At 34.5% G+C, this 288,358-nt stretch overlaps 7 protein-coding genes and 1 pseudogene across 12 annotated transcripts; 2 read left to right on the plus strand and 6 right to left on the minus strand.

Moving 5' to 3' along the window:
* Positions 1-29,946: 29,946 nt before the first annotated feature.
* On the minus strand, positions 29,947-33,301 carry LOC115440695. Its single transcript, XM_030165110.2, has 5 exons — positions 32,517-33,301; positions 31,894-31,993; positions 31,474-31,572; positions 30,799-30,954; positions 29,947-30,298 (listed from the first exon to the last, which is right to left on the minus strand). The coding sequence occupies exons 1-5, from the start codon at positions 33,299-33,301 to the stop codon at positions 30,245-30,247; spliced, it is 1,194 nt and encodes a 397-aa protein (XP_030020970.1). The 3' UTR covers positions 29,947-30,244.
* A 43,222-nt stretch (positions 33,302-76,523) lies between these two features.
* LOC115440666 (oxamate amidohydrolase proenzyme) lies at positions 76,524-92,383 on the minus strand. 2 transcript variants are annotated; one of them, XM_030165074.2, is made up of 2 exons: positions 92,193-92,383; positions 76,524-81,547 (listed from the first exon to the last, which is right to left on the minus strand). In XM_030165074.2, exon 2 carries the CDS (start codon positions 81,509-81,511, stop codon positions 79,931-79,933), a length of 1,581 nt encoding a protein of 526 aa, XP_030020934.1. In that variant the 5' UTR covers positions 81,512-81,547; positions 92,193-92,383; the 3' UTR covers positions 76,524-79,930. The 2 variants fall into 2 exon arrangements, with proteins under 2 accessions (XP_030020934.1, XP_030020935.1); XM_030165075.2 differs by lacking the exon at positions 92,193-92,383 and adding an exon at positions 91,038-91,136.
* Positions 91,469-120,582, plus strand: LOC115440665 (calcium-binding mitochondrial carrier protein Aralar1). 3 transcript variants are annotated; one of them, XM_030165073.2, is made up of 14 exons: positions 91,469-91,759; positions 100,228-100,366; positions 105,075-105,251; positions 106,419-106,705; positions 108,331-108,569; positions 111,034-111,124; positions 112,735-112,810; positions 113,277-113,485; positions 113,932-114,012; positions 114,434-114,646; positions 115,361-115,483; positions 116,338-116,440; positions 116,897-116,987; positions 117,383-120,582. In XM_030165073.2, exons 3-14 carry the CDS (start codon positions 105,122-105,124, stop codon positions 117,546-117,548), a joined length of 1,809 nt encoding a protein of 602 aa, XP_030020933.1. In that variant the 5' UTR covers positions 91,469-91,759; positions 100,228-100,366; positions 105,075-105,121; the 3' UTR covers positions 117,549-120,582. The 3 variants fall into 3 exon arrangements, with proteins under 3 accessions (XP_030020933.1, XP_030020931.1, XP_030020932.1); XM_030165071.2 differs by having other exon boundaries at positions 91,705-91,755; XM_030165072.2 differs by lacking the exon at positions 91,469-91,759 and adding an exon at positions 92,310-92,405 and having other exon boundaries at positions 117,383-117,548.
* Positions 120,583-121,150: 568 nt separating this feature from the next.
* Positions 121,151-127,360, minus strand: LOC115440668 (ubiquitin thioesterase OTU1). Its single transcript, XM_030165076.2, has 4 exons — positions 126,820-127,360; positions 126,100-126,272; positions 124,720-124,878; positions 121,151-123,874 (listed from the first exon to the last, which is right to left on the minus strand). Exons 1-4 carry the CDS (start codon positions 127,217-127,219, stop codon positions 123,665-123,667), a joined length of 942 nt encoding a protein of 313 aa, XP_030020936.1. The 5' UTR covers positions 127,220-127,360; the 3' UTR covers positions 121,151-123,664.
* Positions 127,361-128,780: 1,420 nt separating this feature from the next.
* Positions 128,781-225,492, minus strand: LOC115440685 (tolloid-like protein 1). Its single transcript, XM_030165096.2, has 20 exons — positions 225,353-225,492; positions 210,962-211,210; positions 166,014-166,258; positions 164,640-165,196; positions 162,823-163,120; positions 160,693-160,916; positions 159,346-159,524; positions 151,799-152,029; positions 151,123-151,263; positions 135,862-136,065; positions 135,558-135,670; positions 134,877-135,025; positions 133,696-133,901; positions 133,332-133,504; positions 132,755-132,883; positions 132,117-132,343; positions 131,259-131,373; positions 130,836-131,016; positions 130,348-130,598; positions 128,781-130,169 (listed from the first exon to the last, which is right to left on the minus strand). The coding sequence occupies exons 2-20, from the start codon at positions 211,152-211,154 to the stop codon at positions 129,927-129,929; spliced, it is 4,059 nt and encodes a 1,352-aa protein (XP_030020956.2). The 5' UTR covers positions 211,155-211,210; positions 225,353-225,492; the 3' UTR covers positions 128,781-129,926.
* A 36,812-nt stretch (positions 225,493-262,304) lies between these two features.
* On the plus strand, positions 262,305-268,655 carry LOC115440670 (methionine aminopeptidase 1). Of its 3 annotated transcripts, XM_030165078.2 has the most exons (7): positions 262,305-262,576; positions 262,753-262,830; positions 263,246-263,516; positions 263,788-263,959; positions 264,239-264,533; positions 265,043-265,179; positions 266,638-268,655. In XM_030165078.2, exons 1-7 carry the CDS (start codon positions 262,450-262,452, stop codon positions 266,746-266,748), a joined length of 1,191 nt encoding a protein of 396 aa, XP_030020938.1. In that variant the 5' UTR covers positions 262,305-262,449; the 3' UTR covers positions 266,749-268,655. The 3 variants fall into 3 exon arrangements, with proteins under 3 accessions (XP_030020938.1, XP_030020941.1, XP_030020939.1); XM_030165081.2 differs by lacking the exon at positions 262,753-262,830 and having other exon boundaries at positions 262,306-262,576; XM_030165079.2 differs by lacking the exons at positions 262,305-262,576; positions 262,753-262,830 and adding an exon at positions 262,972-263,174.
* Positions 268,656-269,492: 837 nt separating this feature from the next.
* On the minus strand, positions 269,493-280,924 carry LOC115440669. The gene is made up of 8 exons (XM_037440785.1): positions 280,790-280,924; positions 274,322-274,515; positions 273,233-273,378; positions 272,604-272,701; positions 271,760-271,852; positions 271,516-271,680; positions 270,325-271,440; positions 269,493-270,219 (listed from the first exon to the last, which is right to left on the minus strand). The coding sequence occupies exons 1-8, from the start codon at positions 280,808-280,810 to the stop codon at positions 270,094-270,096; spliced, it is 1,959 nt and encodes a 652-aa protein (XP_037296682.1). The 5' UTR covers positions 280,811-280,924; the 3' UTR covers positions 269,493-270,093.
* Positions 280,925-288,342: 7,418 nt separating this feature from the next.
* Positions 288,343-288,358, minus strand: part of LOC119188318 — a 41,921-nt pseudogene continuing 41,905 nt past the window's right edge.

Here is a 288,358-nt window from a genome sequence, read left to right on the forward strand (position 1 = left end):
CATAGTAATAAGACCCCACTGCACCTGATGGTAAGTGGAGCGTGATCCAATAGAATGTCGTGACTAGAGATGATTATCCCTCGGCAGTCGCGACAATTATTCCGGCCTCTTAGAACTGGATATACATACATCCTGGAACGCGACTCATTTACCTGGGCCACTGTAACGGGTTTTAACATCTCGCCTACAGTGGTCTCTATCCGAGCGGATATAAACTATATCCTGTGCCAGCAAATGTATTATATAGCACCTAAATCTAACATACCCAATATATTATGTTCTCTGCCTACCCCTAAAAAAAGCGTGATGGCACAAATCGACATGCATACAAAGATATAAATTGTTCGTAGCACAGTTTTCCTGTCGTTAACGAGGCTTCGACTCGGCATTGTCATTCCCCATCTATTGTTCCAATATCTGTTACCTATATCAGTTTATTTCCTGAGAAGCTTCGTCTAGGCAGTTACGTTGTGTTAATGCTCGTTCAGATCAATCTGACGCTTTCACCTAGGAATGTAATAATAGCGTTGACTACATCGGTGGCATAATCTCAGGCTCGAATCTTGTATTGGTGTTATTGGGTTTTCGAACATCAGCCGAGTTTTTTTATTGGTTTGAATGACGAGACGAGCTTACCGTTCGTCCTGATGGTACGACCACCCATAAATAGTAGGAACACCATCCAACACCTTGAATCACAAAGTATTATTTAGAATTCCACTGCGTTCGCCATCCTGAGACTTATTATGTCCAGTAGTTACACTGGCCACACGGAACACAACAGTGACCAGAAATAGACATTGTGGTGGTCCCTACCCAGGCGGATTCTCACATTTGAGAGACCTACCACCAGTAAGAGTCTGAAATTTGTGCCCGATATGGCGAAAGGCTTGCCTACTATTAAAGGACGGACTATATGAGGCGAAAAGTGGGTGTAATTGCTCTAAGCCTGCCGCTTAGGGGTTAAAAGGTGTGTATGCTAGCAATGTTTAGACCAACTCAAATCGAATTTAGGTAATGTCATCATTTATATGCGTAAGTTCTGGCGGATATTAATAAACGTAGGCAGGGGCCGCTCAAATAATTCTCGTCCCAGGATGGCATTGTTTATAATATTTGAATATCGAATATGTTTTTTTTTTTGTTGTTGAAAGGGATGCGACAAATGAATGACTGATTTCTTTGCGAAGGTTTGCTAGACAATGAATTAATCTCATTTATTAGGCAATAAGACTCATAATGGCCAGTAATTATGCACAGGCTACATTCAAACCAACATAATACGTATATATATATTTTAATTTGGTTTACGATAATTTTATATCAAAATTGACTTTCCGACTGAAAATTGTCAGTACACAGGTTAAAACGTAAATTCGATAGCCCATAGATCATGAGTCCCTCGGGAGCTCTCAGTTTCCATGAATAAACATTGCCGATAAGCGTGCAAACAATAATAAAGAGCAGCTGTTAATCTTAGTTCGAGTGTGACCACTTTATTAGATGCCGAGACAGGCGCATAGAGAAATATATGCCGCAGGGGAAAAGTTGCGAACGCGGATAGTTGAAATACAGATGTGGTAAATACAATTTAAGGTTTCAATTAGATTGTACTAATCTATTACCAGAGATGGTTGCATACAGACAGGTGGCTGAATGTTAAAAGTGTTGGGCCATTCCATATTACTTAGTATAGGGTAAAGGTAGGTAGGAAAATAAACCATTTAAAACCAGTCTAGTGGGAGTCTACTTTCGACTCAAAGGGTCTGTATACTAGGTCTTTTTGTCTTTAAAACTCAAAAAGAGGAACACCAATAATTACAGTTTAGAAGACCCCTTTAACAAACAGCGAAACTAGTAATGGTAAGCTCTAATAATATAATTGCGTTGGTTTCAACAACATGCTTGAAACAGTGCTTCTATCCCACATTAGAGTAAGATGCAGTGGCGAAGGAAGAAATTTTCCCAAAGGAAACTCGACACAACTCATAGATACTAATAATATGCATAAATGCGGTGTTGAAATCGTTCTAGTAACAAATAGCTTTTACATAAATTACGAAAGAGAAGCCGACAATTTTTTTTTGTTATTGCTTTGAATGTCAGGACGAGCTTGCCGTTCACCTGATGGTAAGCGATACGACCGCCCATAAACAGTAGAAACACCATACAACACCTTGAATTACAAAATATTATCGCGCTCGCCATCCGAGACATGAGATATTAAGTCTTATCATGTCCAGTATTTATTACCACTTAACAAACCCAAAAAAATTAAAAGATATCCCATCTAGCATAACTATACACACACCCCGTTTAAACTTACACTAGCAAAATTTATGGGGTGCACTTTAGTTCTGGCATAGGTGGGTGACTGTCGACTAGGTGGGTAAGCCCCCAACTTCCATACTACGTGTTTGAGCAACTGTATTTCCCTGCCGAATATGCTAATCCTGCTCAGAGTTAGAGTTTCGACTTTTTGTGCTGTATAGGTTACTGTTTTGTTGGGAAAACAGAGCTAGTGTTACTACCTACTGCTATACAGAGGCATTTTGATATTGCGTTACTAAATGGAACATACTCGTCTTCACATTTGCTGACATTGTGCAAAAAATCATCCATTAATAACGAATATTTTCACTAAAAATCGTGGTTTTAGTTTTCTGATCATTTTGGAGTTTAATTCGAATATAACGTGTGCGTGAGTGTATTTCGGACTGAAAGTATTATGTTGTAGCTGCGAAGAAATCTCTTAGAGTAGTAGCAGTTGCAGTAGGGGGCGTAAAATTAAAGTTACTTTTTATTGATATTTATTTTGTTCGAAACTTACACTCTTTTATTTTACATCTTCGACTCGAGTAATTTAGTGTCAACTGTTATTTCCAAGTAGATAAGTATATGGTTTCATTTAGTAACGCAATGTCAAAATGACCCTGTATATTGATATTCAGTCTGGGTTGGTTTTACCAGTGATGTATAATTAGAAATTTTCTGTGGTATCATAACTGTGTATTTCAAGTACTAGAAATTGTTTTTATTTACGGCTAAGCTAATGCTCATAAGCATAATAATCAAGTCATAACAAACAGTTAACACCAACTCGATCGGATTAACCCGAGATACAGTTAACAGAAAGCGGCGATAGCCTAGTTGGGTGTGGAATAGACTGCCGAGACGAATGTCCGCAGGTTCAAATCCCAAAAGCACACACCTCTGATTTCTCTAAAATAATTATGTATGTATTTTTTATGAATTATCGTTTGCTTTAACGGTGAAGGAACACATCGTGAGGAAACCTGCATACCTGAGAAATTCTCTATAGGAATTTTGAGGGTGTGTGAAGTCTACCAATCCCCGCTAGGCCAGCGTGGTAGACTAAGGCTTAATCCCTCTCAGTAGTAGAAGAGGCCCGTGCCCAGCAATGGCACAGTATATAATACAGGGCTGATATTATTATATTATTTACAGTTAACACTAGTCCGAGAGTCATGGGATTCAAAATAAAATGTACGTTATAATTGAGGCAACAAAGAATAATATTATTAAAACTATCCTGGCCAACTGAAGTCTATTTCGAATCGAAATATTTATTCAAATAGTTACCTGACATAAAAGCTATCAATTTACCTGATAATAAACTATTTTATTCAACATTTCTAAAGAAGTTTCAATCGCTATGAAATCTCATTAATTATAGCTTCCGCTCGCAGCTTCGCCCGCGAGGATTTCGGACTTCAAAAATGGAGCCGGTCGCGAACGTTCGAGAATGTTCGTTTTACGAAGCTACTCGCTAGGTGATTCGCTAGCCTCTAGGTGCCAAGCAAGCCGCCTGCCTGTGCGTTCGCGACCTTATATATATACAAAAATAATCCTTATAGCATGATTCAGTATTCACGCATGATGGCTTATTATTAGCGTATTTCATGTATAACTTTGGTGTTTCTATACCGATTTCTATGATTCTTTTTTATGGAATATTTAATAATGTTCACTTTTTTAATTAGGGAGGACTGAGAGTGTTATAAACGTAAGAGTAGACAAATATAATGAGAAAGCTTCGAACTGCTAAGCTATCGGGACGTGTTATTGTGAGTCAACCATAAAAGATAGACATATGCTGTCGTGGGATATTTTTTACATAATTTTAAGGAGAACATTTCCGTCATACATGATTTCTGTGTAGCTTTAACCATTAAGGTTGCACACGCGGCGGAAACTTAAAAAATGGAGTAACTTCTCCCGTTTTCCCAACATTTCCCTTCACTGCTCTGCTCCTATTAATTGTAGCGTGATGAAAAGTATACTATAACCAGCACAGGAGTATGACAAATAATTGTACCAAGTTTCGTTAAAATCCGTCGAGTAGTTTTTGTTTCTATAACGGTTATACAGACAGACAGACAGACAGACAGACAGACAGACAGACAAAAATTTTACTAATTGCATTTTTGGCATCAGTATCGATCCCTAATCACCCCCTGATAGTTATTTTGGAAATATATTTCATGTACAGAATTGACCTCTCTACAGATTTATTATAAGTATAGAAGAAGATAGAAGAAGATAGATAAAGAATCTATATGAAGTGTGGATGTCCAGAAGTCAGCTGAGACTGACTTGTCCACTGTACATGGAGTTTATGTCCATGTAGTAATTCGTGGTAAGTGTTAATCAATTTTGATTTTTTTATGAATTCCAATAAGATGAAATGTTAAGTGAAGGTTGCCGTTTACGACCAAGATGTACTAATTTGGGATAAGTGTTAATCAATTTTGACACTTTTATATTCTCTTATAAGACGAAATGTTAAGTGACGGTTACCTTTGCAATATTAATTTAAATCAATTTTTTATCATCAAAACCTGACGTACATACGGTTCAAATCATGTACTGGATTGAGTTAAAAAGTAAAGAGAAATAAAGCTAATTAGGTACGCCTGGTTAAAATTTGCGACCATATTTAATACGCAACGTATTTACCGTACATTTGAAACTGGTGACAGATATCAGCGTATAGCGTTTTAGTACTACGTATTTTAATTATTATTCAATGATTTATTATGTTACCGCGAATGTTAGATATTGAAATAAAACTATGTTGCGGGATTTTATCGTAGTTTTTTATATAATAATTTGATTCAAAACACTGAGATTCCGCGTAGATCGGAACGTCAACAATAAAAAAAATATTTTGTATATTATTTGTAAAATTTAGGTACATGTAATTTTGACTTTTGGGACGATCAATACCTCAGTGTCCCCGTGACTATGAGCTGCAAAGTCTTAGGAATGTAGGGAGAAAATTATGTTGTAAAATACTGCGATGAAATCTATTTTTCAGATTTTAAAGCAGTTTTATATCAATGTTATAAAGGTTATTCAAAGGAATGAAAATATAAGAAAACTATGAGTTTGTGTGACACGGGATGCATTTTCAAAAATCCTTTCTGTTAGTCTACTTTTGATGGGTGCTCGTGTGAAATTTCATACAATATAAGTATAGAAGATGAATTACTGTTTAGGGATATCGCACTATACAAATTTGCTTTAGTTTTCTAGATATCTAATCTGAGCTCTGATTGGATATTCCTTTTATAGATATTACAGAAAAAATCTTCTAGAAAAATCTCTGGCACGAACAAAACCGCGAGCGTATGCTACAATACATCGATATATATGTACTACGTACTGGATTTAGCATTTCGTACGCTCATTTAGTTCGACTCAACTGTACTTTAATCCGTACACCTGACTTTAGTATGTGGTTATGTACGGAGTGGCGCTCATAAGATAAGAACTCGAGTCTAAGTGTAAACCTTGATGTTAACAAAAAATATTAAAGTAAAATTATTTGTTGTTCTAGTGAATAAATACGTTATAACAGTGAGGTTTTTGTTGCCATTTTAGTTCAGATTTTGTACATATAGTTTATATAGACGTTCATGTCTATAGAATATACATCATAGTGCAATACAAATTATTAAGATTAATTAATACACACCTTCTCGTAATCATCAACTAACGAGAATAGAAACAACAGTAAAAGACAAATTAAATTATAACTCGTATGGGCCAACGCCTGTTGTGCCAGCAGTACCTGTTTATACTAAACTATAATGTATTAACGTCCCTAGACCCTTCGGGGCTGGCGCAAGGCATAAGCGAAGATTGTTTACAATTTTTTTTATAATCGATGAGCAAAATGAACAATATGTCGACTGACAGTAAATTATCACCATAGTTCACACATGGTATATCAGGCCTCTGGTCTGACTGATGACTGCCTTGGTGGCGTAGTTGTAATTGTAAACGGCACCAGTGCAACTACAGCGCTGAGGTCCTGGGTTCGAATTTCGGGTCGGGCCAAAATAATTGTAACAGAAAGTGCACCTGTATATTGCGCACACACTTATGCACTATAATATGTCCTGCGGACTTGGCTGATCTCCGTTGAGATCGGCCAAGTACAAGATTCGGTTAGGAAGAAATCAAATCATCATGTCTCTAATAAAATTACAAGTACCTTTTTCCGCTTTATTTTTAAAAGTTATTTTTTTACCTTTTTCGCGTTATTTCGACGCAATGTCATTGACAATTTGTAGATAACGTGTTTATCAAAACAGGCCTTGATCAATGGTTAGTCGCTAAGACAGTTTATTTCATTACTCGATATTTTTCAAAGCATAATAGTTCCAATTAGACTAGCATTTTCTTATGCGAACGGCGTAAATATAAAAGAAATGGATTTATATAAAATTAAGGATATTTACAATATTGATACCCGCTATACACTATCACTCACACCACCAGCCACCTCAAAACTTTTGTAGGTACGCACACGTTTTGGGAAACGCCAATAAATCTCATTGTGACACGGTTCGGATGATGGTTATTGAGTAATGCGCGGCCCCACGTGACTTGTGCCCATTCGCACCGTTTCGAATGAAAAACCATTGAATATTCGAACCTTTACGTAGTATTGTTTATTTTGTGATATTTGTCATAGAAACACAATATAGTTAATTGAAACTGATTATTGTTTATTGGTACATAAGGTTGGTTTTAGACCAACATCTAATTGCATTGTTTATCGTGGTAGAAATGAAGCTTAGGTATAGCTGGTATCTACCTAGTACTTATCGCAGTATTTTGGCAATGATGCTCAATATAACCAATTAGTACTATAATGAACGTTTCATTATCTTAGTTAGGGCTACACTAAGCTGTTGTCTACAGAACTACACACTATCTCCCTCTCTCACGTCTATTATCCACGAAAAGGTAGGTGTAAGTAGTACACCCACTTTTTGCCTTCTGTGTTTCCTCCTTGATGTGATAGCGGGTGAGCCTATCGTCATCTCAAGCACAAATCCCAGACATATATATGGTCATTTTGACATCGCGTTACTAAATAAAATCACATACTTTTCTACTTGGAAATAACACTTTACAATCAGCTACTTGAGCCGTAGAAATAAAATAAAAAAGTGTAAGTTTCGGACAAAATAAATATTAATAAGAAGTAATTTTAATTTTACGCGCACTATAGCTATTACTACTACTCTAAGAGTCGCAGTGGCAACATTATACTTTCAGTCAGAAATACACAATACACACCAATCAGAAAACTAAAACCAGGACTTTTCGTGAAAATATTATTTATTAATGGACGATTTTGGCACAATGTCAAAATGACCCTGTATATCTTAGTCAAAACGGTTTCTTTCTGCCTCCTGCGCTCTTTTTATTAAAAGCATCTTTTAACATAATAATATAGACGTTAAGGAGATTATACGCAAAACATTCTAAACCGATTTTACTTAAGTACTTGTTTTTGTCTAAGATCTCAGTAAAATACAAGTCTTGTATCATGGTTTTACTGGGAGTTTTGGTTACCGCAACATTAAGACAAAAACAAATCCTCACATGAATATAAATAAATATTATACAGGGACCTATCGACATTGCGTTACTAAATGGAACGATACTCGTCTTTACCTTTGCTGACTTTGTGCCAAAAATCATCCATTAATAACGAATATTTTCACCAAAAATGCTGGTTTTAGTTTTCTGATTTTATGATCATTTTGTAGTTTAATGCGAATATGGCGTGTGTATGTGTATTTCTGATTGAAAGTACGATGCTGCTGCTACGACGAATTCTCTTAGAGTAGTAGTAGTGGGTAACAATATAAACTATGATAGACAGGATGTCGTGTGACGGCAATCGGGGCGTGTGAAACGGTTTATGAGTTTTTTTTATGCTCCAATGGGCAGATTAGCCACTGGCCCGTATGACGGAAAGCAGTTACTATTATACCAAGATTATAGCAATGGATACAGCCAAGCCTTCCCTCAAACCTATATTATTTACATAGTGTTGCTCGCGGCTTCGCCCCCGTAAATCGCCTTCCTCGCTACTAAAGTCTCATAAACAATAGGTATAGTATTAGCGCCATCTGTCACGTCAACGTCAACTTAATAAAAAACCCTAAGAGTAACTTCAAGTTTGGAAACCTTTTAGTGAAGTTATTGGCTAATTTCTTACGTTTACGCGAATAGTTATCGAAATAAAATTATTTCTCAAGCCATGTCCGCTCCATGAGCATGAAAGCTGTAAAGCCTTAAAAATTGGAAACGTTAAATTCGACTATAAACAACATAATCCGAAAACTAGTTTTATTTTGATATTAATGGCTGATGTTATTGTATATTAAAGCTTTGCTGGTGGTGGGATATATTTTATATCCGCCCGTTTAGCGACCGTGCACAAGGAGTTAAAGCCCACCACAGTGGCACACGTAAGTGTGACGCGTTCCGGGATCAGCCTGTGTATATCCGGTTCCAACAGGCCGGCATAATTATGTCGACTGCTGAGGGGTAATCATCTCTCGACATTCTATTGGACTCCACTCCATTTACCATCAGGTGCAGCTGGGTCACACTGCCGTGCAAGTATGAATATAACTACTGCAGACTTACCAATGTGTTGTTACACGATTTAAACCTATACAATCTTCTAAAATTTCGACTTTAACTTACTTCGTTTTCGACCCAAAAACCTCTAGTAACCAAACCATCTGAATTTCATAGTCTTTCATTAAAACATTTAACCGCATTTATGCAAATAAAATTACCGAGCCTCCATTAATTCAGACGCTCCCTACACAAGCTAACCGTACGTTATGAAAACATTATCTATTTGTACGGAGGGTTACAGATAGTTATTCTCACTCTAACTGGGGTTATGTCTGTCATTATTCTGACACAAGTATTCAAGTCTGCCTAAATTATTAGTCGAGTCGCGGTTCGCGGTACGTTGGTTGTATTTGATGCTGATTATGATTTTTTTTCTGTTCATAGCAATTTTTTTTTAACTATATGTTACTATCAAATATTTGCCTCTTTATTAACCACCATTTTCAGTAACCGATCCCAGTCGCTTTTATCGATCTACGAAATGGGCCAATCAGAAGAAAGTAATTTGTGACCCATATCACAAATTCTGAGAAGTAACCAATTAAAATAAGTCATTTGTAAATGGTTGTAAATGACTTATTTTAATTGGTTCATTCTCGTAATCGGATTAAAGACTGATATTGGGATCGTTTATTGAAAACTGCTATAAGACATGTTAATCGTTGTCTTAAAGTAATCGCAGATTTGTGTTTTTTTTTGTATTGAAATATAATTAAAGTATTAAAGGGATAAAACTTTAGATTAGAATAAATCGAGAATAATTCAAAGGTTTACTTCTAAATACAGGTCGTCTAGAATAATTATAATAGCAACATAGGACTTGCTAATACCACAAATATTACTTAGTCTAATTCTAGCTTTCTTTATCCGTTAATTTTTTAATTTTGTACACAAAGTTTCTTCTAATAAATTCAAATATTTTTTCGAAGAGTATCAAATCCCTTGTAATTACCGCGAGCGTCGACCGCTGTTTAATGTAGGAGCTTACTGGGCCCCTGCACAATTTAACTTGTTCCTGTGTCAGCTACCCGTGACGTCACAGGACCCCTTAGTGCGGTACCACGTTGCAAATTGACCGTAAATTTGATAGTTACGCTTTTAGTTACTTGCTTGTTTGTTTACTGTTAAGCGTATGCCAAGAGTTCGATGGAGTTAAAATGTTAATGTACGTAAAATATTTCATATCGATGGCTCCTACGTATATAATCGTATCCCACAATTTTGCTGTTTTCACTTTTTTGTGTTTTCTAAATGAACTAGATGAGTTTCATAAACTGTGTAAATTTGAAAGTCAAATATTGAAAATTAAGTATTTTAGATTTCCGTTTTCTATCGTATGTTGTTTTTGCATGCGACGTAACTGATCGTATTTACTTTGGCCACATTTTACGGGGGAGAAGGGTCAAGCGTCGCGCGTCGTATGTATCATTTACCGTTCGATACGTTGAGCATACGCATGTTCGAACCTAAAATATTAGTTTAACTCGATGTGAGCATTATTGATTGGTTCTACTAGAAATATGTAATTACATATTTCTACCTATCAAGAAATATTCACGAACACAAAAACTCTGTGTTATTTGCTTGAGGATTGGTTTAAAATGACGACAATGTTTGTAACGTTGTAAATAAAAATGAAGAGGATCATTGCATTTCAAACAATTACACTGAAAACAGGCTATTGGGTAAGTCTTTTTGAATTATATTTGTAATATTTACGCAGTTTATTATAAAATACAATTTTTAGTAATGCTTATTAATCAAATTAAGTAACAATATGGTTAGTAGCACATACGATTATGTACGTTGTTTTTGTTTTTAAAATTATATCGCATGTAACACATAATTTTTTTTACGTCGATCATTATCGAAAGTTATTTATCGTATCTAATACATGCAATATTTTACTTAGTTCGCACAAAAGTGTTTACTATCGTATTTATAACTTAATATAATTTACGTCGCTCTATCTCTTATCGTAACTATCAATACAATAGTATACATGGAACTCAACAAAAATAATGCTGTCTTATGTCAGTTTTTTAATGTTTCAGTCTCTCCGTTACCAGCCAGAGCCGACCTTATTGAAATTTTAGCCCTTTCTGAACTCTTGGGCGAAGATTTTGAAAGTATATCACCAACATTAACGACTTTAACTACTTGTGATATTATCTATGAGGTTATTTAAAAATTCGGTATTATTATTATTATTTTACTATTGATGGATTTTTGCATGGTGATTGTTTTTCCCCATACAAAGTAAATGAGATGAATCATGTAAATTTTCTTGATTTTAAGTTGATGCTACAAGATAAAAATTGGTGAAAAATTTTGCAGAGTAATACTGTTCAGTGGTCTAAGATTAAAGAATTAAAACTACTAGCCCTAATATCATTCTACATAAATATGACTGATGAACAGAAGTATATGACAATTTTTGATACCATAATTCTACCCATAGGGGTAGAGAGAGACTATGGATTGCCATTTTGAAAGATGCTGACATACTTCTCTCGCTTTCTCCACCTTCATCAATCTTTTCATGACTTCCCGCCGGTTCCGGGTACTTTTGACCTGACCTATACTAAGAATGTCAGATATCTGACATTCAAAGGTACGGTGCGGTCGACCCCTATCAGCTCTTCCATCCACATTCGCCTTATAGACCGTCTTTGTCAGTCTCTTATCATCCATTCTCTTCAAATGCCCAAACCACCTTAGACTGTATGAAAATTGTGACGAAAATGAATACCCGGCGTCGACAACAAAACAACGTTTCTGTAAATCCAATTTACTACAATTCATTGGCCATACTTAAGCGAAAAAAATGATTTGATTAGTCTTTGTACTAGTGGTGTCATTTTAAAAATTCACCACAGTTTTTACAAAGGCCTTTCATTAGAACCTTCATTCTCTCGATATCGAAAGAGAGACTTATGAGAAGGATTCAGAATAAGACATCATTATATTCTCAAACCGTTATAGAAGATACCGATTGTTCCTTATGACGGTTACGAGATCTCTTTTATTCTTGATTTTAAGATTATCTTAAGTACAGTAAATCATGTGATACTAATCCTTGACACTTAAAATGATCTATGTAATTATTATTTAATTTTTATTTTACACTTTATATACGTAAAATGTGTAAAGGGCATTCTTTACCAGTTAACCTTTGTGTGATGGAGTCATGAAGGCAATAAAGATAAGTGAAAAAAAATAAAATATGGGATGAATAAAAATTGTTAAAAATAATAAAATAAATGTTAAATGTTAAAAATGTTATAAATAAAAATATAACTACACGGACATACATATGTTAGGCAACAGCAGTAGAACCTTAGCTTTGGATGCAAAACGATTCGTGGTCGTCCTAATATCGAGTGAGAGTGCATTCCGGAGAAAAATGGATTGATTTGCAAAGAAAGAGGTGAGTAAAGTCGAAACTGTGAGAGGGACACTTAACTAGAAGATGAGGAGCGAAGGTTTTATTATGAGTACTACTTAGGTACTGGAATTGAGAAGGTAATTAGGAAGGAGACTTGGGATGTGAAAGTATAGAGAAAGTATAGTGAGTGCCCGCAAAGAACGGCGTTGACGTATGGGCAGCCATTTCAACTGTGAGCGGTAGGAAGACACATGGCCATATTTACGGAGATTCAAAATGAATCGAATGCAGTTATTCCGGAGGCAGTCAAGTTCATTGAATTAGTCTGCATTCAAATCAAAATAGCACGCATCACCGTAGTCAATTATAGAAAAGATAAGGGATTACACAAGCATTGCTAGCTGATTACACAAGTTTTGCTATGGAGAAAGTTTTTCAAACGATAAAGAGCACGCAGAGTACTCATAACTTACTGGCAAAAAGAGTTTATTATGTTATGTTTTTTTATATGATATTCAATAAGCTTTTAAATGATTTTAGATAGCCATTATTACTACTTTCACGGGTTAATGTTCTTCATGAAAGTTACCTACTAAATCTTTCTCATAACGACTGTTAAAACCTAATTAATAAAAAGATTATTACATAAATTCTGATGCTCAATTATAATACTGCCAATCTATACATAATAAATATCTAGTATATAAATTAAACTTTTATATCTAGATGTCATTGTGATTCTAGAAAATTAAGGGTAATGAATGGGTCACTTTGTTTATTTAAGATAACATTTAGTTCCTTGTGGCATGTACGTAGATAAAAAAATTACCTATACATTGGTTACATACATTTCAACTTGTATACCCAGAAAAAAACGAGAAATTGTGTGTTCATTTCATAATTATCTTTGGCTATTTATTGAGTGTATAAGAATAGGACCCACCTAAATACTTTATAATAAATATAACTTAAGGTAAAATTTACTGTTTTTATTTAAACCTATTTTAACCATTAAACTATTATATTAAAAATCCGGCTTATTTAATATAATATTATAATATAAATACATTTTTGATCACCTAATCATCACATACACTAATCAAGTAAGTTTACAATGTACGCAGTTAATTATGGCATGTATGTGTTACGTCTTAATTTTACTTTAATAAGATCATTGTATACTACCGTAACTTTTATATACGATATTTCTATTAAAATTTAAGCAGGCGTAAAAAAATCGTAAGTAGCACTTACTATTTTTTACCATATGCATTGCCGACAGAAATCATCGTAACTGCAATATTTAAAAAACTACAAATAATTAATATTTTATTCCTACTCTATATTGTGCCTCCCTAGATCATCTATGCATAGATTAAATTTCAAAATAAAAGGGTTAAAATTAACGATACGGTGCAAGAAAACACCTTTAATGCTCTGTCCTGAAAAAAGTGCAAAACAAACATACGATTATATACGTAGGAGCCATCGATATGTTGGTGGCGAGGATTATTTATACCGTAAGACATATAAATATAATAGCATATGTCTAGGATCAAATGCCTTACTTGATGATAATTTTCAACACACATGCATAATTCCTAAAACGAAAAAAAAATTGCTTTTATAACAGGTCCGAAAATAGTATAAATGCTTTTGCACGCGATTTTGCCCGCGTAAAAATGTTTTTTCGGGATTGAAGTTCCACTAAATTTTTCTGAGATAGAAAGTGGCCTATATCCTAGGGTCCCAAACTAACTCTTTAAGTTTCATAGAAATCTGTTGGGTAGTTTTTGAGTGTATCTCGTTCATACAGGCAAATAAATGCGGTGCAGCACTTTGTTTTATAATATTATATTTTTTTGAACTTTTAAGTGGCCGAATTCTGTCATATAATTATTGCGTAACTTTAACCGTTTACGTAGCGCGCGTAATGGAAGCTCTCAAAACGTATCAATTTTCCCTAATTTGCAACATTCTTCATTGATACTCCGCTGTCATTGGTGATAGCGTGATATTATGCCTACATCGATAAATGGGCTATCCAATATCATAAGAATAATTCAATCAGAACCAATAGTTTAAACAATCAAACTCAAATTGTATAAATAAGATCTGCTAGATTTATAGAAAATGAATAAAGATTAGGAGCTGAAAAACCATGTATACGCAACAAAAAGCAAATATAACTCAATTTTTTACAAACATTGATAGGCATCTATTATTTAAGACGAGCAAAGAGACCAATTCATGCTGTATGCAAACATTTTTATAAAGTAACTGTTAGTGACTCCCGCTCACGTGTCGAATTTATTGTGTTTTATTAGATGAGTCTGGCAATACAGCATTCGCAGATTTTTTTTCAAAAGCTTTACACAAATATTTTTCCTATTTATAGAACGAAAGACCTCAGCATTAAAAAAAACACGCTGCCATATTAAGATTGATAGTGTTTTAGAATATATTTTTATAATGTATTTTAATATGATTAAATATAAACTTTCTAAAAGTTTTAAATAATGACGCAGGAATATAATACAAGCTATATTTTAAATATCTCTAGCGGACGTGATCCATTAAAGTAAAGCCTTCCACTATGCTGGTCTAATGCGGATTACTATCATGCATTTTAAATTATAAATACGGGTAAGTTATTTCGCAATTACCACAGTCTAAGTTACATAACCTAAAAAATTACATAAATATCGAAAGGTTTCTTGTTTTTTTTTTAAACTAAATGATTGAGGAGACGATGACGTCTCTTATTTAATGTTATATAATATCGAAAGTTTAAGAGTTTCTTATATGAGCAAGGCAAAGTAGGATTAGAATCTAGACAGAGCGCCAACTGTCAATTGATGAGAAATGATTACCCTCGCCAGTCGACACAATTATGACGGCATGGCAGCAACGAGCATAGTGCAATCTCAAACAGTGCTTCGTACTCCAAAGTTCTGATGGTTTTCTTATGAATGTAAAAGGCCCTACCATAAGACTAGTAACTCGTTTCCCCATGAAGTTATAAAACAAAACGAAAAACAAATACATATCACGCTTATCTACGTTTCGCCGTGTGTTTCCGTCCCATGATGTGATACGGGCGAGCCTATCGCCATATCGAGCACAAATTGCACGCTCCGAACTGATACTGAAAAGAAAACCCCCTCAAACAACAAAATTCTATTCTACGTAACACACTAAAATACACACGAGCGAGTTGATAAGAAAATATAAGTCGGTTTGAAATAAAATCATAAAAGCGGACCGCTCCGAGCGCATCTCGGAGAATTCTTGTCCTGAATAAACTTATTCGAGTGCATTTCGCGGCACTTCCACTTGATCCTGTGACTCCTTTGATAGAAGTTTCTCGTTGTTTGTGTGTTTTATGTCAAAGGTTGACTGATTTCTTTGTATTTTACTATTAGTATTTATATGTTAATTGTTCTTATCGTCTTGTAGGTTTATGAAATTGTAAATAGGCTGTAGTAAGACCGTGTTCCATTCGAAAATAAGTTTATGTGGGTTTTTCGAACACGATTTTTCCTCCATTTGTTTGTTCCAGTCGCCCTTCAAATGACAAATTGTCATTACCTACCATATCTTTATAAATATTATTTTGAATACTACAATATTTAAAGTCACCTCTCATATTAAAATTATGAGACGCAAATTGTAACCCAGCCTAAGTAATTTATTTCATTCATACAAGTCATATAAAAGCGGACTTTATGCCAGAGCATTCTCTACCAGTTAACCTAAAGTGGTGCGGAGATAAAACATAACTTATGCACATCTAAAAAAACGAACCTAGATCTTCGCATAAACGGCAAATTAAACTAGACTATTCTCTCACACGCCACTGTCTTAAACCAGGGCCGTCAGTGGAAGGACACCATTAATCCAAAGCGAGTAAATACCATTACTGACTCAAAACCTTGTTCCCTTTACCGTCAACCCAAGTCTTTGGGAAATGACAGTTCAGACTTCAAATTCCACGAATCTGGAAAGGCACTAAGTGATTACGAACGGGGTTGATAAAGGCATAAAAGACTTAATGGCTTCCGAATACATATTCACCTATCGCCAGACTTGTAAACGCTGCACGTACTAAGGAATTGGATGGCTTTTATCAGAGAGTAATAGGAACTGAAATTGCTTACAGTTCGCCGCATTATTTATGGTGTAAACTAGCTTTTGCTTGCCACTCCGCCCGCTTGGAATTCAGTTTATACTATTAGCTTATGCCCGCGGCTCCGCCTGTGTGATAACATTTTTCTGAGATAAATATTTCCCAGGTTGCCTATAGCACTCAAGAATATTGCAGCTTCCTATTAGTGAAAGAATTTTCTAAATAGGTTCAGTAATTCTAGAGAAACTTTCCTCTTTATAATATTAGTATACTTAGATTTTATAAAATAATGTTTAACTTTTTTGGCTGACATCAAATCAAAATTCATCAAATTGAATCAATGGTGTAGCTTTGAAAGTATTAAAAACAAATAATAACCCATTTATATATATTTTATTTATTTACGATAGTCATTTACTAAATAAAATACGAGCTATGTATACAAAAAGACGTATACGTCCATTCATGTTTAAAAACTACATACGAGCTAACAGTAAGGAGACATCGAAATGAGCTAATATCACGGATTTGACTTGATTTATTTTTATAATGTTACATTACAGCACGTGACCACGGTGTCATGACTCCGAGGCAACACAAAATCTGCGTGGAACTTTACGCAACAAGTACCAAAAAATATAAAATAATACACTGAATTTAGTGACCAGATATTTCATTTAAGCACAAGATAGTGTACACTATCTTTATATAGTACATCTCCGAACATTCAATGACCCCGACACCGTCATAAAACATAAAGCTTGTGCACACACGAGACACGATAATAGTTTACGGTCATTAATCTCAGAGGGATGTAAAAATGGCGCGCGCGTCGCAAAGGCGCGCGAGTAATGGAGTTTTGCTGTACCGGCCCTTAAGGGGGAGTTCACGACATTTAACCCCTTGACGATCCTTTATGGAATGTGTGGGACGAGAGCTAGGGTCGGATTATTGTTGTTGAAATCTTTAAGGGTAAAAATGTGAGATGGCGTAAAATTTGTGTCTTCTCATTTTGAGGAATCAAATGAATAATAGTATGCATTTCACGGTTTGTTTAAAAAAACTTATGACCATTAATTAATTCGAAGAAGAAAGTTGTTTTCCGGTAAGTTACCTACTGGTTAATATTTTCTATTGACATGATAAGATGAAAAAATTTACTTGGTATACAAACATTCTAGTAAGTCTTATTTGCAACAATCATTTAAGTTAATAATATTTATCCATTCCCCATTAACACCTCGTTTGCTGGATTTCTTTACAAAAAATGTTATGCTTAAATAACTTTCCAACAAATCGTGTAATAACCATTCACCATTTAACGACACTTAAAATTATAAAAACAAATTCAATTACATTTACCAATATAAAAATGATTTAATAATTCGAATATCCTTGACGTAAATACAAGTTCAATGTCATTTACCAATCTAAAAATCATTTTAAAATTCGAATATCCTTGACGCAACAGGGCCCTTATTCTGTATGATAGTGTAAACGCGTAACGCGGCCGTGTCATGTTATCCTCAGTCCTAAACATGATGCGTTGCGTTACGTGCTTGTTACGCACTGTCAAAATAACGTGCGGGATAGAGAATAAGGCCCCAGCTCTCGTACTATAATACTAATAAGGCCTTACGTACACTGGCTGACTGTGAATCCAGGTAAAAGCTTGAAAGGGCCAAATGACGTGAATTTATTTCAAACTCGTCATTCACTAATGTACTGTGTGCATCATATTATTCTTATGGAGAATGCGCAAAGCTTTGTTTTTACAGTCCTCATTATTCTGTCTAAGCTTTATACCCAGGTTGTTTATAAATGTTCGTTGAATGTATTTGTTTTGATACAATTTTTTGTTCGATTGTAAAACAGTAGCAACATAATTTGCTGGTGGTAGGATATATTTTATATCCGCCCGTATAGCGACCACCGCACACAAGGTTTTAAAACCCGCCATAATGGCCCACGTAAGTGTTGCGTTCCGAGATCAGCCTGTGTATATCCGGTTCCAACAGGCCGGCATAATTGTGTCGACTGCCGAGGTTTAACCATCTCTTGTCAGTCGACATTCTATTGGACCCCACTTCACTTACACACACACAGGTACAATGAGGTCATTTTGCCATTCAAGTATAAAAGTAAAATTTAAAGTTACACAAAACACTGTATGCTACTGCCCTGGCACTGTGCAGCTTAAATATCCTCAGATACAATAGTAAGGATATCTTTGCCATAAACAAGAACAGAACAGTACTTGCACACCACTATTTGAAATGAAAAATAAGATCTATGCTCGAAATACGATTATAATATAATACGTAAGAAATCGTTGCGTTATTTTATACAATAAATATTGTAATACATTTTTATGATCATATTTTCATAATTTTTCATTAACGTTTCATAAATATAGTAAATAAATTATATGCATTACTTTATTTGCATGACCTACATTATAAAGAGCTTTCAAAATATAATTAAATTCACCAGAAACGTATTTAATATGAAAAACAATATTGAAACGGTATACCGTACAGATTTTACAAACAAATCTGACCCAATTAATTCGAAACTTTTTAATTAACCAATAGTTTGTACGGTTAGTCACGAGAACCAATTAAAAACAACGACACAATGAAACGCGACGGTAGTCGTGATTTTTTCGAATAAGGCCAATGAGCCGAAAATTCCGTTTCCAAAGTAATAAAAATTATTACTTTATAGTTACTCTAATAATTTAGATTTTATGAAATTGTTTGAATTCCTTTTTAGTGTGCGTTTACGTAAACTATGTCGAATTTAAAACAATAATTGAACCGTCTAATTTTATCCGCAGCTTACTAATTGCGCAGGTACACTGACGTATATTCGTTCGTAGTACATATATGTCGATGCGTTGGTACAAATCGTTTAGCCGCCAGAGTATAGAAATGTACAAAAGCGGTGTAAATTTATAAAAAAAATAAAAACCGCAATTTCGAATGTATTTAAATTATGGCATTTTAATAAAACCTATCCCAATAAGTAAAGGTCCCTCAATTTCGCTCCACAAATTCTCTTCGAAGCTTGTGAACCAGAGATATTTCTCTAGTTTGTTCTAGGTACCACAATAGCTTCATATAATACAGTTCAAAATATATACACCATCATCAAAACTCCTACTATTAAACAACACATCACCAATAATTTACAGAATATACAAACCATAAAAAATGTAATAAAAAATATATTTAAAATCCAGCATTTCCTGCAGCCAACAGCAAATTAAACATTATTGAATGGAAAGAATCCTATTCCAAAGCGTTACAAATGGAAGCCAAATTCTATTAAAAATATCACAACTGTGTACCGCCGGGATCAAATTATAGAGATGCTTGCGAAATGTTTGCGGTGAATCTTGCTCTATTCGCGAGATTAAATTCAAGACAGCCAGCTTGGGAATATTTGTACGCACTGTACACGCTTACTGCCGCGATTGTTTCAAACTATTAATAACTTATTGAAACAAGTGTAAGCTGTAGAAATAGTGGCGTATTTAGTAAAGAATCATTTTCTGTAATTGAAATATATTGCCTTTGATTAATTGTAATATGGAAATTCTTTTAGCGATATATACAATACCGTATGAACTGAGATTCTAAAAATATAATATAATATATTAATTACTAGACTTAACTAATTGGGCACCTTGAATGTAGTCAGTCTCAAAGCCGCTGAACAAATTAAAATTTTCGTATCGCCTTTAAACTTTTGTGTCCGGTTAAACAATTGTTTTGCTTCACTAAAATAAACTTCAAAGGGTTTACTTTATTTTAGATATAGAAAAAAATAATATTTATTGTAATTAATGTGTAAAAGCGTCTCTCAGTTTCGAATTTGTTCAGCTATGTTTGTGGCTGATTGTAGTTCAAAAATACTAATTGATGAACAAAATGCACTAAAGGATCAAATTAATCACAAATTAACAAAAAACAACGTTAAAAAAACGCAGCGTTTTCCGACCCCAGTGCGCATCAGTGCGAAATCTTCAAGTGACAAGCATCAACATTTATCAGTGTCTCGCGACAAACGACAGCAATTAACATTCCCCAGCCATTGTTAGCGACGAGACGATGTCGCCCGCTGCAACTATTGTGTCGTCGCTTTGTCGCCAAGATGTGGCCTGACACAATTATGATTAACAGTACGAATACAATAATTATTTAATCGTATTGTCATAGTAAATTGCCATGCTCTTAGTCGTTAATATTAACTGTCGCAAACTGTTAAGAATAGTGATAAAAACCAAAAATGTTATTTTTTGTCAAGTATATAAATCAGCTCGGAGCGAGCTGTATTTTATCGTGAATAAAGTGTAGTTATAAAATGGGTACGAGACACCAGTCATTTGTTATCGGAATGGTTAATTTCCATTGCTTGAACTTTTGTAGATCCCTTTTTATCTTACCTTTCGTAGTTTGTAATTTTAAATTCGTTTATTATTTTCATTAAATCTCATGGAAAATGGTTGTAGTATTTCAAATTTTATTTTACAGAGCATATTTGCAGGTTTAGGTACATTATGTTTTTTGGAGACTTTACCATATTCTATTTTTGTATTTGACTGTCTCGGTGGCGAATTTGTATTACGTTACGACTGCAGAACTGAAATCTTGGGTTCGGTTTTCCGGTCGGGCTAAGTGATACTGGGTTTTTATATTTGATATGACCCCGGAATTTGTGCCCGATATTGTGATATGCTCGCCTATCACATCATGGGACGGAATATGCATGATAAAAAGTGACTGGACGGAGGCGACTTTGCCTACCCCATCGGGGATAAAAGCATGTAGGAATATGTGTTTCTATTTACAGTATTACATTATTAAGACGTTGCTAATCAAAATTTAAATGAAGTTCACTCATTCACTCATTCATTAATCACAGGAACTTTCCAGAAAACGAATAGACTTATTACTCAACTCGTATCGGGCTACGATATATTTAATAATATTATAAAGCTGCAAATATTTTATGAGCGGTTAAAAATAATACGGAGGAAGTATGAAGCGACGTCGGACCGAGATCATCTAATTGGGATTAAGTGTTAATATAGTTTAGTGAGAAGGATGAACGTTTTAAGGTACTAAGTTACTTTATTTATGTGAAGTAAATTATACCTATTTAAAAAGTATGCAAAGAAAAACCGAACGTCTTGCAGTGTCTTACTTATACAAATCCGAAAGTTTTCGTAAATATCTTGATATCTATTGGAAGTAACCACAAAAATCGCTGATCGGATTTAGATGAAACTTAGTACACAGCCCCTAAATAAAAAAATATATTACCGCACACCACCAATCAAAATGTAAATCATGACATAAACAAAAAGTTCTTAAACGCAGGAGTCGCGAGCATTAAAAAATAATATTATCAGCCGTGTATATACTGTCCCACTACTAGACATCGACCTCCTTTACTACTGGAAAGAACTAGTATTACCTAACCTAAAAAGCCACTTAGGTACCATCGACTATCTAGTCTATCCTTAAACCAGCGCACCACTAGGGAACCAAATAGCCCATAGTTTAAAAAGTAAACAAGTACGGAAGATGTTCTTAATGTAGGTCTTTAACCCCGACATTGACAAAGAAGCACCTCGTTGCAGATTAGCTGGCGCACTGGCCGGATTAACTGCAGACGTGGTGCAAACTAGGGATGAAATCCAGTTAAAATCCAGTGTAAGTTACGGATTGTACTATATACACGGTCATTTTGATATTGCGTTACTAAATGAAACAACATACTTATCTACTTGGAAATAACACTTTACTATAAGTTAATTGAGCCGTAGATGTAAAATAAAGAAGTGTAAGTTTCGAATAAACAAATATTAATAAAAAGGCATTTAAATTTTACGCTCCCCAATGCCACTACTACTTCTCTAAGATAATTCGTCGGAGCGGCAACATCATACTTTAATTCAGAAATACATTCACGCACACGCCACATTCACATTTAACTACAAAATGGTAAAAAAATCAGAAAACTAAAACCAGGATTTTTTTTGAAAGTATTCGTTATTTATGAATAAATTTTGGCACAATGTCCGCAAAGGTGGAAACGAGTATGTGGTTTCATTTAGTAACGCAATGTTAAAAATGACTCTGTATATAGGTATGTTTAGCGTTTTGTAAATTATATTGCTTACCTGCATTTATATTTCCAACTCCTCCCTATCTTTCTATTTGATTCATTTGGTTGCGGGATAATGACAAATTAATTTTTCCTGAGACTCAACGGGCTTCACTGCTCGGTGTCATAAAATGCGTGTCACTGCTGATCCTGGCTTACAGAAGTTGTAGTGGTTTGTGTGAGAATGGAAAAGTCTCTTACCTGTATTGGGGTAATATTATCTCATAGAAGACGTGACATAGATTAATCTATCCTTGAAGTCCTAAATTCACACCCTTTTCTTTATGGAGAAATTTACTTAGGTTACTTAACCCACTTTCAACACATCTTCCCGTTTAGGTCTTTATAAGCATTGGTGATAAATTAATGTAAGATGACTCATATTTAGTGACTTCTTTTGAAAAAGATGATAGAAAGCGACGCTTAAATGTATCTTCCTATAAATTGCCATTCCTTTCTTTAAGGTCCATAACTCTCCAGTCTTCCAAAATAGTTGACCTCTGGTTACTTACCATCCGGTGAAGCTCCCACCCAGCATTCGTGGCATAAAAGAATTTAAACAGAGCTATTCATTCATATTGAAACATGTAGCGTCTGTTTTAATTTTGAGCGATGAAATTACAAAACAAAAAATCTTGAAGATTTTAATATTGCGGTTCCAAATAAAATGCTGAAAGCGCTTTTGTATTTAATATTTGGGTACTTCAAGGTAAGGTCTTTTGATTTTAAATATATTATAAAAATACTTTCTAGAAAATTCAATATCTTTTCATGTCATTGAAATATTTTATTTAACCACAAAATGTTACATATTATTTATATTCGGCGAAATTTTACTTTGACGCCAGTTCGGAAAATAGTTCCCTCTGGAGAAGACCGAGCAACCTTAGAGCAATATTAAAAATGAGAAAGATTTTGAAAATATGTAGACATCTTATATAGGTAAGCGCCGAAACCGCTGAACGAATTTCAATGAAATTTGGTACGCAAATAGACCGTGCCTCTGATTAACATAATTTGAACTGTTAACACAAAAATACCCTGTCATATTTATCCCTGGAGAGACTGTCATATAGGCAAAGTCACGCGTACATCCTAGTACAGATTTAAGATAAAATGTAAAAGTAACCACCACGACCCGATCTTTGCAAACAATGATCTGCCCATTAATTAATATGGATGAAGTTCCACTGGACTTAACGACTGTTTAAGTGCTTAGAGTCAGTAGTTTGTAACTGACCGATTACAGAGAACGTGACTACGAGTCGAGCTTTTGTATTTTAGTTACTTTCTAACGTTTTGCTTTACAAAGTTGACTGAAATGTTATTCGGGGAGTTCGTGTTTCACGTATACCCAGTTTTGCATGTCGTTTTCTTAATAAAACAAGGACCTATTCCAAAATTGTTAATTTGTGGGAATCGTCAAGAAACTCAATTCTGTTTTCGATCTTTTTTTTAATTTTCTATAAAATTTTAATTGTTAAAGCTAAGAAAAAAATGAAAGCTATAGCATGAAAAATAGGGAAAATAAAAAAGGTCGCAAACAGAAATGAGTTTTTGGACGACTCTCACAAATTAACAATTTTGGAATAGGTCGTTATTTTATTAAGAGAGCGATGTATTCTAAGGCACTGCTGTAAGTAGGATGATGCCGGCGATGCCCAGGCTCAGAGCACAGATCATGACAACGCGCAGACATAACCAAACCAATTTCTGAGTCATGCAGTTATAGGAGATCCTATAGGTCGCATACACGGCTAGTTAGGACTCCGACTAGACCTAAGCTTGTAAGGGTATCTATAGACCTGCACGGTTCCACTGTGTTGTTAACATAAAAGGCGGATATGCAATAACTTTGCTGTCAAGTTTAAAGTGAGATTGTTGAAGGTCCATTAACTTTAGCCTCTCTTCCCAATTTCACTTATTCCTCCTGAATATAAAACCACACACAATACTAGCTGTGTAGGTGTTTACAGCAGGTAATCATCGCAAGCCAAAAACACTTTTTCTCAGTATAGAAGATTAGAAAGTTTCTAATCTTCAGTACCTAGAAATCTTTATATACCGTAATCCGAGTTGCGAATGTAAATAAAACTAAACTGAAGTGTACTGAGAGCGAATAATTTGAAACCGTTTAAGAGCTCCCTTAAGACTCGTATGTCGCTGTTTACGTACGTTAACTCACACAAATGTTATCCGGGTGTTTACGTGGGAATTCGCATGTTAAATATCTTTAGAAACGTGAAAGTGAGTTTGTCCTTTCAAATGTGCATAACAATTATTATATAGAGGTAGTTAATACACCTAGTGTGGCATTAGTTACTTTTCATCTTAAAAACACTACGTGGGAAAGTTAATATATTTATATTACTTCTAAATATATATAATTTTCTAGTGGTGTGTTACTTAGGTTAAATAAGCTTGTTGTTCATACCCTGGATTTAGTGAGATAACATTTTGTTGTATTTATAATTAAATAAGACATATAATTTGCACGAGTTTGCCTGAAAACAAATTAAATATTATAATCGATGCCATACATGCGTACCATTTTTCAAGTCTGACGGTAAGTGTAAAACCTTTTAAATAGATGTAAACATTAAATTATATTTGTATTGAAGGATACAGGTAAATATATGATTTATGTCTTTAGTGAATATTTCAAATTCTCGATATCCTTTAAAATTATAGGCTACAGCTTCGAACCTGGCACCAAAGCAAAATTTAAATGTACTGTAAACACATTTTAAATGTATACTTCAACTTTATTGCAGTTATTACGTAAGTTATGTTTAACTGGAATTACAAATAATACCCTACATAATCCTGAATTCATGAGAAACAGCTTCTTAGCATTTTTTGCATTTAAAATGCAACTAAAAATATTAATTCACCGGAGAAGAGTTTTTCTGTAAACTCCAAGAGCCGCTTCGTTATTTCGACATAAATTATAATAGTAGAGAACTACTCCCGTAACTAAATTAAGTAAACTCCGTAGAGATAGTTAATTTCATTAACAAACTGACCAAGTAACGTCGTGTGCCGTTTTTTTCTGAAGTCGGTTCTTTATATTTAACTTGATGTTAAAAGTGTGTAACTACGTTCTCTGCTAATGTTTCATTTTATATTCTCTTTTAGTTTTCGCCGAAAATCGCTGAGACTTTTAATTGTAATTTTTTGTAGCGAGCCGGCGACAGCGCCACGCTTGGTATGTAATGCAGTCTTTTAAAATGTCAAAGGAGAGACGTTGAGTGCTTTCATTGTAAGAATTATGCCGGCCTGTCTTGTTAGAAGAGCATTTAGGGAGCGACCGCATGGAAATGTTAAATATCAGATATCTGTTACTACTAAAGGATAGGTTAACTTAACCAGGTCCGGCAGGAATACATGACAAGATTGATGAAAATCAAAGAAACGAAAGGAGCGTGCCAGGTTCGAGCAAATTGGCTAGTGCCTACCCGTAGTCTCTGCTCACCCTAATAAGATTAATGCGTTATGTTATGCTTGCTTTATTGGATGTATACTAGGCAACTTCGAAACGCAACTCGCCTAATAATAAATTTTAAAATCTGTAAATAGCAACTTCGCAACGCAAAACTTCCAATTACAATTTACACTATACTGGGCCCTTATTCTGTATGATAGTGTAAACGCGTAACGCGGCCGTGTCATGTTATCTTCGAGAAATGTGCGTGGAATGGTATTCTGTAAGCCAAATTTCTATAGTCCTAAACGTGATGCGTTGTGTTACATGCTTGTTACACACTGTTTAAATAACGTGCGGGATAGAGAATAAGGCCCCTGTATTCGACACGCTCCGACATCAGACGCTAAGCAAAATACGCCTAAAATTGTATTTACTATTTTGCTGATGGTAGGATATATTTTATAACCTCCGGGATAGCGACCACCGTACACAAGGTGTTAAAGTCCATCGTAGTGGCCCACGTTAGTGTGTCGCGTTTCGGGATCAGCCTATATATATCCAGTTCCGACAGGCCGGCATAATTGTGTCGACTGTCAAGAAGTAATCATCTCCCATCAGTCGACATTCTATTGGACCCTACCCAACTTATTATCACCGTGGTGTCACTCTACTGTGCCTGTGTGAAAATATTTACTTTAAAAAAACTTTCTTCTAAGAATATTGTAACACCACACACTTTATTTCCGTACTCCACACAATAAGAGGTGGGGAAGTAAAAAACAAAGTTGCTTTCAACTTGCTAACTGCACTGCTTACGTTCCTCTTTAATATCGTGTCCGTAGGTGTTATAGTATTTCACATTCTAAGTTCAAAAGTACTTTCCTTTTAAAGGAGCGAGAAAATGAAAATGGGACAGCGTAATAATATCTTTTTCATATTTCTTATGTCTTCGGGGACGATACGTGCGGTTTCTTTTATTTTATTTTACCGAAACGTCTTGTAAATTACATTAATTAAAGTTGTATTTTCTAAGCGTTGTAAAATATATTTTGTGTGTCCGGTAACTTATATGCTCTAACGATGCTATAGTTTTATGTTTAAGATGCTTTTTCGAATATCCAAGAAGTTTTCATTAAAATTACAATGTAGTAAAATTTTCGAACATTATACTTCCTATTATTAACACTACCTAAAAGCTAAATTTCTATGAATAATTATCCGATATAAAAATCATAAAATTAATCATATTTACTTTGTAGAGCATTGTATAATTTAACTCCAATTAATCCGCACACAAGTTGCAGCTGAGTAGAAATTAACAGTTTCAGCAATTTCAGCGTATTGACACATTGTACGTTGTACTAAACTACGTAGCGTTGCAATTTCCGTAGCTTGTTCGCCGCAATCCGTAACCATCTTGATAAACGTAGCGATCTTGCAGTCGATTGCCGTAGCGCTTAGCATGCCGACCGCGTAGCGTAGCCCAGATGTAGACGTCGTAGCGCAACCGCGGCGTAGCGTAGTAATATAACAAACGGACTACGCCAGAGATAAACTACGCTTCTTAGTATCTCTCAATTGGCGCTAATTGAAAGCTTGAATGGCAAGAGTTGGTAGTTAAAGCTACGGTTACTTGATTAAAAATGTTTATTTGATTATCGCGTGTTATGAATACTTTATTTAAATTTAATAAATACTACTAGATGTAAGAACAAATATGTTCTAACATCGTAACCTTTAAATTACATTTTAGACACTTCATTTTATATGACAACCACACTATTATATATTATCACATATCGATAAACGTCGATTCTTTCACAAAGCTTTATAAACTTAATAGTCCTCGCCGGTAAAAGCCTGCAAATGGTTTTTGCGTTAGTTTAAAGGTAAGTTTCCAATTTAGAAGTGTTTTACGTCGCGTAGCACGCCGGGTTCAATCATGTGAGGTCTCCACCCCTGCGGAGGAAATGTTGGAATTACCTCTTATTCCGCAAAAATTCTACAAATCGAACTAGTGAAATATTTTTTATTTTGATGTTGGTTGCAGTTGTAGTTGTGTTAATTGGAAAAATGAACTTATATGTTCCGCTTGAGTAGTTAAGTTACCATGTTCAAAAAAGCTCGACCACATAAGAAGTATTTATGCTTCGATTTTCAAAAGAATCTTATCCAATATTAATAATCGAGGGTAAAGCCGAGGTCCATGACACTATCAAAAAATCTTACAAAAAATGACGTAGAATTTGTAAGCTGTCGAAACTGTTCAGATTGTAACGAAATGATATATCCTCCTATTTCGATGTCCCGTAGTGCTTGCACGTATCGATAATTTCGAGATGTCGATGTTTTAAAAAACTTAGTTGGTATAAAAATAAAATAATGATTCTATGAGAACTAACAGTATTGTGTTTTTTTTTGTATTGTGTTTGTGTTTTTTATTTTATGTATTGTATGTATTGTGTTTTTTTTCTAATAGATATTAGATACATAGATGGTTCATTATTTTTTTAAGTCTATAAGGTCTACTCATAAAGTGCAATAACAACCATAACATCTTTAAACCATCACATCGCCGACTTCTAGACTCCGAACTGCGACTAAGTAATTATTGAGATGGAGAATCCAGTCTCAATGTTTTTGGCCCGATCCAGAATTCGAACCACAGACCTCAGCGCGTAGTCGTACTCATATTGCGTTCACAATACAACTATGCCACTGAGGTAGTGAAATATATCACTACTGAAACTATTTTTTAAAACCACGCATACTAATGGTAACCCTCAAACTTACCCTTAAGGAACTTTTCCTGAAGCTTTCCTTACTCTTCTCAAATTACTAATTTGAATAGGTTAATTTACTAGATATTAAAAATAATGTACCATCACGCTTGTATTCGCAAACTGGTAGGCAGAGATACAAAAAAAAATCGTGGGATTTTACCTTGCGATGTCATGATATGAGACGTCTTTTTTATTATCCTGGTATGATAAATAGACTTTTTTTTATTGCTGTCAATGACAAGACGAGCTTGCCGTTCGCCTTATGGTAAGCGATAAAACCGCCCATAAACAGTAGAAATACCATCCAACACCTTGAAATACAAAGTATTGTTTGGTTTTCTACTACGTGAAATGTTAAGTCTCATTATGTCCAGTAGTTACACTGGCTAAAAAGTCCTTCAAACCGGAACATAACAGTGACTACACACTGCTGCTTGGCAGCAGAAATAGACATTGCGATAATACCTACCCTGCGGACACTCACATATGACAGGCCTACCACTAGTACCACCAGTACTACAAAGGATCATATCATTATAAAAAAATATATTTGCACACAGAGCAAACCCCAGATTATATAGACTACTGTTTTACCCAAGAAAAGTGTCACACTTTTTATTCTAATATAATATGACTCATGAGAACGGAGTCGTGAGCAACAACTAGTCACATTAAAATACGATAGAAATAAACTTTTTACCCATCTCCTGCACACATCTCTATGGATACAAGAATAAGGCTTATGTTACATGGTCATTTATCGACAAATCCGTTATATATTATAATATCATCCCTAAAAGGTATTCGAACGTCCGATTTCAGTAATAAACTTCTTTTTCTTTTCAATTGGACCGTGCAAACGTTATCTGATGGTTGGTAAAGGAACTCTATACATAAAAAAATATTTCATACATCTTTTATATTCAAAATTCTATGTTATGGAATAGACAATCCAAGAAATGATTTATTAGGATTTTTTATTGTACACTAAGCATTAACAAAATAAATCAGGTATATGACTACCTACTATAGGAAAAAATTAAGTACGCTAATGTTTAGTAATCACTTTGAGTGGAACCAAATTAAATTCTTGATATATGTGGTCCATATTTCATTTTTATTAATAATAATATAAAGTGGTAAGTTTGTAATATGTATGTATAAATGTAAGAAACAATACTCAATGTATTAATTGCTTAGAGAAATAGTTGTAGTTTAATAGAAACTTTAAATACATTTTTAATGGTGCTAAGTTCAAGTTTATTGGTGCTAGTTATTAGTAGTTTTCATCAAGTTTAAAAACTACTAATAACACGACAATATTAAAAGCCGTTAAGTTAAAACCTTTTACGGTGTTGTCTTCAATTTTCTATCGATTTCATGGCGGCGAAAACTTGATAACTGCCTTTTAATACCTGAAAAAATATATACATAATATAGCATCACGCCCTGAAGAGTGGTAGACAGAAATACACCCCATACACGCTTCAGCAGCTATATGAGATCCCACGTAATAGGACCTGAGACTCTTGCCGTTTTCTGTGGACATTCCCGTAATTTAGAGTCTATACTCTGATCTGATACTGAACAGAAAAACCATAAATACACACACACACGCACGCACGCACGCTCATGCCTTTTATCCCCGTAGGGATAGGCAGAGGCGCAACTGGTGCACTCACTCTTGCGCCACAGGTATTCCCTCACATTACGTGATGTGGAGCGAGCCAATCGCCATAACTGGGACAAATTCCAAATTCTGAGCTGATACGGAGTAGAAAAACCCAATATAGTTTTGCCCGCCCTGAGGATTAAACCCCAGACCTAAGCACTACAACCGTACCATAATACTACACCACTAAGGCAAAAACCACAAATTACTTTATTACAAAAAGACTGAAAGTTGTGTACTCACCGATGTCATTGTTACTAACGATAGTTCATTTCCAAAAGCGGTCTTCATACCAAATTCCCTTTTCATATACGTGACAATGATATGGAACTTTTTCTTGTCTTTAGGTCTCATGCATGTCCAATCAAAGTCAAGAAGCGCCATGCTTAAGTTATTAGCCTAGCATAAAAAAATAGATATCACCAATATGTTGTCTACTCAACTTAGAATGTCGATACAGAAGAAGACAAACTCTCAAAATTGAATTATGTGTTAATGTACGTTGACGTTACTAAATAAAATAAAAAAAATATATATATGTTTACCTATTTTTACCCATTACTATCCGTTCGTATAATAATTATTGATGAAAATTTTATATGCTATTTAGAAATAATAACGAAAATGTATAATATAAATAAATACTCTCTGCCACTCCTTCTAGACACCTGGCGTTTAGTTAAGTTACAATAACACATTTAAGTACTATACGGAATATGAGGGATCGAATCTCAGTTCGGGAAATTAATGCATAAGTACAATAAGATCACACTTTGTGTCCTTTTCAGCGACAGAAAAGAACATAACACAACCACATTTATCTTATATACAAGAAGGGACTTTTAATCGCTAACTATCATATTAAATAGAAGTAGAAAAAAATACTGAACATTTATAATATTGATAGTGATAACTTACCCTAGTTTTAACTTGCTCACCATACCAATTGTAAGCGAATAGTTCTGCGAACGTAGGCAATATGTTGGACGCGAAGGATACAAATGCCCAGTTGAATTCCTAAAATAAATACTTTTGTAAAGTATTTTAATAAACTAACGTATGTAGAACACGTTAAAGAAAGAGAGAAATTTCCTCTTTTTCTAAAGTCGGTGACAAAAGAAAAAACCGCGTAAGAATATATTCAGTTTAATGCAGTAATTATTTAATAAAAAAATAATGACTCAATAAAAAAAGAATATTCAGCTTAGTGGTAATGATTATTTAATTAAAAATATATTGGCTAAAAAAACTATAGAGTAGCACACGAGTCACAATTTAGGTTATGATTATGAAATTATTTTTTTAAGAATAACTTAGTTAATATAAAGAGATACACACCTGACTTACTATTAACAACATCAAACACATACATATAAGTACATGGCACAGAGGTATCACTGCCATCCATTTAAACATTTTAATTAGTATATTGAAATACCTGAAACAGACAATTGCATTATAGATTTTAAATATATATTGTTATTCTAGCCCCTATTCTAAAGTAACTAGGGTGCCGTACATGGAAATTAAACTACAAGTGAAGGCACATTCTTAAAAATTATGTAAAGATATAAATTTGAACTCAAAGATGTATTATGAATCTTATATACCAATTTATAAAGGCGAACATAATTCCAGTTATTCTTTCCCGGTCAACGTTTAGTGACAGGTTCATCTCTATCTACTAATTTAAAAAGAAAGTTCGTCGACAAAGAGTAGGCATTACAAATATAGCTTCTCTTCACTTAAGTACATACTCTGTGTAACTTCGTTCCTATAGTTTCGTGATACAACGACACACCTTGCAAAAATGATCAAGCCAACATATCACAGGTGCATGAAAACTCTTCCCTTATAAATTAAAGGGAGGTGCTCAATGGGAAAACTGTCCAAAACCCGCATCAGATAGCAATTATAGAAAAAAAAACATTTGTTAATGTATACAATTTAATTGTTCCTACCGTACTTGCTGAACGTGGTGTACATAAAATCTTCTCAAAGCAGCGTCCAATTTCGTCGCATAAGTTTCGTCTGTGTCACCATTCTCTCTCGGCACACATAGGGTCTTACTTAAACAGTCGCTTGCAACGCAAAAGAAGAACATCATATACACAAACCACATGTCAACGATTAACACCACGAACGAAGCGTATGTCATAAAAATAGCATGCAGTACCAACCCTATTTCATAGTACGGGGACGTCATCGGCATCAGGGTTGACGTGGACTTTGATAGTGTCACTCTGGTTCCTTTGACGTAATAGAACATTGCTGTTAAGAAATAGAAAGATACAGGAAACACTATTACTCCAAAAAGCATGCGGACTATGAACTGCGCTCTTTTTAATACAAAAGCACTAGTCTCTTCGGAAACTTCTTTGATGAAGGAAAAGAACTTCGTTTTCGCTGTTAAGTACATTTCTCGAAAATTGTCACGGTTTGTAATGGACAAAAAGAATTTTAACACCAAACCGATTATAATCATAAAAGTATAGAATCCTTCTGCGCGCAATGAGGCATTCGTCGTCTGTATTACTTCGAGGGTGCCGAATGTCACGTAAACGACTATGCAAGCAGCTATTATATGGATGTGGGCGTATTTTAACCAACTCCAATCCGAATCTAGGACTTGCTGTCCAAGTAAGTGCTGTGTGAATAAAATCGGACGCATTATTTTGTCTAACTCGGTTCTCTGCGCGGGTGTGCGTGTACACTTCTCTATTGTGAATTCAGAAAATATCGCCATTTTGGTAAACGTCTGCTTTATGCAAGATTGTGAAAGTTTATGACTGCTGTAAATGTTAGGATACAGTCGTGAACACAAGTTTTATAGTAAAAATGGAGACTTTGATGGAATATTATTTATTATTTTGATTTAATATTTACTCTCATAATGTGAGAGTCCGCCTGGGTAGATTCCACCGTAATGTCTATTTCTGCTGCCAAGCAGCAGTGTGTGGTCACTGTTATGTTCCGATTTAAAGAACATTGTAGACAGTATAACTACTGGATATAATACGACTTAACATCCTCATGTCTCAGAATGGCGAGCGCAGTGGAATACCAAACAATACTTTCTAATGCAAGGTGTTGGATGGTGTTTTTAATGTTTACGGGCGGTCGTATGGCTTACCATCAGGCAACGGCAAGCTCGTCTCAACATTCAATGGAATAAAAAAATATATAATATATTTAGGGTTTTTACATTTATTTATTAGAAAAATTAACATAAAACTAAAATAGTAATTATTACTTATAACAAAAACTGTATTAATTTACGAAAGAGGATAATTTGAATCAAATTAACAAATAATCAAGAACACAAAAATAGCTAGCGAAAAGATTGTGAACGTCCATCCGATCCAACAATTAATTAATGACAGCTAAAACAAATATATCGACGACGCAATGGTCAGCGCGAGCTGGCCATTTTAAACCAAAAAGGATATAATCCTACGTTATAGTTGCAGCTAAACTACGCCACCCAGTCTTCTAGAAGAATTTGCTAACTATATACTTATTAATCTATTTTTATTACAACAAAAAACTGTTTCCTTTTTGTCATAGCTTTACACTTGTTTCCTTGTTGATCTAGTCACAGAGAACTTGAGCTGTGATCGCTTCGATCTAGGTCGAGCAATCAAAATTTGAGTTTTTGATTCGAAAAATACAGGTCTGTTGTTCCCGAAACTGAATATACGAATCGCTTTAGTTTGCAGTTACCTCAGTTATACGTATATACATAGCCTCGAATTGGCACAAGTCGCAAGTCAGCCTACACTTTCACTGTTCCAGACATGAACATAAAAATGTATCAGGTATATATCAACATGCATGACACGACCATATTTATTCCAACATATTATATTCATTTGCCATAATGACCCACGTCAGTATGTCGCGTTCTAGGATCAGCTTGTATATATCCCTTTTCAAACAAGCCGGCATAATTGTATCAACTTGCGAGGGGCAATCAACTCACATCAATCGATTCTATTGCAATCTCTCGTCAGTGGACACTCTTTTTAGAGCCTAGTTATCATCAAGTGAACGGAGGTCACATCTCCGTGCGCACATAAAACATCTTACTTGATAATCCTAATTTACTTTAGACAAACAATTCTCGTCAATCGACACTCTATTTAGACCCTAATTACCATCAAATGAACTAGAGTCGCTTCTCCGTGCCCACGTAAAACATCTTACTAGATAATCCTAATTCACTTTAGACAAACAATTCTAGAGTCTTGTCAAAGGATGGCGCACATATATCTGCAGGACCCGACCGCAGCCCGACTTTACGGTTACCAACGCAAGTACGTAGCCGCAGACATTTCGCCCTTCAGGTTAAATCTTACACTAAAATCCGTTCGCATAGTGCGGTTGCCGTTGGTTTCATCTTCTTTTTATGTGGGTTATTAATCTTCGCCGATAAAGTTACAATCTACCAGAAGACTACAATATCTATCGACTGCCTCGGTGGCGTAGTTGTACTGCATGCGTGGTACAACAGCGCTTTGAGGTCCTAGGTTCGAATCCCGGGTCGGGCAAAATTACATTTGGATTTTTCTGCTCAGTATCAGCTCAGAGTTTGAAATTTGAGACCGATATGGCGATAAGCTCGCCCCCTATCACATTATGGGACGGAACTCATTTGGCGAAAAGTGGGTGCCCTGGTTGCGCATTTGCATACCCCTTCGGAGATATATGCATGATGATGTGTGTGTGTATCTACCTGAAGAATTATAGATTTAACAAAGTATAGAGTAAGTAGGAAGGAGAGGTGTGCTTTGACCTTTAAATATCTTAACAAATGAAACGCATTAACATGTTGTTACATCCTGTTTTGAGACAGTGTTTACTACGTGAGCATTCATGAATGCCACAATTCTCGTACTGACGGTGCATATTAAGTGGTGGTAATTCGCTATTATCTATTTAATACACTAAAAAGCAATTTCTCCCCGACTGTACGTAAGATTACCACAGGCAGTTATTACTCAATCAAAGTAATTAATCTATGCGCCGCCTTATTTCTGTACCACTTGCTCTATTCAGTTTTAGAACCTCCCTACAATTATCACCATCAACTATTCAACTGAATTCATTTCGACTTTAATTTAAATACGCAACCGAGAATAAGTCTTATTCGTTTAAAATTGAGTGCACTTTCGTGTTGTGATCAAGTTTTATGCAAAACACGGACCTTTAGCGAAACGCCGTCATAGTAATTAGAATGGTAATTTGTAAATTGCAATAATCATTTTATTGGCAATAAAATTGTTAGTGGATGAGATTTATGTGCAGGCACGGCTAAAGCATTCTTTTAATCAATCTCTGTTTTATGTTTTCGAAACAAGATATCCGTGGCGGCTTCAGGGAGGGGCGAACTAGGTAACCACTACGGGTCTCGTGTTTATAGGACCCTCGCACGTAGCCTTGAAGGACCTTTAGCACCTTACCGATAAAACTAGTATAATCAGGGAGTTTTTTCGCTCTGCTAGTATCGAGCGTCACTCATATTGTTTTAGCTCAGCACGGGGCCTGATATAGTTTTTTTTTGCCCGGGACCTGACGTTGTCTAAGGCCGCCTCTCCAAGGCTTGGGATGTATTATTTAATTTTATTTAGAAACCTACATAATTACGTGAACATTCTTCTATTTCCTTAGTCAGTGTGGTGGATAATGGCTTAAACTTTTATTAGTAGAGGAGGCTCGTACCAGCAGCAGTGCCATTATACAAAATTATAATGCAAGGTTGTTAATAATGGAGTATTTTCTTGTTTTCCTACATTTGTTCGTGTATTTATTTATTTTAGCCAGCAATTTGTCCACACCTACACACCTTGAACAGACACCTTGTAAAAGGTCTTTGATTCATTGTTCCTGTGACCTTGATAAAGACCAAAGGAACCCTGGATGCCGGCCGCTTCTAAGAAATCCGTCTTGAAATCTATAAGGGAAGCCTATATTCACCAATTGGCTTCATGTGGCGGATGAGGAAGAAGGTATATGCTGTTTACGCTATTTTAATAATATTTTTCTACTAAACGATAATATTTAGCGAAGTAGGTCATCAAGTTTACATTGTAACGTATTCATAGGGTATAAAACACGATTATAATAAAGTATTTTATTACGCCTTGCGTCGCAACTAAGTTAAACGATTTTATTTTTTGATGTAATAATACTGAACTGCGTGTTACTCTTTACTCAATGATTTATATAGCATTTGAATAACGAGACGTGCTTGCCGGCCTGATGGTAGTGATGATACTGAGTTGTTGATGGTAGGATATATTTTATATCCGCCAGGATAGCGACCACCGTACACAAAGTATTAAAACCCGTCATAGTGGCCCAAATTAGTGTGTCGCGTTCTGTGATTAACCTGTGTATATCCGGTTCTAACAGGCCGACATTATTGTGTCGACTGCCGAGGGGTCATCTCTCGTCAGTCGACATTCTATTGGAACCTACTTCACTTACCATTAGGTGAATAAGGGCCACTTTACAATGCCCGTATAAAAAAAACCTTAGGACCACCATAATCAGTAACAACACTATATAAACTTTGCATTACAGAATACTGCGTGACAGTCCACTGCTCGTTACCCAAAGAAAAAATACAGAAAAAAATCAGCAATTATTATTATTGCAATTTAAAGAAGTATTTGAGTGAGAAAATTTAATCAAATATGGTTATTGTCATTACCGCTCTTAAACTGAAGACTCGTAATAAGCTGCCGTTAAGATTATAAAGCCTGTATCAAAGGCGGAATCCTCTAGAAATAAAATAATTTAATATCAATGGCTAGTGTTATAAAGTTCACTTTACTGCGGTACACACTACTTAATGACTCTCTGATTAAAAGTGAAGCCGTGATTGCGTATTGTTACAGCCGTTGTTAAAATTTGAAATGCTTGCGTGACTGCGGTTAATAGCTATAATTAATAACTAGGTTTAAGTATCTTGAATTAAAACAAGATGGAATGTCATAATACTTTAAGTTTCAAGTGACTCATTGTTTATTTCTCGAGCCTTTGCTAATAGTTCCTTTAAACCAAAATCGATTTCAGGATAACGATAACCAAAGAAAATACATTGATTTATAAGAATATTGTGTATTTTAAATATATACTTAATAGATTTGTTTACGTCAATTGACCTAATTAAGCGCTACTCATATTAAATGTTATTTATGGAATCTTATTATCAACTAGCTTTTGCTCGCGGCTCCGCCCGCGTTATAAAGTTTTTCAGGCTAAAGTTTTCCATTATAAAAGTAGTAGTTTCCCGGGAGCCTATGTTCTTCCCAGGGTTTCAAACTGTCTCAATACCAAATTTTATCTTAATACGTTGGGTAGTTTTTGAGTTTAAGACGTTCAGGCAAACGGATGCAGCGGGGGACTTTGTTTTATAATATATTTTTTTAGAACTTTTTAAGAGGAATAATCCCGACATACATCATTGTTGCATAACTTTAACCGTTTACGCAGCGCACGCAACGGAAGCTCTCAAAACTAATAAATTGTCCCCGTATTTGTAACATGTTTCATTACTGCTCCGCTCCTATTGGTCATAGCGTGATGATATACAGCCTATAGCACCCCACAAATAAAGGGCTATCCAACACAAAACGAATTTTTCAGTTCAAACTGGTAGTTCCTAAGATTAGCCATTACTGCTCCGCTCCTATTGGTCATAGCGTGATGATATATAACCTAGAGCACTCCACGAACAAAGGCCTATCCAACGCAAAAGAATTTTTCAGTTTGGACCGGTAGTTCCAGAGATTAGCCATTGCTGCTCCGCTCCTATTGGGTATAGCGTGATGATATATAGCCTATAGCAATCCACAAATAAAGGGCTATCCAACGCAAAAAGAATTTTTCAGTTTGGACCGATAGTTCCTAAGATTAGGAAACAAATATAATGAGAAAGCTTCGAACTGCTAAGCTATCGGGAGTTACACGTGTCATTGTGAGTCAACCATAAAAGATAGACATATGCTGTCGTGGGATATTTTTTACATAATTTTAAGGAGAACATTTCCGTCATACATGATTTCTATGTAGCTTTAACCATTAAGGTTGCACACGCGACGGAAGCTTAAAAATGGAGTAACTTCTCCCGTTTTCCCAACATTTCCCTTCACTGCTCTGCTCCTATTAATTGTAGCGTGATGAAAAGTATACTATAACCAGCACAGGAGTATGACAAATAATTGTACCAAGTTTCGTTAAAATCCGTCGAGTAGTTTTTGTTTCTATAACGGTTATACAGACAGACAGACAGACAGACAGACAGACAGACAGACAGACAAAAATTTTACTAATTGCATTTTTGGCATCAGTATCGATCCCTAATCACCCCCTGATAGTTATTTTGGAAATATATTTCATGTACAGAATTGACCTCTCTACAGATTTATTATAAGTATAGATGTACAGAATTGACCTCTCTACAGATTTATTATAAGTATAGATAGTGAAGGAAAACAACGTGAAGAAACCTGCATACCTGAGATATAGGAATTTTGAGGGTGTGTAAAGTCTACCAATCCGCACTAGGCTAGCGTTGTGGACTTTGGACTGTGGACCTAATCTCTCTCAGTAGAAGAGGAGGCCCGTGCCCAGCAGTGGGACAGTATATGATACAGGGCTGATATATTTTTTTTCAACGGAAATGTGATTTCACCGCTGTTCGGCTTCAGATTTAGTAAAATTGGGGTCTTAACAGTCAGCTTTATGCAGGTTGCAGACTAAAAACTAAACTCATTTAGTAATTTTAGCGCTCATAGCTGAATTTTTTTCATACATGTGTGCAAACCGATCACTATATAACTAAAAACTATGTATCCTTTTATATTATTTTATTTTATACCATAAGTATTACCAACGAAATTAACAATGGTACAGAGTTTATGGAAAAAGAAAATAAAACAATATTGGATAAATTGCAATTTGAATAACAAACCACAATATGCTCAAAGTAAAAAAAAAAACAAATAAATTCGTATCTAACATAATAATAAGATCAATAAATCTACCTACATCAATCAATATCAATCAATCAGCTTATGGCCGTCTACTGCTGAACGAAGGCTTTCCCAAGTGAGCGCCAACCATCCCAGTCTTGAGCAGCCCGCATTCAATCAGGCGACGGATAGCGGAAATGCGAGCTGCTTTACCTATATATGTAAGTCTAAATTCTATAAATATAAATTAGTCATTATTGCTATCATTAAAATAATGCTATGTCATTATATTATTTCATCAATTATGAACTATGTCAGCTAAGCTAAACTAACAGCTTACTTTTCGGTCCGCAGCTAGCATTGCCTGGAAAGTTAAAACAATAGACAACTATATTCCAGTGGCGAAGGGTCCATAGAATCTGGTTCCTATCGGCTTCCCTTTATATAGAATTTATGAAGAATCTAATTATCATTAGAACGATTTGGAGACTGCATTCATACATATTAGTACCTATATGTTGTATCAGGTTCCCTCTCAGAAAATTTCACTTTTTGCCACTGATAATATATTCCTAACACTACACATTATACAGGGTGGTCCACTTCGTCACATCAAGTATTCATCACAAATTCACTCATAATTGTATGCTTATAATCCACACTCAAAATATCATCTCGAATTTCAAATTAAATCAACATACAATGCAGGGCGTTGCCCTGTGCGTCTGTATCACAATTATAACCAACTTACCAAGATCCGTGATTCCTAAAACAAACTGTCTGTCGCATAGCTCACGAATAATTTGACATTTTCCACGTATATTTGAAGCGTTAATAACCAGCGTTGATAAATTGCCGGCTTTAATTAGGCGAAAGCACTAATCCGTCTATAACGAGCAGTCTACAGACCTCAAAGAAACGGGTTTATAAAAAAATATGTTGAAGTGGCGCGGATTTGGGATGTAAAACGGGGCGACATTTTTTGCGGACAATTTAATATGAAAGTTAGGATTACATGATAACTTTAATGTATTTTTAAACCAATTACTAAAATACATACATTTTAATTGGAACTTTGAAATTTGTGTTTACACGATTGGGAACTTAGCAGATCATAAAAGGAATTTTGGAACTCGTGTAAATTCGAGAATATTATTCATTTTCAGTCGTATTAACCCAGTCGAACCAGCTCAAAAAGTGACTAAAAGTCCACTGTTAATATCATAACACGAAGACAGGGTAAAATAAGGTCTATTACCAGCAGTGGACAAAAATATAGGGTAATGATGATAATGATGATGATGATCATAACACGATTATTAAGAAATAAATGCTAATAACTCGTCTTTAGTTTAGACTTCTGGGTTCTGCCCACTTTCTGCCTCCTTAATCCGACTCTTCATCCAATCCAATCAAAGGCTTGCCGCTTTCACAATTAAGCATTATGGATACTAAAATCATAATACATTGTTGTCTAATCCATAACATTTTACATATAACACTAAGAGCTAGCATCCACTTCGAATGTATTAATTTTGGTATTTCTAGGCTCTATCACATTAATAAATCAAATAAAAAAGTCTCTTGGAAACAAATTACCAGGAAACAATTTTAATTACATGTAAAAAAAACAATATAAAATTTTAAAATATCTTTCTTTTTTATTCAACACAGGCCCGCAGTATAATTATACAATACCGACCAAAACATAATTTCAATTGAATACTGCTTTCCGATATAAAACGAACCAGACACAGGCATAAGAAAGTAGCTAAATACTATATTATTTACAAGCTTCTGATCTTTGACTAGGAGTTATAAAACGTTGTCAAAACAGTTTTATCTAGAGAAAACGTTAAGGTCCAAACTTTTAACTAAAAGGACTTCTAGGGATAGTGAATTAACTTCTCCTTTATGTAGAATTAGGCTTTGGGAATTTGTTGGGAAAATAGGTAGACTGTAATGAGGAGCGAGGACTTCTAAGAAGAAACATTTGATGTGGCAATTGAAAATAATCTTTATTACAACCTGAAGAGTTTGGTTTTTGAATACGATAGTATTCGAAATTTAGGGGTTTGATGTTGGAAATTCTTTCGCTAATCGGAAGCTGTACTATTCTTGAGTAGTTTTATCTCAGGTTAGGATTTTAACGTAGTCGGAGCCTGAGCAAAAGCTGGTTAATATAATAAGAAATATTTTGAAGTTTTTAGTAACAAAAAATAAATATTTTTTTTAAGGAGACGAAGAGGTCGCCCAACAGAATATGTTGGAAACACATTCATATACATAAATAATCCTCAAGACTGACCTGGGGTTCATAACAAGTAACATTACATATGTTTTATTTGTTGTTAATAATTTTACAAATAGTATATGTCGCCGCAGCACTGGTGAATTTCCGGAGCGATAGTGGCGCCATCTATTATTACATCGAGGAAGTATTAGAAAAAGAGGGAGGTCGACTGTTGCCAATATAAGGACCGGCCGAACGACGAGAGCTCAGTCTTGTACGAGTGTTGGTTGAGTCTGGTTGGAGTCTTGTACGACTCTAGTAGTAGTCTTCAGTAGTCTTGTTTGGACGCTCGAACCGAGCACATTGTGTATTCCGCTAGTGTTACTATGCAGTAAATTGTTATTGGAGTAAATAAGTGTTTCAATAACTGTCTGAATAAATATAGACCGGTGATACTTTACCGGTCATGTAAAAAAATAACCAAGTAAACAGTTTCACTCCGACATATACAATCATCAAATTTTATCAATAATTAAAAAAAATAAAAACAAAACCTGGCTAGTTCGAATCTATTTCAAATTTATTTTACCGCATTCAACAGATTGCAGTTTTCAGCTGAAAGACGCCGCATCTGATAAGGCTCTAGTCCGTCGGCTTATGACGATGCTGAAAATTCATTACTTTCTCATTAAACACTGATGGTTGGTACAACGTATTAATTCTGTTCCCGCCAAAACGCGCTAGGACTAAGCCATTCATAATAACTTAAGCCTGTATCAATTTATTTTTTTTATAACCGAATACTTTAACCAGTGCTTGGTTTTTAGTTTTTTCTTTCTAATTTTTTGATGTATGAATATTGATAATAAAGTCTTTAAGTCCTCAATAAATCCTTAGTTTTTGTTTCATTTATGTTACTATATTTTACACGTAATTCCAAAATTAATTCGCCTGAGATTAAACTTTGGATTTTGAAACAAATTTGTTCTATATTGAGTTGTTTATTTGCCCACTAAATAAATTTAAATGGCTGGATAATAATACTTAGCGATGCTGCGCAAAGGTGGTATATGACAAAAAACTTTCGCATGCGAAGAGTTAGGATGCCACATTATATTATGAAATAGTGACATCTACCGGCACACGTTGCAACTACTCCTTAAAATTTAAATATGTAAAAACCAACCTGCGTGCAATCCAATGTTCGTTATAAAATTGAAATATGTTTACGTGAAAATTGGATTTATAACGTGGACAAAAGGCACAGCAGTTTGCAGTTAATTTTATTAATTAATTTTTGTACACGCTGTCCATTATATTTAAAATTAACCAAGACTGGTTAATTAACCTGTAATTATTCCAAAATATTGAGAAAGCTACCAGCGGGTCACTCCGTTACATTAAGGGTGAACTTCAAATAATTCCCACGGGATAAAAATACCAGAGTAAAAAGTAACCTGACTGGTAATTTAGGACATAGCGTACCTGTGTACCAATTTTAATCCAAATCCGTTCATCAGCATCTGTGCTAATTTCCAGCAAAAATTCAAAAAGTTTCGCAAACATTCGCACCTATCTACACCTATAATAAATCAGCAGAAGTTAGTGTGTCTGTCCACCGAAATAAAAATAACAAAAAAGAAATGGATGACTAAAGAAGAGTAATAGAACCCAAATCAGCGATTTTTTTATTCTTTTCTGAATGTTTTTCTGTTTGTTTATTAGCGCACATCTCCGACAATACTGAACGGATTTTTAGGTTATTTTCACAGGGGTATAGAGTATAATTGGAAACAGAAATAGAGTTTGTTTCATTGAAATCGGGTTTCGAAAATAGTCATCGTTATTTTAAAATAATTGCAATTTACTTTAAAACTGGTTAGAATTGTTCAGCACAAATGAAGCAAGGGCAGTAAGTTATTTGTAATATTAATAAAATCACAAAAATAAATAATTTGTTTAAAAAATGTTAAATACTATATTGTTTATTCCATAGGCAAGCTGTGAACAGAGAAAATACTTATAACTCGGCACGCCAACTAAGCCAGTGTGAAACAAATATCCAAAACAAATGCTATTCCTTGGATCGCAAAGTTGGAACGATGCACTCGGGAACCAAGTTCGTTGCAAATTAATTAGTATACTAACAACGCCTTACGGTCCGCAGTGTTTTGCAAAGTATTCGACTTTAACATATTTTAATTAGGTATTTTTTTGTTTGCGCACGGTTATGTTTTACTGGGATGTTTGTTCGGTAATTTTTAATTAGTTTACCAAGTACAATGATCGTCTGTGTCTACCGCCTAGCAGCAGTGTCAGCTCTGTTGTAATAAGGTCGGAGGACATTGTAGCTAAAGTAATTACAGGGAATTGTGAGTCTATGTCTCAACATGATTCGAAACCAAGGGTTCAGTCCAATCCAGTCTGTCAGTCTCCCCCGTGACCACGAAGGCTGCAAGCTCTTCGAAACGTCGGGAGAAAACTAAAACATTAAAACCGCGATACAATCTGAAAAATAGTTTAATTTTAATGTCTAACATTCGCGTAAACATAAGAAATCATTTTTGTATCGAACTTTGATTTATAATGAATCGCACGGAATAGATGTAAATGACATAATGCGTTTAATTGCATACAAGATACGATCGTTTGGCTTACCACCAACCACCCGACCATTACTAAAGACCATGATGGATGGCTAGAAGTAAAGCCAACGCATCAATGTATGTTCGACCAGAAACTATATCTATTTATACTAATATTTGTATTTTATTTTTATAAAGGCAGAAATGGCTGAACGGATTAGCATGAAATATGGCACACGCTTAGCGATGTTCTTTATGTCATTAGGAAATAATTTACTTCTATAAATAGATGGCGCTAGTGTCGTATAGTTCGCGATATGGATCAGTAAGTGATTTATTGAATTTCTAGCGGAAAAGGCTTCAAACGCGGGAATAGCTGCGACCATCACCTAGTATTATTATGAAGTCGAATGTCAGTGAAAATGTTTGGAGGTTCAGATGTTCAAATTTATTAGAAGTAAATAAAAAGTTTTGCACAGTTACTGTTCATACTCAAAAATTATTCAGCGGGACTTCTGTACCCAGATTTTTTTTTAATATAGGACTATGAATTCCTTGTGGGTGATCACTGAAAAAGAAATATGCGATGTTCCTTTAAAGTTCATAACGTGCTGGTGGTAGGATATACTTGCTATCTGTCCGGATATCGACCACGGTACACAAGGTGTAAAAACCCGCCAAACTGGTACACGTAACTATGTCGCGTTCCGGGATCAGCCAGTATATATCCGGTCTTTTTTTAGGTTTTTTTGTTTTCACGGAGAAATTGTCTTATGACTACCGCCCAGCCTTCGTGGTGGGATACCGTGGTGAAATTCTCAAAACGCCCTCAATCCACAGGGCGGAGTATATATCCGGTCTAATAGGCCGGCATTATTGTGTCGACTGCTGAGCCTACAGTGCACTTACTACCAAGTGCAGTAGGACCACTTTGGCATACCCGTATTACAAATTTTTTTTACACATAACTTCAATATTGTCAAAAGGCTAAAAGGAATCCCAAATAAAGTTCTGCATTCGTAAAGTCGTTTATCATGAGGTTTTTTGTGGCGACTTGCTAGATAACATCGCAGTTGATTGAAGGGTTTCACCGGATTTTGTTTTTGTACGCGTTTGTTTGCTCTTGTTAATGGATTGATAGATTTGTTTTGTTTATCAAGTTTCCCCTTGTTTTTAGTTTCAATAGTTATAAATATAGTGAACTAGCTTTTGCTCGTGGCTTCGCCCGCGTGAGGGAGTTTTCCGGGATAAAAGTCCCACTATATATTTTCCCGGGATAGTAGCCTATAACATTCCTAGGGTCTTAAACAACCTCCGTACCATATTTCGTTTTGCTATACCACGTTTTATGTCACGTCCCGTTCCCGTGGGAACGGGATAAAAAGTATCCTATGTCCGTCTTTTGGTTCTAAGCTACCTATGCAAATATCCCTAGGGATGATCTTTCACCATATTTTTGTATTGATAAAACCTTTATTGTTTGGCTAATGTCGTTACACATCAAATATAACTGATTTTTTTAAACGTGTGTTGCTGTCAATCCAACCTTTCAAATACCGTAGAAGATACTTAACTTTGAGACTTAACGTCTTGTTTATTCAAAAACCATATGAACACCTTTGTTTCTACTGACGTAATCCTTAATTTCTAAGATCAACACAGAACTGCTCGAAATTTCGAAAATCGCAGTTTCTCCGACGGCAAGGAACTCTGGCGTTTCGTCCAGGTAATGCATTGAGTTGGCGATCTATCATTTATATCAACGTCACAAATCCATTACGGCGCGCCCGCTCGGAGAATACCTAAGCAAATACGCCGAATTCAACGGAGACGCCAACTCTCTGAGGCTTTTATTTTTGGCCTTAGACGGTTTTTCATGTTAGGAATTGTTTTTACGAGGTCTAGTGAGTCACAATGGATATTAAAGTTTATTGTAGATAAGGGAATAGTAAGCCCATTTGCCTTCACTTTGTAAGGATATTTTTCATGGATCTGGATGACGAATTCAAGGGGCTGCAATGATATGTGACATGACTGCTCATAAACGAATAGAACTTTGAAAGACAATATGATGGTATAAATAGACAATTTAAAACAGTCAAATTCGTGCGAGAGATTTACAGACCTAACAAAACATTAAAGCTATAAAAGTTGTAGTGAGAAGAAAAGAAAACTAAGATCGAGTAAGGAATTCTTTGTGTCCAAGCAATCTCACGACCGTATGTGCAGTCATTAATCCTGTAGACAACCATCCACACCATTTAAATGTATACATTACTTCAAGTCAAGGCACCACTCCTACCGCTCCTACCGCTGCAATCTCAGATTCACGTAAATGTCCATGTGTCGCAAGTCCAGCAGTAGACGTTACTCCAGCCTGTATATCGATTTACATTCATCAATGTCGCCATGTCGTCTGCGAATGCTCTTTCGAATGCGAATGCAAATTTTTAAATCTACGCGATGGTATGAATGTTTTGCGAGAAACAATTTGGCTTTTATTGCTATCAGTTTGATCGGAAAAGGTTGCAAGTAATAACTAAGTTAGATACTGTGTACTTTTTCCAAACATGACTCAACGTGGTTGTAACAAGCTGATAAATTATTTAGTTTACATAAAAATATTCGAACTGATATAAACTTAACATACATTTTAGTAACGCCATAAAAAAGGAAAATATGTTGTAGTTATTTTTAGTTTTAGTTCTTGTTTTTCCAATGTAATTATATGTGTGATATTGTAACGTCTACTGGCTATCCTATAATAACAAATAAATAAAATAATTAATTAATAATGTTCAAGTTGACAGTTACTTCAACTAAATCGATTAATATAGCAAGTCAGTAGAAACAACACTACGCGACTTTGACAAAATTAATAATTCGTATACAGAATTATAATCCGGAATTGTAAGAATATCCTCTGAAATAATAATTATAAGGGTTCACTTCTGTTTCACAAGCCCACAGTATTACATTATACAAGGCTTAATTTATTAACTGCGAATTCTTGATGTAGCATTACAACAAGTTTAAGCTCTGATCATCGTAATCCTCAAGTCGTGCTTAAAGCTCTGTTTATATAATTAATTAAACTGACAACTCAAACATAAGTTTCAAGTTCAGCGTTATGTAAACTTTGATGTTTAAATTTATTTATGAATTTCTACGAGGTGTTCCTTTATATTTACGTAACATTGAACTCAGTTGTTTATGGTGTAAGCGGGGTTAAATTAAACTTAAACTAATAACTAACATTAAGAATTTCCATGGGTGCGATATTTATATGCGCCTGGATAGCGACCACTGTACACAAGGGGTTAAAACCTGCCATAGTGGCCCACAAAATAGTGTCGATTTCCGAGATCAGTCTGTGTATATCCGAGTTCAAATAGGCCGGCAAAATTGTATCAACTGTCAAGAGATAATCATCTCTCATCAGTCGACATACTATCTGAGCCATATTCACTTCCAATAGACGCGGAGGAGTCAATATGCAGTGCCGTATATAATATGATAAGCACTGCTTATAATTACGTAAAAAAACCTTGTAAAAATATATAGTGTCTATATTAAAAAATATTATATAACGAGCGACGCGAATAATCCGTAAAATACGTTAGTGAAAATAAGCCTATATAATATATGTTGATTGATTCCTACCTAACCGATTTTCGGCCACGGCGGCCAATCTCAACGGAGATCAGCCAAGTACTCTGGAGTTGTTTGGTATTCCACTGCACTCACCATCCTGAGACATAAGATGTTAAAATTTATTATGTCCACTGGCTAAACACCGCTGCTTAGCGGCAGAAATAGACATTACGGTGGTACCTACCCAGGCAGACTTTTATATACAAGAGAACTATCACAAGATTCGCCACAAATTATTTGATTATACCCACGTTTTAAAATCGTACTTGTTACATGACTATAAGTTATCAACTACATTGTGAATTACAAGGCGGTGTATCGCGGTTGTAAATCGACGTTAGATACAAGGGGCAAATCCTTTTTACGAGATTTACAGACGGGATTCGGGAGGTCGTACCGTTTCTACGCCTGCTTGGGTTTGCGATGGACCAAGTTGGAAGACCTGAGCGTGTACTTTAAATATTCAGATACAAACAAAAATAAACCTTATTGAAAGGTACGTTTTTGGTGATGGTTTGGAAAAAATCTTGGTAAAATGTAAGTTGTTTTTAGTTCTGTCGCTCTATCGAGTTTCGATGTAGAACTTTTTCAAAATAATGACGATCGAAAAGACAATTGCAAATATTTGAAGAAACATAGACACGTTGTTGGCCTTAAAAATGAAGGAATAGGTTTTTGAGAAGGAAAAAAAAATACTTTGTTTGGACCTCCTAAAACCTCACTCTACACGAAACTAAAGACCAAGCTGCTACTTCTTGGTTTCTGTGGAAGTGGAACTGCTTTAGTCAAGCCAGCCCATTCGTTCATAGACTAATCTACGTGGCCAAACCACTATTAATGAAGCGTTCTTATTTTTTATTTTGAATGACGAAACAAGTTTACCGTTCACCTGATGGTAAGCGATACGACCGCCCATAAACAGTAAAAACACCATCCAACACCTTGAATTACAAAGTATTAGATATTCCAATGCACCCGCAATCCTGAGACACGAGATGTTAAGTCTTATTATGTCCAGTAATATTTACGCTCCATTAATAGTGATATGACCGACTCCCTGCAATAAAAATGTTTACAGAATTAAACAAACATTACATTTGCACCACAGCCTAAAGCAAAGGTCTCAAAGACCAAAGGCGAAACTGGGTTTGAAACAAAGGTACACATTATCTGATTTGTTACGGTAACTTTCTTGATTTTTATGTTTCCAAGATTTATGTTATTCATAAAGGTAAGCTTGCGCTGCGGAACACGGATTACATGTGTGATAATGTATAATCTTCACATTTGTTTTTTATAGACGTATTAAAGTTATTTCTGGTGTGTTATTGTGTTTTACATTCGTTGCTATATATTAGCTGTGAAGAGTGAATATTTCTGAAAGAGAACCCGATACAACATATAGGTTTATGCATAAATAAGGTCTGCAAATCGTTATGATGATAATTCGATTCTACATAAGTTCTATATAAAGGGAAGCCGGCGGATATCGGGTCATATGGACCTTTTGCCACTGCTATATACGTAGATATTTTATAAACTGTAGCTATTTTTTCTACCTAATTTTGGATATAGCAACTGTAAAAACTGAACATTGTCAACTAAGATTCCGACTGAACCCAATAGTCGTTCTTCTGTCCTTTGGTGCGCTCTTACGTGGCTTATATAGCGAAGTTAAACATTTGCTGTACCGAGCATATAAAGTTCTGATTTTTCAAAATCACTCTCTAGATACACTCCCTAGTATACGCTTCTGCCTTCTCCTGTATCAACCATGTTAATACTGACTTGCAAAAAATATTTTGTGTATGCACTACTCAAAAGCATTTAATTTTTATATACGTGCATGACAAGAGAGAGAGAGAGTGCACGCCAAAGTGACCCCTCTGTACCTGATGGAAAGTGGAGTGGGTCGAATAGAATGTCGACTGACGAGAAATGATTACCCCATGACAGTCGACACAATTATGCCGGACTATTGGAACGGGATATACACAATCCCTGAACGCGACATTCTTACGCAGGCCACTATGTTTTATACCTTGTGGCCGTGGTCGCTAACCAGGCGATTGCATCCTACACCCAAAGTTATTTATACGGTATTTCGCTTTCCGAAATCTCCGTGAAAATGTTTCATTGTCGACTGAAACTCGTTGCAGACTCGTAATAAACTACTCCATTGAACATTAAATTTTAGGAGAGTGGAGTTTAGCCATTTATATCATTACTAGTAACTTCAAACTATTATCGTCTGGTATAGTTTGTTTAGTTAATATTTATTAAGACAGTGTTTGACTAAGAATTCTGCATAAGAATTTTGAGTAGTTTACCCGGAGTAAACTAGCGAGGCGGACTAAGGCCTAAACCCTATTAGTAGTAGAGGAAGCCCGTGCCCAGCAGTGGGACATACAGGGCTCGTTTAATTATCCTCATCATCATCAGCCACATAAAGTCCACTGCTGAACATAGGCCTCCCCCAAAGATTCCCAGGCCGACCAGCGTATTCCAGCGACCTATATTAAGTCGGCTGCCTCCCTTGTTCAATTATTATAAAAATGAATTTGGTTTATTAAGATCATAATTACCGCAGCTATATACATAAGTTCTATTCTTTGCCGACAAGTTTTGGTCGTTCCGTCTTACAAGTCGACGGATCGGTCGCATACTCTCTGATCTTAGTAACACCGAATTTTTTATGACGTCACACGTAATACCAATTTATTTCGAATGTAGAATGAATATATTTTATCCGACTATACGACTAAATTTACGGTCGCTTGCATTTAGTTATCAGCCATGTTTTTTTTTCTGTTAACATAATTTTAAAGTTTCATTGTATCGTCAACCATGCGTGTATTTGTTCGTGATCTCATGTGATTTTAATTTTATAATTCACAGGATTATTTATTTTCAAGTGCGTACTTATGAGATATTTTGTAAATCAGTGAGATATGCGTGGTTAAAGCGTATGAAAATTTTCAGTTTTTGCGGTAAAAATATTGTAAATCTTACATTAACACTGGGAAAATAAATAATGAAAAAAGTTTGTAAAATAAAATTTAAATGGACTATTCCATTTTACAATAAGAGCGTCTCCGAAACAAAAATAGTTCTTTCCGTTTTTACTATTGTTACGGGGTATTTAAGCCTCGACAATGACTGCCACGGTCAGACTGAAGCCGGCGCCTTGAGCCACTTCGTAAGAGAGGGAAATAATTAGCCTGTACTGGAGGCTGACTGTTGCACTCTTACTGCGTAGTTACTTTAAAAAAAACACACACATATCGCCATTATACTCGAAGAGGTTGACAGAAGTGCTACGAGAACTTTTCGCCATGTGTATACTGACCCATGATGTGATAGGGGACGAGCCTATTGCTATGTCGAGCACGTAGTCACTTAAGGTGGTAGCTCAAGGTCCATTTTCATACATTTTGTTTCGGCTTTAATCTGGGTAACTAAACAAGTATTGGCAAGTAAAGAATTTAAATTCACGTCTAGTTAGTGATTAGTTCTCGCAGTTGATTAAAACCCAGATTAAAGCCGAAACAAAATGTATGAAAATGGACCTTGAGCTACCACCTTAACATTAACAATTGTTTTTATACAAAACAAAAATGATATTGGCAATACTGAAATGAAAGTACACCATGCTATTTAAATATCAATGATAAATACTCGATAAGTGAATGTAGTATATTTTTTACGGACTTATTCGGAGGCATAGTTGTATTGCGTGCGCAGTCTGAGATTCCGGGTTAATCTCATGTTGAGCAAAATGGTATTGTCTTTCTGCTCAGTATCTTGTCGGCACCCTGGAATATGCGCCTGATATGATAAGTTCCCTCGCTATCGTGAGACGGAATACGCTTGGCGAAGAATGAGTGCCTAGTTTGGATGTGCCTGTCTTTGCAGACGCAGAAACACATGAAAGTACAATTTTAGATTTTTTATTTTATACTCGACATCAGCCACGTGCAAAGTCTTTGCCTCTACAAAAGTGCGTACATTACTGTATTCCTAGCATGGTTTTAAAACACCAGTGCCATCTTTAAAAAATCAAATAATTACTCCAGGAGGATTTCCTCCTACTGTGATAAAAAATATGCTAATTTGAAATGTGGTCTATCCATGCGCCAAGTTTCATCCAAATCCGTTCAGCAGTTTTTAAGTGTACATCTAACAAACATACGAACATTTTCATACAGTTTCCAAAGCAATAAAACATATATAAGACATGATTACACAACGGGCGGTCTTAAAACTAAAAGTAATTTCCAGCCAACTTTTGGATAGAAAGAAACAAATGTACGATAAGAAATAAAAACCAATATGGAAGCATGAAATAACATTTTCGAAACGTATACAAATCACAATTATGATAGGCTTACGCAACAGACGCAATGAGTCACAAATAATCACGGGGCCTCATTACGTGTATATTTCATTTTAGAGCTCTCATTCACCATAGGGATAGTTCTTAACGAGGAAATTTTGAGCTGCGTCTACATTGAGCTATTTTTTTATGAGTTACGTATGACTAACCGCCATTTAAAAAAAAATGAATAAACCATTCCAATCGCTTTTTTAGATCTATCTCAAAAATGGGCCAATCAGAAGCAAGTTTTTTTGACATGCCTACAAATGACTTTATTGGTTCAATCTCAAAATCGGATTGAAGATTGAGATCGCGATCGTTTATTGAAAACGATTGTGAATTGTTGGCACGATGGTCAGTCAGGGTGATGACTGTCTACAAAAAGCAACAATACCATCCACAGTTTTGAATTATAAAAAGATAGCGTTTGAGACCCAAACAACGTAATTAAAATCCAATCCTTTTTTAACCAGCAACGAATCCATGATTAATCTTGGAGATATTTTAACATCCAAAAACCCGCTTAATCATTTGTTATAAAATACTATAAAAAACCCTTATGGCACTGACTGCGCTTGTCAACTTTGAAAATTGAAATTAAAGCTAAGGTATTTAACTAAATACCTGTTAACTTTCTTATATCCAGAACGTACACTACACTCGTGACCTACTTGTCAACACCCACAAGTTTGTTTCACCCTTGAAATATACTACTTTCCCGGTGCCAAGATTTGACTCTTATTTAATATTCTGTAGATCTTGTATCCTTGAATAAGACAAACCTATCACTAATAAACTGCATATAAACATTAGTTACCTTAGTTAATAAATGAAAAGTAGCCTATGAGTTAATCCTGGAAATTTGGTATCTCCGTAACAAATTTCATCAAAATTAGTCAAGCCGTTTGAGCTTGAAGAAGTAACAAACATACACACTCACAAACTTCCGCCTTCTTAATATTAGTTGTACTGTGTTACACTACGGTGTTAGATTATCCCCCAATATTAAATTTAAGAGAGGAAAAAGAAATAAACAAAAAAAACATCTCCATCTAAAAACCCCCTAAGAAATATTGACATTTGCATAAATTACGAAAACTTCGATCGGATATTTAGTTTCCAATACTGTGCACCGAGCTCAAGGGTCGTTCATCTTTAATCGTCGCAGACAGCCTCGCACTAATGAGAAAAAATAATGATGGGCGGTACACGGCCGAAGCTCGTAATCAACACCTTGTGTACAGCGCTTTTCATTTGGCTTCTTTACCAACTATTTTGGAAAAAAATAAGATACTGTGTCGCCTGTCACGGTGGTGTAAAGGCTTATTTACACTGGCTTTCGTGACGCGTTGACAATTTTGTCGTGTTTATGATCTTTGTTGGGCTGTGCTTTACGTTTCATTAAGCCATTCTGTGTAGAAAAATTACGTATTTTGTTTATTTTACTACTGTCATGCAACCGGCCTGCAACGTGTTTATGTTTGGTTCAAACGAATTATGAAATGCATTCATTCTAGTGTAATAAAGATTATAATGGTAAAAGAACTTTATTCATAAAAACGTATTTTCATAACAATGAATTCATTTCAATATTATCGGAATTTTAACGTTCATTTGCAGCAAGAACTTGATAACCTAGATAGATAAAGAGATTAAAGGAAGGCAAGATGGAAGAAACTGTTGTGGAGATGAATATTCGATAGAATTCTTATTTAGCCTGACCAGGTAAATACAAAACCTCGTCATGTTGTGGTAAAATATGGAACTAAATTCTTGTATAAACGTTAACTTGAGAACGAAAAAGCAAGTGGAGCCTCTCATGCAGGTGTTTTATTTTTTAGGTCAGGCTATACAAGAAGTCGATTGTTAAATAGGGTGAATTGGGATGAAATATTAAAGTATAAAACTGATCATATAATTATTGTACAGAGTGATCGATCTAATTGTTATTTAAAAAACTAAGTTTAGGTTGGCAAGTTATTGCAGCAATATACTGTGGAAGAACTTCGAGAAAGTTTGAGGCTAGGAGCAATATTTAAATGATTCTCTATACATGCGACTCGCTGCAAGTTATAATCTTAATTCTTAACCCCTGTAATGCTCTCCAAGTGAGTCCGTTCTCCTCATAATCCAGTATTATTTTTATACAACAACTAGCTTTTACTCGCGGTTTCGCCCGTTTAAAAGATTGTTCCAGAATAAAAGTCTCGCTATATCTCCGTACCAAATATCGAAATTCGTTCGGTAGTTTTTGAGTTTTTAGCGTTCAGTCAGGCAGACAGATAGGGAGAAGACTTTGCTTTATAATATACTTTTTAATAGGAACAATTTAGTCATACATGATTGGTGCATAACTTTCAGCGTACGCAACGAAAGCTCTTAGAAGGAATACATTTTCCTCGTTAATGCAACATTTTTCATTGACGCCCCGCTCCTATTGTGCATAACGTTATATTACATAGCCTACAATCTTCCTCGATAAATAAGCTATCCAACAGTGTAATATTTTTAATTCGAACCTGTAGTTCTTGAAATTAGCATTTTCAAATTGATATGTATAATGTATATGCGGTACATAAATACAAAATTATTTATAAGTACCCACATAAGTTTACAATATTATGGGCCTGTTAATAAACGACCAGTTCGCGATAGTCTGTGTTTCATTGCATACATTACACAAATAAACAAACTCTTCAGCTTTATATAACAGTATAGATAACGGAAAATAGAAATCTCCTTACGATATATAATAAACTAAATCCGAACCTGCCTTAGGCTCCAAGGTGTATCTTTTAAGTGTATTGTCTTCATTGCAAATTGGAGATTAGCCTTGCAAATTGCTCCCTTTCTCTTGCTAATGGGCTGTTCGACGCTAGCGAAGCTACTCCATTTGGAAAGATTTACCTTTTTACATTCATACAAGACTTTTCTCCTGACTTCACCCGTCAAAATCAAAGCTAGAAAGTTTGTTTGCTAGTCGTAAGTTATATTTTATATTCGCCACGATAGCAATCACTGTACACAATGGGTTAAAACCCGCTAAGTGGCTCACGTAAGTGTGAAGGTTTCCGGAATCAGCTTACATAGCCTATAGCCTTCCTCGATAAATGGGTTATCCAACACTAAAAGAATTTTTGAAGTCGAACCATTAGTTCCTGAGATTAGCGAGTTTGAACAAACAGACAAATTTCATTTTTATATAATAGTATAGAAGTATAGATAAGATATAAATATATCTAAACTTCTCTACGTTTCGATTTTCGGCATACCCATCCAGTATAAGTGTTTATATCAGGCAGTGTACTAGTTTGTTCTTCGTAACTTCAGCTGGATTAGCGCTTAGGATTCGTGTTATCTTTAGAATGCAAACTTTGTGTAACAGTCATAGACCCTTGAACAAATAGTGTTAGTAAACAGATTACTAACTAGTGCCGGATTTATATTTTATGAGTGTAGGCCACTTTATTTCCGCCACTCGATATAGGTAGATTTATGTATGTATGTAAGTTTCTAAAATACTTAATAATTCTCCATTTGTTTGTATTATGGCAGGCACTTAAGTTAAATAAACGAATGATTAATTAAATCGAGTGAGCGTCCTGTGAAATCTGCCGCTCCTAAGAGGCTGCCGCCCATAGGCCGCGGCCTATACGGCTTATTTACAAATCCAGGACTATCACTAACATATCCTAATTTATATATTTGTGAAAATAGTTTGGTGTTTCTTTGCTAATTACGATGTAAATAATATAATACTTGTACTTAACGTTGGAAACTTGTAAAAATCTCGGCTTATTATAATTTTTATCGTTTCCCATAAATTGTGACTACCTCAATGGCGATGTTTTATTACAGTACGACTGCAGTGCTGAAGTCGCGGGTTCGATTCCCGCAGTAACAAAGTGATATTAGGTTTTTCTATTCAGTATCAGCTTGGAAGCTATAATGTATTTATTCAAACTCTTTATTGTACATCCAGTCTTAGAGCATACATAGCGGCGATAGCCTAGTTGGTTGTGGAACGGACTGCCGAGACGAATGTCCGCAGGTACAAATCCCAAGGGCACACACCTCTGACTTTTCTAAAATGATGTGTGTTTTCTTTGTGAATTATCGCTTGCCTTAACGGTGAAGGAAAACATAGCGAGGAAACCTGCATACCTGAGAAATTCTCTATAGGAATTTTCGATGGTGTTTGAAGTCTACCAACCCGCACTAGGCCAGCGTGGTGGAGTAAGGTCTACTCCCTCCCAGTAGTAGAGGAGGCCCGTGCCCAACAGTGGGACAGTAAGTATATAATACAGGGCTGATATTTAAGTCTTAGAGAAATATAAATATGCAATAGGCAATATGCCCAATATGGCGATAGACTTGTTCAGCGACTTGTGCATTATTGGACGGAATACATACGGCGGAAAGTAAATACACCAGTGGCGCCTCTGCCTACCCTTAAAAGACGTATGTGTGTCATAAATTGTTGAATGGATTACGAGGAACCCGAATAACATCTAGGATAACTTTACTCCGGTAATGCTCTTTAAAATTATCTTGAATTATATTGGAATATTTTTACAGTTTCGTCTTCATTTCAGACATTGTGACATTTTCCATAACAACTTATAGGTACTACTAATATGTATTGCGGTCTGTAAATAGCTATAATGATAATTCGATTTGATATAAATTACGAAACGGAATGCAAGAATCGGGTTATGGATATTACTACTGCATTTGAATTTTATTTCAATATGACGTCATAAAAGGTAAGATACCAAGCCACGCTAGCGAAGTGTTGAGGATATGCTACTTTTAAGACGAATCAGTTCATACTGTCAAATATATTGACATTTACTTCGCCACATTGCCTGACAAACCGTAAGCAATAACACTAATAATAAGAAAAATAACCGCAGAATATACCCTATCTCATACTTCATGATAATATACTGATAAATGAGTCCGCAGCCCATCACTTATGCTTTAATCATTTCCAATGAAAGAAGAGATTAGTCAAGCAATCAACACACTTGGGTAATAGAACGATATCGCGAACCCTCCGACTAATGGGAAAAATAATGGCGACCTTTATCGAGGCATCAGCAGGCACGGATTTGGGGAGTTAACGAACTGATCTGTAATGAGGTTTTTTACGGACAAATTCACTCCTATGTACCTCATAATAGAGACTGTAACAAATGAAGTGCCTAATTATTTGTCGTTATTAGTAAATTATAGAGAGTGCGGTGCAGTGATTTGTAGTATTTAGTAAATTTTGAATAATGTCCCTGTTTATGGCAGTTATAATCAGATGATTTGCTTCTTATATAAAAACAGTTAATATTATAATATAGTAGTAGTCAATTTATAGTGTAATATTTATTGTATGAAGCAACTTATTTGTATATTATACTCTATCTATATAAAGAATTATATGACTTTTGAGCCAAGTGGGGAAAATGCCAACTATAATGTCAAATAAACGGCTCGAAAGGATGCAATTTTACAATTAAACTATCATTCCTTAATTACTTTTAAAATGTTTTTAAGGTGTAAATTACAGTTTAAGTTTGTTATTGAGCGCATTCAAGGCAAATTTAAATAAACCCCCCAATTAGTTAATTTCTGACAACATCAAAGTAAACTTCTTGTATCATGAGTTTAATTTTTTACTATGTGACACTTAAAAACTGTCCCAAAAATGACACTTCATATACTAAGATACTATATTCCTCTCTATTTTAATAGTAGACACTACCACTAATGCAATTTCTGATACTTAAATGACTACTTCATATATTTAGATACTAAATTCCTCTCTATTTTAATAGTAGACACTACCACTAATGCAATTTCTGATACTTAAATGACTACTTCATATATTTAGATACTAAATTCCTCTCTATTTTAATAGTAGACACTACCACTAATGCAATTTCTGGTACTTAAATGACACATCATATACTTACATACTATATTCCTCTCTATTTTAATAGTAGACACTACCACTAATGCAATTTATGGTCTTCCCACTACTCCATACAATAGGTAAGAGACTATGCCGCCTTCGCACCCGCCACTCAACTCCTGTAAGCTAGGATCAGCTGTGGCATTTCATAAAAAATAAATATAAATACAGATAGCTCATTACTGCTATTTTGTTTCGTTAAAATTCCACCTATGATAGAAAGTAGTTTTTGAAGATATGCTTGTTGCGCAACATCACAATCAACATGTTTAAATTGCCAAAATCACCAATAAAAGTCAAAACACATGAACAAAATTTGCCATTTCACCTAAAATAAATATCTCTAATTATACAGAGGGAGTTAAGCCCCCACCTAAGCCCGGGCCTGTGCCGCTTAACAGTCCCTGTTATCTGAAAGGCTACGGGCCTCAGGGTACCCGTGTTAATGAGTATTTTATTTCGCTCTATATGAGGTGAAAGGAAAATATTTCATCAAACATCGCATTAGGAAAATTAATTACAAAGTTAGCAACTATTAGCAGAGTTTGCGTTATTTAAATTATAAATTCTTCGAAGATGTAAGCGGCTTAGTTTTTGCATCTTTATTCTCATGTTTTAAGAGGATTACTTTGCAAGAAATATGTTTTGTTAAAGACTTTCTCGGAAGCTCGACAATATAATAACAAAGGTATTTTAAACTTAAGGTAAATAATTGGAATATACCTACCATAAATATTACTTCTTGTTTTAAAGTAAAGTAACCCCACAGCACCCGATAGTAAGTGGCGTGGGGTCCAATAGTATGTCGACTTGATGATTACCCCTCAGCAGTCGACACAATTATGCCGACTTGTTGGAACCGGATACACACAGGTTGATCCTGGAACGCGACACACTTATGTGGGCCACTATGGCGGGTTTTGACACCTTGTATACGGTTGTTGCTATCCGGGCGGATATAAAATATATCCTACCACCAGCAAGTAAGCAAGTTGTTATTTATATACCTACCTGTCTATTTAAACATATCTTTCAAAGCAACAATTAATATTGAAACAAAATATTCTTATAGCCGTAGAAGACAGGCGTTCTATCGTCCCCATTTTATGATAAGTAGTCACTATCACATAAGCCATGTCACCAATACAGCCGAGTTCAATAAACCTGGTTAGAAGGTCGTGTAATTCCGAAGTAAATTTACAAATATGTCCATTCAAGTCCATAGGTAAAGGAACTAAATAAAATAAAAGGCCCTGATCATAGTTTCCCGAGAATACATCGACAATACAACCTTATAACCTGATCTAGATACTTGCCTTATACAGAGGAATAGTCACGAATATGAGTGTGTAAAGCTAATTCGAGTATATTCATTACTCATAACTCATAGCCATTTATTCGGTAAGTTATTCGGCGAATTAGACACAGATTGTTCAATTATTAAGTACCTTACAATGACAGATATATACTTAGCAGTTATTTATATAACTGACTTCCAAAAGTAGGAGGTTCTTAATTCGACGTATTTGTTCAATGTTTGTTATAACTCAGTTATTTATAGACGGATTTGTAAGTTCTTTTTTTATTGAGATTAGGTAGTGATTTCAAAATGGTAATCAGTATATGTATAGGACCTATATACTGGTTTCATCATCATCATTATCATCATCAGCCCCAGGATGTCCGCTGCTGAACATGGGCCTCCCCCAAATATTTCCAGACCGGCCTATTGTAAGCGGCCCGACCTATTGTTATTCTATACTGGTTTATGCAATGTTAAATATTTTTTTATTTTTAGTGGTCTCAAAGGCGGTTTTTATACTCTTTGTACGACATCAGAAAAAACACTTTCAAATATCAATAATAGTAATTTTATACAATGTGCTCATTACTTATAGTCTTTCACAATATTTGATACACGAAACATGCTTTCAAGTATCAATAATTGTCCATTTTCAATGTTTATAATTGTTTGACATGTAACACGGTGCGTCGGCGCGACTGATTGATATTCATTAAAACACTCCCAATTACCAGCTTGGAAGCACGCTCGATTGAATTGTAAAACATTTACAGGCGAGACGGAGGGGTGATGTGGGATGTCGAGTTAGGAACGATATTTGATGATATTGTTTAAACTACCATCAGCTTGATGTTTGCTAAAATGCTGTTAAATAATCTTAAACCTACGTAAAATTTACTGGTGGTAGGTATCTCATATTTGAGAGTCCGCCTGGGTAGGTAACACTGCAATGTCTATTTCTGCCGTCAAGCAGTAGTATTTAGTGTCTGTTGTGTTCCGGTTTTAAGGACATTGTAGCCAGTGTAAGTAATGGACATAATGAGACTTAACATCTCAAATCTTAGGATGGCGAGCGGAGTGGAATAGCAAACTATATTTTGTAATTCGAGGTGTTGGATGGTGTTTCTTCTGTTTATGGGCGGTCATATCGCTTACCATCAAGCGAACGGCAATCTCGTCTTGTAATTGAAGCAGCGATAAAAAAATACTATGTATAAACATATTTACATACTTAATACTTGTATTAATATTGTCTTCAATCCCATTTCTCCTCTTTTAATGGGAAAAATGCACACAAGTGTGGCCTTATGGGACGACTCATACTAGTAATCACACTACTGTTTTTTTACTATATAATTGTGAAGTATAGGGAAATATTGTAACTTTGACATTTCGGACGATGAACACCTCCGAAACATCTAGAAGGCTATGGTCTTCGGAAAGTCCAGAGAAAATTAAAATACAAAAAACCGCGATAAAAACTTTCCGATTTTATTTCAATGTCTTACATTTGCGTTTTAAGAAATTACTAGCTGATATTTAAAACACTTTACAATAATAATATTACGTTATCAAAAAATATTATTTGGTCCCACAAAAGTTGCATCATAATCATTATTAGAGACTACTCCATATTGACAAACGGCTATAAAACTTCTAAAAGTAATGAATAATAATGCATGTTATAAATCAAGAAGCTCAACAAATCTCAGGAAATGACAAAGAGAAATCTATAACGTCAAACAAAAGCAATCAAACATTTCAAACTAGTTTTGCTCGCGACTTTGCCTGAGTGAAATTCGTTTTATAAATAAAATGCATATGTCCTTAAAAGGTCCAATGGTTGATTCGTTAATGAGGAAAATGCTATTAATTTTTCACTGATAAAATGAATATGAATAGAAGATGCTGTAAATCATAATGCCATTATAATATCAGCACTTTTAGTAATATACATCACGCATTTATCCCCGAAGGACTATGCAGAGACGCAACCAGGGCACCCACATTTCGCCTTAACTTGAATAGAAGATGCAGTAAATCATATCGTTCATGATATCGTTAGTGAAAATAGCCCATTTACTATTTGAATTGTTTTCGCGTTGTCGCGTGCAATTAGCAATGCATGAATTATCTCTTCTATTCGGCGAATTGAAGTTCAAATTGATTTCGACGTTGCAAATGAGAGTGCCGACAATTGAGCAAACTAAGTGATATTTAATCCTTATTATTATGTCTGAATGGTTTTCAAAATACAACTTTTAAAGTATTTTCAACGATTATTAATAATTATTTATTTTATACACACTAAGACACATATACCTACACACGAAGTAGGCGAAGGCGCATCTGGTGTACTTTCCGATGGGTGTATTCCGTCCCATTATGTGATAGAAGCGTGCCTATCCCCATATCGGGCATAAATTCCAGACTCCGGGCTGATGCTGATTAGAAAAATCCAATATCACTTTGACCTCTAATTTGAGATCCCCGCACTGCAGTCGTACCGTAATACACTAACAATTTTCTCGATTATTTGCAATGTAAATGCGAGAATCCGACTTATCACCATTTTCGATCTATCTCAAAAATAGGCCAATCAGAACAAAGTATTTTTGACATGCGTACAAATGGGTTATTTTGATTAGTTTATACTCGGATTGAAGATTGAGATTGGGATCGTCTATAAAAACGTCAGTTAGTCGAGAAGACAATTCCACTACAGTTAAGCTAATCTAAGATACTTACATTCATTGTTTCTTTATTTATTTCCTACGCAATACCTAAGGAATTGGAAAAAGAAACCGCGTTCGGCGATGAATAGGTCGGATTTCCAAGTTTAGTTTTAGTGTTGACTATTTTTGTCATAATACGAACGAATTATTACTGACTTATTATTTTGACAAACAAAACAAAAACACACACAATACGCCTTATCCTGGGAGGGATAGTCAGATATGCAACCAGATCACCCACTATTTGCCATGTGTGTTCTGTCTTATGATGTCATACGGGACGAGCCTATCCCCATATCGGGCACAAATGTCCCGGGATTCGAACCCGGAACCTAAGGATAGTGGTCTCACCGCGGATACAAATACGCCGCCAAGCCAGTTTTATTTTCGTATCCTTTTTTATTCACTTCATTACAATTATGAGTCGAGTAATTGCGAATTATGCGAACAAAGTGTAATCTCGTTTAAAACATTACCTTAAAGCTCTGGTTTAGAAATGTTGGTAATTAAACTCTATCCTTTCTAAATTCAGTTTGAAATATTTTCTTTAGTAATTTCATAGACGTAACTCTGTTCGTGATAAATTAAAATTTCGTTTGTAAATTAGAATGAATTACTGTATTAGTTAATGTAATTGTTTTATTATTTAGAATAAAAATATATATAATAATAATAATAATAATATCAGCCCTGTATTATATACTTGCCCACTGCTGAGCACGGGCCTCCTATACTACTGAGAGGGATTAGGCCTTAGTCCACCACGCTGGCCTAGTGCGGATTGGTAGACTTCACACACCTTCGAAATTCCTATAGAGAACTTCTCAGATGTGCAGGTTTCCTCACGATGTTTTCCTTCACCGTTAAAGCGAACGATAATTCACAAAGAATACACACATAATTTATTAGAAAAATCAGAGGTGTGTGCCCTTGGGATTTGAGCCTGCGGATATTCGTCTCGGCAGACCGTTCAACACCCAACTAGGCTATCGTCGCTTACTGAATAGATATTATGTTATTATATCGTAATCTAAGGAGAATCAATAAATTTAAGGGCCTATTCACATATTTCCTTTATAGTAATGTTACAACGCGATTTAATTTTCTTTGTTGGGCACGATCAAGTGACACCACTGCTCGTAACGCGGAGTGGGATCCAGATGTCGACTGCGAGAGATAATTATATTTCGCAAATCAGCATAACTATATCTGGCTATTTGAAACCGATTGTATATTGCCGGAACGTGACATATTTATATGGACCGGGTTTTACCTTGACTACTGCGGTCGCTATCCGTTTGAATACAAATATCCTTCCACCGGCAAATAATTAAGTTTTCTCAGTTGTTTTCCCGTTATTTTGGTACTGTTTAGCAAGCGTATCAAGCAACCTGTTTTTCTTGCCATTCAGTACAGAATCTAAATGACAACGTTACAGTTTCAAACTAAAATAGCTCATAACTTCATTGAATGTCCAGAGTAGGGATAGTGGAGTGAGGTGTCCAAGCTAGGGGGGACATGTGACGGCAACGCGATGGAGCATTGCATGGTGGTGAAGTTCATTAATTCGTAACGAGCGCGAGCGAATCCGCGCCGGTTATTCATTGTGTTACTTTAAGCTGCTGGGTAGTTTGCACGGAACGGGAAATTTGCAATAGTTCTTATGCTGAATTGTATTTCCTAACTAGTTTAAGGACTATTTTCAATAAAAGACTTCAATCTTAATAAATTTAAATAAGTTATTTGTAAATATTTGAAAATAAAAACCTGATTGGTCCATTTTTGCGATAGATCGAAAAAAGCGATTAGGGTCGTTTCTTGAAAACGGCTGTTAAACATATAAATCTAATTTTTTGTTAAAATGTTTGGAAGGTTAGATAGTAGGTGTTTTTCTCGGCTTCACCCACATGAAAAGCCTTTTTTGCGTCAAAAACCTCTAAAACACTCTTCATACCTGTAACCTGTAAGGCTGTAACGTAACTGCGGCATCTATTTAAAAAAATCCTTTATTCCTGTGGGAACTAATTAACGGGACAAAAAATAGCCTATACGTCTATGCACGCACTGCTAAATTACATTCACATCAATTCAGCTATTTCTGTATTTACTTCTAACAAACAGCTAAATATCCAAACACTTTCACAAACTTTTGCATTTATAATACTATTGAGATTTGAAGTAAACACATCAATCATTGAACAAAGTTAGGTCAAATTTTCGCAAACGTACTAAATTAACATACAAGGAACTTTTGGCTTAGCATTGACTACACAAAAGATGTCTAAACCTTCTTACTTGTAGATTTTCTGAGAAGCAATAGTACAAACCTAGGCGATTCGCTTCTAGAAATAAATATGTACGCTGTTTATATTTTTAAAACCCACACAACAATGCAAACTTTGTATACTTTCTGATGTTACACATCATGCAGTCTCATGAAAATTCATCACCCAAAAATACCGAATAGTCCTTTAGGGTAAACAGTATAACATTATGCGATTAAACAAAATGCGCTACCCGCTCATGTATCAGAAGTTTGGGCTTTAAGTATATAACGATTAATCGTGTCGGATGGTCATATTTAATAGACGCAACGTTTTCTTTGTATTAAGAAATTTAATTACATTTTAGTAGGAACATTTAGTTCATGTCAGAATTCGATGAAACATAATAATAATATTATTTATTTAAATAACCTAATATGAGCAACTTGTTACATTCATCATTTAAAGTTAAAACCCTTGACTAGTCGAATATATAATACCTATTCAACCTACGCAGTCATGAACGGTTTCAAATAAAACTTACATAACTATAATAAGTATCTTATTTGACATCAGAAACACCCATTACACACCCACACAACATTAACCTTAACCCACGCATTTATTCTCCCACTGGTACAGACCAAATTAGTACTGATCGCCTAATACAATAAATGCCGGGAAATTTACGTTTATCATCACCTGAGCTGGTTTCGCGAAGACAACTAACTATTATATGTAAGCTGTAGATACCTTCAAAAGGTAAACATACGCTCTTATACTGAATACCTTTGTATTAAATAATGTACTTTATGTATTATCTAATGGTATAATAGAGAGAACAATACGATTACCCAACAATACAATACGATTCGATCGTGGACATGTGAACTATCCTTAAGCAGTTCCGCTGCATCCTCATGAATAAGTCACAACTAGGAGTCGTTTGAAAGAAAATCAAGTTTACCCTCCACGGCTCGATGGCGAGACAGTGTGTAAAAAACGTCTTTGCTTGTCTAACGCTATTATGTATATGCACTATCGGTGCAGAATATAAAGCATTTAGCTTGTCTTCAAAGGATCTTTTAGGCCTCGAGTATAAACGGGTTTTGCAGGAAGCTGTTTTATGAACCGCTGCAGTTATCAACAGATTATCTTCTTAACAGGAAACGACATATCTATTGCAACGGATTGGAAAGGAAGGGAAGGAGGTTCTTAAAAAATTGTAGAGAAATATTAGCAAGACCCTTAGACGTCAATGTGCCGGTGACCCGTCAAGGAAGTGTTTAAAAAGGAGTAGCAAAGATATATATTCTCAAGCCCCATAAACTCCAATATGCCTAAAGGTATATTCACAAATGTTGAACATGTAATCAAAATGGGGATGACGTCGACGCAATGCTATGGAAACTGACTGAAGACTCCAGAATTTCCTAATTCTAATAAAACGGTGTGCTTTTTTCTCATATAGCACAAACTAATTAAAACTACATCTTTAAGTTCAGGCAAAATTAGAGCAAAAGTCGTATTCGCTACGTTCAGTTCCCGAACTTTGTCAATACAAGGTCAATAAAAATATTTAATAAACTCATGTGGTGCTATGACCACCGACATAAGTTTTGTCCAGCCTAAAGCTCAGATCCAGGTCTACCTACTCAGCCCATAGATCAGTGGTTCCTAACTATTTCAATATTGTTACCCCCTTTTTTTACGCGGGGAAAAAACGCGTCATCGCCACCACCACTTGAAGGATGAGTGGAAAGGTTATGTTGGTTTCACCGGTCTTATGGCCCAATGTCGACACTCAGGAGTATAACTTCATCCGAGCGAGCATGGACCGAGTCCCTAACCCCCTGTGATCTATGTGGAAAAATAATTGTACCCCGCCTTCAAAATTTTATTAAGATAAACAATACAAACATTTTTACGTCAGCTCTGTTACTTTTCTCACGATTCTATAATTAGGTTCTTTGTTACCCCCGTGAAATATCTGATTTACCCCCGCAGGGGTAATTACCCCCAGGTTAGGAACCCTGACCGTAGATAAAGTCACTAACCAAACCATGATTTCTGTCAGCCATTTTAATAATATCCATCTCGCTGCCCGCAACGCGGTCATTGTTGTTCCAAAATGGTAAATATTCGCACGCGCCCGTCCACTTCATAACTAAGTGCCGCTGTTTGTGTGTACTGTGAATAATTAATTTGTATCGCCTATCGAATGCATTTTGAGCGCTGAATTTATTTATTGTTCATTTGTTTTTGTCGGTTGGATGTTTGTGATTTTTCTGTGTATGTGTCCGATTAGTTAATCAGCTAATGATAACATCATCATGAGGTAAAGGGTATCTACTGCTGAACATACGCCTTCTCCATAGTCATTTGTTAAAAGCAAAAAAAAATCCAAGCGTCTCGACTTGCATGGTCAATCCTTTACCAAAATTTTTTAGACAACGACCTTCTTTTTATCTTAATATATATAATTCAAAGTCAGCTGCAATTCTGCGTTATTAGATTTCATATAGCAACATCTATAAACAATACTTAAATATAGCACAAATTAATTAAAATATAACCGAAGTTCAGGCAAAATTAAAGCGTAAAATCGCATTCGATACGTTCAGTTCCCAAACTTTGCCAATACAAAGGCAATAAAAATATTTCTAATAAAACTAGTAACACGACTTGTTACAAGTTAAATCTATTTCCAACAGCATTCGGGAAGTATTCTACCTCCGTGGTCTGTTGAGAATTCAGTATTTTTCCATTCAAACTTCACGCTTTCTAACAGAAATGTGTACTTCTTACGTAAGTGATAGTATGTAACTTGCACGCTTCGGGCATTATGGACAAAGGTGTTCACTTTTTCCTAAGAAAATATATGTACTGTGTCCTTTATCTTCCTTTTCATACTTTATTCAAGAACCAATTAGAAAAATTACATTTGATTTAGTAAGTATTTCTAACCTACGACACCAAAAGGGAATTTATAAGTTTTAGGTGTGTCTGTATGTCTGTGGCATCATAGCTCCCAAATAAATGGAATGATTTCATTGTTTTTTTTTATGAAGGCTGACGTTATTTTATTGGAGGCTACTTAATTTTTTATTTTAATTTTTATATAATAGATAGCGCATAACAGTTAATATAAATTGTAATAAAGACAAATGGAGAACACTATATTGTACTGAGATATTGTTAGACCAAGCATTTTTTATTCTATGTCCAAGATATTTGTATTTTTGTTATGGTGAAAATTTTAGTCAATGAGTTAATTAGCATAAGTCCGTCACAGGTTACGTCTTAAGTCCCGAAGTGCATTGGCGCGCGGGCTCCCTATTCCCACGTCTCATTTCTATTCTACATATTTTATTTTATAAAAATGTTTAAACATTATCCGCTACACTTGATGTGTTTGAATTCAAATATTACCTTTTTGTTCGTCTTCACATATTATTATTTAATCTGACAACCTGAATTAGTACATTTTTTGTATGGAATTTAGATTAACAGGAAATGATCATTTAATTTTCCAGATAAATTGTGGACGGACCAGAGATCCGTCGCCAGTCGACACAATTATGTCGGCCTGTTCGAAACCTGATATACCTACACGGGCTAATTCCGAAATGAGACACACTTACGTGAGCCTTTATGGCGGATTCGACAAAGAGCCATCCGCCTTTAGTGCATGAGGACCCCCTTGCTGGACTGCAGCGTGGAAGGTAGGCCACATGCTGCCGTAAACGCTGAGAGCGTCTTTCGGCGCGTAAGAGCTTCTGACCACCAAGGATACGTTGAGACCGCGCAGGGGCAGCTGCAGACGGCAACTTATAAACTTCTATCGGAGGAAGCCCACAGCCGTCCCTAATGTGCCGAAGAGGGCCACCGGGGAGTTTTAGTTGGTAAGCCGTGCGTAGGGTGTACATATGGTTAGGGATTCGGCCCCGCTGTTGCCCGAAAGTAACATCTTTCTGGGCGACTCAACGTTGGATCATAAGGCACGGTCACACCATATGATGACTGAGAGACTGAGAGAGAGGTAAGTCATTTTCTCCGCAAAATCACAAAAAAGGTTAGGTAATAATATAAACTAGTGTTAAAATAACCATATACAAATGCAACACCAAAACTGAAATGAATATAAAACGAGGAACTAAACCATTTAATAATCGCGTCACATTGCACCAATTAGCTAAATCCCAAAACGCAAGAGCACCGTTGCTATTACGCGACCATTCATACCAACCGTCCCACACATATCCGCATTAGTAGAATAATAGCTTTCAAAACAGTTCGCTTAATAGCATATTATTGTGACATGACCATTGTCCTTTTGCCCTTTCTGAAGCCACATGATAGCGACATCGTTTGAGGTAGAATGAAAATGTTACAGTATGTAAAATAAATGTTTGAAAATATTCAATCTGTGTCTAAAACGAATGCAAAGCGAAAACCACGTTGCAATACGTTTTTATGGCCGCGTTTGCCCGCCGTAATGGTTATTAGAATCGTTTCAAAATAGACCAGCGGCGCCCTCTGCATCTATTACTTTACGATACAGTTTACACGGATTTGATTTTGAATGCAACGGACATGAGTTCTTGTTTTAAAATTCGCGCCTACGTGCGTGTTAATATTTTCGAATTTTCGGCTTTTATACAAACTGAGCCGTGAGCAATAGGTAGTAAAGAAGCTATTGCTGGTGGTAGGATATATTTTATGTTCGCGCGGATAGCGACCACCGTACATAAGGTGTTAAAACCCGCCGTAGTGGTCTATGTGGTTGCAATACATACATACATAACATCACGCATTTATCCCCGAAGGGGTATGCAGAGGCGCAACTGAGGCACCCACTTTTCGCCAAGTACGTTCCGTCCCATGATGTGATAGGGGGCGAGCCTATCGCCATATCGGGTACTAACTCCAGACTCCGGGCTGATACTGAGCAGAAAAACCCAAATATCACTTTGCCCGACCCGGGATTCGAACCCAGGACCTCAGAGCGCTATTGTACCGGACATGCAATACAACTACGCCACCGAGGCAGGCAGAGGCGGTTGCAATAGGCCGGCATAATTGTGTCGACTGTAGAGGGATAATAATCTCTCGTCAGTCAACATTCTATTGGACCCCACTTCGCTTACCGTGAGATGTAGTGGAGTCACTTTATCGAACCCTTTAAAAACAAAATAGCTGAAATTTTACTCTCATGCTCATAAAATCCGACTTTGTTATCATGTATAATCATTATTTGGTTAAGGTTATAGCTCAAGGTCCATTTTCATACATTTTGTTTCACCTTTAATCTGGGTAACTAAACAAGTATTGGCAAATAAAGAATTTAAATTCACGTCTAGTTAGTGATTAGTTCTCGCAGTTGAAAGAAAAACGTCACTAACTAGACGTGAATTTAAATTCTTTACTTGCCAATACTTGTTTAGTTACCCAGATTAAAGGTGAAACAAAATGTATGAAAATGGACCTTGAGGTATCGCCTTAATATGAAATTATTTTCCGTATTTTATAGCGATTTATTGTTATTTTAACCGCGATGAAATCCGTAAAATAGTTTTATGTCAATGATTAACTTTCGAAATCGTAAGAAATCATTATGTCTGTGAAAAGTTAAGTGGCTGAAATACAACACTAACATTTCAATTATCAATAACGGTGGTAATGCCATGTACGTAAAGTATTACTTAAAAGAATACAAACAAATATAAGTAATCATAACATTTATTATTGTTATTACCAAAATATGTTTTAAATACATCAATATAAAATCCAAATTCATCAAAATTATTGATAGTACTCAAGAAAAAAGTTTTTCAACTCAAAATAATGTTAATTAATTACAATATTTCATAAAGTAAAGTAAATATTAAACCCCAGCGGCTGAGTTTATGAAAGCTTTCTTAACAATGAAAATAAAAAGTTCTGTACAAACAAAAGGTTCGTTCTTTCACTTATGTTAGTTAGGAAAGTTTGGAGCAGGGACGGAGGCGGGATTTGTAGCGGGACCCCAGACCCCCAGTTGGGAGTAATTTGATTGTTGTTGGAGTTTTACAAGCTAATAAATTTGGGTAAATAAAGTTATTTTTTATCTATGCTAGAGTTTAGAACTTGCGAATGGATCACTACATTACTGACATTTGGTAAAAGAGATGAAGATTTAGATTATTTTGGGACCAAGAATCCAGTAAACATTTCACGGATGTAAACTTTATTCAATTTAAAACATGAAAATACCATCTTTTGATAGAATGGTTAGATACACGTTCAGGCACCTAAGCATTTAGTTATGTATGCCGCTTTTATTTCATCACTAGTTTATGCTCACGCCTTTGCCTTTCTAAAATAAAAAAAACTCCCACAAATATCTTCAGATTTATTATTTCAGGAAGAGGTTTACACACACGAAGCTGTCCACAGAAGTAGTGTTTAACAATAACGAAAACTCAAAACGCTATTAATAGAAAATAATGCATGTGAAATTTCTAAGTCCGTCCTTCTGCCATGTTTAGTTTCAGAGATAGTATTAAACAAAACAGACTGACTAATTTTGTATCGTTGGTAACATCGTTAAGTGAACGCCATCCACGTAGATGTTTGAGCAGTTTTGTTTCAAAAAGATAACACTCTGATGAAGTTTTTGTATTAATTTTGTGAGATTTGGATGCATCAGGGAACGAATTCGCGAACAAGAGAATGAGGATTTGATTCCTGCGTTGTATATTTCTGGAAACGTTTCTGGTTTGGATGTTGAGTTAGGATACTGATACAAACCAAGATAAAAATATTCCTAATGCTAGACTTTAAGACACTGTGAGCGCATTTTCCGAAGATCGACCGTCAACAGCTAAAAGAAATGTGGTGTATATACTTTTCGGAAGACCTCAGACTTAAACTTCTCTTCCTTACCCACTGATATACCATACAATACATACAAATATAGTCAGAAGCAAATAAAATATCATTACCACCACCGCAAAAACCAAATAACACAAAACCAGTACTCGAAACAACAGAATGAATAATTTCTCATCTCACATCCAATTAGAGTCGATGTTTCGAAAGTTGGGCGACAAGCCATGGCGGCTGGCTTGTCGTGGCAGGTAATATAAAACCCCAACTTGCGCCATTAATCATTAGATTTGATGACGTTGGATTTAAAAACTTTCCGTGTCAAAGAACAGGTGCGATTTGAATGGTCCTTTTTCGTGGATCTGACGTTTTAAGTTTTGTTTTTAAGTCTATTTTGAATTTCGAATGGAGTGAGTTTGAAAGTGAATACGTTCCTTTTTTAATATTTGTCACTAACAGATAATTAGTTGCGTTCAATTATTTTTGCGTTTACTTTAACATTTGAAAACATGTTTTTCCTAAACTTAGATTTTTTGTTTTACCCATGTCTTTCGTTATAATGTATAGTGTCAATTAACGTCACAAATTTGGAAATTTCTGAGGGCGATGCTTCAACTCTTAATCGATCTTACTTCATGTTTTGCGTATCGATATCAATCATGGACTGCCCCAGTCGTACAGTTGTATTGTGTGCGCGGTAAGATTTCCGCCTTCAAGTCTCGGGTTCGAAGCCTAAGTCGGACAAAAACATTAAGTTTTTCTTTCAGTATCAGCCCGAAGACTGAAATTTGTGCCCGATATAGCGATAGGCTCGCCCTCTATCACCTCATGGGACACGGTAAAATTGGGTTCACCAGTAGCCCCTCTGCCTACTATTCAGGGTCAACAAGAGAGCATGTGTGTGTCTGTGTGGAATATCAGTAATCTTTAACGGTTGCACAAAAGCCGAGCCATGGCATAGGCATCTGCTTAGCTATTCTCAATACGATCTCATCAACATTAGTTAGTGCAACTGGCGGAAACTTGAGTTTCGCAACTATCTCGAACATGTACGTAACTTTGCGTAAATTTAGCGGAATATCGTTGTCTCAGCCTTTATCCCTTCATACAGTGAAATGCATTCGCGAGATCGCGACATGATTTTGAACTTCATTTCTGAATAAAGGAATGCTTTATAGAGTAATGTGAATTTATGCGCAACGTTATTACTGTAATATGCATCTCAGTCGCATGTAATGACAAAAAATACCCATTAATAACATCATAGAATATATAATATTAACCATGAATATGAAAGTTGCATTTGGTTGGACCGAAGTCTGGAACTTTAGGTTTGTTTGGGTTGTTTTGCCCTATTTTCTAAAGTATTATATGTATATATATATAGATATATAAACACAGGCACACACACACGCACACTCTCATACACACACATACACATACACACACATACACATACACATTCATACACACATATAACTTTGAATAATATTATTGTAGGAGTGCACTTTTCAGTCAACATAATTATTAATGTATATCGCAGATATGTGAGAGCGGGATCTCCTGACACAGGCATTTTTTATGCCTACTAGGAGGCCCCAATCTTTTCCTCATGTGTTTACTATATGTTGAACGAAATAAATATTTTTCAATTTTTTTTCAATTTTCAATTTTTTCAATTAAAAATTTTGATAAAAGTCCCCGGCGACTATGTACCTAAATGTCAATTTACCGACATTTAGCCCCGCTCTGGTTGTAAAAAAATGCGGACCTCTTTCCATTAAAAATCTCATAATTTAAATATTGTTTTCAAAATACAGCTTTTTAATGAAAGTTTACCTTCCATTATCATTCTATCAAAACAAATTTTATTCTTCATTCAAATTTCTCGCACGGGAGACAGTAAACTTTAATTTCGTGAATTATTTATGCAAGACGTGACTCAGACCAAAACTTTATAAAATGTAATTAAACAAATACTCCGAGCATACATTCAAATATAGAACTGAAGAATAAAATTAGTTTGTATTTATATTGGAATTGAGTTTTTAATAAATAAATTGTCTTCGAAATTTAAACTTAAATTAACGTACCTATTGATCATATTACATCGAAGTGTTTCAAGTTTAATTATAACGTTCGTAAGAAATTCTCTGTGGACACAGTTTAAAATAAAATGCATTTTCGGCCTTTTATTAATTGTCATCACTATCTAAAACCAGTACACATAGGTAGAGGCCGTTGTCTCTAACATATATGTGATAGTTTCATCTTGGCTAAATTGAAACAAACATATTATATAAATGTATTATTGTAGCTTATTTTTAACCATGAAACTATTTAAGTAAAAATTAAATTGAAGCTTGCATACACTTGGTAGATAACTATTGATTTCCGACATATGACGATCATGAACGTTATTATGAATATGACATAATTTAGTCTAAAATGTAATCACACTATGAACAACGTGTTGCAAAATTCGTGGCTAAATAAAATTTGCCTTGTCCATTCTAGACTTAAATCATCCCAAGTGTATATCGCAGCGACAAAACAATAATACGTTCGGAATTCCAAATTCAAATTTAAAATACAAAGTACACAGCACAATACAGCCAAGCCGGCCGTAGATCGTCGATTGAATTAGGCTGAGCCGAACAATAGACAGGGCGCACAATAAATTCGCGTACACGAGTATCTGTTACATCGGCCATTGTGAACGTCTGGTGGGCCATTCCGCTCGTTGTTTCGGTTCAGTCAAGTGATTTCTACGATCGGTTACCGGGAAATAATGTGCTGATGTACCCGAACGACGTATGGGACAATTGTAATAGGTTGATTAAATCAGGATTAGACTTCGCTTTGATTGTTTACGGAACGTGAATGTAAATTGGCTGGGCGAAATGGGTTTGTCTTTGAAAATTGTAAGTTGTGGTTTAATTAGGTTACCGTTGTACTTACTTTTATTTAAGAATACTTTACAGATAATGGAAAGTGTTGATGGTGTTTCTACTAGTTATGGGCGGTCGTATCGCTTACCATCAGGTGTACGGCAAGCTCGTCTCATCATTCAAAGCAATAAAAAAGTACAAAGTATACTTATATACTAATAAAACTTGAGTCGAAGGTTGCAAGAATTATGCCGCCATGTTCTGGATACAACGATCCTAATATGCAATCAGCTGGAACGGTTCAGTCGGGTTATTCACCCTGTGTCCGTTATCGCTATCTAGGATGCATAATATATGAAACTTACCTATTATGTGCTGGTGATATGCATTCAATTTGATGTTTAGTAAACTTGATTAAATTTACCCGAGCAGTTATTGAACCACAAAAGATTGTTTGAAAATCTTGATTTGAAAGTAAGAAAAAAATATACCGTCCTGTTTTAAAATTTTTTTTTCACGTGTGTATAAAAATGTTTTTTCGATCTGACTACTTTGTTCAAGGAGAACCTATCACAGTGACCCAAGGACACATTTTTGTATGCTCGGTCTCCACACCAAATACACGCCCATGCACCGGGGGACATTTGTCGGGGCCCTAGGCATACAGTTCATGTTTGCCAATTCACATTGAATCCTATGAGAGCTGGATTTCCTGCCATTCTCCCTTCCTCCCATCCCAAAAGGTTTCTTTCTCCTTCCACACTTCCTTCCCACCGGGGGACATTTGTCGGGGCCCTAGGCACACAGTTCATGTTTGCCAATTCACATTGAAGCCTATGAGAGCTGGATTTCCTGCCATTCTCCCTTCCTCCCATCCCAAAAGGTTTCTTTCTCCTTCCACACTTCCTTCCCACCTATCCCAACTTTCCTCCGGGCCCCTGCAGTTGCTAAACCGAGGTATTCCAGTATCTCATTCGCAGATTTCATCTGGTGTTGATTGTGGGATCCGATACAAAAGAAAAAAAGGTATCAAACAGACAAACATCGGTAAAAAGTAACGCTTGAAATCAGTTGCTGAATTGAAAACAAACCATGACCATCTTGAATATACTTACTACATTTATAAAGCAGGTACAGGGCACTGAAGCATCATATTTCATTTCGCGGAGGTAAAATTAATTTATCAAACATAATCAACAGTTCGCCGAGGCGGGTAATAAATAGTAAACACAAATGAACCGGGTTCGAACCGAAAACTGTCAAACAATCTCATCCCAGACCAGGGTGTGACCGCTGAGAACCTGAGAAAGCGGTAGGGTTGTCTCCATTTCATCAGGAAATAATGAGAATATTTAGAGGCCGGTGGGAATCTGAAAAATCTACCTTCACTAAATTGGTATGACTTCTACGCTGTAAAAGTGGAAAAATAAATTGATGTAATATAAAAAATTATGCATTTAAGTATAAAATATTTATTAATTATATTTGATATAAAACGAAAGGATTCCTTTTTTGTACTAATTGCTGTTACATATACAAAATCAAACAAAGTCAAATACTCTATTGACAGTCCAAGAAATATTTATACGTCACATCACTAAAAGTATTTAAAGTCAATCTAGAAAAATAATGCTCAATTTTTGGTTATAGTGTAATCTCACTATAACCAAAAATTGAGCACAACCCTATATTCAAGTTGATACGTATCTAATAAATGGAGTTCTATACGTTAAATGAAGACTAATGCGGTCACTTCATTATTCCGCGAGTTTAATTTTGCCGGTAATGTTTGTACCATTCGTTCACATTAGAAGAGGCGCCGGGTGACAAATTAATGGATTTATAGCCTCTCACGGAACTTCAAACTTTAAATCCTCTTCTAAGGGTTTGTAATCATTGCTTCGGAGAGTCTTGTTTTTAATGAGATTTGCGCCACGATATACTTATTATGTACGTAACGCATATTATAAATAATAAATCCGCGCTGTAATATTTTTGATAGTTTTTAATTGTTTAAAAAACAAATGACTCAATTAGTTTTATATCACAAGCGTTCTAATAATTTTATATGCATATATGGGGATATAATAAATAAAACACATATTGTACACTCTTATATAAAAATATTTTCTTTTATTCAATACAAGTATTGCGGATTCGCACTGATGTAAAGCGTTTCCGCTTCAAAAAAATCTGAAACACGATACAATTCCAGCGCCGTATATTAAAAAATCTGAATTAAAAATTCCATTAGTTCCTTTGGAAGCAAATTACTTAATAAAAGTAGACTGTATTCATCCCTGACATGATCTATCCGTGTGGCAAATTTTATCCAAATCCGTACAGCCGTTTTTTTATAAGGGTCTCGGCAAAGTGGCACCTCTGCACTTAATTGTAAGTGCGTCCAATAGAATATCGACTGACGAGAGATGATTACCCCTCGACAGTCGACACAATTATGCCGGCCTGTTGGAACCGGATATAGACAAGCTGATCTCAAACGCGACGCACTTACGTGGGCCTCTATGGCAGTTCCACATCTTGGTACGGTAGTGGCTATCCAGGATGATAAAAATAATTCATCGCCAGCTATTTCGCAGAAAGTGTATAATCGTATTTGGGGAAAGAATAAGTATTATTTTATTGAATAAACGAGGCAGTTGCTTGTTTGATGGCATGGCCACGCCTGCCCTTAACAATATTAACACAAAGAAATTTGAATATCAAAGTCTTGCATGACACCGTTATGCGCTGTTTGCAGTATGGTATTAGATGTTGAAAAATCATAATGTTAGTAGTTAACAACGTTAACGATTAAGCTATTTAAATCTCAACAAGGCTGGTACAAATATACCAAGTATAAAAAATATACGAAGAAATAGTATCTAAAAATAACGATTATTTACTACATATTACAAAATATATTATATAGGCTATAGTAAATAAACCTATGTAATCTAGATAAAAATAATTGTGTATAAATACTTATTTCCTTATATCTAACACATATAAAGTAAAAAAAATTGTAAATAGGTACTCAGATCTGGTTTATAAAAATAGACTGAAATATTCGGAAATACGACATATTTTCCTAATAAATAAAATCAAATTGTATCCGAAGACGTATAATCACATCACGTAATGTTTGTTACTTATCTATCTTCGTTGGGTATTAGTTCAAAACAACATATAAATGTTAAAGGTTTATAGGAAGAATTCATCTTCGATTTACGAAATTCCGTGGATTTGCTGCGTTCTATTTCCCGCACGAATCATTTATTTCGCTAATAAATCCGGCTTACAAACATTTTACTTTTACAAATAGTTACAGTAAAATTGAATTACTTATTTGTAATATTATTACAATACGAAATTGTGACTTAAAACTAAACATATTAAAAAAATATTAAATCTCTAACTTCAATACATAATTATTTCTTATGTTTACTTATTGCAAAATACATTAAAAATGTTCCGGTTCATAAAGGGCCGACCATCTATGGCTTTTTTATGTTATAATGTAAAAACATACTAGGATTTTTTATTGATTCTTTATTATAAAATTTTATATTACGTCTTGTACTGTCAACGGATTTCTTTTATATTTTCATGAAACTATTTAAAAGAAATTTTAAAATTAAATAGGTAAACAGAGGTTGCATTACCTCATACTAATTCTCCTACACTCCTGGCCTTTAATTCTCAACTAACGTAGCACGATATAATTTGAAATAAAAAATTAAATATTTAAATAAAGAACCATTTTAAAAATCCGTTACTATAAACATTTATCGCAGATTAATATCGATATCACATCCCCATCGGGATTAAGCCAGAAAAAAAAATCGACATATCCAATAAGTATTCAGATGTGATTTTAAAATTGCAATATTTGATTTAAAACCTCGAGCCCCGTCCTTTGCGCCCTTATCTTTCCAATGAGGGTGAATTATTGCCTCACGCCGTTCAGGGAGCGAGCATTGTACATCAAAACGATTGTTTCATTTAAAACTATATCTAGACCGTTAATATACACTTTGAGCATTTATTTAAGAAGTTATATTGATAATTTATAACATTATATAAAATGTAAAGTCCATATTTCATCGATTTTTATAATATATAAAGAGGTTATATGTATATTATATTTTTAATTTGTAACTTTTTTAATTACGCTAAAATCCATGAACTGATAATAAGCACTATCTGTCGTAAATTTTTATTTTTTTAATTACGGACGAATGACTAGCAGATCTGTTAAGTTTTATTAGATAATAAGCTGTATAATAGAGGTTTTAGTGTTTGTAAGGGTCTGTGATCGGTTACATTTAAAAGGAAAATGTTAGTTGATTCTGTCAGAAGGATTGGTTGTTTTATGCTCTCTGTGGAATACAATTTTTTTTATTCCTGGCATGAATGATGATGTAATAAACGAACTACTTTTACTCCACTAGAAAAATTCATAGAAATCTTACTCAGACTTAATTTACTTGAAACTAAAAAATAAGATTGAAACTGGCCACAGGTTTTAACATTCAAAATAAGAAAAACAAATACCTACATATTTTATTTACAATACTTTCATATAACGCTCTTTAGTGCTGGAAATATACTATGAGATGACTAAAAGGTGGGCCATCTTTATAAGCTTTTAATTCCATGAATAAATATTTTTGGCTTTACTTTGTACTACGAAAAACTGCCTGCATGCGAGTTGGGGACTGTTCTCAATTAAATAGTAAAGAAGCTTTTACAAATCCAAATGAAAAAGGCTTTTCAGAAGACTCAAATGTGGGTTTTGCAATGTTACCTCTTACACAAGGTAACCTAAATGTATCTATTAAAAAGCTTTTACTAAATATATTTCATATTTATACATTTGATTAAAAAACACACTAGCATATTTTAGTTTTCTACGGTACAAATCTCAATTATTGCAACAAAGGTTAATTACAGTTGTCAGACAATATTCTTTGATAACAAAAGACTTAAAAAGGCTTCCGAAATATATAATTTCTAAACTTCTTAAATTTCAGCTGTGGCTATGACAGCATCAATAACTTTATAAACTTTGAAAACTTTCTCCGCGATATCTTTCGTTTGAAATTTTTAAGTTTTATAAATGGATGGTAAAACTCTATGTTGAAATAAAGATGTTTAAGATTACATATTTAAGAATATCTTGGGATGGTCTCATACTGTCACTAGATAAGTTACGGTCAAAGGGACACAGAACATTTGGTATTATCCTCTATTTTTATCGCACGAGTCCAGACGTCACTTTGAATTATTCATAAATATCGCGTCATAATCTCTTATCTTCAGTAGTTTTTATTTACTAAAGTTATTTCTTAATTTCCTTTACCTTTTTGATATTAGTATTAAAACCAACCAACAATTTTAAATGGACGGCTTGGATATTAGTACCTAGCAAGTCCTTTAGCATATAATACATACTATCATTACGCATCTTCAAAATGAACCATTTATTTAAATTGTGTAAAAATGTACTGTTAGAAACCTGCTGCACTGCCATCACTGCGAGGATCAGCAGCTCCTTCCATCATTCCACTCCTATGCCTAACTAGCACGCCCGCTTGTCCCACCTTTTCACTAAAAGGTGGCAACCACACTAAGTCATGGCCTCTCTCTTTCAAATACGTCGCCGTCTCTTCATCAAACCTGTCCTCCAGTTTTAAACTGTCATCAGGGTCACCAGAAATACGACCGTACACCCATCTAGGAGCTGATATTGAAGTTTGGAGAGCCTTTCCTTGGACTACGTATCGATGGAATATCGCTGCTTGAGTTTGGGCCTGTCCATCACCCCCTCTAGTTCCATAGATCATGGTTCTACCATCGTTTAGTTTAGCTGCTGCTGGGTTTAATGTGTGGAACGGTTTTTTACCTGGTTTCAGAGAGAGTAACTTATCTTTTTCTAAGGTGAAGGCAACTCCGCGGTTGTGCCATAATACCCCAGTTTGTGGTAGGACAATACCACTACCAAACTCGTGGTAGATGCTTTGTATAAATGACACTGAAAATCCTTTATTGTCCATAACTCCGAGCCATATGGTGTCTCCCGGTCCTTTGCCTTTACCTACGTAAGAAGCCTGATCAAATTTTATATTTTCTGTCATTTTTACCAAATTATGATTATATAGCAAAGATTTAGGATCAGTTTTCATGTATTTGGGGTCTGTTATATAGTCATCTCTAAGTTTAAAAGCTTGTTTTGTTGCTTCTACTGCAGCGTGTATAAATTGACCTTCATTCTTTCCATCTATTCCTAATCTTTCGAGTATTCCAAGTACGCTTAACGATACCAAACCTTGTGTAGGTGGGGGAAGGTTGAAAATATCTCCGTGTTTATGGGACATTTTCAACGGTATTTTCCTAACTGGGTTGTAGTTACTCAGGTCACATTCAGTTATTGGTATCCCTAATGATGCCATGTCCTCCATCATTGCCTTAGCTATTTCACCTCTATAAAAGCTATTCAATCCATTATTAGCAAGAACTTTTAATGTCCTTGCTAACTCTTTTTGGCAAAACCTTTCCCCGACCTTAGGAATTGTATCATCTGGATAGAAAATTCTTCTGAAGTCACTAGAAAGGTTCATATTCTTTACATTAACTAAACTAGTTCTTTGAGATTCTGTTATAGGATATCCGTTCTCAGCATAATTTATAGCGTCAGCCAGTAGTTTTGATACGGACATTCTCTGATATCCACATTCTGTGACGTAGTTCAAGGCTTCTTCCCAACCTCCTACTGTCCCTGCCACTGTTAATGCTGATTTTGGGCCCTTGTACGGTATTTTATCATACCCTGCAAAAAATGACTCTGTAGCTAAGCTTCCTGCTGCTCCACAAGCTTCTATTGCTATAGGATCATCGTGAGGAGGGACTATTAGCCAGAATGAATCTCCTCCGATGCTGTTCATGTGGGGATAAACTACAGCTATGGTTGCTGCAGCAGCGACGACTGCTTCCATGGCAGTACCTCCTTCTCTGAGGATGGCTACAGCACTTTGTGTGGCCAGGTGATGAGGTGTGACAACCATACCAGTTGGTGCTACGTTGCTGTGCATTTTGAAGAGATTCTTTTATCTACGTTGATTTTCTATCTGGAAGAAAGGAAATTATGATTAATTTACAAAAATGTTGGATAAGTTTTTTTTAAGTTTCTAATCCATTCATTTGATCATATCGTGAGCCGAACAAGTCCCTTCACAAAACAATCTCGAATAGTGGGAATATTTTGTTTCAAAATGACAACAGACCAACATGTATTTTTATAGGCGAGGAGTAAATTGGACAGTGGTTTACCCGAGAGTAAATCTCCGGCGCTCACAAAGATCCGTGATATCAGAGGTATCAATGAACTCAAAACACTACTTTTTATTGTTTGTTTGGACGGATGTGTGATTGAGACTGCAGGTCCAATTGTATTTTTTCTATCAACTATACTCATAATCTTTTAAAGTTAGAGTCTACGTTTTATTCTCAGAACGGACTCTAAAGCAAGCAAAACAGCGAGCAAAAGTCATTCATTTATAATGATTAATAATAAACAATATTTGCTTCTTGCACACGGAATTCATGTTTGAACAAAATTACATATAAAACAAAAACGGGAAACGTTCCTGTTAATTAATTAGGGCTCGTTAAATACTTTATTAATAAATCTGTAATGACCTACTTGCTCAGATTTCCATTGTTACATATTGTTATTGGAGTGGAAGAGGTATATATTAAATACAGTATAATTATACTACGTACCAAGTAACTTCGACAGCTTTATGAATAAAGCAGATAATATATTTTTAATATTACATAACAAAAGGTAAAATAACAATGTAAATAATTGCTACAAACTTATAAATTGTTTACTCCCTACTTTTCTATAGATTGAATACAATATTTTCCTAGGTACATATCCACGATATAAAAAATTACAAAAGTACCAGAACTTCGGTTTTCATACTTCTTACAAGTAACCTTTAGGAAAGGGACCGATCTAATGGTATACACAAAACACATTAGTATAACGAGTAAGGTAAAAATGATCAATCTTCAAGTCACAATAAAAGACACAACCATAACGATTTGAAAAGAGCTGCGGAATCTAGATTTTTATAACAGGCGATAAATCAGCTGTTAATTATATTTTTTCATAGCCGAAAAGGTTTAGTACATAATGCATTAAATTTTATAACCTCGTACCGTTGATTCCGGTTGCTCAGAGGCTGTCAACATAAACCTTAGCGTGCCGATAGCCAGCACAATAAATATCTGTATGGTTATAGGAAAAATTACTCTCCAGGGTGCCAGCTATAAAATAATGTCGATATCCTACAAATATGTTGCGTGTAATTCGATATATATGGACTTTCATGAAACTGTCTTATTATTTTTTCGACTCCAAAAAACAGGTTAAAATACATGGTAGTATTGGTAGTAGCTTAGCTCGCGTTTCAAAGTTAACCGACATTCATTTATAGGTTAAGACTGCATAAAAAATTAAGAAATGCTAATATCCGGTTATTACTGTGATAATTGCTTGTGACTGCCTCGGTGGCGTAGTTGTATTGCATGTCCGGTACAATAGCGCTCTGAGGTCCTGGGTTCGAATCCCGGGTCGGGCAAAGTGATATTTGGGTTTTTATGCTCAGTATCAGCCCGGAGTCTGGAATTAGTGCCCGATATGACGATAGGCTCGCCCCCTATCACATCATGGGACGGAACATACTTGGCGAAAAGTGGGTGCCCTAGTTGCGCCTCTGCATACCCCTTCGGAGATAAATGCGGGATGTTATGTATGTACTGTGATAATTTACTTTGCTCACAGATTATACTTTTCACAACCATCTACACATAAACCCATGAGCGATGCAACGCACAAGCATCTACAAATAAACATTTAATAATTTAGGACACTTATTACTCTCCCATGTAAATAATAATCAAATCATGAATGCAACAACCTAGCTTATGTTTTAATACGTGCAAGGCAATGTCACCTCACTGCACCTGATGGTAAGTAGTGTCCAATAGAATGTCGACTAACGAAAGATTACCCCTCGGCAGTCGACACAATTATGCCAGTCTGTTGGTTATACACAGGTTGATCCCAGAACGCTTTATTTACCTTATTTCATTTACCTAAAATATTAACAGGCGGCCAACATATCGATGGCCCCTGAGTAAACAAACGTATCTAAAAAAATTGCGATTTACACTTTTACAGCGTTTAGTCATCTATGTACTGTAATATGCACCTTTCAACTTTCTATATTTGCTAACTCAGTTCCAAACCCACTAAAAAAGTTAAGTTAATCATCTATGCACTGTAATATGCACCTTTCAGCTTTCTATATTTGCTAACTCAGTTCCAAACCCACTACAAAAGTTAAGTTAGTCATCTATGTACTGTAATATGTACCTTTCAGCTTTCTATATTTGCTAACTCAGTTCCAAACCCACTAATAAAGTTAAGTTAGTCATCTATGTACTGTAATATGCACCTTTCAGCTTTCTCTACTTACTAACTCAGTTCCAAACCCACTAAAAAGTTAATAAATGAGTTATTTTAATGGGTTTGTTAGTAAAGTAGTAGCTATCGATTTACGAATATAACAAGCCCTTAGACTTTTCGCACAAAACCCGTGTTATACAAGCACAGTGACATTTAGATAAAATACATTGTAATAAAGATTAGGTCGGCAATAGATTGTTAGTTACTGCGCGGCGTGTGTTCCCTGGTTACTAATATGCCTTCAGGGCGCAATATTTTCCGACTGAAGCTTACCGTGAACGACGCTTTATATGTCGCAGTTATTCAATAACTTATATACTGATTGTAGGCAGTTTTCCTTTTACCTGATTGGTATTGTACACTATATTAGTTCGGGAATATTACTATTGTGTTTTACAGGGTACAATACTTACACGCGATTAGTTTTTCATTCCTAAAACGCGTTATATGCTGCAGGTACTAAACACATATTAGATAATAAAGTTTAAAAAAATGTCATAAAATTATCTCTAAAAAGGGTAACTTTTGGTCCAGTTTCATTGATTCATACTTAATTCTGCATCTAGCGTCCATTAGCCAATTTATACAACTTGATAGTTTTTACTATGTCTTATTATTATTTATTGAATAATTTCCTTTTAGTAAGTATTTATTGATGAACGTCAATCACATTGTGATCTACATATTATTTTTTACTTACTACCTATTGTGTCCATATTATGTATAATTTATGAACATTTTAACTTGTCATAGGTTTGTCATTTACATATAATTAAAAATGTTGACTGCACATTTATTTCTTTCTTTATATATGACATACTTCTTAGTAAAAAAACGTAAAATTGTAGGTTTACTATCAAAAGTGGAGATAGTTATTCGTAGTTAAAAACGAAATCAAAAAAATTAATATCAGCTTGTCATATTTTCACGCTAATAAATTATATTTAACAGTTGAAAATAAGCGATATCTGACGCCGTCCGCGCGGATTTTATCGATAATACCCGTTGAAAGTTCATGACGACGCGAAATACTTAATGGTTGCAACTTCCACACTCAGATTCATTAACAGTCGGTGATTCGTTTTACCTACATACCATAGCAAATTCGTCGCGTAAAAAGTATTTAACCTACTGTCCCACTGCTGGGCACGGGTCAGTCTACAACTTAGTGGGTTAAAGCCGGCTAGTTCACGACGTTGGTCTAGTTCTGATTAGTATCTAATCTTCGTAACAAAATACTCAATAAGTATATCTAAGTTTTCTCAGGGTTGTTCTCGTGTTGTTCCTTTTCACATTAAAGCGAGAATGGACAAAAAATACTTAACTGTATAAAAATATTGAGACAAATCTACAACTTTCGTCTTTAATTATAAATTGGAAAGTTTGTGAAAATGTTCAGAAGTATGTGTGGTAGAAGTACACGTAGAAATAACTGTCCGGATAACAACATAACTTTATTTGATATCCTTTGATGATTTTTAAATATTGAGTATATTATGACTAGGTAATTCCATATTCAACTTAGAAAAAGAAAGGCTATAAAAAAGTCATTGACTTAAACTGCATAACTTTTTTATCCAGCCACAATCACCGAAGAGTGCGCTCAAATACAAAATAAAAATGTTCAAACACCCACAAGGAAGATAGATAAATATGCTAGTGTTGCATTCCGAGTAATTAACCATACCACCGTGTAACACGGTTGAATGCATTTTACGGTCTTTTTCCGGCAAAAAGGATTTCCGTGATTTCAACGAATAGTTAAATCTGTCTTAATGGCCCATAAAACGTGCAAATTAACGTTGAATACATCAAAACGTTTAAGTTTTGTGCAACGCTTTTAACTTCTGTTGATTTTTCGACGCCATAAAAGTGGAACGTTTTTTTTTAAAATTAATATTGTTTTCTGCTACCAAGATTAAAGAGTATGCCAGTAAATAGGATATCGTTATTAAAATACGAGCGTAAAATTTATTACTTTAAAATATATTTAATGACATTTCTCTAATCGCCATTTTTAATAAACTATTCTAGTCGCTTTTTTCGATCTATCGTTAAAATGGCCCAATCAGAGCAAAGTTTTTTTGACATGCGTATAAATTATTTATTTTAATTGGCTCATTATTAGAATCAAATTGAAAAATGAGATTGGAAAGATTTGAGATTTAATTGATAACGACTGTTAATCGGCATTTTAAAAAACATCATCAAAATAAAAATTCCATGCAATGTTTATGTTATTGCACGTAAAAAGCAAAGCCACCCACACACGTCACACGACAGAGGTTGTAAACCACCGCTTAGATCCGTGATGCGCGTAAAATTTTTTCGCATGACCCGGCATCTGGTGGCCCGCTCGGGCATTGAAAATGAAGTTTTTTGTATGCATTGAAGGGTTTACGACGGGAAGTGTCGACTGAATAAGATGGCTGCGGGTTAACTCGCTCTTATGTTTCCATTTGCCATATTGCTTCCTTTCAGTCGACTTGTGATACTCATTTTTATTTGTGTTATGTTGGCAATATTGATCCTTTCCCGCTTCATAAATAAACAAGTCAATTATACTTAATGTTATTGGAATAGGTATATTCCAATAACATTAGTAGTTAATTTATCGTCACAATAATGCTATTTAGGTTCAATCACACATGAGTTGTTTTATGTAAGACAATAATATAAAATAATTTGCTGCAATTCAGTAAGATGTATCATTTAAATTTATAGATAGATTATAATCATTGACAAATGAGAGCCGTAATATAGTGCAGTACACTATCAAATTCCCTACATTTCAATTTTAAACTAAAAAAATACAAAACTATTGCCCAATTTTCACTCCGAAATAATATAAAAACACAAAAACTTTAACTATGCACATGGTGGTAGTTGCAAAACTGAAGTTTGTATCGCAATTACGAATACACACCGCGTCAATTTCTGCTTTATAACGTACACAGCTCGTGCAAGCCAGGATCTTCGCTCGCAAGCCGGAATAATAGAAAGTTCTCAAAGTTCGTAACTCAACCTTTGCACAAAGAAACTTGGTTCGTGCTCCAAGCACTGCGACAAACGAAATTCGATTTATTTACACCGGCCCGCCTCTTGCGCTCCGCGTGCCTTTGCAACTGGACTTATTAATTTGAAAAAAAAACGCTTGTTTGTAATTCTATGGCGCCATTTTGTAAAGGACAAATTAAAATGTAATTACGCATTTTTATGCGATAACTACGACGTTAATTTTAGATAGTATAACTGTGACCGTTTTATAAGTTGTGATTCTTTACAATCTATTTTTCTAAGTATATTTCTGTCTGTACTTATTACACTTACTTTTCTGATAGGTCAACGTAACGATAAACTCATCGCAAATAAAATACAAATCCATAAAGGACAAGCCGGGTCTCAATGCGATTCACTTTTAGTACATCACACTGCGAGTGCATACGCGGTCACCGACGCTACGGCTTATATTGGAAATCCTCCAGTTTGTTGAATATTATGGAAATTGTGTGAGCATCGTTTGAGGACGAGACTGCCGCTGTATTCTATTTTACATACATAGCGCACACGCTCATACTTTTGATCACTGAAGGGGTAGGCAGAGGTGAAAATAGAGATAGATATTTTCACTGTGTATATTCCGTCCTCTGATGTGATAGGCGATTCTATTGCCACATTGAAAACAAGATCTAGCCTACGAACATACTGAGCATACGCATGTACGCCACCAAAGGACCAAACCCGAGTCACTACGGCAGTTGTATCAGTAGGCAGATATCACAACCAAATTTTTGTTATGTCAGGTTACATGCAAGGGGAAGATGATAAATATTTACCGAGCAGATGTGGGCAATTTTATATTTTATTTAGTATACTATTCGTGTATCGGATACGAGAAATGGATAGGCAGTGATATTCTTCTTCTATTTGTCCTTATACCCGTCTAATGTGGGGTCATCGCAACTCACTTTTGCATGTAGCAAAAAGAATTTAAGTCATATTTTACGACTGGTCGCCTTCCTAACAAACCTCTGGGAAAACCATATTGCTTCCGTTTAGTTTTAAACAAAGAGAAACAAGTGATATGCTGTGACTCTCAATACTGAATAATCAAAGCCGATAAATATCCCCAAAACACAAGGCAATCTTGAAATTTAACTAAACGTCTTGCAGAATTCTTGGATGTAGTCAAGCGAATAACATGTATGCATAACACTCATGTGTTAATAAAATTCAGTGCAACTCATAACCAAGCGTGCAATTTCGCGGAATCTCTTTTACAACCACACTATAACTGCTATAGTGGTCGTGGTTGTGCATCTCGTGTGCAACTAGGAAATAAATGGGAGACACTTTTCGATAAAGATCACATTGAAAATTAAATTTTTATTAAGATTTAAAATTGTATGACACTAGCTTTCCAGTTTTTTATCTTTATTTTAAGATGGTCGTAATGTCGCACCGTAAGTCCGCTTTCACCGATGTTCACTCACTTTTCTCAACTTTTTTTTTTTAATGAAACCCTAACCCCTTCCGACGCAGGAACCGAAAAAAAAACTATTTATAATGCCCACCTTGAAATCCAAAGTAGGAGGATAATTTATAAAATAATGTAATTTCTGGTGTGACACATTTTTTTCGCGATTAATGGCCCGAAGAAACACGTTGTGTGCGTGTTAAGGAAATGATATGACTTGTCTATCTAATGGAATTAATTAATACCGAGATTTAGGTGGTTAATTATTTCACTGACTAATCAGCCTGATTATAAAATGTTAAGTATTTAAGTAATCTTATTTCTTATCTTGGGGACTAATACTACAAAAAAAGAAAAATACTGGGTTACGCAAGGAATCAGTTGTAGAATGTGATTTTTTGTCTGTTTTTTGGCTTGCTGAACGGATGTTTGCTTATCACACAAAACTTATTCAATGGATTAATAATCTAATTAATGAAAAATATGATGCTTTATTCTGAATACAAAATCAAGACATATTTATAGTTACAAATCTAATAGTTTACGACGCACGTGTTCTGTGTACCGGAAGATAGGTCGGGGATGTGAAACTGGCTGAAAAAGGTGAAAGTCTATGCAGATAATATATTTTTTAAAATTTATTCTTATCCTTGGATACCAGTCTTTCAGACCCATACATAAATTGTTCTAGGCAGATAATAATATAGGTACTAGGTATTACCAGCAGTCGAATAAAAAACATACCCTAAAAATAGAAATAGGTAACTTTTTCAGCCGTAAATTAAAGCTTCAGGTATTCCATAACAAAAAGCTCCAAACATTTTTAAAACTTGCATTCGTTCATTTGGCGCCAAAAAAAGTCTACAACTGTCACTGTTAAATTCAAATTTCGAACATGCAGCGGTTGTGGCGGCAGTATTTATGCGTGATTTACAATGTAACTGGCTTCTACACAGCGTACCGATAAAGTGATATACGTTTTATAATAAAAATAAAAATGAAAATAATGCTTTATTACTATACATTAGAGTTCATATTCCTGCGGCAGGTAATAGTGAACTGTTCTATAGCATTTTGCACGCCCGAAGCGAAATAGTGACGTGCATTTGTTTGCCATCGCGACCGCAACACGGTAGATTCGCTAACGAACTTATTATTCGAATTTCGAATACGGATTAGTGTGCTAGGCTGCCCACAACGAATGCGTCCTGTTTTTGCTCTCTTGTTATGGCCTATGGTTTACCTGTCATTTATTAAAACTAAACTATAATAAGTATTTTAGTTTTAAAACCAAACTACTAAAGCGATTTTGAAAAAAAAACTATGAGACCAATCTGGAGGTAAGTAAGTATATTACTTCGAATAAAAAAAGGTTTTTTTCAAAATCGGTTCATAAATTCTGTTCTGAGAACAAAAAAACAAGTGAATTGATATCCTCCTTCTTTTCTTAAAGGCGATTAAAAAAGATATGCGCCATGTAAAATTGGGTTTTAGCTAAGTGTAAATATTCAAAAGTAATAATCTGATAGCCACAATATAAAGCAATGTTAAGTTTAAAAATTATGGACTGAGCTGCGGTCGCCATCCGTATTTCACTGCTCAGCTCGTTAATGTCACACCATGATGATATATTAGATCATACAAGTTATTGAACCTGCACTGTCGTATTTTATACATGAATATCAAAATATTATAATAAGAAGACAGACCTAAGTAAATAATATTCTAATAATATAAAATCACATCGTCAACCTAGACCACTATAAACGATAAAACAGCGAAGTACTGGGTTCAAGCCCAGAGATATGCAATCAAAAATGCTAATTGAATGCTTTAGTTTTTAACACTGGACTTACACATACCAACTGGGAAATTGCACCAACCATAGCAAACCAAATGTCAGCGTGTCATAATATGGTTATATAATTATTAAAACAGATATAGAATAAAGTATTATGGGAGCACACTAACGGTTAGAGATTCTGCCTACCCATTCGCGGAATTATAGGTAATGCTATGAATTTGTTACAACTACGAATTGAATTTTCGGAAGAGCCACGTAGTTCTACAATTTCTAGTCAGTAACAATAATAAAAAAAACCTATTTGCAGCTAAAATGGGTCACTAATAAATTTATTTATTTGTCTGATCAATGATCGTTATAAAACAATAGTTATGTGAATTGTGAACTCCGTCCTAGATAGATGTGATTTCAAATCCCAATGCTTTTAATTAACGTGTGGAATAAGGCCTTTTTATTGTGATAAAATCTTTGTATTTTATTCGATAAAACTACCGACAAATAACTTCTGCAATCGTCATTTCACACAATATTATTGTATGTTGCAACTATAAATACATTTTGTTTATAAATATATTTTATTTCAGACCAACAACGACATCTAGAGTTCACGGCCGCATTCATTTGCAGTACTAGCTTGCATAAAACTATTTCATTGAATCAGTTTTAACCTAAAAACGTAGTTCCATACCAGGCTTTTGTACATAAAAAAATTAGTTTTTATTACAATAAAAAGAAATAATATTATATTATAATGTAACACGTACATAATAGAAAATAATTTAATATTACTGTATTTACCTCACTTGCTTGCCAAACACTTTTAGAAAAGAAAATAGCAACGTAAACAAACAAATTTGATTCGAACTATACAATATTAGATATGTAGGTATTATGATGTAATTTTATAAATGTCAGATGGTATTCGGTTTCTGATGGTATTCGAGTCGTTTGGCACAGAGAACTAGTGCTGTAGTATCTGTTTTTTGTGTAATCCACAGATATGACACCTATATTATAATTAATTTCTATTCGTATTATATCTTTAGGATTGTAACTAATTTAAAAAAGTTAATTTTAAATTAGGAAAAAAATGTGAGTAATAATTAGCGTTTAATTGTTACAAAAACAATGTCAGGTCAAACTGGTATCAATGTTTGAGCACGTCACTAAACGTCAAAATTCGCAAAAAGCTGCGATAATACGGCCAAGTTAAAAACTCTCAGCTTCGTGCAAGTTGTGCAGTTGGCAAAAGACTGTCGAAACGGGTTGTGTTAACCGCTAACAGCCGGGCGGTCAACGGAGCGATCATGAGAGTGGTGCATGTCTAACAAAAATAGATTTTGTAACATTTTTACATATTGTGACGTGTTATCAGGGCATACGAACTTCACACAACTGTTGGAAGATTTAAATATTGCAGTTTCCATTTGAAAAAAAAAATTGTTTAGTGAATAAAAACACTGTAATGTTTAAATCTTTGTTAAGCCCTCTGTTAACGCAGGCCAGCTGTCAAGAGGTGGGTAAGTTTTTAATTAGTTACAAAAGGTTTTTAGTAATTTTTCTCCTGGGTTAAGAAAGACAAGACATTGTTGTATAGTATGTATTTACATAATTTTTGGATACCCTTGAGTTGCCCGGCCTTGAACTCCTACGGTACGTCACTATGCGGCTTTGCGGTCTCCGACCATCAAGTGACATCGGAAACATCTTACTAACACATTTTATGAAGCATTCACACGACATAGTTAATGAACTTATCACATGCTTTACAATTTTGGTCGGCAACAATATTACTGTTAGATAACAATCCTAACCTCTTTGACCTTAAAAAAAAATAACAAGTTAAGAGAAGTATCCAAGTGATCCTAAATAAAAACTTTGAATTAAGAACAAGTAATAAATCCACCATAAATGGAACTAAGCACAAAACTTTTTCTATAATATTCCACTTACCTGATTAATCAAGTAAAAATGCCCAATAATTATTTATAAATTAAAATAACATGTCAGACTTGAGTGAATGATGAAGCCAAAGTAAGATAAGGACCTGCAAAATATGTACAGCTTGAACATGAATGATAATATATTCTTATCTGTTACGTCAACACACCAATGACCATCAACTAGTTCAATTTGAATCTTCACTACAAAATGACATCTCGACGGGTAAAATCATATTTTTTAAATTAACTTTTTTATGTTATTGCCATAAATAGAAACAATTTGTGTGACCACAGAATTCCATTTTCAAATGTGTTATAAATGTGAAGTTACATTTTGTGTGCATGTGATGTATCCATGATTGTGTAACTTTCTACGGAATTTGGACTCTATTGTGCCTGCAGTTGGGTTTGCAATACCTTGGTTTTATTATAAATCTTGTTTTCTTCTATATAATGTGTCAATAAATAGGTCATTCATGGTAGTTAATGATCTATTAATGATGTTTTTATAGTAATTAATGTTAATTATCACTCAATGTATGTATTGTCTTATAGATAATTGTTGATTATTTGAGACTATCGCAAATACACATTAGCAATGTCAAAGCAATGTGTCGGTTTGTGACTAGTAATTGTTCAGATCAATAATTAAAGTCTATTGACTATTCTATCAAACATCATAAGTATACATAGGTCTATTTACATTCACAAAGAAATAACTCAAGATAACTTAACACAGAACTAAATTTAAGTACTTACATAAATAATGTAATTTTTTTTGATAGGACATGACTTTTTTATTTAGGTATATGTTACACAAAAAAATCCCTTCTAGTCAGGCGACAGTTCAGCTTATGTGCTTTGGAATAGAACTCCTAAGTTCTCTCTGAATATAATTATTCAGATTCCCTCTCTCTATGGAGAACTGTTGTGATGGCAAATCTTTTCTGCAGTCCATGAAATATTTCTACCTATAATTGGGTTAGGATAAGAGCAATTAAAAATAGGAATTAATATAAGAAAATATTTTTTCAAAATTATTTATATATTTTTAGCATACCAAATGACAAACTGATAATCTTTCACCCCAATTTAAAACCCTAAGAGTTAAAAGTCCTTTCTTAATGTTCTCCTATAGATTTTTATAGCATGGGCCATAAACCAAATTGTTCATATACATATAAGTCATCCCTATTGCCACTATCACCTACAATAATGGAAGTATCGTTGATGAACCGCTCATACATCTGACATTGCATTATAACCGGTAGACTTTATAAAGAACAGGAGCAATTGAGCGGAAAGAGTGTTCACACTTTTAGAAATCTCATTTATGTAAAATACATTAGCAAGATTGTAAAATATATCTATAGAATGGCTCTTACACTTAAAATATATCAAACAATTGAAATGTTAAGCTTGTAAGAATTTATAACCAAAAGTAACTTAGAGGCCTATTACACCAGTTTGAACTGAAAAAGTCCAGACTTATTCAAATCAGTGATAACATTTAATAGCATATTATTGAGGTATTCATCTGATAATCATTGTAGCCCGACATTGATTTATAAATTAGTAAGTCATATTGAGGATTTCTCACAAGAAAATTTCACAAATACACCCTGACATTAATGTTATAAAGATATATTAATTTTGTAGTCATTGTTGACATTGACTTTTTTTGGGTTTTGTTAATGACATTTTAAACTATAGTTAAGCCTGTTTGAGCTTGTGGCTTTTAAAACAAGAATAGCATTGGAAATATGTGTTAGAGCTATATTTTTGTAGCGTATGTGAGCTCCATAGGGTAATCTGCAAAAACATGATATGAAGTGATGGTCTGCTCTTATATTTTACGTGGTAATTAGCAGTTTAAAACATCCAAATAAATCCCTCTTTGTATACCAAGCGCATCCAGGATTCTTTAAGAAATAAAGGCGTTTATAGATGGTGTCAGATGGCCCATTTAATTGTTTGCTTTATACTTAAATACAAAAATAACAGAGGTTAATGGTCAAACTCATTGTCCTGCAAGTTTCATGAAAAACTTACAAGTGTATAACATTAATAATACAAACACTATAAAAATACCTTTGTAAGTTAATGCTTTTGCAATTAAAATTTATTTAGGTATGTGTAGTAAATACAATTTTCCTGTTGATCCATTATGGCGTTATAATTCATACTCCACACACAAAAACATTAACGGCCTTTATCCCCGAAAGAGTAATCAAAGGCGCAATTGGTACACCCACTTTCCGCCGTATGTATTCCGTCCCATGAAGTGATAGGGGGCGAGCCTATCCCCATATAGGGCATAAACACTAGACTTCACAATCCATACTTCCTTACATATAAAATAAAATCCCCTGCGTCTGTCTGAATGTGATTAAGTCAAAAACAACCGAACGGATTTCGATGAAATTTGGTATGGAAAGACGCTGGGAAGAACATAAGCTACTTTTGATACAGGAAAAGGTAACACACGATATCCTGGAAAAACTATTTCACATAAGCAGGGCCGGGAGCAAAAGCTGCTATAAAATATTTGAAATTTCCAGTATGTTCACATCGATAAAACACTATTCAAAATAGGTACTATGGACAAAGGTAGTCCATTCCAGGGACTTACTGTGAGAATATTTATTAATAAATAATGAAATAAAATTGACGTATTTTCCCGGATTAAGCACTTCATTGTATGAATTCTGATTTTCCACGTAATTCAACGGAAAATGACTAACTTCAAATTCGATACATTTGTTTTTAATTATGATCAAAACTTGTTAGTTGTTTTAACGAAAATATTGATGTGAGAAAAATACTAATTTTCTATATAAGCTCAAGAGCTATGGGGCTTTGATTCATCAAAATATATCTAAAATCAAAAATTAATTGGAAATTACAAAAAATCATTTTTGCACATGTAGTTTTTGTCTCATGTTATCTTCATGAGTTATTCAAAAATAGAGAGTTATAAACACGTGATTAGACCCGAATACTTATCTGTTTCGACACTTCAGTTCACAGCTGAATAATTCAGATGATTATTATGTTAAATTAACTTGTCTCTTGTTAAAATAATAATGTGGTACCATTCTTGGAACAAGAAAATTGACATTGAACATAGTTACGCTAATGAATAGTCAAGATGCCTGCTAGTTGCTAGCTACATTCATATATGCATACATATCACATACCAAATAGTACACCCATAATATAAGTCATTATTAAAGTAATATTGTTTGAAGAACCAGAAGATTTTGGAATTCAGTAATTGATTTAAAACTCAGATAGAATTTATTTCTCTGAATATTGAGGACAATATTCAGGAGAATAAATTAGAATTAAAACTTTGTAGGAAATAAAATATTATGTTTATGTACGAGAATTAATAATTATTTGTCATAAAAATTTACAAGTAAAATTATACAACTCTTGGGACTATTAAAATACCTACCAATGTAAACCTTGATGAAAAAGTTGACGAAACTTAAAAGCAAACTGATTATTTGAAAAAAATATATTTAAATAAAAAATTGCGTTTCCATACATAATATACATTCGAGATTACGTACCTAGATGTAGAGTCCAAGGCAGATAAACGATGCCTTGCTCATTTTTCGTCAAAAATGGACCAATCAAAATAACGTTTTATTTTTACTTGCTTACAAATGACTTATGATTGGTTTATTCTCAAAAACGGATCGAAGGTTAAGAAATTATGATTGGGATCGTTTAAAACGCTGTTAGTCATTTAAATCAATATTGTTCCAAATATATAACTGAAAAGGCCTTGTTCAGCTTCAGAATAACCCACAGTTCACAGAGATAAGAAACCTGTTTAGTTCAAAATATTCACGTTTACGCACGTAATTACGCAACTAATAACAACAATTGCTCAATTTATCTACAATAATCACATGTTATCGTATGGGTAGTGTAATATTCTTATGTTGGAAATTACCGTATCGTTGCATAAGTGCACGCTTCATTTTACTTGGTATACGTAATCGGTGACGTCATGTGAGGTGCAGTGCATAACTAAAAAGAATGAATATGAACAATAACGAAGATGAAAAATACAGATTTATGAGATAAAAACAAATATAAGATTTTTTTTTTAATTTCATTCGATTTTTTTATTTTTTTCGCGCAGTAATTTTAATGAACGCGTTAATATATTTATGTATCATAGTTCCTTAAATGAATTGCAAGCTATTGACGAAGTAAAGCTAAATCAGGTATGTTAATAATAAATAAACTCTGCAAAACATAAAAACTAAACAATAATATAGAATTTTACAAACGAAAAAATCTATTAAGTTTCACTAAGGTTAGTTATTATGGAGGTAGTCAAATATAAAACATATTTATTAAAAATGTCATAAAACAAAATTAAATAAGTTTGAATTTTATTGTCTAGTTATTTAATTTTATAATAGCTTCCTCGTACGTCGTGCTTCAGAGAAGTGTAAGAACCCTTATGCATTGGCCTTTCTCGTCAAGGTCAGTCTGCGCTCTGCAACGCGAGATTGCAATGCTCGTTAGAATGCTTACAATTTGGGATCGCCCGCCTATCTCGACCTATAAAATATTATTCTGTTTATTTTTTTTTTGTTTTTAAACGAAATTGTAGATTATAATTATTACAAAAATAGTTTGTTTTTAAACGAAACCATAATATAAAATCTATGAAGACAGCATTAAAACTAGTTAGAAAATAAGTCCAGTTTTTAATAACGGTGATGTCATAAAATGCTTAAGCGTATCCTTATCTTAAAAAGACAATTATCCCTTTATGTTTTTATACAATTAATTTCTGTTTTCCAACAAAACTTGATTTTATTTTTTTTTTTCACATAAAGTATTAATCATTTATAATAAAAAAATACAAAAATAAGTATGTAACAAGTAAATATTCCTGTTCGAAATTGTGAACTGAAATATTAAATGATATGATAATGCTTGATCAACCATTTCATGTCTTCTTAAAATAAATCGTCTAAGTTAGGAAACATCAATTAAGGAGAAGACAATAATGTAATTTATGTTATCTAATAAAACCTATGACACGACTTACGATTACACGATATACGTACATATTTCGTCAAAATACGATAAAGCACCGTAAAAAAACCTTGAAAGAATCCAATGACGATACCTAAATACATATTCTACTCATTTTTGCCCACGCTTTGTATCTCTTGAAAAAATAGCCTACAGCACTTAGAAGAAATGACGCTTCCTATTATCGAAAGAATTTTCAAAATTGGTTTAATAATTCCAGAAATTAGCCGTTACAAACAAACACATTTTTCCTCTTTATATTAGTATAGATGAAATCCTTACCATACTTTGAATGTCGTTTAAGGAAAAATTTAAATTGGGACCTAATCATTACATCAATCATGACTGACTTTATTATTGTTAAGTTAGCAACAATAATGTATGGCACACAACTAGTACACTGCCGTGCTAAAAACAAAAGTGGTATCTCAAAAAAAAATCTTGATTTTTATGTCGTCAATTCGCTTAAAGAAATACCCATCCAATGAACTTACCCAAACAACGATATCTTGTTTAGAACTTGTTATAAAACCTTAAAAGACTTTATAATACTATATTTACAAAACATTAATTATCTCGAAATAAGATTTCCCTGACATACCGCTTTTGCGCTTAGTACAGCAGTATAATGAGGTATTAACACGTATGTATTTTTGTTTTATCGCTAATCAAGTTCAATTTAATATGCTTCGTCAGTACTTCCTGTCCTAATAATGTACTTTTTACCACTAAGAGCTGTTATACCACGATAAAAATCTTTGATCGAGCCGCTATCTCTGTTGTAAATGCGAATGAGATAAATAACGGTGAGAAATGTGTGATGTGCAGATATGTTTAAAAAAAAACATTGAAATAAAACACTTTCAGTTTATAGCGGTTTTATGTTGTAATTCTCTCCCGACGTTTAGAAGATTTTGCAGCCTTCCTTCTTCCGTCTTCGAAACAATTCGTCGGGAACAATTTATTAGAAAACCGCGATTAAATCCGTAGAATAGTTTTATTTCAATGTTTAACATTCGCATAAATATAAGAAATAATTTAAAAATATTACGTGCTACTTATTTATCTTGTGCGTTCGTAAGTTGTACATTTAAGTTCTCTCGCTCCATAGCCCCATGACCATAACTTAGTACGTGTTTTGTGTAACTACAGGAGTTGTTCTGAAAAATATTTTTATATGAGAAATCATAGGCCTATACTATTGTAAGGCATTTGTTTTCTTTAGTGAAAACGGGTGAGCGTTTAATCAATAAAGTAAAAACGTTTATTTCGTAGAATTCTAAAATTAACATATGAAAAGTTTTCCAACAGGCATAATTCCCTCCTATTTGTAATATTAAGATGAGACATGTACTTTTAATGATTTATACATAACGAAATTGAGTTTGTAAACATAAGAATATTCGTAATTAAAATGTCGTATAATATAAGTAGAAAAATCTTCACAAACTTAATGAAATAACGCAGTGCTGTGTCATTAGGGTTGACAGATTGGAAAATCTAAATAGGATAACATTTCAAAACGTCGAGATTTTGGACTTGTCTGTAAGAATGGAAAATTACATATTTTTTTTTACGTTTTTCCCCAAGTATTTGTAATCGATTGTATTGATTTTTACTAGGTCCACCGATTTTGATTACTTCGAGTATTGCGGAAAGATTTCCAAGTTGAGCAATTTTCATCAAAATACAGCTTTATAATTAGCTCAGCTTTTATGATATCCATGGCCACATTACGATTCCTCTCTTTAAGATACAAGTTAATTATTTAGCTAAGTCGCGGCATTTAGAGCGAACCGGCCATTCGCTCGGGGCTTCATGCTTATGGAAGGGCCTTGTTCTGTGCCATGACTTTTTTTAGTTAACCAATGAAGCACCTTCTTACGAAAGTAATACAAAAATACATCGGGGACCTTGCTTTTTTGGGATCCCCTGCGTACTCACTTCGGCTAAAGCTGCCGCTGTTCTGGTAGGCTAAGGGCCTTCACTACTTCTGAGTAAATGGTACTAATAAATGCATTAGTAGCATTTACTCCAACCAAATACAAAAGTCACACAGTCAATAAAATAAGTATTATTCGTGTATGAGACACAAAAGGCAACATTATCACTAATTTAAATTATTTTTTAAGTAAATTTTTATAGTATACCACACAGTAGCTTACACATTAAACATACATGAAATAGGAGATAATAATACAATGGCACAAACAAAACCAAATACATATATACAGCATTGATAACAATTTTAAGTACGTCTGAAAAAACGAGGAACTCTTTCCATGTAAATTAGATATATCATCAGCCATGAACAAATAAGTAAATAAGATTACATCATTTAATTGTTTTTATTTTAGTAGGCATGATAGGTAGTTTGTCAATAGATTTTATTATTTGTCAGGATACCTTACATAAAATATTGGGAGAATCCAGACGATTCCCGACCATCTAGCAACCCTTTAGGTGCCATGCAGTAATATGTAATGCAGTAGTATAATATTGATGCTATTCGTATAAAAAATAAATGTCCAGAAAGCACACACAGTTAACAATATTATGTATAAAACGGATTTGTTTGAAATAGGTGTGGTAGAAGGTTTATCAGTTTAATATACGGTGTTTTCCCCAAGTTGTCGTTTACCTTCCAGCAAATGATTTAACATTATTCAGTTGCATATTAAACATTATTTTAATTAAATAAATACGTGATAGCTAGAAAAGTATGATATATGTTTATAAAAAAAATTGCCTACTCAAACAAAAGAACACACGACACAAAAAAGTGGCAATAATAACAGGCACGCAGAAAGAGCTAGAATTGCTTTCGTATATAAAAAATGTAAAGCATCAGAATTAGTTTGCTCAGCACTTTTTTGATAAAAATTCACCACATCCATTAAAATACTAATTAAACGACTTTATGAGTAAGAAGTTAAAATGTATATTTATTTATTTCAAAAATATTTTGTCCACAGGGGGCTGGTTATTTAAAACGAGCTGACACAGACAAACTACATGAAATATTCTTGAAATACGCCACCGTCGAGAAGCACGGTGAAAAACACATTACCAGCGAAGATTTCGTCAGAAAGTACCTCGGATTATTCACCGAAGGTTTGTATATATCAGCTCTGTATTATACGGCCCCACTGCTGGGCACGGGCTTCTACTACTGAGAGGGATTAAGCCTTAGTCTACCACGCTGACTTAGTGCGGATTGGCAGACTTCACAAACCCTCAAAATTCCTATAGAGAGCATCTCAGGTATACTGGTATATATTTACTAGACGTTAAGTATACTAATTAGTTAGACCATCAGTTCAGTGCAGTAAATCAGTCCGGGTAAGTGGTCGCGACAAAATTAACTGATTAGAATTTCAAATGAACTGTAAAAGTTTCCTTTGCGCTAAGCAAACTACTCACATAGTAATACATACAAAGAAATCGTACCACACTGACGATCATAATGGCTCCTATTCACCACAACAGTTCGCCTGTAACGCAATCTAAAAATCAATGCCTGCTATTGTTACAATAGTGCATTACCTCAGCGTACTGACCTATTAGAATTGATGACGAGCAATCGTTGACAAAGATACACATACGAATGTTCTATAGAAAATATTAGGTGTTATGTTACCATTTCGATTAATGTAATTAGGTATGTATATTTTGTACGATAGTACAATTATTACTAGATATACTACAGGTGAGTCTATACTGATCATTCTATTGTAAAATAGAATAGTGAATTGATCGTTTATATGACATGGCAGAAGGCTATCGTTTTGAGAATTGAATTATCATACTTTATGTTTATTTTCTTACAAAGTCAATTAATACTTCAGAATAATGTTTATGTTAATAAATTCTGTTACCAAGGCGAGTTGCAGACCTAAAACTAAGTTTAACTTAGCTCATATTGCTAAGATATTTTCAATCTCTTGTGCACCGAAAACTATGTAAACTAAATTACCCATACTTTTGTTAGCCTGACATGGGTCGGCTTAAACAAGCACACTGGACTTTCGGCTGAGAGCTTGGCACTGGCAACCCTTGGAAATTAAGTGACCATGCTGAGGACAACCCACTAACGGGTTATGAACCTCGGCTCAGGCTACTGGGAGAGGATGAGGCATCGACGATTATGAGATGAGTGTACAATCTATCCATTTCCGTATTCGTCGGCACGCGGGCCGGAACTATTATAAGGTTCGGGGGGACAGGTAAAGCGGTGAGGTCCTCGGCAGCGAGGAGGGAACTGCGGTCTTTTGGAGTGTGTGAAATTTAGGAACTCGTTTTAACAGCGAAAAGCCAGAGATCTCGACCTCTAGATCGGCCAAACAGTTACGTATATTTAATTTTCTCAGCAATGCTAGCTAAGCTATAGCTCTGTCCTTTTGCAACCGCCTCTAAACAAGATTTTGGTACAATGAATATTGCCTTGCCTGATTGTACTGGTTCAGTCTAGTGTATACAGATTTTGGTATAATAAAATCATGCCACTGCTCCTCTTAATGCGGTATGGTCATTAAAACCAATGCTATTTTAATCACATCAGAGTTGGAGCAAGACGGACGGCATAAATCTTACGTAGAAGACATTTATGTCTAAAAGATAAAATTTCTAAATAAAATAAAGGGCGTCGTATAAGATTGTGTAAAAACTATTTCCTTACGCTTGGAAATGCTTATGTATTCCTAGTGTTTTAGTGGAACAAGATACCCCGGGACCGTCCCATATGCGCCGTAGGTTTTGGTTGGTATGCCGATGTGGGGAATACAAGACTTAGGGACTCTGACCAAACTCTAATGCTCGCTCGGATGATGCTATACTCCTGAGTTTTGAGACTGGGCCGCAAGACCGGTGAAACCAATATAACCGTTCCACTCGCCCTCCAAGTGATGGTAGCACTAACGCGTTATTGCCAGCGAAAAAATTGTGTATTTAACACGTTGTCAGTCGCACGCGACATTCACGTGCCCGAATTTTATTATTCATTGCTCTAACATTCATCTTTTCAACACGATGTCTTGGAAATTGTCCAGACATATGTCTGTCATTAGAAATATACCTCTACTTAATGATAATGACATCCCTTGTATAGGAAAAAATACTACTATTAATATATGGGTTTCTTTTAAACTCGTCTATCAAAACATGTTAATGCCTATAAAATACGTTTCCACATGGAATTTATTTTTTTATATCCATACGTTTCCATTATCTCTCATATCTGTCGAACATGTCGTATGTCGCGTGAACAAGACGTGCGCAACGCCCCGCTCCCCCACACGTGGCGTAATTTTTTTATTATTTTACACACCATAATCTTTTATTATGTATTTATTACCGTCATTATTATTTTGCCACGACCTATATCCTCGGTCACGAATTTTGGTACCCATGTATCTATCTTGTCTCTGGGTACAAGTTAGGGGGCTAGGGATTACAGAATATTAGGGTAAAATATTAAACAATGTTAGCAAATGAGACTTTCCCGCTCTCACACCCACCACTACAACTCCTGTAAAGGATCAGCAGTGGCACGCATTTCATGACTCCGAGCAGTGAAGCTCGGCGAGTCTCAGGGAAAACTAATTTATCATTATCAATGTTAGCAAAGGTTATAATTGGTACTATCATAAAATGTGTTAACAAGTTTACGGCTTTATGTCATGGAAAGGCGAAACCGGGTGCAACACTTATATGATTATTATTAGACCAATTTTTAAAAGACAAAAAGGGTAAAACACAAAACATATAAAGGAATGATTCATAACTAGGAATCTTGAGTGACATATTTTGGATCACTTCCAAAACACGTGTTTACGAGGTGTAAAGAACTACTTTACACGTGACTTCTACTTATATTTTGCCATTATCAGTTGGATATCCACTGCTGGATATAGGCCAACCCCAGAAATAAATCGATTTGTGTAAAGCAACCTATATAGGGTCTTCTGATCAATTCTATGTCGGATAAATTGTATTCTGGAACTATGATTACATCTTTGTATTAACGTATTTTGCTTATTCATAGTATCCATATGTACAGGCAGCGACAAAGCTAAACAAATGCGAAACTTAAAAAAAATCCTTATTTTTATCTAAAATAACGTAAATCCTTTGAAGTAGGCGATTCTACTTTGCTCTGCTCTGCCAATTTTTTTCTGATTTTGTGGCAAAACGAGTCACATATGACATCAAAAGCGACCGTGTCGATAAATGTACCATTACGATACGTCACAAATTGTTTATCAATGTCATAATGTTACACTTAATACTGACGTTTTGCGGTTTGCTCACCACTCTAAATCCAGAAGCATAGAAAACATTCCTTTCGCGCCAATTTTCACAGTATTAACATATGTTATTGCTTTTTTATTACAAATTAATATCGAAGAGAATAAACCGTTCGTCACTGATAGTAATCTATATGACCACCTATAAACATTATTATATACGAGTATACTACCTGAACTTGAAATTTCAAAGTACCGCGTGTAAATGTACTCCGTTTGATTCTTTGGGATATGTTTTGTGTAGGCGTTCTGGGAATCGAAACCGGGGGATATCTGCGAAGGGGTTACTGGAATCCCCCGGTTTAGCAACTGCAGGGGCCCGATGGTGGGGAAAGACTGGGCGGACGGGAATCGCTCGCAGGCCCTTATTGTTAGGAATGGGATATTTTGCAGAGTAATAAACGCCCTTAGAATTTATAAACAGAGCAGAATTGATTTACTATTAGCTGAGTTTTACCCTACATCGTATGTATCACAGTTACACCATTTTTGTTCTCGTTAGTTTTCATTCCCATTGAAGGTACAATGACATTTTCTATATCAGCCAGCTAAATTGATATAATACATATAAAACCTTCAACACTTATTAACTGTGCCTAGGGCCGCAACAAATGTCCCCTTGTGTATTCGGTGTAAAGAACGAACACACAAGAAGTGCCTCTGGGAGAATGAGACATTAGATATTGAGTCCTTTAATGATATTTTTATTAGAGAGTAGGGACTAGCAGTTCACGATATGCGTGAGAGATTGGATATTAAGTCTCATAACGATATTACTATTAGAGTGTAAGGACTAGCAATGCACGATAGATGTAATGGGTATCTCTCATGGTTAATGTCTATCCGTCATCTATTAGACAGTACTTTATGTATCTAAATTCTTTGCTGACGATAAGTTTTTCGATGGGAGATAACACTAATAATGACTGTCGTAGTTACGTTTAAATCGGCCATCTTTTATGTCTTGACATTTGTTGGTGATAGGATATATTTTATATCTCTCCGGATAGCGACCACCGTATACAAGATGTTAAAACCCGCCATAGTGGCGTACGTAAATGTATCGCGTTTCAGATCCGTCTGTGTATATCCGTCTCCAACGCTGGCATATTTTTGTCGACTGTTGAAGGATATCTCTCGTCAGCCGACATTCTATTGGACCTCCCTTCACTTACCATCAGGTGCAGTGGTCATTGCCGTGCCATAAAAAAATAAATTATGTTTTTCCATGATTGACAGATTTTCTAGTAACTGTTTATGACCAAATAACATTCTCGAATACATCGAAAATTTTTTGAATCAATGGAAAACATCGTGAGGAAACCTGCATACCTGAGAAATTCTCTATAGGAATTTTCGAGGGTGTTTGAAGTCTACCAACCAGCACTAGGCCAGCTTGGTGGACTAAGGCCTATTCCTTCTCAGTCGTAGAGGAGGCCCGGCCAGCGGGACAGTATATAATACAGGACTGATATTATATTAACTTTCTCGATGTGATCACTCGTCTCTATTTCCAGATGATTACAACAAAGAGTCGGTGCAGCTCATCGCTGGCATCGTGGACATGGATAAGGACGGATACATCTCGTTCTCAGAGTTCCAGGCGTTTGAAGGGCTGCTGTGCGTGCCGGACGCGCTTTACAAAACCGCCTTCCAGCTCTTCGATACCAACGGCAATGGTCTTGTTGCTTTTGGTAAGTTTATTGTATATTTCGTAAACTAATTAATGCGCGCACATGATATTAAAATACTAAAGACAATGGAAAAGCCACATCAAAGCAGAATTATTGACAACATGCTTATTCTAGTTATTAGAGTTTAGAAACCAAACCACTGAACTGATTTTGAAAAAAAAAGTCTACGGAACCAATCTGGAAGCATATTCTTTCAAATAGGAAAATAATTTGCCAAAATCGGTTAATAAATGACTGTTCTGTAAACCCGCCGCATTCAGAACCTCCTCCCTTTTTGAAATCGGTTAAAAAAGGTCACAAATCAAACATACAAGTTAAATTTAAAACATTAAAATTTCAACTTATTACCGAGATATAATATAATATATTTCTTTAATGATAAACTATAAACAGTTTTACGTTTACAATGTTTAAACGAGCAAGCGAATCTAATGTCGTATGCGATTACCCTCGTATGCTTTCAATAACAATGATTTGCTTGTTACGCGAAACCCTATTAATCCAATTATTATACAATATATTTCTTATTTAATAGGGCTTATCGCAGTATTATCTGATATAATAAGGGTGTAGGATAATGAGATCTTTGTATTATGTAGAAGACTGCAATATATCTCGATGTGTCTAACATAGCATACAACAGCATACATATAGCGATGACTGGTCATATTCTAAAGTTGCTTAAGATTTCACAGTGTCTGTGCGGCACAAAAAATGACCATATGAGTATGATAAAAAAATTACCATATCCATATCAGCAATGGGCATAGAAACACCTTGATCAGGAAATTATTTAGAATATTAAATTAAACACAAAATTTATATGAAACTAGCTGACCCGACAGACGTCCCATCTTAACTATGAATTTGCAGCGCGCATTCTGTCAATCGCTAACAGTTATTTCAAACAATTGACAATTATATAAATCTAATATTTTCGTTAAGTTTTCTTAAATTTTCTAATTTTCCGCGCAATTTTTTGATTTTATTTCTTTCATAAGAACCTTCTCCCGACAATAACAAACAAAACAAAAAAAATATTGACAATTTCAAAACAAAAAAAAATATTGTCCAGCCGTTCACGCGTGATGGCGTGACCAAGGGAAATAGGGATTCATTTTTATACATATAGATCATGTTCTATTTAGCCTAACCATACTCTTTCAGACGAATTCGCGGAAGTCATGCGCAAAACAGCCTTGCACAAGAAGTTGCCCTTCAACATGGAGAGCACCTTTGTCCGCCTATACTTTGGCAAGGATAAGAAACGGCTCGTAACATATCCTGAGTTCAGTCAGTTCTTGCACGACTTCCACGAGGAGTATGGGGTGGAGGCGTTCAAGAAGTGTGACAAGGACGGCAGCGGGTTCATTAGCGCCGGCGACTTTAGAGATATCATGCTGAGTGTGAAGAACCATCTGCTGACTAAGGATTTGAAGATGAAAGTTATTAATGTGAGTGTTTAAAGTAATTTTTTTTTTGTATCTAACCCCCACTCACATCGGGGGACTCCTGCAAATGAGATACAGGAATCTACGGGCTTAGGGACTGGAGGGGTCTGGAAAAAAGTTGGGAGGGGATCGGGAGAAGGAAATATGACGGAAGGAGAAAGAACCCTCTTAAGATGGAAGGTGGGGAGAAGGCCAGGAAATGTTCACGACTTTCATAGGCCTCGATGTGAATCAGCCACCATGAGGTATACACACTTAACTGTGCCTAGAGACAAATGTGCTCTCATGCATGGGCGTACTTTGTTATATTTCGACCTTTAAAATGTGACTTGATCAGCTGTGATCTGGTAGAGACAAGAAAGGGAATAGAAATGATATGTTCCTAACTGAATGATAATCGGGTATGAGTACATCCAGTAGAGCAGTCCGGCACAACCGTAACCGTTCTTGGACGCTAATTGTCATAATAATTGGAAGTTCTTTTGAGTTTGTACCTTCCGAAGAAACTCACCCCCTTATTCATAAACGTTTTTTATCTAAGGACGGAGTAAAGCTGTGATAACAAGCCTGTTTCTCAGTGCCCAACGGCACTGAGAAATAGACATAGGGCTGTTGTGATTGGTTATTATTGTTGTATTTCAATATTAGCCAATCACAACGGCCCTACGTCTACGCACTGCGAAGACTGCCATGCCGTCAGCATTGAGAAACAGACTTGTTATCACAGCTTTACTCGGTCGTTAGATAAAAAACGTCTATGAATAAGGGGGGTAGTCTTTACAACCTGCGATAAAACGAATGTAGGCGAAATCCTAACACACGCCTATATGAGCATGATTGTATAGCAAAGTAAGACTTAAATTGTCACAGCATGTCATTTTTTTTATGTCACTGTGTATTTTGCTAAGTCACACGCGACTGTCGAATTAGATAAAAAATAATTACTTTGGGGTAGTGGATTATATACATGCGGGGTAGATGGGGTAATTAATTAAATGTACCCTACGTAGTATTAATTAGAGTAATGTGTCAATGTCTTATACAATTGGATAATAATTGGTTTTTAATAGTATTATTCCTACCTGAAAGTGATTATAAGTAATTAATAAGACAAGATAACGATCATTATTCGTTAAAAAAATTCAGATTATGATTTTGCGCGTCACGACATTACGTAGATGTATTTTTAGCCATCGGCGTTTGCGCTTGACCTGAAGAGATATATATAAGATATATGATCATACAATGTATGACCATATATCTTATATACATATATATTTCTACTAATAAATTAAACCAAAAAGGTTTTGGAGATGTTTGAATATTAGAAGTATAACGCAGAAACAATTAAAAAGAAAATTTGTCCAAATCCATTCAGCGGCTTCTACGTTTGCTTCTAACAATCAACCATCTTCAAAAGCGCATAATGGTAGTTGAATTATGATAGCTTTCCAAGTGAGTAGAAATTATATCGGGTATCATATCACTTCCGACATGGAATGTATACGAAAACTCTCACTTACCACCAAGTCTAGTTTTAATTAATATATTTAGTGGTAATATAAATAAAATTTCACCTAACACGTCAATCATAGACAGAAATATCATCCAGATTTCCAAATTTCCAGGCATCAGGCTTTCCTCAAGGCGAGCGTAAAATCAGTTTCCCCTACTACATGGCTTTCAACTCGCTTCTCAACAACATGGAGTTAATCAAGCGAGTTTACTTGAACGCCACCAATGGCCACCGGTCACAGGAGGTGACAAAGGAAGAGTTCCTGCATTCAGCTCAGATGATGTCACAAATCACACCATTAGAAGTGGATATCTTGTTCACACTGTGTGATATGATACATCAAACGAACGGGTGAGGTGATTTTAAGTTTTCTTTCTGTATTTTTCTATCAAACTGTTATTAAACACCTGAATGGCTAACTGAGTAAGTCGCTCGCATAGTAAGTGCAGCCACAGCTCATTAATAGAAACAGCGAATAAAGTTTGAATAGCAAAGTAATACATCCAGGTGGGATCTTTACATTTCATAAAGTAGCAATTTTGAAACGTAAGCTAGAAGACTTAGGGTAGGTAAATTCTAAAGATAATAAGGGCTTACTAAGAACCATCTTTTTTTAACTATGGCCATTGTAGAAGGCAGCCTTCGTTCGGTGACGACCTAAAACTTGGTTTAAAATATTGGATATGGCCAGGTTACTCCTATGTATTTATTTATTTCAAACTATTCATCGTAAGCTAGAATCGTGCCTCGCCATGTTATTAACCGATTATGCGATAAAATTTCCACGAGTCAAACGCATGTACAATACGACAGGAAAGACCTAGTAGATATAAGTAGTAAATACTTTAATGTTATATTCAGAAACAATACTCTATAACGCTGTAATATAATTTATACGATATTGAAATTGTGTATTGGATTGAATTAACGTAACCTCACAATTTCCTGTAACGATTGTTTCTAACCGCAGAGAAGCAATTCTCCTATTCCTAGATATAATTTGAGTGATACATTTGATTCATCCATCAAGTATTGTCAAAATACTACTCTATTATTTTTATCAATATTTTTATGATATTTTGCGTCGTTTAAACTAAGCCTATAATGATTTTAAAAGCGTAATGCGCCGAAACTACATAAGTGGTATATGAAGAGGAAAGTACTCTCATTTTCCAAGTTCTGAAGCCGTACTAGCAGTTCTGTTTAGTATATGATCTGTATTAGTCGATCGATGTTCGGAGTACTAATTATTGAGAAAGTTAAGTTTAGTTATTTTTGTACGCTATAATATTGCAGAAGCATTTACATTTCCTTTGCTAACATATCAGTTTAAGGTCAATAACAGTAATATTTCTTTTGACATTGTCACTATCCTTGATATGTGAAGATCATTCGTTACTATCAGGTCACCCACCTGCTTCTTTGCTTATCTACAAATATAAAAAACTAGTAAAACGCAAATGTAATGGCACACGACACAATGACTATCTTTATCACTTTAAAGCCTGCAACACCCTTTTTTTATTGTACAAACCAATAAACGATTAGGTAGTGCACCTGGTGTTAAGTGATTTATACCAACAATAAACGCGAAAAATTTTAACAATAAGGATTAGGAAAAGGTGGAGGGTTACTTGGGCTTTCGAATATCTCAAAACTACTTTCAAGTGATGGCCCATATTTCTCGATTAAAGTAATTCAAAACGCAAAATGCTTATATAAGATGAACTTCATACCATAATAATTACAAAATTTTGTAATCCCATATTCCACATCATGAAAATAGTATGTTTTTGATTAAAATGACGGTCAATGTTATCACTTATCAGTGGCGTGTTTCCAAGGTGTCGTGAGCTAAAATTATCGCGTCGCGTCGGTAATAGCTGACGTAACCGATAGCAGTCCGTACACGATCTTGATCGATCACCGTCTGTAAGAACTTGGTTTTATTATAGGAAATGGCGAGACGAGCATGTGGCTCGCTTGATGCTAAACTACAGCTGTTCAAAACAGTACTAAAAATATTACGAAATGTAAAGTACAATTTGACGCTATAATACATTTTTGAAATATTGGAGTGGGTACGTTATAGGCAGTAATTGAAAATTTTATCAACATCAAAAAATTTCTATAATTTTTCTGTTTCGCCCGTTCAGACATGAATAATCATCTTACAATCAAACTTAAAAATAAAATGTAACGCCGTCCCTAAATAAAAAATACCTTTATAGATCCCTTATTGACATACGCTTTCGGCGTATCCTTTGTAAGGGTAGTTTCAAAACCTGTCCAATGGGGTAAACAGTTAAAGATATAGTTCACTTGAATTTTTATGAATTTCACAATGAACCTCACAATACAGTATTAAATCTTACAGTAATATTATATTACTCATGACAGTGAACCGACTAAAGTGAATGCAACCGATCCGGTATCAAGTACAGTTCCTGTCAAAGAAAAGTGTGGTATTGAGTTTGCATCTGATTTCATTTTCTACTTACCTTTTGTTTTACGCAAAGCAGAAGAAAATCTGTACTACATAATGTATTTTTAACAAAATTTATGCATTACCCCTTTCGTTTACCTTGAATGAAGACAATGACACCCTCTTTTTTTAACTTTTATTGATTATTTTTAATATTTTGATTTGCAATATGCGTAATATTTGACTAAAGTTTTGATTTTTTGAGTAATTTGCTTATATTCAAGGGCTAATAATACCAGTACGGCAAATCATCTGTATATTAAAGCTACAGACCAAACGGTATATTTCCTATTACACCAAAATAATGTAAGGAAAATCTATCCCTTCCAGACGAATCGTGTACAACGACTTAAACTCGATCACTCCTGAGCAGTACTTCAAACAGGTGACGAGGCGAGTGGCGGAAATCAAGGCAGTATCCGTAAGTATATCCGTCTCGCTTGCACACACCCATTTACCATACCGTCGTCTCGTTATAACACATATCGATTCCAGGAGGCGATCTGGCGATAATTAATGTATGTTAGAATTTAGTGTTAATATTTTTAAATTAAATTATTTCTTGTGTTGGATACGTCACTAACTGACAGGTCTGTATTTTTCTCTTTCTTTCAATGCTCAAAGGACGAGGTAATGTGTACAGAGCGTAATCGCTTTATAGAGTGTTTGGGACGTTTAATGGTAAGTAAAGGATAACGAATGATATTTGTATGTTCACTATATTATTAATAGTGAGATTTTGGTTTGAATATGATAAGTTTGTAGATGTTTTGACATAAAATGTTGTGTGTTAGTTAGTGGCCTAAATTTTTTGAAATTGTGACGCAATGGATACTGAACAATTTTATTGATTAATTTGAAAAGTAAAAAATGTGATAAAAGAGGTTTAACGAATTTACAGAAGTTTTAATACATTTTTAACGGAGAGATAAATACATTTAAGTACAGCAATGTTTATAAAAAATAAATGTGTCAAAACATCTTTGGTACTTGCTGGCCAAAACGTCACTACTTTTATATTTCTACATATAAGTCAAGGGTATATTAGATTCCCCATGTGTGGTAAGAAAAAACCAAATCTTGTGGTCAAAAATGATATGAAAAAGAATAATGTTTAAAGTTTAACATTGAATTTAAACTATATTATTTTCCTTATTTACACACAAAATAAAACACTAAAGTAATATTTTTATATTTATTATTTTTTTTTTTCATATTTTTCTGACCACAAGTTTTTAAATAGAATCATATCACATTTTTTTCTGCGTCTCAAAATTGTTATAGTTTAATTAAATTCTTTATGTGATATCATTCTTACATGATACGTGAAATATTGTGTCAAATAGGAATCATTCACATTTCACGACACAATCATATCAAGTTTTTTCAAAATGTTTTTCACAATTACGAGTTAACTTTTTTGATACTTTTGATACTTAAGCTACTTATTGCACTTGAAATATTTGACCATAAGTGTGAAGGTAGATCTCCTTAAATAAAATTTGGAAACTGTCACTATTCAAAAACTTATTTGACAATTACATCTGGATTTTCTCAAATGTAATGATGTGTTAAACAATAAAATATGAAATCTACCTTTTTTACTACTTACGATTTGTCATATAAATTAGCGATTAATTAATTTAAATTCTTACACTAACACATTGTACACACTGGTACATTTAACTTATTACTCATCTGAAAAATGATAATAACACCATGATTAGGTGCTATATTTAAAGAAGACTTGAATTATGTTTTACAAAGTCTAAATATATTTAACGATAGTTTATTCAAATCCCTGCTCAATGGGGTAAATGATTAATCCAATAAAAATACCCTAAAATAGATTGCGATACTAACAAATATATTGTGCAGGGATCTGTTTGTCTTTATGCACAGTACCAGTGTGTACATTCATTAGAGAAAGTCAACATCGTCACCTTTTTACAAGTTTTTATGAAATTATCCATAGATTTTTTATACCTTTAAAGTGATTTCGAGGTAAAGTTAGTGTTATGTTTGTTGCAGAGCCCCGAAGAGCGCAGCGTCCTCATACAAATTTTAGAAAGCACTTACAGATTTACCCTCGGTTCCATTGCTGGTGGTAAGTATTATTTACTATCTACCCCATACAATAACTGTACAGACAAAGGTTTTCGCTCACATTATAGTTTATATTCTTTTAAACCATGCCCTAAAATACGTTCATTGCTAAAATATTACTAAAAATGTTCATTGCAAACTGCAAAATTATCATAATAATACTATCTACCCCACCCAATAAACTGTGTTGAGAAAAGGTTTCTGCTCACATTGTAGTTTATATTCTTTTGAACCATGCCCTAAAATATGACTGCATTAAAAATACGTCTATTCCTAAAATATCACTGAAAAAAATGTTAATTGCAAACGACAAAACGTGTAACTTATTTAAATTTTTTACCAATCACTGAATCAATGATATATTTTTTTTGATTCAACTCCAAATAGCATATTAATAAATGCTTAAACACCTATTTATTTATATCCTTTTTATAAATACGAATTTATTAACCTTTTACCCCTTCCAGCGGTGGGCGCGTCAGCAGTATACCCCATAGATTTAGTGAAGACTCGAATGCAAAACCAACGCACAGGCTCCTTCATTGGTGAAGTGGCGTACAGAAATTCCTGGGATTGCTTCAAAAAGGTCATCAGACACGAGGGAGTGTTCGGCCTGTATAGAGGATTGGTGCCTCAACTTATAGGAGTCGCCCCTGAGAAGGCTATTAAATTGACGGTGAGTTCTTTATACAATATGTTATGTATGAATCGGTATGTAACATGAAAATTGGAAAACCATTATTTCTACGTTGAATATTCGAGTATGCATAGGAATACTTTAGTAATATGTTGTCATAAGTTTAGTAATAATAACAAATATAAAAGAAAAAATATTCTGCGTTCTTACTATTTTGCTTAATATTCATTTAGCTCCATCTTTTAACTGCTAGTAATTTTTTTATATTATTATTAGCCTTTAGTTTGGGTTTTAATTGGGGTAAAAGTTATAGTAATGTTAATGTAGCTGGTTTGTGAATGATTTAATCGGAAACTATTTAAATATTGTACATACGTATTGTACGTACGTGTATGACACACGTAAGTCGCTAAACAAATTCAGAAGTTCAAATCGCCATTACACTGACAGTAATTAAGTCTGATCTAATTACGTATTGTTAACAGGTAAACGACTTCGTCCGTGACAAGTTCATGGACAAAAACGGCAACCTGTCGCTATACGCTGAAATTCTCGCTGGTGGTTGTGTAAGTAAATAACCTCCTCCTTTTTTCGAAGTCGGTTAAAAAGTAATAAGGTATAATTAGTCTAAGTTGAAGTTACAAGACTTCAATAGTCTGAATGTATCGCGTTGATTTAATATTAAAAACAGTGCCAAGTCGACAACTTAATGGAGTACTTATTCCTAAATTAATCTTCATTACTTAGAGAATTTAGAGTTTGAGTAGAAAATTATTAATAAAAAATCTATGGCACTAATCTAGAGGTATATTCTTTCGAATAAAAAAAAAATTTCCAAATCGGTTCATAAATGAGCGAGTTCTGAGGTAACAAAAATACAAAAAAAAAATTACGTCGAGTTGTAAACCTCCTCCTTTTTTTGAAGTCGGTTAAAAATTGTACAGGACAGCCTTTTTTGTGTGACTATATAATTTATTTGCACTCCAGGCTGGCGGTTCGCAAGTAGTATTCACAAACCCATTAGAGATCGTCAAAATCCGTCTGCAAGTGGCGGGCGAGATCGCCAGCGGGACGAAGGTCCGCGCCTGGACTGTGGTCAAGGACCTCGGCCTGTTCGGCCTGTACAAGGGCGCCAAGGCCTGTCTGCTGCGGGACGTGCCCTTCAGCGCCATCTACTTCCCTGCGTATGCGCACGTTAAGGTACTGTTTTATCTGGTTGTAAGGACCAGTATATGTAATTTTATTTAAAAGTGCTGTGATTAAATATTTTAGTAGACTCATACCATTTCTGTTTTTAGTTAGCTAAATATGATTACGATCATACTATAGTTCAAGTCGGTGCCACAAGATGGCGTCTATAAAAAAATATAACTCGTGACAAATATTGAATAATGAGAATTGCTTTTATCAATAAAAACAAGCGTATTTATTTATTTATTTCTAACAAAAACATTGTATGTTACAGATACCACTTAAAATTTATATTAATACTAGCTTTTGCTCGCGGCTTCGCCCGCGTGAAGAAGCCCGGGATATAATTTTTTTTTCGATTTACTTAATATGTATCGTTATATTATGACCAAATTACACAAAACATTATAAATTGTAGCCTATGTGTTATTCTGATGCATAACCAATATTACTGTAAAGTTTCATCCAAATCTGTTCAATAGTTTTTTCGTGACAGAGGAACAAACATACATCCATCCTTACAAACTTTCGCATCTATAATATTAGTAGGATATATCAATATCAGTGGTAACACGAGAAAACAAAATTGCCTTAGTTAACATATCGCGGCCAGTTTGACAGAAAGCAAAAACTAAGACAAACGTAAATAAACCTTAAAGTGAAGCCGGTAGAAATCGGGATATGTTGACACTTCACCACTGATCAGTATAATAATTTTTACAGGCAAAATTCGCAGACGAGAACGGGTACAACCACCCGCTGACGTTACTCGCGGCCGGAGCCATCGCCGGCATCCCCGCCGCCTCGCTCGTCACCCCCGCCGACGTCATCAAGACCAGGCTTCAGGTACACATCGCTGACTACAGCTATTGTAATATCAGCCCTATAATACTGTCCCAGTGTTGGGCACAGGCCTCCTCTACTACTGAGAGGGATTAGGCCTTAGTCCACCACGCTGGCCTGGTGCGGATTGGTAGACTTCACACACCCTCGAAAATTCTTATAGAGAATTTCTCAGGTATGAAGGTTTGCTCACGATGTTTTCGTTTTCCTTCACCGTTAAAGCAAGCGATAATACACATATAATTTTTTTGAAAAGTCAGAGGTGTGTGCCCTTGAGTTTTAAACCTGCGGACATTCGTCTCGGCAGTGCGTTCAACAACCATCGCCGCTTTTTTATTGTAAAGTATAAAAATACTTAATTTTTGTTCAATCAGTGAATAAAATTTTACATGACTTGTTTATATATAAAAAATATTTATCATACATGGCACGCTCTCTTAATAAAATATTTACCTATTTCAAAAGTGATAATTTTTGAGAATCCTTTAAAAACTAATTTCTGTTGGCGACATTTACTTTTTCTCCCTTTTTTTTCGTGCTATAGGTCTCATTTTTGACCTAGCTTTAATAAGTTATAATGTAACTTAAAAAAAAGGTCGCAAACGCAAATTCGTTTCTTTGACGATTCTCACAAATTACTTATACTACTTTTGAGTAGCCCTTCCAGAATAAGGACGTGGTATATTTGTTTTTTTGTCCCTATTGATATTTATCAATAAATATAATAGATTTAGTTACACGTATAATCATTTCAAGTTATTGTTTTGCAATATAAAATGAGCAGAAAACATTTGAATGAAATGATTTATCAGTTTATAACGCAAAAGCGTTTTAATGTTACTATAAATACCTCTTAGGTGGTAGCACGGTCGGGTCAGACTACGTACAACGGAGTGATAGATGCAACTAGGAAAATATACGCGGAAGAAGGTGCCAGAGCTTTCTGGAAAGGCGCTGTTGGTGAGTAGAAAAAAATATTTTTAAAATGGTTGATAACTAAAAATTTAACTATTTTTCGGATTTTATCGCGGTTTAATATTTTAGTTTTCCCCCGATGTTTCGAAGACTTTGCAGCCTTCGTAGTCGTGTCTAACATTCGCGTAAACATAAGAAATCATTATGATTGATAATTATCTAACTTAAGGTGCTTGACAACTATCGAGTATCGAAGATGTATTTATCGACTTTCCATGTATATCGAACATGTTTAATTTTTTTTTATATTGGTTAATAATTTTATCGATGTTTTGCCATTGGCCTATCGATATCGATAATGGAAGCAATCGAGGCATGTGATGGTAAATAGTCATGAATAGCATGATAAGCATGCATCACCAACCATTAATATAGATTTTTATGTAGTTACTTTTTCCTATGTGCTATAGAAAAATATTTGAATACTCTCCTTTATTCCAGCGCGTGTGTTCCGTTCATCGCCACAGTTCGGTGTGACGTTAGTAACTTATGAAATTCTCCAACGTCTCTTCTACGTGGACTTCGGTGGATCGTGAGTACACTTTATTTAACCTACTTAAAAAAAACAATTCTGCACTACATTTGTGGCTATTGGGCCAATTAAAAACTTTTAAATTTTTGGCCATCCCGTGACATTGAGTTCTGAAAATATTTCGAAACTTGGGAAATAGTAAATAAAATCTTATAAAGTCTTCAATTTTTTTTTTGCATTTTATGAAGAGACGAGCTTGCCGTTCGTCCGATAATAAGCGATACGACCGCCCATAAACAGTAGAAACACCACCCAACACCTTGGATTACAAAGTATTTTTTAGTATTCCACTGCGCTCGCCATCCTGAGACATGAGATGTTAAGTCTTATTATGTTCAGTTCAATATGTCACGTTAACTATACACCGAAGCTCTACATAATATCTTTAATTACAGTCGCCCAGCCGGTTCTGAGCTACACGTGGCCACCTCGATCGAAGAGTCCGTGAAGAAGCCGCATCACATCGGCGGCTACCAAGTGGCCCTGCCGGTCCTCACCGGCCTTGAAACCAAGTTCGGCATCTCGCTACCCAGGTTCTCATTCGCCAAGCCAGCGCAGTAAACTAGATATACGCGTGACTAGGACCCAAGAAGTGTTGGTAATTATCGATACAAGATGTTTGCATATAAAATCTGCTTAATCGATTTGCTGATATAATCGCTATAAAAAGGTATTCAAGTACAAACGTCTCATAAAATATCGATATCGACTTGACCGGCCCTAGTTGCGCCAGTGTAGGTAGCACCGCATATCGACAATGAACGTCGGATAAATCCTCGTATAAATTCGCATCGAATTAGCACTTTTCTATGGATGAATAGACGATCGACGTCTTGTACAGTATCAATTAAAAAGTTGTGCTCTGGAGTGAGCTAGTTGATAGAATGCTAAATTCTCGCAGATTTGGTCATTGGTTTTATCTGCTAATTTGCAGACTCGAATCTTGAGTGCATTAGTGGGTCATTAAGAGAATTGCCATTCGATATAACTAATATTTAATATTATAATATCGATAATTACTAAATCAGCACGAAATCGATCAAAACTACGAGAAAAAGCAGATTTGTGAATTATAAAGTAAGTGTAAAGTGACAAATCATGGAAATTATAAAATATCTCTAGTCGATAAATGAAACTATGAACGGACCCTTGTAGAAATATAATAATGTTCGAATGTTTTCGACGTAACACTATTGATTAAATCATGGATATATAAATGAAAAGATAAAAAAAAATAAAAAAAAAAACCTAGTCGGTTGGAAAGTTAACAGCAAAGAAAAGATGTTTTTTTTTTCAATTGAAAATGTCACACTTGATAAAATTTATATTGAGTTAACTGGTTATTTATATTTAGTACATGATTTATACACTTATGATTTGTAGACATTGATAGTCATTTTATATTTACTTGTTTTCCAAATCAAAAAATATTAATTGTTGATTATTATTTTTTACAAGTTTTATGAAAATTATTTTAATTTCGATGAGAATTTATCTTGATAGCAAATTATAATTTGTTTACAAATTAAATAAAGATTTCCTACTAACAAATCTATAAGATATAAGCTAATAGTGATGTGAAATTATCGATAGAATCATCGACGAATTCTGTAACTAGTTTAAAGAGTTTTATAATGTAAAATTGTACAGATAAAAATATATCATTGAGAAAACTAATCAGCAACAAGAAGATTATTAGAGATCAATAGTTAGGTAGAAAATAAATTATAAAAAGAAATATATTTAAAAATATGTACCTATATCTTTACCTCCACGCTTGGATACGTCCAGTTTCGAAATTAATAGCTTGAATATAAATCTCACGCACGCAATCTTCCACAACATAAATAAAAACTATATTATTTAACGCTGCCATAATATATGCTGGCTCCCTTATTTATAGACTTTTTTATCTAGCGACGGAGCATTGCTATGATAACAAGTCTGTTTCTCAGTGCTGACGGCATGGCAGCCTTCTCAGTGCGTTGACATAAACCGTTGTGATTGGCTAATATTGAGATACAACTTGAATCTAGTTGGCTATCACAAAAACAAAGCTGAACAAACAGCAAGCTGTCAGATAAACAAAGCTGAAAAACAGACTTGTTATCACAGCAATGCTCCGTCCTTCGATAAAAAACGTCTATGAATAAGGGAGTGAAACTATACTACATTTATTGATAAAAATTCTAGCCCCAATATAATCTATATTTTAATACAGCGCTTGATTAAAAGTATTGAACTTGTTTAATGAATCATAAACCGGCAACTTTATATGTCACTTTTATTCAGTGACGTCGGAAAATTATGCCGTTTTTTAAAAAAGATTCTATATCATATATTCAGGAGCATATCATACTATGAATATAAAAAAATATTAATAAATCTGCAGTAGAGATTAATATCATTCATATGGAGCTGTGTTAATAAGCATGAGATGTTTAACTGCCAAAGCATTGTGTTTATCTGATGTATGCAATTAAAAAAGTAATTGTCATTTAGTTATAAGAACTGAAAAGCAATTATATTTTCGTTTTGTAGCAATATGCCTGTTTCGATGCAATATATTAGTTGCTCACGCAAATTATACAAGACATGTGTACAAACGTATTTAAATTTTGATATAGTGTATTATGCCGTGTGGGTCACAAAGGACCTTTTGTACCTATATGCTTTTCACTACTTCAAAATACTTTTAACGAATTTTAAGCTCTGCACTATAATACACTATTTCGAATATTGTACAGCAATTAATAGCTTGGGTCAATTTGGACCCACACGGAGTCAATTGAGTCACGAAATGCGGATTATAATTTTTTTTTTTGTGATTGACACGAAATATTTTGTGTATTCATGTCCAGCGTATGAGTGAATTAGTGTATTACATTTTTGTGTATTATGCAGTAAAAAGGCTCGATAAGTATAATCGAATGTTATCAGTAAATTTTTATGCCCGCGCAAAAAATTATAGGAATTATAAAAGACAGAGCTGTATGCTTTTTTTTCACAATGACAACCTTTTAAATTGACGACACAAAATCAAATTTCCACATAAAAAAAAAATCATATGCCCACAAAATATGATTAACTAATTTATTCTTTTAACTTCTGAAAATGGCGCGCTACCTTCATTCTCATTCTAGAACTGCACTATTACTAGTATTTTATGCCCAAACTCTTGCATAAAGACAAATCGTCACTGTTTTGTTTAGGGAAATTAGTGACGTTGTTTAGTTGATTTGTGGTTGTAATAAAAGAACCTGAGTGATTTTTGAACTAGTTATGGCATTTTTGATGGACAAAAGAAAGAAATCAACAGTTAGACTCAGCATACAATCGTAGCATTTTATCGATTACAAAGAATATCGATATCAAATCGATGACCCGTAAAAATGTTTCTATCAAAAATGCCATTGGACTGTAACTTATACGAAATTTGTGATAAAATCTCAAATAGAGCCAACTTGTGCACAATCGCTTCAGTGAAGTTGTGTGACAACGCAGTGATACATCAAGTTGTACTAAGTAAGAGAACCGACGTGAATATTTATTGATATTGTACATTTTTTGTGTTAAAAATAAATCGAATAAAACATACTGTGTTTTTGTAGCCCTGTTTGAAATGTTCTTCTATGTGTAATCTACTTCTTGGTTTAGCAGTATACTTCAGCCCGAGTCGACGAGGTTTCTGGGTTCGATATAGTGAGTAGTAAAAAGATTTTCATTGAAATTGACCATTGTAATAGGAAATGTATGTAGGTGCATACATTTTTTTTGTCCCACATAAAAAAAAAACTGATTTTTTCTCTGAGAAGGTAAGTTTTTTAGCATATGGGTCTAATACTGTACGACGGCAGCGTATGAGCTGTATGAGGTCTTGGTTGCAATACCAGGTCGGGAAAAGTGATAAAGGATTTACTCTATTCAGTACAAGCCCGGAGTCTGTAATTTGTGGCCGATATGGCGACAGGCTTGCCCTCTATCACGTCATGGGACGAAATACAAACGGCGGACATTGGGTGCACCTGTTGCTTCTCTGCTTGAAGCAACGTCCCTTCGGGGGATAAAAATAGATTGACCTGTCATTTTGCAACTCGACAGTTTCTATTTGACATAATTTCAACAAAGAAAGAAAATTAAAGATTTATTAGAAATACCAAACAAAATATTTAACTAGTATTTATTCTCCATTTATCAACGTGGACCGCTTAGGTAATGAAAAAATAATATATGTAACAAATGATATACGATTCAGCATAGCGTATTTCAATAGAATTTATAGACTGTAAACAAATATTCAATATTTCACATTGAGCTTTCTTATAGTGTTTCAATCAGTTTGTCCTTTCACATACTTAAATTTTTCCTTAAAATCATATTGCATATGGTCTACATTGTAATATTGAAATACGGTAGATATAAATGTAATATGTCTGTGTCAATAAACACCAAACAAAACAGCAATACGAGAGAGCAAGATACATTTTTGGAAACCAATTCATTTATTTAGGAGTTTTTGTGACAATTTTATTAGCTTAGAATAATTCATGGCATATATAACATTTGTATCTGCATTTTCTATGCTTGTTTACATAGTTTTTTATAGTAGTTATATTACATGGACCTAAAAATATACAAAATAAATAGTACTCAAACCAAGCGTTACTAACAAAGTTAAGTTGTTAATAAATGTGATTTTGCTAAATAAGTAGGTCATTTTTCACAATATCAACAAAATACTCTTTTGCATTTTATCGATAAGTTAAGATAAAACCGATCGATAAGTTAAAAAAAAATAATATAAGACAAAACCCCATCCCTAGACATGTTATCGTTTCTTTTGAGTGTATAAATTGTCTTTAATTAGTAGTTTCATTTAGTTAATTGCGAAAAATGTCAAGGCGGTTTTGTCAGAACATCAGGAAACAAAAAAAAAATATTACCAAAAAACGAATATGTAAACATAAATAAAAATGTTTAAATATTAGCAATTTCCCACTAGTTAGGGTCTAAAATTGCACTGTTATAATTAGGCACAGCTAACCAAAGTGGTCTAAGTGCAATTTCTAAAAAAATACTTTTGTATCAAATCTAGCTGCCCATAGCAACAATAAATAAAATAATTAAATATGATGATAATGATAGGTCATGGGGTTCTTCTTGCCTCATTGTATACTAGGATATAAGAAATTCCGAAACAAATCAAACAATTTGATTTAAAGAATATTTTTAATAAAAAACATATCTCAACACTCCAATATATTGTCAGTGACCTAACTCTGCATACAAGCCTTTGAATAATGTGAAAAATGACCTGAACGTGAAAAAAATACGTTAAAAATCCTAAAAAATTAAACTAGAGTTAATAAACTAGTCGTGTCCACTTGTAAATATTACTATCAACAATGTAATAGTTGGTAATTGACCATAACATTACCTATTTATATTAAGTCAGTACAAATATAATCTTGGTCGCGGGTCACACTGACTGATTTGTCGCGACTAGTGAAAAAAAATAAGTCTTGTACAGTCAGCCGCATAAATATCTAAACAAATTTAAAACTACAAATCAATTAGTGAGCCATAAAGTAGATAGCTCTTACTTTATTTTTGTGAAAAAAAAAATGTAAACAGAAAAGGGTACAGGCGATTTGAAGTTTTTAATTTGTTCAGCTATTTATGTAAGTAACTGTACACCAGCCCCGATTAAAGCAGTCTATGTGACCTACACTTAACACCCTTCACAATAAAGGCATGAGAATTCTATTTTATTATTAATGCACCTTCGGATTTTAGAAGTAAGGCAATACGTGGATATTTGCAAAATATACGGGAAAATTTGAGCGCCATGTCGACGAGGATCAGTATTTGAGTGTGTCGTTAACTTTTCAAGATTCGGATCAACGACTTAAAGACCTTAATTATTAATGAACAATGGTGAAGCAGATAAGCAAGCTTCTATAGCAAATGTTATTGCTCATATAAATTTAGGTCATAAGAACCTATCTGACAGTGATTCTAAATATGAAGAAATACTTAAAAAAATCATCATCAACCGCACGATGTCCACTGCTGATGATAATGATGATGTTTAATTAAAAGAATACTAAAAGAAAATAATTACGCAATTTTGTTGAATGAAAAATATGTCAACACAATATACAATTATTTTATAATGTAACACTAAAGTGACATGGACGGCAAAATTAAATACGAATCCAAAAGCTGGCAAAATCTAGATATAACACTTTGTCAGTCTGGTTCTCATGACCTTAACTTATATTTACACCTTAATCAACTTAGTTTCTATTCGCTTTATGATCCCTTCAATTAAACAATTTTGCCGTGCCTTAATAAAAAAAAATGCCCTAAGTAGGTAGTTAGTTATGGTTGCAGTGAAAATACTTTATCGAAATCTCATAATTTTAATAGACAAATTATAGAAATGAATATATTCCTATTTCAATAATCTCTTACTGCATTTTGATGAGTATTTCTATATTTAGATGTATATTTTAGGAACAAGTTTTCATTAACTATTCAGACACAACCACATCCTACTTACGGCTTTGACAAACTAGCTTATAAATAACTGATGAACCAAACACTGAGCATAAGGACACGACTTTTAAAAATAAAACATACAATAATGAACCTAATTGGGGTGTAAATATTCGCTAAACTTCCCCGAAACTCGTGTGGTGAGTCTCTTTCGCGTGTTTCTGCGCCTCCACTTGTCCGGTTAGGAACTTGTCGCACACCATACATTTTAACGTGAACTTATTGAGGTCCGTGAACTGTCTGGATGACTTCGCCTCGTGGGCCAACTGTTCAGCCTCGAGGAAAACCTCCATGTCCTCCGAGGGGAATATAGTTTGTATACCACCCTGAAAAAAAGAATATTAAATGTAATATGAACAAAAACAATTGGTTTGGCAACTAATAAAGAGTATTTTTTTTTAATGTGTGTTTTTTCCTTAGATTAATATTAAAGTTTATAAGAATGACACAAAGACAGGAACTTAGTTGTCAACAAAATATTTTTTTATAGGTGCGTTATTATGCTTAGCGTTTTATTGATATTTAGTTTGTTCCAAATGTACTTATTAATTTTACATGTATGTTTCAAGTAATTTATTTAAATGATTTTTTTAAGAAGATAAGTACATACTTATACGTGCAGATGACCTTGACATTTAATAAATTACTAGCTGACTCGACAAACGTTGTCCCGTCCTACCTATGAATTTGCAGCGCGCATTCTGTCAATCGCTGACAGTTATTTCAAACAATTGACAGTTATATAAAATTAATATTTTCATTGAGTTTTCTTAAATTTTCTAATTTTCCGCGCAATATTTTGTTGTTTTTCTTTCATAAGAACCTTCTACTTACAATAACAAACACAACAAAAAAAATTTTGTAAAATCGGTCAAGACAAGGGAAATAGGGATTAAATTTTATATATATGATTAAACCCATTTTTTGTGTTTTGCCATCTTTTTGTTTTGATAGAAGTAGATACTATGTAATGCTGCATTTCTTTTTATATGCTTGAGCAAATATATTAAATATAATAGGGAAATACTTAATATGAATATTTAGTAAAATCATTAACAATTTAGTGCACAAGAATATGCAAAGACATGGTGTGATACAAGTTTCTTTGTAACAAACATTTCCTTTCCTTACTAAACTGTAAACATTAGTTTTTATGACACATAATACTTACATCAGACTGCTCCAAATACAAAGGGTCATAATGGACCCCGTCAAATAAAAGGAACACCCTTTGTCCATAGTTTTTGTCTTCACCAAATCTGTTTATGATTGCATTTGAGGTATCCACTACATCCATCTCTAAACCATAAAATCTTGACAATATTGCTACCTGAAAATAAAATACAAAGTTCTTTTTCTTTTTTTTTTTTTAATGTCTCTTATCTACACAATAAACCTTATAAAAATACAATAAACAAACTATATTACAACTGTAAAAGTATTAATAATAAAAAATAATGTATTCCTTCATTTAAATAACTGTACCCTTTCGTTTATTTAACATTTTGATGCACTTTTTTCCCTTGACATCAATACATTATGTTCATAACTTTGGCTTGACATGTGACAAAACTGATAAAGTATCATAAATATTACATGAGTTGTCTGTATAATAAATATGTTTACATCTCTGAATATAGGTCATACAAATATCAAAGAAATATAATAAACAGATATGACAAAGTTAAGAAGATAAATACCAAAATATCAATTTTATTATAGTCCAATGAGATTATGTATAAAAATACAAGTGCTGTATTTTATACTACACACTGCTTGAACATAGGCTTTCTCTATTGTCAGGAGTTTGGGAGTTCATCATGCTGGTCCAGTGCAAATTGGCAAACTTCACATATTTGAAATTCTTATGGTGAATATTTTGTTATATTGGTAAATAATTGATAATACAATTGTGGGATTTGTTGTTAACAAACAATGTTAACTTAGACCTAATTATTTAAAAATTTGATGTAATTTATAATAATTAAAATATACATCTATATATTTAGCACAAATTTATTCATGTCCCATATAAGTGATTGTAAATTCTCATCTATACTAGTATATAAAGCTGAAGAGTTTGTTTTGTTTTGTTTTAATGTCCATACCTCAGGAAGTACTAAACCAATATCGATTTATATCCCTGATAGGAAACTACATTATTCCTGAGTGCTATAGCTTACTTTTTATCCTGGAAAAGTATTTAAAAGTATATTGGCAAAACTTATTCACGCGGCTGAGTCGCAAGCACATGCTAGTGAGAAGCAAAGTTCTTTAACCACATAACACAAACAAATAGAATCGTTGTTTCAATTATGCACTATTAATATTAATTAACTAGTAAAGTTTATTAAATATTATCTATAACTTTGATAGCAAATTCAATTTCATAACAAACATATAGATTTCAATGAGAATCTCAGGTTGAAATTTGATAATTCTCATTCTCTTTGTTTTATAAAATTTTTACCCTGATCTAATGTTTTTGCTAATTAATTGTCGAAATTACTGATAAACAATGGAAGCAATAATAAAAAGAACAAACTAATACCTCTATTGCACCACCCCAAGAGCTTGGCTGCTGTATCCAATTACAATACTCTGAATTAGGTTTGCCGAGCATGGCTTCGTTGTATGTTTCTGGGTCTCCCGCGACTTCTACAGCTATAATTTGTCTCATCAGTGAGTGTACTGATGTGTCCACATTGCCGTTTAATACAAAACCTGAAAATGTACATTATAATGATGTTTTAATTTTTATTGATTTATGTAATTAATATTTAATTAGCAACATGATGCAAGTATATGTTGTGATAGATTAGTTAACTCTAAAAACCTAGTCAAAGTCTAGACTGAAAATAAAAATGTATTGCATGTATATCAACTATTAGCTCTGACAAATACACCACAGTTAAAGCCAAAAGATTTAATGTCTGTTGAAAACCACATATCAAACCACTGCAGCCACTAACTGCATTTCATATACCTGTATATACATTATACACCTCAGTAATTAAAGTTTTATTATTTACATACTACAATATTTTTTAAATGAGGCAAGAATGCCGAGATTTAGAGCAAATGTCTCACATTTTGTGCAATCAGCACTTCAGAATATTGACAAATATTGATTACTAATTCACATTACAAATTAAAGTTAATAAACTGTGCATATATTTTTCCTATAACAAACAACTGATAAATAGAATAGAACTTAGATACAATAAAGGTGAAAAAAGTCATTGCAGTAACAATGACACTAACAACTCACCTATACTAGTAAACAAACAAGAATTATCAGATGGTACAACTTTCTTCATAAGGATGCCTGGTCGACATGGGCCTATTGTCTCGTGCGAGGCAACACCGTTCTCCACAGGCTTCGGATCAGGGTTCGTGACGGCCGCCGGCGCTGGCTGCGGCGCTGATGCCTTCTCCTCCACGATCAAAGTCTCACCAGTTTTCAACCCAACCTCACTCAACGTTTTATGGTCATTACTTATATCCAACGCCTTCGGAGGAAAGCCACAAAGCACACACACTCTCTCCACGCTAACGTCTGATATACTCGATAAAAACATTTTTAATTCACCCACAGTACTTTCAGAGGTCAAATCTTTTAAAACTTGTTGACCATTTTTACTTTTCACTTTAAACGCTAACGCAGACATTTTTTTTATAGTTTTTTGCTAGGTATTGCACAATTTTTGTGATGCTTATTATTTAGGTCAGAAGACGCAAGAATTGAAATGAAACAAATAAATTATGTGCGCTTGACTTTTTCTTTTTGAAATGACAAAACAATTAAGTGACGTTTACTGTCATGTCATTGTTGTTGACATTTTAATTGTTGCCAATTAAAAAGAAAATTTGTTTGAAGAATTAACAAAGAATAACGTTCCATACAACCGTACAAGTTGCGTAGGTACCTATGCCGTTTAGTAAGATCTGGAATAGACTTTCCTTTTAAACCAATAATAAATTCCACAAGAATAAAAGCCTTACTAATAATAAAAATTAACAGAACTGACTCTTGTCTAAAAATAAACTAGATCTACATTACGAGTTTATTTCAAGTTTGCCATTATTAAATTTGGCGGTAGATTTAAAACTTCAATTGGTTTAATGAAATCCCTCGGAACCTTAGATAAAAGAAAGTATCTCACAACTCACATGGAAATGTATGTACTGAGTCCATCGGCAGACCAACATAACAAACAAAAAAATGTTGCCTCACCATACGTGTCATAACTCTATACTAGATACAGGATTATTGCCCTAACAATCAAAATTTATATTCGTAACAACTTGTATTATGTTATTCATATACAATCATTTCTTTAACGTAGTGATTACTGATTACATTCTTAGTAGTTTTATGGATACCGGCCGCTTTTGACAGGTTCGCCTAGAAATCTTTAGAGGAAGCTTATGTTCATCAGGGGACTTCATGTGGCTGATGATGTTGATGATTATAGGTAGATGTTAAGCACACTTAAACATATAAAATGTGTGCTGTATAGAGCATTTGCTCTTTTATCTTTTATTGATCATACAATGCGCAACTTTTATAAGTATATTTACTTAATAAAAGTTTGTTGTGGACAAAAGCTGATACAGGCAAGTTATACATTTATATCGGAACCTAAACGACTAGTTGCCAGACTTCAAGACACGTTGAACTTATTCTGCGTAAAACGGACCGTCAATAACTAATAAAAAAGGCTTGTGCAAATTTCTAACCATCATTTCTCTAATGAAATCTAGATGGTTTTTAGTTTGAATAACTTCGTGAATCACTCTAGGTAAGGTTTCTTTGGCAAGGATTTGTGACTGGTGTAGGTAATCTAAGATAATGTTTAGAGTCGTCTTCTAAATGTTCAGCAACTGCACAGTTAGTAGAGCTTCGAAGTAGTAGTAGTATAAATGCTGTAGTCTTGAAAACGACGGGAATAAAAACTAAAAAACCGCGGTTAAATCCGAAATCTCGTTTTATTTCGATGTCTAAATTAATATGAAAAATCAAAAAACCATAGATAGTTAAACAAATGCATAGGTTTATAACGGTTTTGCACTAGATTGAAACGTCTCTAGCATTAAGTACATATTATTTAACACGCTAGGCTTGGGTCCCGCGCTGGCGTTGCCCGCTTGGAACACATCATGTGTGTGCCTGGGCCGCAGTCAAAGTATTAATGATAGGTATTAGGTACTTATAAAATCAAACAAGACTGATTTTTCATTGGATTTTAATAAAAATAACATTCCTAAGTATAAATATTTAAGTTACAAAACACTAGCTTATTATACACTATGGCGTTAATAGTAACTAAGTATCCGTTTGGCACGTATCTAATTATATACGAACATTTTGAGTATTATGCGACTTAGTTTGAGTATTGACTATTGGCGCCTAATCATTCTTAAGGCGGAAGGTCGAGCCCTTAGGTCTTGTTATGATTTCCTTGACAGTGTTTCGAGGTGCTTTGAGTTTCCTCCCTTTTCAAAGAAATAAGCAAAGTATTTAAAATCCAGTTTTAAAGATTTATTAAGTACAAATGCATAAAGACTTTTTTAGTAAATGTTGTACCTATTTGATGTAAGGAATGTTTCCTTTGCTTAAAGAAAAACGAATTATTTAATTTCGGTATAGTAGGCAAGTAATTGTATTAATTCACTGAGTATTCTTACATCTAATATACAATGTACTGGAGTATTGAATTTCTGATATGGAATTGAACACCTAACATTAAGAATGAGCTATACTTCACAGTAATCTTAAACTTACATATTGTCTCAGTATTATTTAATAACTTGTGCTATATTTAATATAACTCCTATTACAAACAAATTTGAGTATGTGTGCGTTTTATTAAAAGAAACACCTAAGTATTTGATTTGATTCTGACTATTCTGATCTTTTCATTTATAACACAATAATTATTCTTAATTATTATGATTCTCTTTGGTTAAAACAGGCGAATATAAAAAATGTTTATGTGAAACTTATACGTTTCGCTACGTGAGTTTCTTTGGTAACCACACTTTAAGTAATAAATCTAAGCTAGACTAGGAATATTCATTTATTTACATATTTGTCAGTCGCAAATAATGAGATTAAACGTAAGATTACGACCGCATTGTAACAAAACTGAATTTCCTTAAGTATCCCAATTCCTCAATATTGCAAACAAAATAGCAAAATGTCATTCCAAAATCAAAAATTGAACCGACTCACATTTAAAATAAGAATAATATTTTGAATATGGCAACACATTTAAGTGGTCCGATTTACAAGGGTTCTCTGGCGTGTCGGTGCAGGCGCGCGCGGCGGTGCGGCGCGTGCGGCGGCAGGCGCGGCCGGCGTCACGCGCCGCGTCACGCGCCGCGCCGCACGAACCGCGCCGCCGGCGCGCGCAGCCCGCGCCGCCCCACCACCAGCGGCGGCATGCGCTCGTCCTCCTCCTCGCCCTCGTATTCACCACCCTCTAAACTGTCCTCTTCACTCCATGTGGGTTTCACCATTTGGTAGGATGCGGAGAAACCTTTGAAGACTAGGGAGTCGTCTGTCCGGAATCTTACTAACAATGCTTCTGATGTTGAGACGATTTCTGGTGGCATCTGGGGATCAGAAAATAGACAGTGCAAATGTTAAAGAAGCAATGTTAAGAACAGCCGATAGGATTGATAATTCGGATTTGTCGTGTACGAATACCGTTATTGAAGTTAATCCAAGAAACCGAGCTTAGGATAAATTTAGTTTCATTGATACATCAACATTCATTTCTTACTTTCTTACCTTAGTTCCACAAAACGTGCCATAATTCCCACCACTGCCTTCCAAGCCCCCAAAGACTTGGACGTAATCATATCTGCAGTTGGCCTCTCTTTCCAGTTCGAAGGTCAGGAAGGTGAGTCTTACGAAATGGTTGGGAGGCGCCTCAATGTTCCAGTCGCAGTCAGCTCGTGACTCGTAGGAATTGTCTCCGTAACGGGCGTGGGAGTAGAGATGTTTCACTGCCTCTGTTGCTGCTAGGTAGCCGCCACAGGCTGGGTAGAAAGAAAAAAGAACGTTTTAAATGCCCAAATAGGTAGAAGCAACATTCAAGATTACAATTTTTTTTATGAATTCTGAATGATTGGTGACTATTCAGAGGGCATATCTACAATTAAAACTTAGTCTTATCATCATTAATAAACATAAAATCTAAATTGCTCTTAGGCACCTATCTATCTTCTGATCTAGTCACGGAACAATTTACAAAATGTTTCAAATATAAGAATTACCCGTGGAGTGCGTAGCGAGGAATCCCTTTCTCTGCACGGAACCATCAGATTTGAACACGACGTACATCTGGTTCTGAGACGCGACCACCGGGTGTGGTAGCTTGCTACCACAGAACATTCCTAATGTCTTCTCATCTGCAGAGGCGCCATCATATATGGTCACGTGATCGTATGCACATTCCTGTAAATTTGGAATTAAACAGTAGACAAAATTAAATTTGATATTTAGACATTGGAAGTAGATCTTCAGTTTTTCATAAATTTAAATTGAAATTTAGCTTACGTTGTGTTTTAAATTCTGAAATGCAGCTCTACATTTGAGGGGATATTTTTATCGTTTTAAAGTCATCAAATAATTTTGTATAAAATTATAAAACAGAGTATCTATTACCAACTTTTCTAAATTTTAAACTATCAGCGTACCTGATGAGGCTCCAGCTCAAAAACATTGAAGATCAATTTGATCCGATGTCCCGGGGTGGTAGAGAATTGCCACACACAGTCTTTGCGAGCAGGATACGCCGCTGGGTAATTAGGACTGTGAATTAAACGATGCTATTAAGTTATTTATTACTGATTAATTTTTTAGAAAACTTTTGTAGTTTTTAATTGTCTAAAATACAGAGACCGTATTGAATTGAGTACGTGCCTACTATAATACTGTATTGGTTCATACCATTTTGTCACGCATTTAGGTCATTTATCTAGATTATTCTATTCAGCCATTTGTCATTATTTTGGCAAAATTTCCTGCGTCATCTCCAGAATGGGAAACGTCAATTTAAAAGTAAGACGTCATAATTCTTTTACAGGGTAAAATAAAATTTCGTTATTGTCTCCAAGCAATTTATTGGCCTTCAACTATACAGCATCAACAAGCAACTACATAATACAGTGAAATTGTATTTCAAATGAACATTACCAAGTACAAGGGAAATGTTAATTCAGTTTTACAAACCGCTCTCTTCATTGAATCTGATTTTCAGTAACGATGCCAAATACTATGTTCAGAACAATAACAAGCAATACTATAACGATTACAGTAACTAATGTCAGACGTTTGTAATTTGAAACGAATTATTTAGAACAGTCTACACATGAAATCTTATTTTAATAGAATCGTTCAACCTCGTCAAAAGACTTAAAAATGTAATACTGTCTTGTAGGTAGTAGTGTTTTTAATTGATACCAAACAACATTCATAATACTCGGTATATGACTGCTTTAACACATATCTAATACAATTATATAAATAGCAAAATGGACCTAAATCAATATTACCTAAATATGGTGCCATGGGGCAGAGTGACGTCATGCTTGCAGCCTCCCTCCTTGCAATCGTGTTTGTTAGGATGCAGCGTGAAGCCACTATGGCATGCACACTCATAACCTCCCAGAGTATTGTGGCATTCATGCTGACACCCTCCGTTGTTCTCAGCACATTCGTCCACGTCTATGTAGTAGACTGCTGCGAATCCTGAGCGATGCACTGAACCATCTGATGTGAACTGAAAAGGATTAGTTCTGGATAAATTTTAGGGATCTTCGTCGGAGGTTGGATGAAACATTAGAGGTAGATCTATGGGTAGACTTTAATATTACATGACATATAGGAATATTATTTTGGAATAAAAAATAAAAGATGAAGGAGAAGGAGATGACAACAATTTGTAAATCAGTCTTATGAGGCATAACATCTATTTATATAATTAAACAGTAATCTAGTGTGTCCGTACATTGAATCAAAAGTATATACCTAATATAAAATACAGAGATGACAAAAGAAGAATAATAGAACACAAATCAGCGATTTTTAGAATTCTTTTCTGTTTGTATTTCTGTTTATTTGCTTGTATAAAAATTATGACAATATCATGGAATTTTGAATTATATTGGTGTCGGTTATCATAGCTACTTACTTGAACTCTGAGGACAGACCCGTCTGACGTCACAGGAGGTGGTAACGCCGTGCCGCAGAACGCTCCGTGACGGCGCAATATCTCCGCTCCCAGTTTGGAGTGGACCGTGACACTGTCGTATTCACATTCCTGGAACGTTTGTGAAAACATTTGGGTGTTTTTAAGAAGTACGTAAACACAAAAAGTGGAGAATGGACTTGGATAAAATTAGACACATGAATTATGTCATAAACAGACAAGGATTAGGAAATTAAAGTCACTAATTTCACTATGCTTCCAAGACTCATGACAATGTAGTTGATGGCCACGGATATTCTCCACTCACTACAATCGGATTTTTTTACCTTTGATCTTGAATAAAAAATTTACACACATAGGATCGATGGGGACTTTTGACTTTTTATTGGTAATGACATATTTAACGTCTATAATAATTTTCAGCTCTATGCGAATTTTTCCTAACTTTAATGTTAATTTAACTGGACTGTCAGCTAAAACATGATCTTATCATTATCAATAGTCTATGCATCTTCTAAACTCTAATCTACATACAAATAACAACGGATCATACATTTACCTGCTGATACATATTATTCCCCTCCAGATCAAAGTGGGTGAAGTTCAAAGTGATTCTGTGTTGTGGGGGCGCTACTATCTCCCAGAGGCAGTTCTTGGATGGGGGGTACAGCTCGGGGAATGAAGGTGACGTTATTGTTCCATTGGGGCCGTAGAGAGCGCCTCCGCAGGCGTCTGGAACACACAAGATCAGTTGTGAAGTTTAAAAAGGATGTTAAAATATTATATACATTTAATTTCTGAATTGATAAAACTATCTAATGACTATTTTAATTTTAACAGCAACTCTATGTATAGTCTAGAGATAACGGTACCCCCTTAATAACTGTTTGTACTTTAAAATAGTCATCAAAGCTACTACTCACTTTCACATTTCTTCCCATCGGAGTGCAATTCATACCCGATGTCACACGCACACTCATACCCTCCTAGAGTGTTGACACACGAGTGACTGCAGCCGTGCTCGATGGAGGCGCATTCATCGAACTCCTTCATGAAGGTCGCTGAGAAGCCTGCCTTCTGCACCGTGCTGTCTGACTCAAAGATCACTAGCAGGGTGTTTGATGTCGACCTAAGAATTATTTTGATTAGGATAGTATAAGCTAGATATTTAGCAGTGGTTAAAAGGTGCTTTGAAAATTTCAAAAGGGAAGCCCATAACATGTCCGTAGGTTCTAATATGCATGAATGCAGTCCGAAAATCGTTCTAATGACAATTAGATTTTACATAATTACAAAATTACTACCGCGCTGAGGTCTCGGATTCGAATAAAGAAAGATAGTGACTTTTTTTAATTTAAAATCAGGACCCGTTTTGTTACCTCCGAGCCTCCGAAAATACGTAGAGTCGTCCTGCACCAGATTTCTCTCCGCTCTTACCAAATTAAAGTTGAATTATTTTGAGGGTACTTTAACAAATTTAATTAAACAATCAAACAATGTTACTTTAAGGCTATTGACGAAGTTCTAAATTGGAATAACTCCTTTGTGAAGATTACGCTATTGGTTAGGCGCGTCTTTTCTGAAAGGCTTTGTACTTCCGGTATCGGAGCAAGTTAATGTTTTCAATTTATTCAAGCCTTCTAATCTCGTTTTGTGCTGTTGTGATCTATTGACTTCATTACTATAGTAAAATATAGTTCGTAACACCTGTTTTGAAAAACATAACCCGTACTAGTTCTTTTATGAAAATAAAATGAGCGGCGAATCACGATCAATATATTATTTAAGGTTTTGGGTTATCTTAAGATCGATCTCCAGGTACGGATTCAGGATCAAGCAAATATTATATTTAACATAAAATACTGGTTGTAGTGTCTCATATGTAAGAGTCCACCTCGGTAGGTACCACCGCAATGTCTATTTCTGCCGCCAAGCAGCAGCATGTGGTGACTTTGTGTGGCACATTTTCAAATTCTTAGACTCATACTTTTTTCGAAAACTGACACCATTTCCCATTGTTGGGACAGTAGAAATGGGGGGAGGGGCTTGTATATGACAAGGATAGGAAGAAAAGAGTCTCAATATAAGTGTTTTATCAACAAACCTTATGTCGGGTGGTATCTTATGACCGCAGAACATGCCGATCAATGGGCTATCCATCGAGTCACCATCCCTCACTTTTACTTTGTCGTAGGAACACGTGTCGTGGTTCTCCACTTCGAAGGAATGGAACCTTAACGCCACTTGATAATCCTGAAAGAAAATATGTTCTTTGATGATTTAATGCGTAGATATTTAGATGTTATATTCTATACAAAGTTAAATGAGCATTTTGAAGGCGGTTGTATATGACCTTCATATCTAGCGCAGTTTAATGATTTTTTTTATTCGTGCATGGTAGATAGTAAGTAAAGTGGGGTCCAATAGAATGTCGACTGACGAGATATGATTGCCCCTAGGCAATCGGAATAATTATGCCCGCCTGTTAGAATCGGATATACACAGGCTGATCATGGAACACGACACACTTACGTGGGCAACTATGGCGATTTTTAACACCTTGTGTACGGTAGTCAAATTAATGAATGAATGAAAGAATAGAATGATATTTTAGTAATTTAATGTCCTGATTGATGATTTATAGCAAGTTAGACCAATACCATCATACGAGTAACATGCATGCTTTGTTTATTTAGTTTAATATTAAAAATAATTTCTTGGTTAAACGCGTGGGAGTACTACAAAGCTAAGATTAAGCGGTAAATGATTCAATAGATTGACTAACCTGTGGAACCGACAGTCTCCAAATACAAAGCTTATTAGGCTGGTAATCATCAGGGTAATTGGGAGACTCCAGATGACCACTGCTATCAACTTCTATATCACCACCACAAACAGCTGGAAATATTTATTTCTTACATCAGAAAATTTAAGCTATAGGTAAAACTCTATGCCTTAATGTTGAGTGGGTAAGTTGCTAATGGAGGACATTTCATATATTTTCTATATTACTGGATTAGTATCGAGTAAGTATTGCACCAGTCAACGGATTTACTATTCTTATTCTGAATTCTGACTCAATAAAATACCTTCGTAAAACGCCTTAAATCCTCTATGCGGCTTTGGTCTCGGTCCTGGTTGGTAAACGACCGTAAGCCTGGACCCAGTGGACCTCATGATGGGCCCCTTCCCTGACCCACAGATGCGACCCAGGACAGGCGCGTCGGGCATGTATCCATCGCGTACTTCCACCCATTCCGAACGACAGCCTTCCGACTTATGGATGTCGATTTCTATAACAAATAGTGAATGTTAAAAAGAATTTTAATTATAACTGGTTTGAAATAATTTTCCTGGAATAAAAAATATGTAGGAGCATTTTGAGTTAAAAAAGGAATTTTACATAAAGTATGTACCTACTGCTAAATGCCTAATATATCACGTGGATCAGTCGGTAAGTATTTATAAAGACAATAAGAAATGTGTATTGAGTGAACCTCATATTTTACATAATAATATAGGACATATCAATGTTGAATGTTGTGTTTTCGGCTCCTGCGTCAGAGGAGGCTAGGGTTTTGGTTCTTTGAGAGAATGACGGGAAAAGAGTACGCGATCAGAATGCTATGGAGTAGCTTAGTCATACAACAAACTTCCTTAATAAGGATTTAAAAAGAAACGCGGGCTATGTAGTTTATAAGAAAAATGAACCTTGGAAATACTATTCACTGTTTCAAACTATTCGAGAATTTATAATTTCCTTTCAAAATACTTTCTACGCAATCGTTAGTTCGAAGTTGTTGACAACTTTGCCTGCAGCATAACTTAACTGTCTTGTCAGGAATAATTAAAACTACCCTGCAGATAACAAATGCGAGCGAGCATCTTTGCTGTTCTATTATTAAAAAAACAGATATATCTAGACATTTTCATTTTTATATCAGTTGGCTGTTTCTATTAACAGTTTCGCAACATATACGATTATATTACTGCAGTACATATCTACATAATGCGACACGAGAATCGTCAATTTACCAAATGTATTATCGACGTATAACATCCAACTAGATTAACAGCGCTATACTGAAACCTCAATCGTAAACTAAGCTCGCAGTGACCAACGAAATTTACGATCAGCCACCCACTGGCCAGTTTAGCACGAGCTGCCCATCCTCCCTCATCGTTTACCAGTGACGTCGGGTGCAAAGATTATGACGAAACCACGCAGGTCTACATAAACTGGTCCTTTTGCGCAGAACACGCTTCCAAACTGGTCAGTAAACGTATCGAAAGGAAAGTTATTGCCCACGACAGTTGTGTTCGGTGTGAAATATTAAGCTATGTTACGATTACTGGGACTGAATCAAACGACACAAGTTCAATCACAGGGATGGTATTAAGTATTGTTTGTTGCTGGATTGTCATTAATTTTGGACGGATTTGAGTGTAGTTTCGTAATGAATTTTGTTTAGAGTAGTTTTGTGTTGCACGGTGACAAATTGAATAACATATTACATAAATTATTGGATGGTAGGACTGTAATTGAACTGATACGTATATATGCTTGGGTTAATGGATTCTAGATTGAAATTATTGATATATATTTTAATGTGCTATTTATAGTCAGAGGATCTTATTACGTCTGCCGAGGTATATTCGTCTTTTTGCAATTACAGACGTTCTAATTGAAGAATAGCTTTGATAGCCGTAAAGGCAAAAGAGTAAAAAAATCCCCCATTTACCTATACAGCTACAAAAGTTGTATTTCGATTAGAACGCCTATAATTGCAAAAACGCAGATTCGCCCCGGAATAGGGCCCGTTGACATTACTACCTAATATGTTGCTCCACTATTTCAAAAAGCACTTTCATTGCTATGAATAGTGACGATAGAAGTAGAACGATTGCTGTGATATAACGCATTCTTAATTAAATAAATTTGTTATATTAAATCAAAAGATTTTAATGTCTTAAAGATTTCATTTATGCCCTTCTCAGACATTACAAAAACTTCTGACAATAATCCAGCAACGTAATGGACATATGAAATCATATCACAAACTGAGTTTTTTAAAAGTCACGCGCCTAATACGAAAAGTTTTGCGGCATTTCTCTGTCTATCAACAAACGAACTGGCCGTGTGATTGATTGCAAGACTTGGCTGAAATGGACTCCAAATGAAAACTGAGTGTTGAGGTTAAAAAGGTTTATCCACTGCGTGATTGGCTGGTAGAAATTACAGGGGTTTTAGAACATTTTTACACTTTGGTATTTCGCATAGGTATAATGTGAGTGTATTCTGGCTTGCGCTTTATGAAGTTCTTAACAATCTAACCACAGAAGTTTGAATTGTTCGACGGTCTATATTTTAATACGTAGTTTAAACTGTTAGCTCCAGAAATATTTTTATATTATTAAATCATTTGCATAAAAAAATACAATCATATTGGATTATTTTAAATTAAAACTGAATATTATTTACTCACAAAATACTTCCTTCAGCACTTTTTCGACATTAAAAAAAAATACAAAAACAAAAAAAACATTAAAATTTAAGCCACGATTATCTTTGTGCATAGTATGACAAAATCTAGACAGCGACAAAAATCACACATTCCCCATAGAAAATTAAAAGGCTCTATGACACGTCAAATGAACACAAACGAACAAAGGCCCCTATGAGATTTTACTACAAAGTGGCAATATGGAGCCCAGTGTATCTGTCGGAGCGATTCGCAACACAATAAATCTTGGTTCGTGTCACTTTTGTTTTAATGTTTGTCACTCCGCTAGTGTTGTTGGTCCTTTCCATGGACCTGTGATGTATCATTGGAATTATATTTTGCTAAAATTAATGTAGTTTGTCAACTTTTGTTTGGATGTTTGATTATTTTAGTGGTCACTCTGTGTTTTTATTAAGGCCTGCTTTTTGGATTCACGAGGTTATGGTTTTTTCTTAGGATGTTTCGAGGTGGATTTCGTGCTTTATTTTACATCGGTATTAGATAGCTATTGATGGCATCAATAACATGCCACGACTACGAGATATTTTGTGACCATTAAGCGCGGGAAAAAAAAATAAATAAAAAGCGGGGATAGCCTAGTTGGGTGTGGAACTGCCGAGACGAATGTCCGCAGGTTCAGATCCCAAGGGCATACACCTCTGACTTTTCAAAAAAAATCATGTGCGTATTCTTTGTGAAAACATCGTGAGGAAACCTGTATATCTAAGAATTTCTCTATAGGAATTTCGAAGGTGTGTGAAGTCTACCAATCCGCACTAGGCCAGCGTGGTGGACTAAGGCCTAATCCCTCTCAGTAGTAGAGGAGGCCCGTGCTCAGCAGTGGGCAAGTATATAATACAGGGCTGATATTAATAAGCGCGGGAGCAACTTTGAAAAGCTGTTGTTCAGATTTTCGTATTATGTGACCTTCAAAATATTTGTATACACCTAGATCCTTTTTTATTATAATATGTAACGCGATATGTAAATCTGTCGCCTACGTTACAGGCTGTGCCTAGTGTAGGGACCAAGATACAGTTTTTGTCCTATGATCTAAATTTAATTTTATTAGTATGTTACCTAAGACTTGTTTTAGTTCATAAGGAAAATTGTGCTTTTGATAAATAAAATAAATAAATATTTTACCGTACCTTAAATAAGGCAATATAAAGGCTGGATTTTAAATATCCATTGTAACCAAATCCCAATGCATAGACATTGATATCCAGTGCTAAGGGTCTCACAAGATTTATGGCCCTCAGTGACCGGTACAGCGCACTTAAAATAAGAGCTGGCTATAAATTCATTAATTCACCGGAATCCATTTATATACGCAAGAAAGAAACGTTTGCATGTATCGGGGCTTATGTGGATTTATATTACGTCTGACCAGGAGAAATTATTTCTTTGTTCTTAGACGATGAAGGGAAACGCATTTGGGTTGCGGGGATTGTTTTAAATAATGTTTAATGCATAAGTATTAATTGACAATAGTAAGAACATGAAATAAGAAATAGATATACCGTATTAAGTTTAGTTAATAGGATCCAAAGAATTTTACGCGTGGCAAAAGTGTATTTGTTAATAGGCTAGGGGCGAGAGTGGGCTAGATAGTGGCATATTTTAAAGTACGAGCAGCACAGTTACAATGGGAGCCTTGTTTTTGGTGTTACAAAATAGGCACCTGGATGTAGGACGCGAGGCGACATAAACTGAGAAGCTTATGCTTAAGGAGAGTATAAATCTGGCACCAACGTGTGCTAAAAATGAATATTTGCAGTCACCAATAAAATATTGCTTTAACCTTCAAGCCGCACTTACAAACTATATAGCTATTGAAATGAAACTATATTCCGTATTAAAACGCGTTTTTTATATGTCCTAAAAATAGTAGATAAAATCTGGAAAATAGTTTTATTTCAATGTCGCGTAAACATAAAATATCATTACTAAAGCAATATTATTAAATTATATTTTAAACTAGCTTCCGCTCGCAGCTTCGCCCGCGTGGATTTCGGATTTCAAAAATGGAGGAGTTGCTCAATTTGTCGGGATGTTTTTTTAATGTATGGTGGTATGCAGGTGGTCCGATTGTCCGGTCAGGGTCTGATGATGGGATCCTGGTGAAATCGAAGGAAGCTTATAGCATGATTCAGTATTCACGCGTGATGGCTTATTATTAGCGTATTTCATGTATAACTTTGGTGTTTCTATACCGATTTCTATGATTCTTTTTATGGAATATTTAATAATGTTAACTTTTTAATAAGGGATGACTGAGAGTGTTATAAACGTAAGAGTAGACAAATATAATGAGAAAGCTTCGAACTGCTAAGCTATCGGGAGTTACACGTGTTATTGTGAGTCAACCATAAAAGATAGACATATGCTGTCGTGGGATATTTTTTACTTAATTTTAAGGAGAACATTTCCGTCATACATGATTTCTGCGTAGCTTTAACCATTAAGGTTGCACACGCGACGGAAGCTTAAAAAATGGAGTAACTTCTCCCGTTTTCCCAACATTTCCCTTCACTGCTCTGCTCCTATTAATTGTAGCGTGATGAAAAGTATACTATAACCAGCACAGGAGTATGACAAATAATTGTACCAAGTTTCGTTAAAATCCGTCGAGTAGTTTTTGTTTCTATAACGGTTATACAGACAGACAGACAGACAGACAGAAAGACAGACAGACAAAAATTTTACTAATTGCATTTTTGGCATCAGTATCGATCCCTAATCACCCCCTGATAATTATTTTGGAAATATATTTCATGTACAGAATTGACCTCTCTACAGATTTATTATAAGTATAGATAACGACTTACTATATTATAATTATTGTGTTCCTGTTTTGCGGTAGAACTATGAATGACAGATCTCTAAATGGGATTACACTACGTTTACTAATATTGTCCTAACATCAAATGCAATAATGACTAGTAACTAGCTGCAAATCAAATAAAATACTATAAACACGATCTTAAAGCAGCTGACAATGAGAGTCATTTAGACATTTATCACCGTTTCTCCGATCATTTATTCTCCGTTCGCAAACTGAACGCTGTGGTCTGCGATCTTTTACTCCTCATAGAGAACTATAAATCAAAATACTTGCATCATTTAATAAAGCGATGTGAATGGATGTGTCTACGCCAGTGTTGAACGGTGGATAAGAAACATAATATTTTTTAGTTAACCGTTTATTAGAAAATGAACTTAAGGTATTTATTTATTAACTTAGTAATTTATTTATTTATTGGTTTAAGAGGTTTTTTTTCTGTATGAAAGGAATTCTCGCAAAATTAAAATAAATAAATATAAATACTGATTTCCATTTAATTTAGATTTTACTTTTTTAGTTTATAAAAACTGTCTGTAAAAGTTTAGTAATGAAAAGAAGTTCCGAAATGTACATACTAGACTCACTGGCTCGGTGGTGTAGTTGTATTGAGTGCGCAATATGAAAGCTGGAGAACATGAGTTCAAATCCCGGGTCGGGCAAAGTGTCTTCATTATCAGTCCGGTCTAATTTGTGCCCGATATGGCAATAGGCTCGCCCCCTATAACATTATGGGACGGAAAACACTTAGCAAAAAGGAGGTGCCGTGGTTCCAGCTCTGTTAACCCCTTTGGATATACTGGCGTAATGTCTATCTGTGTGTGTGTTAGACTTTGCTTAACTGAAATAAAATAACCTATAATTTTGATTGTAAAAATATTTTTCATTTAAAATTCCTTATTTTTAAAGACCATGCTTAGATAACGAATTATTTTTTATTATCTAATACTATTTACACTACCTTTGCCTCTTTGTTTAATTAATGTCGCGATTCTCTCCACGCTGTATAAAAAGGCCAATGTATACAATCCCATCACCACAGCGGACCTATTTCTTGTTCATTGACTCAGAAACACGGAGTAAAGTTCGCACACTCGTTATCTGCACTCGCTAGGGGCCGTCAATCAGTTATACACTAACACTTATTGGTACGAATACAAATAATTCACAATAAATGTGATCTGTTGGGTATAGGGAATTGGTATCGTGATCAGCTTAGACTCTTTTATTGTTGTCTCATCCTATCCTAGACATAATATAGGTATCAGGACCGTAGCTAGACTTGAATTTAAGGTAGGGCAGCTGTGATTACAGCTAGGGCGAAAGTAAAAATGTTACTAGATCTGAGCTGGTCAATCGATTTTTGGCTTTCTTGACTTTTGATCGTGAATTAGTCAGGTTAATACTTACGTAGTTATTAGGGTAATATACAGATTGTAACAAAATACCCTTAAATCTCGAATGGTTATTCCACCTATCAATACGAATAACTCTTGCTATGGAACCAACTTCCAAATCGTGAAATAAAAAACCTGCTGCTCCATATATTTTGATTGAGTAGTTATTTATAATTAAGTTGATTATTAAGGTAGGGCATTAGTATTTTAAGGTAGGGCAATGCCCAACAATGCCTCCCCCTAGCTACGGCCCTGATAGGTATACACTATACACTGTCCAACCTTTCGCAGCATACTGGTATCTCATATATGGGAGTGCGCTTGGGTAGGTATCGCATTGTCTATTTCTGCCGCCAAGTAACAGTGTGTAGTCACTGTCGTGTTTCGATATGAAGAATATTTTAGTTAGTGTAACTACTGGACATAATAACCCTTAACATCTCATGTCTCAAGATTTTATTTTTATTTATTTATTTATTTATACATATATTATAACCATAACAGTTGATACTAATGCGATGTTATACAGATTTAATCTTAACAATTTATTTCAATACATCTATGAGCCATTTCAGTGAATTCTGACAGGTTACAAGATAAAGATGGCGAGTGCAGTGGAATACCAATACAATACCTTGTAATTCAAGGTATTGGATGGTGTTTCTACTGTATGTATGGGCGGTCGTATTGCTTACAATCGGACGAACAGCGAGCTCGGCTCAACATTGAAAGCAATAAAAATCATGATGATTTCTTTTTAACTATCCAGAAAACCTAAGCCAGTTTCCTCTCGTGGTATTTCTATCCTTATAAAGGAAGTTAAAAATAAAACCGTTGATGAAAAATGTGACAGTCATAAATTAGGTTCATTACATCTTACAGATTTCGTCATACACAATGATTCGTATAATTGAATTTATGATCAACATATTCCAGTATCGTTTATAAAAAAGTATAATATTACGATATATCATACGTGATTCGAAAAAGCTGCATGTTTGAGTGGATCAGAGTAGTGGATTGTTATGAAAACGTGCTAGACGAAAATAATGATGCAGAAAATTTATTGGAAGCAGAACGTAAAGATTGGCATCAAGGAGTTTAACGAAGTGATTTAGTTCTAGATGTTTACACGTTTAAAAATAATTTTCGTTTATTTTTTTTATTTATTATTAGTTATTAAATTAGATGATGCTTTTTATTTTACTACAGTTAAATTGAGGAGTTTAACGAAGTTATTTAGTTCTAGACTTTTACACGTTTTAATATATTTTTCGATTTTTTTTAAATTCATTTAAATTAGATGCCTTTTATTTTACTATAAGTTAAATTAACGTTGCCTATGTCTGATATAAATATAAACGTTAGATAGTAAGGTTATATAATTGTTTATTAAAATAGAAATGTTTATGTTAGTGTTATTCCTTATCAATAATTAATAAATGATAGTAAATTCTACACATAATCTTTATTATGCCTTAAAAGAGATCTTTTACGTAGTATTTAAATAGAGATTTTCTATTGATAATATAGATTGCATTAAAAATAATTTTAAACATTATTATATAATATCAAAATTTTGGGAAATCGTTCCTTAAACTAAATCTATTGGGCTATAACCAGGCATTTTGTCAACCTGGTTGAGAAATCAAGATAGCCTAGATGTAGGATATGATTATAATTTTTTTATATAATGTTGGTTATATATAGTCGCTGTCATATCAAAATGTCGTATATTTAAATAACACAAAAATATTTTTATAGTATTATGCAAAAGTTATGTTTTTCCAGAAAGGGATTCATTTTACTGTGTATATTCAACCATAATTATTAAAAACAGATTGTAAACATAATATGACCATATATATTTTTTAATCGACTTCAAAAAGGGAGGAGGTTATTATATTAACACGGCAAAAAAATTTTTTTTTTTGGTTTTGAGTGGTTTTTGGAAGCGGTTTATTTTATAAAAACCAAAAATATGACAAATTGATATGCCAGCGATATTATTACGTATTATGAATACTTACTCTAAAAATAACAACATTGAATGTAACGAAGTAGACAATAATATTAGAAATACCCTAATGTCCAACAAGGACGTATTAGAAGGAATTTAACACAAACAACACTAACAATACGATTATGAACGCTTGTCCACACAGCTATTTGTCAAGGTAGAGATTAACGACGGAACACGTGTCGCGAAATATACAGGTTCAATAACCACAAATAGAAACCTCATATGGTTTTTATTAGACTGAGAATAGTATTTCACTATGTTTCATTTTGTGAAATTTTGAAGTTATACTTCTTTTGACGTGTTAGGGAAAATAATGAGAGTAAATTTGAACCACACCATGAAATTAGCTAATCATTAGTTAAATTATTATATTATTATTTAGTATGTAATAAGTGTACAAATAAATTAATAAAATAAATGTATTAAAGATGATACTAAAATTAAATGAAAATATACGATACAACAAAACATTTGGACTGAATTTTCGTTAATATAATTCTCTCCTAATGAATAAAAAGGCATCGGAATATAAGGCCGTAGCCGACCTTTTTCACTCATTGCATTTAGCCACGAAACATTCTGCTTCCGTATCAGGAAAACCCTCAAAGATTTATTGTCTGTGGAAAGAAATCTATGTTCCGGTGTAATCCGCGTAGTATTTTTAAGATAAATCTTGAGCCTTATTAATTTATTATCAAGGTCCTTGTTTTCTAATAGGTATTTCATAAATTATACCTCTTTTTTTAAGTTACTTTTTTTACGTTTTATTCATATCTTTAAAAAAAGCAATGCGTATAAAAATATAAAAAAATAATCACTTCCGCGAAAGCCTAGTTGGTGGTGGAACATACTGCCGAGACGAATGTCGGCAGGTTCGAAACCTAAGGGCGTACACCTCCGACTTTTCTAAAATTATGTGTATATTCTTTCTGAATTAATGCGTGCTTTAACGATGAAGGAAAACATCGTGAGGAAACCTGCATATCTGAAAAGTTCTCCATAGGAATTTCTAGGGTATGTGAAGTCTACCAATCCGCACTAGGCTAGCGTGGTGGACTAAGGCCTAATCCCTCTCAGTAATAGAGGAGGCCCATGCCCAATAGCGGGACAGTATATAATACAGGGCTGATATTATTATCTATACTATTATATAAAGCTGAAGAGTTTGTTTGTTTGTTTGTTTGTTTGTTTGAACGCGCTAATCTCAGGAACTACCGGTCCAAACTGAAAAATTCTTTTTGCGTTGGATAGCCCTATGTTCGTGGAGTGCTATAGGCTATATATCATCACGCTATACCCAATAGGAGCGGAGCAGTAATGCCTAATCTCAGGAACTACCGGTCCGAACTGAAAAATTCTTTTTGCGTTGGATAGTCCTTTGTTCTTGCAGTGCTATAGGCTATATATCATCACGCTATACCCAATAGGAGCGGAGCAGTAATGACTAATCTCAGGAACTACCGATCCAAACTGAAAAATTATTTTTGCGTTGGATAGCCTTTTGTTCGTGGAGTGCTATAGGCTATATATCATTACGCTATACCCAATAGGAGCAAAGCAGTAATGGCTAATATCAGGTACTAATGGTTCGAACTAAAAAAATCATTTTGTATTGGATAGCCCTTTGTTCGTGAAGTGCTATAGGCTATATATCATCACGCTATGACCAACAGGAGCAGAGCAGTAATGGCTAATCTCAGAAACTAGGAGTTTGAACTGAATAATTCTTTTTGTGTTGGATAGCCCTTTGTTCCTGGAATGCTATAGGCTATATATATCATCACGTTATGCCTAATAGGAGCGGAGCAGTAATCGCTAATCTCAGGAACTACCGGTTCGAACTGAAAAAATATTTTTGTGTTAGATAGCCCTTTGTTCCTGCAGTGCTATAGGTTATATATCGTCACGCTATGACCAATAGGAGCGGAGCAGTAATGAAACATGATGCAAAAACGGGGACAATTTATTAGTTTTGAGAGCTTCTGTTGGGTGCGCTGCGTAAACGGTTAAAGTTATGCAACAATAATGACGGGATTGTTTCTCTCAAAAAGTTCTACAAAAATATATCATAAGACAAAGTCCCCCGCTGCATCGGTCTGCCCGAACGTGTTAAACTCAAAAACTACCCAACGTATTAGGATAAAATTTGGTACGGAGACAGTTTGAGACCCTGGGAAGAACATAGGCTGCCGGGAAAATATATAGCGTGACTTTTATAACGGAAAACTTTAGCCCGAAAAACTTTATAACGCGGGCGGAGCCGCGGGCAAAAGCTAGTATTATTATAATTGCTTCCGATAGCTGGAAGCTCAAGACCCAAGCCAAGAGCGGTTAGGGATTCTAAGTGAGAAATCTCCTCACAATGCGTGCCATTAAAAATAATATTACTGCCACCTTATTCATTTTTTTCTGCTTTTTACAGTTTTTGCGTAATTTTTACTTCGATTGATTTATTTTTTTACAAATTGATAATATAGTTTACCGTCGCATGATCTATATATATCTATTGTGAGTTTGCTTCTAAAAGCTGGCCATGGATCCAAGATCGTCTGTTTTGATTGGCAGCAGTGATCACTTACCGCTGGGTGAACAGATCATATGATAACTTCCTAACATACCATAATTATGTTTTTACTAGCTGACCCGACAGACGTTGTCCCGTCTTAACTATGAATTTGCAGCGCGCATTTTGTCAATCGCTGACAGTTATTTCAAGCAATGTTTTGACAGTTATATAAAATTAATATTTTTGTTAAGTTTTCTTAAATTTTCTGATTTTCCGCGCAATTTTTAAAATTTTTTCTTTCATAAGAACCTTCTCCTGACAATAACAAACACAACAAAAAAAAATTATGAAATCGGTACAGCCGTTCACGCGTGATGGCGTACCCAAGAGAATAGGGATTCATTTTTATATATGTATATAGATTATACAGTGTTATATAACTCCAGAAAAAACGAGAATACAGAAAAAGGGCTTATTTTTTCTAAAATCCGATATTCGTGAAGACGTGGCAAATTGATTTATGTTTCAGATATGTCGTAAAGGAAACATATTAGAAAAAGATAGGACGGATTGTGGCTTCAATAATTCAAGACACAATATCTGGATTGTTAGAAAATCTTTCGCTTAAAATAAGAAATAATAATTGTATTTTAAATTAAAATTACTGTCTATAATTCCTTTTTGGTATATACATAATATTTTTAGCGTCCTGGAGTTTATGGAGTTTAAAATTCTTGTATTTAGACGCAATTACCTATCAAGCAAGTGTCATAGTACTCTAATTAGTTTGTAAAAGTAGTAACAGCGCCAGATTGTTTTTTATACGTTCATGGCCACTTGACCTATTACACCTGTAAGTAAGTAGTAAGTACAGTGGAGTCCAAAAGAATGTCGCGATCAGTAGTTTTCGAGTGTATCGCGTTCAGACAGGCAGACAGATGCGGCGAGGAATTTTATTTTATAATATATTTTTTAGATTTTTTTAATAGGAATAATTCCTTGGGTGTCACTAGCAAATATAGCCTATTTAATTTATATTTATAATAAATTTAAATTACAATTATCTTCGTCCAAAAAAATAATAATTTCCAACTCATGTTTTCGATCGGGCTTCATGCTACGTAAGACATTGAAGCGGTATAATAAGATTTATTAATGTATTATACATTATCTAATTACGTAATACTAATTACACGATTATGGGTATCGGTTTCCTTCCGATCGAGTAGAACAATTGTGTTCACGAAGCGTGTATCCATATTACTTCTATTGTGTGAACGTGTTTAATTAATTACTAACGTTTGCTCGCAGATCTACCCGCGTGGAATACAATGCCATTTGTATTATAGAAGAGAGTCGTCCATGAGCTAACTTTGTCTTTCTGTGTGACAAATATCTAAATAAACTAATATTTTTGTTAAATAGTACAATTACCTACATTATCATCTAACAAAGCTTCCAATAGGTCTGGAAATCTTTGGGAGAGGCCCATGTTCAGCAGTGTACATCCTGTGGCTGATGATGATGATGATGATGATTGGTTAGTAATATTTTGAATTTAACGTATAATAACACCGGAATATATATTTTTTAAATATATAGAAGCAGATGTAAAACGACCGATAGTACCTACCGATACATCCTTCCTGTCTCATACAATAGTCCTACTTAAGATTAATGTCACAATATTCAATTTGTAAAGGTTAAACCCAAATTGTTAGTGGGGTTCCTTAACCCACTATTAGGCACTACTGTTCTGCGTCTCAATCTATCGACCGATTTCCAATAAGCAATCTCAATCTTAATCTTCGGTCTAATCCGGAGAATACACCAATGACAATAAATAAGCAATTTGAAGGCATAAAAAGAATATTTTCATAGGTTCATTTTCGCAATGGATAATAAAAGCGATTAGGATTATAAAAAATATCAAATTAAATTCTTTATTCATCACTTAGGCGATCGCAGTTGCGCTTATGATAAGTCAAGATACATGAGAATAGGTATTTAATTATTACCCAAATTAAGTCGCTTATATAACAGACATTTTATTCTTTATAAAAATCGGCACTCATGTATTTTGGTATCATGTATTGACATTTACAGCCGCTCAATACCTGAAAAGATCCATATCTAAAAATAGTGGAGAGCTTGAAAAAAAATTTCGTGCTCACAATGAGGTCGTCTCAAGTAGTCACTTAACGTGAAATTGGGCAGCCGGGACCCTTCGCAAACACTCCACCGGGCCGGGCTGACAATGTTCTTTTAACCAGGGTATTTGCTGCCGCTCTGGATTGCTTCCCAGAAATCTTATTGCTTCCATTTTCATGTATTGTGAAGCGGGGTTTAGATTTATAAAACTTGCAGTTATATTCCGCAAGCAATTTTAGGTGTACACAGACGCAGGCCATCTTCTGTATATTTGACGCTTGGATTCATTTGTGTATAGAATTATTTAAATATTACATTACCAGAACGTGGAATGGAATATAATTTGCGGAAAGTGGGTGCTCCAGTTACGTTTCTAGCTGCCCTTTCTGAGATACAAGGCGTATGTATGATGCATCTGAAAGTTCTTGCGCAATAAATTACTGCAAGACCTGGTAAATCTTAACTTAGTTTAAGGAATAAAGACTCGTATTTAGTGAAAATGCTAGTGTTGGGGAAATATGAGAAGCTTTGGAATTTCATATAGAGATCTATGAAAATTATAAAGGCAAGTGGATTATCTGACGTAAATGACCTTTATCGGCCAGAAGTACCTATGTCACGGCGAACCTTTAATGCATAACTTGCCATTATTTATAAAAAAGGGCCTGTAACGTGCCATCTAAAGCCCCTTTTTAGGGATTTTTATGGTCCGACTATGTCTATCTGTTTTTTAATATGGCTAGGCAAAGTGATGTCACTCCACCTGGTATAAACTATTAAGCAAAGTGAAGCCCAAGGAAAGATACATATACAATTTAGTGCCCGAATTATTTTGTCACGTGCTACCACTAGCAAGCGTGCTATTGATTCGCCATCCCTTATCTAGGGTGTCAGTTAATAATAGAGAAAATAATGTTTTGATTGATATTTGAGGCAATTTTACTGACCCGGCAATATGCTGTTCATTTATATACAATCATAATTAAAATATATTTAAGAAACACCTTAATCGACATTCGAGAACATTCCAACTGTCATGATCCTTATACTTCTGTAACCAAAATAATATAAATGCGTAAATCTATATAAAAAGGATGACGTCATTAGGTATAAATCCTTCTTAAAATATATCCTATATAAACAAAACGCTGAATACGATGTCAACGCAGCTGCTATTGAAACCACAACACCGCAATCCAAAACAACAGATGCGTTTGACATCAGTTCACATTGTTTTTGTCTTCAGTTCGATAATTTAGCGTAGCCAAACAACAAAATAAATCATGGTTTTAACAACGATGATCAATAGCGCTCAAGTCAAATGTAAATTGTCAAGAATACCATTTTTTTTTATTGCCTTAGTAGGCAAACAAGGGAGCCGTCCGCCTGATGGTAAGCAGCATCTGTCGCCCATGGACTAAAGCAATGCCAGAAGAATAACCAAGCAATTACCTACTGGATATATCGGCTGATTATAAAATATTATTCACGGTCCTTAATTTTTGCTACGAATATTTCTAATAGTGTTATAATGACGTAAATAATTATTATACTAATTAACTTTACACTTCATTAGAAATATTATTTTTTCTATATCTAAAATAAATTCAACTGTTTGAAGTTTATTTTACTAAAGAGAAACGATTGATAAAATAACAAAAGTTTAAATACGATTTAAAATTTGAATTCGTTCAGCTCGTTTTGTGGCTGACTGTACAACAACTGATTGTTTACACGGTAAGACGCGAAGGCCCTACGGGCAGTAATTAGATATAGCATTGCGGTACCCCGGAGCAACTACCTATATATTAAAGAAGTCTGGTCTCGGCAAATAAGAGGAGATTGACAAGGTAGTGTACGCTATAACCTCTCATAATCCTTGTATAGTAACAGATGATGTATGTAACAATACTGCTAAACTTACCAGTGATGTTCAGCACGACCCTTTCTCCATGCGTGGCGACAATCCTCCACTCGCAGCGCTCAGGAGTGGCTGGCACAGGCTCCGTCCCCCATCCCGGGGAGTTGAACCAACCAGAATTACCGAGAAGAGTTCTACCGCATTCTGTTTTTAAATTTAACATTATTATTTAATTTGAAGCATGCTGTTCTTGAACTAGGGATGTGAGAAATTGATTTTGAATTGTAATTATTAAAGTATGAGTAACAGATACTTAAATTGTCTTCCAATTTTGGTATCCCATATAATATTGTGATAAACACTCGTGTTTGGAAACTAAAAATAAAACATTTGCACATCATCTCTAAGGAACGGAAATTAGTAGATCGACCTCACAGAGTTCTATTTATATTTGATCTGCAAATATTTGTTTTATTCGTGGGTGTTGTGAAAGCAAAAGGCTCTCGCAGTTCTTTATGTTCACTATATAGTCTATTCTAGTAATAGACTACTTGTATTTTACGAGTAAAAAACTTAAACTAAGTTAGGCACCGCGCAGACGCTGGAACATTGTTCCCTAGGAACACAAATAGCAGCTGCTTCGCCAAATTTAAAAATCAGTTTAGAAGTATTGCTTCTGTACAATGAACGGTATCTGCGCGGTGCCTTATCTTCTCAGTGTATATCGACTAAAACTTACTTGCGCATTTGTAAAGAAGATTAGTCTGTGCTATATCGCTGGCACTGAGCCTCACCCGCTGTCCAATCTCCGGTCGTTTCTTCCCATGAACTTCTAGAGGCAGTATGGTGTCCAAATAAGTTCCTTTGCTAAACGTATTCCTTGCGTAATGCATTATGGAATCGTAGTCATACGTCTGTCCTAAAGAGTTCACTTCTTCTTCTGTTAGCTTGTTGAAGTTGTATTCTTGTCCTGGAATTAAAGGTTAAAATGTTATTTACATGCTATACCTGCTTTATATAACGGAAAGTAAAGTTCAATTCAAATATGTCCTTCGACAGTCCAGAATGATGCTGTTCTACTTTACTAGAAAGTAGACCAGTTAATTCCAGAATGGAACACACTAGGACGAACTGCTGTATTCGATTTTGACCAGATATGTATTTGATTAATCCAGAATATTTTCCCATTAATACCTCTATTCGGACCCTTCGGTTCTAGTGACGGGAACATAAAGGTGACAAAGACAAATAAAATGTTGTCAATATTTTATACTCATGTTATCTTTTTAAATATATATTTAAAGTCACCACCGCAAGATTCAGACATCTAAATACATATAACTCAAATGTGACTGACTGACATAGTGATCTATCAACGCACAGCCCAAACCACTGGACGGATCGGGCTGAAATTTGGCATGCAGGTAGATGTTATGACGTAGGCAACCGCTAAGAAAGGATTTTGATTAATTCTACCCCCAAAGGGATAAAATAGGGGATGAAAGTTTGTATGAAACTTTGTCAATTTTAAACCGATTGGGCTGAGACTTTGCATGCATAAAGCTACTATGACGTAGGCATCCCCTAAGAACGGATTTTGATAAATTCTACCCCTAAAGGGTAAAATATGGGATGAAAGTTTGTATAAATCTTCTTAGATTTACGACTGATTGAACTGAAATTAAAGATTGGAACTACTATGGTGAAGACGTTCGCTTAAATAGGATTTTGATAAATTCAACCCCCATGGGGATAAAATTAGTTTGAACCTATTAGTACTGGGAAAATATGTAGCAAGACTTTTATCATACAGTGGACTTTTATCCCGGAAAACTCCTTCACGCGGGCGAAACCGCGAGCAAAAGCTAGTAAACTTATATATTTTTAATTAAAATAACTTTTCAAAGATGCTCCGACATTTCGAGAGCTTTTTATCTCGACATCAGTGAATGCCTTTTTAAACTCATACTCAAGCCTCTTTCGTGCATTCATTAAATTGAGTTTATGTTTTAGCCTTTTATTTCAGTGTATACTGACGTTTCTTTGCGCGGCACAATTATGAGCTAAGTAAAGATAGGTAATTAAAATATAATAATAATAATAATAACAGCCCTGTATTATATACTTGCCCACTGCTGAGCACGAGCCTCCTCTACTACTGAGAGGGATTAGGCCTTAGTCCACCACGCTGGCCTAGTGCGGATTGGTAGACTTCACACACCTTCGAAATTCCTATACAGAACTTCTCAGATGTGCAGGTTTCCTCACGATGTTTTCCTTCACCGTTAAAGCGAACGATAAATTCACAAAGAATACACACATGATTTTTTAGAAAAGTCAGAGGTGTGTGCCCTTGGGATTTGAACCTGCGGACATTCGTCTCGGCAGTCCGTTCCACACCCAACTAGGCTATCGCCGCTTATTAAAATAATGTATTTTATTAATAAAAATATTTATTAACCCTAAATATCTTTAATAATTATCATTATATAATAGAATAAATATTAGTAAAGTATTTTTTATATTTATATTTTCAACTCCTTCATTAAATTATTTCATGAAAAATAAAAATATACTTAGACTAGGAGTTAAGTACTTTGCGATTATCAAGTTTTTTTTGTTACGCATACAAAAATGCCAGGTAGTAATTAAAAAAATACCGCCAATATCAATAAACGATCCTAATCGCTTTTTTTGATCTATATCAAAATTGAACAAATTAAAACAAACTTTTTTTTACATGCTTACATATGATTTACTTTCTCGAATGAATCAATTAATGTTTCATTCATCGGTGTTTTGATATTCAGTTTGTATCAAATAACACAGTTTCTTATTTGGTGAAATGACTTATTCCTGCGAGCGTACTCCATTAACCAAGCACTACTGTATGAATTCAGTGCAAACATTGTTAGTTATAATTATAATTAATTTTGCAAGTCCGAGCCAAACACATTAGCGTCGGAAACTCATTAAGATAAGTGCACGTTTGTAGCATAATATTATTTGTTAGAAATAGGAAGTTATTTCTTTATCACACAATAGTACCTTGGAGAATATACTGATATGTTGATTTATAAATTATACTATTATACTAGGTGTCAATGACAACGGATGAAACTTTCTGAAAGAGAACCCGACATAACTTGTAGATACTAATAATATACGTAAATGCGGCCTGGAAATCGTTATGATAATTCAGAAGGCAGTCATACTTAACACGTGCAGAATCGTCAGAAAGTTTTTATCAATAGATTAACATATCAAACACCAAAGTTGTTTGGCCAAAAGCCCGCAGCTCTGGTGAAATACCCCAGAAATGGAAGAAGTTTAAAAAATATAAAATAATAATAATTAGATAAATTATTAAAGGAAAGCCGGTAGGGATCGGGTTATATGGACCCGTCGCCACTATTTATTTACGAGACTGAGTCATTTTTGACTATGTCAGTCTCAGAGTCACTTCACAACTGCTAGGTGTTGCTCGCGGCTTCGCCCAAATTTCATCTTTCCATTCAGATTTCAATTCTATTCAGCTGTTTCTGGGTTGACATTTATTACACAATCAAACATTTTCACAGACTTTCGCATTTACTACTTTTTGCTAGCGGCTCAAACTTTTACGAAAGATTCTTTTCCCGTTGTAAAAGGTAAATGTTGCTTGCTAAATTTGTGAATTCAATTAATTTTTTGATAGATCACGCCGCATACACTGTCGAACTGATGTCGATTAACCATCGAATTATTATATTTTGTATATTTATTATACTTTATATAATATAGGTTCAAATATGTCTTGGTAAGAGAAATCGTGTTCAATAGTATGTTCGTAAATCGTGTTAGGCTCGCCACCTATCACAACATGGGTCGGGAATAAGCTCGGCTAAACAGAAGGAAATAAAACTCAAAATACGCCATCGTGTAAAATAACAATTGTAGAAATAAAAAATACGTCACTATTTTATTGATTTACTAAAATCGATATTTAAAAAAATACAAACAAAATATAAAACCTTTCTCTTAGTAACAAATTAATTCATTGCAGGTCCACTAAGTAATTAGCAGTAATGTGGTTGTCAGCAAAACACGGCCCGCGGGACCTCCACTTTACCATCCGGTCCATCCATTAAGCAGCGTCGCTCTTCCGTCAATATTTCTATTTGTTTTCATTCTTTACTTCCATTTACATTTTGCTCGCCGGAGGCCCAGGACTCCCTCTTGGAACCCCATTCTTCCTCAAATAGCATCCCTCCCTATTTATTTCTGTGCCGAAGTGGGTTAAGGCGATAATGCCTCTGAGTGTATGTATTTATGAGTTGTGGTAAATATTTATGATTTGGTCACCTACTTGCTCTATTTTTTTCCTGTCATAATAAAAACGATACTATTTGAATATTATTCGGTGGCGAAATTGTATTGCGTGCGGGGTACAACTACAATTCCGAGGTCTCGGATTCGAATCATATTTTCTAGAAGTTATGTTGCGTTTTTTATTCAGTACCAGCTCGATGTCTTCTGGAATGAGGAATGGATCTGATATGTCTAGAATTTATGGATGTTATGTGTTCGTTCCCTTTTACATCATGGGATATACACATTGCGAAAAGTTAGTGCGTGAGTTGGGCATCTGCCTACCCACTTAAAGATAAAAAGCGTGTGTTTGTGTGTGTGTGTGTGTGTGCGTGTGTGTGTGTGTGTGTGAATTAGAATATTTGTTATTCATAATTGATGAAGGTTTAAAACATTCTAGAATTTATTTTAAACCACCAAGTAATTAGTAATTCTTATTCAAGTGGATAATTATCAGGTCGAATTTTGGTATGAAACTTTGGCAACACCTTTTGTTCTATACAAAGTTTAAAGGAACTATTTAAATCAATCCTTATAGCAAGGATGTTACGGTGCAAGATTGTTCAACCTAAATCCAGTTTTAATAATTAGTCAAACTAAAACTTATTGCTTAGGTAATAAAGATAACTTTTGCTTTCCCGAAACTCTCAAACAGTTTGAAATTGGTGAGAATTTGGACCGGGTATTTTAGGTATCCTTGCCTTCCTTCCCGCAGAACAATGATATCAATTGGTTACAATGAATTTTCTTCGAAGATTGTTGGAGGCATTACTTGCATCAAATAGTTTACGAAGAACGTTAGTTTGAATAATTTGTGATTGATGTTTGTACTTCTTAAGGCCCTTTTCTTAGCCCGTTTATTTCTCCTATTGAATAATTAGATATTTATGTGGACATCAAATTTTACCGGTAGGCGAAGTATGTAGAAAAATGACAATATAATGACTATTATGTATTTAAATGTATTTATATTTATTAAACAACCTAGAGAAAGGTGAAACTTCGCCTCCATTCTAGAATACACGCCATAGTTGCCTTTGCCTGAAACTAAGAAGAAAAGACATGAGTATAGAAAAATGAAATTTCTGGGTAAGCATATTACGTACTTTTTAACGGACTTAAAAAAAAGAGGAGGTTCTTAATTCGAGTGTACTTTTTATTCACCCACTCCAAAATTGTTAACCGGTATATATGTAGGTAATGTTGATTTTTTAGTTTTTAGTGGTTGTTGAAGGCGGTATAATTTTTAGTTAAAAAGTTTTTTGTTTGAAAAATATACCTGGCATTTTCCAGTAAGCACTGAGCCGGGATCAGAAGCCAGTTCATCTTTATGACTATATCCTTCTATCCCCTATCACGTTCAAATAAGTAGGCCATTAAATTCAACATTACGTTCTGGACACGCCTGTGTGATATGGGTAAGTGTTCCTCATTATCCAATTACATAATGTGTACTACGTACTTAGCGTGACTGTTTCAACAATGATACTGTTACTAAGCAATTACGACCGTATTATGCCTGTATGAGGTAGGCAGAGATGTAATGATACTTCGTTACTAATTCATCAGAATTCTTTCAATCGTATCAATGACTAGCTTTCGCCTGTGACTTCAGCCGCGTGAAAAAAATTTCCGGGGAAAGACTAGCTTATAGTACTAAGGAGTAATCTATCTGTTAGAAAAAAAATAGTCAATAACAGTTTAGTAGTTTCTTGATATTAGTGCGTTCAAGCAAACAAGCTTTTCAGCTTTATAGATTAGTATGGAAGTATAGATAGATGAAGGGCCTTTTGTCATTCAATTTACATACCAAAGCTACACTTAGAGGTGAGTGCATTTGGATCAATGTTAATAGGGATTAGAAAAGCTAAAGATTTTTTTTAACTCCCTAATCGGAACTCCCCTGATTCTGAAAATTCTTTTATAACCGTTAGTGATATAGGCTATTTCTTCTATAGAAATGGATTCAATGTAGAGGTCATGATTTTAATTTGGCCGGTATTAATACATTTATGTATAACATGAAACTTTAAAAAATAATATTCCTAATTAATTGTTATCAATTTACTTTCTCCAGAAGTCATGCAAAAATCCTTAGCTATAGCGGGGAAGTGACAAGGCCAGTGGAACCGGGCTAAGCGAGCGTGTTACGATAATAAACAGGAACCGAAGAACGTCGCCGAGGCTGTGACGTGGCGTGCCGGATGTGACACTGACCCGCTGTCACACCGCAAGGTGACACGCATATTTGTTACTTTTTTTCAATTTCATTCTATGATTTATGACAGTGAGATACTGCACGTGGCTTAGAATTTCGCTGATTTTTTTCGTAGATTTATGCGTACTGTAAGTTTGTTGAATTTTAATTGTATGAAGGTGATGTTAAGTGATAAATGGTTTAATGATTAACTTGTTGATAAGAGTGACAGCCATCTAGGGGTTATAAAAGACGATTCTATCATTATCTTCACTAAGGATGAAAGAAAAATGTCAACTGCCGAGAGATGTTACGCTTAATAAAACGCAGTTATGTCGAGCTGCTTAATTGTTTTCTCATACGCAATAATTCATATTATCATCATTATCATCAGCCTCCTCCAAAGATTTCCAGACGGACCTGTCGAAAGCGGTCTGCATCCAACGTGTTTCTGTGACCTTTATCAAGTCGTCTGTCCACCTTGCACTCCTTGCAGGTGTACGTCCAACGCTGCGCTGACCAGTAACAATACATACAGAAACTCAGAAAATAAAGACAACATCCTCAAAAAAGGAAAGTCACTGCAATTATAAATTCATTTTTTTTTATTCTGATTATAAGAGACATTGAGTGTCAATTCTAAAATCACCACTATCACTGTCTTAAACAAACCACTCCCGTGACGTTATGAATCCAAATTACACGTTGGTGTGACAAGCGATCACGTGTGAAGATCTAAAGACGTTTCAAACGGATTCAGGTCAAGTATAGCACGTCCGTACGTCACGCACCACGACCGAGTGCCCTTATTTACGTCCCTAATCCCAGATTGAAGGTTATGAAGACCCCGGATCGGACTTGCAAAGGATTTTGCGATATTGGTATTGTCTATTTGTGGACTTTGAGGTTTGAATTGGGGTGGAAATCGAATGCCACGTTTAATTTGCAATGCATATTATGTTTTATGTTTACCTTCTCATTCGAACATTAATCTACAGAAATAGCGATTAATATATTTTCTTTTGTGTAAAAAATGTTTCTGATTAAATTTGGACATCTTAATTGTCTTGTTCTGGCCATATCATTATAGCTCGAAGCTCGCTTTACCATTTAAAGAGAAAATTTGAGGTCTGTTTATTGTAAAAGTATGTAGGTAATAGGTATATTATGTACATATTGTTGTTCTATTCCTTTATTATTTACCGCGTCGGTTATGAAATTAGGGATTCACGCCAGTTCCGTTCCTTCTGAAATCTGTCTTTTATCCAATAACTTTATTACTCGCTTACTTACTTTCCTATTTAAGATAAACTAGGTTTACAGAGTAAATATTTGCTTCTCTTTGTTTACGATAGTACGTACATACTGTTGTTGCGTTACAATAACACGTAACATCTTACTAATATTACAAACATGTTCGTATATGAAATCCATGCAGACAGATATAAAGTATGTTATCGGAATAAAAACTATATTATTAGGTTGCTGGAATACCGACCACCGTACACAAGGTGTCAAAACTCGCCACAGTGGCCCACGCAGGTAAGTGTGTCGGGTTCCGGGACCAGCCTGTGTATATCCGGTTCCAACAGGCCGGCATAATTGTGCCGACTGCCGAGAGGAATGTTAGTCAACATTCTTTTGGATCCCATTCTACTTACCATCAGGTGCAGTGGGGTTACTATGCCGTGCCAGCATCAAAGAAAAGGTAAAGTTGAAGGAACACTAAAAGTACTTACCATGCATAATATTGTCCCTGATGATCTGGACATGGTGATCGCGGTCAGGTCGCGTGTGCTCGTGCCAGAAGCCGACTACATGTCCCAGCTCGTGGACCACGATGCCGAACTTATCACAGTTCTTGCCGATTGATATGGCCTGAGCGCCACCACCTCTCTTGCCGACGAAGGAGCAACACCTGTAGGTAGGGTTGGTTAGGTAACAATAAGATAGCATCACGGCTTTTCGTGTTTTAGGAGTAGGCAGAACGGTATCAAACCTTAATTTTGTTAGCAGTTATTAGTTATAAAGATAAAATTGAGGGGATCTTCAAAGTTGATCTTCTTCCGCAAGGACTATGAGTCAGGAAGAGCCGAGTGCAAAACTAGTATTAAATACTTTAGTAGATAAACCTTGTAAATCGATCGAAACTCTTAATTGTTAGCAAACAGAAGTTTTGCTAACTTTATACTCGTCTGCAAAGTTGTGTACTGCCTGCATCAGTTTTGAATCGCCGCTTCATAAATTAACCCAATAATTTTATTCAATAGAAATTTATTGGCATAAATAAATTAGCTACCATTAACCACATCAATTGGTATTTTATTTTATATAAGTTATAGGTTGATGAACAAGAGACAATAAGCTAGAAGTTCCAGTCTTCTACCATAATGATGAGGAAATAGCTACTCAGAATCTATCATTGGACAAATTTTGTGTTCTCAACGTATGGCCCCAAGATATAGTTTAGTTTAACAAACTTTTATTAAACCGTGACCCAAAATTTACATCGTGCACGTTGCTTTTTAATATAGAGATGAGCCAAACGCAATCATTTACTTGAAATCATTTTCATTGAATATTACAATGACACAGAAACATGAGAGGTGGAATGTCATCGCTATTTGCAAGATATTACCGCCTCTGAGCTCATAGTAACATGATTTTTTATTTATATCTGCTGACTTAGGGTTACTCAATTTATGTAATTGAATTGATGCCGTTCTGAATCATGATTAGATCAAATCTCAACATTTTGTTTCTTCAGCTGATCCTATACTTTGTATATTTTTAATGCGAGCATTGGATATCAGAAGAGTATAAATAGTTTCTTTCCGACAATCTTGTAGACTGGCGAGGATAAACGTGTATCAACAGTTTATTCTTTAAAAAAGTATCCTGAACCGTCGGGAATGCATGAAACGATTGATGAAATTGATGCGAGAGAAGTATGCAATCCATCTCCTCTTAACCTCAATGGCATAAAAGCGTGGTGCTTTGTATGTATCAGGTTATACACTATCTGGACCAATGCACTCATAAGATGCAGTAGAGTCATATCGCCGTGTTTTATAAGTCTAACTTACCCGCAAGGCCTCTCAGTGAACACAATATAATCCTTATGCATATCAGCATCTCTCTCCACAAATTTGACGCAAGTGAAGTTCTCCCAATGCCTCATGGCCTGCTTGAACAGTGACTTGTGAGCACCGCTGAAGTTTCCATCTATCTCGTACGGTATCACACCATTCTCCCAAATTCGCTCCTTTCGGTTCGTCGCCGCGCGAATAGATCGATGTCTCTTTTTTGTCTGTTGAAAAGAAAAGGACAGATACTATGTGATTGATGTAGGTCTTTGACTCTTGCCCTGATTATTAGCGAGATGACATCGTGCCCTTAATAATCTAAAAGCCCGTGGTTTACTTTTCTCACGCCTATGCTGTTGATTCCTTGCTCGAGTTGCGTGTTTTGGTTTTTCGTATTTGGAATGTGATTCATATTTAAATTGAAGTAGACACTTGGCATTATGAGTCACATACTCTATGCAGTGATTCGGACTGAGCTAGTTTAAATCTAGAAAAGTCTACGGCTGAATTAGCGAGAACGGTAAGGCGGTAAGTCTATCGTCCCATCTTTTAGTTTAAGGACAGCAATAAAATTAGCATTTTGTTCATAGTAATGTACAAAGGGGTTAGTTGCTAGCTAAATATTAATATCACTGCTGATGTTGCTGCTGTTTATACAATTTAAGGAGGATCACAATTGAGAACAGACGATTATGTTTGCGAAGTGAATTTAATACATTATAGTATATTAAAGTCAGCTATCCAATTTGGTATAACCCCTATTAATCTAAACAACGCGAGTCGCGTGAAAGTAGCTGACATAATTGGTTAATTCGCATAACAGCCGGAGTGCAAAGACCCCAGTAAAGCCGCTATTATGTAGACCGCTAAATGGGCAACGCATTTTGCCGCAACCGGTACAATAATTAGTCAAACGCGTAATACGATCGATTCAATTAATTTTAAACTGATGACATTTTTGGTCAGACGTGTTTCATTTAGCTGCATTTCGAACACATTTCATTGGTATCCAATTGCACTGAATTGTAAACTATATTTTAAGTGTTACGAGTGTTTAATGTGAGCGTGAATCCATTAGGACGATTAACCAATATATGTTAGATAATATGTTAGTAGTGTTGGCACATTATTTAATTTTGATGCTAAAATGTGTTGGTGCATTAGGTATTATTAAACCACTAGCCAAACTAAAACCTTTTTAAACTGGAACTTACAAAGGCACTCCACAATTGTATGCCCTACATATCATTTCGGTATCAATGCATTACAGTAAACCGATTTGACTCTCTGACTGCCTCGGTGGCGTAGTTGTACTACATGTGCGAAACGGCAGCGCACTGAGGTCCTGGGTTCGAATCCCGGATTAGGCAAAGTGATATTTGGGTTTTCTGCTCAGTTTCAGCCCTAGATTAACATGTAGGCTATTTTTAATCCCGGTAATTTGTTTCCATGGGAAATAACGGGATTTTTAATCAGATTTTAAGTAGATGGCGTAGTTATCTTACAGATGGTGCTATGAACAATTTTTTTTCGGTTGTGTATTAACCCTAAAATAGACACCAGAAAAAATCGCTGCAGCTAGAGATTTTCATTTTAGGAGGGGCCTCATTTTATTAATTTACAACAGGCCATTACGATGTCTCATGCCACTGACAACCATCGATTATTCCTCTGCTATAATGGTTGTTTATCTCCAGTAATAATCGTTTGTCACCAGATGACCTAATTTCTCGTTGTTATAAAAATATTCTGTGTTAATTTCATTAATTTAACTCAAATAAAACTCACTATCATTTATAAATATGAAAGCGTGATAACTCGAATAACTTAATTCAATTGAAGTCTAAATATCTCTAACACTACTATATCAATAGTTTGGTATGCCATCCCTCGCATATTCGCACAAAGCTTTGCTTTCACTAGCGCGTACTCTTGGCCTCATTATTTTGACTGCACATGCTCTAACGAAGCTTATTCCTCATGTTTGCATTATTTAAGCCGAATAGTACATTATCTGAACAGCTGCATATCCTCTGCGGCGTTTGATATTCAAACACTATTATTTTCTAATGCCACAAAACAATTATTATATCCTTGGAAGTTGCTGTCATTAAATTATAAAATACGTACCTGAGTGTCATTATATGCTCTGGTCTCGACCATCTCCAAATCTTCGTCCGTGTCTCGAAATACCATATTTTGAAACTGTTGGTTATCAGTATAGTTCTCCTTCGGCTGTGGTTTCAATTCAAATCTCTCTTCAAACTCATGTTCTGGTATTTGAAACTTCTTTTCTCCTTGTTCGTTACTGTTCCGTTTTTTGTGGTGACGAAAAAATTTTTTCCTCACAAAATGTGATTCTGTGTTTATTTCCTCCATTTTTATTAAGTTTTGGCCAGTTCTCTCACTTGAATGGATGTTTCTTAACCTGAAAAATTACTTGTTAGACGTAATTTTTGTAATCGCTTATGGTATAATTATTCGTGAGTGTTGTAATGAAAAGTTACTACGTTTGCGCAGTCTATAACATGAAAAGCAAATTGTTATTTAAATGTCTATATTATTAGACCTATCAAATAGAGATATGTCATGAAGGTAGCTATAATAGATATACTTAGGAAAATCAACATTTTCCATCAACGTCTTTCCTTCATATTACGAACCAAAATATTTTATAGAGGCAGTAGCTCGAAGAGAGTAAACAATTACAATTGTATATTATCAATCCCTTCAGTAATTTTATCTTATGAAGTAAAAACAATTTATTTATCATACTATAAAATCTTATTAAACAACTAAAACTTCAAGCTCAAAAGAACATGATAATTCAGTTGGAATAAGAGTATTCAAGTTTCTCTTCGCAAAATTAAATTTATTTCAGATTTTTAAACAAGTCGGTGGAATTCTGCTATTTGCGTACAAATGGAGATAATGAATGGCCGTGCAGATTGTTAGACTTCATTTAGGATCGCATTTGTAGGCACTATGTCTACAAGTGTCTACTAGGTTTTCGTCGGTGCCCCTACTAGAGAAACTAGAAGACAGTTCGTATTTTTTTAGTGGTTAATTTAATTTTAGTGTTAAATTCTACAAGGCGATTTTTTGTCCTTAGTTACTAGAACATTGGAATAGAATAAATAAAGTTTACGGCACTTACAAAATTATTTGCAAGTGCCGTAAACTAATTACTCTTACTCTTAAAATAAACTAATTTTTGTTTCGATCATATTATTTACCTAAACATTTATTTTCCTTGGCCTTTTGGTCTACAACAAGATACAGATGCAAATGATTTGGTTTTTTTCAGATTTCAGATCTTAAATACTTTCTGGCCTTGTTTATTTCATTTTAGGAAGGAACAATATGCTTTCCTACGATTTTAAAATAATTTACCATCATTTACAGAATTCAAGTAATGGCTTCAAAGGAGTCCTCAACCTAGATATTCAAAGGAAAGCACATTTTCTGCAAAGCATTAAAACGTTACAGAAATCTTCATTTGACATCAAATTTCATTTCATATTCCTTGCTAACCTTTTCACATTTTGCCACGGCATTGCAGTAAGTCGTCTTAAAATAAATGGTAAAGGCAACCGTAGCTTTGAGTTGGTGCAATTACGTGGCACGTTTTTCAACGAGCCTTATTCAGGACTGAAGATCCTTTGCTGCCAACAAGAGCAAGCAAAAAAACCAGCTTTAAATATTCAAGTAGAACTAATACTAAGCTGTATTAATATGCTAAGTTCTGGATAATTGATTGAATGAGGTTACTGGTATACGTTAACTAGATTCTATGAATGTCTTTTGTTCTTTTGTGTATTTGAGTTTGGAGAAAATCCCTCTTTTGTAAGTGATATATGATTATACTAAGTATTTTACTTGATATATCGTATTAACAATAGAAAAAATAAAAAACAACTTTCTATCTTTAATTTATCATTACTTACCGTCTTCCGTTTCCATGTCGTCTTCTCCTCCTTTTACGTCTACCACTTGCCTCTTCAACTAAGTTTTGTAAACTCTCCGTTGGCTTCAACAAATCATTCCCTTCAGCATTACCGTCTAAACTTAGATCAGTTTTTTTAATTTTATCTTCATCTTGCTCATTCGTAGGTATAACACCGTTAGTAGGCGCCGGAGCGACAGTCATATTCTCAGGCAGATCTTTAAACTTTATGTAATTGTTAGAATCGCCTGTAATTTCTCTACTATTGCTCTGTATTTTGTTCGTCGTCTCATCTACTTTGTTTGAAACATTTGATATCTGTATATGTGGGTATAGCTCGTCTAAATTCAATATGCTGTCTGTGGATATGTTTACAACTAAAACGCCGTCTTGCTCAAGGCTATCGTATTCGGTCAGGTTATCCGTTAAGTACGTTTGGTTTGCGTGATCCGATATGGTTTGGTTAATGGTTGTGTTTGTGGAATTATCTAGCATGTCCTCGGGTAATAATTTACCGTTCTTCAATAATAGGGATTTATCCAACCCGGCTGGTAAAGTCTGTGGAAAAATGAGTTATTTTTAGGGAAATGAAGACCAGTCAGCCACATATGTAGCTGAAAAAATTCAAAACTCCAACTTACCTACACACTTTTTGTGCTCAATTTTTTTTTCTTCATAATAATACAATAGAATGCTTTAGTTCACACAAAGAAAACATATTTCGATGATATTTAAACTGTACAGGCGATTTGAAGTTTTGAATTTATTCAGCTACTTTTCAGCCTGACTATACATGATTTTTGTTTAACTTCGTGATAGTAAGCATCTGTAATTTTTTGTTATACTTCAAATTAATTAATAATTATAAAATTAAATGAATCGGTTTTTTAATTTACACCTAATTAGTTCTCAAAGAAAATATAATAAAATTTCACATAATTCTGGCAATCATTATAAAATTTATGTTAGCAACGTCTTATACCGTGTCTTAATTATTTTTTTATTGCTGTTTTTAAATTACTAACACGACATCTGAAGATTAAGTCACTTTTGCATAGAATTGCTTTTTAACCTAGTGCCGAGTAACATTACATAATGTCTATATAGGTTAGTACGGCACGGTCAGTAAATACAGTGCCTTCCATTCACAAAACCTCACAGTGAGAGATATTGCAGCCTCGACGATCGCGAGAATTATGGCAACCTTATTGAGTATAACCGAACAAGACTAGAACACCGATGTGATGATTAAATTATTTAGGCCAATAGAAAATATACCCCGTACTCTTCCATAATTAAAGTATTACCCTAGTACTACTACTCTAGTAAAATGAATGATTTCTATTATTTACTACATCGAGTAATGTAAGCTTACTTTCGTCATCAGAGCAGCATCGTTATACTTCTTCGGTTTATCTTGAGACAGTGGTAGCGGTTGCTTCGTCCTCTTCCTCAGTATATCTGGCAATCCCTCTTCTTCTACTTGCAGTCCTTCTAGAAGCACCTCTTTTTTCAGTCTTTCCACCTCTTCTTGAAGAGATTTGTTTATCTTCGCCGGTGATACCGTTGCTGGTTTATATAAATCCGAATCCGGTATCGCTATGTCCCCTTGAAAGTTACCTGTGGAAAAAGAAAAAAATAGTTGAATGTTTATGGTTTAAAAAAAATCAGTGACAATGGAAAGTTGCTGTTGCTAATAAAATAAAATGCTTTATTCATCACGTATGCGAACATAGTTGCATTTATGATATGTCAAGGTACATGAGAATATTTAATAATTACTTTAATAAAGTCGCTTATATATTAGTTATATTATACGTAGTTCAGGTTTTCCTTTTAAAACACCAGCTGATAATTTTATTATATAGCCACTCCTAGCACAATAAGTTATACTAAGCCATTATTGGTTACAATGTTATATGTACTTTGTACTTATAATAAATAAATAAATAATAATGTGTATATAGCTTCCTTCTAAAATGCAGATACATATAGAGGTAGCCAAGATGGCGTATTCATCTCAGGTTTTGCTGTTCGAATGCGAGCATATCATATTAATCAGTATAAATTTTAGTGTGATCTGCTATTTTGTTGCATACTGAATGAAAAACTCTCATGTTTTATGTCGTCAGCCAATCTTGGTATAATTCTGAATAATACGATGTTTTAAAAATTATAACTGATAATTATAATATTATTAGCTGTGAAAAACTAAAAAATTCTGATAAACTCTAATTAATTGTAAAGGGTAAGGTTCAACGAATAATTATCTTTGTTTGTGCAAATTTTCGAACATCCAATAATAGAAAATAAAATAATATTGTATTATCTTTTAATAAATTCGTCATTTTATTGCACATGATTACAAACACGTGACTTTATAAATACGAACAAACTAGTTATTTCTTATGCCTGTTTAGGTAAAAAAAAAACAATATTTTTTAATTTAAGAACAGTCATTACACCCATTAGCGGGAAAATGCAAATTAATTGCGCCGGACGTCTAATTCCAAATTCAAATTCAACAAAACGCGCCATCAACCGATTGCATGCGGCCATTAACAACAATGTACCACTACATCTGGCGCCATCATAAAATTTAATGACCGACCTGTGTCTATGGACCAGATGGTGCCTAACGCTAGCTGGCAATTAATTAATCGCCTATGTGTGCTTGCTCAGCGAGTATTGGACATCACGCCTAACGATAGGTACGGTATGAATATTCATAGTAGGAGTCCGGATTGAATTTGATTACAGGAGCCGCAACTGAATTTACGCTTTAATAATAATTTTCAATTTAAGCGGTTAAGGAAATAGTGTAGGCCAAACGATATGCAGGAAATTTGAGGTTCCGCTTAACATGTTATTATTGATGTTATTACAAAAGTATTGTGTTAATGAGGGCTAAATTTCAATCGTCGTATAAAAATTATCCATCAAATACATTAATAACCCGACTGAATATAAAAGTGAGACATATTGACAATTTTACACATACATGTAATTTTTTAATTGGTTTGTGTTGTACTTTATCCTAAAAATATAAATTTAATCAGCCCTGAAACAATGACAAAACCTTCATTTAGCTAATATGTCTATTACATATGGCAATAATGTTGAGCTCTATCGGAATCGGTTTCGCAACGTACGTAGGTTGAATTAAAGCGTTTGGCAATCAATTAAATTATCTTTTTTTTTGTGAATATTCTTTGCCAATCCCCGAACATTTTCAAAATCAAGGCTAAGTACTAATAGATTTACGTTTACTTATTCCGGGCTGTAATTATTTTTTAATTTAAAATACGCGAAATCGATTCAGGCGCATCCTAATTGTTCATCTTTTAGTTTTATTTTTATCTAGGTGTTGCTCGTGCTTCGCTTACGTAGAAAGCCTTTCCCGCTACAAATCCCTAAAACACGGTAGCGCCATAATGCCACATCTACGTCGCCATGGCCATCTAGTTATATATTTTCTTTAATTTAAAATACTGTTATTTCACATGGGAGCAAATTAAAGGGATAGAAAATAATCATGTCTCAATCTATGGTGTCAATAGAACAATCAATCAATATCATATACATGGTGTATCCGTGTGAAAAATTTCATCCAAATTAATTCAGCTGTTTTTCCGGTTATAGCAAACACTTCAATATTAATAATAGCCTGTCTCAATCCAGAACATGGGCTATCCGTGTGACAAATTTCATCTAAACCCGTCGAGCTGTTCCTGCATTTACTATCAACAAACATCCAATTAACAAACTTTAGCATTTATAATATTTGTAAAAATAAAAGATAAAACGCGGAAAACCAAATTAAGTTTGTTTAACGCTTAAAACAGAAATTTAATCAAAAGTTAGCGAGCTTCCCGATAAATCGGGATTAATTATAGAATACCTTTACTGCCACAATTTAGTTGCCGATTGAATCAGGAATCGCATTTACAGCATTTTTTGTGTGGAACAATGCATAAGCGATTAGTATGCTTATTGTGAGTGTAAAGATAAGAAGCAACTAAGGTATGAATTTAGAGGGAATTTTCCCAATAAGTACTTTTATATTTTATGACAGTTAAACATATGGATGATAATCAAAATTGCTTGCGTAACCACAAACTGATCTTTGCGATACAGGTCTGCGAGCCTAGTGCAAAGTTCACCAGTAATTTTAAAATTATGATGGTATCCCAATTTTTAAGATCAATAAATAAATAAATACCAAGCTTTAGATAATTTCATTGATTGCGAGACGCTTTAACTCTTCCTGCGTATGTACCTTGTGATTAGGATAGAGCTGAACATTAATACCATGGACAAAATACATATTCCAATAGGTCGATCTGGAAATATTTAGGGGAGACCTTGATTCAAAGGACCTCCTGCGGCTGATAATGATGATGAAGGTATGAATAACCAACATGTTCTATATTGAAATGAACGACCCTATTGCCATATTGAACACAAATACTAACCCTAACATAGTTTTTTCCAAATAGGAAAACACAAATTTGGATTTCCGTTCTTATGAGATGTCGAACATATAACCACTTTCCACGCACGCCACCTCTAAGTCAATGAGACGAAATAATAATTACCCATTATACTAATTATTGTGTCTTACCAGCCCTAAAATATTTTATAGGCGTTCCGAAATTGATTTATACTTTGTGGAATTTGTGGGTATTTGTCATCGTGTTTGTAAAACGGCAAGGACAGATTATTTAGAGATTAATAATAATTGGATTTAATTGTGATATGTTTTACTCGCGGCTCTGGCTTTCTGGAAATATTTTTTGATAGGAATATTCCTATATTTAAATTCCTAAACAAATATTTTCTGTTACAAAGAAATCTCAGACATTTGCCTGTTATTTATTGCCATGATAAAAATCGATCAAATATTACTGTGGGAAATCATTAACCTGTAAATATACGTTTGAATTTGTCTTATGAGCATAGTTTATCATACATTATATTTTCAACAGGTATTGCTTCATCTACGTTAATTGCTTCATCTACCTTTTTTAATTCCCAAGACTTATCATATTTTTATGGTCATAATAAAAAGCCCAATGCTCGGAGATACTTTCTTTTCTATGTGATCAATAGAGGATGTACCTGTTTTGCAAATCTATACACAAACATCTTCACATCTATACTAATATATAAAGCTGCAACATTTGATTGTTTGAACGTGCTAATCTCAGGGCCTACAGATTCAAATTGAAAAAATGTTTTAATGTTAGATGGCCCATTTATCGAGGAAGACTATACAATATTACGCTATGACCAATAGGAGTGGAGCATCAAAACATCAAAACAGGAACCACTAAACCGATTTTGAAATTCACTAATAGAAAGCAACATTACACCTCACTGCTACAGGCAACTTTTTTCTCGGATAATTTTTTCACATGGACGAAGCCACAGGAACAAAATATAATAGTGTGATTTATTCGTCATTCCGCTTTCACTCGTCACACGAGCCGGTAGATAATGTACGGTATAATTTAATCGATGCAGACCGCATTGCTTGAAATCTCAATGCAATTGATTTGCATTTGTTGGTAGGATGTATTTTATATCCGCCCGGATAGCGAACACCATACTTAAAGTGTTAAAACCCGCCATAATGGCCCACGTGTGACGCGTTCCAGAATCTGTGTATCCGGTTCCAACAGGCCGGCATAATTATGTCGATTGCCGAGGGGATGATCTCTAGTCAGTCGACATTCTACTGGACCCTAGTCCACTTACCATCGCGTGCAGTGGGGTCACTGCACTTTGTCGTATAAAAAAATAAAAAAAAATATTGCGATTCCGACATTTCTATATCAGTCAACTGGCGATAAACTTTACGCATTGATTATGATACCTAATTAACGAGTTTGGGTCAAAGCCTAATAGTATACATAATGTCTAATGGACGATATAATTCCACCTTCTATTAATTATCGTATTGCATTCAACTATTATTTGGAAATTAACTACACGTAGCATCAATTGTGCCTTTTAAAGGGTAAGTAGAGGTGAATGCGGCACATGTCTTAGAGGCCGTTCAAGTATTACGTAACGCAATTTGGGGGGAAGGGGGGTGTTGTACAAAGCGTTAAGGAACATTGTTTTTTTTTATTTTAAAACAATAACAAAGGTATTTTAGCCACTTTCCGGTATTTTGCGTAAAATAATTGTGAATATTACAAAAAACAATGGCACTTTAGAGTTACATAACTTTTGAAGAGAGAGAGGGTCAAAAATCTTCAAAAATTGCGTTACGTAATACTTGAACGACCCCTTATTCCTTGTTCAGGAAACGTAAAATAGCATAATTCGGGTGAACGAGAGACATACATTTGATCGCTGTTTACACTGCCGACAGGAACTCTGTCTAATAGTTTGTCGCAGCAACAAGAGCTATTAAAGATAATACTGGCTGATGCTCGGCAATCAGAACACTCACCAAAAGATTGCCAACAGATGAGAATGAAAAAAAAATCGAAATCGGTTTAGTAGTTCCTGAGATTAGCGCATTCAAATAAACAAACTCTTCAGCTTTATAATAAAGATATAGATAATAGTAGATATCAGCACTGTATATAATTTTAAGTATTTAGATATCATTATTCTAGAAGTAATTCACATTCAGGTGATGTATTTAGCTTAATTTCTGTTCCTTGAATATTTAATGAGAAAAACATCTCAATACTCGGAAGGAAAACTACGCAATGTAATCTTGAGCAAAATACTATTTAGTTTTACTCCGAGGTCTGAATTATTAAACGTGTTTAGTGGTTATTTACAAATATTACCTGAAAATGGAGGCGTTCATCCTCTCATAAGGCGGCCTTGCCGCGGGCGCCGGTACGTTATGTACGCCGTTAGGGTTGGCACTAATCGAGTTATTATTATTTTATTTGAAAATATTTTTTTTTTTGTATAAAAAAAATAATGCGTATATGAAATAGATTTACCACTCTCAGATGGTTATACTTAAAACCTAAGACACGGGTGGTTATTATTTTATTATTATTTTCAGTGAATATGTTATAATATTGACAGTAATTATACTTTTTCAATAAGTTATACGCAAATGGTATATTTTTTCTTGATTCTGTTATATTTTAATTAATATCAATTTGTATGTTGTGTAGTAGGTTTGCTTTAAAGACGTAAACCCCAAAAAGTTGAATGTAGTTCACCAATAGCGCAAGGACTAAATTAATATTTATACACTTTTTTCTGCCTAAATAAACAATAGGAGTTTTATTATCGGAGATAACCTTGCGCACTTGAAAGGTTAAATCTCAGCAAATGAGAATTCTTTATAATTCCATAAATGCGAAGTTTTGTGAAAATGTTTGGATGTTTATATGCTTCTTAGAGGAAACGCAGAAACAACTGAATGGACTTAGATGAAATTTGGCGCACAGGTAGCCCGTGTCCTAGAATTAACACATAAGCTACTTTTTATCCTAGTTATTTGCTCCCTTGGAAAATATTAGTTTTTTTGTTGAATTTTTAAAATAGATGATGTACCGGCGTCGTACAGTGTTTAGCGACTTTTGTAGCAGCAGGAAAGGCAAAAGCCTTTGTTAAACGTCTAGGTTAAAAACGGCTTTTGATAATAATAATTTCAAACATATGTAAATTTACTAAACCCTAAAAAGCAGTTTCACCTGCAGTGAAATATTTAATATTGATATTATTTTAAAAGGGCAAAACTAGCAACCCTAACATAATCCGATGGGGCGCGCTACGATCGCAGCGTTATTTGGAATATTTTATAAGTTTATTGAAATAATTCATGTATTATTTTAAAATATCTTACGTATCTAGATCGGGCGGGACGTTCACAACTTTGTGGAAATATCGTCGAACTTTATCCTCATAGTTAGTAGTTCAAGTGCATTTTATAGTTTAGTAGGAATCGGTTCTAAAATGTGAAGAAAATGGAAATATGGAATGATATCGACGTGTTTTTACGTTTTTTATACAAAAATACGACGAGACGAGTAACTCTCTCTTTTTGGTAAGCGTTTCGATTAAGTATTACCCATTAACATCACCTGAAGCAAATAACAACGCCAATGAAGTTTACAAATTAAGTTGAACTGTATGGATCTTTAATGATTTCTTATATTTACGCGAATGTGAGACATTTTGCTGGTGGTAGGATATATTTTGTATCCGCTCGGATAGCGACCACTGTACACAAGATCTTAAAACCGGTCAACGTGGCCCACGTAAGTGTATCGCGTTCTGGGATCAGCCTGTGTATATCCAGTCCCAACAGGCCGGCATAATTATGTCAACTGCCTAGGGATAATCATCTCTCGTCAGTCGACATGCTATTGGACCTCACTCCACTTACCAATAGGTACAGTGAGGCTCTTTGCTGTTCACGTATAAAAAAACACGAAATATAACTATTTTTTGGATTTTTTACAGACTGTGGGTGTCCGCCCCGGAACCATGAGGGTTGCAAAATCTTCGAAACTTCGAGAAAATTATAATATAAATAAACTGCGATAAAATTCCAAAAAGAGTTTTATTTCTACATATGGATGTTGTCAACCTTTAAGAAAAACAATGTTGATCTGAGAGAAGATACAGTCAGCCAAAACCAAGCCAAAAAAAGCAGCTAAGCAAATTCCAAATTTAAAATCGCCTATACACATTAAAATTAATAGAAACATTTTTTCTCATTGTGTGAAGTAAAGATCACTTTTAATTTATTTTTATGAACAAAATACTTATTGGCCCCACGTCCGGCCATGCCCCTCCGTAGCGACTACAATCAAATTAGCCATTTAGTAATAACGACATAACAAATCTGCACCGTGTAAGCCTAATACGTTACACTAGGGGGGGGGGGGGTTACGTATCAAATAGCGGAACCCCCTCGCCCCTTTGATAACACAATTTTCATCTTTACGCGAATCACGCAAACCCCTATGAGAACCATTGAAAAAAAATACTTATTGGCAAGAACACAAGACTGTAACCTATTTGAAATAGGTTTAAAGTCGAATACTATTAAGCTACCTCATATTAACATCGGTTGCATCCAGCCTTCATATAAGATATGATCACCCGCTTGTATTATCTGTTAGTTCATGGTTAGGTGCACTGTTTATCTAGATTTGCACACGTACCGATTTATATATTTGCGGAATGTCGATGTATTTACTTATGACAATTATGTTTGTGCTTGAACTTCGCTTCGGAGGCGGAAGAGACATTGAGCCTTGCGAATTGCGAAATAAGGTACGCTTTTCCTTTCATATATGAATATTTTGATCCCGCTTTCTTGTAATTACAAGTTTAAAAACACCTCCAACAGCTTTATAAATATCTTCATGCATACACTATTTATTTTATAACAACATTTCCTATTAATTGCAGATTCTCGTATTCCTTCGCCCATGGTGCACGACAAATACAAGCAAAACTAATATCCGTAAACAAAACAATCTCTTCTTAAAGAATGTCCCATATAAACTTCAGCTCCCTTGAATGGTTAATTTCAATTAATATCCCCCCTCTCCCCCCAAAAGGTAACAAAGAGCAAGTTACTTCAAACATCTAAACAACAGATAACAATCAAAGCTTTAAAGGATTTACACCCGTGACGCGCCTACATCGTACTACAAACAAAAGTTTAATTAGACGCAACAAAAGGATTACTCTACGTACATACATGAACTTAAAATCCTTATCAAAGTGTACCTCGTGAGTCGATTAATTATAAAACAAAAGGAGATTTGGTTCTTCAAGGTGTTTTGTCATTTGTAAAGGTAGATATTAGAGACAATGGTTCAGGAAATATACAGGGTCATTTTGACCTTGCTTTACTAAATGAAACCACATACTTAAACTTTGGACTTCTTCAAATGAATACTTTATAATAAGTTACTTGAGATGTAGATGTAAAATAACAGAGTGAGTTTCGAACAAAATAAATATTAATAAAAAGTAATTTTAATTTTACGCGTCCTAATGTCACTATTACTACTCTAAGAATATTCGTCGCAACGGCAACATCATACTGTTAGTCAGAAGTATACTCGCTCACACGCCATATTCGCATTAAACTATAAAATGATAAAAAAATTAGAAAACTAAAACCAGGAATTTTAAGCAAAATATTGGTTATTAATGGTTGATTTTTGGCACAATGTTAGCACAAGTATCGGTAACGAGTATGTGGTTTCAATTAGTAATGCAATATCAAAATCACCCTGTATAATTATTAAAATGTGAAACACAAATTAAAAATGAATAAATGATCACGATTGCTTTGATGTTTGAAATAACCCCTTCTATCCCACTGATACTTGTTTTAGGTCTGATAATCTGTTACTAATCTACCAAAATATAATATTATAATGAGGGCTAGCAATGTATTTATAAGCATGCATGCTCGTATATAGTACTTTGGAAGGAAACTTTATTTCAAAAATGTATACTAAATATTTTACCCAATGAAATTGAGACTCCTACATGCAAATTATACCTACTAACGACTAGTTAAATTCACAAACAAAAACCAACTGATATTCCCTAATTATCTTCTTAATGGAAAAGCATTACCCCAAAACTGGCAGCAACCGCTTAACGCCGGATTAATCCGGTTTTAATCCGCCATTATCCGGTTATAACTCGAAATGTGCATCTTAGTGGCCCGCTTATTTAATGTACGTTTTCTGCAGTTGCAATTTCTTTGCCAAGTTTTTAATGGTTTCTTGAAGATGCGACTGGCAGTGTATACACGAAAATCTTTTCTACTGGATTTTGTATACAATTTGAAACATAATTATAGACGTTGATTTTGGTTTATCATTTTTATACAGTGATAATGCGCTGCTGGGACAAATGTTTCGGAATTGATAGATCGCACCGCTGACTGACGAACGAATGAAATTTTACGAGGTAAGTGTTATTTTAATTTATTCTGCTTGAATTAACATAAGTTTGGATGGGCTTTGTGGCTTACCCGACTAGCGAGCGGACAGCTGATCTCACGTCATCGTCTGCCACGAAACAGGCGCTGTTTAATGCAATTAAACCTAGCGACGACGGGTTTCAAATCGTAGGCGTTAAAAAAACCGCGAAAGCTGGCGTTGTACTTCGCGTTGCCAGCGAACGTCAGATTCACAAACTCCAGTCGGTGGATGCATTAAAATCAGCTGGTTTACGTTTAGAGAAACCAAAAGGTCGACGTCCGCGAATTTTAATTAAAGATGTCCCATCCTCAATGGAAGACAAACCGTTTTTAACAGCTTTGTATCGGCAAAATATTAAGGATGAAATGCCAATTAAGGAGGACGATTTCATTAAATCCGTAAAAAATCGTTCGGCGACGTAGTTTGGAACACGGACGTAAATGGATAGGCGTGGAAATTGATTCGGAAGTGAGAAAACATCTAGTTGCGACCAAAGACAAACTATTTATAGATTGGGCAACTTGCAGGTTTATTGATGACGTGGAGATAGTCCGCTGCCTCAATTGCCAACAATACGGGCATGTGCATAAGTTCTGCACCATTAAAACACCAACTTGTGCCGTTTGTGCCGAGGCACATGAAACCAAGGCTTGTCCACATAAGGACAATCGTGATTTTAAGCCCGTATGCGCAACTTGCAAACGTTTTAAGAAACCCCACGACCATCGCTGTGGATCTCAGGAATGTCCGTCATACAAACATAAATTAGAAACCCTCATTTTGTCAACTAATTATTAAATAAATTTAATATGGATAACTTTATTATCGGACAATTAAATCTCCACAACGATAGGGTGGCGACGTCGGAATTAGATACGTTAGTTCGGGATTATAAACTCGACGTTGTACTTGTACAGGAACAATATCAACACGCTCGACTGCGCAGCAGAGTCGTACAGCTTGATAGCAGCTCACGAGCTGGCATTTATGTAGCGAACTCTAATTTCACTGTAACTTCAGTGCGTAATCTCATGACGTCACACTGTGCAGTCGCGGAGGTTTCAAATCCGAGCTGTAAGGTTTTCATAGTGAGCTGTTACTTTCAATACTCGGACCCGGTAGGACCACATATACACCATCTCCGCCAGGTTTTACGATCACTTGCAGGTCGTAAAGTAATTATAGGCGCTGACGTTAATGCGTCATCTACTCTTTGGTATGGCAAATATCGATCCACCGATACCGATCGGCGTTGCGCCGTCGAAGATTTCATCGCAGAGATGAATCTTGGTATTCACAATACTCCCGATGCACCACCAACTTACTGTAGCCCTACGGGCGAGTCTTCTATTGACGTCACACTTTCTAGTGGAGACGTTCGACTTGATAGGTGGCGTGTCCTGCCGGATGCGTCATGTAGTGACCATCGCCTGATTGTGTACGAATTCTTGCCTAGATTGACACAAGGTTTTATTCATAGCAACTATGATTTTAGATATAAAACTAAAGGGGCTAACTGGGACTTTTTTAGCTCTTTATTTGCTAGACATGCCAGAGATTTTACTCGCAATGATCTCTCACCTGAAACATGTGCTGAACTTATGTCGGCCACGTTCACATACTGTGCAGATGTTGCTATCGGTCGAGGTTCAATTACAAATACTCGTAGATGTGATTGGTGGAACGAAAATCTAGTCCACCTACGCCGAATTTTTCGTAGAGCGCGCAGGAGGTTTAATAGGCTTAAAAAGCGTTGTGTTACAGGTGACACTTTTACATCTGCTTTTAATGAACTTAAAATTGCCAGGTCGCACTATAGAGCAGCAGTACAAAAATCGAAAGGTAATTTATTGCGTAAAATCGCCGCGCGGTTAGATAAGGAGGGCCCGTGGTCTCCTTTATACCAAGAGTTTAAAGCAAATAGACCAATTAATTTATCTTACATCGATAATATTAAATTTAATAATAGCTACACGACTGGTATTGAGGAGACTACGGAAGCACTGTTGCATTCACTTATACCCGATGATATTATTAATGACAACAATTATCACAACCAAATTAGAATGTGGGCCGCGGAATTGCCAAACTCTCCAGTCTCAAACCTTGCGACATTAGATGAATTTATTACCATTGTTGCATCTCTGCCGTTAAACAAAGCCTCCGGCGAGGATAAAGTGTCTAACAAGGTGATTAAAGAAGCGTGTAAATCAGCCGGAGATTCGTTCCTATCTGTCTTTAACCGATGTATTGCTGAAGGTATATTTCCGCGAATGTGGCGCTCCGGTTTCATTCGAATAATACCTAAAAGTGGCGACAAGGCTCCCGATGATCCCAAGTCATATAGACCTATTACGTTGTTACCATCTTTAGGTAAACTTCTAGAACGCCTCATTGTCCCTCGTCTGCTACCGGGCGGACCAGTATTTCACAAAAATCAATTCGGATTTACCATAGGTAGGTCGACTACAGACGCGGCAATATCGGTTAGAAGAACAGTAAGTATATCGGAACATAAATATGTACTCGGTATCTTCTTAGACATCTCCGGTGCCTTCGACAATGCTTGGTGGCCTATGATACTTCTTAAGTTAAAAATACGAGGCTGCTATAGGAATATATATTCCCTAATTTACTCATACTTCTCGTACGGAACATCCAAACTGAAACTCGGCCACCATGCCGTGTCGAAGTCGCTGAGTATGGGATGTCCACAAGGCTCAGTTGTAGGTCCTTATTTATGGAATTTGAGCTTCGATGATTTTCTTTCAATTCCCTTACCTGTAGGATGCACTTTAACCGGATATGCGGATGACGGCCTCTTACTAATAGAATCTAATAGTAGATCGGGGCTTGAAAGTTTGGCGGATACGTGTTTACAATTAATATCTGAATGGGGTGAAAGAAATCGCCTTACATTCGCACCTCACAAAACGTTCCAACTGCTTTTAAAAGGTATATTAAAATCACCGCCGTGAATAAAATTTAATAATATTGTTGTAAAAAGGAAAGAATCGGTTTGTTATTTAGGTTTGATTTTAGAACGAAATTTTTCCTTTCTAGAGCATATAAAAACGTCGGGGAAAAATCAAAACGTAACTTTTACGCCTTGACAAGGATATCGACCTCTACGTGGGGACTGTCTTTCACTACGCTCAAAATCATCTATGGAGCGACTTACTTAGCTTGCATTACATACGGATCACCTGTATGGGCCGATAGGGCAACTATCGGTGCTGTGCGCAGGAAACTGCTCCAGAGTCAACGATTGGCGTTGATATTCTTGTGCAAGGCGTATAGAACTGTTAGTACAGAAGCTTTGCCTGTCCTCGCGGGTGTACTCCCTGTCGATTTGGAGGTACAGCGTCGCGCCGCTATGTATTACTCAACCAGAGAGGATATGGATCAAAGTTTCTTACGTCTCGCGAGCTCTTAAGAATCGATAGACTATTTAAACCGCACACTGATGTACACAACGAGTTATTAAATGAATGGCAATGTAGGTGGGACTCGTCTTCGAAAGGGCGTCATTTATATAAATACTTTCCGTACGTTCGCGATCGCCTAATTAAAACTTGGCTAGAAATAGATTACTGTGTATCGCAATTTCTTACCGGCCATGGTAATTTTAAGGGTAAACTGTTCTCATTTAGACTGGTTGATTCTCCTGCGTGCCCATGCTCTACACCTGGTTACGTGGTTGAACAATCTGCTCATCACGTACTTTGGGAGTGTGGTCTCTGGCATGAAGAGCGCAACATCATGTTAAACAGTATGCAAATAACATCCAGGGTTGTATACTACATGGACCTTGTTGAGACTAGACGGAATTTCCGTGCTTTTCGGCGTTTTTGCCATGCCTATTGTAATCAAATCTAACAGCTCATGTGATAGGACCCTTTCATTTAATTTTATCCGTGGTGCTTTATAACTAGCTTATCTAGTTGTAAACGTCCCTATCCTTGAGGTTAAATCGCCTCCTTACATCATGATTTTGTCACCCGCATTGCTCTGGAGGGAAGTGGACAATTAATATTTCCAACTCCTCCCTATTTTTCTATTTGATTAATTTCGTTGCGGGATAATGACATATTAGTTTTCCCTGAGACTCGCCGAGCTTCACTGCTCGGTGTCACAAAATGCGTGCCACTGCTGATCCTGGCTTACAGGAGTTGTAGTGGTGGGTGTGAGGGCGGGAAAGTCTCTAAAAAAAGTTTGGATGGAGTTGGCATGAATAAAGAAAAAGAAAGTGTAAGCAAGGCTTCTTTTTAACCCAGATAAATTTAAAAACAGAGCGAGTATTATCAATCTATATTCGTATATTCGGTATTAATTTTATCTGACGAAATAGGTACATCGCAATTCATATGATATTTTACAGTCTTTTTATTCTCTAAAGTACTTTCTGCAGAGCTTGATGAACCAATACCATAATGGCTTATGCATTATTAATCTATGTACATTCATATGTTAAACAGGTTCCTAACGTAGTCTGGGTTTGGCCAGAAAGAGGTTTACCGCCAATTTCATTTACAGATTAGAGTGGGTGAAAAACTCATGGCATAGCTCGCAACAATGCTATGTAGGCAGTATCCGGTGCATTCATTGCGGCGGAAGGTAGCTGAAAGCGGCGCGCTGTGAAATCGCCTTTGTCTACCTCTTCATTTATAGAGATTTTTCCCACTGCAGTCAGGTCACATTTTAGTGTCATTTGAGTAATTTTATTTTGGCTTAAAGTGTTCTTTTTGTCAGGCAAGGTATAAGCATGAAGTCCGCGATAGGATGCTGGAATACCTTTTTAAATCTTCATATTCAGATGATACTTAGGTAATGCTCATTATTGAGCAAGAATTTGCTGGTAGTACGTTATATTTTATATCCGCCTGGATAGCGACCACCGATGTTAAAACCCGCCATAGTGGCCCACATAAGTGTGTGACGTTCGGGGATCAGCCTGTATATGTACGGATCCAACAGGTCGGCGTAATTATGTCGACTGTTAAGGGGTAATCATCCCACGTCAATCGAAATTTTACTGTACCGCACTCAATGTACTATCAGGTGCAGTAGGGGTCACTGTGCGTGCATATGTATGTTACAGCTTGTTCAAATAAGGCCGAAACGACAGATTTACCGGTACGATAAATCGGTTCGGATGTATCTTAGTATGTAACAAATAGTTCTTCACTCGCCTGGTATTTTATTCTACTCACGAAACTCAATTTGTTAGAGAAGAATAGAACCATCCTATAATATACAGCAATTAATATACAAAAGGATGTTCAGTTATTCCCCAAAGTATTGTGACAATTCACCAATGAAATCAGACCCCTGTCGCTCAAACGTATTGTGTAATTTTCACCTGCGGTACGCAACAATGTGACGATGATGCGGCTCTATTTATAACGGTGGGGATGATTACACACAATATTATATGCTTTCATCTTTAGCGTTCCGTGTGACAGTTTGTAAAAGATGCATAATATTTTCTTCATAATTACATATTAAGTAACATGCAAAATAAAGCATTTACATTTCAAATAAGTATAGGTATTAAGAAGAATTTAAACATAAAAGGAATGTCTTGCTATCTCCTGCACACGGCCAGTACGTATTGCAATGACGTCGTAAGGAGGTATCATAAAATTTGAATAAAATATAATTGCTTTATTGAATAGTTTATTGTATTTTTTTTTTGTTTAGATTGTGGATTCCTTAACTTTTTTTTTTGTTGAAAGCAATAGAGGTCGAGTCAACTACAACATTGCGGGCAACAGCTACTTTTAGGATGCCATTATAAGATTAGATATAAGTATTTGGATCTTTGCCCATTGCAACGATGGAATGCGGAACCCACAACTTCAACTTATCCAATATATTTTTATAAGGAAAGCCTCTCTAAATATTTGTAGCGAAAATGGAATCCTCGAAATGTTTTCAAACAAATCGAAAATAAGGAAAATGTCAAGTGCCTGATGTTTGTATAATTTTGAGTGACTGAAATATACTAAGTTAAGATTGCTACAACTGTAATAAATATTCAAAAGGAACATTGCTTTACATTTTTTTCTAATGAGTAAGTACTGACTGTAATATCGTGTTGATGTCCCGAATTCGTTGCCCGGGTCGGATACAGTGTTGTTAAGTTTTCTGCAAGTATTAACCCGTGGTCTAAATGCCTAATATGGCGAAAGGATCACCCTTATAAATAATTGCACAGAATTACTCAGCGAAAAGTGGGTAGATTAGTTGCGCTTCTGCCTACCCTTTCGGGGATAAAGGCTTGTGTTTTTTACTGAATATAGATGAGACAGCCTCTACACAATGATTGACCTCTCAGAGATCTACATACTGTAACACGCCTTCTGCGCCACATTCGCAGAATATCAACTAAAGCGCCAAAACAGCTGGGAAGCTTCGTGTCAAAAGATTTATTTTATCAAGCTTGGAAATAGACAAAGAAAGCATTCTCACTCAGTCACGTGCAAAATTCAAAATGGCGGCTTTGATAACAATTAGAAATAGTACATGCCCTAATAAATTGCTAATTACTAACAATAACAAGGAATCAATTATTTCCCCGTTCAATCAAGAGTTTAATTAACTTATGCTGACTTTATAACCAAATCGTTTATAGCAATTTTCTTAGAACTAATTTCAAGCTGTACTTGGAATAAAATAATATTAGGTTCTAGACATTGAATCTTAAACTCAAATTCAAAACGAGCTGTTCACGTGGATATCTCATCAGCTGTTTAAAAATTTGCAACAATAGATAGTATTCCTGGTGGTAGGTTTCTCATATGTGAGAATCCGTCTGGGTAGGCATCACCGCAATGTCTATTTCTGCCGCCAAGTAGTAGTGTGCAGTCACATTTGTGTTCCGGTTTGAAGGACATTGTAGCTAGTGTAACTATTAAACATAATAAAACTTAACATTTCATGTCTCAGGATGGCAAACGCAGTGGAATACCAAACAATACTTTGTAATTCAAGGTGTTGGATGGTGTTTCTACTGTGTATTGGCGGTCATATCGCTTACCATCAGGCGAACGGCAAGCTCATCTCGTTATCTCTATCCTAAATCATCGATAGAGGTAATTAGGGTTTCATCAAAATCTGTTGGATAGATTTTAAGTTGATCGCGTGCAGATAGGAAGACAGATCCGGCGAGGAACTTTGTTTCATAATATATTTTTTATAACTTTTTAAGAGGAACAATACCATCATACATAATTGTTGCAGAACTTTAACGTTTACGCAGCGCATGCAACGGAAGCTCTCATAATAAATAAATTTACCACATTTTTGCGACATTTTTAATTGATGCTTCACTCCTATTGGTCATAGCGTGATATTGTATAGTCTTCCTCGATAAAGAGGCCATCTAACATTAAAACATTTTTTCAATTTGAATCATTAGTCCCCGAGATTAGCGCGTTCAAACAAACAAACTCTTCAGCTTTATATAATAGTATAGATTACAGAAGACAATAGCCACAACACTACACAATAAACAATTCAGAAAACAAAATCTAATTAAACATACAATTTCATTAAAATGAATTTGAAAAGTATTCCAGCGTCCGGTGTCAAAACTCAGTCAATAAAGCAATATTTAAGTGGAAAACTTAGATCATAACAAGTTGCAGTGCATTCGCGAAGTTTCATCGCATCTTCTTTGAAAATTGTTCGCGATATGAATTTCAACGCCTTTACCGCAGAAGCGGTTAGTTATTTACTTATACACTATTATTAACAACTTTTCTTGAAGTAAGTTTTTTTTATACCGCACCTGATGTTAAGTGGAGTGGGTCAAATAGAATTACCTCTCGGCAGTCGACATGATTATGCCGGCCTGTTGTAACCGGATAATCAGGCTGATTCCGGAACCCGACACACTTATGTGGGCTACCAAGGCGAGTTTTAATACAAGATGTTATTTAATAAATCAGTAATAATTTAATGATAATTGCAGCCTTGTAATCAACTATCTCACTAAGAGAGTTTAAGCCTCAGCCAAGCTTGTTAGCTTATTCCTGGATGGCATACTACACATAAATTCGAAATTTACAGGTTAAATGTTTTAGACATACAGCTTCCATCGTTCCAGAAAGCCATTAGATTGACAAGAACATGCAACTTCGAAAATTTTGAACTTGAGATCTTCGTCTCGGCTGTCTGTCCTATTCCCAGATTCATTCTACCACTACATATTAATAACTAGCTACTAATCGTCTTTATTATCCTAAAACTCTTCCCGCAACAAACGAATAACATCTAATTCTCACAGAGAACTTTCTTAGAAAATAATTTCAATAAATTAATCTAAAAGTTGACCATTAAAACGAACTCACTACTACTACTACTACGCCTGGGTATAATTAACATATTACATTTCACGACCCAATCGTGTTCAACTATTAATGTCGATACAAATAATCATAAAAATGAATTCTCCGAAGTACTTTTGCGATCAATAATAGTGACGAGTGACGCTATGCAGTACAATACGGTGGCTCGCACAGCGCTGCTTTTGTTCAGGCGTCAGGTGCCAACTTTATGGAGATGTTGGAAAATATGTAACGTCTTGTTGATGTTGATTATAAACAGTTTAGACAACAGATTTTCCATAAAGGAACCTAAAAGTCAAAAAAAATTATTGATGGGACAAAAACTATTTAAATTTAGAAGCAGTGTAAGAATTTTGACAGTATGTAAAATCTGCCAATCCGTACTCAGCCTACGGAAGAAAAATGACTAAAAAGTCGAAGTCATTGACAGCTTTTTGGAGGTGACTACATATCACAGTACTTCATTTTAATTAACATCGATATAATATGTACTACGTACTAGATTTGGTGTTCCGAACATTCTCTGTGCTCAACTGAATTGAACTGTCATCCATTCAAACTGATTTTAGTATGGTGTCAATATTGATGCTTGTGGCTGTGTACGGAGTGGCGCTTTTAATATAAAATCGCGAGTCTAATTGTTTACCTGGAGTTGAATAAAAAGTATTAGTCAAATAAGTAAAATTATTTGTTGCACAAGTGAATGAATAGGTTATTATAGTGACGTTTTGGTTGCCATTTTAGTTCAGATTTTGAACAAATCGTTTCTATGGATGTTCGTGTCTATAAAATATACGTCAATGTAAAAGACTGACACATTTTTTATAGAACAAAAAGTATTTAAATATTTAAATTTAGAAGCAGTTCTGTTTAAAAATTTAAAGGTATGTAAAGTCTGCTAACCCGCACTAAGCCTATAGAAGAATAGACTAAAAAGTCAAAGTTGTTTACACTTTTTTGGTAACCGTATACCAGAGCACTTAATTTCATCAAAATAAAATTATATCGCTTGGAAATAAAGCTTCTATCCTGCAAGGTCTTATAGGAAACTGAGAAAAATATTTCGACACATTATCTCCTTAAACCTTCAAAATAAAGGCAATACTTCGCAAGTTCTAACAAGTGTTAGGATAATTAACTTTGTAAACTTATAACAACCAGAGTTCAGATATAGCTACGTGTTTACTCCAGCGTTCATGTTACACTCTTGCGTGTTACAAAATGGAGTCTAGGATATCCTTGAACATCCTAAAAATGATTTCTTATGATTAGGCGAATGTTAGAAATTAAAACTATTTCGCGGATTTTATCGCGGTTTTTATATAATCATTTTCTCTCGACGTTTCGATGATTTCCTAAAAATATTAAGAAAAGTTACAATAGGACTTTTGCCTTGGTTAGTTTGGCTTTTGGAGGCAAAAGCTATTATAAACGTAAAGAACAAAAATAAGTCAAATACCTAATTGGGTTTTTATTAAGATTCATATTTTAATTGTACCTAACTTGATGGTATCACCGTATTATATGGTGTAGGTTATTTTAGTCTGTAACTGTTCGGTTAATGAAAAAGGATATTACGATTTACGAGTTACCTTTCCACTGCACTTAATTTTTTTCGTCATCTAAAAGCTGATTTCCTTACAACCAGCATGGAACAAAATGAATCATTGGTGGTGGTGGTAACCTAACCGAATTTCGGCCACGGCGGCGAATCTCAACGAAGATCAGCCAGGTACGCAGGAGATATTATAGTGTACAAGTGTGCGCAATACAACGGTGCACTATCTATTTCTTCACTCTTATGGTCCGGTGAGACAGTTATCCGACAGAACCAGAGAGAGATCATGCATCATAACTAGAATATTAGTAGTCAATTTCTTCATGAACTGTAAAAGTAAAAGCTAAAGTAAATGCCATAAGAGTTGCTTCAACACAACCGTCATGATTTCGATAAGTAACAGCAACTTTGACTAAAGTAATTGGCTGTAGGAAGTGTTAATCGTCTGCTTTGTTAGTGCTAATGTTGTAAGCATTCTGTATGGGATCTCGTCGGAATGGCCCAACACATGTGTTGCTATAGATGTGCTTTCGATTGATTATTGTTGTTGTACAGTCGCGTACTAATCATTAAAGGGTATTCATAAGAGAAGTTGTCTATTTAAGTAAACCATTATAAAAAAAAATGGGAAGCAAAATTGACTATATTTGCGTAATGTATTACAATTATTACTTTATCTATATACAATATATATTTTTTTTAATTAAGGAGCGATGGCTAATAGAAGGCCAAATTTACTTCCAAATATATCAAATTAAGAAATCAAATTTAAGCGTAAATAAAAATTGGAAATAATATAACATTTTATTATCACTCGCGTTATTCCATTGCGAAGATATTTAAATAAATATATTTGACTTAATAAATGGGTTTAAATAAAGTGTCTATTTTTTATACTAGGTATTTAACTTTAATGCTATCGAATAAATGATCGTAAAAAAATACTTTTAAAGTCCAAAACGGCGAATAATCACAATAGAAAAGTAAGACATATGTTATATGAAGTAATTTTACAATCTCACAGAATTCTTTATAGTTCGCTAAGCAGTTATTACTGTCACTTTTAATCCGATATATCACACAGTATAGCATTCAATAAAAATGACTCGATTGTATTCATTTGTCCGACAATTGAGTGATCGTAAAACACGCCCTAAGCTTCCGGAACTGTTTACCGAACGATGGGGCGATGTAAGGTTATTGTATCAAATAGATTGCATTTGTACTCATAGTATTGTGATACTAGCTCTCCATTTATTGTCGAAGGGATAGGTATAGCTAGTGCGGTTGTTTATTTTGGGTTGCTATGGTTATTGTGATTACAATGGTAGGTAATTCAGATTTGGCCTTTCAAAATTTTGAAACTGGAAAAGGGTGTTAAGCTGTACACTACGCTGATGATGGTTGACTTTACACATAAACATACAAAACAATATGAGAAATCTTTGTTTAGAACAATTGTTTTAGTTGGAAAATTTGTAACGCAAGATAATTTTATACCCATGAGGCACCACTCAATGTAGAATCCGCAAAAATATTTTTTTTTAATAAAAAAATAAAGATTGTAAAATTAATCAATTTGAACAGGCCAGTCTAACTCCATAATAAATCAGGCGACACATCTAACGCTTATCGACATTCTTTACCCATACTTCATCTCAGGTATAATGACGTCACAATAAAAACACCTCTGCACGCGACTGTACATGTAGGCATAGAATCAATCGGAGCGGCTTTTGTTCTCGTATAGACAGGCGCAGGTGCGTCGGAATTCACATCCATTGTACTGCATGCAGCGAGATTGTTCTCCCCATGTCTGCCGGATAGATTAGCGACTTTAACATCATTGTAATACGTGACACTATGTGGTAATAGGTACTTATGAAAAAAAAATGAAATTGAAATATAAGCCAGTTCAAGAATGTATTATAGAGTATTCAATAACGGTGTTTTGTCTGGACTAAACGACGAGACCTCTAAGCTCAAAATTAACAGCCTGACAAGACTAGCTCGATGATGGTAGTCTCCACCTTAACTAAATGCAAAAAACATTATTTTCTTATAGAATTACAATACAGTTACTTACTGTCAGAAACAACATAATGCGGGTACATTTTTACGTAAATAAACATCGGCAACATTGCAATTACTTTCGCTAGTCATTCTTTCAGACAGTAAAATGAATTTATGGGTGAAAACTAAAATTTAATGTATTTATATTTTTCATGATAGGTTAAAATTCTAGATAGTATTTTTGTTAAAACAAACATCTCTTTCTTTCTTATAAATCTATACCAATTCGATACAGCAGACAATAAATTGCATTAATATTTGTAAATTAAAAACGTAAGTAAATTTACTTTTTCTCATGGTGAGTGTTTATTAACCTTCTATCTATAGTTTTTTTTTTCTTTTCTATAAACTAAAAAAAACTTTTTCACAACAGTAAATCTATAGCAATACAATACAGCAGACAGGGAATAGCACACAGTAGTTGCCAGCACCAATAGCAGCCGGACTCCGTACTTCCATTACTGCCGACCGTAAAATGTTATTGGATTTTTTGGATAAGTTTCTACTGGCCTGTATACCAGACAAGGTAAGTGATATATATATGTACAGAAATAAGATGTAGGTATATAGTTAAGGCGGTGCTCCCAGCAAAACGTAGCTAAGCGAATTTTTACAAGTCATTTATTGGGAATTTATAAATAGAAAAATTATACATAAAATTTCTAAAATATATTTTGTTTACTTTGGTTGTTTATTTTTTTATAATTTGGATATTATTTAATTAATTTCACAATGAAAATGCCACGAAAAATGTATATTCTGTGCATGTCCTAAAATACACATCATATAAAATACACATCATATAAAATACACATCATATAAAATTGAAACGAATACTATTAGATAGACTATTTAATAAAGAACATTTTGGTAGTTTAAAATTATCAAAAAACTTTAAAATTGTTTTACTAAATCAATTATTCGTAATTTTTTGCAGAGATAAACAAATATTCCGTAATTGACGCTGTTAATGTATGAAACGAATTCTGAGGGACGTTTGCTCAGAAGAGAGCCTTAAAGGCTCTTTATTCTAATCCGATACCTGCATCATTTCTGGGGACGTAAAGTTAGTTCAACGTAGTAAGATACTTTAAGTGACTGTAATCAAGAATAATTTCATACATAAATGCCTTTGCCTTCTTATTCGACATATCTACCGTAAAATTCGCTTAGAAAAACTTTAATATACTCTTTTTAACTAACATAAAATGTATATGTGCAATCATTTCTTTCAATTACGAATTGAGACGTATTACTACATATTAAGCAGTTATATTTTTTTTCAAATAATATAGAACTTAATAATAATTGAATGGTCAATAATGAATTATCAGTGCGCAGTAGACAGCATCGCATTAGTAGCCGGACTCAGCGGACAGTTCCGCCGATCGTAAAATGTGTTGCCGGCTTCCGGCTCTAAACTAGTGCGGCGCGGGAGTCGATATCGATATTAATTATTAAAAATATTGGCACCTATTCGGAATTCCTGATGTATAAAATCTATGATATTTAAATATAATAACGGGAACCTATTCCGTCTATTGGTGCATATCCGTCTATTTGCAATTACGGGCGTTCTAATTTAAGGATAGCTTTGATAGACGTATACATAAATGAGTCAAAAAATCCCCTATTTACGTATAAGATTATCAAAGCTGATCTTCGATTAGTACACCCGTAATAGCAAAAAGACGGATTCGTCCCTGCATGCGGAAAAGCGCGCTATGATATATATTTTACTTGTTCATTAATAAGCTCATTGCTCAATTCACGAAGTACTTTGAAATTCAAAGATCTGTACAGACAGATCTTTGAATTTCAAAGTACTTCGTGAAAAAACAGTTATAGCCAATTGTTGGCGATCAAACGCCATGTTAATAGACAAAAATATTCCATAATTGATGATTTTAAATGTCTTTATTTATGAAATCTTCCAATTCTTTTGAGTTTGATATCAATATAAATAAAAACGTAAATATAAATACAATCAAAATAGAACCTACACAACACCCCAATAAAGCTCACTGTCAAACCTGTCAATTAAATATTTAATTTACGGATCGCTTATTTTTATCTCATAAATAACTCTGTGTTCACATTAGTACGTAAAGCATTTTACGATTTTCAATTTTCACATGACAGATTCTCAATAGCAGCCAGAAATTGAGTGATATTTGATTTTAATTCGACAAGAGATCTTGTCTTTTATCTTATTTTCGGCACAATACGTCACAAGGACCTTGTAGATTTGTCCCGCGCGTGTGTCGTATAGATAAATACGGCAAAGGGGATTGAGCGGACGGTGAACTGTGATAATGTAACAAAAATCTTCTTGACTTGTACCCCGAATAATATATTGCCGTCTGAAGTGTTGTCAGTCCGGTTGGGGATTTGTGATGTATTATAAGAACTATGCTGTGAGACCTATTTAGCAACATTTTCCAATGTGCTAAATATGTATATACTTATCTAGGATCAATTGCAATATTTTACTTTAGATATCACAGCAGTAAAGTGGACAAAGTGAAATGACAATTTTCTAAAATCATTATAATTTTTTTAAAATGTTTAAATTCTATAGTGAAGTCTTTATTTGATCTACTATATTCGTATGGTTAAAATGTTTAACTATATAAAGTCTTCTATAGCAGAATTTTTGTCGGACACAAAAATATTTACTGCGTAAGATCAGTGAAATCAACATAACCGTTCCACTAACCCATCAGTGATGTCAGGAATACTGCGTTTTTGCTTTAAAAAAAAAATCATCCATATGATTTTATGCGTCTTTTTGTTGTTTGCTGCAATTTATTGACTACACTGAACCCGATTATATTATATTAGAATGTAGTCTAAATATAATGCGTACTTATGAGAGACTGCGTTACTTGATTATTTCCAGCTAGATACATACTAGCGGAATATAAAGGGCTCCTCGTAATGTTCCCGATTGTTTTAATCTGGGTACAAATTATCAGGTGCTCTCTTACCACTACAGCCATCCAACTTCATGTACTTGAAAGTCTCAAAAATATCAATGCAGTTAATGACTTAAATAAATAATATTTTGGTACTATCTATAATCCATATCGATAATTTCGATATTACTTATCACAGCACATCCTTAACGTAGGTACAATATCGTTAAATGAGGTACAGCTTTGCGCGGTCGTGTCCACACATTTGACGCTGTTATATCGATACAGTTCCCTTTTATCGATATAGTAGAGCTTATTGCTGGACACTAGGGTTGAATTTTACCTGTAAGCGAATCCTAGGCCTGTGTAAACTGTCTGGGGCTGCTTTAAATGAACGTTTGTACTTTGTTTGAGTATTAGTTTTATTGAAATCTAGTATGTTTGGACGGGAATAAGTTCGAATGTTATTGGCTTGGAATATGTTATGGTGTTAGCTTATTGATTTAAAGCTAGCATTTGTAAAAATGTATGTATAACTTGCAATTTGATCGTGTTTTAGGGAATATCAGAGTTTGCAAATGTATTGATTGTAAACTTATCAAATGAAATGTGCTGTTTACATATATTTGTCTGCAGGGTCAAAGATCTAGATTAAAGAACTAGTCTAAAAAAATAAGTGACAACTGACAATAAAGCTGTATTTTATTAATATTATTTTTACGATATTTAAAAAACCCATTATCATCACTGAGACAAAAATGTTATTAAATGCTATCTAATCATTAATTGTTTATAAATTCAACATTAATTAATCATAGAGACAAAACATTCAATACAATATTTATGTCTATTTATGCTATTTTTAAATATTGATCTCATAACATACGTGTGGGAATAGTTAATCTAAGAAGGTTTTAGTCTCTTTATGTTGCTGGTTGGTTATAAAAAAATGAATGACAGAGAAATGTCAGTAGAAATTAAGATCGTGTGAAGAAAATACAATGATAAAAGAAGTATAGAGGATGGGTAATATGGTCACGTGACATGCGGCACATTTCATGAACAAAATGGTGCCGACTCCGCCCCTTACAATAGTGATATGCTAGTACCGAAAATTTTGTATCGACATCGAAGAATTAAGAGAGACAAACAAGCCCCAAAAAGATCAAATACGAAAGGGGTTAGGAACTACCATAATATAAATATAACAAATCATAATGTAAACAAACAAACTGAAACTGATTTATAAGTAACAATTGTTAAACAAAGCAGTACCTGTTGTGACAAACATCCAGTTGTGTTTGATCTATATTTGTATGTTGCACTATTCCTTGCTAAAAATTTAAGTTACAGATTAAGATATTTATTTAATACATGATAAATGGAATAAGATAGCGTAGCCAGCAATTATTTGGTTGGTTTTATTTTATTTTATTATTATGCTCTTTGATCGAGAAACATAACTATGGTTCAGCAAACTAAAATCAATGACCGTAAAAATGGTGGTTAAGATAATCAATTATAATAATTATTTGCAATAACAACAATATGATTATGTATCTATTTCCGTGCATGCAAAGGTTGCTCGAAACATAAGACCGCCAATTGTAAAAATATATCTTACATTTCATCTTTATGTTGTTTCTTTTATGTTTATCTATTCTTTTATGTAACAATTCTAATTTTATTCATAGCAATATATTAAAGTAATATTACTACTTATTAGGTGAAGTATAATAATCATTACTATTTTACTTATCGCGAATATTGTTGGAAAACAGTTATCTTTACTCGCGTTAATTAAACGTGTGGTTTATGCATATCTTCTCAAAATGTAAAGAAATATGTATTTGGTGTAGGATTCCAATCACGTCGCTCAATATTCTCAATTCATTTTGCCTTGGTTTTTAAATTTTTTGGTTATCTTAAAAAATATTCTAATTTCACTTAGTTTGTCCTTCTGAATAATACAATATTGATGTGTGCTCTAACATTCTTTCAAAGACAAAAACCGTAACTGATAAACGGGCGTCTGTTAAAATATCGATATCAATAATTTCTAAACAAATCCACCCACCCATCCCTAAGCTCGTGTGTAAACAAACATAATGATTTTAATGTGTATAAATCACGCCTAAAAGGGTCCAAAGCTTAACAAACCAGATCCACATATCATTTTAATTGATAAAAACACATCCAAAAAGTAATTATACAAAGATATTTGCTAATTTTCGGTAAAAACAGTTACTAACCTATGAAAATATATTTCGGGGTCTTTCTTGCGTGAATTCGATTTGCATCCTTTCACACAACACTGAGTCATTTTCGAAACTTAACAAATACACTAATAAACACACTGAACAATTGAGAATATGATTATATTACTTTAAATTCAATATTTATGAAGATTTGTTTACATCGTCTGACACTACATGTACTTGCCGACTGGCCAGCATAAAATGGCGTTTCTGCCGCAAGGCGGTCCCAGTGTGTTGAAGTAAACGAAATAGTGCCATATGCGAAGAAAGCAATTATTTTTGTCTTTTTTTTGTTGCGTTCCAAATAAGCTTTGAGTAAAAGAGATAGACATATATATTGACAATTCTGCGTCGATTTCCCTAACATAAATATAACTTATTCATATAGCTAACTTTTGAGGCCTGTCCTCTTTATATTTAGTCATTGAGAAAATAAGATAAATAAGATGTGTAACAATTCATAATAAAACTATTCAGAAGAAGTTCGCTATTTTTCAATTTCAACATCCCACATATATTTTTCATATTCCAATAAATATTCTGATAGGACGAAAATAATTAATGTTTCAACTTTTATTGGAGAGATGAGAGATTGTATCAGACACGCCGCGTTAATGGAAACAGAGGTTTTAATCGATGCTATTTAAGTGATATGTTTTCGATTCGTTGATTGGTTTATCACAGATTAACTATATTTAAAATTCGGCTTTATCACTCTTTATTTTGCGAAATAGCTAAAAATATAGAAAAATATAAATAATAAAACTTATAGTTTTGATTTCTTGAGGAGTATTTTTAGTATCCATAGCTTGGTATATACATATTTATAAAGGCGAATGCCCGTTTATGTATGGAGGTCTGTACCATATAATAAAATTTAGTGAAAGTCCCACATAATAGAACATTATTAAATATTGTTGTTTTAATAATATTGACCGCTTACCCTTATACCTATGCTAGACCTGACAGGAATGTTGCTGTCAATCACATCATTAAAATAGCGAAGATGGCGAAAATATAAAAATATTGCCTTTTTTTCAATAAATATATAAACCCTAAAAAGGGATACTGTCAAACGAATGGATAAGTAATTTCTAAAAATATTTCACGAATTATTATAAATAAAACTTTCTACAGGAATGCTCTTGTCAATAACTTAATATTTAAAATGGCCGTAAGAGAATCAAACACCGTCTTATATCATTAAAAAAAAAATATCGCAACGCATATCTATCAAATGAAATGGAATCATATTAAAATTGATATCATAAACTATGAATAATTTCACTAGGCTATTTCACTCCCATTAAAGAGTGGGACAGATTTGGGCATTCTCCTGCATTGGATTGTTTCTTTGTGCTATTTTTTTTATCCAATTACAACATGTGAAATATGTAAAGGTTCTCCTATATAGCAGTTAAATCTCCAATACCACATAAAATGTCTATCAAACTTAAAAAAATATTTACACATGAAATATAAATAGCAACTCAAATCCAATTGTACGACCGACCACTTAAGTTTATACCAAAAGGCTGATGCTAGACCTTTTAATTTTACACGAACATTTGTCAAAGCTAACAATGCGCGAACATTATCCCACGGGCACAAAGGACCCTGCTCCGAGTCAGGTAGATTGTTTATTTTTTAGTTCCAAATACGGACTGTTCGGAAAGTTGCTTTAGATTTATTGTAAAGCGTTTCGGATTCTGTTCGTCTGTCCGGCTTATAGGTGGTGTAAATCGAGAGGCTTTGGGTTCGATGGCATTAAGGAAACGCAGAAGTATTAAAGAACTTGATAGCAGAAGTATTGAGGACATTGTGGTAAGTGTAACTACTGGATATAATGAGACTTAACATATCATATCTCAGGATGGCGAGCGCAGTGGAATACCAAACAATACTTTGTAATTCAAGGTGTTGGATGGTGTTTCTACTGTTTATGGGCGGTCGTATCGCTTACCATCAGGTGAACGGCAAGCTCGTCTCGTCATTCAAAGCAATTAAAAAAGGACTTCGGTGTCGGAGTCATATATTTTTATATTTCATGGAGAAAGTAACATTTCATGGAGATGCTCAAAAACTGGCAGTTTCACTACAGTGAGGTGTTTCTTGACAAGTTTATAGAATTTGCGCAACACTAATATTATAAAATCTGCAGCTTTCATAGTAACGAGTCGGACTGAGGTGTAGGCATCCAAAAATTCAACGTAACTAATTATATATATTGTAAAATTGTAGTCTTCGAAACATCGGGAGAATTATAAATATAAAAAACTGAGAATACGAAGACTAATTTTATTTCGATTAACAATCACGTAAACACGAGAAATCATACTTACATATCACGCCTCTATCCCATGGAGGTAGGCAGAGACTATGGATTGCCACCTTGTCTGATTCTGGCATACTTCTCTCGCTTCCTCTACCTTCATCAATCTTTCCACACATTCCCTCCTGTTAAGGGTACTTTTGACCTGACCTTTACTAAGTATGTCAGATATTTGACATTCGAAGGTTCGCGTCGGTGCGGTAGACCCCATATCTACCATCCACATTCGCCTTATATATCCTCTTTATCAGTCTTCTATCATCCAACCTCTCCAAATTCCCAAACCACCACACACACCCTTACCTTTTAGAATGAGAAATCAAATAATAATATTAAAATGAAACAGCTGTAACACATCTGAACTATTTATTCTGTAAAACCAACTTTCCTGGTTAGTTCAATTAATGTAGAGCAGATATCTTAATTAGCCGACGGCCGCAGAGCCACGCGGGCGTAAACCGAAGCAGCTTTTAGCTATCCGATGTAGTGTTTACTGTTTCGGTTAGTGATTTACATTTGTTGATGAATTATTTTGGTGTAAAAGGTCTAAAATAAAAGTTATTTTGTGCTATGTAGCAGTTTGGGATATCAAAACACGTTGTTATTAAGCTATTTATTTAATTATTGAAGACACCATAAACTAAAGTTTTAACGCATCCCTTCATCCGTCCCATGATGTGTAAGTAGTAAACTGCTGTGCTAAACGCAAAACCGGTGTGTCAGGGAAACCTTATTTCGAGATAATCGAAGTTCTTTTACATAAAGTTTCATAGTTTTGTATGTAAAACTGAGATAGAGAAATTCTTTTAAGTTTTTTTTTTTAACAAGATCTTAACATGATACCGTTATTTGAGTAGTACATTGGATGGGTATTTCTTTAAGCTATCTGACGACATAGAAATCAAGATATTGATTTTTATCTAGATACCGCTTTTGAGTTTACCACAGCAGTAAATTCTAGAATCCGGGCGGATAATGAAGAGAAAAATGCAATGTCACTTTGAACGACCTCCATGCATCAAACCACAATCCTCCAGCACTGCAGTCGTACGGTAATATAACTACGTAAGTTATGTTCAATATTATGGCGTTAAATGCCTCTTTCCCCTTTACATCAAAACACACACAAACTTCCAATTAAACGTCGAAAACGGTCGAATATTTAAACCGTCAAAAATGTACAATGATAAATGCGTCTCCGCGCAGGACTACCCTTGAGTTTTTTCACTGTAAATGAAATATGGGGGTTGGTGTTGCAATAATTTTAACTTTACACTAATTGGTCAAGCGTCGGGCGAGTGCGGATAATGAATCAGCCGTGTTTTTTGACCTGTCGTGGAACTGACTGAGTGGTATTGGTATTTTTAAATTAAAGGATTTGTTTCATTGACGTATATTCTGTAGATACGAACGTTCATATAAACTATTTGTTTAAAATCTGAACTAAAATGGTAACGAAAACGGCACTGTTGTAATGTATTTATTCACTTGAACAACAAATAATTTTACTTATTTGACTAATATTTTTTATTCACATGAAGGTTTACACTTAGACTCGAGTTGTTGTATTTTGAGTGTCACTCCGTATATAACCACACGCTGTCAATGTTGAAATCATACTAAAGTCAGGTGTACGGATTGCAGTACAGTTGATTCAAACACAATGAGTGTACGGAACGCCAGATCTAGTACGTTATATATGTAATAATAAAGAAATATTATTTTATTTAAAAAATATTCCTAGATATTTTATTCGCAAATAGTGCTCTGTTAAAATTATGGGACTTTCACGCGGACGAGGTCGAAAGCAAAACTATTACTTTATAATATAACTAACGACCCGCCCCGGCTTCTCACTGGTGCAATGCTGACTATTTAATGGATGTTATTATTATACTTAGTCTGGCCATAAATACTGTTACACTTAATTATAAAAAAATATTACATTTGAATTTCGAATCTGTCATTTTTATACGATTGTTCATTGTGTTTTCTCATTTTGGCGCCAATACATTGTAAAATATTTTGCGATATTAAAATGGTGTGGGGTGATAAAGAGAACCGAATCGCTGTGATAGCATTACACAAAGTAGGTATGGAGCCAAATGCAATTTTTAAAACTCTCCATACACTTGGTATTAGTAAAATGTTTGTGTACCGGGCTATTAATAGGTACAATGAGACCTCCTCTGTTTGTGACAGAAAAAGATCTGGCCGTCCACGTAGTGTTCGTACGAAAAAGGTGGTCAAAGCAGTAAGGGAAAGAATTCGAAGAAATCCTGTCCGAAAGCAAAAGATTTTATCTCGGGAAATGAAGATAGCACCTAGAACCATGTCGCGTATTTTAAAAGATGACTTAGGACTTGCAGCCTATAAGAGACGCACTGGCCATTTCTTAACTGATAATTTAAAGAAGAATAGGGTGGTAAAATCGAAACAACTACTGAAGCGGTACGCAAAGGGAGGTCACAGAAAAATTTTGTTTACGGATGAGAAAATTTTTACAATTGAGCAACATTTTAACAAACAAAATGACCGTATTTATGCTCAAAGCTCTAAGGAAGCTTCCCAATTAGTCGACAGAGTGCAACGTGGACATTATCCGACTTCAGTGATGGTTTGGTGGGGTGTTAGCTATGAAGGAGTGACTGAGCCATATTTTTTGTGAAAAAGGTATCAAAACATCGGCACAAGTGTATCAAGATACCATTCTTGAGAAGGTAGTTAAGCCCCTTAACATCACCATGTTCAATAACCAAGTATGGTCCTTCCAGCAAGACTCGGCGCCGGGTCATAAAGCTCGGTCCACGCAGTCTTGGTTGGAATCGAACGTTTCGGACTTCATCAGAGCTGAAGACTGGCCGTCGTCTAGTCCCGATCTTAATCCGCTGGATTATGATTTGTGGTCAGTTTTAGAGAGTACAGCTTGCTCTAAACGCCATGATAATTTGGAGTCCCTAAAACAATCTATACGATTGGCAGTGAAGAATTTTCCCATGGAAAGAGTGCGTGCTTCTATTGATAACTGGCCTCATCGTTTAAAGGACTGTATTGCAGCCAATGGAGACCACTTCGAATAAGCTTTTTATATTTTTAATTGTTTTATATTTATGTATTAAACTGACACACTGTAAAAGTAATAAATGTTATTTGCAGTTAACAATTTTCTTTTTTCTTTATTACAATATTTATGGCAAGACTAGGTACATATAAACCTTCCTCATGAATCACTCTATCTATTAAAAAACCGCATCAAAATCCGTTTAGTAGTTTTAAAGATTTAAGCATACATAGGGACAGAAAAAGCGACTCTGTTTTATACTAAGTAGTGAAGTGCTGGAGTATTGCTTCAATTTATTGTGTAGTAGAGTTATCATGAGATAGGTGTTGGCTTGAATCATCCTTTAGATACAGTCAGCTACGTAAATAGTTGAAAAAGTTACAAACTACAAATCGCCTAACGTGTTAAGAGTTGTATAATTTTTTTGTGTGAACTAAAGTAAATCCCTGTTATTTTTGTGAAGAAAAAACAATGTCGGTAAGAACACAAAAATATATAGGTGATTTAAATTTTTCAATTTGTTCAACTACTTGTGTGGTTGGCTGTTCATATCTCATTTCAATTTATGTGCACAAATCATAAAATAAATGTCCAGACCATTACGAATTATAACAGGTACACAAAACAAGTTATATCACCAACATAAATAGAATAAAATGTAAGAAAAATAGTTGTACCAAGGCGAGGCAATACAGTTGATAAATCTGTATTAAACTAGAACATTTGTTATGCAGCCGAGGTCAACTGCAGAAAGGTTAACAAATGGAGCACACCTATCATACTTAAGGGACTTATCGTAATTCTCTGGACGTGGCTTAAGCCCAGGGATGGACAGGTGATAAACTAACTCAAGAATAGATGGACGTTGATAAATTGCGAATATGATTTTGTGCCATATTGTGGTCAGAAAATGTAAAAATAAATATCATTTGATTCTAAGGATAATTCTTGGAAATGAATTGATTTTTGTTTTTAAAAAGTATGTATATATGAAATTAGTTTTTAATTATTATTATTACGGAAAATAGTATAGAAAATTTTCATAACCTCCTTCTATACAGCAATTATGTACTTTTATGGTTACAAATAAAAGCAATAAAGGTCCATAGCCTATGACCACCTACCATCATGATTCATGTATTATGTTCTAAATACTAGAAATCCATTGTAGCCAGTATAACTACTGGACATGAGACTAAACATTTCATGCCTCAGGACGGCGGGAGCAGTGGAATACCAAACAATACATTTTAATTCAAGTTATTGGATGGTGTTGCTATTGTTTTTAGGTGGTCGTATCGCTTACCATCAGGCGAACGGCAAGTTCGTCTCGACATTCAAAGCAATAATAAAATAATGCTTATTTAAAAAAATAACTTTGAGTACATTCTTACTAACAAATTTATTTAACCATCCTAAACCAAAAGATTCCTTAAAAGATATAAAGAAATAACAGGATTCACAAGTCCCTCCCAGACTCGAACGATGCGCGGCCCTCATGATGTGTTCATGTGTGACACACGCGTTCAAAAATGCCCAACAAAAAAGTTGGTATTGTATTTTTTATCATTCCTGTTACCAGCAATGTAACATAATGGAGTTTGGAATAGTGATATAAGTTAGTCTTTATTAAATTAAATTGTTTATATATGTTATTTGGTTCGTCTAGTAATATAGGTCAATATCGTTTTGCTGGTTAGGTTAGGTTAGGTTAGGTTGTAATTTAGAAATTTTCTATTCGTAAAATACGATTATATTATCAAAATTATAATTTCTCAGTGCTGACGGCATGGCAGCCTTCGTAGTGCGTTGACATAGGGCCGTTGTGATTGGCTAATATTGAGATATAACTTGAACTAGTTGGCTGTCAGATAAATAAAGCTGAACAAACAGCAAGCTTTCAGATAAACAAAGCTGAGAAACAGACTTGTTATCACAGCAATTCTCCGTCCTTAGATAAATAATGTCTATGAATAAGGGGGTAAATCGTGGTAACATTAAATTGAAATCAGTTACTCTGAAAATACCAATACCTAGAGGAATAATTGTTTGGATTCACTTACCATTAATTTCAAACCTATCTAAATTCTGAGAACTTTTGAGTTACTAATAAAATGCATTAATAAATACTCCTGTTTCTTCAGAATTATCTTGTTTACAATTTTTTGACATTATAGATGCACTGACGTATATGTAGATACGTAGTACAAAATAATACATAATAATTATGTAATATTGATGTATTGATGTATAAATAATTCTTAACTTAGATTCATTGTTTGTTTTTCAAAATGTGACTAATTTAAATTATTAACTGTAGTAACGAAATATTTAAAGTTATAAATAAATTAACAAATACGATTTCCTAAAAAAAATAATTATAAATCGATTAGTGAAAATCATATCAAATATTATTTGAATGTAAAAAAATACTATCAATTAAATTAGTAAGTAATATAAATATATAGAATGCTTTTGTAATTATTCCCATTTTTTTTTTAAAACTAGATAACCCATGGCTAATCTGTCGCCATGACATAGACTTGCTTTTCATAGATATTTGCTAGTAGTAGGATATCTTTTATATCCAGCCGGATAGCGACCATCGTACAGAAAATGTTAAAACCCGCCATAGTGGCCCACGTAAGTGTGCCGCGTTCCGCGATCAGCCTGTATATACCCGGTTCTAACAGGCCGGCATAATTTTGTCGACTGCTGAGGGGTAATCATCTTGAAAGTCGACATTCTATTGGACACCACTCCACTTACCATCAGGTGCAGTGGGGCACTTTGGAGCCGTTCAAGTATTATAACGCAATTTGGAGGGAAGAAGGGGTTTTGTAAAACGTTACGATGCGTTACAGGCGCGGGAGGGGTTCGTACAGCGCGTTATATAACATTGGATTTTTTATTTGAAAAAAATAACAAAGGTATTTAAGCGATTTTCCGGTACTTTGCGAAAAAAAAAAAATTTTGAGTTACATAACTTTTTGAGGGCGGGTGAAGGCGTATAGAAAAACGTACGACGCGTTAACTGAGGGGATAGGGGGGTTCAAATATCAAAAAAATGCGTTACGTAATACTTGAACAGACTCTTGCTGTGCAAGTACAAAAAAAAAAAAAAAAAAAATCTCTACGGCCCGTGTGTCCGCATCCGGCACTTCACATTTCAGTGAGAGAAAAATGCTAAACAGTCATCTTGGCGTGTAAAAGTAGGGTCTCCTGTTCGGATGCGTATTTTCCGACCACCTACGTTCTGCTGCTTGATTTAATATTGTTATATGGGTAAAATCTTTCTTTAATTTTATCTCATGAAAGAAGAAATAAATATTTTTTTGTTGTTCAGTAAATTAGATCTTTAAATATGTTTTACTAATATTGTGAATTCAAAAGTAATCTCAGAATTCGCTGAACGGATATGGATACAATTTGGATAAAATATGCTTTGGATGAACATATGCTACCAACCGCAAAAATGTCCAGGGAAAGATACTTCACGTTGGTAAAGCCGAATAATTATACACCTTATTGTTATATACCAGAGAGGTTATTTAAATTGGCTTGGTATTTGTAGAATTTAGCCCTAAAGCCCACTGATAACATGCCACACATTGCATGACTGACGTTGCTCAGAAATCTGCCGCGCTTTAGCCGTTGCGCGGGCCTTATTAACCAAATGCGGCCATTACGGCACAAATTATGCCCAAATGGGTTGATTTAATATGCTTCACGTTGTTGTAAGTACCTATAGTACGATAGTGTCTACGGTCTATGTAAATATGCAAAGCAAAATACAAGAAACGAAATTGACATTGAAAATTTTATAACACAGATTAATTGTTAAAAGCAATACCCACAAAAATTATGTTGTGATAATGATTTTGAACTGTCTTCACAGGTAACGGTGTTAAGTTGTTGTATAAATTAAAAAGACAAAATTTTTTAAAGATTTTAATTAAGACTTCTCGCAGTCACTTAGTGTTTAAGCAACAAACCATAGAACACTTAGCTCCATGGTGGCAAAATAATAAAAGCCAAGCAACCTCCCACAAAACATCATAATCTGCCTTATACTTGATTCACTTCATAGTTGATGTTATTTTGATCACATGACTCTGTTTTGTTACCGCCCAATTGTAATTAAGTTTATTTTTGATGTTTGTCCGATTCCTTAGTTACATTATAGCGGAGTTGCGTCTGCCTATAATTAGGCGACCAATATCATAAGTCTTGTTTGTACGCTATATGTGTGAGCTAAAAAATATTGTATCATCTGTTGGTGCACCTAATAAAATGATAAATAAATAAGAATTAATTAATCGCAAACCATGGTATGCTACGACAACGCCATCTATGATGATTTTATTGTCTAGGTCTTATTTTGCAAACCTTAAGGACTATAAAATTAGATCACAAATCAATAAACGTTAGAAGTCATTTATGTTATTTTTGCGGCCTCATAAAAAAGACACCGAAACTGTAGTAATAAAAAAATTTGGCTCGCTGAAAAACATCGAAATAAACGAAGTATTGTGGTTAAATGCTGCTACAACATAAACTTTTTGTATACGATGCGAAGTGTGTGCGATAAAGTGTAACCATTGGAGTTTTTATATAAAAAATTAACGTCGAACAGTAACAACGTGGCACGATCCGTGGGGACAAAAAGCAATATCACATGCCCACGAAATTATGCAAAACTTTTGCGTTCAGCCGAATTTCGTTCAACTTGTGAAACTCTTCAATTATTTTTTCATCAATTTTCTTGTTTCCGTTGGACATTGTTGGGGATGAAAGCTTCTTTGTTGATGGTGAGAGGCAGGTTAGGTTATTTTGTTTTTTTTTTCGACATACCTTGACAAAGTGCTAAACAGACGTTAATTTTGTAAAATGTGAATTATTGTTTTGCCTATAGAACAAAGATAATCTATTCTTTATCCATTACAAGAAATAATATAAACTGAATAGTAAATAATAACTTCATATACTTGTAGCTCTGAATTTTGTACCACTAAATATATTTATATTTAAAATCTGTATTATATTTATTTATTTAAAACACTTTGTACATATTATTGTATAAAAGGTGACTTAATGCCAAGGGAATTCTCGCCCAGTCAACCTTAGAATTATGCAGAGATAGACGTAGGCACAAAAAAGGACAATATCAGTATAAATAAAACAAATGTATGTAACCGTATACGAAAACTCGTATGAATAAATAAATATTTTTTTTAATATTATTATAATATTTGTAATAACAAATACGGTTTTTCCTAAATTAATATTGAGACGTCATAATAATACCTAGTGGCGAAGTACAACAGATAAGAATGAGTTTTTTTGCTATCTACATAAATATGTTATTGTTAGCCACCGTTGGTGAACTCATCTTCGACGGTAACAAAATGAGTAAGACACTGCGAAATATTTGCTACTCTGTCTTGATTAATACAAATCTCATTGTATATTATTTCAAGATAAAAAGTACTCTGTGTGATAGTTTAGGAATTTGTCTATCACGTGCCAAAATTCATCAAAATCGATTCAGTGATTTGTGAGTTAATTTTTTTTTTATACTATCTACTTTTATTGCTTTGAATGACGAGACAAATTTGCCGTTCGGCTGATGGTAAGCGATACGACCGCCCATAAACAGTAGAAACACCGTCCAACACCTTCATTTACAATGTATCATTTGGTATTCTACTGCGTTCGCCATCATGAGACGTTAAGTCTTACGTACAGTAGTTACACTGGCTACAATGTTCTTCAAATCGGAACACATTAGTGACTATAAACTGCTGCTTGGCGGCAGAAACAGACATACCTATCTAGCCAGACTCTCACATAAGAGAAACCTAAACACCAGAAAAGATATAACTATATTTACCCTATGGAATGAAGCTATTGATTAGAATCTAATCATTAAACTAAAAAAGAATCTGTACCAGCTGCTTTAAGTGTATTAAAATTGCACTCTGACCACACCATAAGGTAAATAATTATATTCTCAGCTATAAAATTACAAATAAGTTGATCCTTAAAGGTTTTAACGACCTTAGTAATAAACGCACGTGTAGTCAGCGCTGGGACTTCAAGATATAAGATAAAGCATGCATCGGTAAACAACCTTTCACTGGATTTAAATATAAATGAGGGTAGGCCGGTGTGCAGGAGATGGCTGTTTATTGACGACAGGTTTGCCTATGAGTGTTAGGAAAGTAGGAATGCTTGCATGATATTTGAAAATTACTGCTTACAAATATAATTGTAATTTAAGTGTTAAATTTTTTATACGGTACAGCAAATTGAGCCTGCATCTGGTAAGGAGCAGGGTGTAGTAGTGTCGACTAACGATGATTATCCCTCGCCAGTTGACATAATTATGCTAGCTTTTGACACCGGAGTTTAATTCTTAGTTATCCGAACATAAGTCCCTTATTTGTTTATTAATAAAACTCTACCAATCCGGACATTTAATAAAACGTGTTAGGTACCGAACGTCCTACAATAAAATACGTATACTGACCTGGTAACCCTTCTACCGCACATAATGCAACAAATCCATTATATACCTAATATTGTTATGTGTGTGTGTGTTTGTTTTTATATACTTTGATTTTTATTGTTTTTATGTGTGAGTGTGTGTGTGTGTATGTAGAAAAAATTTTCTTGTTTTTATATGTGTGTAGAAAAAAATAAATGGTAGAAATAGGTCTATTTTTGTTATAACTTCTAAACAAACATTTTTTTAAGAGTACCATTTGATATTTCATTCACCGTTATCGCCAGGTATTTGTTAATATAAAATTAGATTTAAAGGAAACATAATCTAATGCCTTATTCAGAGTTCGGTAGTCTATTATGGTGTGAAACGAGATGAGAGATATTATTAAACAACACATGATTATGTGGCTCCCAGGAGGGTAAAATCTCGTTCCGCATTCCGGCACAGTCCTGTTACAACGCTGTCCTACTAACCCTTCCACGAAAACCGGAAAATTCAGAATGAAACTTTTTTGTATTTTGTCACTAAATCTGGAAGAAATTTAGTTTAGAAATAAATATTTTAAGGGACGATAACATAAAATAAGTCTATACTTAAGGCTTAAAATTTGTCGAAGATAATAAATATTTATATAGATTTGAGAATTGAAAAAATATTGCCACAGTATATAAGACTTTGGACCGATGAATATAAGACACTGTTTATCACTTATATTTAATATGTAAATTTCATAAAACTCAATAATGACACTGATTACAATGAAACCGGAATCTTAAAAACAGCAGCACCTCCTAAAAGACATACTTTAATCCTAGTAAAAGCCGAAGCCGAAAAAAGCTTTCGCTTTGAATAATCAAAATCTACAACACGTAATAAGTGTGCCACTCAAACCTCAAAAGAAACTGAAATAAAAAATAAAATACAAGTGTTTGTAACATTTCCATTTCCATCTCATGTGGCTGTCACGGGGCGGTTTGTGGGTCACCGACCTAACAAGGTTTGTCACAAAGAAACGCCGGCTCCACCACGAGAAATTCAATTAAATAAACGTGATTTCGCAATCTTTTGTGAAGTAACGTGAGACGTTATAAACACGTTTAAACCATTAAGTTTAAATGTTACAATGAACACTTAATTGAGGGCGGAGTTTGTAGTTTGGGATAAATTGTTTATTTTAGTTTCTCAGTTTTGTATCCGGCAAATATTGTCTTGTGATGTGAGGCAGGATGTTACGCCTAATGGATTAGGGCAAAGTTTACTATTGATTTATAATGTAAAAGCAAAATTTTAATCGTCTATCTGCAGTTTTCAATATACGATCGCTTTTTTGATCTATGTCAAAAATGGACCAATCAGAGCAAAGTATTTTTGACAGTTACAAATGAGTTATTTTGATTGGTTCATTCTCGAAATCGGATTTAAGATTGAGTTTGGGTTCGTTTATTGAAAACGATCGTAAATTGATTATATCGAAAACTTATTAATTTAATAATAATCGAACATTAATTAAAAAACACATTACATACATAAAATATCGACTCATTAAAAAATTGAGAGCACAATATCGCAGTATACAAAACAGAATTGAGCGGTTCAAAAGTTAAGGGGCGAAAGCTGTTGGCTATTAATTTGAACCAGCCGACTGCCGCCCCGAGGCTTTAAATATTAACCTTTAATGGTTCGATGGCACGCCCAGCCGCTGCATGTATAATAGCTTTTTTGGCACCTACGCCTCCCAGTGATGCTATATCACCAAAAGATAACATGCTATGCTAATTTAAATTGAGCCTTAATATATTGATAAAATCATTTCTTATTTATAGCTGTAAATAAAAATAATAGGTGAGAAAAAGTTATCTATGGATTTATTTACATAAAAATATATAAGATTCTAATTTGATTGAGTCAATAAATTAATATTCTACTATAAATATTTTTATAATGACATTAAAATATAAAATACTAATTCTTAAAACCAGAGTAGTGAGTACAATGTTTTTGGAGTCAAATAATATTCTACGAAGTGATACAACAGAATGTTTTAATATGGCATGTTCTAACAAGGTATAAAACGATTCCAGTCTTGCAATAATAAACTCTATCCCAAGGTGTTAACACTAACGAATAAAGCTCGCAATTTATAAATAGAGGTGTGAAATACTGACTCAAGGATTTCACGCTCTTGTCTCAGCTACGAGCTGTAAGCTACGTAGATCCGTAGTACATACGCGTAGCAACAGTCTACGATGTAGGTTCTACGCTATTTTTCTATTTTGTTGTAATGAGAAAGCGTTCTAATGTTCTATGACATAAAAGTCAATACATATCATAATTTAGAAGAGTAAGTTTAGAAAAATACCATTTTATTACTCCTTTTTAATTAAGGCGATACCTCAAGGTCCATTTTCATACATTTTGTTTCACCTTTAATCTGGGTAACTAAACAAGTATTGGCAAGTAAAGAATTTAAATTCACGTCTAGTTAGTGATTAGTTCTCGCAGTTGAAAGTTAAACGTAAAATTATTAATAATAATGGATATTTCTTCCTTTAAAATTTAATATGACGAAATTTTAAAGGCATAAATATCCATGATTTTTAATTATTTTTACGTTTTTCTTCAACTGCGAGAACTAATCACTAACTAGACGTGAATTTAAATTCTTTACTTGCCAATACTTGTTTAGTTACCCAGATTAAAGGTGAAACAAAATGTATGAAAATGGACCTTGAGGTATCGCCTTAAGAGTGTCAACTTTCAGGCGCGTTATCTAAATCAATTTTTAAGGTATTCATTTTATTTGGAGAAGGGTGAATATAATCAGATTCCTACTGGCTTCCCTTTAGGCAGAATTTTTATAGAATCTAATTATCATCAGAACGATTTGCAAACCGAATTTATGCATATTAGTACCTATATGTTGAATCCAGTTCCCTTTGGGAAAAATTCACATTTTATTGCTAGTATTTACAGCACACATTTTAAAAAGGACATCCAAACACTTAAACCATTTATTGATACTTATTTAATTTCACTTCAATAAATATTGTAAATGTGTGTTATTGTTAAGCGGCGATAGCCTAGTTGGGTGTGGAACGGACTGCCAAGACGAATGTCCGCAAGTTCAAATCACAAGGGCACACACCTCGGACTTTTCTAAAAATCATGTGTGTATTCTTTGTGAATTTATCGTTCGCTTTAACGCTGAAGGAAAACATCGTGAGGAAACCTGCACATCTGAGAAGTTCTCTATAGAAATTTCGAAAGTGTGTGAAGTCTACCAATCCGCACTAGGGCAGCGTGGTGGACTAAGGCCTAATCCCTCTTAGTAGTAGAGGAGGCCCGTGCTCAGCAGTGGGCAAGTATATAATACAGGGCTGATATTATCATTATTATTAAATATTGTAAAACAAATATAATCAGCACTCAAAAAATGACATAATAACCCGTTAACGCTTTAATCAAAGGCAAATTCAATGCCGATAAGCCGATCGTAGGCGTTGCTATAAAAACCCGGTATTGTCCGAATTTTACGCGCGAATAGATGAGGGACCGGTTTATTGGCTTTAAACGGGTATGGAGTACCGGATTTCAATTTACCTCCACATGTCGGCGCGTCGATAAACTTTCATGTGATTTTTTTTATTTAATTGTCTCGCGTGGCTTTGAGCTGCCGGGATTCCGGGAAAATTTCAGCGCCGGAAAAAAATTTGACGCTTTTTCTGACGTGTGTGATCAAAGGTTTCGGTGTTGTTTTTTGGTTTTGATTGTAAAAATAGAACATGTTATTTTTGCGAATACGCTATACCGTGTCGGAGGATATACAATTTTGCGGTTTGTTTTAGTAACTTTGAGTTTATTTTAATTGGATTAGAGATATGACTAACTTGTTTTAGTTTTATTTATTAATTTCTATTATAAAATACAAATATATTCGTCCCAAAAGACATCACTAATAAGTTGGGCGTGATCAGGGTTGTGGGGCCGATTCCTAAATAACTTTATAAATGAGAATGATTGTAAAGACTGAATGATTATATATTTGGATATAAATTCAGAAACGTAACTTTAAATGCTATGAAACAAAATTGCTCTCTCGTAACATGAAAGACCAAAATTAAAGAATAAATAACCAAAATGTATTCCCAACTTTTTGGTATTATTAATATTTAAACTTTTTAACTTCATACTTTAGTTAAATGTTTGTTATATTTGGCAAAGACAATGTGGGTATTTAAATCTTGCTCGGTGCGGAACCATTAAAAAGTGCTAAAACAGAAATCAACGGGCCGACGATAAAAACGAACCCTCTCGCTGTGTTCTCATTCGTCGGCCATTGTAGTACAAAGTACTGGCGGAACGCGGGGAATTATAAATTATTTTTGTGACAGAAAAACAGTCATTACCAGTGTAACTACTGAACATAATAAGACTTAACATCTCATGTCTCAGGATGGCGAGTGCAGTGCAATACCAAGCAATATTTTGTAATTCAAGGTGTTAGATCACCATCCAGAAACACCTTTCTACTGTTTATGGGCGGTCTTATTTACGCGAACATAGACATTAAAATTAAACTATTTTTCTTTAGATTTTGATGATCAACACCTCAGTCCGCCCCGTGACCACGAAGGCTGCAGTCTTCGAAACGTCGGGAGAAATTTCAAATATAAAAAACCACGATAAAATCCAAAAAATACTTTAATTTTATAAGTAATTAGATTAGTTATAGTATGTATAAAATAATTACGATCAATAATAATTGAATGAAGCGAGATTAAACTCGTTTCCAATTTGAGAAATATTTGATATAGAAATATTACTTCGATATTTGATCCACGTGCTCTGCATTAAAATATTTATAATTAATATCGTTTTCGGTTACCTCATTCAGGCCTTAGCCTAAAGCAATTATACTATATTACAGACAAGGTCATAATGTACTATAAAAATCAGTGTATAAAAACACATAAAATCTCTTCACAAACAAATAACTCCGCTTCAGTCTATCCTTTAAACATCAAAATGAGGCTCATAAAATTGTGCGCGGAGGTAATCAGCGGGACTGGTAAGGTGTCCATGACGAAAATCCCACCATCTACCGCCGGCCACCGCTCGCCACCGCCGGCCACCAATGTCGCTTTCACACGCTGTTTGTTTTAATACACAGAACATTTCCGCAGCCACCGGATAACAGAAACGGGTTTCACTTTGACGAGATAAAACGGCTATTTCGACAAAACATACATAATTTTTACATGTATTTAAAAAGAATGATCTTTAAAACATTCTAAATAATAAGAAAACACTATACAAGGGCACTGAATGTTTCATTGTTATTGTTTATTATTATATTGTTATTATTTGTTAATAGTATTTAAGGTATACTACATTGCTTGTATCCAGTTATGTAGCCCAATAATAATGAAAAAAAAAAAACGATTTTTGTTTGAATATAATTTGTAAATACTATTAACTTATAAATAAGAAAGCTTTAAATACTCGTCTTATATTGTACAAAAATTACATTTTCGAATTCGCGGACTCCTAAACCATAACTACTCTATCATCACTTACTACTTAACAGTAAGGAGCAAAATGTCCATACAACCCGATTCCTATCGGCTTCCCTTTCTTTATCTTAGTTTTTATTTTCTGTCAAATTAGCCGCGATAGGTTACTTAAATTATTTTTTTGCCTCGGGTAGTCTTTTAAAAAATGTAACTCTTCGCCACTGCTACTTAAATGACCTCATGCAATAAAATCTTTATCGCCGCAAATATTCAAAAAGATAAACAAAACGTATCTTTAAAACGATACAACAAAAGGCTATATTCCTATCGTAAATATATTTTTTTACGTGTAACGTATTCCAGTGCCATGCCACTTATCTTTTCCTTTCAATGGTTTTATTGTATTCGCTCGAATGCCTCAGTTGCATTAAAAAGCTCTTTAAAGTAGAGATAGCCGGTTACCATGCCCGGTCTCTAATGCCTAAAGTTTTTGTGTGAGTGCGGTAACTATATTTTGGAAAATTAGTGTAATAATATTAATTGTAGTTATAATGATGTAGCCCTAATTGACTGAGCTTGATGACTTTAAATATTTTAGACAGAGCGACGTTTAGCATCACGGTGGATGACATATGAATGAGCAGCTTTGAATACGAATTAATAAGATGTCACCTGTTCCTTATTAGTTATTTTTGTAAACATTAAAAAAAATACTGAAATAATTATGTGTACTTAGTGTACAGACAAATAATAATTTATCTGTACACTGTATAAAAATAATTAAAAATACACTTACCAGCTTTACAAGGATCTAATCCAACATCATCTGACTCCTTATACTCGAACTGTGAAGAAAGCAGTTCGTCTATGGTAAATCTATGCGGCTCCTCCCGCCCCTCACACGAGGTTACTTGTGAACTGACACACAATAAAAAGGTCAGTAGCGCGCCGACCGCCGCGCGCGACGCACCTCTCCATCGGATAGTCATATTGATGTTATTTCACTGACCGCTGAGCACTATGTCATAGTATTTTGTTTGGTCATCTGAAACAAAAAAAGGTCTAATTATAATAAATTCCATAGCATGTTCAATATTGATTTACACAAATATTTTAAAATCCCGCAAAATCTGAAAAATATTACCACTTTTTTCTCAATCTTTAACACATTTTAAATATTTTCTCGCTGATAACTTATGCATCTAACTCAGATATAAAACAACTATAAAGAAAATAATTCTTTTTTTGACTATAATTTTTTATCATTATCTCCAACAAGACACAAAATAATTTCTAACCATTAATTCCGCTAGAATGTCCCTAAGAGTAATTTTTTCTGCCCACTTATTGGAATTATGAAAATAAATGTCTGCCCACGTTTTCATAAGAAAAATAATTGAGGCATCACAGACATCCTTTTCCAGAATGTTATAATTGGAACATTTAATATAGCGAAGCAAAGCTAACATGATAGTTTATTTTCCATCAGGTATTTATGTTTACACATTTTGCACGCTTTCTTTTTTCTCATTTGATATTTTGCTAATGAAATAAACATGTCGTTTAGTTATTGCGTTGTACATTGAGGTATTAATAATAATAATAAATAAAATGTTTACGCATTACCTCTACAATTATCTTATTTGGTATTAATCACATTTCAATAAAATAATTATAATTATCTGCAGTTACGTACCTATCTAGACTCGTAAAATAAAAGCAGAATAATTCGTCACTTTGACATGCTAGAAATCTTTTGCCGCGGAAAAGAAACTCGTCCCAGGTTGAGTGTGGAAGACTATTGGCATCAGGCGCAAACCCCAAATCAAATCATGTGTATAAAAAAACAATACTCAACAAAGTATACTACAAGTAAATTGAAACCTTAATTTTCCTAATACGAAACTAACATGGCGGTCCTTCAGCCGCAAGACTCCGCCATTACCGAACGGAAACGGATACACTTTTAACGTAAAATACGTATTTACTTTAATAAAACGTTCAAATTTAATCTACAAATGGATTGTGGCGTCCTTTGAGATGTGTGTTTTGAGTCTTGTGCTTGTGTTTTTGAGGTTATGTTTTTGATACTGTGATTAAAAATTACCATGTGCAAACAACGACTTTGTTTTGGTAACGTTACGCATTACATAATACATTTGTGTAAAATGTACAATACATACAAACATAACCGAACGTCAGTTACTCCGAGTACCAAAGGAATTGCTAGTGGTAGGATATATTTTATATCCGCCCGGATAGGGACCACTTATTACGTGTTAAAACCCGCCATAGTGGCCCACGAAAGCGTGTCGCGTTCCGGGATCAGCCTGTGTATATCCAGTTCCAACATGCCGTCATAATTGTTGACTGTCGAGAGGTAATCATTTCTAGTCAGTCGACATGGTATTGGATCCCACTCCACTTACCACAAGAAGTGAGCTCACTTTGCCGTAAACATGTCAAAAAAATATAGTTCAGGGACTAATCTTATTTGTTAGTCTAAAGAACATGCACATTGCAATATCGGGTACATATTCCATTCACATTTCACTTATAAAGACTTAATTGATTAGCTCAGAATTCAAACATAGGTTTTCAACATTTCACAACATATTCAATAGTAATCCAGATAGGCAACGGCTTGGATGTGTCTCTGGCATTGCTAGTCCATGAGCGATGAATGCTGATTAATATCGGGCCAACCGCTCGCTTGTTTGCCAACTAAGGCAATAAAAAAACAATAGGTAAGCCCAAGCAAGACTAAAAGCGAAGGCTTAATTGATTATAACTTATTTTATGATTACAATAAACTCCTAAATTCACAGGAATACTGGTGTTGTAAACGCATGGACGGTAGATGAATTCTATGCTGTTTTCGTTTTTCACTGCTGAAGCTAAATGTCAATCCAATAACGTAAAGGTCATTTGTATGCATCCGCCCTAATTTGAATGGCAAAGATGGCGATAGAATACGTGAAAAATAGTAAAAGACGTCCATTTGCATTTACGTATTGGTAAAACAAGTGCAAGACATTAATGGTTTTTCTGTTTTGATAGCAAACATGTGTGATATTTGTTATGATGGTGGGCACAAAAGATCATAAAAAAAAATTAAAATAATCTAGTTCGGAGTGGAACGAACTACCGAGACAAATATCCACAGGTTAAAAACCCAAGGGCACACACCTCTGACTTTGTAATTATGTGTGTTCTTTTTGAATTATCGCTTGCTTTAACTGTGAAAGAAAACATCGTGAGGAAACCTGCAAACCTGAGAATTTCTCTATAGGAATTTTGAGGGTGTGTGAAGTCTACCATTCCACACTAGGCCAGCGTGGTGAACTAAGGCCTAAACCCTCGCAGTAGTAGAGGAGGTCCGTGCCCAGCAGTGGGACACTATAATACAGGGCTGATGTTATTACAATGCAATTCCATAAAAGTAAAACAAACTCAATTCCTTTGGTACCGTAAAACTTGAGGGTACAATATAACTTGTATTGTTAAATCGAGCGGGACACGAACTTGGCTAATTCTACCTTTTTATACAAAGTAGCGGAGTAAAGTGAGCCTTGCTGAAACTTTTATAGCTCGCCATAGCTCCATTATGTACAGGGAAATTAATCATTGCCCCACTCGGATGTTGATACGAATGGATGTGGCGTCTTCGAATAAATATATTAATTTTGATTTTAGTAAGATTGATACTACTGGCTGCGATCGGTACTGTCTCACAGGAAACCAGCCATAAGAGAACATTTTAGGAGAATACGTGTGGTGCTGATAGAGACATTGTCGACTGTGAAATAAATGAACTTTTATGGGGAATATCTAATATAGTTTTCTCGGAAAATACGACTTGTACAATTAACAACATTAATAAAAAAAATATAATTTTGCAATAATGTTATATTATAAGACTTAATAAGAAAAACAAAATCTATTATAATATTTATGTTAACGTGTACTATTTTGAAAATATAATTTAATAAATCTTTTTTCTAAACTACGAAGTATGAGTTCACTTATTACGTTTATCATATTGCTTAACGAGTCACCCGTAATAAAAATATTACCCCATCCATTAAAACGCGCTCGGCGTCTCGCACATCGGTCATTCTCCTTCATACCTCCGGTTCGTAACTACGTAGAGACATTAGGCTTCATGACGTACTTCCTACTCATTCTTCTGCCGATAAATCGATGGAAATAAATAAAAAAATGTAGTTAAAAGATTAATACAATTATACCGGTGTTTCGTTTAAAAAAGCTCTACATTTGATATAATGTTGCTTCTCATTGAATGAAACCCTTCTAGCTGAATATTGGGCATAGATCAGCCAGGTACGCAGGAGATATCTGCTACTCACTTGTGCACTATAATATTATAGTGCACAAGTGAATGCGCAATACACTCTCTGTTCCTTCACTCTCAAAGCCCGGTGAGACGGCAATCCGACATGACCGGAGAGGGATCAGACGCAGGACCAACGGCTTTACGAGCTTTTCGAAGAACGGGAGTATCACACCGTCAACTTCCTGACTCCGAGCTGCTGAGTAATTTTTAATATGGAAAAACTCAGTCACAATTAATTTGGGCCTCGCTCGGGATTCAAACCCAGGCCCTCAGTGCGGTAGTCGTACCCGTACATTTAGAACTAGGCTACCGAGGCAGTCAACCTCTTGTCACCTCTCATTATTATTTCCAACTCCTCCCTATCTTTCTATTTGATTAATTTCGTTGCGGGATAATGACATATTAGTTTTCCCTGAGACTCGCCGAGCTTCCCTGCTCGGTGTCATAAAATGCGTACCACTGCTGATCCTGGCTTACAGGAGTTGTAGTGGTGGGTGTGAGGGCGGGAAAGTCTCTGTCACCTCTCATTATGTATATTATATGTACAAGCATGGGCGCCGTGAGGGAGGTCCAAGAGGATGCATGTGGACCCCCCTAGCTGGAACAAATCACAATAAAAATATCTGAATGACAATGGAAACTATTGACCACCAAGGGTTTATTATGGTTTAGCATAATAATCGTGAGATGTTAATATGAAAGATTTATAAGTTTTAAAAACGTATAAATGACTGCCTTGGTGGCGTAGTTGTACTGCATGCGCGGTGCGACCGTGCTCTGAGGTCCTGGGTTCGAATCCCGCCTCGGGCCAAGTGATATTTGGGTTTTTCTGCTCAGTATCAGCCCGGAGTCTGGAATTTGTGCCCGATATGGCGATAGGCTCGCCCCCTATCACATCATGGGACGGAACATACTTGGCGAAAAGTGGGTGCCCTGGTTGCGCCTCTGCATACCCCTTCAGGGATAAATGCGTGATGTTGTGTGTATGTTGATATGAAAAAAATATGATGTAATGTAGTTCCTACTTATAGTTGTTTAATGCAGATGCACCTCCCTAAAAGTAATTTTGGCGGCGCCCATGAGCACAAGTCACTGAGCTCGTCTATGGTCATTAATAGATTTTTCGATTAATCTTAGCATAAATGTGAAAAGTTATAAAACGATTTTGTTTAAGCTGACAAGATAATTTAACAAAAGCCATTTTTTGCAAGATTGACAATGATGAATTTTAATTTAAAGATGTGATTTTCATAGTTTTAACATGATTAATGGGGTTTTTCTGAAGCTATTTACAGTTTAGCTTCGCATGTATTATAAAAAACTAGCTGTAGCCGTGGTTTCGCCCGCGTAACAATCAGTGAGTCACAAATTTTTCCACCGTAAATCCCGACCCACGAATTTTTTACAACCACGAGACTTCAACAGTAATCGTTATATTTCAATCAATCTACATAATACCGTAATGTACTATGAACCTAAACCTTCCTCAAGAATTGCATTATCTTTTAGTAAGAACCGTACAAAAATCCATTCAGTAGATTTTGGGAAAATCGATCACATACAGACAGCTTTTGGGAACTTTGTTTTATAATATGTATAGATTTTTATTTTTAGTCAAATTTAAACTATAAATTTTGTTTTACTACGTTTACTATCTAAAAACCCATTTGTTGCCATGACTGTTTTATTCGAACTGCAATATATAAAATGTGGAATTTTTTTACTAGATTTTATCTCGTTTATTGCAAAACGTAAACAGGTCGTGGAAATTTATTTAGTCGTTATATTAAATAGATTACAATAATTACTTAGTGTTTGTGTTGCTCTCAGTTTTTATAGTGTCAGTTACGAGGAAGTACTGTCAGCCGCAAAAGTAGTTGAACAAATTCAAAATATCGAATCGTCTCTTCATTTATCAACTCGCTTTGACCACCCTGTGTTTACTATCTGGCATTGTTCCTTTGCCGAAATTAGCTTTTGTTCGCGGCATCGCCCGCGTGAAGGAGTTTTTCGGGATATTTTTTTTTCCGACTTACTTGATAAGTATCGTTATACTATGACCAAATTACACAAAATCATTATAAATTCTAGCCTGTGTGTTATTCTGATATATAACCAATACAACTGTAAAGTGTCATCCAAATCCGTTCAGTAGTTTTTTCGGGAAAGAGGAACAAACATACATCCATCCTCACAAACTTTCGCATTTATAATAGTAGGATAATCCGATAACAATAAAATGCCGTAAATTTCCTAATCCCCAAATATTAAGTGAATCTGCGCAAACAATTTACGGAAGTTCACGGCGTCTTTGATGTGATGATCAGCGGTAACGAAACTAAGTTTGCGCCAACTTTAGCCAAGTTTTAGCCGAAGTCAAGATAGTTTGGCATAAACGTTTTGTAAGCACACGGTTCTAAAGACGACACCCAAATTTCATTGACATGTAGTTGGTAACTTGAATGGATGAAATTGTCGCCTTGGTTTACTGTCGTAGGGTCGGTCTATGGTTGAATAAATATATGGAAAGTATACGTAAGTTTGATCATTATGTTAGCAGTCGCTAAGCGTGTTTAAGGATATGGTTTTGAAATAAAACTTTCGGACTTTGCAGCGGTTTTTATATTATAAGGTTGGATAAGTTGCTAATGGTTTCACGGATGCTATTCATTTCACTGTGAAGTTAGTTCACGCATATATTGCTTAAAATCCATTGCAAGAGTGTTTAATGGAATTTACGCTTAAGCTTTTTGGTATTATTGGGCTGTTTTGGTAATACTCTATTATGGGTCGTACGAGTTTAGACCGATGGGTTATTTTGTAGTGTAGTCTTCTTCTTTCTATCTTCTTTTGTTTATGTTAGACATTGAAATAAAACTATTTTTAGGATTTTATTGTGTTTTTTTATAAATTAAATTTCTCCCGGCGTATCGAAGACTTTGTTGTTGTTGGGCGTCCGATAAATCAGTCAGTCAAACCTATTTGCAATTGTACAAAATTCTTATTTTTCTAGCTGTTGACGTTTCGATTCACGTAGAATGAAAAAGGCTGCAAAGTCTTCGAATGTTTTATATTCTTTTTTGATATTCCGAACTTCTCTATGCGCCTAAGGCTTTCTGCATAGCTTCAGTACAATACACAAAATATCATTTTTGATAATATACTCTGATCCTATCTATCAAGAATTTGGTCGAATAAAAGCGTATCAACAGGACGAACCGAAGTGCGATAACGCGCTGAGGTCACGGGCGCAGATACCGAATTCCGACAAATATTTTTGTTTTGTTTTTTGTTCTAATGCGTTTGTTTTTGCTCCAATTAGTGATTTGTATCGTTAAAGTTGTCGTTACTAATTATTGGCCGTTTTAATGTTTTGGCTCTGATCAAGAAAGGTTATTTGAGGGCCCATTTTACTATTTTCAAGTAAATTGTATTCGTCAATTAACTGAAGATAACTTAATGCTGAATGCATTATTTTTGCTGGTGGTAGGATATATTTTATATCCGCCTGAATAGCGCCCACCGTTCACAAGGTGTTAAAACCCGCTATAGTAGCCCACGTAAGTGTGCCACGTGCCGGGATCTGCCTGTGTATATTCGGTTCCAACAGGCCGGCATAATTGTGTCGACTGTCGAGGAGTAATTATCTCTCATCAGTTGACATTCTATTCGACCCCACTCCAGTCAGCATCAGATGCAGATATAAAATGTATAATTATTCGAAAACAGTTAAGTACACAAAATGAACATAAAACTGATTTTTATGTATTTTTTATTTCTACAGTTTTCTAATTGCAAATTCTCTTATGAGCAGCATTTAAATGCTGATCTTTTACTATAATATTTCTATAGGTAAAGGTTTATTATTGGCTTTCATTCTACTATCTTAGTGCTATTTAGGTTTATATAGCTTCAAACCTTCCATATGTTAACAAATAAATAAACAAAACAATTATAATGAATCTTTCATAAAATTTATTGGTAAGAACCAATAACTATAGAAGAACGTTAATGTTATAATTATATACCAGAAAATAAAATTGCAGTTATCCTGTTATTCATAAAAGTGACACATTAATTCTTAAAACTTATGCACTTAGTTATTAAGTAAAATGTTACTCATCTCAGACGCAATTACAGTAATAGTGAAACCACAGTGCACGTCTAGCTATGTTATAATATTACAGGTAAGAAGGAATAAGGAAATCCTACTAATATTATAAATGCGAAAGTTTGTGAGGATGGATGTATATATGTATGTATGTGTGTTCCTCTTTCACGAAAAAACTACAGAACGGATTTGGATGAAACTTTACAGTAATATTGGATATACATTAGAATAACACATAGGCTACAATTTATAATGATTTTGTGTAATTTGTTAATAATATAAAGATACACATCAAGTAAGTCGAAAAAATAATTGTTATCTTAGCGTACGCTGCCTAAACCGTTGGGGTTAGACAAAGATGATGTACCGTAGGATTGTTTGTCTTAAATAGTTCGAAATAAAAGTCAGCATATTATTTGTACCTTGTATGTGGAAGCCACTATGATTAAAATATAGCTATAAATATAATTAAATCGGATACTTCTTTAGCGGGACTTTTATCCTGGAAAACTCCTTCACGCGAGCTAAGCCGCGAGCAAAAGCTAGTAAATAATAAAAAAAACGTTCGATAATCTTACTGACGCGTACAACACATTGATAACTTGCGCTTTTGTAGTCTGTGAATAAACATACGTCAGTCGTCATGGCAACGCAATACTCACGAAATAAAGAAAATATAAGTGATGTGATGTTTCCATCTATGAACCTCTTTCTACACCACCCTAAGGTTGACTGGGAGGGAATGCCCATGGCATGAAGTCCGCCTGTATACCATTAGTCTTACTTATAAAAAATTCGCAAAGCCATGCTAGTTACGTCTTGACTAGTCTACTCTTAAACTTTTAATCAAAGGCGATATCTAATTTTGACAGCTATTTAAGCAATGCTTAACCACCTCGATAATACAAGTTTAAAGTTAAATTTTTGGTAATCGGTGGCAAATTGATTAAAACTTAAGACGAGTTTATGAGTACAAAGTGTGTATATATAAATAGTTTAAAATATTCTTAACAGCCTGTGTATCCATTAAAATATTTAACATTCGTGTAAACATAAGACATCATTACCCTGTGTAAAATTATATAAGTATGCGTCGTACGTAGTCAAGACGCCTTTCTGCAATCGTTGACGCTAATAGAAAGCAAAAATATGTATGGGAATGATATATCTTAGCGATTAGTTTATTGCTATCTGTGAAAGATTTTTTACTGATTAATCTTTAAGTAATAGCAAAGTTTTTGTTATCCTAATGGTCGTTAGTAATCATCGATCCCGATCTTTATCTTCGACCCAATCTCAGCATAAACCAATGAAAATAAGTCATTTGTAAACAGGTACAAAAACGTTGTTGTGATTGGTCCATTTATGCTATTGATCGGGTATTGAAAACGGCAGTTAGCGCGAGCTCACTGCAAAGGTATTTAGAATAATTAGATTTTAAATCTTATAAATATTATGCCAAATCTCACATTCCTCTGTGCGCTCAATCTGCTTAAAAGTGGGTACCAAGTTTTTTCTTTAATTATATAGGTATAAGGAACATTTTTTATCGACTTCTATTCTTTCTATGTTTATAAGGGACGCTTATCTCATGCTATGGCTACCTAGGTTGTTTAAAATATCTCATACTTGTTCAGAATACTCGTTTAAGTATGGTAACATTATTTTATATTATTATTTTCTTCTTATATGTAAGTATTTCTTTAACATTTAAGCTTGAGTTGTTCATTTGGAATTACCCAATAAAGTTTGTTTTAGTTGGTAATGTATTTTTTGTTCCTTCAAAATATAGTTACTTATAGAATTTTAGCCCTTATGTTCTAGACTTTATGATTGCACATTTTCGTTTCTAAGTTTAGAACATTCATATTAAAACAATATTTATACAAATAAGCTAAATAATTTAACATACAATCATCAAAACGGCACTCGTTCTAAGTACTTGCGAACAGTATACATAATCAGCCAATGTTCTTTGACCCTTAATCTAATTTTGCTCTTATAAGTCCTCTTAACATATCATTCAAATAATGACTCTACGTTGACATAATAAGGTTCGGTTTTGTTTGAGTTCTCCAGTCGGTTAGGACTGTCCGCATCTAACGGACGCAAAGCATCGGTCACCATTATCAGTGAATGATAACGAAGATACATTCCAATAATAAAGTGGGGTGCTTTCTTTGTACAATGCTCCATTATGAGAAATTCAAATAAGTGACATTTTAGCAACGAACGACGATAAAATATTATTTATAGACTTGTATTTATAATTGTGCTAAAAGTAAATGAAGTGGATAGTAACAAAAGAAATTTAGATTTAAATTGCTCAGAAACACGCTTCATATTTGGTAAGGATGTAAACATGTCAAAATCAACGCTTTTATCCCGAAGGTTTAGGCAGAGGCGAAACTACTGTAACCATTTTCCGTCCCATGACGTGATACCAGCCTTCGCTATATCAGGCATAAGTTCCAAACTCCGGATTAATTAGAAAATCCTTTATTCTATTATAGATATATTTCTGAATATTGAACATTCAACGTTGTCGCGTTAAGGAAAATCAATATAAGAAATAAGAGAGCTTATTTGGTCCTTAAATAGCTTTCTTATAATAATATTATGAAAGGTAGTGGACTATTATTTCACGTGTATTTTCCGTGAAGCAATGATTGTATCCTGTCGAACCTACGCATGCCTGTTGATAAAATATGTTTGCAGTATGGATTCATTTTTTCTTGTCACATGCCGTACGCCGTCGATTTTGCAACTACAAAATTAACTGTATTTCCTTTAAATAAAACTGCAATTACGATAATAATTGACCCTTAGAAGGACCGTAAAAATAAAATTTAAAAACCGCCCAGCAATGTCGCGTAGGAAATTAAAATTTCAAAAATATGCGTTTAACTTTAATCCTTTGCCAATTTCATAAAATTAATTTGAAGTATATCGCAACTTCACCGCATATCTGTTTTTGTCACATTACTTGTTTACATTGCCCTTTATTAATAGAGAAATAATCTATCAAAAATATTTTAAACAGACATTAAATGTGTCTAAAGGACCTTGTTTAAATTAAAGACTACAAAAGAAAGCTTTTTAATCCATGATGGATTTCTGCAACATTTTGCTAACACCATAAGATTGCTCTGTAGATAAATCTGTCAACAGCATGGTTACAAGACAACATATAAATAATATGACTAACATTCCAAATTAACGTACAGTCACGCACACAACTCTGGCATGTCAAACTTGACAGTTTAATTTAGGCTGTGTCAAAATTAATACAAATATCCAGTGGTTTCGACGACGTCGCGACGCGTCATCGTCTCACGTTCGGATGTTGTTGACGAGAGCAGAGTGGGAAATTAATGTATTAGCTTTGTAGGGGATTATATGTCATTACCATTGTAGTTAGTGTGCTTGTCAATCAAATCTGAGCTAGGAATGATTTATAATCACTTTATACATAACTCATAACTTTGAAAAGCATTATAACACAGTATTATAACGTGATATGTTAAGTCTAGAAATGAACAATACAATATCCATCAAACACTATACTAGAAAACTGCTGGTTGACCGCAAAAACAAATAAAAGTTGGCACAAAAGCAGGCAGATTTGTGCATACGAAATAGCTACTACGTATAAAATCGACTATTCGTATTAGCACTTAACATGAAGCAATGAGGTTTTTCCAGGGTCTTAAAATTAACAATAAAACCATTACACCTCTATTAAACAACTCTTGTTAACTCTAATATCGAGTTATATACCTCCATTCCTGAGGCAACGCCTTAAGACTCCGAGCAAACGGCCTTGAGCAATTTGTTCCATACACGACGCCGCGCGAATTACGGACAGAAATAAGCGCAATTTACAAATATGTTTTTTAAAAAAAAAAGATATTTTATTTTAAAAAAAATTGTAGATCCTAAATATTCCTTATTAATATATTTATCTAACAGTGTTGGTTGTAAATCAAAATTATACACACTTTAAGAAGAGATGAGAGTAATCAATATATTAGTGCCATTTTCATTATAAAATAAACGAAACAATATCCAAATTATACAAAAAAATAAACAACTAATTAAAGGATAAGTAATTGCAGGAATGTGATGTTTTTTACTGTTGCTATGTATATAAAAAAAATGGAATACATAGCTTCTAAAAATATGGTTAGCGTGCTGTTTTGCTCAAGGTATGGCCTTAAGTTAATTACATTATAGATCTAAGTAAATATGACTCCTGTTTGATATATTGAAGATATAAAGTCTTTGTTTCGTCTAATAATTACGAGGTAGGTCGTAGCCAATGTAACTACTGGATATAATAAGACTTAACATCTCATGTCTCAGGATGGCAAGCACAGCGGACTACCAAACAATACTTTGTAATTTGTTGGATGGTGTCTACTGTTTATGGGCGGTCGTATCGCTTACCATCAGACGAACCAGCTCGTCTGTCATTCAAAGCATAAAAAAGTATATATGCGAGTGTAAAATATATGCAGAATATTCTCGTTGACACTGGTGTGCAAATCCCGTCATAGTGCGTAGTAAGTAACAATTTACCGAGCCGTCGGAAGCGCGTGTTGGTGTTTATAATTAAATCCGGTGCCCGACGACATTTGTCTACGCAATTGTACTGTTACTACGGAATACTGAATAAACACGTTCATTCAGTAAAGGTATATTAAAATTATCTTATTTTCGTCAGCGTGTGTTGAATGAGTTGCCAGTAAACTTATATCAAAAGTGCAATTTTATAATCGAATGGTATGTCTTGTGAGAGTTTGTCTACGTAGGTAGGGTACCATTGTAATGTTTATTCTTGACGCCAAGCAACGTTATGCTAGCACTGTTGGCCGAATTGAAGGAGCAGTCAGTATAGTTACTGGGAAATATAAGAATTTATGGAGTTTCGTAATTCAAATATTAGGTTCTGTTTCAGTTTATTTTCAATTGTTTTCCTTACTATAACTCAAGAGGCTAGCTCGTCTTTTTCTATATTAATTTGTTTTAACACAAAATGCATTCCTAATTCTTTTTTTTATCTGATGTTATCCCAAGCTAATGTCAGATTGCCTCTACCACTCTCGAAACTTCAACTTTTAACCTGTATCCTTCGTCACGTCTCACCAATACGTCTTCGCTGATTATTCTAATCACGAGCTTGCTTTCTCTTTCTCTCCTAGATTCGACAGTAGAAGGTAAGTGCCTAATCAGTAATTAGTTAAATTGGGATTAAAAACACTCATTTGTTAGGGGATTACTGAAGTGTTTGCGGTATAGCATACATAAAAAATATATGAGGTTTAATAAAACGACTCGGCCATTGCTATTTGTAATTCGTTAGTGACGGTGACCACCGTACACAAGAATTAAAACCCGTCATAGTGACCCACGTAAGTGTGTCGCATTCTGGGATCAGTCTGTGTATATCTGGACCCCACTCCACTTACCATCAGGTGTAGTGGGGTCACTTTGCCGTGCCAGTACATAAATTCATTGTATGCCAGAGCTTTTATGTTCGTCTTTCAGGATTCAAATTATCTGATAATTTTATTTACTCATTTGGTAATGTTGAAGTGAAATCATTATTAAGGACTTATTTAAAAAGTATCATATGTTTGACAGTTATCGTATTAAACAGCCAATGTAGATAGTACTCCTTTTATTACCATTTATTTGGGAGTATAGATTAGAGCGTGACTTTTATATTCGATCGACTTATATATTTATGACGAATAACATTTACTCAGAAGTTGTGGAACAAGCCCTTAATAATATGTTAAGGCAGTATTTGCCAAATTATGAGAAAAATATTGGGTGGGCCCTAATAAATAGGATGTATAACTGATTAACAAGAAAAGTAACTGAAATTAATACTAAAACAGCACTCCTTGTGTATAATTAAGTATTAAAAGTGACTTCGTGACAGCCTATAAGTGAGTACAGAATTTGGATGTTTTTTGGATGGGTCGCGATCAGTCAGCTTTGGGAACCACTGTATTAAGGATATATAACAAGGAAAGGTACAAACACCAAGGTTCAATTAAAAAAAAAAACTTAATGCAAAAACGATTGTCCAAGAAAACAAATACGCGCCATCGCCTAACAAGAAATACCCTTTTTCAGGTTCACAAATTTCTATACTAGGAACGTAGAATACCACGACAATTACATGCCTAGCAAAGTATGTAAATATATAACAGTAACTTTGCATATCTGATATAAGTATATATATATGTAACTATGTGTTTATATATCATAGAAAGTTCTGCGTAGAGCGTTATTACTGATAGCCCGTCTCTATGAAACTGGGGCTGCGCGATTGTTAAATATTGTAATAATATTATATGCCAGTTTTTTTACTATTATATTAAATACATTTTTTTTTAACTTAAATATGTTCATAATCGAATAAAGAAAATTAATGTTGAAGTATTACGAAGAAAAAATCTTTCAACTATTGTCCTTAAATTTATTTATATGATACCAGAAAAAATCCTTTATGCGGATTTAGTATAATTAACATATTAAAAAAAAAATAATTCTATAAACAAGTTTCTTCTCTCATACAAATGTAGAGTTTATCCTACAATTGCAAACATAGATATAAAATAACGTTCAATAAAGTACTAAATCCGTTTTATATAATATAATGCTCAATATTTAAAATATTATAATATTCAAGAAATAAAACTTACCAATTAAATTAAATTAAAAAAAAATCACAGTCACTACCACTTGTAACTCGTGCGCGATTCACTAGTGCGCGGGACCGGCGAGTCCCGAGTAAGATGCGGTCACGCGTGGCGAACTCCCGTGGGCAACTGACACTGACACGCGTCACACTCCGCGCCCAGCGAGTACTGATGGTACCATATTAGATGAGATGTAAAAAAATAGTATTCTTTTAAATTTAAAATTCGAACATCTAAAATTTATTATGTTGTGGAAAAGGAATCAAACTATTGTTCCTTCAGTTTAAAATTAAAACAGTTTAGCTATGATGCGGTTATGATTTTTTTTTTGTTAAAATATGGTTTATTATGGATAGGATTTGTAATGAAAGTGGCAAGTTAATTCTAATTACACAAAAAATATTTTAGTAGAATAGGTAAAATAGGCATTTTTTTATTACAGCCCAATCTATTTTATTAATATAGAAATTCGACATCATGTATAGAATCACGCTTGTTTACCTTTTCGGAGAACAAAACTGACGGTATAAACCAAATACCATTTTTAATTTCCGTCCATTTGTCTTTTGCTGATTAAGACCGACAAATCGACAATTTGGCATTTCCTTATACCGAATTTGCAATTAGACGCAATTTAACAAAATCCTGTTCGTAAGAAATAAATTTTGTGATGAGCTGTTTCAATTATTATTACGTCAGATAGTTAGTGTATAGCTGGTATTATGAACTTTGAATTGAGTTCTGAGATTTTCTTGGCGGTTATCTTTGTATGAAAATAATAAGGATGGCATTATTAGTAACTATTATTCTCAGGTTTAGCGACGTTCTAAATTGCATCCTATTTAATTATGTTATTAAAACTGCGACGTTTGTCTGTTTGACTATGTGGGCTCCATCTTTTCATACCTTTATTAAAAGTTAAAATTGGCACAGTCCATAATATGTCTGATTACGAGGTTCAATGTAAATGACAATTTAGACACTGGGAGTGTAGAACGTTCGTTGTACGAATCCTGTTTGCATGAATTGGCTGAATTATAATGCTAAAGCTAAATTATAATGTCATCTTTTATTTGCTTACGATAGTATTACGTCTTTAATAAAAAAAACGAGCACTTTTGTACGCGCGTGTCCATGGCCTTAACATCGCTGTCAAAACTGTACAGGCGATTCATCATGTTAAAGTTTATCTCGTATTGTAAACAAAGTCTTATTACTTACTAGGAAGAATCAATTTAATACTCGTCTGCTTAGTAACTAAGCCGCGTGCTAACTTAAGGCTATTGTTCCCGACAGTCCCGACTCGGGATTATAGGCTTAAATTCTTATGCAATTTCTTGTTACACAGTTGAGAACCAACTCTTGGACTAAAAAGTATATCACCGATTAGTGACGTATGCGTAACAACTAAACAGATCTTAAACAGTAGGAATATCTCCTAAAGAGTAAGACTATGGTTAAGATCTGTTTAGTTGTTACTCATACGTTACTACTGTTTAAGGTCTGTCCTACTCTTTAGGAGTATGGTTTCAGGGTTGCCAACTGAAGGTTTTTATTTCAAGGTTGCCAAGGTTTTTGTGTTGTACTTGGTCAATAGTAAAATATTTGCCGTAACTACTCGTTCTCTACTTTCCCAGTATCACCCAGTGTAATTCTAAAGGCTTTAAAATATGTTACTTTTTACATCTTATCCTAAATTTATATACAAAATTTTGTAATTCTAGTTTTTACGTCCTACCCTAAATTTATATACTAAATTTATAATATACTTTTTATATTATCTTATCCTAAAAATACTTACTAAAAAGTAATGAGGCATATTTAGCTTTTACATTTATTAGTCAGAGTTAAAAATCTGTGTAAAAAGGTCAGAGGATCACAGTAAGTGTACGAAGGTCAGCAAGCTGACTGCGCTGCAATGGGACGCGGCCTCCAGTTGGACGCGTCCTTGGCCTCGGCCTGAACATTCGTGCAAGGATGTCGAGCAATTTGCAAGGAGACAGAAGTTATAAAAACATCTAGTTTTCATTTGGTTCTTAGTCTAATTTGTAACACATTGCGTACGCTATATGAACTAAATAGTGTTTTTTTTTATCATTTATATTTAATAACCCTTGTAATCAGTTTAAGCCTAAAATAAACATTATTCTATAAAAGATCGGCATCATTAGTTAACAAATAAACTCTTGACTTCTATCACAAAGCACCTATATTCCAAAAATTATTCTAGTTCTTAGAAAGTTTTATTTTCTGCACGTTTCGTCTGTGAACATTTCAATTCACTTAAAAAATGTACTACCTAATCAAAGGGTATGTAATCCTTACGTTATTCTATAACTTTGTATCTTCTATTTACAACTTCAAGCTTCGGGAGCAGCGCAGTCAAACTCCGTTTGTTCAAGGAAACAGGATAAATCTGAAACGTCAAATAGTTGCTTGCGGACTTGACTGATAGCTTGACGAAAGTGATTGACGCGCCTGTGGGACCCCGTGAATAAGTAACTGACAAAGAGTTGCTGATCAATGACTGCTGATTTATCAATGAGTGTTGTTCTATTTCTGATAGTGTTTACACCAGAAATCTGGTAAAAGTAGGTTATACTGATATTTTTTGTGACTCACCTGCGTACAATGCGTATCTGGAATTTATTCCAGAATTAACCTGGACTTTAGTTCTACTGTTTACTTTTCGATAAAAATCTTGTTTGTTAACCTGTTTGCCAAAACAATTTAGAAGCTACTGCTTTTTCTTATAATATTTCTAAAATTCTAACATACGCAGAGCATAACAGTCATCAAGCAAAGTGGATTGCAAAAGTATTTGCAGGACTTAATTCACAATAGAAAATAACAAAACTGGTAAAGATTTTTTAATACATTATTATGCTAGGCCGGTTTCGGATGAGATTTAAACCTCACACCAAATGAAATTTCAAGTCTTAAATATTCTTTGCTAGCATTGTACAATCTTCTAAAAACCAGAACCACAAATTTATTCAGTCCATTCTCCCTCAATTGATTAGTGTACAAAAGTTAAGTAGATCTGGAAACAGTGTAGTCTTAGACGTAGATAGGGGAGGGATTTCCCCCCTAGAAACCCTCGCTTTCAGGGGCCACGTGTGATGCGGGTCCTTGGTTAAAGTTGGTGGGGTTATTTTTAGTCACCTCCAAAAAAAACTTAGCCAATAGTTCTAAAATATTCTTTTTGGAACATAAAAATGAATAGGAAAGGACCTTAAGGATAATATGGCTACTTTCAGCGTAAATCATAAACCCTACGTTATACAAATCTAGATTCCAATTTCGGACCCGAAGTAATTTACCGGCTAAAATGTCAACTCCATCTGCGCTTGACAAATAAAAGGATCCGGCCCAGATGTCAAATAGCAACATCTGAACTCAACTTTGGAGACAAACATTATCACTAGACTAACCTCAAGTGAAATCAAACAAACACACATCACGCCTTCATCTCTGACGGGGTAGGCGGAGATACAACGAGGGTGGCCATTTTTCGTCGTCCTATGATGTGACAAAAATCGAGCCAAATCCATAAATGATACTAGAGACTGATAGACTAGAAAATGCCAATTTCGGTTTCATAAACGCCGCCATAATTGTAACGACTGGCGAGAGATAATCATCTCTTGTGGGTCGACCCTCTACTTAGACCTTTATTTACCATCAAGTGCAGTGGGGTAACTTTGGCCGTATAAATAAATATCAGAAAATTTTACATACATCAGTATCACGACTCTATCCTACAGGGGAAGGCAGAGACTATGGATTGCCACTTTGCCCAATTCTGGCATACTTTTCCCGCTTCCTCAACCTTAATCAATCTCTTCATGCATTCCCGCCGGTTCAGGGTACTTTTGACCTGGCCTTTACTACGAATGTCAGATATCTGACATTCGAAGGTTCGGTGCGGTCGACCCCTACTGGCTCTTCCATGCACATTCGCCAATAAACCTTCTTTGTCAGTCTCCTATCATCCATCCTCTCCAAATCACAAAATTTACATTCACATTATTAAATAACAACTCAAGTAATTATACCAGCAACAGGATCATCAGATGAAAAATAAATCATCAAAAACAGCGAAGTCAGTACATCAGCGTCGCCTTAAAGATATAATTTAATATTAATACTGTATAAACGTCGACCCTCGTCACACCAAATCGGATATGAGAACTCGGAAGTTGCGTGGACGTTGTTTTTATCCTGTGAGATGTAATTTATTTTAGGTGATTTTGGACCGTTGATGGTGTTTTTACGTTGTCCTAATGTTGCAGGCGGCGATAGCCTAGTTGGATGTGGAACGGACTGCCGAGACGAATGTCCGCAGGTTCAAATCCCAAGGGAACACACCTCTGACTTTTCTAAAAAAAAATATGTGTGTGTTCTTTGTGAATTATCGCTTGCTTTAACGGTAAAGGAAAACATCGTGAGCAAACCTGCACATCTGAGAAATTCTCCATTAGGAATTTTCGAGGGTGTGTGAAGTCTACCAATCCGCACTAGGCCAGCGTGGTGGACTGAGGCCTAATCTCTCTCAGTAGTAGAGGAGGCCCGTGCCCAACAGTGGGACATTATATAATTCAGGGCTGATATTATATTAATGTGAAATATTAGTATTCAATAATGTTAGTCTTCCAATATTAATATAGCATTACATGGTGTTTTTACGTTGTTCTAATGTGATTTTTTTTTAGTACAGACCCCGCAGTCTACACCGAGGGAAACCTGCGAACGGTATACTGGTTCCTCCCGGATTAGTGACTGCGGGACCCTGGAGGAAGAGAGGAAGAGAAGAAATAGGGGAGGAAATAATTATTGAAATTATTGACTACTCATGTGAAATATTAGTATTCAATAATGTTGGTCTTCTTAAATGGCAATATAGCATTAGTTCTTATAAGAGTTTCATTGCCATAATCATTGGTTTTTTAGTCGTGAAGCAGAAGTGTTCAAGTACCTCAGCAATGGCGAAGGGTCCATATAATCCACTTCCTGCTTCTCTTTCGTAATTGATGTAAAATCGAATTATCATTAAAACGATTTGTAGACCTCATTTATGCATATTAGTACCTATAAGTTGTCGGTTTCTCTTTAGGAAAATTTAAAACACTTAGGATACGTTACAAAATTTATGTAATCTTTTTGAATGACTGATCTTATAGTTGGCATTAACATTTCAATGTGATGCAGTAGCGAAGGAAATTTTTTAAGAGGTAACCCGAAGCTAAAACAAATGTCTTGGTTAACATATCGCGGCTAATTTACCAGAAAACAAAACTGAAACAAACGTAAATAAACCTAAAAGGGAAGCCGATAGGAATCAGTTTGTATTTTTTTTTATGAGCATGGCAAAGTGACCCGAATGCACCTGATTGTAAGTGGAGTGGGGTCCAGTAGAATGTCGACGGATGAGAGATCCCTCTAACCCCTCGATAGTCGACACAATAGGGTACCGGACTCATTTTTGTTTTTTACTATTATCAAATATTTACATAATATAAATTATAACACAGAAAGAATTATTAAAATCCGGTAAAAAATCAACAAGTTATGAGTCTTTGAATTTCAGTGGAAAGGGTAATTTACAAGAAACAAAAAAGAGACGAAATACCCACATGTGACATCATCGGGTATTACGACGCGTGCTAAAGAAAGAGATGAAGCGATATCCCCACATCGCGCCCACTTCTGCACATTACAATATTTTAAATATGAATTGCTCGCTCATTTTTTAACCAATTTTTATGCAGTTTTTGCAGCAGTGCTTCTATTTCGTATTATTAACCATTACATATAGAATAATGTACAAAATCAAGCATAGGCCGGTCCTCTATTATGGCAGCCTGTTGGAACCAGATATACACAGGCTGATCCCGGAACGCGACATACTTCCGTAGGCCACTATGACAGGTTTTAATACCTTGTGTGCGGTGATCGCTATCCGGGCGGATATAAAATATATCCTACCACTAGCTAAGGACGCTGTGCCACTAATGTGATGTATAATCTAAAGCTTACAGAAGAGCTTTATAATTAAAAGTTCTAAGTGGAGTACGCGCATGCGGCACGCTCATAAAAAAACACTCAACGAACTTAAAATATGTGGCAGTAACCTTAAAAATGTCTATTTACAGCCATCTCTCCCGGGTTGATGCGAGCGGCTGTCACGATCGTCTCTAATTGACTTTCAAGATGTTTGAAAAAATTAAGCATTCGTTTTGGGTTTATTGTTGTTTTAATAAGTTGTGTTATACGGGGAAGGAAAAGATTATGCATCTAATGTTTAGGAGTGGCAGTTGTTGAATGAGACATTATTCCTCGCTAGTTAACACAATTATGCTGGTCAGATCGAATTATAACTTCGAAACGGGGCTTGTGCAGATTCGGTAAAAAATTGCATATGGTATCCTTTCTCTGAGACGTTTTTAAAGTATCTAATATATTGTACAGTTAGCAATAAAAGTAGCTGAAAAAATTCGAAATTCATAAGAAAGGAAGTAAGAACATTTCTACCATTCTTTCTGAAATTCAAAACTAACTAACTTGAATCAAAATATGCATTTATCTTTATCTAAAATAAATTAAACCCTTTGAAGGTTATTTTAGTTAAGAAAAAAACGTTTGTTGATACAGAGACGGTTGAACAAAGGTTTAAAGTCAATTTGATATTTGTCAATTACTATTGTGGTTGACTGTACACAGTAATTCTATGTAAAAATATAGAACATTTTAATAAAGCAAGAGTATTTTTCTTTAAAACCTAATAAATATATAAAAACGTTAAATAAATACAAATACACTTAATAATATAATCAATGCAAAAAACCGACGTAACACGTTTTAACTCTGAAAAGGATCGTCATTCAGTAATAAACTCAGCTTATGTTGTAATTAACATTTTTAAAGCTTTCCAGTCCTTCCACGAGCTTTAAATTAGCACGCTTTCGGCTGCTGATATTGATAAATAAAACATTATTTTTAACGTGATTTTTCTGTATAGCATTCATTGCGCTTTGGATGTATTTATTTACCTTTCAACTAAGTACAAAGTACACAAACTTAATCCTATTAGTAAGTATTAAAAGCTCAATTCTTATTTGTAACGACATAAAAGCTTCCGTAGCCATTAATTTAAAATTCTAGTCTCATTTATTAATTATCTAATATTATTTTTATGACGTAAACATTATGTTCTATACATCAGCCGAGCTTTCTTCGCCGGTTAGCTACTGTTACGAAATTGGTAGCAACCGTTGGCTTATTGAAAAGGCTTGTAATAAAATAATAAACGCCAGACTTATAATTACTGTTTATTGGTTATTATTTAACTTAAAATAAGTTATTAAAAATAACTCCCAAAGAAATCGCGCAAATTTATAGTAAGGCTACAATTTCCATTTTAATTTTGCAATGCAATTTTTCTTCCAAATTAGAAGCGCCTTATTACGATCCAGAGTGAATGATTAACATTCTCAGTTCACTCATCATTCACTCAAACGAGCAATTTTGCGCGTTTGACAAATGCCGTCGTTTATCCCAAAGGTGACGATCAGTAATTCACATTGACGAGAGAGAATATGAAATTGTTCTTTAGTAAACCTTGAAAGGGAGTTATTAATATTACGATAGTCATTAAATTTGTATAAGCTATGTATTATATACTGTGAACTGCTGAGCTCGGGCCTTCTCTACTACTGAGTTTAGGTCTTAGTCCACCACACTGGCGTTGATCGGGTTGACAGACTTTATATACTTTCGAAATCATGATCTCTATCATGATTTCGCAGGTATGTAGGTTTCCTCTCGAGGTTTTCCGCCACCTGCGGACTTTTGGAGCAAATTATGGAGTCTGTGTACAAACTGCCTAATTTCATCCAAATTCATTCAGCTGATCCTACGTTTACTTTTAACAAACAACCAAACATTATTACACATTTTCGCATTGTATAAGATAACTACATTTGCAAGACACTGAGATAAGGTTTTCGGAAACAGTACCTACGAATAAATAAATTGTACTTTTGAAATAAAAATATTTTACGGATTTTATCGCGGTTTTTAATATTATAATTTTCTTCCTATGGTTCGAAGACTGCAGCCTTCATGGTCACGGTACATTGGACTGTCCCTCGAAAAGCGAAGATTGATCACAGGAGACTGATGAAGCTCAGCAAAAATGCGGATAAAAGAATGCAGAGCAGGTAAAGGGCAGGTCAAATGTACTCCGAAGGGAATGCATGAGATTAATGAAAGTAGAAGCAAAACTATTACGAAGAATCTAAGGTCTCTTCCTTCCCTTATTTGATAGAAGCACGATATTTTGTCCATAATAAATCGATGAGATGTAGCAGTTCTGCTGAACGATATGATAGGTATACCTAAAGATATTTCAATAATATCCTTAAAAGCATTAATTATTACATTTTGGTGGCGTAGTAACTTTCCCAGGAGTGTAGTTATGACGCGTGCGTGGTACAACTTCCATTCTGACTTCAAAGGTCTTGGATTTTAATCCGAGCCTTAGAGCGGTCGTACCGCGCACACATACAGCACCGAAGAACCTTAAATAGTTTCAATTCGAATTTTATTGCAACAAAAAGATTTGAAATACCTTCCACAATTCCGCAAGCTCAAATTTTCCTAAACGTTCCAAGATGACTATCTTGCGAATAGGGGAGAACAAAAACTAAGTTCCCCCGCAGACCAATTTGGGACTTGTCTGGTTGTCTGGAGAGGGCGGGCGCCCCTCTGATTCATCCCTAGAATCCTGTTTGCAAAGACGTTTCTATTGCGTTAATTATACAAATGTAAGGTATTTTATGATTTAGTATTATTGTTGAAAGGGGTTTGTGATTTGCTTGGTTTTATAATGTGATTATAAACAAACACACAATACTTCCCAAGGTTTTAACATTTAAATAAAAATGTATAAGTAGTTTCTAAAAAATATTTTGTTAAATTTTATATATTATTTAATTCTATTGAGTATAGTCTGACCAAAGAATAAATCTGCTTTGAAAATGCTACTTTTGTTTTTTCGTTCTAAAGTTAACGCTTTCAGTACAAGAAGTTAGTTCGATATTTTACCACAACGTGAGCTACCACGGCATATGCCTTACCCTTACTGCCGACGTTGCAACCTACATCAGAGCCTGCCTTATAACTATTGTACCGATGCATTATTTCCATAATTATTGATGTAATTTTTTTAATGTAATAAAATCAGTCTTCAATAGCCGTTAATTAATAAACATTGTAGGTCATATATTTTTTGCTGAAATCCTGATCGCATAGAGTTAACTCGTGGCAAGGTTTTTTATTTTCCTGGTCAGGCTATACTTAGGAGTCGAAATAGTCATTTAATAGTCCTATCTACGTATAATACATCCGTATGTATTTAACTATAAATTTTGAAGGTCAATTATGAACGTAGGCATAATCAAAGAAGCATAAGCTTAGGCAGACGTATACCTTAGTAACGTATAGAATATTTAACAGCATGCACTCAAACGCTATTAGCATAGAAGATTTCGGAATAATGCATCTCACAAATGGTTTGGGGGTGTTGAAGCTTAGTTCCGTGGTAAAATCGTCATCTCTCAGGAAATCTATTACATTATTTTACACCAGTGCCTACAGGCCTCATAGTTACCCTAATGGTTGTGTAAACACGTTTAAAACAAAAATGATGCTTTCATGTTATTCGAAAGTGAGTTTATTGTTTTAATTGTAGAGTAGGGGATAGTAATAATAATATCAGCCTTGTATTATATATTGTCCCACTGCTGGGCGCGGGCCTCATCTACAACTGAGAAGGTTTAGGTCTAAGTCGACCACGCTAGCCTAGTGCGAATTGGTAGAGTTAACATATCTACGAAATTATAATACAGACCTCTTACGATATTATATTAATACTAGACAGAAAAACGAAATATATACTTCTTCTACAATTAGATGTTGTAGTTAATAATGTTCCAAGGGTCGATAATTTTCCAAAGTGATCGCCGAATCCGTGAACGTCTGATGAAGTCGTTTGGATTTTATTAGCACGACTTCGTTCACATACCTATTGATTTTTCGATTGTTTGCAAAGGCCAAGGTTATCGGTATTCGGCAATGTTCCAAATTATGTAATGAGTCATTTAAATACAAAACCAAATTTGGATGTTTTTTCAACTTTTTTATTTGACTGAAAAAGCAAGCCGTTTGTTTCATAACGATATGTGATAGAATACTTATTATTTTTTAAATAAAGGTAGTTTTTGGTTTTTATTGCAGTTTTAACCGATTCCTGTCTATATTTTTTTTAGTTGCGAGGCTATTGAAATTTAAAAAAAAAAAAAACATTCAAATTTCAATAGAGAAGATGGTTGGAAACTTGTGCAAATCTAAGATCTTGTAATACATTTATTCAATCGGCTGCTAGACTTCAAGATACTGTAAGCTCATTCTGCGTAGAACGGACCGTCAGTAGCAAATGAAAAAAAAGTATTATTGTAACATGCAAGTAGATAGAGCCAGTGTAACTACTGGACATAATAGGACTTAACTCTTGTCTGAGGATGGCGAGCGCAGTGGAATACAAAAATAATACTTTGTAATTCAACGATGGAGTTTCAACTGTGTATGGGGGGTCGAAGTGCTTACCACCAGGAGAACGGCAAGCTCGTCTCGTCATTCAAAGAAATAAAAAAAAGATATTGTAAGTGACTTTTCGGATGACCTACACATCAGTCCGTACCGTAACCATACAGGCTACAAAGTCTTCAAAACCTCGAGAGAAATTAAAATACACAAACCGCTATAAAATCCGAAAACTAGTTTTACTTTGATATCTAACATTTACGAAAACATAAGAAATCACTTATTTTCTCAACTGTCCAGCGCGTAAAATGTCACAGACTTTAATAAAACTATTGAAAACTCGTACAATTTATATCTTATTTAGTTTTTCTTATAAAACAGTATTTCAAGTCAAAATAGGTTTACAAACATTCTCACCGCGTTTCATCTCGAAGATTATTTACTTTAGGAGCAAAGTTAAGAGAACACCATTAGGGGCCGATACCCGAGCTCTGTACTAAAAGGTGGATTCTTAGCGTGTCAACAAAATACTTTCATGTTTACGTTGGAGGGATATTGTTTCTTGTAAGACAGTTTTGATACCATTTTGTTTATCTTTTGATTTTTGATCATAAACCGTTAAAGTACGAATCAAAATGGCGCTAAATTCGGAACACCAATAAAGTCATAAAAAATCCTGGTTCTAAATTCAAACAGCCAATAAAAATAAAAATTCAAACATGGAACGCAAAACAAACCCCGATTATATCTGGGCTCAATTAACTAGGGCTGGGATCAAAGCGATGTGTATCGTGATCCGCAACTCGTCACCGGATAGGACACGTATTGCGACATACGCTAAATTGTTCTGTCGGCAGTGACACGCTTCTTTAATATAAGCATGTCTGGTACTTTTCGATTACTGGCCGTCTTTGAAAGGACGGATGGAAGAAAGGTAGCGTTATCTTTGCCCCGAGACTTTTTTAATGTGAATTTCGGTTAATGGTTTTTATGGAATCCTTTTTGATGTTGTTATTTTGAATGTGGAACTAATATTATTTAACAAAAAGTATGTGATAAAAATTTCAATTATTCCATTGCAATTCGAATAATTTGGATAATTTGTATAATAAAACTGATAATAAACAAAAAAAAACAAGATATACGAATCGATGAGTAGGAAAAAAAATTATATTGATTATATTTATGCATTGATTTATTTAACATCTTCATAACTCTATTATTTATTTTTTATTCCCCTTTAGAATACTTCTTTAGTCTTTCAAATAAAAATAAGGCGATATAGCAGGCAATATTGCAAATCAAATAATTGGCTGGCATACGAAATTAAGTTTCATTTACTCCAAAATATTTGTGTCCATTAAAAGTATTGGGTGTCAGTTGTTAAATTGACAGTCGACGGGTTGACAGGCCGTATCGGCGCCATCTTTGCATCGAATTGACAGTTAAAACCCGCGTGATGCCATATTAATAAAAATAAAACTATTTTGCGGATTTTATCACAGTTTTTTATTATAATTTTCTCCCGACGTTTCGAAGACTATGCAGCTTTGTGGTCACGGGAGACTGAGGTGTTGGTCGTCCGAAAAGTCAAAGTTAAAATATCTGCCAACATTTTACAACTTTACCACTTTTTTAAATCTTAGCTGTTGGTGGTCCGATCTACGCAGAATAAGCTCACAGTGTCTTGAAGTCTGACAGCTGGTCTTTTGGGTTCCGATTTAATTAAATGTAGAACTGGATCCCAGGACAGTGCAAGCTTCCAATCATCTTCTCTGTTGAAATTTAGATTTTTTTTTAGCCTTACGAATCATTCTAGGCAGGCATCCGTGTTCTTTGGCAAGAATTTGTAGCTTGTCTAGTCCCAGATAATGACTGAAGCCTCTTTCAGAGTATTCAGCGATTGCAGACTTCGTAGAGCGTCAGTGTTTCACGTTAGCTATATGTTCTTTTATGTGGGTCCCCATATTTCTTTTTGTTTGGGCGATATAACAGATTTTAATAAAATAAGTATTAAACCTGGCATTGTTTGCTGGTTGTAGCGAACTTATGCTATGGAAAGGGTGAGATCCTCACTAACTTCCACTTGAGACAATCAAAGAATAGGATTATCTATATATATATAAAAATGAATCCCTATTTCTCTTGGTCACGTCATCACGCGTGAACGGCTGGACCGATTTCACTATTTTTTTTGTTGTGTTTGCTATTGTCAGGAGAAGGTTCTTATGAAAGAAAAAAATCAAAAAAATTGACGGAAAATTGTAAAACTTAACGTAAATATTAATTTCATATAACTGTCAATTGTTTGAAATAACTGTCAGCGATTGACAGAATGCGCGCTGCAAATTCATAGTTAAGATGGGACAACGTCTGTCGGGTCAACTAGTTGATTATAAAATATATGCCAGAGACGGAAAAAACAAAAGTATTTGTTCTGATATTGAAATTTGTGTTGTTCTGTTATTTCATCGGATGGAACAACACTTAGCTCATTGCGAGTATGCAGGTTGCAGGTACCTACCTCTTAGGTTATAGGGTTGAGATTACGTTTCTTTTTTATAGGCAAATGTATTCAATGCATTCTTCCGAAAATTTATACACACAAAATAATTATTCTATGTACTTCATGAAAGCCATTTATTTTATAAAATGTGATGAAAGAGCCAATCAAAGGACCGTCAGCCAGGCCTTTTGCAACATGTCAAGCTCCGAATACACTGTTATATCCGAAAACACCTTTAAAAAGTAAATGAACGATTTATAATTAATTTGTCAACGTCATAAACACGGATCGAAAGGGTTGGAAGGTTCAGCAATGTTCGTCTGCTGTCAATAAAAAAATAATTTGTTTTTTAAATGTATTGTGTAATATTCTGTCATTAATTGCGGGTTTATATATTTTACCATTTTATTAATATTTGAAATACAAATATCACTATTATTCATATGGTGCTACCTAATGCTATGTTCATTTAATTTAAATCAATATCCTAAGGAATAGATTACATCAATAGCAATTCAAATATTTAATGTTATATTTTAAATAAGTTGTAAGCACTAATTATTAAAAATCATGTATCTACTTATGTGCCTACTTGTTTATGCACAAATAAAAACAGTATTATTATGTTTAGTATTACATTCGTGGAGTGTAAACCAAACCTTAAAATTATGTAATGCTGTACGCATATACCAAATAATTTTAGGTAATTTGCAAAAAAATATAATGAATGGACACACTTTATTCTACACCTCATACATAAAAATAAAACTAATTATATAAAAAAGGGCAACAATAGGCTCTCAAACAAATTGCAACGATATTATAATAAACATTAATAAAGGAATGATTTAGATATCCAACATTTTGTTGTATTATAAATGGCATAACAAATCTCTTCATTATACAATCTAAACAACTCAAGTACATTGTCAAAACTTTCAGTATAAAGTAGCCTTATAATTCCTCGCAACGGAAAAATATCACTCAGAAACGAAATGGGGAGGAAAAGCGAAAACAATGAAGAGTAAAGTTGTGTACAACCTTTGATACTTGGACTTGGAACTTTGTAAGTTCGGCACTTGCAGAAAGAGGGGTTTTAGCAGAGGTTTCTTTATACCTACTAGTTGGACGAGTGCGCACTTCGTCTGCGTACAATTGTATTTGCACTCTTTTTAACCGACTTCAAAAAAAGGAGGAGGTTATCAATTCGACGTGAATGTTTATTTTTTTGGTCTTTTAAGTATATTGAATTGTCATACACGCCTTAAGTCCCTTCTCCAAGCAAAAGAGCCCTTATATTTAGAAGCTATCTTTTCGAAAAATAATACATATATAAAAAGAAATAAAGGTCATATCCCCTAATTTTTGTTTCTTTGTTTATTTAATTTTTATAATGTGTATATTGGCCGGTCAATTTCATAATAACAATTCCAATAAATTTGTTAATTTTGTACATCTCCTCCTGAACTACTCATGATATTAATTTGTAACTAATACTTCAAGAATATTTTAGTAATTCAAATTTTTTAAAAAGACATTATTAATTTTTAATGAAATCATGGTGATAGTATGAAGACTTTAAATCCATTGATATTATAGAAAACAGAATAAAAATTACAGATATCATTGGCCAATAATATTTTATATACAACATTGCTGATTTCAATAAACAATTCCATTATTAATCTTTGATCCGATTCCGGACCTCAAAACTGTATTATGATAATAACAGTAGCGAAAGATAAAAATTTCCGAAAGAGAACCCGACACTACATATAGGTACTAATATGCATAAATAGGGCCTGCAAATCGTTCTGATGATAATTAGATTATACAGAAATCTATACATATAAACAAAGTCCTCAAAAGTTGTCTGTATCTGATCGATTTTCTCAAAATCGACTGAACGGATTTTTATACGGCTTTTACTAAAAGATAATGCAATTCTTGACGAAGGTTTAGGTTAATAGTACATTACGTTGTTATGTAAATTAACTGAAATATAACGATAACTGTTGAATAGGTCGCGTGGTTGTATGGTATTGTGGTTGTAAAACTTTGTGACATTGATAGGCGTGTAAAGCCGCGGGCACAGCTAGTTCTACATCCAGTCAGGAATCGAGTTATGGACCCTTCGCTACTTCTCAATACAGCTACGCCACCAAGTCATATTAATCGCAACCAATAAAATATAGAAACGTCACAAACACTATTTCCATTCGGAAAACAACGTACATAATCGATACAATTAATCGCATGTCAACGGCAGGACTGTACGTTTGTTTCATTGTGTTCAATACATTACGGTTTCGACTCCATTTACCTATAGAAATTATTGAAATCGAACTCAAAGGTTGGCTCTTGATTGTATGGAAATTAATCGTAATGTGAATTGCGCTTCAGGTCCTTTGGGGTAGGCGGAACTATTCGTTTACATCGAGGGTAATTGTTAGTATTCGTTATAAATGTGTTAAAAACATTTATAGGTTCTGAGCGATTTGAGTTTGAGTTTTGTTGGAATATAGGTTTTTTCGAATATCATACCAACTAGATAGAGACTGTTTATAAGCCGTGGCTTTCATAATCACAACTAACGAGCCTGAGACATCATGTCTTATAGTAGATAATGAATATTATTTGTTTTTTTTTTTTAAATAATTGCTGGTACTAGAAAGGTTGCTTCATGGTTGTCAGTCGTCAATTCCTGTAATTGCATTCCTTGTATTTAACTAACTACTTACGTATAATGTTGAATGACTTAACTTGTATTAATAAATTGAATGTCGGCCTTTAAATTATGATAAACACCTCAGAAAGTCATAAAGGCTTCTAGTTGTGTATAATTATATAAAAGTTCCTTATTATAAATTAACGCGCGGCAATAAGCACAAATTTTGGACGTCCGTTTAATCTAAGCGACTGCTTTGGAATCGCACCCTTATGTTACAACGCTAATTTGAAATGTCATTATTGACAGCTCACATTCACAAGATGGTAATGTTCAAACCCACTGACCACCGATATTAACCATGACAGGTCGAAATCTATTCCACATCAGTTTCTTTTATTGGTGATTCTATTGAAACGCGATTTGACTGCCTCGGTGGCGTAGTTGTATTGCATGTCCGGTACAATAGCGCTCTGAGGTCCTGGGTTCGAATCCCGGGTCGGGCAAAGTGATATTTGGGTTTTTCTGCTCAGTATCAGCCCGGAGTCTGGAATTTGTGCCCGATATGGCGATAGGCTCGCCCCCTATCACATCATGGGACGGAACATACTTGGCGAAAAGTGGGTGCCCTAGTTGCGCCTCTGCATACGCCTTCGGGGATAAATGCGTGATGTTATGTATGTATTGAAACGCGGCCTTTGCAGTAGGTTTATCGAATACTTTATAATTCCTGATTAAGTAGGAAAACTAGAAGCCACGCATACACTTGCCGTGTCGAGTGGAGCACTCGTCGGCCTCGTGTGACCCACGCAGAATTCCATCAAAGTGGAAATTTTTAATTAAACCCCACATTACGCGTGCAATCGTAACTAGAAAGCTACACTTTTTAATTTATTTTTATTGAAATAATTGAATATAATTATAGCAGACGAAAGCTATCTCTCTTGGTGTCTTGTTTATAACAGAATAAAATAAGCAGATCACTTGATAGAAAATGATTATTTCGTCCACGATCGCAAAACTTATGGAATCATGGATAGGTCGACCTCTGAGAGGAAAGGAGGGAGGGAATAGGCCTCCGGCATCGCCTACGTAATGGTCGTTAAGGCGTATACAATAACAGCATGCTTAGAAAATGATCCCTTTGACCCTTTGGATGCTTCTATGTATAGAAATGAATGGATGGGGGAATATACTAGCAGAGGTCTCATCTAAAACATTACAGACATGTTCCACAGTCTTATTATACCGTGGTTTTCCATAGTTTCATTTCCCCTCCTTTCAATGGCCATGACACATTCTTATTCAGCCTTCGAACTCGCCTTGTTTTTATGTCATCAGATAGACTAATTAATAATAGTCCCGGAGGCTCGGCTCACGGTAACCACATGAGTAATTACTGACAGTTATTTATTTGTTGAATACTAATTAATTCGATTATTTAAAAGTAACAAAAAATAAACATTATCTATAATGGTTGTTTCTAAGGGTGCGTTTAAATACAGCAAACCGTAGCGTACAGTAAGAGTTTTTTTTGTATTTGAATGGTGAGACCACATTTGAATAAGTATGCTGTTGGCCTCATGGTAAGCGATACGACCGTAGAAACAGTAGCAACACTACGCAGAACTTTCAATTACAAAATACTATGAGCGACTCCACTGCGCTCGTAATCCTTAGACATAAGATGTTAAGTCTCATAACGGCCACTAATTACACTGGCTACAATGTCTTTTGGACTGAAACATAGTAGTGCATTCACACTGCTGCTTGGCCGTAAAAATAGTCATGGAGGTGGTGCCTAACCAGAAGGCTTTACATACGAGAATTTTACCACCAATAAATATTGCATATTGTAATAATATAATAATAATAGCCCCGTATTATACACTGTCCCACTGCTGGGCACGGGTCTCCTCTACTACTGAGAGGAATTAGGCCGTAATCAACCACGCTGGCCTAGTGCGAATTGGTGGACTTCACAGACCCTCAAAATTCCTATAGAAAACTTCCCAGGTATGCAGCTTTACTCACGATGTTTTTCTGCACTGTTAAAACAAGCGATAATTCACAAAAAATATAGACATAATTTTAGTAGTTTGGTTTGTGCTTATTTTTATGTTTTTTAAGCACCTTAAAAAATTTAACCAGGCTCAATTAGTTTAAATTAACCTTTATGCTAACTGAAGCATTGATCTATGTACCAAACTTAATTGAAACCCATTCAACCGTTTACTACTTCAAACAAAAATCTTTACAACCTTTGATATTTATGTTGAACTTAAACTCAAAACAAAATTGCTAATTTAATACTATTAAACTTTATTCAATGACTTATCAAGCCCAACATAAATAGCTTAATAAGACTTTAAAAGGCAAACTTTAGGTCATGGCAGTTTCAATGAAGTTTCAATTAAAGATACAATGTCGATTGTATTCAAATTATAAATTAAACGCGCTGATTAAAATCTCAAAGTAACTTAACTTTAATATAATAGTAATTGTTTTGTTCAAAGGGACCCTTAATTTGAACTGAGCTGTAATGTTTTTTAAGTTTGTTGGAGTATGAATAGGTATTTCTTTAGACTGTTTAAACCAGAGGTTTTCAAACTTATTTCGTCTACTCACTTTGAGAATCAATTAAGTTCTAGCACCTGCCGAAATTACTTTATTTTAAATATACTTATTTTGTTTTATAAGTATTATCATTTTGTAAGTTAATATTTATATTACTAATATACATGCATAAGTGTATGTATGTTTGATTGTTAGCCCCTCCGAAATTACTTTATTTACATATACTAATTGCGTCATTTAAGTCTTATCCTTTCTTGGTTTAAATTTACATTATAATATAAATACAAAAGTGTGTGATTGTTCGATTGTTACGCTTTTACGGCTAAATTACTAAATGGATTTAGGTGAAACTGATATATCTTCATCGAGCCCCAATTTCTTTTAAACATTTTAGCCCCCTTAAAACCCCAGCGTCTACAAAGGGGTGTTATCGCCAACTTTGAGAAACATCTAAAACATCATCAAAAGCGTGGTCGGCATTACTGTACTATACGGGGATGTTTACCTTATACGTGGACATGTTTTTGGGCATCTCTTCACTTACCATCAGGGGCAGTGGAGACTACTTTGAACCCACGATAAAAAAGCACTGGTTTAGACTAGAACCGATTTATATAATATTTACTAAGCATATTACGGTAAATGAAAATATTATTAACAGAATAACAAAAATGTAGTCCTTGCGGCCATATCGTGTAATTATTGGCTAATAGTTTATGTATGGCCCTGTATTTAGCAATGGAACAGTATTTTAGTACGGGGCTAGAAATTCTTATCGTCTTAGGAATATTATATTAATTACTAAATCCCGTACTAAAGATGGTAAGGATATCCCTGATGTATGGAAACAGATATCTGTTTCCATACATCTGCTTTCATAGTTGTTTACTTACTTTCCACGATTTCAATAAAAAACTAGTTACGAAGCATAGGAACCCACTTTGTCAGACGCGACGTTGACTAACCAAATGTCGTTTAAAACTATTTTGTCTAGAGGTGACAAGCTATTTGTTTTAAGCGACAATATTTTTCAGATATTTTTTTATTTAATACACATTTGCAATTAGAAAGAGACACCGATTTAAATATATATGTAAGAAAACAACGTAAAAAATTATGCTTAAAAAAATAGCTTTTTACCTCGCGATAAAATAATTATAAACGATATTTTGATCCTAAATTCCGGGTGTCGCGATTTTTTTTTGCTCAGTATTAGTCCGGAGTCTAGAATTGTTATGCGATAGTGATAGGCTGGCCTTCTATCACATCATAGGACGAAACTCAAATGCCGTAACGTGGGTACTCTGATTCCACCTCTACCTAACCCTCCGAGGAAAAAGGCGTGATGTGTGTTAGTTAGTAATTTATTTTATTACTAAATTCTGCTTCTGAGGGATAATTACTAGTCAACGCTCAACAAATTAATACAATATTTATACGCCAACTAATGCATTTACCAACTCACGGTTAAAATCTATCAATATGACGTATCATAAATAGAATAATAGGTTATTTCGAAAAAATATTGCTCCCAATATCGCGTCGATAAAAAGGCACTGGAGTCGACTCCCGCGGGACCGGCTCTCGCCTCGAACCTACATAATACATAAAACGTTTGACAAACAAACAGATAAAACATCTGCCATACGTTATTGCTGGGCTTTATCGCTTTACTATGGGTTCTCGTGTATTATTGTGCCTTGTATGAAAAAAGATTTTCATGCATGAAAATCATTTGTTTCATCTATTAGGTATTTGTTGAAATAATACGCTAAAAATCACGCTTTCTTTCATAGACGTGCACGACGAAGTGACCCCACTGCACCTGACGAGAGATGATTACCCTTAGCAATCGACACAATTATGCCGGCCTGTTGGAACCGTATATATACAGACTGATCCCAGAACGTGACACACTTACGTGGGCCACTATTACGAGTTTTAACACCTTGTATACGGTGGTCGCTATCGGGGCGGTTATAATATATCCTACCACCAGCAAATTTAATGCTTTCAAGTAACATGTAAGGAAGTTGGTGCGTAACGGAAATCTACATAATGTAAACATAGGTACGTGACAAAATTACCCTCCAGCCGCCAATGATCGCAAAAAATTTTTAATGCATAATGGAATTCACGAACCATCACACGTTATAAGGCTTGCAAGCACTGCCACGTAAGTGAATTAATTGTGATATATACAGTAAATGTACGTAAGATTGTTGTTTTTTTAAAGTAAAATCTGTCGGTTTTCATTTGCGGCCACTCTAAAAAACATATAGGAGCAGCATATTGAATATATCCTATTAGCACAGGATATTTTTTATTTAAAACGATGCAAACGTTTTCATAACCAATAATTTATTACTAAATCACTATAAACAGTAGCTGTAGTAGTTCTAGAAAGCTAATAGAAGAATATAAGACTCAAACAGAGATTTAGACAAGTTATTCTCGAGCTATACATATAATAGAACATTGAAAATACACTGTAAGCATAAGCAACGTATTTTTTTTCTAACCGACATCAAAAAAGGATGAGATTAAAATTGTGACTTAACTTTCTTTTAATAAGATAGAAAATTACTTAACAGTGATTAGGTTCACGTACGTACAAACTTCTTTAGTAAAGTCCATTTATTATCCCTTTACATGTAAAACATATTGCGCCGAAATCTCAAATAGAAATCTTGAGGGTTTCATTACTCATCCACAATGCCATTTTGAAGACTAACTTATTGTGATTGCAAAGGCGTGCCTCTAGAACTAACTCCACACTGATTCCAATTAAGATTTAGATTAATCTAGCTCATAACTCATGTTGTCTTAGCGTTTATTTCATATCCTAACAAATATTATTTATTAAATACGAGATTGTTTTAATATAATATGCTGACACTGCAGGAATAGGATTGATGATGTGTGTTTTGTACATTATTTTATATTCGATAATAACATGAAAAATACCCTTTGTGATTAGGTTAAGTTGGCCCTAAATTTATCTAGGATACAGTCTATAAGACTAACAAATTTCACTGACATCAGTACAGCAATCTTCATAACCTTGAGCATTTATAAGTAAGAAGTAAGACAACCAACCGAAGTTAGGTCGCCTTATCTACAAATTTAAAAAAAAGAATATCATTTAGCATTCGATAGTTTTAGGAACTTTTAGTTTTCTTAAGCCACAATTGAATAAAGTAATTTTCTATTCACGCACGTGCGTATCTTAAAAGAACTAAATAAAATGATCCCGTCTAAACATGAAGTGGCAATTATTGCCCGCGTTAACAGGCGAAACTTGACTCAAAACAATTAACGCGAGTAACTCGCTTAATATATTTGCTCTGTGCATAAACGCACAATCCGAATTCCCATCCACAATTTTTAAAAAATATCATCGTAGTGGAGCTGTGGTAGCGGCGGGTCCGATAAAGGTTGGCATTTGTCAGTCGTCGATCGCCAACTACCAGTGGATTATCTTGGATAGAGAAATTCCAATAATATTTCACTAGCGGTCCAAAGGGCTGGCGTAATTTGTAAAATACAGCGGACTTACTATGGAGGTGAATGATATTTCTGTATTCAGTTATATCGTCGGTTAGCTAATAACAATGGGTAATGAAGTTAACCATATTGTCGCTTAGATTATATCACATATGTCATTTTTAGAATTTTGAACATAGTTAAATTTGTGTAGATTACAATATTGGATGGCAAAAGTAACACTTTTCAATATAAATTTTAAAAAGAGTAGGGCTGAGATTACATATAACATGATTAAGAAAGGAAGAAAAATATATTTATTACTGGCGTTAAAACACAGAATAAAACAATACGAACGTCTTACATATATAAGTATTTATGGTTCTTAAGATTACTTACAATAAATAAATAAACAAATACCAGCACCTCTCATTCGCTGGATGCTGGCGTACCACTTTAGTAGTATTGCAGCGCTGATTTTCGTTGAAGGCCAGATTATTCGATGATTGTGATAATATTATGTATATTGTATACCGCTAAAGTTCATTACTCGCGCACTCAATCCAAGGCACTCGGACTAGTAGGCCTTTGCATCCGAAAATGTGTCTGTTCCCGACGTACTATTAATTTGTGAGCCAACCCGCGTTTCTGTTTCCGATTCCCTTTACGACGTCGCAGTACGAAACTATAGACTATCTGCAGACTTCAATAAACAATCCCAATCTCTAACTTCAATCTTAAAAATTACTTAAAAAATTAATTCAGTCATACACGCCTCTAACTTCAAACTTAAAAATAACTTAATGAATTCAGTCATATACGTGAAACAAACTTTATTGTAATTGATAGGGGTGGAGGGGGGGTTACTTATTAAATAGCGGAAACTCGTCCTCTCCGTCACATATATGAGAGCACACTAGCATATAAAATTATTCGTAGTAATAAATAATGAATTTGTGAAATATAATAAGAAGTAAACTCATCTGAAAATAAAAACAAATTATAGGATGTAGAGTTTGAAGGTATATAGCTTTATAGAATAACGAATTGTTTCTCGCGACTCTGCCCACGTGAAAAAGGTTTTCCGGTTAAAAGATCCTGCTATATAATAAAAAATAAATAGCCAAATCCAATGTCCTACATATGGTGTCAAACTAACTCCGTACCAAATTTTATCGAAATTGGTTCAGTGGTTCAGCCCTCAAAAGCATAACTGGCCGATATACTTTTCACAATCATAATTATAAGTATGGATCTGTATAATTTTCGACCTATATTTTATCTCCATGAGGAGTAAACACACAAAAAATACATATAGATATATATATGATTTTTATTTATTTCAATTTAAATACAAAATTCAACATCCATTCAACTTATTTTTTACTGTTTTTATTATTTGATGTACAGACGTCACATGGGCAACTCATTGAAAACCAGCACTGCGCTACTAAATAGGTGGTATTGCAATATATAGTTGAATGGGTGGCCCATTGTTGGTGCAATGATTGCTTATGTTATGTACTTTTATTAATTTTTGTTTCAACAATAAACTTCTTTCTATTACCAAATTGTATTAAACCTTTTCATAGCGGTTAAAATAATTACATTTCGACGCTTGAAATCATGTCTAAGCGACAAATATGCCGAAAATGAATTATATAAATATTTAGAATCGCCATTTTTTTCTGCATCATTTGATCTAGGTTTTGTAGGTCTAGGACAATTTTAATTTCATTAGACTATATCTTTATAAATAAAAAAGTCGATTTGTATTGAATATTCATATTAAAATCAAAACTAAAGCATTCTACTCAAAAATTTACTGATTGTCGCTTAGATATGATTGCCTTCCAAGCATCGATTTATATTTCGGGTCAAAAACCAATCATTTAAGTATCAATGTCTCTAAGTCGATAAATCAAGGAAAACGGCAACCCACCACACAAAAGAACGTTCGTAGATTGAATTTCTCTGGCCAGTCGTCCGAACAAAACACTCAATTTGAGATCAAGCACATTTTTTCTTACCCAACCGGCTTAATTTCCAGTTTAAAAGGAAGAAAGATGTTTCTTACTGGGATGTGTTTTTATTTTCCGACGTAGGCTGTTAATCCCTTTTGTCTCCGTGATTAAAACTGAAATCTCTGGTATTAGCTGGAGTAATGCTTTAGGTTTATGCTTTAATTATTTAAGTGGACGAATTTGGAAGGTATTTTGCGTTTTTTTTCCTCCTTATAATAGGAATGCTGGAAAGAAATATTTTTGTATTTTTTTGTTTATGTTGTAAGTACAATAATTTGATGTGATAGGCATAGAAATACTGAGGTTTATAACTATACTATATCTTTACTATCATATAAATCTGAAGAGTTTGTTTGAACGGGCTAATCGCGGTCACTAATTCTCAATAATTACGCTGATTTCAAGGTAATTGGAACACTAAAACATAGATTAAATCTCGGCGATAGAGGAATACAAAGGTTATATTTAGAATTGCAGTTGCTAGTGGTAGGATACTATATTTTATATCCGCCAGGATAGCGACCACCGTACACAAGGTGTTAAAACCTGCCATAATGGCCCACGGAAGTGTGTCGCGTTCCGGGATCAGGTGGTGAATATCCGGTTCCAACAAGCCGGCATGATTGTGTCGAGGAGTAATCATCTCTGGTCAGTCGACGATCTATTGGACCCCACTCCATTTACCATCAGGTATTGCAAGGGCACTTGGCCGAACCCCTATAAAAAAGAGTTCTGGAGATCCACATTTTTGTAATACAACAATACATACATGCCCGACTAGACATTAGCTTAAACATAAAACCTATCTTAGAAAACTAAAAATATTTCATTTGAATAAAATCTTTTATTTCTTGTCATGCTCAGAACAACAATATTTTGATTTTAAGTAACCTTCGGCCTTCGTGTAAGTAATTTTAATGAGCTTGTTTATATAAAAAAATATTTAAGTTTAGTTTGACCTTTTTGGTAAAAAACATAAATAAACGAACGTTGTGATATAGATTATTACATAAATCGTGGTCTTGTAGTAGGACAATGTTAAGTTTATAAAAATTTTGTTGAAACTGGTGGAAAAGATGTTTAAACAACCGCTTTTAGTAACATTGTAGTTGTTTGCATGATGTATATTTCATTTTTGTTACATCTAGGCAAAACATAGAAAATCTATCTAAAGCCGTGCAATAAGCATATTTCACATCTCATGGTTAGTGGATGGAGACAAAAATATGTAATAAATACAAAGTATTTTTTCCATTATATATTTGCAATACATTCACAAGGTATTGAATATACCTAATCGCTTGCAACGTATTTCTTAGAAAGCTATTTACCGACAAGACATTTTCAGTCTTACTTGTAAAAATTTTGCAAAACTGTAAGTCAAAATCCACCGTCTTGCCTCGTAACAAGGTCTAAACTAGGAACCGGTGTTATTTTTGACAACTCTTTAAGCAATTCTTAACCACCTCTTAACGCTAAAACAAGTTTATAAGCAACACTGATCATATTTAGACGTGTAACAAGATCACGCAAAATTCAAAGACAATTATCCCCCGTTACCTAATAAACTCGTGTTTTAAATCCCCACTACAAATCCACGTGGTTCATACATTTATATTCAAACAAGCTCTGCAAATAGAACGTAAGCCGCTTAGCTTCTCGGCAACATCTTACGACGGCACTAGAGGCGTATCAGGGACGCTTTCTGTGGCTCCACGTGGAGTATGCGAGATATGGGTCACCTGCTGGTGAGTGGTCACCCTTATGCAGTATCTGGGCCGGCCGGTACGATTATGATGTTAAAGGTTGAGACCACGACGATTTTACTGAAGAAATGTTGATAGATATTATCAGTTTTTTTTTTGTGATACTGTATTCTGTATAACTTCAAATTTAAAACCATTTCCTGAGATATGTGACTGTTAGTTGCGGACAAATCAGATGTACTAAATTTGGTATAATTTAATAATTTCAAATTTGGGGTTGTAATATTCTAGGGTTACAAAAACCGGACATTCTAAAAGCTTTTTTTATTTACTTTATTTGGAAAACAACAGAATAAAATTGTTTATAGATTAAAATATTCTTTTTAATATGTTGCCCACAACTACTTCCTCAGAATAAAACCCAGAGAACACACTTTAAAATCCTGATAATAAAACATTATTTGATTATGAACAATTAAAGATAGGATTTTTTTCTTGTTCTTAAGTAGATAAAGGTGAAAAATATCAATGTAATTAGAATCATAAGTTATACTGTTATACAATCGATACCTTCTTTTAAGAAATACATTCATGTCATAGTTTGTCTTCGTAGTACTCACTGCCCATTATGGCATCAAGATTCTTACTATTAATTTAATTAATCATATCAATATTCAACGCGAATGAATAACATACCAAAACTAGACTCAACCCTACTCTCTCTCTCCCTCTCTCTCTCTTCACTACTTGTATTACTAAAACATACTAATTCAAATTCCACCCAACTAGTCAGAGCTTTAACAATCCCCACCCGCACGCAGCATTAAAGAAAAGATCGCCTCAAAAACTCCATTTGACCGGAGCATCCTGGATTACGGTACTTTATTAATTCCTCTCGTGAACAATCCACCAGTCTTGGAAATTGAATTTGCACGAGATAAGATCAGGTTTTTTCCATTACAAAGTGATGACAGCCCTTGATCTCGACAAAGATTAGAATTTAATAGGGTATATTAATTTTTAGAGATCCTTTGGCGTTTCAGAGGTCGTATTACGGAGTTTGATTTAAATGTGACTATAGATTAGGAGTGTAGTTGGTATAATTGACTAGATAGCAATAGTCATGCACGTGAAAAACCGACTTTATCTTCTAGTGATGAGGGTGAAAATTTCCATAAAAGCTTTTCCTTATTAATATAATTACCGTACGTATTTACAAGTTTGCGATGATAATTCTGTAGGAATCGTAATAAAACGCTTCGCTGCTACTTATAGGGTCGGTAAAAAAACATATTAAGGTATTCTCAATGACAATATCCAGCCAAATTAATCTCATGATTAGACGGGTCTCTCGATTTATCTATAAAAAGTCTTATAGACCCTCACGCATACTAGAAACTATTACACGTTTAGTAATAGTGTAAAAAAACTTACGTATATAATTAATAAATTATATTATAAATGCGAAAGTTTGTGAGGATGGATGCATGGCTGTATGTTTTTTCCTCTTTCACGAAAAACTATAAAACGGATTTTGTGTAATTTGGTCATAATATAACGATAACATAATATAACATATCAATTAAGTCAGAAAAAAAATGCTATCTTGGCGTACGCTGCCTAAACCGTTGAAGTTAGATAAAGATGGTGTACCGTAGGATTGTTTGTCTTAAATAGTTTTAAATAAAATTCCGCGACAGCATATATCTTTATGTGGAAGCCACTATGACCAAAATAGTCAGCGGTAAATGTAATTAAATCGGATACTTTTTTAGCGGGACTTTTATCCCGGAAAACTCCTTCACGCAGGCGAAGCCGCGATCAAAAGTTAGTAATTAACTAATGGGTAGAAGTAAAAGAAACTATTCAAAGCATTATATTGAGTAGCCATCGTTCAATTGGCTCTCGTTCTTTCATTCGCTCGTAGATAAGGTGTCCATTCATCGGTCGCGTAGTAACAAATATCCTGGGGACTCGAGTTGAGTTAGATCGTTTGTCAAACTTATTACCAACCTGACGATAAGTGGTCAGTTAATAATCCGGTGCGTTCAAATAGAAAGATATTTTGAATCTGATCATTAATTTATGGGCATTTCTTTATTTCGACGGTTGAAAGGCAAATTGAATGAAGCGACATTTTTTTTTCGAAAAAATTTCATAAGTTAAAAAAGATAGAAAAAGGGCGGATTTTAAATATTATGAAACTTAGTGTTGCAAAACGGGCCTTTTTACGTAGTATTCGAAAATTAAGTAGTTTATAGGAATTATAATTTAGTTTCCGTACAATTTTTGTTTATATAACCCACTTAAATATTAGCAGATGTTTATATTGTTAACTGTTTTTTGTAGTAATTTCTGTAGTTTAATTTCAATTAGGGCATAGGTTTAAGGAAGATAATCTAGTCTTAATGTAAATTAATGCTTAAGTATTATTTACAATGATTGTTTCCTGTGCTATACCTTTTGTTAAATAAAAAAAACCGTCGCTTAAATCATTTATTTAGCCTTTCAACCGTCAATATATATTATATACTTTTTTTTTATTGCCTTAGTAGGCAAACGAGCTAACGTTCCCCCTCATAGTAAGCAGCATCCGCCGCCCATGCCTTTGCAATGCCAGGGGAACAGCGAAGCCGTTGTCTAATTATATTTTTAAATGCTCTATTTAGTTACTAGTTTTTTTTTTTTTTTTAATATCTGTCACCAGAATTCAGGTTTCCCTATAATTCATTATAAAATTATTGCAATGCGATATCAAATAATGTATAAATTAATGACTACAGAATCATAGGCGAAAAACCGTCTCGCCCCTGCCGGTCTGGTCGATTTGAAGTTCAATTGAGTTCAGCTAACTTAAATGTCTTGAAATTTGTTTGAGCGCTTAACATTTTCGGCGTTCCAAATATATTTCGGTAAATAAGTTCGTGTTTGAAATGCTCGCTATTTTTATATTTCTTTATTAATTGTACAGAAAATATAATAAAATTACTGAAACTGTGTTTCTGTTGAGGGCATATCTTAAAGGTAATTTTAGGTATATATTATAGCAAATAGTGGAGATAGCCTATCTGGGCCTACATTTTATAAATATTTTTTCAAAATATTAAATAAAATATAAAAGGAAAAATACAAGTTAATCGACGAAAAAGTAATGACTTTGAAACACAAAACTTGAAATTTTACAATCTGTTTATTCCTGAGATTATCCAAAAATCAATAAAAATCTACTTGGTTTGTTAGTTCAGTTAAATTCCTACTTGGAATTAATCACAGAACGAATAATAATCTATTTAAGAAAAACATAAAGCAATGTTACAGATGCGATCACAATAAATTAAAAAACCTCTTAACTGCCTACTACAAATCTAACAAAATTGTAAAAAAAAAAATATAATCTTTTATGCTCTTTGACTTTTAAAAAAGTATAATAATATGAAACTAAAAAAAATCCTTATTTATTAAACAAAATTTATTCCAAAAACTGATAAAATAAACCAAACTTATAAAATCCAAAAATAAATTAATAATCCTCTCACAACGTTCCAAATTTAAAAATTACTTACCAAACAGTCGGCAGGCGCGATCCACGTGAACTTATTCGCGCGAGAGAGCGAGCGAGCGGTGGGCGCGCGGTCTCGGCGACGCGCCGCCACTGTCTGAACTGCAAGCCGGCCGCCCGCCCAACCGTCTCGCATGCTACAAATTACCGAGTTTAAGCTAATTAATTTATGTATTTGAATTGAGATTTTATTTTTATTGCGGTTGGTTATTTATTGCATTTTATTATTTAACTCTTAAAATTGCAAAAGTGTCTGGAAAATTACAATATTATGTATTATTAAATGTGTATGATTATGATATTCTTTTATATATATTGTTTACTTTATCTTTGATAAATAATTTAAAAAGGTTTTACATATAATGAATGTATTATTTGACAGCATTTTGCAAACGCGATGAGCATTTTTTGACTATAACGTTTCAATATTAATTTGCTTTAGCCATTTAATTAACCACCACGTTCTTGGAATCATATCTTCTGTAACAGACGTTTCTGATACACGTTAAAATCTTAGAGATATTTGCTTGCTATTTTATTTATACTTAGGGTAGAGCAAAATATTGTCTCCTGTCAAAATAAGAGGCAAAATACATTTCTAAATAAAGACGGAACGTGACAGATGTAATCAGGAGATATTAAGGTACGTCTCAAGGCGTTTATTACAAAAATCAAAAGGTTTGAATGAAACAGGTGTTTGCTTCGTCGCGGGTCTTTGAATAATATGAATAACGTTGAAGAAAACATTTAGGTATTCTGTTTTACTCGTGATACAGTTTTCGCGCGATTTTTCTGTTGTAAAATATAGATATATAAATTTAATAAAGTCTCAATTATATCACCTATTATATATAATATCTCCTGCATACTTGGTTGATTTCCGTTGAAATTGTCCGCCGTGGTCCAAATTCGGTTAGCAAGGAATTAAAGTCTAAATATGGGTAAATTTTATAAAGTCCTCAATTTACATCATGCCACAGTTTGGCACAAGCCTTCTATATAATTTAACGGGTTTTCATCCTAACACATTTGCAGCAATTATGTGATAAGTTCAGGCAGATTTTTTAATAACATCGACGGGTGAAAGGCTAATTGTCATAAGCGACATTTTTTGCAACATTAAGTTTTATGTATATTTAAAAACAGCTCTTTTTTCTTTGTATTTTAAACCTACGTTAAATTTTTTCGAATGGAATTGTCGCTTAAGTTAATTACCTTTTCAACCGTTGATATATAAAATATATTTTTAAAGACCTTTATAACTATATATATTTTAACATATTATAGTGTCTCGGTGGCGAATTTTTATAGATGTAGGACGGCAGTACTGAGGTTAAGGATCCCTGGGTCGGGCAGTGATATATGATTTTTCTATTCAGTATCAGCCCAGAGATTGGAATTTGTGCTTGTTATGGTGATAGGCTCACCCGGGCTATCACATCATAAGATGGAATATACACGACGGAAAGCGGATGCATCTGTTCCGTCTGCCTACCCCTCGGGGTAAAAGGCATGAGTGTATTATGTGTGTATGTATACGGTGTGCGTGTGCGTGTGCGTGTGTGTGTGTTCGATGAAATACATAGATTCAATTTAAAACTTAAGTTCTTTAATCAAATAAGTAGTTTATAAACTTAACGATACTTCTATACGACATAAAATGCACTCCGATTATTTCCGCAAACTTGAAATCGCAGATCTCGCGAGAATTTTATTACCGGATTACAATATGAGACGTAAAGTTGATAATTTATTTAAATAAAAGCGCATTATGCAACTAAATATGTAGATTGAATCACTGCTCGAGTTGGAAAACTGAGGACCGACAAAAAGTTTTTAATTGGTGCAGAAGACGCGATCTATTACTGTCACTATATTCTATAGATATTTAGTAACTGGTAACTATCTGTGTTTATTAGAACTTTTGTGATTTCAGGTCCTACGTCTCTTTATTTTACGGCATTTTTTATTGGTAACTATGTGTGTTTATTAGAACTGATTTTTGAAATTTTTCAAGTCCTACGTCTAGTGATCGATCAAGTAACGTGGGATTAGTAATAGTATTTTTTTTTTATACGCGTACCGCGAAATAGCTTCATTGCTCATGATAAGCGACGTTCGGATAGAGTATTAAATGAAGAGAGATGACTACCTCTAATCTACATAAAAAGGTTCATTCGAAGACAGATATGCTGGTGGTAGGATATATTTTATATCCGCGCGGATAGCGACCACCGTACACAAGCTTTAAAACTCGCCATAGTGGCCCATGTAAGTGTGTCGCGTTCCGGGATCAGCCTGTGTATATCCGATTGCAACAGGCCGGCATAATTGTATCGACTGTCGAGGAATCATTTCTCGTCAGTCGACATTCTATTGGACCCCACACCACTTACCATCAGGTGCAGTAACCACCTTGCCCTGCCCGTTAAAAACATGCCCAGAAAACAAAGTATCAACTCAACTAATCTAAAAAAATATAAAGAACAAAATACATTAATTATGTACGGAACCGTCCCTGATACATTAGCTACAATCCCTACAATTAACTCGACAAAAGAAATACAGAATCCGGCAAATATCCTGTAAATGTCCCGGGATTAAGAAAAGGAGGGGACGATGAATATTGTTAATCTTGCTAGATTATTTCTGAGTGTCTTACGTTTGTTCTTGAGAGGGACTATTTGTCCTTTTCAACAATTGTTTCAATGTGTTGAAACGCCTATTTTAAAGTTATCATAATTGAACCAATTAGTAACACGAAAGTGTATCTGAACTGATTAACGTGGGTAATAAATAAATGTAGATATTACTGCGTAACCTTAAACTATTTTTAGATAAGTACCTTCTAAAAGTACTCGGACCCGGCGGGAATGCATGAAAAGATTGATGAAGGTGGAAGAAGCGCGAGAAGTATGCCAAATTCGTGCAAAATGACAATCCATAGTAGATGCAATCTATACTATACTACTATATTAATAGGCAGAGGCCGAGTCCTATGGGACAGAGGTGTGATACTATGTATGTAAAATGAGGTACCTACTTAAAATATAGACTTGTTAAGGTAGAGTGAAACTGTAATTGGGTAATTTTATAACACATATCACGCCTATATCCCCGAAGGGATATGCAAAGGTGCAACTAGAGCACCCCTTTTCCGCCTATATGTTCCGTCCCGTGATATGACGGGGCGCGAGCCTATCGCCATATTGAGCACAAATTTCAAATTCCGACCTGATACTGAATATAAAAACCTAATATCACTTTGCCCGATCCAGGATTCGTACCCAGTACCTCAAAGCGATGTCGTACCGAGCACGCAATACAACTACGCCACCGAGATAGTTTTATATCAAATATATTAAATTAAAAATAACGTTGCCGACTGCCTCGGTGGCGTAGTTGTATTGCATGTCCGGTACAATAGCGCTCTGAGGTCCTGGGTTCGAATCCCGGGTCGGGCAAAGTGATATTTGGGTTTTTCTGCTCAGTATCAGCCCGGAGTCTGGAATTTGTGCCCGATATGGCGATGGGCTCGCCCCCTATCACATCATGGGACGGAACATACTTGGCGAAAAGTGGGTGCCCTAGTTGCGCCTCTGCATACCCCTTCGGGGATAAAATGCGTGATGTTATGTATGTAAAAATAACGTTTATCATAAAACTATGATGGAAAATTTTGGATCATTTCAAAATGAGAAATAAGGGATTCTTAAACCTTAAACATTTCAAAAAGTCATAAACAGTGGCGTAAATAACCGCCATTTTGAATAAACGATCCCAATCGCTGTTTTTTCGATTTATTTCAAAAATTGACCAATCAGAACAAAGCTTTTTTGACATGCTACAAATGACTTATTTTGATTGGTTAATTCTCGAAATCGGATTGATGATTGAGATTGGGGTCATGTATTGAAAGCGTCTGTAGATCGTTAAGGGCTCGTGGCAAGTTAATCGTATGGGGTACCTCGATAGATGAAAACTATATAAATTTCTTCTAGCGACGTTTTATTTAGGCCATATTACACCAAAACTCAAAAGTTTTTGAGCCGCCTGGACCCGCCCGTGGACTTTTAGCCCATAATGCCACCCTATTGTAACACGAAAGTTTCTAAACATCGTCAAACAATTGAAATTCACTTTATTTTATCCGGTAATATATTCCAATTCTAAATTTACAGCAGCTTCAATTCCTGAAATAACAGATAGATATGCTAATTGTGAGTGAACGGATTGGAATTATCTTAATGTACCTGTATAGTGTATTCTTATCATGTGTTTACTGTAAGGTGGTATTCTCTTCGATCTAGTGGCACTGTGTAATGTATGGGCTGTGGAAGGACCAGGTGTTGGGTTCGTTTTGTTGTTAGTAAAATACTGTGCGAGTTTTCTAACCCGGAATTAAATGTCTCAATGAATAAAAACTTATATTTAAATCCTTTACCTAATGCTTGGGGTGGTATAAGGGCAGGTGCATACAACATTAGTTTCTAATACTATTATATTAGTGTAGTAAGTATATTAGTGTTAGGTTTTCGTGTACAAATCTTGAAATTATTTATTCAGTTTAAGTGTTGTAGCTCTCCATAACTAGAATTGATGACCTCATAGAACTCTCACATAATTATTTATTTTAGTCGATTATGGTGGTAATTATTTAATAGGATTCCAATTTACATCCTTAAGGCGATACCTCAAGGTCCATTTTCATACATTTTGTTTCGGCTTTAATCTGGGTAACTAAACAAGTATTGGCAAGTAAAGAATTTAAATTCACGTCTAGTTAGTGATTAGTTCTCGCAGTTGAAAGAAAAACGTAAAAATAATTAATAATCATGGATATTTCGGCCTTTAAAATTTTGTCATATAAAATTTTAAAGGCCGATCCATGATTAATATTTTACGTTTTCTCGACTCCATTATCACTAACGTAATTTAATTAACTTAAAAACGAAACAAATAAAAATACTAAACATTAAGTCCACTTTCGTAAAATCTAGTTATGCAAACATCCACTCGGAAACACTTATTTATCCAAATAATTTTCCAGTATCTAAATTGAATTGGAAATTTCAAGGAATATTACATTATTTTGGGTCCATTTACTCCTCTTTTCAACAATTAATCGGCTTTACGAACGAAATCAGGGTATTAACGAAAGTTATACCGACAACAAGCCAACTAAACTTCGTTAAGAATACAGTGTAGGCTCGTTCGCGATCAAATTATTCTTAAACTAAGTTTATACTAGCAAATTATCGCAGCAACATGTTGCGCGAAAACTTGCAAATGCGTTAACGTTAGCGGAAATAATTCTATACACGGTTTTTGCCGCAAGACCAGCAAGCTTCAAAATTGAACCAGATTGTCGTGATTGTTCACACGATAAAAATGGCTTGCCGAAGTCAATTTCTGCAGGTTTTCTTGGTGATCTAAAACTCGGTTTGAGCAACTTTTTGTTTGAAATGAGACTAAACTTACATTCATTTATATTCATTTAGAGCAATATTCCCATAGGTAAGCAGTTATATGTGAAAGTCAATCTCTAATATACATAAGGAGAATAATAATTACAAAATATAAGAAACAGGTCGACATAATTTTACGTAGTATCTGTGTATACCAGACAGTGCTATAAAACGCGCACTAAACAGAATATGGACATTGCGGTGAAAATACCGCATTTGATTTTTTGCAGTGTACGCTTGCCCTTATTTTCATATCAATGGCGACTGATCCTTATCATCAGATAATCTATTGGTATTATTATTTGTCTATTTTTTTATTGTTTCGTTGATAAATTACGCAGCGAGTTAAAGAGATATTAGTGCTCACAAAGACTCGCCGAGCTTCACCCCGTAAAATGCGTCCCAAGTTCGATCCTGGCTAACACGAATTCCAGTGGCAGGCTTCTTAGCCACGATGCCGTTCTACAATCGGTAGGGCCAATAGAAACCAAAAATAAAATTGAAATGAAATTTTCTAGTGATAACACTATAAAGTTAAAGGCTAAAGATCAAGAAAGGCATTTTAGCTAAGGACCCAAATATGAGGACAGGATAGCTCATAACCTATTGCTAAAGAAGCTATTGTATTAGCTTAGCAGGAAAATTATTTTTAATTTTCCTGAGAAATGAGAACTAAGTATACAAACTTTTTACACATAACGCAGGGGTACCAACATTAAAAGACGAGTCCTAGAGTTGTATCTTGAAGAGGTAAACAGGCGGGTTTTACATCCATTAAGTGGACCGCATAATGGCAAACATTGGCCTAATTTTACTTCTACCTTACCTGTCCAGGGCTGTACTCGTGAAGTTAAATAATTAAAAGGTTTTACAACAAATATATAATATATTATGTATGTCCATTAGCCTCGTTATTACATTAACAAATTTTTGGTATTAGGTTTACTAGGTATGTTTATCTATTTGAAGATCTTATTCTTTTGTTGGTTGTAACACTTCTTTCGTTTAATTTAATCCCAGTAGCTTACACGTGTTGTTTTCGAAATAAAATGGCAGACAGTATAGAAATATACATTTTTTTAGAGATACCTGAACTGGTAGGTATTAAAACAAATTATCTAACTACAATAGTATGAACCTAATATCTTAAAAAAAATTGAAACAAGGCTTGAAAAACAATTCTCAAATTGGATACCTATTTAATTCTACTCTATGAGTCATAAATACTGGTCTTAACGTCATAATATTGTCGGTTTAAATGACAAATAAAAACCCCAATAATTAAACTAGGGGCCCAGATCCCCAAACTACTTACCCAGTCCGTCCTCAGAACACACCCTGTTTAGAGTTCGGTAAACCTGAGTGCGGACACGTCATAACTGCTCCTCACTGAATAAGGTCGTTTAACTTGAAGAAAACCGCTGATCTCACGTAGTTGTCCTATAAACCTTACATTAAGGTTATAGCTTAAGATCCATTTTTCATACATTTTGTTTCACCAAAATAATTAATATGCATGGATATTTCGGCCTTTAAAATTTTAAAATTTTAAAGGCCGAAATATCCATGCATATTAATTATTTTTACGTTTTTCTTTCAACTGCGAGAACTAATCACTAACTAGACGTGAATTTAAATTCTTTACTTGTCAATACTTGTTTAGTTACCCAGATTAAAGGTGAAACAAAATGTATTAAATACTATGTCACACAATTTTGTCTCATTCACAAACAAATTCAAATACTTAATCCCGAATTTTAAATAATGAGGTATCGTAACACTTTTACTAACGTGATAATTTTAAATGTAATTTTTCTAACATAAGTAAGTTAACATAGAAACTTGTAATAGAGAGTCCGCAAAATTTTAGTCTAAAACGAAAAAAATCTGCTCATACGGATTTATTCATAGACCTAAATCCCTTTTAAAGTATTTTTCTCTCGTATATATAAAAACGATTTCGATGCAACTATTTTGTTCCAGGATAAAGATCGTCGTACCTACTCATGGTGAAAAACTTTAGAAATGGCTTGTTCCAAGGAGTCGCTTTCCGGTGTTATTATGCCTTGGGAAATGACTGTAATTGTACTAGTGGCTTAGTTCCTATAATATAATCTTTACTTATGATTGATTTCTATAATACTCTTAGGTTTACGAGTATGTATGAAAAATAAAGTCAAACTGCAAAAATAACTAATAATTTATTGAAGCTTGAGATGCTTGAAATTATTAAAATTTTCCAGTACAAAATTTGCATCACTAAAGAGTTCACGCGTTCATATCGCTGGAATCCAGAGGTTCATGGAAGAAAATAAACGGTTAAAAATAGAACGCGCACTTTAAAAAAATACTATCGCTAATCTGACAGTGCGAACGTCGCGTATCAGTCTCCTTATCAAATTATAGAAATGGTGTTATAGAAATCTTACACATTACAAAATTCCAGTGCGTTTGTTGTTTTCGAAGGCGTTGTTTCGTGGTGTTTGTATATTCTGTGTGCAATGGACTCAGACTTAATTTCCGATATCGTAACTACATGCAACTTTGTATACATACAGTCTAGAAACGCTTTAATTCGCTCTTTGGACGTACCCAACGGGTGGCTATACAACCTTCGGTCTTTTTATAGTAAGTAAAATATTATACATTATGCCTACCTCTGTGGCCTCTTTACAGTTATATACCAACCGTAGATCATTTACTTGTAGATCTAAGCCTATGACATGAAACATGTAAGTGGTGATACTATTGTTGTAGTGAATAATTATTAAATATAAGTACATAACGTTTTTTGTGCGTTGCAGAAAATTTAAATAAAAACACAAGCATGGTTGAGTTGGAGCTGCCAGTTAATGATGTTATCTGGCGTGCCGATGAGCTGGGTTACGTGTTTTGTTTATTTACGCAATTATGTATAAGTACTAGTAGTTGATTTGACTATAGAAATAATTTTCGGAAATAAATAATGAACGCATCAAAACATGTCAATTGTCATGTTGGTAGTAAATCTGACATTTGATGGCTGTCAACTTCAAATGTCACAAATTCATGACAGCTATATAAAAAATGGCGGCGATTGGAATGTGCGAAACTCCCGGTTGCAAATCAATTGCACAATTACAATGTCCAACGTGTATAAAACTCGGTATACAGGGCTCGTTTTTTTGCAACCAAACATGTTTCAAGAAGTCGTGGAAGACACACAAAATTATCCACTTGTTGGCGAGTAAGTGAGGTTATGTCGAACTAATGTGCCGTGAATTTGTCAGTGGAATAATTTTGCAATTTCTCTTATAGAAGGTGAAAGCACCGATGGATCTAACGTGGAATATAATCCTTGGCCGTCGTATAGCTTCACTGGTAAGCTGAGGCCGTTCCCTGCTGGTCCGAAGCGCACCGTGCCACCTCATATTGGGCGGCCGGACTATGCCGATTCTCCTACTGGCTTCCCGGCGTCAGAGAACGCTGCGAAAGGCTCCGGACAGATCAAAGTGCTGGACGATGAAGAAATTGAAGGGATGAAAGTGGCGTGTCGGCTTGGTAGAGAAGTTTTGGATGAAGCTGCCAAGTAAGATATTATGTTTCCACTAATATATTTAAGTAATCAAATTAGGTCTAAATTAACCAAATTTTATAGATTAATACCGTGTAATTAGAACAAGTTACATAAAAGTAGGTAAGGATGTATTATATGTGGTTATTATTTTTGTCTAATTGGAATAAACCAAGAATGCACAAATATTTTTTTCTATTATAGGACCTAATTACTTAAGTCCTCAACTGAACAATCTACACCTTAAAAAAATCAGAAAGGTTAATAACACATTACCATTTCCCAGAGTGTGTGATGTTGGTGTCACAACTGAAGAGATAGACCGTGTTGTACATGAGGCCTGCGTTGAGAGGGAGTGCTACCCCAGCCCTCTCAACTACCACAACTTCCCAAACAGTTGCTGCACGTCTGTCAATGAGGTCATCTGCCACGGGATACCTGACTTGCGCCCTTTGCAGGTTTGAATGTTTGAATATTTGGCTATATGACAATGTAAATATAATCGCAATGGCTGTATCTCCTGTAAGATTATATTTAATAATAATAAATAAAAATGCTATTTGTATACTAAAGGCCTTTTAGTAGTTTTTGTGTTTTATAAATACATTTCATGCTAATTAATTGATATTTTAGACTAAGTTTATGTTTTATTGTGCCTATCTTTGTGTTTATTAAATTATCTATGTAATATGTTTGTTATGGTTGAAAAAATATATTCTGGTAATATATTTTTTCAGGATGGAGATATTTGCAATGTAGATGTCACTGTATACCATCGCGGTTTTCATGGTGATTTGAACGAAACATTCTTTGTTGGCAACGTACCAGAGTCTAGCCAGAAACTGGTGCAAATCACATATGAGTGTCTGCAAAAGGCTATAGATATTGTGAAGCCAGGTGAAAAGTACAGGGAGATTGGTAATGTGATTCAGAAACACGCTCAAGCTAGCGGTTTCAGTGTTGTTCGGTCATACTGCGGACACGGTATACACAGACTGTTTCACACGGCCCCCAATGTGCCGCATTATGCCAGTAAGTTTGATATTTGATTTGATTAATTCCTAGCTATAGATCATTTCTTCCACCAAGATGCGCCTCGCTACTTCCCGTAATCTCTTTAGTGTGCGTGAGCATGATTGAACACCCACACTACGATGGATAGGCTCTAGATTGATGCTTGGATCAGCCACTTCATCACACAACACCCTTGATGAGAAAGTGGTGAGGTGTGTATTCATAGATAAAATGACCTATAACATATGTCTCAAGTCTAGTTATTTTACGATTTAAATTAATTTATTAAAATGTTTGATTTTATTCTACTTGATCAACACCTTTAAACGATTAAGTTTTTAAATTATTTGTAAGAAAATAAAAGTAGGTGTGTACCTTAATAAACTTATAAACAATTTTCCCGAATAATAATTAATAACAGTATTAAAATAACCAGTATTATCAGTTCAATACATAATGTATTATCAAACAATATGACAATCATTGAGAAAACACTGATTAGATTATTTCTATACCACAATTTGTAGAAAACAAAGCGGTTGGAGTGATGAAGCCAGGTCATTGTTTCACGATCGAGCCGATGATCAATGAGGGTGGCTGGCGCGATGAGCAGTGGCCAGACCACTGGACCGCTGTCACCGCTGACGGATCTAGGTCTGCTCAGGTGAGTGACTTAAAAACTTCTGAACTAGTAGCATAACTATACTGTAAAGGGCCAGTGGCAGATTAATTCAATAGGGCCTTGCCTAAATCCTAAACCTATGAAGAATTTTTTGGCAACTTTTTTTAAGATCCAATACCCACAATAATTAGTATATCTTATATTTTGGGCCCCGTAGCCTTTTGACTGTTATTCCACCCTATAGTTACGTCTCTGTTCAGAACTACCCGCTAAACTCCTAACCCCCTTATTCATAAACGTTTTTTATCTAAGGACGGAGTAAAGCTGTGATAACAAGCCTGTTTTTCAGTGCCCAACGGCACTGAGAAATAGACATAGGGCCGTTGTGATTGGTTATGATTGTTGTATTACAATATTAACCAATCACAACGGCCCTACGTCTACGCACTGCGAAGACTGCCATGCCGTCAGCACTGAGAAACAGACTTGTTATCACAGCCTTACTCAATCGTTCGATAAAAAACGTCTATGAATAAGGGGGTAAGTATAATATAAAAGCTTAGTTTTCTCTCAGACATTATAATTATTTGTTATCAGGCATGCAGTTTATTTAACTGACATGCCTGTAACCTGTAATTCACAATTTTAGTGTTACTTCCCAGACATATTTATCAAGTTTGTTCATTGTCTGCAATTAAAACTTGCTAGTCTTGTCCACATAAGAACAGATTTATTAAAATATGGTTTCTAAGTCTTATCAGGCCTATTCTATTTGATTAGTTGGTTAGATAATTCGGTCATAACTCAGGTTTGATAAGGGGAGACCAATAGTAATCAATTAATGATTTACACAGATTATAATCTGATTAATATATCCCAATAGATAACCACTTTAATAGGATTATTAAAATGATAAATTTATTAATTAATCTTCAATAACGCAAAACTATTGGTAGGATATAATTTGTTTCCGCCCGCATAGGGTCCACGGTATGCAAGGTGTCAAAAATCTGCCATATTGGACCACGTAAGTGTGTCGTGTTCCGGGGTCAGCCTGAGTATATCCGGTTCAAACAGGCCGGCATAATTGTGTCGACTGCCTAGGAGTAATCATCTTTTGTCAGTCGATATTCTATTGGAACCCTCATTTACCATCAGATGTTATAGAGGCACTTTTCCAAGTCCCTATAAAAAAAGAAAAACTACTGCTGATCCACAATCTTGTAACAATACTTACATGCTCGACTGGACATTATTAGTAGCTTAAACATAAAACCTATCTTATAAAACTAAAAAATATTTCACTAAAATAAAAGCTTATTTCTTCTCATGTTAAAAATAACAATATCTTGACGGGACTGGCGAAGGTTGATCTTTTAAGTTTATAATGTATCTGAACCCCGATTCACTTACCACCAGTGAGGTATCTTCTTACAAGAATAACTTGAATGTCCTCTAGCTTACATGTTTTTGATTTAAACTTATTATTTGACATTTCAGTTTGAACAAACTCTCCTGGTCACTGAGACGGGATGCGAAATCCTCACAAAACGCAACACTGGACGGCCCTGGTTCATGGATCAGTTGGAGAAACTGAAATCTAAATCATAGTGGAATGTACATAAGTATAGAGATAGTGTGGCAAGTTGTTTGTGTATTTTGTGTTCTTATTAACAAAACTACAAGTTGGGAAACTTTTTGATACATTGAAAGACAAAAACATTAGTTAAGAAATGGTTACTTTTGGTAAGTCCTTTACTAAAGACACAAATGACTTTTCCTTAAAATAACCTTAATCACCACCCATCCACTGAGGTTCATTCCTCATTTGAACTAGTATTAGCTCAAGACTTAAATTCTATGTATATTGTAATAAAATTAATTGTTAACACAACAAAAGTGTTAAATGGAAAAGTCAGCTCATAACAGTTGACTATAAAATTGGTAAATAGATTAAATATTCAATTGTATGGATCTGTGCAGACTGACCATAAAGACTAATTGATGCCAATTAAAATCATAACTCATGTCTCAGGAACATATGGATAATATTGTAATGACAAATCTGCAAATTAATTGGAGCTTTTTTACAGTTAGTAAATATTGTGTGTTAAGGGTTATAAAGTTGAATTTTAATTGTCGCTGGAGTCGTTTTTTTATTTAGTCTGCCATCAATACATCTCAGTGGATGTTGACTATAGACTTAGTGTGAATTGTTTCAAACTATGGGTACCCATAGAAATAAGGCATGTTGGCCAAGAAAATTTCATATATTGTAATAATTCAATTATCTCAATACTGAAATACATAAGAAAATACGAAATTCGTAAGCCAAAGCTTCTTATAAACTTTTGACGTGTACAAACGGTTTGAAACAAAAAGGCTTATTATTGCTTACTTTATGGTTAGGTTTTGTAAAAATTAAATTGACATCACTTATTTGGAACTGAGTTTGTTTGTAATAATGTTTTTTGAAGTTGGTGTGTCGTATAGGTCATAGTCGACCTAATTTATCTCGTATGCATAACGAAAGTTCATCCATTTGACATTAACAAATTGTCAATGAAGTAGTTTGAGAAGAATATGCAACCAAAGTATGAGTGACCCATTCCTAGTAGAAACAGAGGTAATATCTATAACCGACAGTTGAACGGCTAATTGACGTAAGCGTCATTTCTTTTCGAAAAAAATTAACTATATTAAAAAAAACATAGAAAAAGTGCTAATTTTAATGTATGATATACTTATTAAAATCAGCGCTCTTTTCTATGTTTTTTTTTTAAATAATATATAAACTTACGCAAAATGTCGCTTAAGCCAATTAGCCTTTCCGTCGATATAATGGCCCAAAATGAATGTATAAATGATAATATTATAGACACTACGTATTAACAACTTGTTTAAAAATGCAATCCTGCATAATAATATAATCCTAATAAATATGTTTGCTAACCGCCATTTTCAATAAACGATCTTTATTTTCGATCTATCTCAAAAATGGACCAATCAGAAAAAAATGTTTTTGACATTTACAGATGAGTTATTTTGATTGTTCAATTCTCGGAATCGGATTGAAGTTTGAGATCGGGATCGTTTATTAAAAACGGTTGTAAGATAGACTAATGTTTGGGTACTTTACACTATCCAGCAATGAATTGTAATGTGCATTTTCATTTACCTTCCCTTCAGTACCAGGGTTCATAATGTCGAAAATGCGTTCCAAGACGGTTGATGCAACCTGTCAAATAATTAAAGCATATGCAGTCCCTATAAAATAGGGAAGGTGGTTGAAAACACCTTAAAGTTTAGGAGACCAGGAACTAAGTTAAGTAATCCAGTCTAGACCTTAACTTACATAGTAATTTTTGTATACACACCATAAACAAGCTAAACGCTCGATAAGTGATTTTTCTCATCATTCTGTGTACTCAGCTGTAAACTCAGCTTATATTCTACGTATAATTCTCTGTCATCCGAGTCAAGCTTACACTATAACATAGCTTAGATCTTGGTCTGAAGAAGGTGAAAATCCTTTAAAACTGACTGGCCTTACTTAACCCGTCATGACTTGTCAAAATTTTATTTTCAAATATGTACAGGTAGCTGAATGTTTGCCGCCAAACATTGACAGCTACGCGTGTGACGGAAAAATAACCTTATTATGTAGTATATAAGGTTATAATCCCGTGACACACGCAAATGTCATGTAGCTGTCTTGGCTCGCCGGCGAGCCACGAGAGACCAAGAGTTAAACGCTGTATGCCTTTATGGAGCCGTATATGTGGTGCGATATCAGTTGAGACGCTTTCAAATTAAAGTCAGGATCATACCGCCGCTTTTTAAAAAACAGATATCCAGACCATCTCAAACTATATCTTAAGTCACATTTTGATTTTGACAGCTGCGTTTTGTATGTCAAACAACGCCGACTCAGCTGACAACACGCGCTCAAGTGACAGCTCAGCTTTTGTTTATTAAATAGTAAACCTTAAACGTCTACTTAAGATCCCACTCAGTAAGATAAGGTTATTAAAACGGCCCATAGTTACAGAGCGTTTGTCTCACTTGCTCTGACGTTGAAATATGTCATTGATAGCAAGACAAAACACTAACTATATGTGATGTATACAATGTTTAATAGTAAGGCGATGTTTCAAGTATTACTATTGTCATAGAATGTAGGCCACTGAAAATATCCAAATTATGTACTCAAAGAAAACCAAAATATGCCGGAATGAATTTCTAATTTTATAAATTGTAAGTGAAAAAAATAAAAAGTATTTGCATAATTTGTTTTTTATTTGAATAAAATAACATTAACAAAGATCTAAATGCACTAAATAACCTAGTTACAGCTAAATTATTTACAAAAATAATTCTAAACTAGATTACAGATTTAATAATAATCACAATATGCCTACTTGTTATATCAAGCCTGGTCTACATCAATAAAAAATGTTTTTAACATATCTACGAAAATTTCAAAAATTTGATACTTGTCACGAAAATGTAAGTGGCTTTAAATCATTGTCATCGAACATAACAACGCAATTTTATATTGATGGGAACCCAGCTTTGAAATGATATACACAAAATTTATGACTACAGCTTATAATTTATAAATAAGTTAAACGTTTAATAAAGATGTGGTTGCTTTGACTGATTGGAAATAAGGATCTGATTCTTGTAGAATTTTGTTTGGTAGAATCACTACCTTTCATAAATAATGTTTAATTTGGTATGGACTTCAATTTCGATGTAGGTAATTAATCGTACTCCATATTTGTATGTCAACAAAAATTTGGGTTGAAATTAGAGTTTTACTGGCAAGATATAGTTCCGAATCTTATCACAAGTCATTTCGACCAAACACTTTCTTCGTAATCTTCAAATAATGGTACGTAGTCGTCGCTCCGAACTCTTAATTTTAAACCAAATTGCGTTACTTGGTTGCCATCAAAGCCCTGAGTTTTTGTCCACCGATTTCACCGTCGCTGCTTTCCAATTGTCAACTGATTCTTTTTTTGTTGTCACTTCTTTCACACGTCTCAAATTTGCTAATTTTGTTGCAATCAGTTCTTTCTGAAAATGATTACTATTTTTATTCTTGTAATTTCAGGATGCGAATAATTTTGCACAATATTTTTATAGCGATATAATATGTTTTTGTTTAAACTTGTATCTTACCTGTGCTGGACTGTCGACGTAACTAGCGTATATCCTTAAAACTGGTTCTCCAGTTTTGTCGTCAAATATAAGTTTACTCTTCGGTGGTATCTTAGCTTTAACTACAGCTAATTTTGGACCGGAATTTGTTGGTACATCAATTTGTGGAACGATGCCACTTGATGCATCAGTTGCAATGTCATTCTGCTCAGAAACTGCCACCAGTCTTATTGGAGCTCGTCTTGATAGTAACGTGGCTTTAGCTTTGTTAAAGTCATGGTCTTCACTTATAGTTGCTTCTACGATTTGACCGGCATAAACTGTGCCTTCCTGCGTCATTTTGGGTTTTCCATCGCTTCGATCTTTTACTAGCGTATAAGTAACATTGACACGGTCCGCTGGTTTTGCGAACGGAACGCCGAGTATCGGCTTTAATTCAGTGATAGTTTCATTTTTAACTTCATTCTCTCCTTTAATAAAATACTTTTTTAGCTCAGGCGCTGTAGTTGCGATTTTTTCATCTATTTTAGTTTCGCGAGGATTTTCAACTTGAGCTAAAGCTGCAGTTCTGACGTCATTTATGGCAGAGTAAAATCCTTTCGCAATAACATCTCCAACGCTTTGACCGACTTGCGCGTAATAAACGGGAGTTGTGTTTTGTTCTTCAGTGTTACTTTCTATAACATATTTGATTGTGGTAGTTATTGGTTGTGATTCAGCCGCTACAAGTTCTAAAGTTATATTTTGTGGTTGTGAAGATGTTGTCTCTGGTTTATCTGACACATTATTCATAACAAACGCTTGTGGTATTAATGTTACTATAGAGTTCTCTTGTGTTTCTCGCTGAACGATGTTTTTATGTGGTATATTCGGCACAAAAGACGAGGGTTCTGGTTTAAGTTCCTCGTTTTCTAGCAATAGTAATTGCGGTTGTTGTGGTTGATTAGGTGGCATTTGCACGGGTGGTGAGTCTGCAGCATAAGGTATAAATTCGACTGCGGGGAATCTTTGGAGTAATTGAGCTTGTAATTTTTGAAGAAACATTGGGTCTGATTGGTATAAAGCGTTGGGTGGTATCACGATCCCTTCTGCGCCTGAGTTTATTAATTCTTGCTGCGACGGAATATTGTTAAATCCCTGAAACATCAGTAAACCTCATTGAATGATAATACTGAATATTTCAAGTTAATGGATTTTGCTTAAGATTGATACCTGTATAGCAAATTGTTGAGGTGCCTGTTGAATCTGATGAACTTGTGGAGGTTGTTGAACTATATGGTTTGGTGGTAGACTAATAGCTGAAAGTCCAAATTCTGATGCATATTGCAAAGCTGCTCCGTTTCGTATTAGCGTTTGCAATTCGGGGGAATTCATGGACTGAAAACAATAAATTAATTAAAATATAATTATCAACTACCATGAAATTAATAACGTTTCTCTTGTTGAGATTACTTACAACTGTTTTAGAAAATCCAACAGGAGTTTCTATTTTAGCCATCTGGTACATGGGCTCTTGATGTTTCTCCGTTACTTCGTATGTTGGTTTCGGCTGTAACAATTTATTGTTAAGATTTTACAGACTACATTAATATCATTTTTTTTGTGAATGAAAGTCTTTACTCATTGGTGATTAATAATATTCTATTAAAACAAGTAGCTTCTCAATTGTTGTAACACGCTAGGGATATGAAGATGATATTCTATTATTGTACCTATTTGATACAACATAATATACAGGATTATTTTGAGATTTCGTTAATGAATGAAACCACATATCAGTCTTTACCTCTGCTAACATTGTGCTAAATATCATTTAAGAATACCGAATACTATCACCATAAATCCTAGTTAGATGAGTATCTGATTTTCTTCATCATTGTGTATTTTACTGTTCATTTGGCAATTGCCTGAGTTTATTTTGATTGGAAGTGTAATGTCGCCGCTGCGAACAATTCTCTTAGAATAGTTGCGTCAGGGCGTGTAAAATTAAAATTCCTTTTCATTGTTATATATTTTTTCAAAATTTACACTTTTTTATGTTAGGTACATCGATGATTCAAGTAACATTTTGAAAAGTTTTATTTCAATACGATAAGTATGTAGTTTCATTAGTAACGCAATGTCAAAATTACCCTGTATTATTAATAATCTATTCTTAAATGAGATTATAGCGTCTATTAGACTGGTAGAAAATACTACTTTTGATCTTTGAAATAATTTTCACTATCGTTATTATAAAATAATTCTCTAAGTTGAGTGTTTGATAGTCTAGAATTTCACAAATCTAGTGCAATAGTTACCGCTTCTGAGGCTGGGTTGCTTTCCGATGCATCAAGGACCACGATGGGTTTCTCCGAGAGACTCAAGTTGGGTGCTGGTATGGTGTGGATAGCACCTGTTGGTCACACAACTTTCAACCATTTGAAGTCGTCTACAGCCAAACGTTACGAAAGGTGTAATTTTTTTTTTTTATTTTAGCTCTATAATTTTTTGTAGCAACGTCAAAGCTGTAGACGGAGTTAATGTTTCAGTGCAATTTGTGCTGGAAAACCTTTAGAAATGAGAGTTTTGAAACAATATAAAATATTTACGAAATTTGTGTTCTTTACCTAATACACAATATTGTCATTATTGTACCATTACCTAACACCTATTAAGAAAATAAGTAGGTTTAGCTTGCTTGCAAGACCATTAGCAAAAGTAAGCGTAATGAAAGCCATTTTTTTATGAAATGTATCCGCGAAAAATTTTGTGTAAAAAATCGAATACTAACAAATACCTGCTAATCTTACTTAAACTTACATCATGTTCCGGTTGAAATCTTACCTCCTTTATCAACCTTAAATCAAGTATGAGCAAATAAAATATAAAAGCCAAGTTCAGATACTTAGTAAAGCCAAAGAGCCCAGTGCTGTGCCCTCGATAGTAACTGTACCACCATCAGTGTGGACGATCTGCTGCGTGGCGGCTCGTATGAACTCGTACTCCTGCGGCGTGGGTGAGAGCGGCACTCGTGTGGTCTTCCATGGCGTGTTGAACACGTGACGGGCTGGCTGGTAGTGTTTTACTGCAAATCTGGATTTTTTTTGCACCTATTACATAATGTACTATGACATTTTGGAAAAAATGTTATAGTACAGTTTTACCGGTCGGTACTTTCTTTGGGCTTCACTTCACTTAATATCAGGTGCAGTTTACCGAACCCGAATAAAAAAAAACATGATCACAGATCGTGTTGCTGAAAGAGTTTCTTGCGCTGCTACTTCTTCACAGCAATGATAGGTTCCGTAGCGGTGGAAGATTCATGAGGATTCAAAAGAGCTTGGGAAAGACTATTTGAGCTATGAACATTTTGAGTTGAGTTACGGTGCAGTTATATATAACTTAACATGGTGAAAAGTTGGCGTGTTGCCTATTCCTGAAAAGGCAAAAGCGTGATGCTATGTATTTTCGTATGAACATTTTATGACTGAAAATATGGATAATTATTTTTCTGATCAATGATAGAAGTAAAAGAAGGAATACAACTATAAGAGACTTTTGATCTCAAAATAATCAGATGTGTAAAGACCAGTAGTTACTATAAAGTACCTATACCATAATCGGTGATATCTCCATTCGCTCCCAATGGCCGTCCCGAGCTGAGGTTCACAACCCGTTAGTGGGTTGCTCTCAGCATGGTCACTTCATTGGTTACGGGCATCTAAAGCGTTCACCCTATAGTACAGTGTGTTGTATAAACCGACCCCTGTCAGGCTAACGAACGTAGGCCACAAAAAATATCATGTATTATGTCGATGTGTTTGGGCCTGTAGTCTCAGATCCGTTTCATTGTTTGCTGCCATATGAAGTTTGTCAATAAAACTTTAATTAGCCGTTCTTTGCTAGCTTTTATCTTTCTTAGGGCGGGCACTTCTTGGTCGTTGCCTGATACACTTTGTGTAGAAGTCTTCACATGACATGGAAATTTCATGAAAGTAACTCATAATAAGTAATATTTTAATAAATATCCCATTACCTCTGCGGCGCATTTCTGTACAGCACATAAGGAGCTCTGTTCGAAGAGGCTTGGACCAGTCGCTGATGCATCCAAGGTCTGTGCAGCGTCACTCCAGGTCTGAAGACAGCCGGTGAGCGGATCCTGTTGATGTTCGTCATGCGGCTCATGTACGCAGCTTGGGAGAGCGAGCATAGCGTGAGGAGTAGCTGGACCTGCAAGGGAAATTGGTTCGTAATATTATGTGACTTAGACTTTTTAATAGTATCGCTTCTTTCCTCTCGTATGTTAGTATTTAATGAGGATATATGAGGTTCTGGATTCCATTCTGACATTAACAATATGAAGGAAATACGAAATTGCCTTGTACATAATCTTTTTATAGATTATATATATTAAATAAATTTATCCAAAAACAAGCTACATAATTTTAAATATATTACATACTACAGATATCTACGCCGAGCTTTTAATGCCACACTAAACCCGATAAAAAGATATTAGGGCCATAATATGTTACATTATCGGAATTAAACATTAGTATGTAAACAAAGATATGAATACAAATAAATTAAAGTAACGAAAAAAACTTTGGATCAGTCAATTTAATTCTACCATCAGCTTGGAATTTTCAACCATAGAAGAATGTTTTGAGATCGCATATTTTCATTCATAACCGCTTTTTTGTTGTCGGCTTACATTTAAAAACGATTCAGTTCATCGTTCCACAGAATAAGGTACAATGTCAACTATGAATGTTACGATACGATGACATAGAAAGTTAAGATTGACGCATGCGTCGTACAGTTCTAGGAAATACTGCGCCGGCGAACATTGTATCGTAGAAAGGCTTTACACGGATTACAACATTGACTGATTGATCAATGGATATAATATAAATAGTGAAGACGAACATTCATGGAAATTTAAAATAGATTAGAAGTTTGATTATGCTATGAAAAAAGTGGATATTTATTTTGCAAGTCATGGGAAACAGTTTAGAAAAAAAAATGGTTTTTTGCTTAAAAAGTTTGATCTCTTGCAACCTCATTTATATCCTATCTGCAGGATATCTTATCTTAGAACGAAATAATCACAACTATTCGTTTCATAAGTTCTCTTGAATTTTCAAATCCTCATTATTAACGTCACAATTCAGTCAGACATTTTATCAAGCAGGCAAATTAACAACATTATTGTGCATTAAAACATTTTTCACATGATCGTAACCACCCACATATTATAAAACAGGTATTAATAAATGCGATTACTCTGTCACGAGTTAACATTCCTCATATAGAAGTGGAAAAATATAGGGTCGTGTACCGACCGGTTAGGTTTCTACGCGAGAAAATTATTCTCAGTAAACGTTAGCAACGCATTGAAAAGCACATTAAAGGATGTATTAGGTTGCGAAATGTAAGACAGTATGAATACAGGTTTAGTGAGATTAATAAGTTACCAAAAATATTTTTAGGTCAGTAGAATGGCATGATATTGCTTGGAATTGGTATCTGTTATGGTTAGGTTTGCCTTCTATCACAATATTATGGGATGGAAATATTTAGCGAAGGATATTTCCTTTGCTGAATATTTCCAAATATTTCGCTGATAACTTAATTTAATCTTTATCAAAGATAGGTGCTTGAATAAAATTTTAAAAAACGTTTCCTGCAGCTAATATTCTTTGGCTCTTGCAATAAAAATACGTTTTTATATAAAGAATACTATCAGGTATCAAAATTCACTATTTTACAACATAAAGTAGGAATGATATAATTTTCAAGGTAAAAATGGTATAATGCCAAAAGATTAACATATGTTGCTTTTTTATTAAACATTTATTATTTTAAATGCTCGTGCTATAAGACTTTTACTCTTAACAAAAACTCTTATAAATCAAGCCGCGGAAAAACTAAAAAGTTTGATTTAGTTATTTGTTCATTACAAACCAAAAAGACGATCAATTATCAAATCAACTTATCAATTATAATCAAAATACCTCGGTTTACGCAAAAAAGTTGTCTAAAAACTAAATTTAATGATTTCGCGTGTGATATTAAACGACCATTATACATTGTCGCGACTTGCGTGTTTACTATCGATTGCGTAAACTAAAGTTTGCAAACACGTTGTTAATTAGTTTATTAATACGCTAGCCGTTTCTAGTGACGTGAGGGTTGATGTATCGTACACTATTCACGAAGACCCGCTCTATACTCACAGGCTGATAATGATAAATTAGTTTTAAAATTTAGTAATTAAAGACGTCATGATAAACAGCGACAGAGCAGTTGGGTGTGGAATGGACTGCCGACACGAATGTCCGTTGGTTCCCAAGGGCACACACCTCTGACTTTTCTAAGATGATGTGTGTAAGTATTCTTTGTGAATTATCGCTTGCTTTAACGGTGAAGGAAAACATAGTGAGAAAAGTTGCATATCTGAGAAGTTCCCTATAGGAATTTTGAGTGTGTGTGAAGTCTACCAATCCCCACTAAGCGTGGTGGACCAGGGCCTAATCCCTCACAGTAGTAGAGGAGGCCCGTGTCCAGCAGTGGGGCAGTTTATGATACAGGTCTGATTTTAATTAATATTATTACATGATAAACGACTGTAGTTAAGTAATCAAGTAATATTTTTGTTAAAGTTATCAGATGGCGAGGGTTTAGTATATTACAGTACAGTACAGGTTCTAACAGTATTTATTTCTGGACCTTGATAAATATTTTTTTCCATTTATTGGTGACAATTTGATACCGCGGGCAACGAAATGTGGTTGGTACGTTGATATCTGTACACTTCTATAATTTCATACGATTCTTTAAATTTGACTTTAGGTATACTGATTATTTTTAAAATAATATCAAGGGGTTCATAGCAAATGGGCGTATGGACAAAAGTAAAATTTTAGAGGAGTGACAAAAATATTAATAAAACTAATTGATTGTATAAGGCTGAAATTTACACAGAACTTTCTGGCCAAAACCTTATTTAATATACATAAACAAGTATCTTTAAAAATCATTCTATTAATTTCTCAGTCACTAGTCTTCACATATAACCTCAAAAATTAACAAAGCATTGCGCATTAATTGATAGACATTACGGTTGCCTCACTCCACTTCCTCCGAGTCCGTTATGGAAATTATTGTTTATCGTGTGTCTATGGTCTGAAGGAAGGCATAAACACTGTGTTTTATGGACGCCATATTGGAATAGCAGTTTACTATTTAAACTGTTTTCTTACCTGTTTAAGATTTTCTTTTCATCTGTTTTTTTACTCATTTGAATGCAATACTCTGGTAATTGAAGAGTTTTTAGTTAGACAATCAGTTGTCTAGTTATACTTGTTTATTTGTCATCATTTTTGTTTCTGCACACTGAATAATACAAAGCTTCATGACACGAATTTAGTCATTAGCAATATTTTCAATAAGTGAATTTTACTTAAGCGTTTGTCGAGGGAAAGTCAAACACCACATAAAATAAACAATTGCTTTGAAATGCCATCATTCAAAGACATGAAGGCTTTTCTGCTCAACAATATAACGTGTACATTTCGCGTAGCTATTGTTCAGAGTTTTGAATCGATCTCACTCCATCAATAGTAATATTTAATTCTTTTTTGGATATATTTTCGTAACATTATATAAAAACTTATATTTATAGTTATAAATTATAATCATAAACAAAATTGTAACATAGTTATCTCTAACCGTTTTCTTTAGTTTCATCGATTGATTGACATATCATTAATAGGACCTCAGAAAATTAATAAATACCTGATCATAATTATAACAGATTTTGTAGTAAAAATTTACACAAAATATAATTTAGTTTCGTCAACTAATACTTAAAAAGCGTTACTAATACAATTGTTGTATAGCTCCAAATTATTTGAAACAAAGTCCATAGATCATTTCAGTTGCATAAGTTTCGATGCTAGATAAAATCAAGTATGAACAACACTAGAAACACATTATCCATGCCCGAATAAAGATTGTTTACATTCGTCTCCGGTTCATAAATGACACCGGTAAACCTGTCCTGTGGTCATTAATAAATATAACTTTACTAGTTGACCCGACAGACGTTGTCCCGTCTTAACTATGAATTTGCAGCGCGCATTGTGTCAATCGCTGACAGTTATTTCAAACAATTGACAATTATATAAAATTAATATTTTCGTTAAGTTTTCTTAAATTTTCTAATTTTCCGCGCAATTTTTTGAATTTGTTCTTTCATAAGAACCTTCTCCTGACAATAAAAACACAACAAAAAACATTTGGTGAAATCGCTCCAGCCGTTCACGCGTGATGGCGTGACCAAGGGAAACAGATTAATTTTTATATATATAGAAGATTGCTGTATTCCGTGGTCATTACGATTTGAATCCGTAGCAGTTCTATCGACTATACATTCTTTCCTAACCGAATTTCGGCCACGGCGGCAAATTTAAACGAAAATCAGCCAGTTCTACAGGAGATATAGTGCAAGTGTGTGCGCAATACACAACACTCTGTTCCTTCACTAATATAGTAGTAAATGCATTTTAAATCACTAGCCATCAAAACCTACATGATTAGAAAAGCATAATCCGCTCCATCCTTCAATAAAGGATGTTTACGTGTCCGGCAGCCGACTCACGGATGACACCGGCGAATTGTCATTACGATGTGAAATCTTGACGGACCGGTCGCGGCCAGCTCTCCACGATGTGTCTCACATTGTGATGTGCGTAAAATATAGACGTATGTGCTTGGGTTTAAATAGGGTAGTTGCCTACGTTTGATTTTGTATGTTATTCTATATCTAACAGCATATAATATGAAAAAGAAGCCCCGCTGCGAATATATCTTAAAAAAACAAAAAGCAGTCATTCATATTTCTAATATTGCAATGCACAAAAGTTGGTATGTAGTGGACAATTCGCACTGTCCCGTTCTTCCCGCGCATCGTAATTCTATATGACGTCACATGCCTGTATTACGACGCTTTTCTATTTCTTGACACTTAGCCTTTGTACTAAATTTCAAAAGCTTATAACTTCTTGATTTATTACTGGATTTCAATAATTATTTGTATGTATAACTTTTATGACAAACTTTTTATGAAAGTAATGAACCAAACGAGTCACCTGCATACCTCAGAAGTTTTCTATAAGAATTTTGAGAGTATGTCAAGCCTACCAATCCCCTCTAGGCCAGCGTGGTGGACTAAGGCTTGATCCCTCCTAGTAGTAGAGGAGGCCCCTGGCTCAGCATTGGGACAGTATATAATACAGGGTTGATATTTTTAATATAATTTGCTAGTGTACCTAAATACGGAATAATATTCTTTAGAGTTAAAATATTTTAATATACATATTAATATAACATATTAATATTTTTAAAAACATTTTTGCATACATATAATTTATTAGACCCACATAAACGATAAAAACAGAATCTGTCGCTTGTTAGGGTACAAGTATACTTTCACATATGTGAACGAAAACACCGCGTTTATTAATGTATCATTAGGCTGTTTAATATTATTATATAAACTACTAAATAAGTAACAATCACAAAACCAACAATACTTTAACTATGGAGCCGTCTCTACATTCAGAATTCCCGCCAAACTCATAACTTAATAATTATATATTTTGGATTGACTATACATACGTCTAAACCAATTTAATCAATTACTTTACTACTCTAAAACATTTAAAATTTTTAAAATCATCTAATATTACTGATCGAATAATAATTAATTAAGAAGTCTATAAAAATACCTACTTTTTAGTAACTGACTTGGGGATACTATATATATACCTACCTATCTATAATCTATAATATTTAACTACGTACCATAATTCAAAATCCCATCTATATATACATTTAACAACCAACCATAATTCTTCAAAGGAAAATATGATAACTCTACATAAATACATCGACGCATTATGAATCTATTATGCGAAGCCAACGTACGGCCTTACTAATGAACTTGCGCTCACTTAATCGCTGTTACATTAATGTATTCAATTTTCTCCGTTATACTAATAAATCTCGCCCGCCTACTGCACTTGACTTCGAGATATAAACTCTTATTAAAATGCCATCATCGCCGGTTTAACAAGAAATGATTTAAGTACTAGTGGACATTGAGAAAATTGTTAATGGAGATGTGAGAAGATTAATTAGATTTAAGTACCTAATCAAAGAGAATTTATATTAATAAAAAAAAAACTTGTGCAGTGTGGCTAATACTATTATGTGATCACATATAGCTTGTATACAACGTTATTCGTGTACATTGCGTACAAGCTAAAATGTATGTCAATATAAAATAATAGGTACATGTAATAAACACTTCACCTTTTTCGTTGAAAAAATTACGTATAAACAACTTAAAAAGTTACCAGCCTTAATAAATTTACTAAGTGACAATTAAATAAAAAAAAACTAATATATGAACACAATAAAAGAAATAAAAAATCACCTTCATCATGAAGTCTCTCATAGTTCCACAATGATCACTATAAACACAAAAAAATAATCACTCAATCCACATTATCTATGCACCGAATAATATACTGTCACTGACTGGATATATTAAAAGTAAAACTTGAAATATTTGAAAATAGAAACCGATAACAATGGCGATGGACAGCGGACGAGTTGCTATGAAAGACGAAATAGGTCACTATACAGCTTTATATCAACCCCCACTAGGCAGAGACAAGACTTGTTCGACGTAGTGGGCATTGGTTTAAAAATGTCTGGTGTAGGTTTTCGAATAGATATTATAAATTGAATTGATACTTATATTATTGATTAGAAGATACAAAAATGTAGAGAAGAGGTTACCATAATTAGAAAGGTAGGCTATTAAGTTTTTAGAATATTAATATGTACTATGAATGTTAACTCCCATTGCATTATTTGCTACTGAATAACGACACACAACAAAATAATTTTATTATATAATTCAATTACTCCAAATAATATATCGGCATCTTCTCCTATAATTATAAGAAATAAATCTTGTTACGTTCAAAAATATTTTGTTTGACGAAACTAATTACGAAGTTGGGATAAAGATGGACTTGTTACAAAAGAAACATATTTTTTACATTAAATTGCAGCCAGAAAGAAAAAAAAGGTCATTTCATTACATTAAAATGAGACAGAAGTTATTATTTTTTGCTTTAAAGTCTGTGTTTTTCATATTGTATTTTATTTTCTACAACTAACTACATTTGTATAAGAAAATCCGTGAAAACTTCGCGACGGTATTATAGCGGACGGTCGGTCACTTTTCCAATCGCGTGCGCTCGTGTCGATGACTCGAGTCCGAGGGACTCAAAAAAGTGGACAAGCGCGAATGGAATATAAGTTAACGATTCTGTGTTGTTTAAGTAATTTACTACAAGAATTATACATAAGTCTTTCAAGATAGAAAATAACATTTTTTTCAACATGATAAATCGCTTATTATACGATTATGACGTCAGAATAGAACGAATACTTGTATATTTTCATCATCATCAGCTAAATGACTTCATTTCTGGACTTCCACTGCTCAACATAGATATTTCCAGGCGGACCGGTAAAAACTAGCTTGCATCCAGAGTGTTTCTGCGACCTTTATCTTGTCGTCCGTCTACCTGGTATACTCATTGGATAAACAATACCTATTGATTATATGGATTGGTTGAATTTAAATTAATTCACGTCTTCATACTTGTATAAATAAAACAAGAAAATTCATACCTATTTTAAGAGGTTTGAAAATTAGCCTCTACTTACCTATATACTTACAGCCGTTTTGAATAAACAATCCCAATCGTTATCTTTGATCCGATGCCGAAAATAAACCAACCAAAATAAGTCATTTGTAAAGATGTCAAAAAACTTTTGTTCTGATTGGTCCCTTTCGCGACAGATTAAAAAAGAGGTTGGGTTCGTTTATTAATAATGGCCGTTAGTAGTTCCATTACGTTTCTAGTATCGCAACTTTTAAATTAAGAATATTGTAAAATGCAACTTCACTAATATTAACATTAATATTATCATGACATACATATGTCATGTTGGAGATCCTTGAATACATTAAGTAAAATTATATATACGGAACCCCAATATTATGGATCGCTCTCGCCGACGTTAATGACAATCACGTCACATAGTCTTCAGATATGAAAATATTTATTTTACGATTACATATATTTTTGTTCATATGCGTACTTTCAATTGCATTAATCGTCGAAAATGAAAGTAAAATTTACAAAAACTTTACATTACTCAGAATCGTAAGTGAATTATTAGACTGTCTGATAGGTATCACACTTAACGATAAGATCGCATTTTGTATTAGTCAACCATTTTATCAGAGTTTTAAAGTTTTAAATATCTGTCAATTTTTTTTTTTGTAATTCGGCCATACTTAGTAAAATAAAAAAAAAATGTTTTTTTTTGTTTAATAAAACCTCTTCTCTGACAGTACAAGTGACGAAGATTTTTAAATTTAAAAATAGAACAATAAAATATTCTGTTCCAATGTAAAATTTAACTCTATTCCAAAAACAAATTAGTAAGTATTCATTGTCACAGTACCACCAAATCTCACTTTTAAACCATTTATTTTTAACACACAGATAAAACCAACAAAAATGAATGTATTTTTAAATTAATCAAATTCCGATTTTAAATAGAAAATCTTAACGTCACCGCACCAAGTCATATAGATCTAATTGTCTACGCTATTAGCTCAAAGGTCGCCAACCCTTTTAATTGTACTCCCTAGCCCCCAATCATTCAGAAAGCGTGTGCGACGGTGCACGACTCGGAAGGTCGCTAATGATATCCTCTGGTGCTTATGTAAGTCTTTTTGTGTGTGCTATTTCCGTAATTATAAATAGGAAATAATCTATAAATATTAATACTAAGGGATATATTAAAGCAATCCCACCATTGAGTAAGGTCTTAAGTAGTCATTTAATGTATTGAACTATTTAATAAACCAAGCTTAAGCCATCACTTAAGAGCATGTTCTCAGCTGAGTCGGCGGTGTCGAATAAACAAAACTCAGTTGTCAAAATCCGTCACATATTGTAATATATCATTTAAGCTGATTTTAATGTGGGTTTATGGAATAGCGAGAATCTTGAGATGCTGCCCTTAATTTGACAGCGTCTCTGATATCACAATTCAGAGCATACTGAGTTGCATCTATTGATACTCTAAAAGCGGCTTAGATGCTAAGTTTGTGGCGGTAATATCCCTAGACCGAAGTAGTAGCATTCATAGAATATGGGCGCATGTATATAGGTACTGAATTTTTCCAAAAAATATCTTGATTATTTCCCATTATTTTACTTATTATTGGAATATACTCTTGCTTACTTTGTTACTATCTAATCTACTTGCTTACTTGCAACAAAATATATTAAAAATGACAAAGAATATCAACCATAATATATTTTTTTGGAAATCTACTTCTTATGGCTGATGATAAGGATGGCCGTGTACTAAAAAATCGGGAGATTTAAATTGAATATGGATAGTCGTAGAGTTGTAAGTAACAAATGAGTTTTCCCTGATCATGTTTTAATGTTAGAGTTACATATTGCGCCATCGGATGTAGCTCTAGATTGTTTCCTTATAGCATGAGCGCAAAAACACTAATGTACAGAATTGATTGAAGAGGAAGTATTGTATTGGAGAGTGATATCCACTCCGGATATTATATACAATAAATAAATATCCTCAATACTCTCACATAGTTTTTTTTTTGTATCGGACCCCGCAATCAACACCGAGAAATCCTGCAAATGGGATACTGGAATCCCCCGTCAGAGCGAATGCAGGGTCCTGGAGGAAAGTTGGGAGGGAGAACTAGGAAGGAAGTGTGGGGGAAGTATAGGTAAATCTTATAGGATGGACGGTGGAGAGAAGGCCAGGAAATGTTCGCGAGCCCTTATAGGCTGCAATATGAATTGGCAATCATGAGGTATACACACTTAACTGTATGCCTAGGGCCGCGACAAATATCCCCCATGCGTGGGCTTGCATTCGCTCTGGAGACCGAGCGCACAAGAATTGCCTCAGAAGGGTGCTCTCACATAGTTGGAAACTCATACTAAAATATGCGGCTTGTGTCGTAAATATTGGAAGGCTCCTAGGTACAACTCAGTCTATAAATGAAAGTTCTGATTGCTATTATTATTCATAGACGTTTATACCGCTTACCATTAGGCGAATGAACCCTAAATCTATTAGCGTACCTACAGATTTTCTCTAAAGAGGATAGTTGGAGCAAAAATTCTTCGCCAATTTTAATAAAAGGCCTGCACCTCGCAAGGTTCCTATAAGACCAAGACTTTCGAATATGGTGAGACGTTTTTCGGGTGGGCACCATCCATACTTGCTTTTTCTCCTTAGCCCATACCTAAGTCATAAAGGTATACTAGGATCGTGATACCTTGGACCTTAAGTTTCAATGCACTGTTCGTTAAAAATGTTATCTCCAAACCAAAATACCACAAGGATTTTATACTTGATAGGTGGATGAAATCTAAATAAAAACAAGCAATTTATTATAATTATTTTATCCAACAAACACGCTGATTATAATCTGACTATATTTTATTTTCATGTCTATTCTATTACAGAAATTATTTCAAAGTGCAATTAGTGTATAAATTTCGAAAAATAACACGTCGAATTGTAAGTTGTAACCTCAATTTTTGAAGTCTGTTAAAAATCAGTTTCCTTTCCTCCATGGCATGTTGAATTGTGCGTGTTTACGAAGCCAAGAGGCCGTTTCCGCTCGAGAGAAATGCACCGTATACTATGATTATAATAGAACTATGTGTCTCAGTGGTGTTGTATTGCGGACACCGTACGTATCTGAGTTCTCGGGTTCAATTCCCGTGTCAATAATATTGGGTTTTTGTAGATATTCGTAGTCTAAAATTTTGCTCGGGAAACGGTAGGCTTGCCGCTGTTACGAATTCATGCCGAACTCAATAGTCTTAATGTAATTATTTTATATGGAACCTAACTGGTGATATGTGTTACACCTCTACTTACCCTTGAACAGGGAGAGGCATGCAACTCTCTATATACAACAGGCAATGTACCTTGTGTGTTGGATTACTTTTAAAATTTCATAAGGCGCTTGTAGAATAATTTTATTCAAACCATAATAATATAACTGTATCAGAGTATGTAGTAATATGGAATATGAATATTATAAGTAATCACAAGCAGCTTTGACTAATGCTAGACTCCGGTCAGCAGATCTTTGCGAGGTCTTTTACCTGATTGCCGAAGGAGAGTAATGATTTTTTCTTTGTACCTCTTGCAAACGCGAGGCTCTGATAAGCGTAAAGCCCAAGGCCATTGCCTCTTTCGCCACCACGTAAGGGCAATAAAACTACGATTCCAGGAATATATTTTCTTTCTTATACATCAGCCCTGTATTGATAACCTAACCGAATTTCGGCCACGGCGGCCAATCTCATCAGAGCACAGCCAAGTACGCAGGACATATCATAGTGCACAAGTGTGTGCGCAATATACAGGTGCAGTCTGTTCCTTCACTCTCACAGTCCGGTGAGACGGCAATCCAACATGACAAGAGAGATATGACTAACAGCTTTATGTACTTTCAGCCCTGTATTATATACTATTCCACTGCTGGGCTGGAGTTCCTCTATTACTGAGAAAGATCACTACATCCGTACCTATATCCTAACAACTGTAGCGCCTGACCTGTTCTTTAGAAGCCGTATTATGTTTTAACAAAGCATTGCTATTGTTTGACTAATATACAATATTTTTAATTGTATGTAAAATCGCTTGTAACGATAATCCATTGGAGAGTAAATACTTGTAAGTTACGTCTGTTTTAATAGTTTTTTTTTGTTTTGAATGACGAACCGAGCTTTCCATTCGCCTGATGGTAAGCGATACGAGTTCTCTTAAACAGTCGAAATACCATTCAACACCTTGAACTACAAAGTATTGTTTGGCATTTCATTGCGCTCGCCACCCTGAGGCATGAGATGTTAGGTCTTTTTATGTCCAGTAGTTATACTGGCTATAATATGCTTCAAATTGGAACATAACAGTGATTAGGTACACACTGCTACTTAGCCGCAGAAATAGACATTGCAGTGGTTCCTATCCAGGCGGACTCTCACATGTGAGTGACCTATTATTCGCACACACTCACGCTTTTTATCCCCGAAGAGGTAGCAATTGCAACTGGTACACCCACTTTCTGCAGTGTGTATTCCGTCCCATGATATGATAGACTCCGACTCAGGAACGAACCCGAGACCTCACTAATGCAGTTGTACCGTAATAGTACTACCAAGGCAATCGCAAATTAGAATCGTTCGCTTAAACAAAGAACCATTGGCGAGGTGACCTTTTTACCTAAAAATTCTGAATAAAATTGCGAAGGTATAATTTGACGTCTCCCAACGTGCATTAGACCAGTGAGGAGGCTGATTTTGATTTATATATAGTTAGTATAGCTCATACTACAAGGCAAAAATCTAAAGCTTCAGTAGTGTAGTAGTGAAAGAGTCCTCCAATTGAAACAGTATTTTTACTTATTTGTTACTTATTCCATAATTATGTTTTTGAAGATTACATTCTGTACTTTACGATCTGTAATTTTAAATGGTAAGGCTATGTTATAACACGATAGTCACTTTATTTAATAACAAATTTAAATTGGATATTAGAATAATACTATTTTTTATTTCGGATTAAGGAAGTCACCTTAACTGGATAGCCCATGTTTACGTTAAACTATTTCCTGCTTTGATTACGGGCTAATGTTGCAATAAATAACATCCTCCGGATATCCCCATACATATTTTTATGAAATGATGCAATAAGGGTTTTTTAGTATGTTCGATTTTGAAAATTATTATACTATACGTAATAGAACCTTCTTCATCTCTACTCCACCCAAGGGTTGACTGGGAGAAAATGGTTACGGCATTAAGTCCGCCTATATAAAAAATAATAATAATAAAAAAGAAATAGTAGATAATTTGAAAAAGAAACCCTTTTGTGATTACGGCAATAAAATAGTTAAGAAATGGCGACATTCTTATTTTAAATATTGCAATGTGCGCGGAGTTGGAATAGCGCGCTAACTCTTTCTTTCGCGCGCAACGTCATGTGCATGATGTCACTAGATATCATGCCGTCTCGTTTTAGTTATTTAACATTTAGCCCTTCCATCAGATAAAGTCTTATATCTCGTTAATTATGAACTTACTTTTTGTGTTAAATTTTAAAGTAAGTACTTAAATTTCTGATAAACATAAAAAAATATGTGAGTAAAATACCCTATTGTAATTTATTTTCATAAGCCATTTAATTTTAATAAGTAGCAGCGTTTTTATTCGTTTGATTCTAAGTAATACGTCATAACTAGAGTCTTATTTAGAAAATAAATGATCAATTAATTATAATTGTATAGGTATACCACAGCGATAAGGATGCGTCATCACTGAAATAAAAAAAAACCGAAAGACGTATGAAGTCATTATGAATAATAACTAATATTTTGGTATAAAACTAATTAGAGTTAACACAAGTATTGTTTTTTATTTCAAATATGTGTGTGTGTCAATGTGTTCAATAAAGAACATTTCATTGTTCTATACATCTTTTAATTTTTATAACTAATTCTCAATAAAATATATAAACGTAATGCTAATTGTAGATACAAAAATAATAAAAAAAAATAATCACACATCCCTCGTAATTTATTTACACTTTATTTTACAAAATATAAATAATATTTACATAGTACGAATATTTTTTACAAATTACATCCGATTTTAATTTTTTTATACAATCATGGAAGAATTAATATTGCACTTCTATCTACAAAATTCATAGGAAAAAAAAGTATAATTGTTCATAATTTAATTTCACATCAATATTTCATTACAATAGCTTTAATATGTAAACCAACCAACGTTTAAAATAACTTTAAAATTGAATTAAAACTTTAATCCATTTTACAAATACC

Source organism: Manduca sexta, chromosome 20 (genome assembly GCF_014839805.1).
Source record: "Manduca sexta isolate Smith_Timp_Sample1 chromosome 20, JHU_Msex_v1.0, whole genome shotgun sequence".
Taxonomy (NCBI): Eukaryota; Metazoa; Arthropoda; class Insecta; order Lepidoptera; family Sphingidae; genus Manduca; species Manduca sexta.

Coding starts and splice junctions, on each gene's coding strand:
- LOC115440695 (XM_030165110.2), bottom strand. CDS start 33,301: ATGGCGATATTTTCTGAATTCACAATAGAGAAGTGTACACGCACACCC. Junction 30,955..31,473: donor GTGAGCAAGTTAAAACTAGG/GTAAGTTATCAC, acceptor TTTTTATGCTAG/GCTAATAACTTAAGCATGGC. Junction 30,299..30,798: donor CGTTAGTAACAATGACATCG/GTGAGTACACAA, acceptor ATATTTTTTCAG/GTATTAAAAGGCAGTTATCA.
- LOC115440666 (XM_030165074.2), bottom strand. CDS start 81,511: ATGCACAGCAACGTAGCACCAACTGGTATGGTTGTCACACCTCATCAC.
- LOC115440665 (XM_030165071.2), top strand. CDS start 91,705: ATGTTTAAATCTTTGTTAAGCCCTCTGTTAACGCAGGCCAGCTGTCAA. Junction 105,252..106,418: donor CAATGGTCTTGTTGCTTTTG/GTAAGTTTATTG, acceptor ATACTCTTTCAG/ACGAATTCGCGGAAGTCATG. Junction 114,013..114,433: donor AAATTCTCGCTGGTGGTTGT/GTAAGTAAATAA, acceptor TTTGCACTCCAG/GCTGGCGGTTCGCAAGTAGT.
- LOC115440668 (XM_030165076.2), bottom strand. CDS start 127,219: ATGTCTGCGTTAGCGTTTAAAGTGAAAAGTAAAAATGGTCAACAAGTT. Junction 126,273..126,819: donor TTGTTTGTTTACTAGTATAG/GTGAGTTGTTAG, acceptor GTACATTTTCAG/GTTTTGTATTAAACGGCAAT. Junction 123,875..124,719: donor TGTATTTGGAGCAGTCTGAT/GTAAGTATTATG, acceptor TCTTTTTTTCAG/GGTGGTATACAAACTATATT.
- LOC115440685 (XM_030165096.2), bottom strand. CDS start 211,154: ATGACTATCCGATGGAGAGGTGCGTCGCGCGCGGCGGTCGGCGCGCTA. Junction 133,505..133,695: donor CGATGGGAAGAAATGTGAAA/GTGAGTAGTAGC, acceptor TGTGTGTTCCAG/ACGCCTGCGGAGGCGCTCTC. Junction 132,344..132,754: donor GGTCTGTCCTCAGAGTTCAA/GTAAGTAGCTAT, acceptor AATCCTTTTCAG/TTCACATCAGATGGTTCAGT.
- LOC115440670 (XM_030165078.2), top strand. CDS start 262,450: ATGGACTCAGACTTAATTTCCGATATCGTAACTACATGCAACTTTGTA. Junction 262,577..262,752: donor CAACCTTCGGTCTTTTTATA/GTAAGTAAAATA, acceptor TGTGCGTTGCAG/AAAATTTAAATAAAAACACA. Junction 263,960..264,238: donor CTGACTTGCGCCCTTTGCAG/GTTTGAATGTTT, acceptor ATATTTTTTCAG/GATGGAGATATTTGCAATGT.
- LOC115440669 (XM_037440785.1), bottom strand. CDS start 280,810: ATGAGAGACTTCATGATGAAG. Junction 271,853..272,603: donor GCAACCCAGCCTCAGAAGCG/GTAACTATTGCA, acceptor AAATTGTTACAG/CCGAAACCAACATACGAAGT. Junction 271,441..271,515: donor CTCAACAATTTGCTATACAG/GTATCAATCTTA, acceptor CTGATGTTTCAG/GGATTTAACAATATTCCGTC.